General features: G+C 41.2%; 4 protein-coding genes across 16 annotated transcripts; 1 reads left to right on the forward strand and 3 right to left on the reverse strand.

The window, feature by feature from the left end:
* Positions 1 to 382: 382 nt before the first annotated feature.
* Positions 383 to 2571, reverse strand: POU4F2 (POU class 4 homeobox 2). Its single transcript, XM_030027687.1, has 2 exons — positions 1787 to 2571; positions 383 to 1324 (listed from the first exon to the last, which is right to left on the reverse strand). Exons 1-2 carry the CDS (start codon positions 2108 to 2110, stop codon positions 383 to 385), a joined length of 1266 nt encoding a protein of 421 aa, XP_029883547.1. The 5' UTR covers positions 2111 to 2571.
* Positions 2572 to 32278: 29707 nt separating this feature from the next.
* On the forward strand, positions 32279 to 189646 carry SLC10A7 (solute carrier family 10 member 7). 5 transcript variants are annotated; one of them, XM_041124991.1, is made up of 13 exons: positions 32288 to 32588; positions 36397 to 36479; positions 43543 to 43679; positions 48458 to 48533; positions 88430 to 88468; positions 94085 to 94159; positions 136764 to 136799; positions 150640 to 150723; positions 161570 to 161735; positions 164757 to 164808; positions 166335 to 166408; positions 183453 to 183598; positions 186917 to 189646. In XM_041124991.1, exons 1-13 carry the CDS (start codon positions 32489 to 32491, stop codon positions 186959 to 186961), a joined length of 1113 nt encoding a protein of 370 aa, XP_040980925.1. In that variant the 5' UTR covers positions 32288 to 32488; the 3' UTR covers positions 186962 to 189646. The 5 variants fall into 5 exon arrangements, with proteins under 5 accessions (XP_029875226.1, XP_040980925.1, XP_029875202.1 ...); XM_041125006.1 differs by lacking the exon at positions 32288 to 32588 and adding an exon at positions 34140 to 34212; XM_030019327.2 differs by lacking the exon at positions 94085 to 94159 and having other exon boundaries at positions 32292 to 32588.
* A 7179-nt stretch (positions 189647 to 196825) lies between these two features.
* On the reverse strand, positions 196826 to 210963 carry REELD1 (reeler domain containing 1). Of its 3 annotated transcripts, none has more exons than XM_030020035.1 (7): positions 210831 to 210963; positions 209024 to 209244; positions 207924 to 208146; positions 206118 to 206275; positions 205104 to 205404; positions 204361 to 204424; positions 196826 to 201821 (listed from the first exon to the last, which is right to left on the reverse strand). In XM_030020035.1, the coding sequence occupies exons 2-7, from the start codon at positions 209241 to 209243 to the stop codon at positions 201237 to 201239; spliced, it is 1551 nt and encodes a 516-aa protein (XP_029875895.1). In that variant the 5' UTR covers position 209244; positions 210831 to 210963; the 3' UTR covers positions 196826 to 201236. The 3 variants fall into 3 exon arrangements, with proteins under 3 accessions (XP_029875895.1, XP_029875890.1, XP_029875881.1); XM_030020030.1 differs by having other exon boundaries at positions 205104 to 205413; XM_030020021.1 differs by having other exon boundaries at positions 206103 to 206275.
* Positions 210964 to 218948: 7985 nt separating this feature from the next.
* On the reverse strand, positions 218949 to 225826 carry LSM6 (LSM6 homolog, U6 small nuclear RNA and mRNA degradation associated). Of its 7 annotated transcripts, none has more exons than XM_030020048.1 (4): positions 225755 to 225826; positions 224321 to 224433; positions 220738 to 220851; positions 218949 to 219213 (listed from the first exon to the last, which is right to left on the reverse strand). In XM_030020048.1, exons 2-4 carry the CDS (start codon positions 224412 to 224414, stop codon positions 219179 to 219181), a joined length of 243 nt encoding a protein of 80 aa, XP_029875908.1. In that variant the 5' UTR covers positions 224415 to 224433; positions 225755 to 225826; the 3' UTR covers positions 218949 to 219178. The 7 variants fall into 7 exon arrangements, with proteins under 7 accessions (XP_029875908.1, XP_040981230.1, XP_040981233.1 ...); XM_041125296.1 differs by lacking the exon at positions 225755 to 225826 and adding an exon at positions 225724 to 225742; XM_041125299.1 differs by lacking the exon at positions 225755 to 225826 and adding an exon at positions 225718 to 225736.
* Between the last annotated feature and the right edge of the window lie 48977 nt (positions 225827 to 274803).

The raw sequence follows: 274803 nt of genomic DNA on the forward strand, positions 1-274803 counted from the left end.
ACTTTTGAGACGTCTCTCGCGGCGCAAGCCTCAACTCTAGATTCAAGTTTGGGTCCCGAGAAAACCATGGCATTGCGGACACGCCGCTGCGAAGGGCACCTTTCGCGCTTGCACCCAGGCGAGGTCTGTTAAGAATAAAAACCAGCGGTACTTGCCGGGGCGGGTCCGGGCGGCGGCTCCGCGGGGAAGTTCCCCCCGAAAGTTGGGCGCGGGGCGGGCGGTGGGGTGGGCTGGGGGCGGTGGGGTGGTTTTGTTTTGTTTGGGGTTTTTTTTTCCTCCTTTCCTTTTTTTTTTTTTTTTTGATGTCGTTTATTTAATTTTTTTTTTTTTTTTTTTTTGAGGATGCTGCTGCTGCTGCTGTCGATTCTCCTCCGCTGCCGGCTCAGATGCCGGCCGAGTACTTCATGCGCTTCTGCTTCTGGCGCTGGTTGCAGAACCAGACGCGGACCACGTTCTTCTTGAGGTCCAGCTTCTCGGCGATGGCGGCGATCTTCTCGGAGGAGGGCCGGGGCTGGAGGGCGAAGTAGGCCTCCAGCGAGCGCTTCTCGGGGGCGGCGATGGAGGTCCGCTTGCGCTTCTTCTCCGCGCCGCTGAAGAGCTCGGGCTTGGCCAGCTTCTCGCGGTGGGACTTCTCGGCCTCCTCCAGCCAGGCCTGCAGGATGGGCTTGAGGGCGATCATGTTGTTGTGGGAGAGGGTGAGGGACTCGAAGCGGCAGATGGTGCTCTGGCTGAGGGAGCCCACCCCCGGGATCTTCAGGTTGGCCAGCGCCGAGCCCACGTCGGCCTGGGTCACCCCCAGCTTGATGCGGCGCTGCTTGAAGCGCTCGGCGAAGGCCTCCAAGTCGCGGGGGTCGGCGTCCACGTCGCTCATGCAGCCCATGTGGGCCGGCAGCCCGTGGGCGTGGGCCATGCCCAGCGCCGCCGGGTGCATGGGGTTCATGCCGGCCATGTGGGGAGCGTGGCCCGGCGTGGAGACCACCGCGCCGTCGGGGGCCGCCATTGCCCCCAGCGCCAGCCCCGGCGTCAGGTGCTCCAAGAGTTCCCCCTCCAGCGCCTGGTGGGGCTGGTGGTGATGGTGGTGGTGGTGGTGGTGGTGGTGGTGGGTGCCCGACAGGGCGGACGGGTGGGAGATGGGCACCGAGGAGGAGGAGGCGGCCGAGGTGCAGGGGATGGTGTTCATGGTGTGGTAGGTGGCGTCCGGCTTGAAGGGGCTGTGGTGCGGCGGGTGGTGGTGGTGGCTCTTGCTCGGGGAGACGATGTCCACCGCTGCCAGGGCTTCGGCGCGGGCCAGCAGGCTCTCGTCCAGACCGCCGAATATATTGCTCTGCAATTGCAAATAGAAGGCACACATAACGCTCAGCAGGGAATTCGCCTCCCCGCGCACTCCGCCGTGCCACTAAAACCTTCCCAGCATGTTAAAAGAGAAATCCTGGAGAAGGAGGAGGGGGGGGGAGCGGGGCGGGGGGGGGGGGGGGGGGGAGAGGAGAAGCGGGAGCGAGCGGGGCGAGGGAGCGGGCGCGGCGCGCAGCCGCTCGCACGGAGGCAGCCGGCGGCGGGCGGGCGGGCGGACGGACGGACGGACGGACGGACACACGCACCAGCCGCGCGCAGCATCCCAGGTCATAAAAATTAATACGGGCGGCAAGAGCCGCCGCATGCATAAGTTGGGCGAGCGCCCGGCGGCGCCGGGTGATTTGCTGCGCGGCCATGAAAAAATCATCAGGCGGATCCGGGGGGCCGCCGAGGGGCTCCCCTTAAAGCGGGGCGGCGGGCGGCGGGCACCTACCGGAGGGGCGGGCAGGCAGGCCCGCCGCATCGCCTCCGCGCCGCCGCCGCCGCCGCCGGGGCCGGAGCCCGAGCCGGAGCCGGAGCCGCCGCTGCCGGGGCCGGAGCCGGAGCCGGGGCCGGAGCCGGAGCCGGTGCCGCGTCCGGCGGAGCCGCCGGTGCCGGTGCTGCTGGGGGAGCTGGCGGCGGGGGCGGCGGCGCCGGCGGAGGGGCAGGGCGAGGCGGTGTGCAGGGCCGAGTACTTGGTTTCGTGGAGGCCGCCGCCGCCGCCGCCGCCGCCGTGGGGGAGGCCGAAGGGCTGCTTGCTGCTCAGGGACATCATCATGGTGCTCGCCGCCGCCGCGGCCCGGCCCGCCGGCAGGCGGCCGCGGGAGGAGGGCAGGGGCGCGGGGGCCGGGGGCCCGGACCCCCCGGAAAAGCCACAGGAGCCCCGGCCCCCCCCCCCCCCCCCTCGCCCCCCCCCCTCGGGGAAAAAAAAAAAAAAAAAAATCTATCAATCGATCAATCCCACTCGCCCCCCAGCCGGCTGCCCGAGCCCCGGCGGGGAGGAGGACGCGGCCGGGAGAGGCGGCTCCGGCGAGCCGGGGATGCGCGGGGGATGCGCGGGGGATGCGCGGGCTGCCTCCCGCCCGCCCGCCCGCCCGCCCTCCGCCCGGGCGCTCGCCGCCGTCCGCCGCCGCCTCCGCTCCGGCGCCGGCCCTCGCCTCTCGCGAAGTGCCCTCCCCGCCGCAGCGCCGGTGGGTTTTACTCTCTCCCCTCCCTCCCCTCCCCTCTCGCCTGTCACTACAGCCCAACTCCTCGGGAAGGGCCCTCCGCGCCTGCCTCCTCGGCCCCGGCCCCCTCCTCCGCCGCTCCCTGCCCGCCCCCCGCCGCCCCCGCGCCCACGCCCACGCGTGCTCCCACACTCACCGCCGCGCCGCGCCCCGCCGCCTCCCAGAAAGGGGAGGGAAAAAGCCAAAAAAGAAAAAAAAAAAAGGTGGGGGGGAGCGGCCACCTCGCCGCCTCACATCCACCCTCCATTAAAAAAAAAAAAAAAAAGGGGGGGGGGGAGAGAAAAGAAAAGTCCCATCCGGGCTCACACCGAGCCCACGGCCAAAGAGTGTCCCGGGCGCTGCCCTGGCACTGCTCGCCGCTCCGGCGGGGGCGGCGGGGGGGCGCTGGCCGCTGCGCGGGGGCCGCGGAGGGAAATGCAGGGAGCGGCGGCCGGGGTCTGTGTGTCGTGTCGTGTGTCCCCCCCCCGGCGTCCCCCACCGGCGGGGAGCCGGAGGGATCCTCCTGCAAAAGCGCACCGCTGTCCCGCCAACTTCCCCCTGCCGCTCTCTTCGAAAAAGAAGAAAAGAAGAAAAAAAAAAAAAAAAAAAAAAAAAGGAGGGAGAAAAGAAATCGGGCAAAGTCAGTTTTACTGAAGGTGGCCGGGTTTATTTCCATGAATTTCACTTTGCAGCACGAAGGGTAAAATAAGTGCTTAGGTGTTTAATTTCTCACCTAAACAGCAGACTTGGTAATTTTAAGGGAAATAAAAAAAATTACATTGTATCAGCTCTCACTGTCGCCAGCTCGGAGAAATGAAATAAATCAAAGTTAAAAGCTTGAGTATCATTTAATTATGGTGCGAATAGCGCTTGGAAAGAAGTAGAACAACATCTCTAAACAAATTATGGCCGGGCCAGGAAGGAATTATTAGATTGAAATTTCATTTAGGCTCGGGAGACACAGCGCTTCAATATGTAATCTGTTATGCCTCATCTGATTTGTATGCTTAATTCAGCTTGACGAATTTATTAGTTTTCATAATAGTAAAAAAATTGAGCAGCACTATGGGCTAATGCATTGTGTGTACTATAAATTGTATGTCACCGTTGAAAGGCTGAAGTCTATAGAAATCTTTTATTAATGACAACATAGGAAAGAGGATTTTCTTGCAAGCCTTTAAGGAGTTCATGCCAAACCTCCGCGCTTCGTGTCTCGGTAGGCTATTAACATATCGTCATACTAATTAGGCTACTTCATGAGTGATATAATTTCAAACTTTAAATTATGTTCTAATTAACGAGGGTTGTCCAATTTGCTTAATCTTCAAAAGGCTTTTGGCTTGTCTAATTAGTCGAAAGCATCGAGCATCTCCAACGCCCAAGAAAAAACCATCGATAACATTTTGCGTGTTTTCAGCAGAGCCCGGGCAGAGCCCACGCGGGGCGCGGCCCGCCGGTGGCGGGCAGCGGCTGCCGGGGAGGCAGGCGGCCGTCCCCCGCCGCCTCCCCTCCCCGGAGCCCCGGGCCGCTCCCCCCGCCCCCCCGGCAGCGGCCGCAACCCTTCGCGCTTCAGCACGGGCGTGCCAGGAGGTGTGCGGGCAACTGAGGAACGTCTCCCGCTTTCCGGGGAAAGGGAAAAAAAAAAAGAAAAAAAAAAATAGGAAAATACCTCGTCGGCGCTGGGAAGTCCGAGGGCAGCCAGCCCCTGCCGGGTCCGCGGAGCCGGGGAAGGGGCTTTGCCCGCCCGGCTCTCTGGCTGAACTTTGGCGGAGAGGAGGGCGAGGAGAAAAACCTCTCCACGCTATACATTTAACCCCTCCCGCACTGAGTTTAATTACTCGCAATAGTTGGTCTAATGTATGCTGTCACACGGGAGAACTGAGAATGCATATCGTTAATATGAATTAATCTTGATTTTAATAGCAACTGACAACCGATCTCCAAAACGCTGAGCCCTTATCACCGCTCCGAACGGCGGCCACGGGGCCGCAGCCGGGTGCGGAGAAAGGCGGCCGGAGGAGCCGGGCAAACTTTCCTCGCTGCCGGGCCCGGGGGCTGACCGGGGCCCGGGGGTCCCGGCGGGGCCGCGCCTGCCGGTGGCTCTCCGCGCTGCAGGGACGCGCCGCTGTACCGCGCTGCCGGCAGCGCCCTGCCCGCGGCACCGCCGCCCGGCAAACCCTGCCTTTCCCCCCCTTTTTTTTTTGTTTCTTGGGGTTTGGGGGTGTTTGGGGTTTTTTTTTTTTTTTGGAGACAGACGCCGCCATGCCCAGCTGCACCCCCCGCCCGGTGTCGTGAGGGACGCCGCGGGAGCCGCAGCAGGCGCGGAGCCCCCGCCGCCCCCCGGCAGCTCGCCGGCCCTCCGGGGCCGCGGGCCCCGCAGCCGGCTCCGCGCACCAGCGGGCCGCCTAAATAAAAGGAGAGGCCCCCCCCCCCCCCCCGCTTACCCACGCCCACGCCCACACCCTGACCCACGCAGACATCTGGGGAGAAATCACTGTCGCCTCTCATGTATCCATGTTCTGATTTACGATTAAAATTTAAAGACGCGCATTCATATTTTACCGAACCTAATGCGCCCTATGAATTTTTAATCCGTTAGGATGCGGGCTACACTTCGAGCAAACTCTACCTTTGTTTTGAGTGCGGGGCAGCGCCGGCCCCGGCTCTGCCGGAGGGGCGGCCCCGGTGCCCCACACCGCCCCCGGCCCCCGCCGCCTCCGGGCCGCTCCCCCGGGACTCCGGGGGCGGGGGGGCGACCCGGCCTCGCCGCCGCGGGGGGCACGGCGGGGGCAGGCAGCTGCAACCCGCCGAGCCGCTGCAGCCACCGGCCCGGGACGCCCCGTCGGGGCAGCCCCGCACCCCCGGCGGTGCCTCCGCACCCCCAGCACCCTCGCTTCCCCCCGCCCCGGCCCGGCATCGTCGCCTGCACCGGCTCCTGCTCCCCCTCGTCCCTCCTCCCGATCTGGTTTCGGGGGCCGGTGCGCGGTGCTGGGCAGGCACCGGGGGGGGGGGTGCACGCTTCGCGGAGCCCCCGCCGCCCCCCGAAGCGGGATGGGCCCCGCCAGCCCCCGCCGGCCCCTCGGCCTCGCCGGGGCCGCGCTGCCGCCGCAAGCCAAGTCAAGTCACGAAGTCAAACTTAAAGCCCGGAACGATCAATGAAGACTTTTGCCGTCCGTGGCGCCTCGTGCTTCCTGGCACTAAAATAAATGCAAGAAATCGAAACTTAATTACTTGAAAGAAATCCAGAAATCCCTCTGCATAATTTATCCAGGCATTTTTCGTGGCGTTTGTGTTGAATGCACGCGTTTAACTCCGCACGCTCCGCTCCCCAACGCCGCTCCCCTCGGCAGGCGCGGGGCGAGAGGCGGCCGGCTCGTCCCGGCGGACCCCCGGGCCCCCCGCACCCCCCGGACCCCGCCCGGCCGAGGGGCGACGGGAGGAGAGGGGGTGGTCACCGGAGAAGACCGCGTTTCTGCCTCGGGGTCGCCCTGCGCTGATCGTGTGTGTCGTGTCCCCCCCCAGCCCCGGCTGAGAGCATCTCCCGGGGCAGGGATGCGGGCAGGGCAGCGTGCGGTACCCTCTCCTCCTCTCCTCTCCTCACCGCCTGCGAGGTCTGAGCCCTGAGCCAGGCACTCGGCAGATATTTTCTGATCAGGAGTGTCTGGCGTAACAACCCGAGTCTCCTAAGCGTAATGGAAAGTGCCAATAAAGTAACTCAGTTATTCTGATAAACTCCCCCCTCGTCTTTGATGATACCGCCGTGGCCTCCGCGGTCCTTCTTATGAATAGGGTATGACACCTGCTAGCTGGGGGTAGTATATTAACCGGCAACGCGGCGATGGCCTCCTCATTTGCTATCTAGCCTGGCTGCCGAGAGCCCGCTCGGCAAGCCTTCCGCTGAATTCATTAGGACTGGGAGTCTGCCGGCTCGGGAGCAAACTTTATCATAGACACCTCATCGAGAAGTTGAAGTAATGTTATGAAAGAATGAAAAATACATTTGGGAGCTGCCTGGAAACTGAAGTACATTTTGATTTAACTTACATTAACAGAAACCTAATGTAAAAGTGAAGGGATCTAACAAAACCATTAATAATTTAAAAATAATTACAGATAGTCTATCCTTACTATTCATAACCACTCAACATTTTAGACAAAGAAAGCTGAATATTCTTCGTGGGAGAAAGATGTGAGCAGACTGCTAAGCAGCAGCCGTCCGGCTCACGCTGCCTCTCCTCTGCTCGCGTCCGCCGCACGTTCACCACGGTACCCAGGGCACCATCCAAAAAGTACTTTTCCAGGAGGGAGGGTGAAAGCTGGCTGGAAGTGGAGGGCAGGTCCTGCCTTTGTCCAGGGCTTTTTGGCAGGCGTAAGGCATGGATTTCAACCCCTCCTTCTTGCTGGAGTTGTTCTTTGAGGTGGGCCCAGTCTGGCAGGGGAGACCAAGTTGGTTCTCACACCTCCTTGGGCTGTCACGAAGCTCTGCCAGCCTTGGAGGCCTCGGGAGAGGCCTTTTCTATCCGTAGCCTTGGTCAACACCCGTGGCAGCGGTGACTCTCCTGTCCCATGCTGTGCCGTGCTATTTAATGACAGCTGATATCAGCACCATACATCATCTGCTTGGCTTGCCATGGCTCCCTACAAAAGTTATTTTTAAGGCGTCCATTTTAATTCCAGTTTCCATCGTACGCTTTATAGCTCAAGGGTCTTGAGCGTGCTGCGAGGCCATGATTTTGCCTGCGTTTCTGTTCGTTTGGGGTTTTTTTGAGATACACCTGCTGTCCAAACACTGTGTAAAAGCAGCTGGATATGAGGCAAACTTCACTGCTTTCTTTTCCTTACAGGTAAAGATAAAATTGTAATGAGGGAAATTCACAGATGTAAAGTGGCTTCTAAAGGAAAAGAAATAGCGGACAATACAAAGCAGATAAGAAATTCAGATTTAACTCTCACAGGAACCTATCTTACAAATAGGCTCACAGGTGGGAACCCTTCCTAACCGCTTCCCCAACGGCTCCTTGCACTGAAAACATTAAGATCTCATGGATCATTAAAAAAATAATCCTATAAATCACACTGTGGATGTCCTTGGGACTCTACTCTTGCTGATTTAGACAAAACCCTGGTATCTTAGATTACCCTTCATTAATTATTTTCATTAATTTCCCTTGTTATAGATGTATTATCACAAATCATATTCCAAACACATCCCCTAATTAAGCACGAAATTCCTCTCTACCTCCGTATGCCATTTAAATGGAGCAATGAGAACGCGCGTGTTCAGCCCGGTGCCCGGAGGCTGGTGGCAGGCAGTCGGTGCGACAAAAGACAGTGCTTGCATGTCAGCTGTCTTTGGGGACTTGCTCTAACTCAGAGAAAATATTTTGTTTTCCATTTGGGCGTCAACACAGGCATGTTCTCAGCTCAGAGCTCTTAGCCTTTCCAAATTTTCAGTGTCCTCCATTTTCTTCTCCAGTGTTTTCAAGGCAAAGCTGAGCTCCTCTTCTCCCCCTTCCACCAAGCGAGGTGTTGGCTGATCTCTTTGTACGTCCCCAGGATTCACCAGGCATCGCAGAGCAGCCTTCCCTTTTCAGCCAGGAAGAAAAATTGTGACAGGTGATAAGCACTGAAAAAAGGTGATGAAAACCTCGTGTTTCTGAGAAGGCTGTCACCAATGGACAGATGCAATTTTAAAAATGGCTTAACAGTTGTGTCACTGGATCAGCGTTTGTACCTCAGAGCCATTAAATAGTGTGCTAAAATGCTTGTCTAGGTAGACAGGGTCCTGCGGCCCCACGTGAGAGGTGTATAATGTGCAGCTGTGGTATTTGGTGCGTGCCATGAGATGTTCTGTGTTTAACACGGTCTCTGTAGTTTTGGTGATATCTTGCATGGACTCATCCTGCTTCGTGAATGGTTAGCGGAAAACATCTGTGAATTATTCTGTTTACTCCCTTTGATTCAAAGTCCACACAATCAGAGCATGACGGGACTTGACCCTGGCTGGTGAGGAAGGCCCACTAGGACCGGCATCTGGTAGAGTATCAGATATGTGCTGAAGCATCGGTCCCTGCAGGACCAGGCACCCTGAGCTCAGACCTAGACTACAGGCTCATCCTCCGTGAAAAACAGGTTTTAGTTCTCGAAAGATACATCTGTGCATAAGAGCAATGATAATGTTTGGGGGTGGGTCTACCTTATATGTGGACATAGACACTTGTCTATGTTTTATTCAAAGCTAATCGCAAATCCTCAACTTTTTTTTTGCCCCTCTTCTGGTTTTTTTTTTTGGTTAAAATTCAGTAGAAATGCATTACACCTTTCCTACAACCTCTGGGCATACATCAAAGCCCTTCCCTTCACACATAGAGCATGGGCAGGTATGTGCCTGTGTTCTCCTGTCCCTTTTTATACATGAAATATTGTATGTTCTGAAGACTGTTTATATAATGAAATCAAATTGTGAAATGCCTCTGCAGCTTATATCAACATTTCCTATTGGAAACAGCCTGTTAGGACTATGATAGCACGTATCTCTTGCAGTCCTGAGACAGCAATCAAATTCCAGTGAAATCTCTTACCAAAGGCAATCAAGTCGATCAATGGGAGTTTTGCCAGTAACATCAAACCTGATGAAATGGTTCTGTGTTAAGAACTGCAAATATACACATGGCGAAGAGGACAGATCAGAAAACAGGACTATGAAGGTAAAGAAAAAATGCAGAAAGAAAAGAGATTATACTCCAAAAAGAAAAATGCAGGAGATGAGTAATCGACTGACATATACAGCCAACCCAATACAGAGGCTAAAATGCAGACAACTCAGTTTATAGCCTGTAACACGAACTTCTGTAGAGGCATTTACTCAGAAGAACGCATATCCATGCATCCTGCTTTAAATATTTTGCTGAATTGGGATGAACTACACTTGTGCTTAACAGCTTTACTCTTTGTTTTGATGGGGGAGACCTGGGACAACCCAAAGAGGCTGTCATTTTCAAACTTTCAGATATCATCATCAAGCTGCATATGTCTGCGTGTGTGTCTGTTGCTATGTATACATAGTAAATATAGCATCAAATCATATTTTTACTTGTTAACCCCTTAACAGTTATGTTGCTTAGTAGGTACCCTGACATAGTGAACTTATTTGAGTAAAATGCACTTTGTTTTTCTTGTTTAGGCCAGCACGTTTCCTTGGAGTAAGCGAATTCGTTGCTGCACACCCGTGAGACAGAGGCAACGCTTTCCAACAGGTCCCAGCATCCCTGTCTTTCCCAGTGACTTGGGCTCCCAGCACACTTGTCTGCCTCTGAATATGTTCCCGCTGGGTCCAGACACTCTAGCCCAAAGTAGGCCAAAATGGGGGGGGAGGTGGGGGCAGGGTGGTTTTTTTTTTCTGGTTGGGGGGAATTTTGCATTTGGGGTTTTTGTTGTTGTTGTGGGTTTTTTTTAGCTTGATATAGTTTTTAATAATGTTCATGGATATTTTTTGAATGAGGGGGGTGGATCTGACAAAGCTTTTCCAACCGTTAAAACTTGCCTGCTTAAGTGCTGACAGCTGTGGGATGGCTCTTAATGAGGAGGGATGCGCTCGGGCAGTGCCCTGCCCGTGGTCTGTCCGTCCGTCCGTCCTGGTGACTGGTGGGGCAGCGGCAGCGGCCGGGGGGTCCCACCGCATGGTGGGGAGGGATACGGGGAGCTGAATTACTGCTGCCCCATCTGTATGAATACAGCCGGGGCACCCTGGGGGAACGTGAGAGGAAATTAAGGGCAGCTTGTGGCTGCGGGGGGCTGCTCCCCCTTTTTTTTTCCTGGGAGGCCCGGGCAGCCCAGACGCCATGGAGATAGGCTCAAGACCAGGATCCTGCCCCCCCCCCCCCGGTCTTCCCCCCCTCTGGCTCCAGCGGCCCCGGGTGATGCTTTAGGGTGGCAGAGACTGGCGGCAGCTGGAGCTTGTCCGTGTTTCTGTGGGTAAACCGGGGGTCAGGCCCTGGGGAGCCACCGAAAGTTTGCTCCGGGAGGGATGACCCCGGGAGGCTCTTCCCAGTTGTGGGGGCAAGGCAGGGGGTGTCCTGGGGCAGGCGTCTCCCCGCTGCCCGGCATGGTCCCCCGTCCCCCGCTTCCCACTCCTGGTTTCGAGGGAATAGGGAAAATTCCTCTCTCTTCTCAACCGGGGCCAAAAGCAAACCCTTCTCGGGATTCCCGGCAGAGTGCTGCCACCCACCCGCTGCCAGGATGGTGTGAGAGGTACGTCTGGGAAGGAAAGGTGGTTTCATTCTTACTTTGTCTCTCTGTTACACCTGCTGTCCTTCCACACCCCCAGTATGCCATCTCATGACATGTCCTAGTATGATGCAGCGTGCTGTATTGTGATTTCAATGTAACAGTGGGCATGTTATATTATTTAAAAAAAAAAAAAATGCCCCAAAGGCAGGCGACATGTCAATCTAGAAAGAAGATGGTTCAATCTGTACTCATCAATTGCTCAGAATACTTAAAAATGAACTGAAGGACCAGGAAAGCTCAGGAACCTGATAAATTAAGGGTTACATGCTTGCAACTGAAGTTCATGGGTTAGCAAGGCCAGGCTGCTTTAGATACTAAAAGGTAGTGGGGGGGTGGAACCAAAAACAAAAGAGGTGGGTAGAAAGAATATCTTCTTGCAGACAAGTGAGGGGAAGAAGGTGATGAAAAGAGTTTTGTTTTATTTGATTCAAAATTGTGCTCCAGCTGTGGGCAGGAGCCTGTGCCTGTTCTGTGGGCTGAGTGAAGCCTGGCTTGGGAAGGGAAGGAGGTGGCGTTGGTTTGCAGTCCCGCTGTTTTGGGGCCTGTTGCAAAAGTCAGAAGACTTGTGTGGGATTTGATGTTCATTATTCATACGGTCGTGTTTTAGCAGGGGTGAGCTCTCTACACATGGCTGTCATTTTCACAATCTTTCACATAAGCTGTGTCAGCACAGCCTTTATAAATCTCATTTTTACCAAAGATTTATGATATAACTGTAAATGTGTGCTCTGAACTGGTATCTTCCATAGAGAGTTTTAGTGAGGGGATCTTATTTTTAGAGGGTTGGTGCATTTATTGTCTGTGTCGAAGATACACGATGAAAAATGTAATTTATAATGTGGCATAATAAAAATGGCTGGTCTTTGAGGGGATAGCAGACGTAGTCCCATACCTACACAATATGTTTTTCAGTAACATTTCGATAATGACATGTGCCTTATAGTGGTGTGAGAGGTGGTGACAGTGCATCAGGCAACCGTAGGAGATGCTGTGTCAACTCTGACCTTATCAAGCAAGACCGCTATGCCTGTACAAAGCAGTCAAGTTGGACAAAGGAGAGAAGAAACACTCGTTCAGCAGAGTTACAGGGCTAGATTCTGCTTTTATTTATTCCACTTTAAGTCAGAAATAACTGAGTCAATTGGAAGCATCTTTGCTGAATTAATACATGTGTGAATGTTCCAAACATTTCAGTGTTCTTAAAAAATTCAACCAGACCTGGGAATAGCTGGGTAGCTTGCTTCTGAGAGCTGAGATACGCCACCTCCTGTACTGCTGTTTGGAAAGACTGCACATTTTGAAGAGGCAGTCCAATGTTACAGCCAGTTTTAAGACAGGCTGCATTCACTATTTGATTCTGCGTGGTATTGCCATACCTGTTTATTTCATTGTAATCATGGTAACTTTTTTCACACAAATCAAGCTGTTACTCATAAAGTGGTGGAAAACAACAGATCTCTATTTCTGTATGAACAGTGGCTGGTTTTCCCCTTACTCAGGGACTTTGTGCGTTTAAGGTGCTACAGGCATCTGCAAAGCAAAAGCCATGGAAATGACAAAGGAAAGCTGGGCTGGTGCACTTTTCATTATGGCAAAGCTCCTGCCAAGTCAAAGACCAGCCATCAAATGAGAGTTTCATCTGAATCTAGAGGAGAGACTTAGGCTGTACTAGTACTACTAAAATTAAGAAACTGCTAAGTGAAATTTGCAATCTTGTTTTGGTGGTTTCTGTTTGGTGTTTTGTTCTTGTTTGGTTTTTTTTAGTTAAAGAAATAACTGGCAAACCAGAGGCTATAAAAACTTAGTTGCTTAGTGTATACACACAGTTACCTATTGAAATCATCATCCCACTTTATATTATGCAAGCAGAAATGTCTATGTATGTTAGCACTTTTCTAGTTTGTTAGTTAATGTACAAATGAATTGGACCTTAAATACTATAATGGCACACATCAGAATATTAAGATTTCAGGTTATAGCAATTGTTCAGTTAAAGGCTATAACGTTTGACAGGTCCTCTAAGTAGAAACATCACCTTTTGGATAAAACACCTCCACAGTTTTGGAGAGGACAAAAATGAAAAATTTAGTCTTTATCTGCTCATGGTTTTTATATCATGTTTCCAAAACACATGGTAGTATGAATTCTGTGCTTAGCTGAAAGAGAAGCAACTTTGGTCTGAGTTGTCTATGTGTACTTCAGATTGCTAAAATTGTGCTGTTCAGAACTTGCTTGAAATCTACTGATGGTTTATACTTATGTACAAATAACCTTTTTTTTCAGTCTGCCCCTAATTGCTATAATCTGTCGTGAAGAGAAGAGTGGGAACAGCATTTTGAAGCAGGTAGAGGATGGTGGGATCACAGGTGATGGCAGCGCAGGGTGCAAGCAGGAAGCACATGCCTCCTGAGGATAGTTTTTGTTACTTAGTGAGGTCTATGTTTCAGAGGAAAAGCAGCAGAGGAGAGCAAGAACTTGATGCTAGATGGGAAAAAGTAGACCACTACATCTTCAGGATGAAGACTTTTGTTCCTCCGGCGTGGTGAAAGTTAGTGCTGTAGGGGATGGGGGTTTTAAACTTGTTTTTCATTAATCCTTGCCTCTGCAAAAGGAAAATCTTCCTTCAGGACTGGTCCAAGGTGTGGAACAAACACACCCAGGAACCGGGACTGATGCTTACTACCTTCTACCTCAGGTCCCAGACACTTAACTGACTTGCTGATACAAAGATGTCTGTGTGTGCATTTAGCTGAAGCATCTAATATCATACCCACTGCTGAAATGAAACAAAATAGGAGACGGCTATAGAAACATGAAAATCTAGCCAGGAGGAAAAAAAATATATACTGAGTGGCTGGGGTGAGGGTGAAGGAGCACAGTAACCCCACGGTAGTCATTACGTGCACTGCTTAACGTACCCCTTGTAGCGGCACTTGGATGCTCCAGTGCTGAGCACCAGTACGATGACCAGAGTGGAAGGAGAGGTCCCTGCTGGACCGTGAGTGTGGGCAGGGGGTGAGGGATGGGTGCTGCCCATGTGTGCTACCAGGACCTGGCGAGCAGGCCAAGCTGTCAAGCAGGAGGATGAGTTTCCTCTGGCTTAATGTGATGGTTTTATTATCATAAACTCAGCTGATAACAGAGGAAGTCTGGAGCAAGCATGGGTTTTCATAACCGCAAGGGAGAGTCCCGAGAGAAGGCGTTAGGAGTTCAGGCTCAGCCTGTTAGCCACAGTGACTGTGGCTGGTGTGGATTTCTAATTTCCGGAAGCAATTAACACAAGAAAACAAAACACTGACTCAATGAGGTGAAGCAAATATCATATGTTTCGGTACTTATTCAAAAGTTATTTTTCATCCCTGCATTTAGCTAACTGAGTCCAGGAATTTCCTTTTTCTCCCCATCAGAATTGAATTAAATCAAGATTTTCATCCCATTTGTTTCAAGATCATGCTCCAGAAAACTCTAAACAAAAATGCTGTGGCTAGCGACTGACAATGTGTTCGGGGCTTAGAAAGCAGCCACTGAAAGGTGTTTTCTGTTTGAAGCTTCCTGCTGGCTCCAAGTTTTGAGAAGTTCAGACTGTGTAGGCCCCGCTGCCATCCAGGCTGGTAACCACCACAGACCCACCTTTCCTGTTGTTACTTCACGTTCAGTGAGAGTTTGACTGCAAACAGCTGAAATCAGATACTAATCCCCTGTGTAGAGTATGCTGGAGACTTGTGTCCTGTTGGTCTTGGAGTAAACTGAACATAGTAGGTTTGGCAGTAGGTGGACTTGATCTTTTTTTTCTTTTTTTTTTTTTGTTTTCCTCCCACCCCTGTAAGAAGCTGACCAACCGATGGTGGTGGAGGATAATTCCTCTTAATTATTTTAAACCACCAAGCAGTTTGTTTAGTAAGGGGGATGACGCATGAGCGTGAGGCTGCCTGCTCTTTTTCCAGCAGAGGTGGGTCCCGGCAGAGCCGGGCTCTGCCCGCGCCTGGCCCCTGGGCATCGCTGGGGCTCCGCTGCGGGACGCTGCTGGGTTGTCGGCTCTTCGGAGCGACTGCTGTCTTCTGGTACGCAGTTACGTGCTGAAAAGCACAACGGCGCTTGCTTCTGGCTGGGGTCTTCAGAGGCTGCTACGACACCAATAAGTGAAAGTTAATTGCAAATTTATTTCTAGGTAGCAATAAGGGAAAAACACTTGGGGCCAGTTTCCTTTAAAGAAAAGGGGGGAAAAGCCTGTTCTACACTCATTTGATTAACCCGTGCTGTTAATCATTGCCAGGTTTATGAACCTCTATTATAAACTTGTTACTCTAAGGGGTTTCGGTTCAGTGATTGAAAAACAGCTCTAGGGCCTGGGTAGGTAAGAGTAGCAAGAAGTACAAGTAGAAGCACTGAGCCTTTGAAGAGGTGTATAAATAATTAGCAACATATTTCATGTGGACTCTTTCGTCAAGATACACTGTCAGACCTGGGACTTTATCAGAACATGATGAAAATGTAGAAAGAGCTCTATCTTTATTCCAGCATAACAATGTTGAAATCTAAAATAATTTGGTATATTAGAAGCTAGTTTAGGTCACAGGTAACAGCTCTGCGCTGCTGAACTGCTCTTGTATCTGCTGCGGTTTCTTCAGAAAGCAGAAAGTGTCTGAAAGGTTCTTTACACTCTCGTGTCTTTTGAATCTTAGATCCATATTTCATGGTTGCAAAACATACAACACAGGTGAAAACCTGGACTGCATCTTAATAAAGCAAAGTGATAAATAAATAGTAGCCCATGCAACCTCAGAAGGTAGAGGGAGATATAGCATGGAAAGTAGAAAACAAAGGTGGGAACTCAAAACACTGTTGTGGGGAGAAAAAAACAAACCAAAACCCTCTAGGACATACCCCTGTATCTCACTCAAAAGAAAGTGGCAAAAAGTTTGTTCTTACTAATAAACAACAAACACAAATCCTTCTAACAAAATATAGGTATCTGGAAGCTAATGGCATCGCAAGTGTCTTAGATACCACACACAGCACTGTTTTAATCATGGTTTGTTTTAGCATCATCCCAGTTGGTTTGTGGTTTATTTTGTTGTTTTTGTTTTTGTTTTTTTTTTTCCTGTTTATGTGGTAAAACTGTTTGCTTTTTAGGGCAAGCCTTCTGCTCTCCCATTTTCAAGCACTAACCCTGATCTCTAGGGAAAAGCCCCAACTCCACCAGTTGTAGATGGCTTTGCTCATTCCCACCTGGAGGAGGAGCTCAGTGGGCGTCAACGTGAGTTTTGTCCAACTAAGAATTCATTTTGGCCTCAAAATAACCCAGCGTCAGCCAGTGGGTGTGGGACCCCTATGAGAAACCCATGCGCTAAAATGCAGAGGTTATTTTAGCAGAAATGTGTCAGTCTCTGCTAATTTCAGAAATGCTAATGAGACTTCAGCGAGGTCAGGACTTCACGAGTGCTTTCTCTATTAACCTGAACAGAATCAAGATTTCACTCTTCACCTTTTTCTACCAAGGCTTTCTGCCCAGCTTTGAAAGCTGGAAGAATAAATCAAATTCAAAGAGTGAACTTCATTTTGCCTCCAGTTTGAATGTTTGGGCTGAGTGATGGTAATCTTAGTGCAAGACCACAGGCCAGTGAATTTCTGAGTTGTGGGCATGAGGCATTTTCCGCCCCTTCTACTTTCATTAGGAATTACATAGACCTATTTAAATAATGATTACAGTTATTTTTTTAATAGCTTTCATGCTTGTGTGCATTTGTATTTTAAGTAGCTAGTACTTAGCTAGCTTTAAGTTGTATTTGTTCATTGTGCTTGTCAAATAATTTTAAAGGAATATGCTGTGTTACTGAAGAATGGTGTTCTCTATTTGCATGCTATGTGACATGAAATGCAATGGGATCTCTACAGAATTTAATAGTGAAATGAGAAGTTACAGCTGATATGTGGAAGGAGATAGCATCACTCTTAATCCTCCCAGGCTTAGCTTGGCAGGGTGTGAGATCCTAAAGAAATACCACGAGGCAAAAAGGGATCCGATGGTTGCCTGTGGGCACTGCTTGTGACTCTAGCCGTGCAGTCAGTGTATGGCTGCTCCCTCCTGCCAGCGGCACCGGTGTGAGCGGACCAGGGTTTGCCCATGCAAACAACTCTGCAGGACCCACGGACAGTTTGTCACAAACCCCGTGAACTTGGCAGCAAAGTCCTAGCTGCAATTCTGCACTGATCCAAGCATTACCCCTCGGTGAAGCACTATCCAAGTTAGCTTTTTTTGCTACGTAAATTTTCATTTCTGCTCTTGCTAAGAGTGAACTACTCTCTCATTTTTACATTTCTGTCTCTAAACTTGCCTTTGCCCCTCAAACGGGAAGCTGTGTGCAGGAGACTAACGTTTAGGCACCAGACAAAATATCCAGATAGATACAAAGCCAGCCCCTCCTCCTTAACAAAGCTGGTTCTTCCCACCCTGGTTTTAAACTGGAAGAAACGGTGTAGAGATCCATAAGCTTTGGCAAGGAAAAAGCAGGTCCATATTTTCTTGTCTACCTCCAGTCTCTTCTGGTGTCCACTGGAAGCTGACACTAACCTGGCTATTTCATGCCCCACAGAGTCAGACTGACTTATTTGGTAGCCATCTCTATGGTGAGTTTGATTTTTATTTTCAGGGTAGCCATAGGGCAGGTATTACTCTTGACAAGTGAGTGGAAACCGTGCCACTCAGCTATTACTTTTTAATCTGCTAAGCAGGAAAGTGAGCCTTTTAAGTGCCTGGCTTGCAGGAGGTCATCATTAGTCTGTCAAGGTATTTCTTTATTGCTATCTTCCATAAATGTATTTGATATGGCAACTCCTAGTTATGTTGTTTTGAACAGACAAGACGTACTGTTTATGAAAACAGACTTCTTAAAAGCAAGCTGTGGTGGCACGTAAAGGAGGAGAGGTTGTTTACAATATTTTAAGCCAAACGGTTCGTTTGGCAGGAGGTTTTCTGTAACATGCGAGAACAACAAGAATTAGCTCTCTCAGCACTTCAACGAGCAGAGATTTTTGTCTGTAATGAGAAGAATGAGACTTGCTTGACATAAACTACAAAACAACACAGGAAAGATGAAGAAGGAGGGCAGAAATACATTACTGAAGGTGAGGAGAAACAAGTTCACTGCTCTACTGTGAATTCAAGATTCTTTCTCATTATAATGTATAATTACAGCTGGCATCATTCCAGAGGAGGGGTTGAAAGAAGGTAGGTCTTACCAACCATGCTAAATCCTGTTGAGGAACTGACCACAGCACCATCCTACCTGAGTTCATATAATCCAAATCATTCCCATTTTATTCTTCTGTACCGGGTCCTTCTTTATGCAGAAATGCAAATTCTCTTTGGACTCCTGAGATTTGAAAACTGATTAGAATTTTTATGTTCCTCTGTTAAGGGTAAAAATAGGTTATCCCAAGATAGACAGCCCCCCAAATTATATACTGATCTGAGAAATTGGGAATAGCTTACTTCTGTCATTAAATGAATAACTACTTTAAGCAACCAGTGCCAATGACATAGCTGCGCCTCTTCTGAATTTCTCTTGTCTTTCTGCATTTTTTAGCAGTTTAGTGATAAGTTTACTAGTGCCAGATTCTATTTACTTGAAGTAGGATATTCATCCATGTATCATTTAAAAGCAAATCTTTGGTTTGCTTTCTAGATCTAGTATATGACTGAGAACAGCAGAGAGATTACATATGTGGCTACCCTAATTTCCTCTGCAGCTCTCCCAAGGAGCAGAGCTTGAACTCAGTGAGGAGACCGGGCTGAAGTTTGGCTGTCTGAATTTGTCTGGGTAGATGCGCGTATGTGCGGCCTCTAGGGCATGGCTTTTGCTTTTAAAACCAATGATGGACCAGGATACTGTAGGACAAAGTGAATATTTATTGAATTCAAGCTGAGGATGGTTGTTGGATATTTCCTGTGTAATGAAATTGTAAGGCTCCTACTCTTTCTTTCTTTTTTTTTTTTTTCCCCCTCCGATTTTCTTTCTCCGAGAGCAATTGCGAGGCTAGGTTGCATTGCTGGAGACCTGCTCTTTTCTCACCAGTAAATGATGTAATCTAAGCAGCGGTGGCTGCGCACAGATGACTTTGGACCCTGGTTTCCTGGCTCTGAAATACCTGTCCATTTGGTGGTGTCGGGACAATGATTGCTTTTCCTCTGGTCTGGCTCCCAAAGGCACCTCGCATAGCCTAGTTACATTGACGTTGTTGTTCTCTTTCCAAGGTCTTCTGACAGCCTCAGAACTGGAGCTACTCATAAAGTATTCACTTTGTCACTTGCTCTCCCCCACTCTTGTTGGGTATTTCATGGCAGCTGTATCGGCTTCACTCCCCTCCTCGACCTGTAGCGCATCGTGTGTACGTGTGCTTCGTTTCATTGAGAGCTTGGGATAGGAAACTGGTGAAGTGGTCTGGTTGGAGGGGGATAGTAAAGAGGGAGAAGCTAAGTATGTAACGGAACTAGTCTTATCTGTGCAGCTTTCCTTCTGTTTGGACATGACTGTGTGCTGCTTATTGATATTTCATTTGTATTGCACACGCACACTGCTAAGAATGGTGCTTATCTAGGCATAAAAAGGCTATTAATAACTGATCCTAATGTACCTGTGAGTTCCGAGAATCTTATTACAGAAGTCATTCTTTTTGCCCACTTCCACTCCAGTGCTAGAGGCTCCACTTGCTTCTGCTTACTTTATCTCCAGGTAAGCCCATGATTTTTTGATTATATAATGAAAATAGCTAAGAAAATCAAGACATCTCAGGATCTTAAAGGGACTACATAATTCTTACAAAAGAGTTTAAGAAGAATTATTTGGAATTATTTATTCCTTTTATTTCCTGTTGGCAATACTATTTTCTTTACTAGAGTTGTCTGGGGGAAGTAAAAATGTGTGTTAAAGCAAAGGGGGTGTATATTCCACTGTATTTTACCTACAGGTTTTGGTTTAGACCCTGATCTGTTACACAGCCATAAAACAGGGTTAATGTGATTGTAATAATAGACACAAATCAGGGTTAGGTCTGCTAAGCATAAAATGAGAATTATATTGAAGTAAAGATTTATGGGGCCACTTCTAGTTATATCAGGCAAGGAGAAAACCATGAATGTCTTCTGTAAGCACGTGGATATACGCAAAAAAAAAAAAAAAGCGATGAGGTTATATATAATCTACTGAACTCTATTCTTTTTCATCTATATGATAAAAGATTTATTAAAATCAGCAAGAGGAAAATGAGCCAAGCTTTGTTACTATGAGAGAGTTCTTATGATTTCAGGACTATGGTGTCAGTTTGGAAAACAGAGGGTATTTTTTTTGTTTTCTGGATTTTTTTTCCTCCACACTGGTATGAACTATAATTAAACCAGGTACCCATATGTTTACATAGAAAGACAAATGGTCTGTTTATTTCAGCAGCTGTTTAACAAGCCACCAGTACAATCAATTAAATTAATCCCAGGAAATAAAACTTGAAATAAAGATGATATCTGAAATCATTTTTATTCATGGTTAGAGACCATGCAGATTCTTTTGACAAGTTGAAAAATCTTATGGGTGATGTTGAAAACTTCAATGTACAAGTGCTAATTCAATTTGAGGGCAAAAAAACTGACTTGATAGAACAGTTTCTGTAGAGATATTACTAGAATAGCAAACCCCCAAGCAATACAAAGGCAGCCAGAGTATTGTATGCTCATTACCTGAATTTTCAAACACTTAACAACTGTGAGAAGTATGAATATGCAAAGCTTCCAGACTCTGACCAGCATTTTTCTCATTCTTTTCTATTCCTGGAATGAAAAAGCCAGTGGTTTATGTAATTACATACATATAACTGTTATTAACTTAATTTAAAGTTGCATATGATATAAAGTCATAGGTCTCTAACTCAGCACAGCATTTAAGTAAATCAGCCCCTTCACCAGCTGCAGCACCTTAAATATGTGTGCAAGTGCTCTGTTGAACTGGGTCTAAAATTTCAGCCCTTGTATCTTCACAGCTGTTATGCAGGGGAGATGAAAAGTGGACCTTGCATAGACAGCACAATATTAAAAATTTATTAAATCACAGCGATGGAGATTAAAATATTAAAATGGGAATGAACTCTTGCCTTTAATGGTGAGAGTCCTAAACAGTCATCCTCATATCTAGAAGAAAAAACATAGGAAAGAGAACCTTATAATGAATGTCCCATGTGAGGGAATGGTTTGAATAAGAATTCCCCTCCCATGTGGAAGACCCCTTGACCTCCGTGAGGATTTCGGGGACTTACTGCCACATCAGGTCTGAAGGCTCGAAAGGCAATGTTAATTTGCCTAATTTTAAGTTCTGGGCCAGATCCTGCAAGCTCTTGTTTGCATATATAGTCCATTATGCCTGAATATTTTGTGGTGGCATTTTATGACAGATAATGTATCAGCCCTGATGTTTTAACTGGAAATGTGAAATACCACAAAGTGCGCACCACAGTTACACTGGCATTGTTGCCTGACCCTTACCTTCTGCTTTTTCTCACATGAGCAGTGCCACGGATTTCTGATAGACAACTCCCCCCCCCCCCGAGATATTTGTGCAAGACTTAGGATCTTGTGCTTACTCCTGAATGCTCAAAGCTTTGACATCTAATCTTAAACGAGACAGTAAAAACTACAAAAGTCTGTTTTTTTTTTTTTTATTTTGCAAAAGCTAAAATCATGTTGCTATAAATAAAGGACATCAATCTCTGCAGGTTAAGGCTAACAGGGCAATAGCAAATCTGTTTATATTAGACTGTCTCTTAAATATAAGAAAAATGTTTTAAAAATAAAAAAGCTGAACTGTGTATAACACTGAAGAATGCCACAAAAAAAACCCAGTTGATGTGCCATGAATGCTTTTATCTTTTACAAGCCAAGTTTTTATTCTGTACAGGCATTAAAGGATTTCTTTTGGGAGCTTTTCTTCTGAGATACCTGTAGTCTTTCTCCTCCTTGCTAACTCTTGCTGGTGCTGTTTGCAAGAGACTTCTCAGCTGCCCGAGTCCCTGGATGGTGGCAAGTAGGCAAATATTCTAGGTTGTGACAAAAGTACTGAGTCTGCAAGCAAAGAGTTGGCAATATCTGTATTTGCTCCAGGCTCCCAAAGTCCTAGTGCTCTGATCACTTCCATGGGACCTGCTGGAGCACATCTGTCTACCTTTGCTTCAGCCTGAATCCTCCTGTTTGTGGAAACCAAGTGGTACAGTGGCCAGTCGAGCAGCACTGGGTTGTGTTTCAATACGGAGATATGTGATGATGTGCCCTGGGAGCTGGAAAGTGCTTCAGGGTCCTTAGTGTATGCTAAATCACAGTGGAGGACCGGAGGGGGAACGTCATTGCAGTCTGGAAATGTGGCTGGGATCTGGAATGAGACTCACTAGAAGCAGAGCTCCTCGCTTGTTTATCAGCGTCTCCAAAGTGAATTTCCTCCACGGACAAATTTTCTACTGAAATTTTTCACATCTCCATTACTTAACCTGAAATGTGAAAATCAGTCCAAGTTTCTGCTTAAATACTGTCAAAAAATGTGTCCACCTACTTGTTATAATATCTGTACTAGCTGACACATGTACTAGCTGACACATGTATTATATGCATTTTACTGAGCTCAAGGAATTCTTTTATGATAAAAGAAAAAGAAGCCTGCTGGTCTTTAAAGCACTAAATCATTGGTGAAATAAGCATCTCGTGCAAATGAAGAGATAAGCACAGGGAAGGAATGGTGTCACTTTTAGGTGCCCAATGTTCATAGCGCGACTCGGTCTTAACTACAGAGGGCACTGCCAACCACTGACAGGAATTTAAGGTTTTAGCTGCCATGTGGCTTCCTATCTAAGAATTGACAAGTAATTTGAGTAGTAATCAATATGCTCCTGCTTCCTGGAGTTGTACGCATTTCCTAATAATCAATACAAGTTTTTGTTTGGCTGTCATTGTTAAAGATGATCAGAAAAGAAGGGGTTTGTGAATGTAAATGAAGCATCCTATTGCTCTAGGCTGTGCTATGTCTAACTTGTGCAAAATGATGTTACTTGGTGTTAAATCCGTAGCTTTCTTTTTTGCATAAGAAGGCTGGCTCTGTATTTGGGAATGCTGAATAGAAAATTAAAAATGCAGGCCAGTCTTCAGGAACATTTTACTTACTGTTTTAATAAATTTTTGTTTATGCCTAGAGGTGCCATGAAATTACCAGCCAGACATTAATATACAGTACACAAGGGATCTTGTATATAAGCAATGATTATTACTGTGTGACTCAGATGAAGCTTGCTATATACACAGATAGCTGCTGGACGGGAGATGAAAAGTGAATACCTGTCTGGATAAAGAGTGGTGGTACTTAGGCAGTGGATGTGCATTCTGTCGCGTATGTTTAGAAGTAAGCCATTTTTTCAGAGTAGAAGCATGACTCAAGGGGACAGTGATCTGTCATGGTAGAAACACCTTCACTTTCTTTCATAAAGTAATGGAAGGCAAGCACATGGTATCGATGATCCTGGAGCTAATGGTACTAAGCATTTCCAAGTGAAGTATTGCTCTGGACCCCCTTAACCAAGGAGTCTGTTTTAAACCACCAAAGCATCTGCTTCAGTTGCTGACTCTGAGTGTGCAGGGATGTGGGAAATGGTTAATTCCAAACACAGCTTGCTTTCTGTACTACTGTGTCCACAGCGAGAACACCACCGATGGAAGCGAAGATTGCAAGAACAAGCTGGAGTAAACGTGGGCTGCGGACACCACACTGGAAAGCATCTGTCCAAGTAAGAGGGTGGAGAGGTAAAATCAGAAAGATGTATTTTGCTGCAGGGCTTGTACTTGCATGCTTCCACAGACAGGTACAACTTCAAATGTGGGACTGCAGGAGTGTTGTAAGTTCATCTAGAAGGAAGAAATTCAAAATCCCTCCAGCTCCTGAAAAAATGTATGCCAATTAATTCTGAATTGGGATTTTCCTTTACATTTGATCTGCTTAAGAATGCACCACAAGGAAAGCTTCCTATGAGGAAAGCTTAGAAATGCTCTCAGGGAAAAGGCACCATCGTAATTCTCCCACTTCCTAAAGGGATCGGGTTAGAACTCTGCTTAATGCACATCCTCTGAAAGAAATATAAGGCCCTACCTAATACAGCTTCCTAGGTTCTGCCGCAAAAAAATAACCAGACGATACCCCTCCATCTCTGCCCTTCTTGTTTCTAGCTTCCCTACTGCGCTTTCTGACTGACTTGCACCTACAAAAAAATGAGTTCCTTCCCTCGTTTACTACAGCACAAGGCTCTGGCATTAAAGCCGCTTACATGGAACAAAGTCGAGGAGACTGGATGAGACCTGTGAAATGACCAATACAAAATCAACCTAAGATGACCTGTGTGGTATAAGCTGGATAGATGGCAGGCAGTGGACAGTGCTGCTTGGAAATCTTTGTGAAACGTGATTATGTTGTAGGAATATTTCAAGTTCACAAAATAATAACTCTTCCTTTCCTTGGGAATAGGAAGGAGAGGGCAGAGTGTCCCGATAAAGGTGTGGGGCAGATGCTGAGCACGAGAGAAGGGAGGAGTGAGAGGGCTTAGCAACTGTGTTGGTTGTGCCAAAGAAATAGGTGGTGGGTGTTCAAGCACTGGATGTGCCAGAGGTGCAAAAAGTCTTGCCTCCTGGTTAATGAGGCAGTAGTAAGGGAAACTAATTTACAGTGGAAGGAGAGCGGCATGACAGTTGCCTTGGATAGAAAAGGCTTTCCCTTCAGGACACATCCTTCATGGTGCTGTTTACCTTGGAATGGTATATACCCCAGAACTCTTACCTCAGGGTCACCTTAATCCTTGGTTCCCATGCCATCTCCCTCTTTGTTTAAATAAGCAGTTTGGGCTGGACACTTCTGGAATAATGATTGCATCCAAAACTTTCATCTGAAAGTGCTGACTTCATGATTTGTATCTGATTACTGCCAAAAAAGTGAGGCAGTCATGTTTTCCTTATATCTGATGGTTGGAGGGGCTGTATTTATTTCCGTGGTTTTGTTTTTCATTTATGTCATTATTTGCCAGCAATACACAATCATGTCCTTTGTTTTAGTTCAGCTTTATTCCCTTGTCCTCATGTGATACTGTTTTAGGCACAAAGCGTCCCACTTTTTTTAATACTTCATCACTTATTAATGCCACAGATTGTGGGATGAGGAGGTGTCAGCATCCTCATTTTTTCTGTATTGACAGATATAATAGCTGATTTGTTATTAAATAGCTTTTAAAGGATCTCTTCCTCTCTGGTTATATTTGTTTTTCCTACTTATTTAGTGTATTTCCCAACAGCTTATTTCCCTTCCTGACTCCACTTTTTTGGGGGGGCGGGAGGTGTGTGTGTGTGCACGTGCGTGTCTGCTTTCACATTTGAGTTAAGTTTTCCACTTAACTCTGAAACTTTGAGGGCTGAGGCAGAAATGAACCTGATCAACATCAGACGTATCAGACCCCATGTGTTAATGTGCCCTCATGCCTCTCTAGGAGAGGGCTTGTGAGGATGCCTGCAGGAGGTAGAGGAGGAGTTTGAGTTTTGACTCAGTTCAGAGTACTGCCAGTGGGGATCTCCTGACGGCTTTGGCCTGGTGGTCCCCATTTGTACTGAATCACCAATGGTATTAATCACTGCAGCTGGTACTAATGAGGGCTACATGAAAGTGAGGTCTATTACGTGTTTACGCACTACAGTTACTTGATTGCAGTGTAAATGTGCCTGGGTTTACGCTTGCACAGCACCTGATGTGAAGAAGCCTTGCAGTCTAATCAAGATCTCTGAATTCTGCCCTGATATAAACAATTTAAGAAAAAAGAAATAAAAGAAGAATATCCCAATTCCAGCACTGCAAAGGGGCCTAGTGCCACACGGATGGGTGGGAACATGCACCTTCCTCTCGGGACTAACACACTTAGCTCACATAAGCACTTGTGTTCCTGTGGGGGGCACTTCCTAGTCTGTTTTAAATCAAAAGGCCAGATGGGCTGGGATCAAATAACTTGATCTGCAAAGACTGTGGAATTTACTTCAATGCAGGTAAATGACAGCACCATCAAATTATACGCCTGTAAACTCCCCTATGTCCTTGCATTTTTGGAAAGGTTTGGTTTACTAGGGCAAGGGCAGGCAAACCCTTCCTTTGTAAATCTGTACCCTAGCATGTATAACAAGCTGCTTGGTTTCCATCCTGCAGGGGGAAATCGTGGTGGCTGGTGAGGACTGAATGGTCAGGCTGTAAGTTATGAACATGGTTTGGTGTTCAAAATAGTCAACAGAAGTCGACATGTCAAGCTAAGCACAAAGGATGTGTCTACACTTGCATCTTTCTATTGCAGATCACGTTGATTCTGACACTGTAGTCTCCTAAATGACCAAATTGGCCATGGTTAGAGTTCATCATAGCTCTGCCTGGAGAATGCACTTGGCTTGTCTCCAGCCTGATGGAGAGCTGGGTCCTGGCCTGTGGTGAAGACAGGACATGGCAATGACATGCAAAGATCCAAGGAGGTATGGAGCAACAAGTGCCATAGTATGATGAAGTCAAACTGAGAAATCCAAGAAAGTCTAAAGACAACTTCTCTGGCATTCTCCCTCAGGGAAGCTAGTGAATTTGCCCCGTTTCTCTGAACCTTTCACCTCTTTGGTAACGTTAAAATCAAAAGGGACAGACAAAAGAGAAATCAGGCCCCACCTTCCATCCAGCTAAGTAAATACAAAGTTTGGAGTATGGGCTATCCTTCCTCTTGGACAAGCCCTGCTATTCCTTCTTCTAGAAGATAAAGGTTAAGCTTCTAAAAGCCAGCTTTCGGCAACCTTAAGACAAACCCTTCTTCTAGCAACTGCCTCTTTCTCAAGCCTACATGAGTTCATGTATTTCTGATTTCTCCGATGGCTGCTCCTTCCAAACTTGACCTTTTGTGACAGGTATCATAGCTGGGATGATTGCTCTCCTCTTTCTGCTTTCTCTGATTTGCATGCTCTTTGCATTACAAGTGGTTAATTGCTCTGAAACTGTTGTAAAACGTTTGCATCTACATACGTGTGTATACACACCCAGGGATGAATCTGCTGCTTCTCCCCATAAAAATACAGCAGAGGTTTTTATACTGAAACTGCTCATATTTTAGGTGTTTTGGTATGATTTTTGTAATATTAGAAGGTTATTTTTGTAAGTGTAAGGAGAAAAAGATACAAAAGTATCACTATGTTATCTCTGAAGTGTCTTATTTAGCAGGTTAAATCCAGTTGTTCACTGTGAAATCATCCAGAGAAGCTATTTCATGTTCTCGGTTTCATTTTTGAGGTTTGAATATGTACAGCTTTTCATGGTTTTAAAAAAATATACTTTTTCCTTATGTTTTTAAATTGCAGTTAAAGAAGCCCATAATTTGTTTCAAGCACAGCTTTATTATGCCAATTGCTTTTTGTTTTTCTTTTTTTTAAATCCAACCTTCTGAATGCATTATAGCCTTGCTGTCTACTGGGAAACCGTATTTCTGTGAAAAAGTGCAAAACATGAAAATGTCTCTAATCTCTATGATCTCTTAGAGGTCTAGGAGGAGAAGGCAAGAGAATATCATGAGTGGAACAGCACTAAGCCAGGTTCTGTTTCTGTGTCAGAACAAGCAGGTTCTAGGAAAGCCCCATTTGTTGCCTTTTAAATTTTCTTCCTAATGCCTAAGATTAGTGCATGAAAATTTCACACTGGGCTCTTAAGAAAAGGAAAAATTGCTTATTTGTTGGATACCTAAATATATAAGAGGACCCTTTATTACAAGTTAAAAAAAAAAAAGGCATTATGCATTTAAAGTCTCTGGGGGGAAAAAAAATCATGCCATTACAGAAATAAAACCAAAGATTCACAAAACCTTTTATCATCTTAGAGCTTCTGTTTAGAAAAGCATACCTATACATGTGTTTAAGTCCCATTAAGTGCTGTTCTAAATTGAACTTGTACATAATTCCTATTACTGCATTATGCTAATGGTAATAAGTCCTGCAGCTGGCAATACCTAAGCGCTCACAGGCATTTAATAATATCCAGTAGCAACAACCAAAAGATCCCTTGCAGATGCCTGAAACAGTATAAGCACCTAGGCCAGAACAGAATAAGAGTTGTGAACTCCATTTCCATAAGGAAAACCAGCTAATAGGATCAGTATAGCAACCTCTTCAAGCGCCTGAGAAAATCTGAGATCATGCCACTAAGCGCTTGTGAGAAATATAAATGTGTTGTAAACTGTCTCCCATATATTTCCACTTTTTCTCCTCAACTTTCTTATTTATAATTAACACCTCTCTTTATCTTGTTCATTCTGAATATCTTTGTTCTTTTCAAGTTGAATTATTTAGTACTATCTCTTCCTCTCGTTTAAGCTCCCTTTATCTCGTGATCCCCTCTCCTTTATATTGAAATCTCTCCTGTCTAAATGCATAATCAGATGACATCTGCTACTATGGAACTTAAAAATCCCAGCACAATCCCTAAAATAACTTAACTGTGTAGTTATTAAACAGCAAGGTATGTTGTGCAGATAAGAGGCTGGGTACACAAAAGAAATAGGCTCCATATGGCACAAAGGGGAGCTGACATCTCGGCATCAGTTACAAACCACGTAAGACTGATTGTTCACAGCGTGAAGCCCAGAAACGTCCAGTCCACTTCTGCATCTTTGCAGACATGAACACTGGTCGCTGCTCACATAAACAGTCCTGTTGATTTCAACAGATTACCTGTGAGCGATGAAGATTTGGTGTCACGTAGCTACACATGTCATGAAGCTTTTGTATTATGCAGAAGGAAGCACGAGGGCCTTCAGAGGCAGGAAAGCATCAGGAAGCCCTGAGGTATGTTTGCAGTTGAACAAAAGTGAAAATTTGGTCATGTGAAATCAGAGAGAAGCTAAATTCTCATTCCTGTACTGTGTCTAAGCCACAGCTAAATATATCCCCAAATGGTTTTGTACGATGTAATGGAGAATACACGTACCCATTTGCCAGACCGTTCCGGGATCTGGTCAAGTCCCAGTGGTTAACTAGGATATGTATTTTATCTGTATAGGAACCTGATGAGGAAAGTGAAATGTTCCAGGATATAGTTTTGGATGGCAGACACTGAATTGTCCCCCTCTAATACTGACCAAATGCCTCTATATGGATGACAAATTGCCTTATAGCAACAGTGATGCTGTCTTGCAAACAGACTTAGGATGCATGAGAGTCCTGCCAATTATACAATACACTCGTAGTGTTTTCTTCCTTCTTGTTCTGTGCTGGTGGGGCAGGACAGGGCTTACAGACTGCTCTTTTATTTAAAAGCAGGACCAATCTCACCTATTTCATCTAAGAGATGTATGTGCTTATCATCATAATTGAAGAACAGCTTTTAAACAAAACCAGCTAAAATACCTTCGTACAAGTCTTTTGATACACAGCTTAGAATATCTGCATATGATTTTAAAGATTACAGAAGATGAGAGCCACATGAATCCATGTTTTGTAACTCAGTTGGCAAAAGACATTTATTACAAACTTCAGATCTCTTGGAAACAAATTTCCAGGCAAAGCATCCACCCAAAGCAACAGAGCCTTATTAAAGCTTCTCTCTTTCTTGAGTATAGACAAAAGTTAAGCTTTTTCTGTGATATCTGATGACCACTGGCAAACCATTAGGGTTTTTTTTTTTTTTTTTTTAATTTCTTAACTGTTCTAAATCTAATACGCAGTGAGATAGCTCATCCTTCTCTAGAGAAGGAGAGATAAGCTTGGGACAGTGCACAAGGAGTGACCCTTTAGAGGGGAAAATGAGAAGAATCTTCCAGAGCTTAGGACTGAGGTTTCTAACTTCTGCCAATTAGAGCTGCTGTGAGCAAACATCTGAAACTTGTTGGCAAAATGAACCTAGAACTAACTTGGGCAGTTGGCAAGATTAGAAATTCAGAATTAGTATCCACCTGCAAAGAGTGAGAGGCAGGATTAGTAGCATGTAAAAACTATGATGCAAAAGCAGGGAGAGACTGCTGTCTTTACATCAAGACTGAATTTTATTTGCCAGACTGAGTGCCGTACTTGCCCCTTCTTTGTAGGTGTCTACAGCTTCTACAGCAATCGACGTTGCAGCAACTTAATTCACTGTGAAATCTGGCTGCTTCTGAGTGCTTAACTTTCGGCCTCAATAGATTGTCATTTTGCTTTTCCTTGGTAACAATGCGTTCCTGAATTGTGCTGAAGCTGTTTGTGCCTTCTAGCCCTGCTGGTGCAGAGTGAGGCCTCTGCATCACGTAACCAACCAGCGGGGCTGGAACCACCAGGCAAAGGGTGCAAAGCCTCCTTGCCCATCTCTGTTAGGACCTCCAGGGCTGGGTATGCATTCACAACAAAAGCACCTGAGGAACACTGGACACCTGCCTGGTCTCCTGCTGTGTTCAGATCAGAGGGCCTATGCTCTTGCTAGCGTGCTTTCAGAGCCACATAGGAAAAGATCTAAGCACTCTGGTCTACGAACGGTGCAGATGAAAACCACATCAGAGAACTAGGGCCACCTCATCTGTGAATGAGTATCCACACAAAGATTTAATATAATTTATATGATAAACATTAACTTTACATCTTTAGCTGATTCATCTTATCCTTCCTGTGCAGTAATCAAATCCTCCAAGTAATCAAATCCTATGCTCGTTATAATCACAGCTTGCTCTAGAACAGCTGTTATGCATTTATTTTATCCCAAAACAGTCAACCTGTAGCAGTTGCACAGGCAAATGCGATGAGGTTTTGCAATTTGGCGCTCCTATCTGAGAAGAGATCAAGGACCAACACGTACTCCAGTGAACTTTAGTAAAGCAGCATAATGTATAATTGTTTTAAACCGCACGTTTTGGATCCCCTTGTGGGTGGGAGAAGGCGCATTCCCTCCATATTAAAAAAATTCAGCTACGATGTATACGTGTTTACACAAGTGAACCTCACAGGACATACGGCAATATATGCCTCCTGAACTAGCTGAGATCACAGCAGAGCTTTGAGCTATAAACATTTATTCACTGGGTAGCAGAGAGCAGAAAGTGTACGACAGGGCTATTCTTTGAAGGCTGAATATATCCACAGAGACTTTGAAGCATAAACTTACCTAAATATTTAGAAATCACACAGAACTGTTGTGTGTTTGAAACCCGCCAGAACAAGGCGGCCGTGGCAGCACCGGTGTGAGCAGCTGTGATGACGGAGCGTTTCATACTTTATCATTTCCTTGTTAATGTGATTTAGAGCGAGGGGGTCGTGGCTGGGCAGAGGCTGGGCTAATGAATCCATCGGGGAAGCGGAGACAAGAGGGGAATAGGAAATGGAAAGCGCAGGTTGAGCGCCAGAACGAGGTTTTTATGACACTCCATTTCAATGGAAATGTATTTAACACTGAAATAAACCCACCGACCTCCGTAGAGGGAATCGTCTCCGGTTTGGGAGCCGGCTCGCTCGGCAGGCGCTCACGCACGGCGGCACGGGACACGCACGCGGCGGCAGGCGATGTCGGCAGGTCGCGATAGGCGTTTCTCTTCCTGCGGGCAGGCCGGGTGCCTTCGGGTCTGCCCAGACCGGACGGGCAGCCGCCTTCCTACGGCAACGAAGCGGCACCGGGCTCAACTCCGAGGCGATGACGAACCACCCCGTCGTTCGCCGCCTCGACGGGCCAAGGCGCGCCCGCGTGCGTACACGCAGGCGATAACGTGTGCGACACGGCACCCGGCCGGCCGGCCGGAGCTCCTGGCTTCCCGCAGGACGGGCTGCAGGATTTTAACTGTCCGTATTTTCACTGCCAGCCAGCCTCCCGTCAGCCCCAGCCCGCGCAGCGAACCGCCGCCACGGAGACATCCCGCCTCCCGCCCCGGCCACGCTCCCCGCCTGACGCGGGTGGAAGCGAGCGGCGGGGGGTGCCCGCCCGCCGGGGATCGCCCCCGCTCCCACTCCCGCCTCCCTCCAGCCCGGCCGGCCCGCGACGCGCGCCCAACGGCCGCCACCGCCAGCTCGCTCGCTGGCGCCCGCCCGCCCTCCACGCGCGTCAAACGCCGGGCGTCACGCAGGCGTTGTAATGTACCAAAACGGCGCGCACGCTCCCACCGCCCGCTGCCCCGGCGCGCCCGCCCAGCCCCGCGCCCGCAGGGGCCGCGCCGCGCCGCCCGCCGCCACCGGCTCTGGGGGGGCACCGCTCCCCGGGCCGGCCCCCCCGCCCACCCAGCAACGGCGGCGGCGCCGTCCCGTCTCCCCTCCCCACCCCACCTCACCTCACCTCACCTCACCTCACCTCACCTCACACCGCGCCGCCGCGACCCGCTGTGGCGGCCGCCGCCGCCGCCGCCCCCGCCTCGGAGCGGGGATGCAGCGCGGGGCGGGGGCGGCCGAAGCCGGCGGCGGGTGGGCGCTGCGGGCAATCGGGCGGGCGGCGCGGCGGCTGCGTGTCTATTAGGAGGCGCGTGGTAGCGATGGCGGCGGTGGGTGAGACTTTTCCTGTCAGCGGATCCGGCTGGTCCTGCCGGCGGGCGGTGGGGCTGCACCCCGCCCCGGCGCTGCGCCGTGCTGCGCCGGGCGGCGGGGAGCGGCGGGGCGCGCCATGGGGCTGCTGGAGCGCCTGCGGAAGGAGTGGTTCATCCTCGGGATCGTGCTGGTCATCGCGGCGGCGCGGCTAGAGCCCGCCGTCGGCGTCAAAGGGGGTGAGTCCGGCGGCCGCCCCGCCGGGGCCGGTTTGCCCCGGCGGCTCGGCGGGCGGTGCGGGGCCGTGCGGGGAGCGCCGGCGGGGGGTCCCGGAGCCGCCGCCCGAGAGCTCGAGGGGGGGCCCGGCGCGTACTTTGTCAACTCCCGGCGGCGCCCGCCCCGCGGCGCCTTTGGGTGTTGCGGGCCGGGCCCGGCGCTGCCCGCGGCGGGCCCCGGTGCCGGCGGCAGGGAGGGGAGCGGGCCGCCTCGCTGCTGGGGTGTGGAGGCAGGGGAGGGAGTCTGCGGGCCTTTCTGCGGAGCCCCGGGCGGAGGGTGCCGGTCCCTTCGCTGCCGGGGACGCTGAGACTTGCTGGGGGCGCCCCTTGGCCGTCAGGGCGTCCGCTCAGAAACTTTTGAAAGTCGGGTTGCCCCGGGGCTGCAGGAGGGCAAGCTGCCGGGCGTAGGGCACAGCCGAAGCCGCCGGCCCCTCCCGTGGTCCCTGCACCTCCAGCAGCTCCCCTTCTCTGCTTGTTGATCAGTCCCTGCTTCTCAGGTACCCAGGACGTATTTCAACGTGTGTTCCTGCGTGTATCTTCGCTGGGCACCGTACCAGTTGCTTGAGCGATATCCTGCTCTTTTTGGGTTAGTAGTAATGAAGACTGGGTAGCAGCTGACTTTGAATGTACTCCTGTTAAACTAAGTAATAACTTCAGGAACTCCGAGATGGGCATAAAGTCACTGGGGTTCAGTGTATGAATGTCTGCCATCTGTGAGCTTCTCGAGAGGTGTAGCTTAATGCATACTGTGTTGAAATTTGAGGTGCTGTACTTCAGCCAGGTGTTTTTTTTACTTTATAGTAACACACTTGTATTTTAAAGATTAGTTTTTTGTTCCCTCATACTTCCTCATGAAAGACGAGGGAAAATGGTGAAAATGTTTTTGTGCAAAATGGTGTCAAACGCTCACAGTAAACAAATTGGAAGAAAGATCTGCCCTTTTCTAAGCAGTGAGGTCTTGTATATTTCTTGTAACAAGAGCTGATGGAAATATCCAGTGTTATTTTAAAATAAACAGTGGTGTATCTTTAAGTGTAAATGCTGGCAGCATCTTCTGATTAATTTCTATTGTAACTGCAGTTCTAAATGTTCACAATTTTCAAGAACAAACTAAATTTTATATCTTTTTTTTTTTTCCCCTAATTGATCTCTGAAGATTTAAGAAAAGGGATGTACAACACTTGAACAGAATTCCTTTAGCAATTCCATGTTATGGGAGGGGAGGAATAATCTACTTATGCCTTTATACGCATAGTTTTGGTTTTGTTTGTTTGTTTTTTTTCTTAACAGAGCTGAAATTTGAGGATAGACAGCCTCTCACTGAGGAGCCAACCTTTTTTCCCCCTCCCTTAGGTTCTGGGGGAAAAAGAAAGTGATTTAAAAAATATGGCTCTGAACACTTGCTGTGGCAGCTAAGGCTCCCGTACTTCATGGAGTTCAGGGTAGGCAAATTCCTGCTGTGCAAGGATCCCTTCTAACATCTGCGTGCTGTTTTGCATAGGTGAATAGGGCCCACTTGGAGCTTCTTGAAGGATCCATGCTGTGTCTTCAGCAGACCTTAGAGACAACTTCAAATTGGTAGTATCAGGTGGTTTGTCCCTTTCTGGTTTGATTGCCGTGGTGATTGTTAGCAGCGATGTGGGAGATCCTTTTAAGTAGAATATGAGATAATTTTTCCTCAGCTTACTTCCTGCATGGAAGCACTATGATGGAGCACTTCATTTAATTATCCTACTGCAAAGAGATGTCAAGCTTTGACATGGTATTGTTCCTGGGACAACTTGCTTGAAAAATCTTGTAAGCATTGATTGAAACTTGTGAGCACGTGTTCCCCAAAGTGGTATCCTTCTTCTGAAGCTAGTGATCTCAGTGCTCATTTTAAAACCAGAAAAAAAAAGAGGTGGGGGGTGGGAAATATCAGCATACGATAAAACCTTAGTTTGTCATCTTCCAGCTGAAAAAACCATGCACTGTAATTTGCAGGGCCTTACTGAATAGGGTGGATGGTCCAGCATCCATACCAGTGGAACATTGTGCCACAAATAACAAAGATTTGTGCTGTTGCCACCTTCAGGGCATAAGCCAAGCCCTTTTTGTGTGTTTTCCTATTTGATGAATGAGCCTATTTAGTTCCTTGTGTGAAAAGAGGTTTCCTGACCAGTCTTTTGCACAAGAGATGAAGGGGATCTGTTCTGACCAGAGTTCCCTGTGCTCCAGTGAACGTGTGGTTGCTCTAGTGGTAGAGGTTTCTCCTGTGTAAAGGAGTTCAGGCAGCCCAGTGAAAAACCCTAAAATAGAAAAACTGAGTCCTGGAAGAACCCCTACCTTAGCCAGACTAATGCACTGCCTGTCTGCCCAGTGTGTATGTGCATGTACATATATGCTCTGATCTTCTAAAAGATTAGAAAAATTATATAATTATATATATAAAATACATTTTTCTGTATAACTATATATAATTACGTAATTTTTCTGTTTGTTGTTTTTTTGTTTTTTTTTTTTTTTCCCCCCTGGCTATTCAGTTAACATGCCATAATTTTGCAACTAGCCACGTGCTTTGTTGCAACTTTAACTCTTGCATTTCCTAGCTTATTTTTACCTTATACTTCATATAGGTTGTTTGGTTTATTTTTTGTATTTAACACACATGGTTTCAGTGTCTCATCATCAGAGTCCTCTCTGAGAGTAGGATTTGGGTTTAAATGACTTGAAGATGCAAATTTGATTAGACTCAGTGTATGATCAAATCCCTCTAATTTAAGGATCATTGACTTTGCTCTGGTGTATGACCATCAATGTATCATTCATCTGAGAGAGCAGAAAGGACCTTCTCTTCTGGAGTGTCGCGTAAAGGCTTGCTTGTTTGCTGCTGCAGTTTTGCTCGTGACAACTTACTGTCACTTGCAGAGTTAGGATATTACTTTGGTCCTAAGTAGACTGCTAATATTTTCTTTCTAATATAATAACTGGTTGAATGCTTGTGAAAAAATGAGTATATACGTTTTGTGCTTGGTGGCCTCTGAAGGCAAAGTGTATTAAGAGAATTCATCATTTTTATAGGAGTGTAAAAAGTATTTTATTTTAATCTCCCTGAAAAAAGTATATAAATATATACAAATGTAAGCCTTTAATATAGTGGAATCCTTGGAGGTGCAGGCATCTGCCCTTGCTGATCTCACTGCAGCAGTGTGTCTGCAATGTGTTACTGTGGGGCTGGAATGAACCATTTTGCCACAGCCCTGTTGTGGGGGAATAATGCAGAATTGTATTGCCCCAAGGAAATCATTGCAAGGTATGATTTTGTTTTCTCTGTGCAGGCAGCCAGATAGGTGTGTGTTGTGGAGGAAGAAGTGAGAGGTAGATGTGTGGATGATATCGATGGACCTGTGGAGGGAGTAGCTAATATTTTTATTTGAGTGTACCGTTTGAGTTTGCTGGCACTATAGGGATACTCTGATGACAGAACTGTGAAAAATTCCCTGTTTTCACGTTTCCAGAATTTACCTGTTGGTTCCCTGTGGCCTATAATCATGGATGCCAAATTTGTATGACATCATACCTCACTCTCCACTCACTGGTTTGCTTTTATTTAAGAATGAATAGCATGCTTTCTGTAACTTAATAGAAACCCTATTCTTTTTATTAGAGGCTTTAATGATTCAATTGTCTCCAGGTATTTTTCTAAGTATTCTCATTTACTTTGATGTAATATATGCATTTCATTATCTCTTTGACTGTAGTTCACTTTGTTCTCTATGTCTGTATTTTTTAGGACCCTTGAAACCAGAAATTACTATAACTTACATTGCTGTTTCAGCTATATTCTTTAACAGTGGACTCTCCTTAAAAACTGAGGTACTGTAATTTCTCATTGCTTCATTCTTGTTTTGCTTTAAAAAGTTTTGTGTTGCTTTTGATCAGGTTTGAATGTAATTGGAATATTTAATTACTATGCTGTTGTTGATGCTGGGAGAATGGCTAACAAGAGAGGATAAATATTAGATGTTTATGGAATAACCCCTCATTGATTTCAGAAAATTCTTCACAAAGTAATGAACATGATGAGAAGGACAGTGTGAATAAATTTCACCCATCCATAGAGGGTGGGTTGCTTGACTTTGCAGGGCTTTGACTAAATGGAAGCGCTGAGCACAATTTTGAGACTGGATCTACACCCTGGATGTGTCCCAAACCCAAATCAGAGTGAGACCTAGGAGCGCACTAGCACCTGCCTTCTGCCACCCCATCTGCACCTTGGCTTCCCCACTGTTCAGTTGAGATACAGGCCATAAAACTGCAAATCCTAGGGTAGAACTTTGTAGGGAACTAGGCAGAGAGGGGCTACGTGGAGTCTCCATGCCTCTGTAGGACACGAAGAGAAGGTGTGAGCTCTCTGTGCCTCTCTCCTTCATCTCACCTGCTGGTGTGCTCTCTAAGTAAAACTGTTTAGGCTAGTCGCTACAGGATTGATGCAAGCAAAGATCTGGTGGCTCTAAGTTACCACATTGGGTAGGCACAGGACAGCAGCTAGTATCAACACAAAAGGGTTCCTCTGCAGATGCAAGGCCAATATACAGGTACAAAGTCTTGGCAATCTTTTCCTATGGTATTTAGTTGTGGACAGGTGGACTTGAAATGCCTATGCTCTGCTGCGTATCACAGATACTGAGACTCATTTCAAATTTTGCGTCACTTTTTTTTTAAAGAGGAACAATCTGGGAGTAAGGAGAGATGAAGGGGAGAACCTCTTAATGATATGTAAAGGTGCAATGGAGAAAGGAAATGAGGGCTATGTGCCAAGAAGAGAAGGAGCAGCCAGAGTTGAAGTGAAACACTGCATGTATCTGCTAGTCTAGTGTCTTGACTCCTTTTAGGCTGTTGGCTGGGCTGACAGGTGATGTCATTCATATGTTGTGTGATACTAATGCCTAAAAGAATCATCATGATACTGTCCAGTTATCTTCTGGGAAAACTGGGATTTGGATGAACAGCGTGCATTCAACAAAAAAAAAGTTTCTATATCTGTATCGTGGTTATAGTGATAAAGTTTCAAATGGAGGTGGTGTTTGAATTGATGGCAGCCCTCTCCTGTGTCTGCTGGTGGTTCTGGCCCTAGGGCTTCTAGTTCTGCTGGAACACAGTATAAGTGAAGTGAGTAACTTGAGTCAATTCTGTAGTAGCTATTTGGAGCCTTGTGGTCTTATGGGGAAGCACCATGTTATCTGTTTGCCTGGGACAGTAATTAATCCTAATGGAAATAGGCTGCGGAGAGGCACTTTCTTCCACAGAGAAGAGGACCCGAAACACAATGCCTGAGTAGTACTAATGGAGTGGAGTTTTCTGCTTTCAGGGTTAGGAATCTTTGCATGCAGAGAAAAAATGTGAAACTTCTTTCCTTTTCAGTAGTTTGTATCCTTGAAGCTTTATATTTGTAAAGCAGCTGTGAGTGAGAGTGAAATCAGTAGCATTATCAAAGTCTTGATTAGATTCTCAATGCTAGTGTACGTCTAATTTTTTCCAGTTAAGGTGACGTGACTGACAGGTTCATGAGCAATGTGTCATGCCCTACTTTGAACTTGCATAACTTCTTTTCATCTGTGGTTCTAAAAGCAGTATATTGATGTAAATGAGGCTTTTACAGGAGCTGATGTTTATGTCCAGGTAGCTGATCTCAGATTGCTTTGGAAGCATCAGCTAGGACAGGTGCTGTACATCCAGCTTTATGTTCCATCAAGAAGCTAAGCCTTTTTTGAATTTGTGCCATGGGAGTAGAAGATAAAGAGGAAGAAAAACATTCCACTTATTGTACCTTGTGCTATTACTTTCTAAAATGTATGTTAAAAACAATTCTTAAATATGTTAGGAGGCCAGGTCATGATTTTGTTAAAATGCTTCAGGGCATGTTTTATATAAATAAATAATAATGTAATTATATATAATACAATTATAAATAATAATGTAATTGAGACACAACCTAAAGTTGGTATTATTAGTTAATATATCTTCTTATTGGATTGCAAAGTAGATAGTTTCTGCTTTTGTCGTTATTAGTTCTTGACCTGTGTGTTGGCTGTTCTACCTTGGATAATACATTAGTTAGATTGAAACCAGTGTTTGGTATGCATTATGAAATGATAAAAAGTTGTGTAAGTGTTAATGGAGGCCTTCTGATAAATCTGACTGTCGTGGTTTAACCCCATCTGGCAACTAAGCCCCACACAGCTGCGCTCTCACTCCCCCCTGGGGAGAGAATCAGAAGGGTAAAAGTGAGAAAATTTGTGGGTTGAGATAAAGACAGTTTAAAAAGTAAAGCAAAACCCGCATGTGCAAGCAAAGCAAAACAAGGAATTCATTCACCACTTCCCACTGGCAGGCAGGTGTTCAGCCATCTCCAGGAAAGCAGGGCTCCATCACGGTTACTTGGGAAGACAAATGCCATCACTCCAAACATCCCCACTTCCTTCTTCTCCCAGCTTTATATGCTGAGCATGACATCATATGGTCTGGAACATCCCTTTGGTCAGTTGGGGTCAGCTGTCCTGGCTGTGTCCCCTCCCAGCTTCTTGTGCCCCCCCCCAGCCGACTCGCTGGTAGGGTGGGGTGAGGAGCAGAAAAGCCCTTGGCTCGGTGTAAGCACTGCTTAGCAATAACTAAAACATCCCTGGATTATTGTGGTGGGTTGACCCTGGCTGGATGCCAGGTGCCCACCAAAGCCACTCTATCACTCCCCCTTCTCAGCTGGACAGGGGGGAGAAAATATAACAAAAGGCTCGTGGGTCAAGATAAGGACAGTTTATTAAAGTGAAAGCAAAGGTCATGTGCGAAAGCAAAGAAAAACAAATTATATTATTCTCTACTTCCCATCAGCAGGCGATGTCTAGCCACTTCCTGGGAAGCAGGGCTTCAGTACGCGTAGTGGTTGCTCCGGAAGACAAAAATGCCCCCCTTCCGTCTCCCTTTACTTAGCTTTTGTATCTGAGCTGATGTCATATGGTATGGAATATCTGTTTGGTTAGTTTAGGTCAGCTGTCCTGGTTATGTCCCCTCCCAAGATCTTGCCCTGCCCCAGCCTGCCATTGTGGGGGGGGGGGCAAAAATGTTGGAGAGACAGCCTTGATGCTGTGCCAGCGCTGCTCAGCAGTAGCCAAAACACTGGTGTGTTATCAACACCTTTCTAGCTACCGATGCAGAGCACAGCGCTATGAGGGCTGCTATGGGGAGTATTAACTCTATCTCAGCCAGACCCAATGCAGTTATCAACACTGTTTCCAGCACAAATCCAAAACATAGCCTCATACTAGCTACTGTGAAGAAAATTAACTCTATCCCAGCCAAAACCAGCACATTCTCCACCCCTTGTTCCATACCATTTATGCCATGCTCAGGTCCCACACTATCCAGTACATCCCAATTAATCACCACCACTTTTCCTGTCTCTTGATATATACACACAGGTATCATTCCCTTAGTCTGTGTGCCATCCCTATAAAATGTCTGTAGAGTTGATTTAGTCCCTGACTTTGGGCTCCGTCTGTTATGGTGGTCACTCAGGACAGCAGAGGTGGTGTGCTGTGTGGAGTTGTTGGGCACCAAAGCCAGCTCAGGTTGGGTCACTGCTGCACTTGCACTGCTTCTTGTAAGGCTTGGCCTCCATTGGTTTGGGTGGTTCCTGCTGTAGTAATTCCTATAACATGCAACTCAAATCTTGGGTTATAACAATTTAAAGGTATTTCCGTTACAATCTCCACCCCTGGTCCCTTTGAACCAGACCATTGGGTTTAATGCTGCAGTGAACTCCTCCCCTTGCCCCTGTTCTGGATTGGACTTATCCACCGGCTGCAGTCCCTTCAGGGTGTACCTGCTCCAAATGGAGCCTTATCTATGACCCACGGTGTCTCCAGGGGTATATCTGCTGCGGCACAGAATTATCCACAGCCACAGTCGCTTTGAGGTGCGCCTGTTCCAGTGTGACCTTCTCCATGGGCCACAATGCCTTTAGAGATATACCTGCTCCAGCATGGTCTTACCCATAACTAAACATCCCTGTGTTATCAATACTGCTTTCAGCATGAATCCAAAACATAGCCTCATACTAGCTACTATGAAGAAAATTAACTCTATCCCAGCCAAAACCAGCACACTGACAAGAGAAATAGCTGATGCTTTTTTAAGGTTACACTTCGGGTTTTATCTGCTATGAAAGTGCATGCTCAAAAAAATTTGCTAACGTACATTCAGAAAGCATTTTACAGAATAATTGGCAGCATTCAGGGAGAGCCTGTCTGTGCATGGCCTTGTTACATTTTCAAATCTAGAGATGACTGAGGTCCTCTTACATTTGTAGGAACAGTCTGTGTGCAGGAATGGCAAGAACATTTGATTCCACCTTAATATAATGCTCTTTCAGTTTTCAGTGACTGGATAGCTTGCTCTTTTAAAGCAAATACCTCCTGTAGGGCCCCAGAAATTAAATCACATGCTTGAGTTATCCATTTCAATGAGGAATTTGGCAAGCCACTGAAAATACTGTTTGCTCTGTGTGGGTATTTGCCCAGAGGAGTCCAGCTATAACCATCTAAACACAGCTGGATGGCAACAGAGACCCACACTGACCAGCGAGAGGCTAGGATATGCTCTCTAAAGGGTCTCAAATACTGGGAAAGACAAGGTAACCTGTTCTACCTGGTGTGCAGAAACAGAGTCATAACTAGCAGCTTCCAGTAACTTTTCTGAGACTTCTGCTTTTCTGAGGGCTTCAGTGACAGATGTATTTTGGGACAAGGCCTTGTAGATTGCTTAAGAGGGTGAAGGCTTTTGCCTCTGTTCTATGATGATACAGTCTAAGGAAAAACTATTCTAAAAGGCAATCGCTAGAGACATTTTAAAGACTGGTAATTTGGATCTGCAAAGACCTGTTCCACTAATATAGCATTCCTTCGTGCGTTAGGTTGGCTGTGTTGTAATCGCCTTCCTTGCTCCCTGGAAGCTATAACCAGTCTTTCCCAAGTTTTTGTCTCGGATTTTGCTTTTGAAAGTATCACGCAGTTTTCTTCAAATCAGCTGTTTTTAAGGTGTTTTCTAATTGTAAAAATATTAAATTAAAAGGGCACTGCTGTATGTGTGATGGTGCCTAGATTGGGAGTGCCTGCATAGATTGGTCCACTAGGAAATCTGGGGCTGCAGGTGACTTGGCAGTAAAGAAGTAGGAATTAGCAGCTTTGCTGAAAGAAGTCATTTGCTTTGGTTTTTCTCAATTGTATTATTTACTTCTAAAATGTACACTTTTATGTAGGTATTTCCAGGTATCTTTTCTTCCCACACAGGATGTGTTTCTACTACTAGACATTTTTTTTTCGCTTTCTTTTTGAGATAAGATGAAATAGTACTACGGTGAAGCTATTCATAGTGCCGTAGGTGCTGTGACAGGTTATGTGTGAAGAAGTGTGGTTTTTTTCATGCAGGGTCATACTAGCCTGCTTAAGAGCTTTTTTTGTTTTAAAAAAAGTTGTTTCATCCAGTTAACCAAGCACTGAATGTAATGATACTTTCATGGTAAAAATGGATCAAGATCTATGTTTCAAGTCCGTATTTTGTATAACTTTAAAAATAGGATATGAACAGATCTGTATTTTTTCGTGGAAGGTTTTTTCCCCCTAACTCAAATTTGGGAGATAATTTTATTAAGAGAAATAAAGTAACAAGGACACGGTGCTGAATTGCTAGTACTTCCAGATGTATAATTACATCAGTGTGCGTTTGGATGGTCAAAAAATGCAATATTTGATTGTTTCATAAATGTTCAACTGTTTTGAAGCTGAGAGAGGGTGGCATCTGAAGATTGGCTGCTGCATTACTGTACATGGAAATACACTTTTTTTATATTGTTCCTTTTTTTTTTAAAATGCATCTGGTGTGTCACATAGCTGGAGATTCCTAGCAAATTAGGTTTTGAATAAAAGTGCCATCAGTTCTTTTCCTGTTGCATTGTTTACTTGAAAAGAGTGCAAGTTATTTTGAGAGAGAGGAAAGGGAATTTTTCTTCTCAGTCTATGAGAGTTGACATGAGCTGAAATGTACAAGGCTTTTTCCTTGTACTCAAAACTGTGTAGAAGATCCTTGGAGTGCCCGAAAAGACAGAAGCAGACACAGAGCTAACTGAAGAGTTTATTGCATAAGGATACTTGATCACTTCTCTGGAGTGCTCTTACACTATTTAAAATTAAATTTTGGGTTTTTTTTCCCCTCAGTCTCCAGCAGTGTTTTGCACTTTATTTCTCTGAATTTTATGGCTTAGCTTGTTATGGTCTTGGTATTCTTTCTTTGCTATTCTTCATCAGCCTAATATTTTTCTATAAATTTCCTATCTGTTGATACAATAAATAACCAAAATCTGCTACAGATTACTTTGCTTTTTATGTTTGTTAGTCTTTCCTTAAAAAACCCCATGAAAAATGATGACTCTCTGTAATGTAAACATCCCTTTTTCATGGTATAAATGAGAATCACAGTTTGTGGCTCTCTTTAGAGTAGAGAAACGTGAAATCATGTGGACACTACAAGTTTCCCTTCCTCTTGATATCAGCAGTCAATAAAGTAAACAGGCCGTCAGCATAGTTAACACAGGTTTTGAAGCAGTGACAAAGTGCTAAGGCTGCCTGCTGAAAAGCTACTGTTATGAGAGCTACACTATTATTGAAGTGGTGGACAATTCTTTTGGAAAAATGCCCAGGAGCAGACAGAGCTTTGATGTTGTCTGGATATACTTCATTATTAAAGAGGAGATCAGATGATCCCTAAAGGTGCCTTTTTGACATGCACTCTCTTTGTATTATAAAGATGATCCTAGTTTTAAAAGCACAAACGTGATCTTACTTCAGCTGTTATGACTGCAACTTCCTCTCTTCTTTTTCTTTTGCAGGAGCTGACAAGTGCTTTGATGCATGTGAAACTACACCTTTTTGTCCAGATTTTTACACTTGTGTTCTTCCCAACAGCAATATGGCTCTTTCTACAGCTATTATCAATCACACCTATAAATGAATGGCTTTTAAAAGGGTATGTTTAAGCATAATGGAGTGAAATATATTTGTAGCTGTCTTCTTAAAGGGCTGCTCATCCTGCAGTGGGTGTTTTAAGACTTGTATTGTGAACAGATTTTGCTGGTTGTTTTTATGCTTCAGCATTTTGCTGTCAAAAATACAGAACATGCACAAGATTATCCTTTCAGGAGCCTGGTCTCATTCTTAGAAAGTCTGGTCAGTTAGTTTCACATGTAGGGAGCTTGCAACAGGTTAGCTTTCTATTTCACAAAACACAGCTGAAGTGCTGTGCTGGGGTCTCAAGGAGGATGGGGAGGAAAGAAAAGGAATGCTGAAGGAAAAATATAAGCCCGTGAATAAATACCGTGTGTGCCACGTACTGGTGTTCTGTTCTGTTTTTAAACAGTCTGTATTGAGCATCTCTTGCATGTGTCCACACTGGGGTTCAGTACCCGCTCCTAGCTAATTTATGGAAAAAAAAAATCCACCCAAAAAACCCAGTAAAGTTTTTGTAGGAGGAAAACTTTGAGGTAAGCAGAAGCTAAGTTACCATGAAAACAATATGTTTTACATCTTTGGCGTGCTCTGCCAATGTGTGCTTCCAAAACTGCGTTGATGGCGTGGTAGTGATAGATGTTATGAAAAATCAAAAAAAATAAAAAGCTTTTTTCAGAATCAAAGGTCAATACCTAGCACCATGCAGCTATACTGGCATGTTTGAGTGCAAAAATCGATTATTTTAGAAAACTACTTAAAAAATCCCCATTGTTTCTTACTGCTTGATGGAACATTGCTTGGTGAGAGTTCCCTGTCTTAAAAGTTTAATGATAAAACTGCTCATGTTTATGTTTTTACAAGGCCTAAACCTGGAAGAGCATTTTTTTTTGTTTTTAAGAGGCTCTCCAGGTGTTCCACCAAGTGTGAAGTGGTCCAAATGATACTGAGAAGGTGAAATTGAGATGACGTCATTTGAAAGTTAGCACTGTTTAGCTTAACAGTATTAGTACATCAAGTAAATAACAAAGTTGCTATACAATGTCTGTTTGCATTTGGCTATTCATAGTAAAGGTTATTCTTTAAAGTAAAATCATTGGGAAGTTTTTCCTCGGCTAGAACAGAGGTATGATTTTCCACAGTGAGCCAAAATTCCCACCTAATCCTTGGGAGTCTCAGTTTCTGAAGTGAAAGGTGCAAGAGATTTTTGTGGGTTTTGCTCCTTGCAGCACTTCTTATCCCTTCTTTCCTATGACTTTTATGCCACTTTGGTTCTTGGTGTTGAAGAGACATGATTTGTTAGATGCACAAGTATATGTGTATGTATATACCTACACACCTGTGAAACTGTGTCTAAAACCACATGTGTGTATTTTTTTTTAAAAAAGAAACACTTTTATGTGTATGTCCCTAAACGTGGAGCCTAAATGAGCCTCGTTTTTCATGAAGGTGTGTCCGAGTTTTACCAGTGAGCTAGTATACTTCTGTATGTTTCAAGCTGCCTTGCAAGCCCCTGTTCCTTGAGTACTGCTTCTGTTTTGGCTGTGTTTTATCTTTTAGTGCAGTAACTCTGTTGTATTGAGACTTCATTCAACGAATGGTCAGATTGAGGAGTTTAATGAAGGTGGTTTTGGTTTTTTGTTTGTTTGGGTTTTTTTGTTGTTTTTTGAAAGAGTGCTTTCTTGATAAATACTGCTGTTCGGACATGCTTAGAGCAGCAGCCATTGTGTGGCTTTGAAGGCATTCACTGCAAAGGGAGCCTGATGGGAGCTATGCAGGTGCAGAAGATACTGAGCTCTCCCCTGATTCTAGGATAACGCATTTTAAAGCAGGTACTTGCATGTCCCTATATGGGTATGTGAAAGGAGGGTGAGGAGGCTATGTGAGGAACTGCCTGTGCCTTGGCCGCTCTGTGTAACCAGAAGTTCATCCTAATGCCCCACAGCTGTAATTTTTATTCCCTAGAAACACTGAAATAACCTAATGAAAACAGTGAGGAACAAGACAGACTTTGGCAAAGTTACTTCCTCGTCACACATGTTTAGCACAGCTTGTAGTGGGAGCTAGTTGATAGTCCTTTCAAAGGCCTGGAAAAATAAGCATGTGCTCCCAAGGGCATGCAGCACCCTTTGGCTGGGAGGCTCCCCAGGGGACTGTAGTTCTTGGTTACTCTCTACACAAAGTTATGCCTAAAGGGCACAGTCAAGCCCACAGTTAATTTCCCGTCTTGCTTCAGAATGAATGGTAGATTCTCCCATCCTCTAAAATGGTCTGGTTTGCTGTAAATGTTATTTGAGAGGCAGATACAGACGGTACCAGCTTTTCATCTGTGTTTCTACAGTTGTTTGTTTGTTTTCCCCCCTGCCTCTGTCTGGGATGATATTAGGAGGTCTGTTGCTTTGCAATTATTTTGAAATATATAAAATAGAGGAGAAACTGACATCATCCCAAGCATCTTTTAAGTTAATTTTTCTTAACTGGCTAGGTTTTGCATTGACAGCATCCCTTTGAAAAGGAGCATGAAGCAGGTTATTAATGTTTGCACAGATTCACCTCTTCTGCCACTCTTAGCGTATAGCGTTTACAGTACAGCTGGTAAGGCACAAGATGCAAAGACCTGGTACAAGATACGGCCTTGGTAGTTCCAAATCTAAAATATGTGACTTTGGACCCTGCTACTCAGTTGTCTGTAATGTATCAGCAGAACAGGTATTATTTATCGCTCTTCAGCAAATGTTTGGACCCCTGATGTTAATGTTTACAGCATGGCCTGAAGCAGTGGAACCTTTCAATTTGTTGGTTGTTATCTGTAGTAATCTGCTGGCCTTTAGAGGAATTTGTTTGTATATTGGTAGTATTGTGTGTCGTTGATACAAAATTGATGCAAAGGAAAAAGTTAGCAGGTACATGTTTCAACACACCTGATTAAAAGTATTTCCATTTAGTGTGTACCATTTTTTTGTAGATTAATATTTTCATATGAAGAATATTTAAAACCATAGCTTGATAGTGATTTTTTTTTTTTAATTCCAAATGTATTATTTTAAATTTGTGAGGGTTCACAGAGATTGTATTATTAAACCTTTCCCTTATAGTGTGGAAAATACCTGCCAGCTGAGATGAATGGCCCTGCACACATTTCATACCTCTCGGATAACTTTGAACTTAATCCACCCCTTATTAGTGCAGGTGAGAAGTTCAAGGAGCTGGCTGCCAAGAGACCACATAGAAGAGAGATAACAGTATCACGACCGATGTAGGGGATGGACGTCAGAATCACCATGTGTTTGTCTGCTGTATATTTTTGTATATATTTCCAAACTTTTCCACACCATTTCTTTTTCCTGTATTTCTTTTCTTTTCAATATGAGCTTACCCTGCTAAGTGCTGACAACTCTCTGCTTCCATAGCTTACTTCACTGTAAGCTAAAGGTACTATATACTTCCAAGGTAGTGCTTGGCACTTTGTGATTGGATTTATATAATGCTTACATTGGTTGCCTCTTTCCTTTTCCACAGTGTCTGTAGCTGACAAACTGAATACCGTCATTGTCATTTACCTGTTTCTTCTATTTAAGCTTTTTGTATATTTGCAGCATATCAATTGCAGTGTAATATTCTCCCTATTGTTTGGATTTAATACTTCTGTTTGCTACAGCTTTTTGACACTGCGTTTCTCGGGGGTGGACTAACACAGTTACAAGTGTGAAGTAGTTCACCACTAGTAATTGATTGTTCTGAACTAGACTACTGTCTCAAGCTCCAATACTTGAAAACATATGTAGATTCCAGGCTTTTGGGGATTTTGCAGACTATTTTATTCCATGCCTTACTGTTCCTTCTAAGTCAACACACTTTTTCTTCAGAAGCCCTATTTTATTTAGCCCCACGTTTAATTGTAATCTTTTGTGGTATGTTCTTGTTTTTAAATACACATTTGATACAACTAATTTTTGTAATAACCAGTTTTTGTGGACTGCCTTTGAAAACAAAGGACAGCTCACCACTTTTTTTCTTACTTTGCAACAACAGTTACTATATACATCGATAATTTTGCTACACAAAAAATGGAAGAAATGACAGATAATAATAATAGTGTATTTTAGACTTCTAAAATGTAGGAGAAAGCTTTTGATGTTTTGATTAATGGAAGTCAGGTGATTTTTACCAGGAAGTGAAGATGTGCATAAAAATTAAACATTTGATGGCCTTTTAGTGTTCAGGAAATAAAAAGCTTAACTGTGGGGTTTTTTGTTTGTTTTGGTTTTTTTTTTTTTTTTGGTAGGCATTGATGAAAAACAGTGTAGTGGGAACCTGAAATAGTGAGCATGGTTCTTCTTACTCTTCTACTTAGCAGTGAATGTTTTTATCACTGAACGGCTTTTCCAAGGAAATAGGAGTTTACATCCTTATTTTCGTTTTCTCCAAATAGCTACAGGTATCTCAAAACACACTACAAACTTTACTATGTCAGGACACTTGATGCAGTTATCTTTGTGATAGATGTGTAGATGTCTTTGTGAATGGTAGATACAGTACTACAGATGGGGAAATGGAGTCACAGAGAGGTTAAGTGTTTGAGTTTTTAAATGGTGATATGACTCTTCACTGTGGTGATTGGTAAGAGATGGCATAGAAACCCTGCCAGCTGGTGCAGGGCTGTAACTGTAATGCAAACTGATTGGGTTGCGCAGGTGATAAGATGATTGTTTCTACTCAGCTATTTGGTATTTTGAGGTTTTAGGTTGCATAGTGTTTGCCTCATGTGAGGAATGTAACATTTGTTTTTGTTGTTTTCAGCTTGCAGACAGTAGGCTGCATGCCACCTCCTGTGTCTTCTGCAGTAATTTTAACCAAAGCTGTTGGTGGAAATGAGGTGAGTTTTCATTTTGCTTTTGAATGCTTTTTTTAAACAGAAATTCAAACAAATATTTACTCATGATGAACTTATGTGGCAAAACACTGACTGCAGTGTCATGCTATTGTGCTTTGTAAAAAATTCTAGAATTAAAGCTTGGGTATTGTGTTGGTGTCAAACAAAGGAAATAGTGATATGTTATCTGCTGGTATTGGTCAAACTGAAAGAAGCTCAGTTTTCTGAGGTGATAGAAATTATTGTTAGGAGATTTCTGCTTGTTGCTGCACTGTAATTCATAACTGTATAACGTTCGTATGCTGTGTACTGGTTATCTCATAGACTGTTAGCTTTGTGTTGAAGATCTGCCCTTGCAGGGATTGTTTGGATGGTGTTTAGAATTAAGAGGCCCGATGGTAGATGTTCCTCAGGCTTGAAGCTGCAAATGTAGCAAGTGAGATGATGGAGACAGAAACATTAATTTAAATCTTATATTGTTGTTTGAGACTGCATGAAATGAAAATTCCGTGAATGTGGAGTTGACAGTGATGCAATGCAAAGTTTTCAAAAGATAGGAAATGCCAGAATTGAAGTTGTTTGTGCAAACTCGGTTTGGTCACATTATATTTCTGCCTTAAAATGGCATATGCTGATGCCATTTCAGACTCTTTCTTTATCCACAAAGCACTTGCTATTTGCAGGAAGACCGGGTAGACAGCATTTAGGAAATTAATCCAGGTGTGCTAGTTAATGAGGTTGTTCCCTTTAGATCTGCTACTTCATAACTGCTGAAGGTGAATGAGACCTAGTAGGTGAGGAAAGGAGAGAATAACACTAAAAGAGATTGGTTTTAAAGCTAGGGCTGTTGGAATGCTCTTCTGGAGGGTTAGAGCCAAATCTTAATTCAGCCGTGGAGCTCCTGCGTGAGGTTGGGTGAGTCACTTCAACCACATTTTTTAAATATGGCCATTAGTTGCGTACTTCTCATTTTCTGAGTTCAGACTCTTGGGACCGATTAATGTCAGCTTTGAAAACACATGATAGCACTGAAATAGATTGAAGTTGTACTTTGTACTGACAAAGTGCTGTTTAATTGCTCTATCCTCTGAAGAGAGACCCAAAGCATCTCAAGTCAAGCATCTCTAATTACAGGCAATCCTGATGCACATCACTGTCTCCCAGTTTGCTACCTGAAGACAAGAATCATAAAATTGTCTGATGGAGGTGCTGTGGAGTAATTGGTATAAGGAAATAATTTGGGTACATAATAGTGTTCAACAGAGAAATGAGAAGTTTTCTACTTAGGATTCTAGATGTAGGTGCTGTAAATTATACAAAGATGCCACATAGTGAACAGCGAGGATGAAATGAAGTATTGAGTAAGTGCTCATTCAGTGTTAGCACTGTCTGTCCTATCCTTAGAACAATGAAAAGATCCTCTGGAAAAAAATAAGGTGTGATTGGTTAGTTGAAGGCAGTACCATATAGCATTTGTGTGCAGGAGTGTGAGAGGTACTTTAGTTTCTTGACCGTTAGAGTTCACTTTTTTAATAGCAGTATTCTTCTGGGGTGGTAGGGGTGTGTGTATTTCATACCAGCTGAAAAACAGAAACCTTCTATCATGTGAGGCTTGTGTAAGTAATTGTATAAATCACTGACAAAGTAAGCTTGAACCTTTAATTCTTCTGCACCAAACTGGTGTTGGAGGAATGTAAAAATGCATTCCTTGTTAGTGATTTTTACAGATAGTTGCTGACAGTGGAGACAGAGTGAATCAAGAATTGGGTCTTGGGAATTCAGAGTTCTCAGTCAGGCTCTAGGAAGGTATGCAAAAGAGAAACACCCTTTAAACACGCTCAGTGTAGACAAAGTGTGTGGCAGATTTATTGCTAAACTTGACCAAGTTTCAAATGCAAACATTTTTTTGGAATTTGATGCTTCTCTATTGTGCAGACTGTTGTTAATTTTTCTTCTGAAGAACAGCAAATCACATCCCTCATGCTAGGGGAGAAGACCCTCTCACATTTCTCCTTGCCAAATTTCACCTAAGCTGTTATTGATGTATTTCTCTTTCTGACACGAACAGAACAATGCATTTTTTCCCATTTTAATTTAAATCCGTTCTGATACATGAAGAATTTAAACCTGGGAGTCACCTGGAAATATAAGTGATTGTACTGTGAGAGCATTTGTTCATAATAATATCTCTTAAACTGCTTTTGCCTCGTCAAGCGTGTATTCCTTACCTAGAGAAATTGATTTGTCTGAGGGTGTATCTACACTGCATAATGTAATATGAAGATAAATGAGCTTGCTCAGAAGCAATATAGTGAGGAAGCTCCACATGAGCTAATTAGTCTGAGACGTGTCCTGCTGCTGTAGAGTACAGGCACACCCTCAATAAGTGCTCTGAAGACCTCTTTGGATTTCTTGAAATACAGCACATGAGCTGTGGTAGTTGACTGTCTTATGACAGTATAGAGGGGTTTAGGTTTTCTTTATCTAAGTAGAAATGACTGTTGAATGTCAGTTTGGACTTGGGTTATTCTCAACGAAATATCAGGCACTATGGCATGGTAGAAGTAGTACTCACTTGGGGATGAGGAAACATGGATTCTATTTTTAGCTCCATCATTAAATTGTTGGGTAAACCAGAGTGGGGTATCGTGTCTCTGGGGTTAGCAGTAATGGATAATAACAACTTTGTGAAGTGTTTGAAGATCAGTGCTGAAAAGCCTTATGTAAGAGCTATATTTTATTGTTCTGGGACAGGGTGATTAAGTATTTGGTCAAGTGCTTAGAAAGAGAGTCTACATCATTAGAAGCTACTTGGATGGGGGATTTTGCTGCATATCAGTTGGAAAATTTGGTTGTGAGATGATAAAAGGAATACATTTTTGTTAATCTCACAAGGATCTGTTTTTTTTTTAATTCATACATGCCCAAGGGCACAAAATAAAATGTTCTGCTTTTGTTGGCTAAGTAAGGTGTGGTCACCAAAGCTGATACAAAGAATTCTGATTAAACTGTGCTCATCGTTGAAAAAGTTGGTGTTCTGGGATTGTACTTAGAACCCAGGTAAGCTATAAAAATCTTTATTATATGATTGTCAGTGTTTAATAGCAACTATACAATCTACCAGTGTTTGTTTTCCTGATGGTTCAAACACATGGTATATCAAAAAAGTGTATTTAAGCTTTAAGTCCTCTTGATCTGTGTATACGGATATAACAGCTGAACAGTTACTCAAGAGTGCAAATATAAAATTGTCCAAAGCAAAAATAAATCTTCCTTCTTCCTATACATCATTTGATCACCAACCTTGTGATCCGTACTGCTTTCAAATTTCTCGTCTTAGCAGCTGTTAGGTATGCCTGCCAAACTCTACCACATTAGCCATTTGTATTACTTTGCAGTATGCCTGGTAGATGAGCAGGTGGGGGCTGGTTTTGATGGTTGGGGCATTCCAGAGGAAATAAATCTTTACCAAAAGCCTTTTGTCAGCAGTATCCTTCCCTTAATAAGGGAAGACAGTCAAGCCAGTTAGCACCTTTGCTTGCTGTATCTGTGCCATTATGGTGGGGAGAAGCATTACATTTAGAAGCCAAAAGGCTTCCAAGTCTTTTGGTGTTTGAGGGTGAAAATTAGCATCTTCACTTAGCTCTGATGTGTGAGTGGTTTGGTGGCTTGTTTTAGGGGACTGGAAAGAGCTTTCTTCACAAGTCATAGGGATTATAGGGGGGGAAAGATCTCTGTAGCTTCATAAGAAAGAAATGGAAAGACAGCATAGAGATAATCAAACTGAAAACCAGTAGCAGACTTTATAGGTGTATTGGATTTTTTTGCTGTAGTCAATGGAGGAGAAATCCAGTGCTGGCATTAGCAGAGTGGAAGAACAAAAGATTCTAGCTGCAAAGAAAATAATGGAGTGACTAGTTCACTCTCAGTACTGCTTGTTACATGAGACTTAAGTCAGACTTTTCAAATCTCATTTCCTTACGTATCGGCATTGATGGCAATGGCAGCAGCAGAGGTGTTCAGCTGTTCAAGACAGTGTTTCTGTACTGCTTCAGAATAACTTGTGTACTAGTAGTGATACAGGTACCATCTTCTGAAAATGTCTGATATGCGCCACTGTAAGATACCTGTGGTTATTGGTAGAGATGTGGTGGAGACTAAAATTTCTGTCCAAAGATCTGCCTATATAATTCAGACTAGCTAGGAGCTAGTATCATTCTATCCAGAGAGGTGTTGGCAAATGAGAGGTGTAAGCAGTGGGGAGGAGAACTCTCTGCTTTCTGAAAATCTTGGCTTTTGGAGGAGAGGAAGATGATTTATGGCTATTCTATCTTTTGTTTTGGTGGAAGTAGCTGTTCCTAATGTGATGAGCAGAAATACAACGTGTCTAGTAGGGCTACAAATTCACACCTATTGACTCTGTGGCCCATTCTTAGGTTTCTTCAATCCTCTCCCAGGTCTCTGTATGATCTGTGGTTTGTTCTCTCACCTGTCTTTCAACTGTTATTTCTTCCCTCTGCTTCTCCCTCTTCACCCTGATTTTCCATCATTCCTCTTGTGATATCTTCCTATATGATGTTACTTTCATTAACCCTGCAAACAACTTTCTAAAACAGCCTATTCCTCGCTTTTGCTGCAAATACATTTAGTTCATTAGCAAAGCCAGTTTCAAATACTGAATTTAATTTGATGCATGTGAAGCCCTATATGAACAAAAAAATGTTCATATGTATGCTAGCAAAAAGTAAGGAGGGATCACCATGAGAAATCAAAATCTAAATTTTAGTTTGATGATATTTTCTCAATTACTTAGTTGTTTCTGTCATCAGTAACACTTAGGAAGTCTCTTGATTTCTGAAGAGAGCAGCCTATGTTAAAAAAATTGGAATGAAAAACAGAAGGCCTCGTTTTCGTTCTTTGCTCTTGTTGAGCTGTGAAGGGTCAGGATTTTAATGACATTATAGCGTCTGATAGCACGGAAGTCTTTTTTGTGTCTTTTTTTGAAAAGTCTTATAGTTTTTTAGTGAAATTATAAACCCCATTTCTTTAAAAGTCTGCTTCTAACTATCCATTTTTGCAAGAGGGAGACAAATAAATATGTCAGCATTTCAAGGTGCTGTAAAGACAAACCTATTAAAAGCTCAGAGATCCTCAGACAGAAATGCAGTAGAGATGCCAGATATTACTACAAAGTATTCAGACAGCAAATGTCGTACTCTCCTTAAGAATTGAAGTAATGAAGAAAAGAGATTGAAAATTAGATCTATAAGTCTATTATCAGTTTGGGAGAAAAAACAATTTGCAATGACTTTTATGGCAGCTTAATGACATATTTTTGAAAAGTGTAACATAACAGGCAAGAGCTGTGATGGAATTGTACAGATAAATCGTGGCAGACAGTTCATTTTATTGAAGAATACTTTGGCTATTTTGCTGTCTCATACACAACAAAACCACTGAGGTTTTTTTTGTTCAGTTAAGCTGTAGCTTGTACAAAACCTCTTAATCAAGGTGCCGTGTTTTTTTTTTTTTTTTTTTTGCAACTTCTGTGTGGATCTGCTATGCTTTTTGTAAAACAAGGTGTTGCGTATGCAAGACAAGATTTTGAGATATAAAATAGATTATAATGAAGTAAGCTAGAAAGGTATTTAGGAAATAAGATATAAAGTAAAGAGAGTTCTAGTATTGATTTTTAGATTTGTTTTTTGAAGCAGATGTAGAACATAAAAACAAATATAAATTTGCAAGGTCCACAGCTAGCCTTTCTGGAAGAGAATCAAGGGAGTGTAGTAACATGTTGACAACAAATTATATGCAATAGTTTTAACTGGTATTATAAAGAGCATATGAGTACACTGGAAAATTCCTCTGTTTGTGAGTGGTGTTTTTTTTTAAAGTAAAAAAAAACAAAAAAGTGAACCCTAACACTACTGTAAAGTCACAGGAAAGATATTGATTTCTCTAAAAATATCTGAAGTTCTTTGAACTGTGTATACATGTACATTAACCTTTTAAAAAACAAAATAAAATGAATAAAAAGAAGTACAAGCTCCAATGGTTTGTGATTCATACACTGATGCACCAGTGTACCAAGAGTGTTTACCCTTGGAAAATAACACATGTACATTATGAAACAAAATCATTTAAGATCTTCAAATAAACTGTATGTGTCATGATGTTTAGTTATCTTCTATAATAGTTTTTTCTTCTCTAAATATAAGTCAAAATTTACAGTAGTGTTGTCTAAAATTTGATTTCCAAATTGCACTTAAAATATTCATTTTTGGGGGTTTTGTTTATGAAAGAGCCATTTCATTCTATTGTTTTTAAATTTGATACTGTAAAAGAAAAAAAACCTATAATGAATTTTTTATTTATTTTTTTAAGTAATAAATTTTATCTGTCCACACAGATTAAATAGTTCTAAATGAAAATGTAACTAATTCTACCATTAGATACTACCCTGAAGTGGCTGGGAAATGTATGTGAGTGTCAGAGGACAAATTTAGGGAAGATGCCTGTACTTCACATGTACAAATATAAAGAATTAACTGTGTCAGCATAAGCCTTGTATGTACATAGGAGCTGTTGTGCTATTAAATTCACCCACTCTATTCTAGTGTTACAGTATAATTTTTTATGTATCCTAAGAGTTTACTTTTCTTTTATCATTACTGTGCTTTGAGCAGATGGTTTTTATTGAACTATTTATTGACACTTAGGGTTTTTTCCTTCCCTGAGTGGTGAGTGCATTTTATATCCATCAATGCATAGGAGTAGCCCAAATTATTACTTACAATATGAATTTCATCACTATAATGTGTCCCAGTCACGCAGCTCCATTAGATATCTCTAGAGTTCCTCATAGTCTTCTCAAGTCTTCTATAACCCAAAGCAATTGTGGAATCTTCTGGTTTTTTTTCCCCTCCCTCATTGTTCTCCTTTCATTTATCACTAGTAGTTCTAATACAGATCCACTACTAAAACTGTTCAGAATGGAAAGGATTTTCAAAGGCATTCAGCTCTGCTCTTAATTCAGTGGAAGCAAATTCAGGCTAACAGTGAGGCTTCCAAAATCCTCATATTCGAGCACTTCACCTCCAAACTCCTTACTTAGTTTGTACGAAGTTTCAGATTCTCCCAAGACCTTTGAAAAGCAGCTGATTTACTAACCTAAGGTGTCAGTGGTTGAGTTATACTTGTGACAAAAGACTTAATTTTGGCCCTGGTTGCCAGTACCTCTAACTCAGGGTCTTGCATAAGGCTCATAAAGTGTCCAGTGGAAAAAGCCCCTCTCCTGCACTCCTGGGAGTGTAAGAAATTAGGGAAGTGCAAGAAAATATATTAAATCTCTTAACTGAACAACTTTATGTACTCTTAAGTTGTATGACAGAGAACTTGCAGCCTTGTGCATGTTTACCCTTTCCAAATCCGGGGTGCTTGTAGCAGCTCTGCTGTTATCTAGAAAGTTGTTAAAATTACCTGTTTAAGTTATGCTAAACTGGTTGGACTGTGGCTGGAAACTACCTCGAATCATCATAGCCTTGTGTTTTTACAGCTGTGTTTGCCTGACTGTCCTAGATCTGACTTTGTAACAAGAGTGTTTTCAGAGGCTTTGCTGTTGCTGTTCTTCAGTGCTTGGCAGGGGAGATCAGTTTTTTGTCTGCTATGGGACAAAATTCAGTGACCCTGAAAGCTGTTTGTGGCATAAAGAAGCCAGGACAGGAGAGTCTTGCTCTCATGCTTGACAAAAATGGCCTTTTAAAGCAAGGTGGTTTTGTATTTGTCTTGGTCTGCAGGTTAATTCAGTGTGAAATTATAGCGCGCAAGAGCTTCCTGTATTTAGCAGAGAGTGCTGTATGAAATGCATTGCATATGCAAAGCAAGCATTTTTAACTGTTTGCAAATATTTTAATAGAAATATTACTGATTTGTTCAGAGAGTGTGGTCTACTGCCCCCCTAAAATTCAGCTTCTGTACTCTCTGCTGTTTAATCTTTATAGCTGTTTGAAAGAGAGATTGCAGATATTGTACTAGTGAGGGAATTGTGTTACTCGCTCTCCCTACTTCAGTCTTTGAAAAGAAAGGCTATCTTTTGGAGAGCAGTGAAGACTGGAAATATTATTCTGAAGGTGACAGCTTCAAAAAGCTACAAGTGATTTGTTTGCAGTGGAGTGTTTTATGCAGTCTTAATTCCATTGAATGCCTGCACAGTGCCAGCATTCACTGTGTAAGGGTCATTTTCTAATGGCTTTCTTTTGGCAGAGCAGTGCGGTTGTTTGCTGGCACTGAAACCCAGCGACACGCTGGGTTTTGGTTCTGCTGTCCCTCGTGTCGGCTTACAAAGCAAACACTAATTTAATATTAATTTTAATAGTAAGTGACGTGTTTAATCATTGCATATGTTAGGATTGATGTTAAATCACTGATACAGCAGAACAGAAACTCTTCAGCTTTGTCTGTTGTTTGTAGGTGGTTTATTTTCTACCATGAACAATGAAGATGGTTCCTTTGACATCTCTTCATGTGTTCATCTGTTTCTATGGACATGGACTGTCTTTCATGAAGGGATACTACTGCAAATAATTTAGTGTGGCTGTTGGTGGCCCCAGCATTCCCATGACTGGGAATGAAAACATGTATTTATAAAACTAGCAAAAGCTAAAATGCAACAGTATTGATTGTGAAAAATGGAATTAATTCAGTATTTCTTTCTAAAAAGAACATTTGGAATGATAATCTGTAAAGCATTGCTAACATTTTGAAATCTGAAAAATACCTGTTACATATGACTGCAGTTCACTGCAGATAAAACAAAATTAAACATGTCTATTGAGAAGACAAAATGCCCTTTAGGAATATCTTTAGTGGATTTAGTCAAGGATAGCATTACCGTTCTTGAAACGTGCAAGTTCTGAACACTGGCTTGTAAAGAGATAATGTTACATTGTTTCTCCTTTCTTAAATTTGTCCTTTGTGTGTTAAAATCAAAGCTTGAGAGTATTTCACTTGGGAAAGTTTGTTTCTATCCAAGCACATTTTTATCTGGTATGAATGTATTTGCTTAGTGGCTAATAACAATATATAGGAAAGAAAGCAATCAGGCTTGCAAATTCAGTATTTCTATAATTTGTTTTCTTTAGCTCTCTCTTTGGGTGCGCAATATTAAGTCCTGATTTGTGGAAATCGTAGCTGTAAAACATGAAGCAGGATTTTCAGTTAAAATTACTATTTTCTTTAAATTTCATTCTTTTTCAAGGAAATTAAATGACTTTATTATCCTGTTTTCATCATTATGATTATGAAAGAACATCATGAAGGTTTTTGTCTTCTAAATTGTTTGTCAAATGGTTATATTCAATACATGTTAAGAAAAAGTGTCTTACATTCTATGATGAAAACCTCATCTGCATGAAGAGACGGAACAAATTTCTAGATTCCTTTATTTATATAAAAATAAACAAGCCCAAATTTATTTAAAATGTTTTTATTGTACTCTTATGAGAAGATAGGATATTTTAGAATTGTTTCCAGTTTCTGTTAAACTGACTTTTTTTTAATTTGTTAGAGCATTTGGCAAAAAACGTGGAGAGCAGCAGAGCAGCAAATTTCCTCTGATTTCAAAGCATTATCTAGGCTCCAGTTTCTGGAAAATATTGGCCCTATTATGAAGTCTGAAAACAGCAAGCTGCTGGTAAACTGTTTCTGGACATGTTGAAGAAAAGCCACATGCCTCCTGGGAGCCCTTTTTCAGACATGCAGTCCCCACAGCCAGGTGCTTTCCTGCTCAGCTAGGATTTTTGCAGGTGTTCTCTTGTGCATATGGCCTTTTCTGTCTGAAATCTGCTACTTCTGCTGCCACTTCTAAATTAACAAGGATGGAGGGGAAACACCACCACTCGGAGTAGCTGTAGCACAGGCTTAAACTCTTGTACTTGTATGGGAAGCCCCTATGAGATGTGGATTGTTCCTATGTGTTTAGGAAATTTTGAGTGGCAGGAGACTGGCAAAGGAACATTAGTGTGTTCACTCCACTATAGGTACCCTGAAAGCACAACAGCTCCTGACTATTCATCTGTGTGGTGGGGGAGAAGAAGTTTTACCATTAAATATAATCTTTGCCAACCCATTGAGTACCTCATCATATATATCCCCACCACAAGCTGCATTTCCAGACCGTTTGCTTCTCTGGCATTTTGAGTCCCCTCACCACCCTCAGGCTGACCTCTCGAGGTCCGTGCTGTCTGCCTTCAAATCCTGCCCTGCCTCAGGCCCTCGTACGCATCCACAGGGAGTTAGCACCAACTGCCTGGCTGCTCTGCGAGACAGCGCGAGGCAGAGGCAGAGTGGGAACGGGTAGGAGCCACAGTTGCGCTTGGCAGTATGTTTTCATTCATTGATGTGCGCTTCACACTGTGAGGCAGTAGCTATGTGCTTTTTGATGAGGGCTGCAAGCCAGTGCTTGAATTTAAGGTAAATAATGTTTGTGAAGGAATTTTCCCCAAGATTCATGGGAACAAAAAGCTTGCCTTATATTGAGGTGGATACAGTAGTTCTGACTTCATCTATTTATTTTTAGTAATAAAGGGATGTTTAGTAAGAAATACATGAGCAAACAAAGAAGGTAATGCACTGCTTATCAGCAAAGAAGTCAGCAGCCATAGACTAACTGGGTAGTCTAATGCAGTAATTCTGGTAATTATGTGGCACAGAAACTGAAGAGAGTATTACTGTGCTTGAACTGAATTGTGTTTGAGATGGTAAGTCCAGAGCAACAGTATATTTCCTGAATTAGTTTGCCAATTTACATATATTACTTCTTCCACGAAATTTTGAAACTCCCTGTTCTCGCAGGTATTGTGGATTATTGCAGCAAGATTCCCCAAATGTTGAATTTGTTGAACTCCCAGAATGTCGAATAATGGGGATGACTTTGCTTAGCTAGACCTTTTTGTTGTTATATTTTGCAGTGATCTAAATTCATTTTGTTTGTTGATATTGTTGCAAAATATCCATAATGTATATGGGGATGTATACTTTGATACATACTATGTGAGTGTTTCAGCTCCAACTGCATATCCAAAACCTTTTAAAAGGAAATCTCAATGAGCCCCATGGGGCAAAGTAAATTATTACATGTGGTGAACTCTTAAGTCATAGACCAAGGTCATGGCAGTGAGAGTGTATTTCAAAAAGGTTTTATCTGTGCTTGGAAAGCAAATGAAATCTCTCATCATTAACTTTAGAATTATAGTTATAAGAGGATTTTCACTAGAGGTGAAAGATCAAGTTCATGGCGGACATAATGGAGTCTGAAAAGTTATTTCTCAGACATAATACTAGGGCATGAAACATTCACTAAGGTTTTCACATTATCGATGGGGAGTTTACAGCCTCTAATCCGGATACTGAAGATCAGAGCCATTGTAATTATTGCTATCTATTGTGGCTTTATTTCAACCTTTTCAGATGAAAAAAATCCTCTTCTTTTTGTAACACTGCAAAGACTTTTAGAAAAATTTCCTAGCTTTTCAGCTGTGTCAGTCTTTGTCATAGCATACAGGCAATACCTTCCTTAGTTAATAACAATAAACCTTCTATAGAAATATAATTTAGTAAACCTGAATGATCTTCAGTCCGTAATGGATTAATCAAAGCACATGTGTATGCAGTGATATGGTGTCTCTGTCCTTATTTGTTGATAGTTCACGTAAACCAGAAAGAATAAATGTTGAAGGGAAACAGGGTAGAAAAGCATAAGTAGAACTAAGGTTTTTAGTGACACAGACTATTATCCTGTCAGTGGAAGTGGATATTAATTTGTCTGTTTATTCAACAGACTTTTACATTTTGCTAGCCTTTGCATGTGTGCATGCATGCATTTCAGTGGTACCAATGAGCAATAGAAATCTGCTCAATAGTAGAGAGTCTGAACTCTGTGCCTGCATCTTGGGAATGGTTTTGCAAATATCCCTGCCAATAACACCACTCACTTGTTCACAGAGTTTACAGTGCTCAATCTGTTTGCTTGTAGAAGTGTTGAAATTCACCGGTGATGTGCTGCATTTAAAAGTATAGAGTATTAAACAACCATCAACAAAAATGAATCCCTTCACATTTGTGCTTTCACTGTCATGAAGGTTATTACATTTACAGGAAAGTTTCAGCTGTTGTGATTTTATTCAGAAGAGTCTGTTTAGTCCTGTTTTCATGCCATTTCACTTCTACATAAAATTTAAGGTTTCGGTCTTTTGTTTTCTTAAATCCTTCCATCTGCTTTAAGTAGAGGTATTTGTTAAAAGATGCATTTGTTTCCCCTGAGTTATAACTACAGATAGCAAGTACATATATATTTTTGGCAAGTGATATTTTAATTTCTTTGAAAATATAAAAAATATAAACTAATTCTACACTAAGAAGATTTTATAACTGGAACTAGAGAAAGTCAGCTCTAAGAGTGGCTATGAGGTTTTATTCTATTTAAGTAAAGTACTTTGTTTCAAAATGAATGTGTTTTTAGGAAAACTTCATATATTCAATATATGTGATTTCTTAAAAGTCCTATGAGTAGAGGAAGCATAAAGTGGATTGTTAGGTTACCTGTAATTCAAGAAATGACAACATTAAAGTTGGACATAAAATCTCAGTTCTGATCTGTGGATGTGTTTTATGCTTCTGCTTTAAAATGGCATGTGATCATGCAATTTAGAAAATATATACTATAACATTTTTTTTCTGTAATGTTAATGTCATATGTGTTATCTCAAAAATACTTGCTCTACTTTCATTATCCAAATGGTCCAGAATATCTGTATTGAGTGAGACTTTCTATATAGGTTATGTTCTCTAAGGTGTATATTTTAATAATTTAGTCAATGGCCTCTCTTTTATACGTTTTTCCCTTCAATCAGCAGGGCAACCTCTTTTGTACAATTGTGAGGCATTTCTATTTCTAAGCATAGTCACAAACATCTATGACCTATTGATACTAGGACGTTTTTGCTATTCGTACCGCCCATGTCAATGACTTCTGCATGGCTTGACTCTGCAATTTATGATCTGAGAAACTCAGAACAATAGATGTTATTTGTAAGTATGGAATACTCAGAAAAATATTCACTACTGTGAAGTGCTGTCATCAGATCCCTTCTGAAAATGAGTCACTCTGAGGCATCTCTGCTTCATAAGGGGTCTGCTGTCATGACTCCTTGAGTAACAAATGCCTATGGTGCTACATTTGGTTGTTTGAACCTTCCTGATACTCCCAGCAGATAAAACTCAGAGTATATCATCTTCTGCAAATAACAAAAAACCCCCACCTTGTATCCTTGATTTCTTTTAGTTGATTCCTTAGCATTTTCTTTTTCAGTTTTCTTCAAATTTAGAGTATTACATTTAAATTAGTTCAGTTTTATAGGTAGGAATTTTCTCTTTTTTTAGATGTGTATCAATCCAAAATAGTAGCCTCTGCACTTGTGGTTTAACCCCAGCCAGCAACTAAGCACCATGCAGCTGCTCACTCACTTCCCCCCCTGCCTCCCCCCAAAGTGGGATGGGGGAGAGAATCGGGGAAGAAAAAAAGTAAAACTCATGGGTTGAGATAAGAACAGTTTAATAGGACAGAAAGGAAGAAAATAATAATGATAATAACAACAATAATAAAATGACAACAATAATAATAAAAATATTGGAATATACAAAACAAGTGATGCATAATGCAATTGCTCGCCACTCACCGACTGATGCCCAGTTAGTTCCCGAGCAGTGATCTCCCCCCCAGGCCAACTCTTCCCAGTTTATATACTGGGCATGATGTCACATGGTATGGAATATCCCTTTGGCCAGTTTGGGTCAGCTGCCCTGGCTGTGTCCCCTCCCAAATTCTTGTGCCCCTCCAGCCTTCTTGCTGGCTGGGCATGAGAAGCTGAAAAATCCTTGCCTTAGTATAAACACTACTTAGCAACAACTGAAAACACCAGTGTGTTATCAATGTTGTTCTCATACTGAATCCAAAACATAACACTATACCAGCTACTAGAAAGAAAATTAACTCTATCCCAGCCGAAACCAGGACAGCACTAGTTCTGATTCACATTGTTTTAGGTAATTATGAAATCCTAGAACATAATGACACTTCATAACCCAGGTACTTTGTGAGTCTGACAGCTGAGCTCTGAGTTGTGAACAGGATTCAGAAGTGCATTTTTGTCTTCAGAATGTGTAAAATTTCTTTCTCATTGTCTTAGCAGTATAATTATGCTTACCACCCTCCCAATTCTTCCCCCCTCTGGTATTTTTGCATGGTATAAGTTGCTGTGCCCATTGTGTAAGCATCCTGTCATGTCTCTAAGTGATCACAATGATTTTAATTTCCCTCCTCTTTCAAATTACCAGCCAGTTCCAGTATGTTGTTTGTCATCTTCCTTACTAGTATAAAACCGCGCCAAAAATCTGCAGTAGTCTTTTGTTTCCCAGACTGCCTGGTCTTAGTAGCAGTCAGTTCTTCTAACTTTCAAGAGATTATTTTACTCAGGTGAATAACTTGTTGTGCTAACTTATCATACAGTATCTTGTGAGGTAGATGCCTCATTTAGCAACACTTCTAGCAGGCGATGTTCATGGTTTCTTTATCAGGTCTGGTGGATTTTTTTTGCTTTGTGAGTGGTGGGAGGCAAGAGTGTCTTTTCATACTCTCTAATAATTTTTTGCAACCTAATGCAGATCTGCCATACAAGAAGATTTCCTGCCTTTCAGGCTTCAAGTTCCTTCTAAATTGTGTGATGCAAGACAACGGGAAATTTCATTTTGTCAGGTTATTTCCTCCTGTAGAGCATGTTACAGTATGTTGAGACTTTATTCTGAGCCATTTCTCCTCTTAGTTGTTTTTACAAAACTAGAAATAGTTGAATTTGGTTTTCCTGCTAATTAGCACATGCTAGCTGCTACCAGCAAAAGAACACCTGTGCTGCTAGTGAGGGTACCTGGAAACTTGGGCATGATTCTTCTCCTTTATCCTAGTGTAAATCAGATATTTCTCTGTTGAAATCAAAGCAATGGACTGGGTAAGTGTAGGTGTCGTGGTTTAAGCCCAGCCGGTAGCAAAGCACCACGAAGCCACTTGCTCACTCCTCCCCGCTGGCCCTGGTGGGATGAGGAGGAGAAAATATAAAGAAACGCTCGTGGGTTGAGACAAGGACAGGGAGGGATCACTCACCAGTTGTGGTCATAGGCAAAAGACAGACTCTACTTGGGGAAAAAAACAAACTCAATTTAATTTGCTACCAATCAAAACAAGCATAATAAGAAGTAAAGCCAAATCTTAAAACACCTTCCCCCCCCCCCTCCCTCCTTCCTGGCTCAACTCCACTCCCAGCTTTCTCTACCTCCTGCTCACAGCAGCGCAGGGGGACGGGGAATGGGGGTTGCGGTCAGTTCATCACACCTTGTCTCTGCTGCTCCTTCTTCCTCAGGGGCAGGACTCCTCACCCTTCCCCTGCTCCACCGTGGGGTCCCTCCCACGGGAGACAGTCCTTCACAAACTGCTCCAGCATGGGGCCCTTCCACAGGCTGCAGTTCTTCAGTCACAGACTGCTCTAGCGCAGGCTTTCCCATGGAGTCATGGCCATCTTTGGGGGCATCTGCTCCCCCGCTCACCTCCATGGGCTGGGGGGGGACAGCCTGCCGTCTCACCACGGGCTGCAGGGGCATCCCCTCCTCCGGTGCACCTCCTCCCCTCCTTCTTCACTGACCTCAGTGTCTGCAGAGGTGTTCCTCTCACATTCCAATCCCACTACTCATTGCAGGTTCCCCTTCTTAAATCTGTTCTCCCAGAGGCACCACCACCGTCACTGATGGGCTTGGCCTTGGCCAGAGGTGGGTCCGACTTGGAGCCGGGGAAGCTTTTAGCAGCTTCTCACAGGAGCCACCCCTGTAGCCCCCTCCCTTGCTACCAAAACCCTGCCACACAAACAGTAGGTAAGAGTCACAAATGAAAATTGGGTCTCTATGATCTGTTGTAGGTGGATTCCAGCAGTAATTGGTCTTAGCTGGTCTCCTTGTGGAAAAGTGTGCAGTTGACATAAAATGCTAAGTAGATACATAAATAAGTACAGTACTGCATTTTTTGTCCACTGTATTCTCATAGGTTAATTACTGTCTTTTTGAAAATATGGTGTTTGTTTCAAATAAATGAAACTGTGCCTGTAAATTTAAAATAGAAAAGTGAAGACGAGTATCAGTATTGTTCATGCTGTAAATGCTTCTAAAGATGGAGCTTTATTTGTGGGTTAAGTGTATGTCATTATCTTGAAGTTAGAATAATTGTACTTATCTTTCTTTAGGAAGTGTGTTGATCAGGAAATACCACTAAGCTTTCCCTCTACTATCTCCTTATGCAGATATTAGAGGACTGTAAAGTAATTTTATTAGCTGATGAGCTGTTTAATTACAAGATATGAAACAGAGCTTTGCTCAGTGGAGGAAAGTGGAGTTCTTCCATCTGCATTCAGAAGCACATTCAGAAGCCTATTTCCTCTAGCCTTCATTGGAGGTAAAGACAGCCTCCAAAACCTGGGAGAATTTAATCAAAGTAGTTTATGGATGTTTTCTCCTAGGTTTGTTCATACATACAGAAATAATATATCTAACTCATTAAGAACTGCATGTTATACATATAGTCAGCAGTGAACTATAGAGCTATACTGTTAAATGTCCTAGATTAGGAAAGAAGATGTAATAGTTGTGTATATATAGTCTTTCATATATGTGTTGAAATCAGGAGTCGTAGTCAGAATTTAGTACTTGGGCAGGATTAATGGTTCTGCAGTGAGATCAATGCTTGAACTATCTGTCATTTAAAATATTGTTCATTAACTCTTTTTATATAGACCAACTAGGTTCTTGGAGGAGTTCCAGACGTTGTTCAAGGTGGTATTACTAACGTCCAAAATGCCTTTTCCTCTCTATGTTGTACTGTAACGACAGAAAAATGGGAGCTACTCCATTCCATTTCCAAATTAGGAGAAGTGTTAACATGGATTTTGTTCGAAGACCTTTTTTCTCTGGAGTTTGTTTTCATATTTGATTTGCCTTTGTATGGATATGTTGGCATTCCTGTCATGCTACAGTGCTCGCTTCTTCCAGCTGTTGAGTTTTTGGAGAATGACTGTGGGGATTTTTATTTACCGTTAGAAAACCTCACTGAATAGCTGTAATTTCATAATAGACAGTGCAAGGCAGCATTAGCTACCAATGTTTGGATACCCATAGAACATAAATCAATACTTAGAGTAAACAAAGGAGTATTTATGTTCTGAAGCATTTGCTTATTTGCTGTTGGAGTCCCGGTGATGGCATATGGCTTTGAAAATAAGTCTGTAATACGTACGTCCAAGCTGTAGTATTTAAGACAATCCTACAAAAATGTGCTTTTAGACACTGTGAGAAATGTTTGTTAGAACCTGTATCTATATCCTTTGTATTTTTCTACCTTTCATATGTAGAATTAGTGTGGGGTTTGTTTGCTTTATTGACTAACTGTTTATTTCCTGTGTCTTTTGTGAAGTAGATCTTACATGTTCATATGTGGAGTATTATTTGTTGTCATTTTAAAACGAGTAGGGGGAAGGAGAAGTGTGTGGGATGCACCGTTCAAAATCCACGGCAAGTGAAGACAGAGGGTGTATGATTAAGCATCTACAGTGCATAAAATACCAAAACTAAAATTCCGCCTAGTATTTATTTCATTTTTTTGTGTAACTTGTATTAATGCCATCTCCACTGATACAATCCCATGCTATTTTTTTAAACACCTTAGTTTGACCTGTTCTACCTTACAATGCTTTTCTTTTACACTGCAGTCTGGATTGTTCTGCAGTAGACTAAATATTAATAAATACAATATAAGTTTTTAGTGTGGTGGTATGGAATATTTTATGACTTTTTCTTACTTGCATATAGAGAGCATACAAAACAGTTTATATTGTCCTGGTGCTGCTGGTATAAAATTTAATTATTTGGACTAATCCACATTCACTCTAACATGATACCTGCTTGGTGAGAAAGCAAAGGTGAATTTGCTTGATTGCTATTCAGAAAAAAAATTGCATATCATCTTTCTGAATATCTTGGAAGTATGCTGAATTGTTCAGGAGTTTTTTTACTGTTGATATGATGGAACTAAAGCTAGCGAAGCACAGATTCTTTTCTTCTTATCCAACTGTTACAGTGCATTAGGAAACTGCTAAAATACATTGGGGTAACTTTTTAGTATCATTTCTCCCACTGAGAGGGGAATGTTGTGGCTGGAAGATTAAGCAGGATAGCTGTGGTGTGAGAAATAGGAAGAAAAAGAAAGTAGGATGCTCTGTAATTGCATGGTCCCTAGCAAAGTTTAGCACACGATTTTCAAACTGCTTCTTTCTGTAGCACTTTTAAAGGTTTTGGCAGGGATTTGTTTTCTTTGGGAGCTGGTGTGATATGGCGGATTATCCAGAGGTTTCTCCAAAGCTCTGTTCTGGACACTTTGAAGATATCCTGAAATGAGGCAAAGTTAAATTGTATGGGCCTGCCCTTAGAAAAGGATTAGAATCTGAATTTATTTAGCGTCCATTCTTTTTAACTTGCCCTTGCCAATGGAAGGGAAGAAAAGGTGTGGTGGATGATTTGAAACAAAAAGGACACCCACGCAGAAGTGATCTCTTCCTTATTGCTATTATTATGTACCACCCCAGGGTTTTAATGATGCTGCTTGGAAGTACGTGGCTGGGATAATGTTCATAGTATGGGCGTAGTATTTACTGCCCTCAGAAAAATACATGTGAGATTTTTATTTTGTCCAGGTCTAAGTGCCCTGGTTCTTTCCGTTGCCGAGTGCTGGCAGTAAGCGTGCACTGGGAGCACCTAGGATGTAGGAGCACTGCTGTAGGAAGGACATAGGAGCATCAGTATAGGAAAAGGGCCTTCTGCAGGGCTGCCTGCAACAGTTCTTGTCCAGCTGCCAGTGTCACATCTGATGTAACCTATAGCGGTTTGGGGAGGATGGGAATCTGACGGACCAGAGTTTGTGTCAAACCCCAGGTATCCTCTGGTGGTAGGAGAGCCTGGCCTTAGAATTAAACCTTCCTTTCTCCATATTTGCAGCCCATCTTACCCCTGTGGGCTCAGTGCATTGTGAACTGCCCTGTTTCTAAGCCCGGAGCAGCCCGTCGGGCACTCGGCTGAATCTGTTGCAGTTGTCAGAGGATCATACTTCAGGGATAACACTGCTGGCAGCTAAAACCTATGAATTAGTCAAAAATAGAGCATTTGGGTGTTGGAGTCGTTTTTTGTAGGCTTTTAAAAACGTTGTTTGATCATGCAGTGTGTTGACCTTTCAATAAAATCTTCATTAAATCCACCCATTCCTTGCAGTTTTTTTAGTTCTGTTTGCCTTTGTCACATGTTCTTTCCTGGATTATCATTCATTAGCTTCTCCAAAGAGATTAACAGTTCCTTAAAACAGGATCATGTGTATTCTGGTGTTCCGCGTGAAAGCGGAGCTGGAGAGCAGAGAAGCCACAGGATCCCTATAGAAATTTGAAGACAATTTTGATACTCTAGTCCACTCAAAAATCTGCTGATACTGTAATGTTTTTTCCCTTGCCAGGACCCTCCTTGCCTGGTGTCATTTCTTGAGCTCTCCTGGGATGAGATTAGTCTAAAACAACAAAGTAGCCAGATGTCTGGTTCTGAGAGAGTCCCAGAGGCCAGGGTATGGTAGGCAACAGTAATCGCTTGGGGCTGAAGATCAAAGATACCTGAGAATTACTTATGGGCACATACTATGTGTCATTCCCATTATTAACAGTCTGAAAAAATTTGTATCCCTAATTAACCCTTTTGTTGGTTAAATTTTCTTGCCAGTACAGTCCTGTCTGTAATAACTATTTGTTCTTTTTGGTACTGTTACATAAGTACATGTTAGTTTTTAAAAAAAATATTAAAATGCAATACTCTCATAGTAGCAAATTTATGTAACCCATCCAGATCCTTTTTATCACGGTCATTTGTAAATGTCAGAAGTTAGCATGATTTCTTTTTGTTTACTGTGCCATCCTTAGGGCTGGTGTTACTCTTTTCCAGAACTGTGTCAATAAGAATAGTTAACGTGTCAGGGTAGTGGTTTTAGTTCATTGCTTCCTAATCTAAAATGAATTAGAATCTAATCCCGGAGGCAGGATGTCTGCACATCACTGCTTTTTCCCATATTGCTATTTCTGGTGAAATGTTAATTAATATTTTGTGATCAACGCTTGTTTGTATTATATACTCTGAAATAACAAACTAAGATTTTAAGTGCTGCCTCTGAATTCTTGTAGTGCTTTTAGAATGAGTGGCTCCTGGAGAGAGAGAAAAACCTGATTGCAGCCTTCTGTGCTTTTTTTTCATCCTCCAGATGAAAATATCAAGGCTGTGAGTGGAATGTCTATTTTACTAAATCATAGCATTGTCTGCCATTGTAGAACTGAAGACTTGCAACAATTTTTCCTAGCTTTTGAATAATAAACTGTAGTTGTCAGAGATACCTGTTGTTTGTTATGACTGCTACAATTTCACTTTCTTTAACATGATGTAACATTAATGCGTGGTAAATACTGCATGTGTATGTTTGAGTGGGAGGGTGTGAGTTTCTGGTCACAGTGAATGTGTTTGCAGTTTACTGCTGATATTACATGCATTTAACAATTCTAAAAGACATTTTTGAGTGAGTAGTGAGTGAAGAAAAGTTCCCTGGAGTGATTTAAAGGACTGAATTGATTTATCTGTTTCAGTCTTGATAGTCTCTCTTCAAAACATTTATTCAAGCAAGAAACCCCAAAAGCTGACCTGCCTGAAAGTGTATTGTGTTTTTACATTTTCACTTTTGAAGCAGGTATGCCTGCTGTCTGCATCTTCCAACACGGCCATGACTGCAGCTCTGTTGTCCCCACTCCTGTTCAGTTGCATACCTCATCAGTCTTGCTCTACACCCAAAGCAGTGTTTAAAAAAAATGAGCATCTAGAGAAACATGAGGGCAAAGTTTCCTGGTGATGCAGGGTTATTTAACCTTTCAGGCCCTATGGCTGTCAGCAGGTGTAGCTGATCATCTTATTAATATTATGAACCTCATTCAAATTTTCATAGGATAGAGACAGGTACTGTGCTTCTCAGAGATGCAAAGGAAGGGGGAGCTGTGTAGGAGTGGTTCATAGGCAGGAAATAGCTGTTTTGATATGGATGTTGGCATGCTGGATTTTGGATCATTTGTTGCCATTCATGTGCCATAATCCAGGCACAGGGGCCCACATGCTGCTCAAAAGATTCTATCTGGCTATCCTAATGTAAAGAAATCAGCTCTTCATAACATATGGATTCTGTTTTGCAGAACCCTTGTAGGTTGGTTTCTTTTTTTCTTAGTTTTCCTTCTCAGTTGTTCCTTTGGGAGGCATTGCAGCAGTTTTGGTTGTCTGCGCTGCTCTGTTGAAGGTCGCAGTCAGAACTGGAATAGGTAAAATCCAAGTGTTCATGAAGTCATGTCTGCAGAGGCCTGTATGAACTTCTTTTGTGTTACCTCATGTAGGCAGCAAGGTGCTTCCCATGAAGGTGTTGAATCTGTAGCTGAGGTTTTGGGAGAACACTACTAGATGGATTTGCAACATACCTGAGGCAGAAATGCCTTTCACTTTGTTCTCTTTTGTTATCTGCCTAGAGCCCTTGGAGACCATGCCACAGCTACTGCCAACAAGCAAGAATGTGACATAGTCAGCAAATACTAGATTAGTGTACAGAAGTAGAAGCACTACCATCTCCCTCTTTGTTTTTAGGAGAGGAGAGGTTTTTTGTTATATATATAAAACTCATATATAAATTTTGATCACTAGTACCACCTCTCCAGTTTAAGTAAAAAGTGACCGGATCCAAGGTGATGCGGGAGATTCAAATGCACTGCAGGAGCAGAGGACAGCACTGCAGTGCTAACTTCTCCCTGGCAGATGCCAGCTACTTTTTATATTGAGGGACAAAGTTATGAGACGCTAGTGGTTATTAAACCAGTAACTGGAGTTTGGAACTAGTGAAATTATTGATATCTTCTGCAGTTAGATTGTCTCCCAGTTTCTTGTTCATGTAGCAAGTTTCTTTTCTGTACCACAGAATGTCTTAGGGAAGTATAAAACAATTCTTTATTTGAACTTAGGGGAAAAACAGGTTTTAGAGCAATTTAGGTGCTTGGGTAGACTCAGAAATAGGTGTAACTACATTATACAAGTGTATTGGGGTTGTGTGGCAAGGTTTTGGTAGAGGGGCGGGTTGCAGGGGTGGCTTCTGTGAGAAGCTGCTAGAAGCTTCTTCTCTGTCCGATAGCCAATGCCAGCCGGCTCCAAGATGGACCCACCACTGGCCAAGGCCGAGCTTGTCAGTGACGGTGTTAGTGCCTCTGCGGTAATGTATTTAAGAAGGGAAAAAAAAGTTGCTGGGGCACAGAAACTGCAGCCAGAGAGAGGAGTGAGAACATGTAAGAGAAACAACCCTGCAGACCCCCAGGTCAAGTGAAGAAGGAGGGGGAGGAGGTGCTCCAGGCGCCGGAGCAGAGATTCCCCTGCAGCCCGTGGTGAAGACCATGGTGAGGCAGGCTGTCCCCCTGCAGCCCAGGGAGGTCCACGGTGGAGCAGATATCCACCTGCAGCCCGTGGAGGACCCCACGCTGGAGCGGGTGGGTTCCCGAAGGAGGCTGTGATCCCATGGAAACCCCACGCTGGAGCAGGCTCCTGGCAGGACCTGTGGATCTGTGGAGAGAGGAGCCCACGGTGGAGCAGGTTTTCTGGCAGGACTTGTGACCCCCGCGGGGTACTCACGCTGGGAGCAGTCTGTGCCTGAAGGACTGCAGCCCGTGGAAGGGACCCATGCTGGAGCAGTTTGTGAAGAACTGCAGCCTGTGGACAGGACCCATCTTGGAGAAGTTTGTGGAGGACTGTCTCCCATGGGAGTGACCCCACGCTGGAGCAGGGGAAGAGTTTGAGGAGTCCTCCCCCTGAGGAGGAAGGAGCAGCAGAGACAATGTGTGATGAACTGACCGCAACCCCCATTCCCCATCCCCCTGCGCCGCTGGGGGAAAGGAGGTAGAGAATTCAGGAGTGAAGTTGAGCCCAGGAAGAAGGGAGGGGTGAGGGGAAGGTGTTCTAAGATTTAGTTTTATTTCTCATTATCCTACTCTGATTTGATTGGTAATAAGTTAAATTAATTTTTTTCCCCAAGTTGAGTCTGTTTTGCCTGTGATGGTAATTGCTGATGTCTCCTTGTCCTTATCTTGGCCCATGAGCTTTTTGTTGTATTTTTCTCTTCCCTGTCCAGCTGAGAGGGGGGAGTGATAGAGCGACTTTGGTGGGACCCTGGCATCCAGCCAGGGTCAACCCACCACAACAGGCTGAATAAATTTGAGTATATTAAGGTGTTACACTGCATATTAATGAATACTGCTTCATTCTGGGTACTTCCATTACAAGAGAGTCTTCATGAATTTGAAATAACTTTTGTAAAGGAAAAAACATAGGAACTAAGGAGACTGCCCCCTACAAATCTGTGGAAGCAGTGTTCTCTAGTTAGGGCTGATGGGCATCTAGTGGCTATAGGGTTGTATTTGGGTTGTATTTGTTCTGCTGGCCCAGCTATGTATAGAAGAAAACAGTTGTCTGTTGCACTAACATACTCCTCTCTGGTATTTAAGAATAAAACCATAGGAACTGTGCTATCAAAGAGGAAGGGCTGTACAAGTAGTCAGGAAGAGTGAGTCTTGCAAAAGAAAAGAAAATGGTGTTGAATTGAAGGATAGATTGTGAAGGAAATTAAAATACATCATCAGCATGGACCTAGTAGTTTGTTACTTCAAGGAAATATGGTGGGTTTTTATAGTGATGTTGTCATATGAAATATATTTTAAACAACATGTATATATTTTCCACCATACTATAACTTTTATATTTAGTAATTTCAGGAGTGTTCACTGTTTTCAATAGCCCATCACAACCCGAGCACATCCTGTATCAGAAGCTTAAGCCACAGCTTCCCTTTTACTTATCTGAGCCATTGCAATGTTCTGACCTTGGGCTGTGTAAAATCAAATTAAAAAATCTCTTATTGACTTAACTGAGACATGGATCTGATCTAAAGATCATGCCATGAAATAAATGGAAGAATCTGTATGTCCATTCACAAGTTTATTTCTGTTCACATGTTCCATTCACAACATTTGAATTCATAAGAAAAATGATGAATGTACCTAACGTTGCAGCATTCTGTTGTTGTCCGCTGGCAACATGTCTGTAAGCACAAAACATTTACCACCAACAGCAGAAACTACTTGATGACTTGATTATACTCAAATTCTTGGTAGAGAATTCTTGCTGTTGAATTTCTGGTACATGTCTGGTCCAACTTGCTGTTACTTTAGTTTGTGGAGTTGTTGACCTGTAATTTGGAGAAGGAAGGAAATTAATTAGAAGAAACCTCTAGAAAACTGTGAGTGTTCAAGGGATTTTTCTTCTAATCTCTTGTAATTAAAAATGTCAGTGCCTTTTACTGGTTTATGGATAACCAAAGTCATTTATATTTAGAGGTGTTGAAGGAGAAAAGCTGTAGTTAATGTTCCAAGTGCTGTTCAATTTTACGTCACCAATGTGATGGTAATTCATTCATGGGGCAGAGGAGATGGTTGGAAGGATCACATGATAGTTGACAAAGCTCTTCCTCTCTAAATTGCGGGTCCTAAAAGTCTAAATCAAGTCCTGGTAGATATATGAGCTTGTGGCTGTGTAAGAAGACTCTTGACTGTATTAAAATATTTTGCAAACCCCTAGGTTATCCTAGTGTTTTATTGGTGACCCCGTGACCTAGAATAAATTCAATGCAAAGGGCTCTTTTAACTGTGCCCCCTTTCCCAGTACAGAGGGGCATGCTGCTAACAAGTTATCATGACTGTCATGGTGGAAGAGAATGTCTATGTTGTGAAAATTAATTGCTTGTAAGCAGATTGTTTTTAAATGTGTCACGATTTTCATAATGTATAATTTTTGTTACCATTATGTAGTTGAGGAATAGTAATAGGCAGAACTTCTGTAACGGTTGCTTTCTAAAATATTTAAATTATATAGCTAGCGTTATTTCACATGGTCTTTCTCTGGCGGAGTATTGTGACATGGGTTACTGTGCATTACACTTCTTTGTACTGATAATATAACAACCAAGCATTTAAAATAAAATATGAAATTGCTTCTGAATATTTCCTTCTTTGAGAGGGCTAGATAAATGAAAATTAATGAGGTTAGGGAAATTTTGCTTCACAAGTGATCAAGTAAATCTGGCTTTGCACAGTCTGCAAAACATTATTTTAATAAGACTGTATTACATTTCTGTTGTGCCTTCCATTGTTAAGGGGAATTAGCGAATATGTACTTCTTGATGAAATTAAAAGTTATATTAGAACCAAAGGCTTTTTTCCTAGTAGTCTTTGAGATTGTCTTGCATAATATGAAGAAAATAGTTTCTTTTACAAGCGTGTTTCTTCTTCTTCTTTCTTGTTAAGTACCAGAGCCTGTACTCTGTACAAACAGCATATATACTGTAAATAAAAGGGTTTGTAAGAGAACCGCACTGAATTACACTGCATAATAAATGTGAACTTTTTTTTTTATTTAAAGGGCTCAATAGAGGGGACATGCAAATTAGTATTCTGAGTTGTAGTTTGCTACCCAAAGCATTTGAAATGCAGAATATTTCTTAGATATTAGGAAATGTTAATTGGGAAGAGTAGCACAGTTATAAGCGTTCTTTAAATAGGATGGTTTCATGGGTCTTGCATCTGAAATCACCATTATATACGGTGATTCTTGGAAATTTCTTGTATGTGTGTTTTCGCAGCTGAAACCTTCTCACGGGCTCTATTCCTTAATCTGTAGCCGTGTCCTGCATGGTGGCAGGCCCTGTACCGAAGATTGTAAATTAGCTTTGCTGCTGAAAATCCTCCAGTTTTGCAAACCCCAGAAAGAATAAGCAAGCCAACCCTGAACCGGTTTCCCTGGATGGCATGGCACAGAAATAACAAAGGCCTGTGTCTGCCTTTTTGGGGTTTTTTCCCTGCTCTTTCTTTCAGGAAAAAATCCAGGGGATAGGTAGGGCTGAAAGTTGCATCTGGAGAGCAGCGCTTTGTATTTGAAATTTTGTGTCAAGGTCTGGTTCCTGCTGGCAGCAGCAGTAGGTCCTGTTAAAAACCCCTCGACTTTCCAGAAGTTAAAAGGCAAGGAGAGAGTCCGCTGGAAACGACGCGGCAAGGTACATCGAAACCGTAAACGGGGACGTGCAGCAGGTGCGTTAAGCAGACGTGGAAAAATGGATGCGTGTCTTTTTGTGGGAAGGTAATTGGGCACCGGGGCTTGGCAGGAGCTGGCGCGGCTGAGGCGGGGGCGACTGCCACAGGTTGATGGGCAGGTGATCCGGCGGCTTCCACCCGGGCCGGCGCAGGAGGCCTACCTAATATGCTGTCTGCCCTAAGGGCCTGGGGGAACACAGTTGGATTATTATGTTAATGCCTGAGCCTGCTGCCCTCTTCCTATCCCAGCTGGGCTCCCTGTTGTTAGGAACTGCTTTGCTCTGACAGTGGAGTAATATACTTCATGATTGAAAGGGCAAAGGGGCTCGCAAGAAAAAAGAGCAGGCCTGCACAGACATGTAAATGAAGGGGGGAAGGCTGTAGGAGGGTTTGCGCGTAGGTGCGGATGGAAAGTTTATTAGGAAATGAGTAATATAAATCTGCTAATTGAATTGTTATTTATAAGTCCCATTTCCTGATTTGTTTCTTTGTGCATTACCCCCCCTAATGCTGATGTACAGTGAATTCAAAGTGCTTACCAAAGCAGGCACTTAGGTTGATTTATTTTAAACCAAGGTGCTATAATACACTGGTACCAGTGTACAATGCTGACAATGGTGTATTTTTCAGGACTTTGATTACTGTTTCATGCTCTGACACTATATTGCTACACTACCGCTTATAGCGGTGATATGATTCTTTTATATATTGTAGATAAGTATATCACTCTGAATTTTGTTGATACTTCCACAAGAGGAGGAGATAGATACAGATTACAGAAATATATTTGTTATGGTGTTAGAGCAAATTGAACTTTGATTCAACGAGATGGTGACTATGTTGTGATATTTTTCTGAGGTCTTTTCTGCAATAGAATTGACTAAACAGCAACTTGGTTTTAGAATGATGAATGTGAGAGATGAAAATCTGTTCCGTAAACAGAATTCCACCCCCCCCCCCCCCCCGCCCCGATGATGATGATGATATGACCTGGTATACAGAGTCTTTCTCTACCTTTTATCAAGCTTCTGTCAGTGGCAAAGCCTGACTCGAAATACCAGCCAGATGTGATTTCTAACATCCTTATTTGTCTATTGTACCTACAAAGTGCTGATCACAGACTACTCCAAGAAATAGCTGTTAACCTAAATTAAACTTTTTAAAGTGAGAGCTGGGTTTTTTTTGAAATGCAGCTAGTGTGTCAGATACAAAGTTGTTTGATAGGTGAGGTGTTTTTCTTGTACATTTAGCTGGTACTTGGTGTTTGTGTAAGATGGGATTTCTGGTTGCTTCTGGTGTGTAAGGTGACTTTTTCTACTCTTCACGCATTTCTTTGCATATCCAAATTCTGTTCCTTAGTTCTGTGTTCACATGTATTGCTACTCTGCATTGCTTTTAAGAAGGCGTGTTTGTCCTGGCATCGGGACCTCCTGCTGTGCAGGAAAGTTGGCAGCTCTAGCACTTTTGACCTGGCAGTCATGAATGTACCTCTTACGCAGTCTTGTCCACTTACGTATCATAGGGCATCTTATGTTACTGAAATACTTTAAGGTGGAAAAGAATTCTGGGTCTAGATTGCTTCTGCAAACTTAGTTTGGTCTGACTGTGTAGATACAGGATGTTCTGGGCTTAAATGGGGTGACAGAGTACAATTTTGCTTCCACGCCCCTTGCCTTGTTGGGTGCCCATGATGAATAATAGTCACAGAATAGGTAGTAGCAGCATCTGTGTTCTGCTGGAGCCTTTGTGCTTAACATGAAATTATTGATTTCTTTATCGAGTTCTCCTTGGAGTTCTTTGTGGGCAAATCAGAATGCATTGGCCTTGTCTCTACAGTTTATCAGTAAGGTGAGAAGATAGTTTTTACCACAAAATGCTGGAAAATAGACACTTTGTTATAAAAGAAGTGTTCTCCAGTTGAACGAGTTTTTTCCAATAATTGCATTTTTATTTTTATTTCATATTGTATATGCATCTAGTTCTTTAGTAACTGCTTTAGAAATACAGAACTTGGGCTACAAACCATGTTGAGTTGGGAACTTTTCCATTCTTTTTTCCTTCCCCCCATGTATGCAATTCAGACTTCGTAGAAATGTTTCCACTTTCAGGAAAATCTGTATGTAAATATTTTGTTTCAGGTCAGGTTAACCTGGGTCAGTTTTGCAAACAAATCATTTTGACGTAGTCCACATTTTTCAGTGTAACCTAGGTGCTCCATGCTTTCATTTCTCTTGATAAACTGATCTCCCTGGCTGTATCTTCTCAGTGCATCATAAGAATGTAATAACAGTGCTGCATTGTGGACCAGCTGAAAAGTTTTGCGCAGTGACAAACACAGACAGAGGCCATCTTCTACTAGGCACGAGAGCAATTCAGCTGAAAGCAGCAAAATACCAAAATGAAATGGTTAAAAAAGAAAATTTCAATCATTGTATAAGAAGTGGTGATTCTAGAGGCAGGGGGAACTTGGGTTTAAAGCAAATGTTTAAATACTGGAATATCCCTCATGCTGGATATTCCAGTTTTCAGCCAACTCTTGATGTAAATGGGAACTGTAGAAGCTCAGTGAATGCTGCCACAAAGAGCATGTTCAATGCAGACAGCAAGTTTGTGACCTTTTGCAGTAAAACAAGCTTGTGCATTTCTTAGGCTCGCACACAGCACAGCTCTTGGTGAGCCTCTGCTCTCCACAGAACATGAGTAGAATTCTGTACACGAAACCCATAGGTTTTAATGTTTTCTCACACCTTTTCTTCAAAGAAGTAGTTGTTATATAATATTCTATCCCATTAGAGAATAAAGTAAATTACTTCAAGGAAGTAGTAAACATATCTTAATTTAGTTGAGTCACTATGTTTTTTATATATGTTTATGTAATAAATATATGAATGAAAATCCCAAAGAACAGTTTCAGTATTTTTGTAGTTCATGGTGTACTCATACTGCTAGCCAAGTAGCTGTGAAATCAAGTCCCTGACCTAGACTTGATTGACATTTGAGTATTAATCCTTGTACTTTAATGAAGACTAGCTCCCCTATCTCACCTCCATTGGATTAGAGGGTATAGCAGTCCTCTTGGAAAATGGGGGCAACTAACTGATTAGAATTTATAGATGTTTTGGGCATGCTTCAAAAGAAGGGTGGTGGTAAATAACAATGTCATAGTTAACTTGTTTTAAGAGAAAAAAAGCTTGGAGCTTCAGTGGTTACTGATCCACTGCTGAACCCCTTGGGCAAATTTTGGGGATATGTTGTATATAAAGATGCACATTTATGCACTTTCTCACTCTGTGTATGTGTAACTTCTAGTTATATGAATTGCTAATTTAGATGATAGAAGTATCTGAGTAACATTTAAAAGAATGCAGTTACATGCGTCAAGATTGTTCCTTTTTTACCTTCAGGCAGTGGCTACAGTGCTGGTCTCTTCCTTATAGTATGCTACTTTTCTTTCTCTTCTCTTTCCACCTCTGCCACAATATTGCAGCGTGCAGAGCTTTGGCTGGACTCATAAAAAGGGAATTTCCAGTGCCATACAATACTGGCTTACAGGTAAACCTAATATTTGGGCTAGGTTAAAAAAAAAAAAAAAAGGTAATTGTACTTCTTTGAGATATGGACATTCTTTGATGAGATGAAAATCTCCTTATCTTTTAACCCTGACCAGTGACTCATTCTCACATGAGCTCCAGAGATTGGGGTTCATGGATCTGTCCAGTGGGTCACACTTCTTTTTATTTTACAAAGCTGGTACTTCATGCAGCCTCCCCATGCTGTGGCCTTCCTTGCACTAGTGTTTTATTTCCCATCTCCTGGCACTGCACACCTAACAGTGAAGCTGTTCCCAGTGGTAGTAGTGACACGGACTTTAATAACAATGCCATTCTGAGCTGGTTTGGATGGCGTAGCAGTTAAAATGTGTGGTTCTGCTACTAACTGCTCAGAAAGCAATATGACAGTGGGATATTTATAGAAAAATACTGGTGCAGGCACAGCCTTACAGTTAATGCAAAGGGCACCTTTTAAAAAGTGGCCTTGTGCTTTCATTTCACTTCAGCAGGGAAGTAATACTCTTTGGAGTTGTGGGATGCATTGTTTAACTAGACCTCTAATCATGTTATGGATGATGTGTCTCCAGGAGAATCAGGGGACAAGACCTTTAAGTGTTTTTATCACAGCTTAAGATCTCAGAAAATGTGAACTTAAATAAAAGTATGTTTGGGATGTTGTTATTGCTCTGTATCCTTTTGAGGATACCTTCCACAGTAATTTTTTTTTTAGAGAGAAAGTCACTTACAGTTATGAAGTGTTTGGCCATAAGAGAGGATCAAGTTGGCAGAGTTACTTGTATACCGCTGTTCAGCTGAGCCTCCTTTATTAAATCATTGTTCAGCAGTCCATTTGTTCTGGTGAGAGAGCTATTGTCTTCACTGCTAAGGTAATAATAAGCCTTGAGTCACTAACAAATGCATGATGCGCATAAGGTTTGTGGGTAGTTTTCATACCAAAGTGTCAGTGACTGGTCAGATTCTTTCCTTTTTGCCCCCTAATTGTGTAGCATGGTCTGTGTCACAGGTCAAATGTATGGCTGCTAAGGCTTATACTTTACAGTACGTAGGTAGAAGTTACCTTCTGTTTCCTTGTGTCTAGGAAAACTGCAGAAATGGGCTTTCCATTTGGGGAAAAATACATACAAAAAGTTTGGCTATATGCCGACCTGGGAACCCAGAGCTTTCTGGTGCGGCAGAGCCGTATGAATTTTGTGGAGGAGTAGGTCAGATGTGAGAGCATGGAGTTTGCGGATAGTTATGCACATACGTACTCAGTATGAGAAAGTGTGTGTTGTTACGAGTCTGTCAGCTTTAAATCACTGCTTGCTTGAATGTTTACACTGGCACTGGGCAGTAATCTTAATATTTGCCTTTCCAATTTTAAGTAGAGGAGAGAAAAAGAGAAACTGCCTCTGTTTATTCATGTTGGTATTCAAAAGTCCACTGTAGATATTCAGGTTACTGCCCTGTTGGGGTGCAGTAGGACGTAGGTGACGTAGGAACCAACACTGGAAGGCACTGTGTCTTATGACTGTGATTTTGTGTTTTGTACTGCAGCTGATGGGAGGACAGGAAGGTTAAGCTACAGCTTCAGGGAACTGCTGGGCTTGGGGTATGGCTGGTCAAGGACTGTCTTACACAAGGATGAGGTGAGAGCATTGGTGGTTGTCTCTGCTGACAGCCCTTCTCAATGTCAAAAGGAAATGGGACTGTGGTTGTTAGAAGGAGGAAATCTCTCATCACCTTGGCATACTGAAGGGATAGACGTGAGGTTGCAAAAGGCATGTGTTGCCTACATTTGTGTTTCTAGATAGGGCCTAGATAGGCCTTTTCCCCTGGTAAGCCTTGTGAGCATTGTATCAGTTTTGTATGCTACACAGCCTCGTAAGCATCTGGTACGGGTAGATCTGTGGCATTTAGAATAAAGCAAAGAAATTACAAACAAAGTGACAGCATTGTACAGCTGATAGCCTGCACTAATCAGGCACTGTGCACTATGTCTCATGAAGCGTCTCATCTCTTCTATACCTGAGGAGACCAAGTCTTGGTTCTTTCAGTGTGGAGGTGGACATTCCAACTCCAGAAAGAGGTTCTTCCTTCCTGGCTTCCTTCATGTGATTTTCTGATACTGTTGACGAAGGCTTTTGTTTTCATTCTGCTCAGTTGAACAAGTAATCTGAAGTAAAATGGTCCAGCCATACAGGACAGTGCTGCTTTCCAACCTTTGCTCAACATGGATTTCCTGTTACTAATCTGTATATTAGTATTGATGGAAATTTGTAGATGGACATATAAACGTTCCTGAGATCTGAATGCTTAAAGTTTGCCAGTTGAATTGTTAACAAATGTTTACATTCTGGTTTTACTTTCCGGAAAAAACCTTTAATGTATATACTATCCTGGTTTGTAATCTTCATCTCCTACTGCTTCTGAACAAGAAATACCATGCTGACCCTCCAGAACTCCCTTGAGTCATGCCAGTTGCTTGCAGTAGAAAGAAGTTACCATTTCTGATGAAAGGAAAGAAAGTGCCATAGTTTTATTTCTCTGTCTCAGTATTGCTGACACTATTGGTGAAAGAGAGAAATCCTTCAATGGAGAGCACTACATACGCTAAATAAGTGTGTCTAAAAAGCCTGGCTTTTGACATCTTTTTGATGGATGGTTTTGTATTTGTAAATATGATTACCAACAGGCGGTGCTGGTTATGAGTAACTACAAAGATGGTGGAGTGAAAGACTGATTTTCAACAGAAAGAACTTGGCTGGTAAGAGGTAGGAGGCAGTAACTCTCTGCCAGCAGAGCCCCCAGCTTGTTTCCGTGCTCTGCTTGTGGCAGAATGCTAAGCCTGGCTGAAGCAGCACAAACTTGTACTCGGGTGATGGCAACCTCTGCCAGCCCGGAACAAATCTGCCGTGTGCGCAGCTTTGGAGCCACAGCTCAATGAGGTGTTTTAGAGTACATCATTCTCTGGATGACGTTCCCCTGCTGAAATGTGAACAAACAGCATATTAGTTATTCTGTTTTCATTTTCTGGTGGCTTTTCAGCATCATTTCCATAAAACTGATGGTTATTGAACATGGTTGAAATAAAGAAATGTTTGTGTATTGTCAGCACGGCTCTAGAGGCAGGTTGGGGATTAGGTGATACCTTTTTCACAGTCAACAAATTGTGTTGGACCACAGGGAACATGGCAGTGGATACAAACATAATCCCCTCCCTATCTTGGTGGGTTTTTCAGTTGGTGTTCTGGAGTTTCCTTGGTTGGTGGGTGTAAGGTTTTTTTGTGTGTGGTGTGGGTTTTTTGGCGGTTTTGATTTTTTTAAGCTTATGTGTACAGTTCCACTCCACTAAAAAAATAAGAGTAATTCAGTATTTTTTTAAGAGACTTTTTGAACATCAGTTCACATTTTTATAATATCTTTGGACCCAAAATTTAGTTGTTATCAAGTCTGGGTTTTGGTTGGGGTTTTTTTTGTTTTGTGTTGGGTTTTTTTGTTTGTTTGTTTTGTGTTGTTTTTTGGGTTTTTTGTGTTGGGTTTGGTTTTTTTGGTTTGTGGGTTTTTTGGTTTGATGTGGGGTTTTTTGTTTGTTTTTTTTCTTTAATGAAATACCACTGTTGAGATGCCCTATCACATAACAACACATGGGGCCAAATTCATGTGTAAGATGCATGCTACAACTTCTGTTGAACTAAATATGAAGTGTACATACATCTCCAAGAGTCAAATCTAGGCCCTATTTGTTTCTCAAAGATGGTGCTGGAGTGTTAAAAAGGCATGTGCTTTGCCTTTGAGGGGGCAACTGTGCAGCCAGAGATTTTGTTGAGCAGTTAACACTACCTCTTTTATTTTTGCCATGCTGTAGCAGGATTTTTATATGCATTTTAACAGTTATTTAAGAGTCCCCATATGCTTAGAAAAGAATCTGAATATATGTGCCTTTTTTAAAGCTGCATCATAACTAGGTTATTCCATCAATACGGTAGAATGACTGGGAGCTGCAGTTGGAACAATATGTAAAAATACAGCTTGTAAAAGATTTCCTTTATTAACTGTCATCATCCACAGAATATATGTTCAAATAAACGTTGTGTAATAACTAAATTTGAGATTAATAGGCCCCTTAAGAAACAGCGAAGTCATTCAGGATAGTCAGTGAAAAATAGCCTGTAAGACTGTAACATGCACATATTGTCCTGCTTACATGCTCTCTCTGGTGTCATTCCCATTTATCAATGTCGGCAGGCTCTGTTCTCATTAAAACACTCTTGCACAAAAGCAACTTAATTTTCTTAAGAGAAGAGGACACCTGATTCAATTTAGTGCTCAAAACCAGGAACTTGAATATATATATTTTTTTTCCCGTCTGAACTCAGATGAATAGTTATGAACAGCAACACAGATTAAACCTTATTAGGTATATTTATATTCTGTTTGCAGTAACAGTGCTGTGGCAAATAGCTTTCTACAGAGCTGTAACATCTTATTAATGGAAACAGCAGTTAAGACATGAGCTGCTGTAACACTCACATGAGATTTTATTTTTAAATAGGAGATTGAAGGAGTTGTTTAAAGGGACTCTGCCAACTCATTCAGGCTACTTCTGACGTCCTGCCTTCTTTCTCCACCTTCTCAAACTACACTGATCTCTTTGGGTAGATAAAATATCCTCTTTTGTCCTGTTTGGTCAAACCATTTCCATCACTTTGTCAGTCTCTCTCCCCCCCCCCCCCCCCCCATTTTTTTTTCTTCTTCCTGTCAAATAGGAGATGTAGATCTATTAAATTTTGCATTAATAACATGGACACTGTAAAATGTTATACTACCACATTGTGTTCTCTGCCCTCTACTGCATAATCCTGCAGTAGTACTGCTAGAGTCCTTGTCTTTCTCCAGTTCTTTTCTACTCTTCTGGGTTTTTCTCTCTTCTTCACTGTGCCATGTGTGTTCAATAGGATATTTAGTGTTATGCCATGTACTTAAGCTGTATATCCCACTAGTGCATGTCTGAAAATGATAAGGTTTTAACTGCAGGTAATTGCGGGCATACACAGGGTAGCTTTGTATGCTGCCCAGGCCACTTCTTCTGAGACGTTTTGAGGGCGTTTAGTTTCATTACTCTACATCTGTGGCCTTGGCCCTGGAACAAACACCCTTTCCACAGAGCAAGGATGACTCGGGGCCAGACAGGTCCTAGTGTGCATAGCATGTGCTCTCTCAGCTGTGGGGTGCCTGGGGGTAAGCGTAGGGTTAAGTACAGTTAGGAAGGTTACCTCCCTAAAGGCTGCCAAATGACCCTCAAGAATCAAACATTTTAGTGTTAAAATAAATACATATTGGTGAAAAAGCCTTTTACTTTTTTTTATATGGTCCACGTACAAAGCTGTGAGGCACCGTTGTTTCCCTGTGACCCTGCAGTAAAGGAAATTGTAGTTCCAGCTGAGTTGTGCATAACAATTTCATTCAAATCCTGCTGATAATGATAAAATGTTGGGTTTTGACCCAGGTGTTCCAAATGTTGCCAGTGTATCTTTTCCTCTTCTTTAATGTAGCCCCGCTACATTATTATCAAAAGATAGCTAGCCTAATAAATTCCAAGATAGTTTAGTTTGATACCAAAATAAAAGGAAATGGAACAGTTCAGAATGTGTTCTGTATTTAATGCTATCGAAACTGTAGCATGCCTGTTTGACTCGCTGCCCAGTCACATGTACCTGCATGCTGTGCGTACTTGCTGCTGCATTTGGGTACCCACCCATGGGGAAGTGCTCAGCCTCTTGGCTGTGGGTTTGCCTTTTTCTTCTGTCTTTTACTGGCCTTTGTTGCTATGAGGACTGTCTTGCATCTTGTTGCTGTCACTGTTATATATCTTAGCAGTGTTTTCCGTACATATATTCCAGGATAAGGTGGCAGATGAAGGGCTGAAGCTTTGTGCTAGGCTTAGGTATGGGAAGAGGAAAGTTTCTGCCAAGTACTGCCAGATAGGTTTCCTTCAGAGGTGGGCTGGTTACTTCTCACTTGAAAGTGCTCCCGGCCACCTGATTCTCCCTGGAAATGCAGACCAGAGAGAGAGTTCCCTCAAGCCCAGTGCCATACAGAATTGACTGAAGTTGGACCTGCTTAATACTAAGTAAATTTGTTGTTTAGTGGAGCTAGCGTGTATTATTTTAAACTCAAGTGGAGATGTACATGCTCTTCTGTACTAGCCCTGTTACGAGTACTGGCAGTGACTTTCAGTCTTGTCTCTGAGTTGATGTAAACTTGAATAATTGGTCTGGTTGTTAGTACTGCTGCTTTTGAATGTGGTCTGACCTTGTATTTTAATACATTGCTATGTGTTTACCTTTTGAAAGGATCTTACCATTGATTTTATAGAGGACTCTCCCCTCATATCAATGGTAAGTGCCACAAACAGTTTGCAAACACATCCAAATCTGAACTTGGAGTATTGTAAGAACATCTGAATGTTTTCATGTTTTATTGTTTCATTTAAGCTGACTGCAGATAGTCTGATATCTGTTGAAGCACAAAAGGAGCAAATGCTAAAAAAAAATTATACAATAATAGTGACTAATAAATGTTTCAAATAGAAAATGAAGAGCCTAGCTGTATCATGTGTCAGCACTAATGTTTATTTGTATCTTCCCTCTAAGGATCTCAGAGTGCTTTTTAAGCAATGAATTAATTTTGACAATGCCCTGTGAGGTATGTAGGCAATATTATCCCTCTTGATAGAAGGGAGTTGGAAGCGCAAAGTGTTTAAATTCTACAGGGTCATGCTACTACGTACGTTTAATTACAAATTGGAGCAGTTGATTCAGTTTACTACCAGTTTGTTTAAGCTGAACCAGAATCACAAATATAAGCCCCAGGTTTGTGGATATGAGAAAAATTTACTTCTAAGTTTATTTTGCGGGAGAAATGTTTATAAAGAAAACTGCAAATAGAGTAATTGACATGTGTAAGTCCTCCCTCACTAAGGCAAATCATCTGAGTGATTATAGCTTAATTTGTGGTCTTCCTGATTATTTTTTTTTCCTTCTTTTGCCTGTAATGAGTGTTTAATCATCTGATGTGGACTATTTCTGATGCTTCGGAGAAAGGGAATTAAAAATTGCAAACTAGCGTACCCCTGGACCAGTCGTGAATTTTAACTTTTGCACATGACTGGCTGAATACCTGAAGCATAAAATTTGTCTAAGATTGTTGTCTTAGTACCTGTTATATGCTTGAGAATATTAAAAAAAAACCACCAACAGAAATCTTCCAGGTGGATCAGGAAGGAAGAAAGAAAAGAAGTTTGTTGATGGCCAAAGTATCTCCATCTCGTATCACCACCATAGAACCATCTAGTATCTCTCCTTACCACCTTTCCAGATACAGAAATTTTCCTGGAAGTGGAAGTGCAACGTATTTTAAGTAAAAAATGTCATGTCTCTAGATGATCCTCAAATCAGGATTGGTGGCCACTGATGTGGCTAAAACTAGATGCACAGCGTCCTTCTAAGTGTATTTGTTCTTGGCAGCTACTGCTTTGTTCTTTGTGCGTTGTTGAAATGACCAGGTGTCGTGGTTTCAGCCCAACCGGTAACAAAGGACCGCGAAGCCGCTCGCTCACTCCTCCCGCCCCCCTCTGGTGGGATAGGGAGGAGAATCGGAGGAGAGAAAAGGGGGGAAAAAAAAAAAAAAAATGGAACCCAGGACACCAGGAAAATGGTTGAGGGCTGTCTATCACTAAAGTTATTTCTCCTGCATCAGTAGACATGGTCTGGAAGGCTCACCTGCACTGTAAGCGGAGCCTGGCCTGAACCCAACTTCTGGTAGGACCAGGTGTTTTTGAGACAAGTAGGTAAGTTTAGCATGTTAGGGAGGGAAGGGCTACTTTTTATGCTTTCTGTCCATTTTATGTGGACTTCACTAGCTTTCCTGAAGAGGGTGAGTGATACGGTTCTTTGTAGCAGACAGAAATGTAGCTGCCACTCTGCACACAAAATCTGCACGGGGAGGAGGGGACCATTAAGTTTCCTCCCAGCCTTCTGGTGCAGAAGTGGAGCCCAGATGCTTCTGTCTTTCAGATCTTAACAGCTGATTTGCACTGTTTTATACAGCAAAGATTGTTTTGCAAGGAAGAGATCTTTAAGTGTGCTTAAAAATGGAAGTCTAGATCCTCCTTCGTGGATTCAGAGGCAGGGTGTAATAAAAGGGACCTTTCTGCATCTTGATTGGATTGAAGTGGTCAAATACAATGAGTCTGTGTAAAAGAATGGCACATGTCCAACAAATACCAAAGAGACTTGATAAACCTGATGGGTTCTTTACTATAATGATAATAGGAACTTTAAGAGGGATGTAGTAACAAACGATACCTGCAAAGACGTGTCCTGTATTGAAACTGATCTCTGCAGTAGGTTTGTGTGCGTGAGTGTAATGTGTGTGTGTCTCTTGCCACATGGAAGTATCAGCTGCACAGCTTCAAATACAAGTAGAAAACCCTGATTTAATTCACACTTGTTGAAGAATTGTTTTAAGTAGTACTCACTCTTGCGTTCAGCTGTGATTTCTGGCAAGAGGAGCTGTTTGGACTTGTGCCTCTTTTTTTATGTTCAAAAAAGGAATGCTGATGAGGAAGAGGTGTTAAAATATGTTACTGTAGTTTACAACTGTCAACTATAATGTTTTATTTAGCTGTATCTATTCAGATGCTCCCTCCGCAACATGGAGTGCCATATGCCATTGTCCCTGTTAGTAAGCAAGTCAGCAAAGGTTTCCCAGCCTGCATTTGTTTTTGTATTTGGGCCACTGAGGAGCTGCGGTCCAGTGCCATCTTTTATTGATAGGGCCAGCAGAGGAGGAATCTAATGAAATTATCAAAGCTTTGAATTAATTATGAACTTGAATAAGAAAGCTAAGCTCTCTAGAGCCAAGGATCTCATTACCCATTCATTTTCATTGCATCCTCTTATGGAGCAGAAGGCAGGTTCAGCTACAGCTCCTAACCTGGTTTTGGACTTTATTCAAACTTGCTAAACTCGCTAACATCCACTTGTTATTAATCTGTGGCTGGAAGTGTCCAGGGTGATTAATTTGACTCTGGTCTAAATCTTCATGTAAATGGTAGATTTCCTCCTCCCTTGCCTCTTACCTTTGCTGTGTGGCTTTTCATCATCAGACTGGCTGCCATACAAGAGTTTCTGTTCTTTCTTGGTAATTGGGGAAAGCTATTCAAGACTCAAGTTTTAACTTCTTGGAATTTAATGAGTTAATATTAAGAAATAATACTGCTACCTTATATTTCCTGGATATTTAGGTAAGCACAAACACTTCTAAAGTAATTATCAAAATTGTTTATTTTCTTATTTTAAAAGACTATGGAGTAAAAAATAATGTTAGACATTTTGGCCTCAGAAGTGTGGGGCTGTTGTGGGTTTTTTTTTGTTGTTCCTATTTTAAATTTGTTAGTCAAACTACAGAAACTTCTGAATTTGTCAATACTTTATTATGATGAACACTTAAATTACTTTGCTTGCCTGATTAATATTCCATGAAAAATTGTTAAAAGTCTATGAAAATGTGGTGTTTTAGTTAAATCGGGGTGTATTTATTTTTATTAACAGGTCAATATGTAAAAATGTTCCTGGAAAATTAGAGCAAATGCAGTGAGACCAAGCTTCTGTGTAATATTCTTAGTTCTTGTGGATATGCCTCTTAAGTCTACCGGCAAGGATTTTCTTCTCCTCCTGCTTTTGTCCATTTCAGCACATTATTTATGAATGCATAAACTAGAATCTATCAGTCTTCATAAGTTACAGGCCACTGGCAATTTTTTAAGCAGCGGCTAACTGCCTAATGGTCTCTGTGTATGTGTTTATTTGGAGAATCTAATAGCTTGTTGGGCAGGGGAATAACATTTTGTTCTTGTACTGTAGCTATTTTACCATTGGTGATATTTATCTTTTTCTCTTTTCAGGCAGCTGCTATATTTAATTCCGCTTTTGGAAGTTTTTTGGTAAGTAATGCAGTATTTATAGCAAGTGTTTTAATAGTCTTACTTTTAACAGTATCATTGGTATGTTTGTATTTTTCACATTAGTGTTAGTGGAATTGTGCCATTTAGCTGGCAAAAATGTGAATCATCTTTCAATTTATTTCACCGTGCCATTAAATGCAGATGTTACGGTTTCTTTTCTTTTTGTTAAACTCTTGAGAAAAGTAGTGAATAAATCGTCTCTGCTCATGGTAAATTAATAATGTGTAAACACATCTTAATTTTCTCCTTAATGGGTTAACAGAATCTATTATTATGCAGATGTTTCAGACATGGGCATCAATATATTGATTTTTCTAATAAGGCCCATCAAATACTCATTATTTTCTACCAAGAGGCCATGGATTTTGAAAAGAAAACATGACCCAGCTGATCAGAGAGTAGATGCTAATTTACTCAGTGACTTGTCATTTGTTTAGCATATTTCACTGTCAGTGAAGCCACTCAATGTCTCTGAGGAACACGCTAAAATAGCTAGATATGGGAAAGCAATCAATCCAGCTGGAAATATAACTGTTTCTGTAAAAAGCAAAAACAGTATTTGTGGGCCTGATGTTCTACAAAGATTCAGAAAAGACACTGTAAACAACACTAAATAAATATATTTATGAATAAATGAAGAATAGATTTCTGCTGTTGATGTGTTGTTTAGAGAGACATTAATGAATATTAAATACAGATTATTTTATATGTAGGCAAGCTACTCTGTTTTATTTATTTAGGGAGCTAATAATTGAATTTCTTCTTCTTTACTAAATTTTGTGCATGTTTAGAAGTGTGTGTTTGTGATTCCAGTCTTGTGTCCCCAGAAAGAGGACTATGGTGTATAAAATATGACGTGAATGAATGACAAAAGAATTCAAATTGGAAAATTAAAATCAAAACTGCAAGTGCAAAATAACTCACTTTATGCATTATTGTTTTATGAAAAGCTGGAGTTTGGGTGTTTGAGTGTAAAGCTGTACTGCCAAGAGAGAAAGTTGCATGGCATTTTGAAGTTATGCATTGTGCTGCTGCTTTCTTGAGGGACTAGGTTAAAGTGAGGAGGGTGCATGTAAGTTTTGTGGGTATAGATGACAATTCACGTTTTTAAAATACCAATTCCCAAATATTTGTTCCTTTTTGTCACCTATCATGTCCTCCTCCAGTGGCAAGAAGGTACTTTCTACCTCAAACTGTGGAATCCCAGTGTTAGAGCAACTCTTAAGTCTGTGTATGTGCGTGGCATTTTCTCTTGTTGCTTGGCATGAGCTCCACTTTCTCTGCTGTCCCTAGCTTTCAGTTCAGGAGGTTTCCTTGAATACCCAAAGGCCTCGGTTGAGCTGTCATTAGGAGAATGTCTTTTGACTTCAAATACGAATTTAGGCCCCAGAGCATCTGACTACAATGCTGGGTCCTAGTAAAGCAACATAAACATATTTTAATTTCTAGAACCAGTTTGTAGCTCTTTGAAGAAATCTCAGTTAAAGAAGCTGAGCTAGTTTGTGTGTTCATGTAATACTCCTGATTTTGGTTTTGATCTTAGTTCCGTGAACCGATCATTGGAAAGTTCTATTTACATACAATTACCTCATTTCACATTTTATTCACTTCAGATTTTTTGGGAAGTCTTGGAGCAGCATTGCAGTAAACACTCTTGTTAAAAAAATTCCCAGGAAAGACTTTTAAAAAATATTAAAGATCGGCTAGAATCAAACCACAGTACCAGCTGATTTTTTTTTCTAATTACTGATTTTTTTAAAAATAAAATTATAAAGAAAGTAGCTGCTATTATGTCACAAATATATACACATGCTTAGATGCTTATTGTGGTATCCTAGTTTGAAATCTTGATTATGTAGGGAATATGTATGTATGACAGAAAATAAATCACAAATATGTTTACCGAAAGCTTTGCTCTTGCAAACTTTTCCAGTTATGAAGTTGATAGGATGAACCTTATGACTGGAAATGCAATGGGGTGATAGTAGGCCAGGGACTGTAATAAGTAGCAAGAGTTGTTCACCAGTTTCACAGTGCTGTATGTCTACGTGGCCTTTAACTGAGTGGCTCCTGAATGTCACTAGCGTGTGGTCACTTACTTTGTAAGTTTTCCATGAGCAACTGGCGAAGCATTAAATATATGTATATATATCTCTTTACTTGTTTGAAGTCAAAAGTGTTCTATAAAACATGAAAATAATTGGCCTGTTTCTGAGAAGATAATGGAAGGTCCTGGTGATGTTTTTGGAAATCCATCAGTTGATATTGGTGCCTAACTTATGGGCTTGGCTATAGGTGGAGATCCTGTTTCCTATATCTTTAATTCATGATGAATCTAAATCACAAGTGAATTTTTCCTATTAGTGTCTGATTATGTGCTGTCTGTGGATAGGCTTAGATGTAGTTATATACCTTTGTGACCATAACCATATGCGTGTCCTGGAGATAATTTGGAAGGATCTGACCATTGGCAAGGCTACAATTTTTCTTATGTTCCTTGTCTTACAATGTGTAGTACATGGGCAGTTTGCTGTACTTGTGTGTAGCCCTGACAGAGCCAGGAGGACAGTATGTTGTCTGTTCTCAAGACTGACCCTGTGGGCCAGTCCCTGTGTATGATAGTGTGAAGCAAGCTAATTTAAAAGGGTTGAAAGACGTGCTATGCTTTTAACCCTTTATTTTATTTTTTTATTTTTCTTTCCTTTTTTTTTTTTTAAGACTAGGAAAGGGTGCTTGAGAAGTTAAATTAAAATAAACTGTGGAACAAAATGTCTGCAGGAAAAGACTCAGCATAATGTTAGAATGATACTGAGATGAGTTTATTCAGATTAAAAGGAATACATTGTGATAGGCAAAATGTAGAAATGCCAAACATGTCTTGATGAGCAGAAACACACTTAGATTAAGCATCTGGAGGTGTTTTTGGTGGTAAGAAGATTTTAAAAAAACTACCAACCAACTGTGAAGTAATTCCTTTTAAACTCCACCAAAGCCCATATTCCTATAAATATGCAGGCAAAAAAAATGCATGGAATGATACTGTATGTATTTACACTTAGTTTAAATAATGTCCCAGGTCTAATTAAAACACAGTATTTTAAAGAACTAATTGTTACAGAAAAATGTTTTTATGTAGCTAGATTAGTAATAACTAACGATAGATGAATTCAATTTACATAAATTTCAGCCAAGAGAATATTTAGAATCATACCACAGAGGATTGCTTTGAGTTGGGTAGTTAATATCATTATCTCCTCCCCTCGTTTAAACAGTTTGGTTTACAGTAATTGTGGAACATAATATGTGATTTCAGTTTTTCCTCTTAATGGGGTTTTAATAAAATCTGAGAGCATTTTACTAATACTGGGTGGTTGGTTATCAACAAGGTTGCTACTGTAAAGCATGCAAATGCATGCTAAGATCTGCTGAGATGGAAAGCACTGAGGTAGCTGCTTCCACTTGTAGGAGAGGATACTTTTGCACCTAAAGGCTAAAGAAGTTGTCTAGGATGTTAAGTATGGGTCTGCTGAGATTCTTAACATTATATGCATTACCATGCTTCCTAAGCATTTCTATTCTGTTTCTAAAAGTTGTGCTGCAACAGAAAAATAATGCTTGTTAATGTCCAAAGTGCAGAGCAATAGGCAAGATACTGCAAAACATGCTGTGCTGATAGTTGTTCCGTGGCGTTTGACTGGGTGGCTCAGCTCCTTGACTTTAAGTTCACCAAGGCATAGCCTGTCATTGAGGCTGTTCTTGCACTGACGTGGAGACATGTGCTCAGTTGAGAGCTAAACTCAATTTGCAGTGACAATATAATGCCATGTGCATGGAAGAAGGAGAGGGCTTAAAGTCTAGAAGAGGATGTCCTCACAAAATGCTCTGCACTGCTACACTAGAAACAGTCTTGTCTAATCTCTTTCTATCTCTCATTAATCTCCTTTCCACTTGAGACAGTGGGTTTGGAAAGGCATGAGATTATCCAGCTTGTGATGTGAGTCAATGTTGTCTGATTCTTTGGTGCCTTGGGGTTTTGAACAGTAAGTGTGAAAGGAACAGCCATCAGTTTCACCTTAAACAAAGAACTGTAACCAAGATCTGAAGGTCTGTGGTGACAGGAAATCAAGAGGAAAAGAGGATTCAGAGGACTCTGCTCTGGTGACCATTGAACTCCTGAGAAAACAGAGCGAAGGGCAGCCGAAAAATGAAAGTGTTGGTTGAGACTTCTTCTGATGCTGTCTTGGATTAGCTTCGCTTCCTCTGTTTAAACCTATGGGATGAAACAAGGCATGTGTCCGGGCTACATAAGTCAGTCTGAAGGAAGAAACCTATTTGAGGTGGCCATCATTTCACTGATTTCCTTTGTCCAAATTAAGTATATATGGGGTTTTTTTTGTTTTATCTGACCATCTTTTGAAGGGGACAAAGCTGGTTCATATTGTCCAAAAACTCAAATAATTTTTGGAGCGGCCATTTGGCTAATCAAATCGAGGCTAGTGTTTTTATTTACGTTATCTTCCAAATGAAAGCTAAAGCTAGCAGGGAATGTGAAAGTTAGCTTTTCACGTATATGTAAAGCCTAGCTGGTTAATGAAAATGTATGGAATTCTTATCTACTCTGCTTTAGCAGGCATAATGATTTACACAGCCTGACAGCACTAGTGCAGCAAGTAAATGCATTAGTCATAGTGTCCATTTTTCTTGCAAATTTGTGACACAGATTTAATTATGGGAATGACCAGCAACTTACAAATCTAATTTTGGTAGGCTGAGCCAACTTTTTTATTTTAATAACAATGGATTTTTTAGCAATGATTTCATTACTATTTAAAGAAATCCACCAATATGGAAATAACCAATTGGCTAAATTTATTTACTTTATTTTACCTTAATGAATGTTGAATGGTTTAGGATTATTCTGGGTGTTTTTTATTGTCACTTTTTTATCTTAGTTATTTCTAGGATAAATATCCTTATCTGGCTTAATTATTGCTAGCACAAACATTATAAATATTTTTCTAAAATCAGGCAAATGTTTGTATACCCCTTCGTTCCCTCTTAATTGTGTCTTCACAATATGAAAAGGGGCAGAACAGTCATCTGGGATTCCCTTTTTACTGTGCTAGCTGTTTACAAGAAAATCTTGCGAGGAGGTCTGTTCACAACAGGTGCTGAATTCTAGATTGAATCTTGTTTAATTTCAAAGTGGAGCTGCTTTAAGGTGTGCCACCACACCTTTAGAAGTGGTCTCTTCTTCCTCTGTGAAGCACTACAGTGGTGTTGCTGGTCTGTGCTCCGAATTTGATTTGGGTAGCTCTCAAAATCCTGAGCAAGTTCTCTCTGTTAATCAGCCACTTGGGAAGCCACCTCAGCCTTGAAGAATGGGTTTTTGCATGAGTGGAAGGGGATGGCAGATCTTGGCAGCAGCAAGTCTTTGGACCAGATATTATGTACCTGGCAGAAGAGTTTGGATTCTGTGGAATTTAAATAATCTTGGGAGCCACTTATGTTGCCTTATTGTAACTTTCTCTTATTTTGTGGCTGGTGCTCGGTTCTCTCATTGTTATTTAACATTCTCATTTTGATTTCTTCTAGCTTGATCTGAAATCTCAATGTAAGTTTGGACATCATCAGCTGTTTCCAGATCTGCCAAGTAACATTTTAAAATATGTAGGCCTTCACTCTTATTGTGTGTTTGTGCTTCCAGTGTGTCACATGCTCAGTTTAATACCTAAGGTTGAGTTAGCTTGTACTATTTTGGTACAAGCAAGGCAGAGTAACAAAGCTCACTGTGACAGAGACCTGTTAGTGCGTGTTTAAGAAAAGAGCCCTTGATACAGATGATTATTTTGAGGGATGGCTAGGCATGTGCACTCATCCCAGTATTTTCTCTCCCTCTCTAAAAGCCAAACTGACAGAGTGGGTGTCAGTTAGAAACAGATGCAGAATTTTTTACAAAACAAACAAACAAATCTGCTTGTCTATGAGTAATGCTGAACTCCTTTAAAATGAAAAAGGAGTAAGTATAAAGGTGCGATAGTCAGAAAGTTAAAAAGAAGTAAATGAGATCTTGCTCCCAAGGGACTGAGAGAAATCAGGTAGGGGCATAACTGGAAATCTGAGTATTATAACACCTACTGTGTGGTCTGTCTGATGACACAGTTGATTTGAAAAGACCAATGAAGTTAGTAGGGATTTACATGGCCAGCCAGAGCAGACTGTCTGAGAACAAGTTAACAGTATCAGCCCTGCTCTTGGTTATCTTTGAAAGGTTAGGGAGAGGGAGGGTAGGTAACAGTAACCAACAGGAAAGAAATGTGCTATTAAGTTCTCAGAAAAGAGTACCCTGTAGAAGGCCAGTGATCAGTCCCTGTATTTTTTTTTTCCAATGGTTAAGAGGAAAATGCATTGAAGTCTACATAATAACAAAAAATGAAACTATTAGCTGTCAAATGATTATAAATTATGTGGGCTGTAGCTGGTCTCACTGCTTTCCTAGTTTTCCCACTAGCTTTTGCTACTGAGCATTTAATTCATCTCCCTCAGTCTTACGGGACTCAAGCATCCAGTTCTTCCAAAAAAAGTTTATTTAAAGGTAGCAGTAAGTAGCCATTAAATGTATCTCTCTGTATTCTCTTTGCAGCTCCAAAATAATTAACTACTATCTTTTTAAAGATAAATATATTTGGGTATTCTGCTTTTTCTACATCCTCATATGACAGCTAATGGTAGGATTTTTTTTCTTGCACCTACTTTTTCGGTCAGCAACCCCATCTAGTGCTCTTGCATGGCGTGGTACTTGGTGACTGCTTCTGAGGCAGTACATTAACACACACACACACCCCCCTTGTTAGTGTTTTTGTGGATTAACAGGCTCTCAAGGAAAGAAATAGCTGAGCATACATGTACAGTAGCATTTCCTGAGTTAGTAAAACAAGCAGCAAAAGTGGAAGTTGCTGGAGAAAATTCAGAGACAGAATTCAGGGTGTTTGTTGCAAATTGGAAAGATAGCATGAGAGTTCAAGCAGCTTTATTCTTCCAGTCCAATTATCATTTATGAATTGCAAAGTAGAAGGGTGTGAAGTTTCAGGAGCTAAAACTGGGCATTCATAGTACCTTAAATTTTATGATCTGGCATATTTCTTCTGATCACATAGTGTGGGGAAACTGGAAATGAAAGTGCCCTCAGACTGATTATGGTACAGTCATCTCTCTTGTTAACGGAAATTGAATACTGTAAACTTATAAAAAGCTTGATTCCATTTTAAATGAATGCTAATGAATAACAAAGTCAAAAGAGTATGTATCTTTGGTAACTATCATTTGGAGAACATCTAGAGGAGGAAATATATGTATTTAATATTATACGATCAGGCAGTTTGTTAGATTAGTATATAAATCGCATCTGTGTTGATACATAGTTTTAGCATAAAATCAGTTTGTTGTCTAAGATTGCTTTTGTCATAATTTGTAAAATTTACCATTGCCCTCTTTACTGTGAAAATAGAGCATTTTTATCAAAAGACTGTATTTGTTTTGGGCTATTTTTTCTGGTTCTGCTTACTTTTTGTTAATGGTCAGGACTTGAAGAAACAATTGCATTAGGGTGGAACTTGTGTGCAGATCATAATGTTGAAAAGGTCCTGGTACTAGTTTGTGATGTTTTCTTGTTTTCTGTTCTGCAACGGTTTCCTGTCTTTTCACTCAGAGACAAAGAAAGTAAGATTAACAGGAAGAAATATCACTAGTTCAGTTAGAAAGTAAGATCAAGATGTCTGACTTCTAGTTAAGTCACTGAAGTTTGTATCATGGGACGATGTCATATCACTTATTTGAAATTAGTTTTTAAAAATGGTTGCATTGAAAAGCTGCTCTATTTGTTTCTGACAAATAATTGGAGAAACATTTGCATGCTTTGTTTAAAAAGGTGAAAATTTACACTACAATTGAAAAATTTATTTGTAAAACAGATTTAAAATTCTTGCAAATAATTAGTTGTGTTTGTGGGAACCAAATGTTTGAATTTATTGGTTCTTTACATTAGGTAGGTTGGTGCATGAAGGAGAAATTGAGAAGGGAGGCACTATGAAAGACAATTTTGTTTTTATTTTGCCCTCTCTGTAGTATCTTTTAATACTAGAAGCAGCAAAACTGCATTCCTTTAGGGCTGTGGTTGTACACAAACATGTAGTCATTTGGCCTGATTTAAGGGTAAATGTTCCCTGCAGAAAGATTTGGAAATGCACAAAATATGTAATTTTCTCCCTCCCTTTTAAAAAATTCATCAAAAGGAAATGAAAATGTTTTTAGAATCTACTGTTAATATTCTCCCCCAAAGTTTTAGCTTCTGATTGAAATGGAGCAATGATTATTCCTTTATGCTGCAGCTTTTAGTCACCTGCATGAGAAAAGTGTGTGTTGGGGCGAGGGAAGTGGAGAGAAATCATCCCTTCATTTGGAACAGGGGTATTTAAACCCCGTCTTCTGCTTCATTAGCACTTGGAACTAGCGCTGCTGCTGCAAGGAGGAGTCGTTTCACTTAGCATCTGTGTGTGTTAAAAAATACAATCTGATATGCTGAGGAGTCACTTACATGGACACACTGATCCATAATGGAGCATGGAGCTCTTTCTCCTTCTGTGTCCACCACATGTGGATTCAGCAGCTGGCAAGAGTTGAAGTCTAGAAAGCAGTATGCATGTTTCGTGACATCCCTTTACAAACAGCAATACCAGTGGTGTATCATTCTATGCAAACTTTCTTTTACCTTAAGTTGGCTCTTTGGGGGAGAAAAAATAGCCCAAACGCATTAATTTATTAAGCTGCTTGCTTTTTCGCCCAGAGCAGGTTAAAGCTCTGCCTGGATTTGGATGTTTTTTTTTCTGTGGTGGTTCTCTATCTGACCTAGCAGTGCCTGTTCAAAACTCAGCAGTCCGTGAATTGGCAATCCTCAGTCTCTTGGGGTAAAAACAAGAGGGGACATCATTATTACTATAAGTTGAGTGGCTGGAAACCATTCCCCTTGCTGTCAGGGTGACAAATACTGTCTTAATGGAAGTGCCAGAGGTTAGGTCAAAAGCTTTTGCAAAGTCTGTATCTCAACTAGCAAGAAAGGCATGGTTATAAAACTGGAGCTTCCTTTGGAAATTTGCATTTGTTTATTATTTATTTTTGGCCTTTTAAAAGGCCGTTTTAGGAAACCATCATGACCCCTTAGTATGAGACAGCAGTAGTTCATGAATTTTTTTTGAATGGCTATACTTGTGTTGTTGCTGAGAGGCTCCCTTCATTATTATTTTTCCTTAGCTTCTTTCAAAGTATCAAAACAACCCTCAGCTTTCATCCTTAATGGCATGTATTTGGAAATACTGGTTATTGTGAAGGAGGGGGAGAATTATTTTAATTAATTGTCTTTCATTACTTGGCTTCTTTTAACACTGTTCTGTCAGTGAAATAGATTTTTCATTTTGAATTTACATTAAAAAAAAAAAAAGCAGCCCCAAAACCCCGCCCCAGCAAAACCTAAACCATCTTGGAGATAATTCCTTTGCCTACCTTGAGGCTCAGGTTTGCTCATACAGTTTATCACCTTCCTGGCATGATATGTGAGCAAATGCACCTCCCAGCATCTTCTTTCCTCCTCCTTCATTCCAATTCTCCATTCACCTACTCCTGGTTACTTTCCTGTAATGATAAGTAAACTGTTTATTTGTTGCTCCTACTTTTAAAAAAGATTGTATCACAAAATTCCTTTTCTAAATTATTTTCTGAAGCTACCTTCTTGATCAAATCCAGCATAAGGGCTTGTTGTAGGAATGGTTACATGATGTCCTTTCCCTGTTAGTGCAAGATCAGACTAGATGATCACCTGACTTTATCTATGGAAAACTCAGTATGTTGTACAAAGCGGAGTCACACCCTGAAAAGGCTGTATGTGAGCTCTGACAGGGTGAAGCATTTGCAAATTGCTATTTTTTACTTCCCAATAAGAAGACTTTTTTTTGATTGTATCTAAATGTGGTGACCGCTCCATGTCAAATAGAAAATTTTGTATGTTAGTATATGAAGATGGGATGTTGTTTCTACATTTATAAACCATGCTTCATATTGTCTTCTGGTTTTCAACCAGTGTCTTGAAAGCTCAACATTGGACACTTTCATTGGATACCTTTATTCTCCTAGTGTTTAACTTGACTGAGACCATGCATGACTGGGAACAGCTTTTTTGCCTGACATAAACCCACTGGATGAAAGCTGCATGTGGTTTTACCCCCCCGCATACTCTTTATATATCACTTTGTACTGTGCTATGATAGAGGTGCTAGCGTTGCTGCCCGGCTGACTGGAAAAGTCTTTCTAGCTTCTTCCTCTTGGTGCATTTGAGGCATGTGCTAATAGCCTGAAAATGCACACCTTGTCGTGCCTCATTGCTTAATTGTGGTCTAGTTTCTTTCCCACATTTTTACTATGGTATGGAAAGTAAATGTTAACTATTTGAAGGAAAAATATATTACATAGGATTAGATAACATGAATAATGTGAAAGCCAGGGTTTTTAAAAAAACTCAAACCTTTTAATAAAATGGAATGTCAAATATATGAACATGTCTTTCAAGAAATGATCAAAAAACGTGAAAAGTTTCATATCCTTTTAAAAGTCAAATAATTATCTGCCATCATATAATTTTTTGTTAGATGGACAGTATAAAGATGAAAGAAAATTTTATAGATAACATTGCACTTCACAGCCGACTGAAGCAGGTGTTAGAAATGCAGATTAAGTATACTGACTAAAGACTATATAAATTTGAAGTGAAAATGCCACTGGTCTACTTGCAGTGCCCTGCACATGTGAAGTTTCAGATAGTTAAATTATTGATTTTATTGTGTGAGATAGTGCAGCAGTTAGGGAGAAGGTCCTTGTGCATTTATGATGTCTTTTTTACCACTGTAATCCTTTTAACAGTACATGATGAGCAGCTAACAGAGTTTGCTTCATTGCATAAGTTTTGCTGTGGAGAGTGCATAATGTGGCTATACATATATATCTCCATAATATGAGCGGTTTTGCCAATGAGGTGTTTTACAGGAACATGCAGTGCTAACACACAATTGTGGGTACATACAGTTTCTATAAATGAAGGAGACTGAATGTTAGTGTTGCTGTACAAATCCACAAACACTGGTGAATTTGTGGTTGATCCTTCAGCACACTCCTGTGAAAGTGGTATAAGGTGTTAATTTACAGGTCATTCTTTTCTGGACTTCATAGGCTTTGTGTGGACATTATGCTTCATGATGTACAGGTGCCTTACTGGTGTGGGTGGTGTGAAGCTTGTTAGGGTTTTGGTAGGAGGGCATTGGGAGAGGGGTGAGGGTGTTTTCTTTTCTTCCAGCAACTCAGTAACCTGCTAATAAACTGTACTAGCCTGTGAATTTAATTTTGTCATGACTTATCAGGTGCCTGGAGCTAGTAATCAATCTGTAGGAGGTCTAATTCTCGGATAAATTAGAATTGGAAGTGGACTGGGAGACAGAATCTCTTAAAGAAAGTGAGGAGCGTAATGAGGGCCTTGCTCAGTATGAGGGACAGTAAATTTCTTCTCACTCTGGACTGTTGTGAGAAGAGGGTGGTAGAATCCCCACAATAGCCTAACATCTGATGAGCCGGGGAGACAGTAACAGGCACATGGTGCTGTCCTCCATCACCTAGAATGACTGCAAGGGAAGGACAGCTTTTGCAGGATTTTTTTCTTAGTAAGTAGTCCCCGGATCTGCTAGTTCTAAAAGTACATTGTCATGAAAGAACTGCTTTTTTAAAAATAGACAATATTGTTTTGTCCATCAGCTCTTGGGGTGTGATATTTGTATTGGCAGCAGTTCTGCTCTGACTGGAAGAGCTAGTCCATAGTCTGTAAATATCTCATATATGGTTGAGAAAGCTTGGTTGTAATGAGTGGAACAGATATTCAAGTGTCTGTCCAATGCTGCCTGGCAGATAGACAGCATGCAGCTGGCAAACTAGTCATCTGAAATTTGAAAAGGCTATAAATGGTTTTAAGTGTTTTGCATGTATCTACTTTATTTTCTTCCATAGGAAGAACAAATAAATCCCAAATGTTTCACTGTTTTCCATGCACCTCTACCCATACACGTAGATTTAGCTCTATTTCTCTCTTATTTCTGGTAACTGGTGCTTAGAGAGACACATTTTTGTTCCTTCAGTGACAGTCATTGTATCTTTCCCTCTGCGACAGAACTGAGTTCCCTACAGTGGGTACAAAATCATATGAAGTCATATAAAGTCCCCAGAAAGACCATTTGGTACATTCATAATACAGATAATCCACCATAATGATGTAGTTAGCAAAATAACAATGTAAATTTCACTCTAGCCTTAACTCCTGTATAGCATCTCGGTAAGATTTTTCTGGTCATTGACTTGAGAAACAGCTTCTATACATCTTCCTTATTTTTCAGGCCAATTAAAGCAGAGCAAAAGACTAGAGATAGTTCATTTCATAGACTCTGTAGTGTCCCCAACAAAGAACTGTTACATGAATTCATGTGTAAAGTGTATTTATTACTATTGCTTTCCATATTTTTAGTAGGTAGTTAAAATACAAGCTAAGAGCATCACTGTAGCACAAACAGCTTGCAAAATAATAAAATCTAGATGAAGCCTGATATTTATTGAGTACTGCCTTATTGCTTAGTTTAGTCACTCAGTTAATAAAAGTACAAGTATGGTTTTGCTGTGCTTTTTTTTTTTTCTTCTTTTTTTTTTTTTTTTTCCCCTCCTAATTACAGTGTGGGCTTCCCAGAAAAACTGGCCCATCTGCCATTTGGTCTTCCAGTTCCAAAATCTGATCAATGTGTATACATATTCAAGTCAAAGAACTAAAACAGAATTTCATCGTTACTATCTCAGTTTGCTTACCCTGAAGCAGAGTTAGTAGGGGGCTGATCCTCCCCTCATTCATAAAGGTCTGTCAAAATGGGATATGTCACTCCGAAGACATTTGAAAAATATATTATCAGAGTCCTACTACATCAAGCTGTGGCATAATTATTGCATCATAAATGCTTGCAAAGCATTATGCTGGCTCCTTTTTTATTTTTCAATCTGATTTCTTTTAACTCTTGGGATTAAAATTGTTATGCTAATTCAGACAACAGCACAGTCCGGTGCCAGCTGAACTTATATTGAGAACATCTTGAGCTAGTGTTATCAAATAATATACAGAAAATTATATCGCCTGTAATATATGGGAGGAGGTATAATTTGTTTTAGTTGCTGTTGGAATTATTTTAAAAGCTATTAAAAACCCTCTACAGCCTCTTCCAGATAATTATTGTGCTTTCTTTCAGGGGCAGAAAAGGCCATCACTGATAGAAAAAACACTACGATCTTATCAATCTGTTTCATAAAGCTGTTCAAGCACCCTAGATTAGTGTGATACAGATTAAGACTTCCAGGCGTATGTTTTGCTGCAGTGGTGGTCGCTGTCTCTAGGCTGTCCAGATAAATTTTTGGTTATATACTTGGTGCATGGATTTCTTAAAGCCCTGTCAGAGTAAGGAGTTTCTTCCTCGTTGGAGAACTAGCAAGAGGGAGATCCAGTAGTCATCGGAGTTCAGTCAAGCACTGACATGTCCAAACAGATTAAAAAGAGGTTTGTGACGGAGAAGGGTTTTGGGACAGGAAAGCCTTGGGAGAGTGAGAGGTCTAAATTAAGATGGTATTTTGGAGAAGCATAAGCGAGAGAGGATCAGCAGATCTCTGGGGAGTGCTTGGATTGTGCTGGCTTTGGTGCAGAAGGAAGACCAGCAAGTTCTGGGTCAGGCTGGACTGGGGTTACCCTGAGGCAGCCCCTGCCTGGGAGCTCCTGTTTCAGGAGGAGGATGCACACACCACAACTGTCCTGCACGTTCCCTCTGCACGATTGCCACACATCCTCTGCCTGTATGTTGTTCTCGCTCCTATGGTTTCTTCTTGTCATCAGAAATACAGGAGGCCTCGTCCAAGTAATCATTTGAGAGCCAACACTAACATAACATGTTTAAGCTGAGATGGGAACATAGCTCTTCAGGGTGTTAATATCAAGTAAAAGCTGCTATAGTGATAAACTTTTGAATTAGATTTTCCAGACTGATTCTGTTACAAATATCCCAATAGAAAAATAATTGTTTTATGACATTATATGATAAAGTTCTTGAACTGAACTCATAGAGAGTTCAGTTTTCATGGATAATCACGCAGTAATCTTGTAGAGCCTTTGGACGCTATCCCTCAGATTTTACAGGGAATATCTTAAATCATGGTGAAAAGCTAATCAGCAGGACTAAGATGCTGAGGCATGCCTTGTGCCATTAAGATTCTTTCTGATCATCTATACATTCATTGACTGAATATTATTTCAATGGAGATTTAGCAAATTAAAGAAATATTTTGAGGTACTTTCCTGGCTTTATAAGTACTGCATTAGCTTCTCTAGTGCCTGAGCTTTGTAATGGACCATCGGTCCTTCTGCCACTTGGGAACTGTGGTGCACATTGAGTTGTGCGTGCCTGGCGTAGTGAAGGTGTGATGTAGGTGTGTTAAAAGCATGTGGACAGAAATGTTTTTGAAGTTTTTTCTGAAAATTATATTCTAAGAATTAGGGCTTGGTTATGAAAGGAAGGTTTTTCTTGCCTAATTGTTTTGAACTCCGTTTGACCTTACTTCCATTCTAGAACAGAAGTGTGGAAAATCATTAGGCTAAATTAGAACACAGATATGCTTGTTACAGTGTAAATGTGTCCCTACCTAGAGTTACCTTAGATTAGCTATTGCACAAATGCCTGAATTTAGTCTGTATTACAAATACCACAACCGTCTTGAAAGGATGTGTTCTTTCTGTGCTTACCATTGGCATGTGCAAAGGGGGATTTTAGCACTGTGATCTAGTAGTTGTGCATATACTGACTGTTTTACATACAGAGCTATTAGATTGGCACTTAAGAGCATAAATATTTGAGTCAAACATACGGCTTTATCTGCTTAGGCCATGATCTCATACAGTATCTGTGCTTACAGTAGCATCTTGCATAGACAACACTACTATCAGGAGCTGGATTGCTGACTTCCCATCCCATTTTATAATGTGTTGAACACCACTGTACATGCATGAGTAATAGAGATGGGGAGAGAAGAAACCTTTTCAGTATAATTCTTATGACAGTATCTTTTTAGAACCTGGGATTTTTTATTAGAAATACTCAGAGGTTTTATTGTGTAAATTACAGGAGAAACATTCCTGAAGTCCTTAAGAAAGAACCATTCTTTTCCTCTGCATCATGATAAATGTAGCAATTGTGTGTGTATACTAGAATAGATCATATTGAACATCCCCTGAGCTCCGTTTGCAGACAAGTCCTATCTCCACCATGACAAAATTCCCATAAGACTTTAAATTATTAATGCCCTGGAATCTGCGGGGTTCAGCAGATATGTTCAGCGTTATTGATGGCAAACTTTATCCCTTTATTCCTAAGACACATAATGAAATAGGGAGTCCCTCAAATAACTGCATTTTGTGTTTAGGCTAATTTTGTAGAGGCCAGTGGGCTTTGCCTTAATGCGTGTAAATACAATTTTTCTCTTTTACAGCAGATTGTGTGGTAGATGGGAATGAGACTGATTTGGCACTAATTTATGAATCCTTCTAGCATTCTCTGTGTGCTGCACCCTGTGCGGGCAAGATGCTCTAATTACACTTACTCTATATAATGAGAGCTTTTAATGACAATTACTGATTGTAGTTACGGATGTTTAGGGACCATTTTTTCTAGCTTAAGATGATGTATTGACTTTTACAAGAGAAGACTTTTATTTTCACTTTATGTAATATCTCTCCTTCCTCCCCCCAGCCTTCACAACTGATAGGCTGACTGGTGAAGCTGCTAAAGTGTAGCCGCAGAGAATTATTGTTCAGTTAATTTAACTTCAGGAGATATCATTTTTCACTGGTTTTTATTTCTAAATTCAGTTCTGAACATTCACATGTTCTTTTTCATAGCAATTTAGTATTTGGAGTGATGTTATACAAGTTGCATTTGTATTATATAACAAGATAAAACTCTACTTCACACTGAATATGTCACTGCCATGTTAAGCAAAAACATTTACAAAAGCTTCATTTTCTCACAATTGTGTGTTAGCACTGCATGTTCCTGTAAAACACCTCATTGGCAAATAAACTTATATTATGGAGATATATATATATATGTATAGCCACATTATGCACTCTCTTTCCATAGCAAAACTTACGCAATGAAGCAAATTCTGTTAGCTGCTCATCATATAAATTGACGTTTTAATACGAGGCTGTCGATTTTAAATAGGAGTAGGATTAATCTTTGTTTCAGTTTTCAATTAGATTAATTACAGAGGAAAACAGCAAGTCCACTTGCAGTCCCAGATTGCAAAGTTGCTTTGCATAGAGCCTGCTCACTTTTTTAAAGTAAGGTTGTGAGTGTACTTCTCATTGACTGTTGTTTTTAAATACAAATACAGATTTGGTCAGCTTCCAGTTTAGTGGTCACTTGAGAAAGTGAGCTATCAATAATTGAACGGTCAGTTTAACACTTGTGAGGAAGAGACAGTTTAAAAGATCCCCCCCCTTTCACTTTCAGTTACTAGTTTTGGGGGGGTTTAGGGGTATCTTTCTTTGCTTTGGTTCCTACTGCTGGCAGTCTTGTATTGGTATGGGAAGCGAAGCCTTCTTGTAATTCCAGGGAAGCAAAAGAAGAGAACACAAGAATTGTCTGTCCTCCCTAGCAGAACTTACGGCTGTTTATTCCCACACATCCCCTGCAGCTTGCTGTGCCTTCCATTGTCAACTAGCAACTAGCAGTGGGACTGGGCTGGAAGACAGACCTGCTCTGAGTATTAAAATAACTCTTTCTATGTTTCTTGTGGCTCTCCTGTGCTTTGTTCTGTTTTAAAACCTGACCATGGTAGTAGTCTGGTTTATCGTACAGCTGTCTTAAGTGAGAAGATGGTATTCCAGGATGGGGGAACGGAAGTAAAAGGCTGGATGGAAGAGAAAAGAGAATGGCAGCTTCTGGAACTCATTTATAGCTGAAGACAACACTTAGGTAATCAGACCATAAGAAAGATTGTCTGTATACTACTTTATTTCTGTGGTCTACTGTCCTGGTTTCGGCTGGGGTAGAGTTATTTTTCTTCTTAGTATCTGGTACAGTGTGTTTTGGATTTAGTGTGAGAACAGTGTTGATAGCAACAACTAAAACACCAGTGTGTTAAGTAGCGCTTCTCCTAAGTTACAGATTTTTCAGTTTCCCATGCTCTGCCAGCAAGCAGGTGTACAAGAAGCTGGGAGGGAGCATAGGCAGGACAGCTGACCCAGACTAGCCAAAGGGATATTCCCAATGTCATGCTCAGTATATAAACTGGGGGGCAGTTGGCTGGGAGGTGCGGATCGCTGCTCAGGCATCAGTCAGCGGGTGGTGAGCAATTGTGTTGTGCATCACTTGTCTTTTTCTTGGACTTTTAAAATTTATTTATTTTATTCCTTTTCATTATTATTATTATTATTATTATTATTATTATTATTATCATTATTATTATTGATAGTATTACATTTTATTTTACTTCAGTTATTAAATCATTCTTGTCTCAACCCACAAGTTTTACTTTTTTTTTCCCATTCTCCTCCCCATCCCACTGGAGTGAACGAGTGGCTGCATAGTGCCTAGTTGTCGGCTGGGCTTAAACCACAACATCTCCAAACCTGAGGCCTTAAGTCTGATCTCAGTATTTTACTAATAATATGTATGTGTATTTCACATTTATTTGCTAGTTCTGCTAATGTGGTAAGGAAAGGCTTTCATGAAGTTAGTTCAGGTCTTCAGTAGAAGGAACCAGCTCTTCTACTGTGTGGCACAGTTTTCAGAAGGAGTTCGTGAAATTAGAGGCTTAATTTGTCACTCTGTTAGCACAATGTGTCACTGCCTTCTCAAAGGATTGAGTGTGTGCAGATGCTTTATGACTGAAGCATTGCAGAGGCTGATGTCTGTTATTTGAGTTCATACCTTTGGACCTACTTGGACAACGAAAAGTGCACAGATAATAGCTGGCACAAACCAGCCTGGTTAAACATAAAACAACAATCGTCTCCTAGGACCAGTAATAGAAAGCAAGAATCCTACTTCCCTGTGTTCTGGCATTGGTTCATAAATACTTGTGTGACTGGCATACAATGTGCGCTCTGTTTTGCTGTCACAAGCCTGCTGTGATTGGATCCAGTCTCTGAATCCCACAGGCTTACATACCCCTGGGTGTAGGCTGTGATTAGTTTTGCTTCTTAGCAGAGGACCTCTCAGTTACACGTTAGGTTATGCTTGATCTTCTTTTGAGTAGAATAAACCTGGCCCCCAGGCCATGGAACCAGGATCTTAGTCCAGAGATCAACAATACACAACACGGGTGCTAAAGAACATGCTGAAGAAGAATGTGAGTGGCACACACGAGGTCAAGTGCTGGGAGGCACAGCATCTTACGAGCTGTCTGTGAAAAGTGGCAGTTCCCAGTTTCTGTTTCCCAGTAAAACATGCAATTAGTAGAAATTGCAAGAACCTCACACAAAAATGGGATTATCAGCATCTTGCTCTTAAAAAGAAGCAGATCTGGGCTGCTGAGTTTCTGAATAGACTTGCATCTCTGCAAGCAGGCTTAGCCTCTGATTTCAAAAGTGGAAATGGAGCCTGGGAGAACACTCTTAAAAGGATTTTGGCCCAGGCTTAGCCAACCTGTTCTCTGTGCTGGTTATTTTTACTCTATCTCACACACACCTTCCCCTTATCTAGTGATGAGTTGAGGCTTTAGTTTTCTAATTACCCTTAGCAGGAACCACTTGTCGGGAAAGCAAAGAATCATGGGCTTCAGAAAATGAATTTCTTATTCACAAGTCTTATGCAACAAGAGAGTTACCCCTGGAAAACCACAGACCCCAGTTCCTTTGTTGTTCTGTCACTGCTTCTGGGAGTCTTGCATTTGTGTCAAGGAGTTTCTCCTGCCTTCTTGGCTCAGTGGGCATGTTTTTTGGCATTGTTCGACTTCTCTTGCTTACAAAAGAACCAGCCCTTTCAAAACGGGCTGGTTTCCAAGTCTCTCTCTGTGCTGCAAATTGGATGGTGTTTTCAGCTCCCAGCCCATGTCTTCATTTCCAGTATTCTCTTCCCAAGCCCTCTACCTCTATGTAATTCCAAGTCCATGCCACAATTAGTGGAAAATATGCTGTTGTACTGGAGAGGAGTCCTCCTGCACTGGTGTGTCTCGTTTGCTCTGTGGCCACACCATCCACTTGGCGTCAGGCCTCTGTAGCACAGGGAGGTTTCTGGTTGTGTCGGCAGAAGGCAGTGGTGGTCACCGTAATGGTGGTAGCACTGTGAATCGTGAATTAAAGCTCTCTGCACGATCATCCCTAATGCACAGGCAAAAAAGTCTATCACAAGGACTATGTAACCACTGGGAGAGTTCTTGTGTATGACAACATAATATTTGGAAGAAAATTTAGTTTTGAAGTTTATATGCTTGAATTATTTTTTTCTTGGTTAATGGAAGTTTCTCCTCTTAAGGAGGACTGAAAATGTGTCTGAAAGGGTAAAACTTGAGTGTGAAAAGCATGCAGGGGTTTATTATGTAACCAGAGAGAAACACTTCCAAGTCAGTCACAAGTGGAGTTAGTAAACTTACCTGCAGGAAATGACATCTTGGATGTCTCATGTCTTCTCTAGGGAGCTGTCAAACCTTTCACTGCAACTGTGGAGTGATTGAAAGTTGTTTCTGTCTAACAAAGATACGGTAGCCTTTTCAGGAAACAAGTTGGTGAGCAGGTTTGAGGTTATATCCTTTGCTTGTCAGTATAACTGTAGGGGGTTAGGTCAGAGACTTGTTTTGTATGGTACCTGCCACAGTAAGATCTTTCTGTGGGGTCCTGCAGGAGACTTGAGTGATGCAAGTTTTACTTTGTACAGCCCTGAACAATGATGAAATGGCTGGGAGAGGAGTATTTTGTGGGATGCTTTGGATGCAGCTTCTGTAGTAAGTCAAGCCAGAGTCACTTTACCATGAATTTGGTTGGGATTATTAGAAATGCATTTATTTCAATAGGTTGTTTAGGTGAATGGAACTACCAAAGTGAAAAAACATCGAATCGGTCAAAAAATGAATTTGACCTTTTAAAAGAAATGTTATGATTTGGGAGCTAATCTTGTTTGGAAAAAAAAATGGGTTCCAAAGTGGCTCAAAATGGGCATTAGGCAGTTTTGTGTGTTGCAGTGATTATATCCTAGCTGTTCCCAGTTCATTGCTGGTGCCTGGCAACATTGAAGAATCCTAAACTTCTTGCTTTGCTTGCCCTGCTGCTTTGATAAAGCAAGCAATGTGCTTCAAATGCTGCAGTCGTGTGGGATTATACTACATGTTTCAAATAAGGGATATATTTTCCTAAATATGTTTACTGGTTCATTTCAAGTTACCCTGCTTTTGAGGGTTTTTTGGGGTTCTGAGGCAGGGTGCTCAGAATGACAAATGTTCCTGTCCAGTGACTGTCAGGTTTTTTTTGACAGCCACTTTTTTTCTTTTTTTTTTTTTCTTACAGCACTTTCAAAAGGGAAGTATGATCCAGCAAAATGGGATTTTTTTTTTTTCTTCTTTTTTTTTAAGTCTGAGGTGCAATTCCTCACTGACTTCTCTGGTGACAAAGCCAGTTTAAGAGGTGACAACCCTGCTCTCCGCTCCTCTCATGCTGCAAAAAATGGTGCCAACACCATGGTGCCAACAAAGGTTTCTTGGGCCATGTTTCAGACCAGTACAGTGAAATCAGCTGCATTTAAAAACAAAAACCTGGGTTTTATTTCCCTACTTGGATCATGTCTGTGATCCATTTTAGAAATGATCTCATGTATGCCTGAAGAAGAGGAGATGGTTAACTGTGGCCAAAGGAGAGGAGACTAAGGATAACAATTTATTAGTCAGCTTTGCTAGAGGAGACTGAAGTGAAGCTGTGCCTTGTGTAAACTTAAAAGGTAGAATTCTGCCCTGATGAAAATCAATGGAAAAGGCTGTTCTGATGCCAAAGTGCAAGGTTTCTTTAATTAATGTTTTGCTACAAAACAGAAGGGTTAGAAGGAGAAGTTGCATTTTTGGTGGGTTGTTTTGGGTTTGGGTTTTTTTTGGTAGTGTATTTTGAAGTTTATTTTGTCAAGTATTGGAGTGCTCTAAGCTATAACCAGGAAAAAACAACCAAGGATGCTTCATATTGCTCTCTTATGGCTCTTATCAACCTTGTATTGACCTTATTGCTCACTACAACTACCTGAAAGGAGGTTGTAGAGAGGTGGGTGTCAGTCTCTTTTCCCAAGTAACAAGTGATAGGACAAGAAGAAGTGGCCTCAGGTTGTTCCAGGGGAGGTTTAGATTGGATATTAGGAAAAATTTCTTCACTGAAAGGGTTGTCAAGCACTGTAACAGGCTGCCCAGGGAACTGGTTGAGTCACCATCCCTGGAGGTATTTGAAAGACGTGTAGATGTGGTGCTTAGGGACATGGTTTAATGGTGGACTTGGCAGTGTCAGGTTTACGGTTGGACTCAATGATCCTGAAGATCTTTTTCTAACCTAAATGACTCTATGATATTTCATTCCAGTCTTAAGATCTCAGTGTGGTTAGAAAAGTGGAAATGCTATAGGCTCATACACTTACTCTTGGACTGTCTTTCTGATAATGTCCTTCTCATGGCCCTACTGGATTCCCTCCCTGGACCACATGACAAATCATGTACACAATATTCTGTCTTTCCATTACTAGGATGAATATCTTCCCAGCTGGAGAAATGTTACTGCTTTCAAACTCCTTTAGCTTGAAAGGAACATCTGCAAATATTTTTAAGATAAGGTTACATGAAATCCCTTACTTTTCAAATGCTAAATTTAAGAGTCGAGATACAAAATAGTACCAAATAGGGATATAAATATAAGTAGCACTGTTAATATATTGTCAACATAGCTTTTTTTTTTTTTTTTGAGTTATTTAAGATCTTCCAGTTGCATTTTTGAATATCTGTGAGATACCTCACACAGTTTGATAGTGAAGTTAAGACTTGGTAATGCTTCTGAGGGGCATGGATATTACAGGAGAGGGTCTGGAAAAAGCCTGCTAGAGTACTCAAATCAAATGGAGCCTGAACTCTTCTGGCTTTTGTGCAAGAAATAAGAAGAGAAATGCCCTTTGTGAGTACCAGTGTTGTACCAGTGGAGTGTGGGCTACACTGCTGCAAAGGGGATCTCTTATCTATCTTATCTGCTGCTTGATGAAGCAAAGTGGGGGAATCTTCAGTCCTCATTTATTTAGAGACAGGTCGTCTTATCCCCCAAAAGGTGAATAAAGAAACAGTCTTTTCTGTATTATTCATTGCTAATATGAATTGTGACATGCGTGTGACACAGATGGAGTGTTCTTTGTTTCTCCTTCTAGTAACCAGCCCTTTATCGAATGCCAGCTCTTACCTTCTTAGTGCTCAGGCAATGGCAGTCAGCACAAAAGTAACGCATACTTAATACTTCTTCTTAATCCATCGCCTTTGCCGGCCTGTTACACACAATTTTATGTTAAATGCTTTGAATGCTTTGGGTGTGCACTTTGCAAAGTCTCATCTTGTGCTAGAACTCAATACCTTGTACTTGAACTCACTATATAAATACCTACTGAATCCATTCTGTTCTGGAGCACATGAACAGATAGGTGCATTTGTTCACTTCATGCCATTATTGTTAACTTCTGTGACTCTTTAGAGACTTCTGTTAAAAATCCAGTTTCAAAAAAAAAAACAAAAAAAAGGCAACCAAACCAGACAAACCCCCTCATATATCTATCTGTCTCTTGGCTTTCTTTTCTGTCCTCTGGGATTTTTTAATGTATGTCTCGTAAGCCAGCTTATAGACTTTCGGAGGAAGAAACTGCCTGATAAATACATGCAGTTCGCTGCACATTGGGCTGCCTAACCATTTAGCGCTACTGTAAAACAAATAATGCAAATAACTCTGTTCTAGTGCTGAGAGTCCCCTGTTAATTTTTAGGTAAGCACTTATATCTTCCTTTTTATGCTTTTGTTTCTCCTATATGTGTGTATGAAGGTTGCATACAGATGAAATAGGAGACTGATTAACTGGCAGTGTAGAAAGAATCAGTGAAACCAGCTACTCTGGCTGTTTGACAACCATTTGCATACTAAATGGAACAAAAAGGAGAGGTGCTCTTTAGTCTGTTTCAGTCACAGCAGCCTAATGAATTGTCCATAGCTATGTAAGTTATTAAATGTAATTTATGCTTGAGTTTTTTTAAAGATTTTATTGTATTCTCTTTAAAGATAATCTGTTGGTGCTTTGGTACAAAAAGGAGGATTTATGTTTTCACTGTACCATTAAACAATTTGAGGTTGTGCCATTGTTTGGGGTTTTTTAACCTATTTGGATAATATTCCTTTCTGGCATTTCGTTATACAGATAATATTTGAGGTGAGAGAGAGTGTTAAAATTGTGTACAAGCAGAGCATTTAAGAAACCCCATTCATTCCTTTAATTAACATTTAGCTGCCTGTGTTCTCTCCCTATGCAATCAATGCAACATTTAAGAAAATACTGTGTTCAAATATGCCATTTCATACAGGAAAAACAAAGAGAGTTTGCCAGGGCAAAGGGCAAGGTCATCAATTTGTATTCACTGAATGTGACATATATTGCATAAAGAGGATTTGATCAAACCTTTTTAATGTACTTTGTTCAAGAGGTTGAAAGGAATACTGCTATAATTGTCTACACTGCATTGGCATAAGAAGGACAGATGGCTACTAGAGAACTCTTCACAGGTTTTCCCTTCAAATAATCGCAAATATGTGATAAGTGAAATCCTGGTTTTGGATGGGTTTGTGTTGATGTCAGTAGGAGAAACGCACATACACCTGTCTACAGAATTTCCCCTCATCCAGATGCACTAACATAGAAGTAATTGATACTGTAATTCATGTACTGGGTTTTTTTGTTGTTTGGGTTTTGGTTTTATTTTTTCTTTTAAACAAGTTATTACTGTCCTTAATTTTGAGACTGAGCATGTCCCAAGATGGGGATAAACAAATAACATACACAGTTGACTGTGTTCTGTGTATCTTATTGACCATGGATGGTCATACAGTTTCAAGGAAGTAATGTACTTTTTATCATGTCTGATTTACAATGCCATTTTTGAGAATTATGGCGGTTTGTATTTTTTGTCTTGTATATACCCATTAAGTGGGTAGTTAACTTTTCAGGTGGATGCAGCAGTGGAACAAGATTTTATGTTTATATTAATGAATTTTATTTTTCTAAGTTTTCCACACTTTATGTCAGTGAATGCATTTGCATTTACTGTGCGTGTGTCTTGGTCATCTGAGATTCTGTACTATTTTACTGTGCCTGAAAACCTTTCCCTGTTGAATACCTTATTATTCCATTGGGTATCAGATTTTGTTCAACAATTTATTTTTATCTGTCCTCTTTGTCCAAAAGAATAAATATCATGTTGGAGGAAAATCTGATACATTTTGCTAGCAGATCTGTAATACTGAAGTGCATAATTTGGCAAGAGCTTGGGGCTATTCTCCTAGCTGTTGGACATTTTACATCCCTCAGCCACCAGCGGTACATCTTGATTCATTAGAAAACAGTGAATGGGTAGGCTTTGTTTTCTCTGTAGCCTGGAAATGTTCGCTCAGAAAGAGAGCAGTGTCCGTTATAGTGTCTTAGCTGTCTGTGTAAGAAGCTGATGCACTGGGCTGAGGCAGCGGATCAGCAGAAAGCATCTAATTGCTAACAGAGATGACACATCTCAAATAATATTCAGACTGACCGAGTGGTCTTGGAGGTTGTAGCTGCAGTTCTGTTCACCAAGGCTTGTACTGTGGAGGTATTTGCTTCCAGATTCTGTGCCTGAGTTACTCAGAAGATAACTTAAGTGGAAAGGGAGTTTTTGCGCCGCTTTAGCCTTTTAGCCTAGTTTTTGAACTCACTGTTCTTTCATAGCTCTATCTGCAGATTATTAGGGAGCTTTCTGTTGGATCCATTATTCTTCAAAGACTTAATTAAATTGTACAGTGTAATTAATCTGTCGTCTTAATTTCTAAAATTCTCCTAGTGTGTAGGTAATAAAACAACAGAGAGATTCTTTGGCTGCTTGGTTGTATTATGAGTCTGGGTGGAAACAAAGAATATATTCTTTTGATGAAAATAAGTTTATACATGGATGGCTGAGACTGTATTGCAGCAAACATAAAATCTGCCATACTGGGACTGACCAAATATGCTTTATCAGTGGCCAAGAGCAGATATTTAAGGAACACTGTATTTAAAGTTCAGGGAATTCATATAGGACACTTTCCTCTAAAGTTCTCACACTCTCCAGCTCTGTATATCCTGAGCTAGTTATAATTTCTGCATATGTAATAAATTTCAACAAGTTTATCTTCTGTGAACTTGTTCTGTTTTCTCTTCAACCCACATACATGCATCCGGTTGTAAAGGATAAATGGTTTTAAGGAAAGACTTGTCTGGGGTGAATGTTCTTCTATTAGGTTTAATCAGAAGGTTCTGCCATTTCTCCATATGTTGACTGTGCTTACTAGCTACTACTTTGAGTATTTTATTGAAATAGTAGGGCATTGGTATCTCAATGGCTCACACACCAAATCAAAAACAAATAGCTCTTTGAATGCCAGTCTTCAAAAATAAAAAATACTACTTGCAGGAACAAGGCACTTGCAGGAACTGTTTGGGCAAAGGCTTATATATGTAACCTGTCCTTCCTCTGCTTTTTCCCTTTGTTGCTTTAAATATATCCCTTCTGATAATTTCAGCTGTATATCTTGATTTTGCAAACAAAACTTCTGTGCAAAACAGTATCTTTCAGTAGTCAAAAGCATGTAATTTCAATTCTACCTTCAAAAAAAAAAAAAGTTGCAAGATGCCTGTGTGCGCTTACAGAAATGCCTGTGTGCACTGTTTGACAGGTTTATCTCATAAGGTTAAAAATGGGGGGGGGGGGGTGGGTGTCTTTTGGGTTTTTTTAATGTAGCTATTGATAGAAGAGGGGAATACAAATGTAACAAAGAATAACTAAACAGGCTCTTTGAATCTCACTTCACCACAAACATCAAAGAAAAATGTACTGCCACCTGTTAAGATGGTATGAAAGGTTAGCAAGTGTGCATTGTTCTCTACTAAATTTTTTTGCTCTTTTAAATCAAAGTTAACTAGTTCAGAGATGCTTTTATTTCAATAGGTGGATCCTCTTTTAATTGCATTACTTCCAACATTCTTCTTACTGTTGTTGGGATGGGAGGTGCCTTTCAGTTTCATGCTCATTTAGTTTTTCTGAGGCACTATAAGCAAGCTGAGATAATAGTTTTGGGTTTTTTTCATCTAGCAGTCACTAAAAAAAAAAAAGAAATAATTAAGTGCAGTGCTTATTAAAAATCATTGATGATCCTTTCAGTATGTGCTCACTATTTTCAGCATGTATGTGCTAACAGGATTTGCATAAATATCTTGTGTGATCTGTGGAGGGGAAAAAGAGGATGACTTACATGAAATACCACATGCCAACATAAAGGTTCTTTAGTCTGCACATTCTTTAGTTCAAATACAACTGTTTTTATTGATATATTTCCCTTGTTGTATCATTGTCTTGTCAGCTCAATTTCCATAACATTATGTTAGAACTTGAAAGCCTGAATGTGTGTAAGCAAACGTATGATACAGTACTACACTGAGGAAGGAAGCTTTTCAGTTGTTTGCCTGTGTTGATTAGCTCGGAGTTATGTGTCATAAACTTGTATGTAATTCGAGATACTTGCAGGTTAAGGGAAGAGAGTCACTGATAGGCAGTGCCCGGTTCAGGAAATATGGGCAAACCTCTTAGTATCATATTAGCACAGCATTTTGATCCAGAAGAGTAGGTAACTAGCATGTATGCAGTCAGGTTAAAAACTGGGATGAAGGGATGCCCAAGCATCACAGTAGAGCTGTGGCTTCAAGGGCCCAAGGTTCAGCATAGGAGGAGTCTTATTTTCTGAAGACTGGGTAGGACTAAGACTCCCACTTCTTGCTGACCCACTCGGGTATCTGAACGCATAGGCTAGATGTAGTCAGTATTCCACTTTCTGGTATCTGCAGGCAGGGACCCATGACAGCTGAGAATAAGCGGTTCAGCTTGTACAGGTCAAACCTAAATGAAAGTGAACTCTGCGTGTTAAACACTTGTGTTTCTTTCCCTTTTCATTCCTCTGAACAAGGCAAAGGTTGCATCAGTTTGCCTATCCGTACTTTCACCATCGATGTGAAACGAAATGTGTTTGCAAAGCGCACTGTGATAAAGATAAAATGCTTACTTTCTTCCTTCCTGCACCTGAAGTCCAGGTGGGTAAATGTCTAATGCAAACATGAGCTGCAGAAGCTGAGGAACAGCAGCTTCTTCTAAGCAGAATGTTGAGATAAGCTGGTAAACTAAATAAACTTGAACTTCATTCTGTGGCCACACTTGAGAGCACAGAAGAGAAAGCAAAGTTTGGCTTGAAGCATATGAAGAAAATACAGCTTTTGCTTGCAAATTTAAATGACTTAATACATGAAAGGGTATGGAAAGTAAAAACCTTAATTTATGTTGTTGTTCATTAATAGGATAATGAAAAGAAAAAGTTTAATTCCTGGTATTTATACTGTGTCTGTAAAGCCTACCATTGTTTTCTTCTCTAGCCCTGTGTAATTTTAAGGTAGTAACACAGCAAGTTGAATCCTGATTTGACCTTACGTGCCTCACTGTTCAGCTCAGTGGTTTCCCTATAGAAACAGAAACTGACACTGCCTTGCTTGAATTTTCTTCAATCAATATGAGTGTGGCACAATACAAATTATACAGTAGAATAGTATTAAAGAAAAGCTTATCTATTGATACAGATGGCTAGAGAAACAGGTTTTTATCGAAGAGCTTTCAGAGTATTCTTTATGAGTGAAATGGGACGCCATGGAATGAATTGTGTATTTTGTTACTTTTTTAGATGCAGACATTCTTTTCAGCTGGTTTTAGCAGTGTGGAATTCCTCCGTATAAAAGTTTGTAGAGTAAATGACTGTTACTGTACATCTAAAATGTAGCTATATAAAAATATTTATGCATATATTTCTGTAAATTTTAGAGCAAACCCTCAGAGGTTATGCATTGTGCGAGTGCAAGTCTACGGCAGCAAAACTGTTAATTTGCCTGACTAGAAATATTAACCATACTATATCAAATAACTGCCAAGAACAATTCCCCACCATTCCCGGTGACTTCATTTTAATTGATTTTTTTAAACTTCCAGCTTCTGAGATTTCGTTTACTCTGACAGAATGTTTATTAAATGTGTAAAAAGAAAATTGTTTTGTAAATTGTTTCTGAGAGTGTTTTTATCTTCCATAAATTGGTGGCTCGTTTAACGTTTTCCATCTACCTTTGTTTTCTACCCCTGTGCTCTGCCTCATTTGTTTCCTTATTGGATTTAGTGATTAAATACTGATCAGCTGCTGGTCTGATCAGCTGTGCATATTGCTTTCTTTTAAACATTTCTCATATACACCCTGAGGACAGGGTTACATACGCAGTTATAAACAGAGTGAGGGCGTGTTTAGTGGTACCATTTGATCTGTTTTACAGATGATGGTGAGCTCGGCAATGAACATTTGTAAAACTGATCATTGAAATAGACCTCTGTGTTACAGCATAAATAAATGACACACAACAGTCCAAAAGGACTGTCGGTTGGTTGCTTTCCATTGCAGAGCTGTAGTTTGTGTTTGGGCCTCTGATGCTAAACAGAATATTGATAATGCTTTTATGAGGATTTTTTGTCTGTCTTGTTCTCTTTTTTTTTTCCTATAGGATGCTGTATATTCGATCATAATACTGTACAGTCTGCCATGTATTGCTGTAAAGATTCATGAAGGAACATGGAATTTACCTACAAATCTGTGATTATTTTCTCTTTGAAAAGCAGAGATAACTTGTGCAAGTGTAATACTACTGTTAAGTGCTACCTTTGAATCATTTGAACAAATCAGGATAGTAAAGGAAATCCTCTCAGGATTTAGATTGTACCTCAACTGGAATACCAGTCTGTTTGCTGGGAGATACCGTAATACTTTATTTCTGCTTGAAATGATTATTTCCGAGTAGCCAAAACCTATGAAATCACTGGAATTTTAACAGGAACAAGAGACATTTTAAAAACTGGTATTGTGTACAGTCCCAATCATGGGAACCATGGTGAATTCATAACTGGTAGACTGGTATAGTTGGTGACAGGGCTAACTTCAGCACTCCATGATTCTAATTCAAACCTATTGTAAATCCATTGGAATCAGTGTATTTACGGTGGTGTAAAGCTGGAACGTCACAACAGTGAAACATAATTTTCATTTGCCTGTAGCTATATATGAATGGTGCCTACTGACACCAGTAAGAGCCCCGAATAGTAATTCCAGGGCTGGATTTGTCTTTTAATTGTTTACCTCTATTTCTGAAGTACATTCAAAATGAACTGAACAGTTAAATAATTCTGTAAAGTGTTGGTTTTTCCAAGGATAATTTCAATCTCTTTGTTGTTGGCTTGGGGACAGTAATGCTGGTCCGATAACAGTTAAGTTCTTTTGCTGTCAAGATTTGAAGCATACTTCTTGATACACTGAGAATTTTTGCAGATGTTTACAGCATGTGACATAGTGAATATTAGTTCAGAAATACAGTTGTCATTTTAAGTATGCACTAGTAGCTTTCTGTATGCTCTGCAAAGTCACAGTAGGTAAAACTTTTCAAAGTAAACTTTTCTTGCTTCCAACTGCTGATGAATTATTTTTTTTTATTGGTTCTATAATGTAAAAACAAGTACCAGAACATGATATCCATCCTTTGGTAAATGACCTGTTGAGACAAGTGCTCATCACTATGTGTAGAAACTGAATACAGAGGTGATGTTCTCAGTCAAGATGGCAGCAGCTGTGGGCATGCAGAATAGAGGAATATTAGGCACTATTGTCATTTTACTGACGTTATTTGACAGCTACAGACTTGCTCACATTTAGAGAGATTATGAGATTTTATCGAATACAACTTCAGATTCAGGAAACTCATTTCTACTCTGGTAGCACTGTAGGCACTTGAACAGTTAATGGCTCTACCCTTTGATTGTCTTTGGTAATTTTATTCTTTCTTTTCTTTTATTGTTTTCTTTAGACTTTGCTCATGCTGTGATGTTTAGAAAATGCATAAATGCTAGGCAATTAGGCCATATTTGTCTGAAGATCTATGCATGGATGTACATTGCATAATGGTAGCTGGGACGCAGCTGAACACAAAACCCCCTAGCCAACTCTGTACCTAGGTCTTGCAGAATCAGTGCTTCTGCACGCCCTGAATGTGTTACACTAGGTAGGCTCATCTTGCCTAGTGCCCTAGTTGGCTGTTTGTTCTGACCCAGGTAAAACAGGTGGATACAAACTAGGACTGAAAACTTTATAACTTCAACTTTACGGTTGGACTCGATGATCTTGAAGGTCTTAAAGGTCTTTTCCAACCTGAACGATTCTATGATAGTAGGGGTCTTCGGTACACTGTGGGGAGAAGCATTTACACCATCTGACTTCAGTGGCCAAGTAAGATTTCTGATGGAGTTTAAATACAAAGCCCTCCTAACCTGTATGTTTAAGTTAGATGTCTTAATGTTAAGGGGTCAAATATCCTTTGCTGCCAACACAGTGTTTAATAGAGTAGGTTCTACCATAAAATAAATTGATAATAATTTATCTTGTACATATATTATTAGATTTGTAGAAATAGGCTCAAATTAATTTGTATTTTTTTCTATAGTTTGAGCAGCTTTTTGGGTTTTTCTGCATTCTTAATTTCTCCACACAGTCATGTTTCATAGTTATTTCCTGAAAATTATTTCCCTCTTTTTCTTTGACTGGAAAAAATATTAGCCATGGTAACTGCAATAAACAGGTTTGTATAGCGAATGGTAAAACTTCTATCGAATGGGGTTTGCATCATTAGCTGTCAGGGCTGCAGAAGATGAGTAGTTAACTGAGTAAGTAATGTGTAACATTATCATTGATGGAACATTTCTTACTATTAAGCCTTCAAACTCTTATTCAGCTGTCAACACATGGGCACTTTCTGGAGCCAAATTCTCTCATGCTGTGCACTGCCTGCAGCTCGCCTGAAGCTCAACTTTGACTAAAAGTGTTGATTTCGCTTCTTTTAGCCTTGTTCTCATTTAGCGTTAAAACCTGCTTAGAGTCTGCCTTTTATTCTGTAAAGTACACATGCATGTGTCATCCCTCGCACACTTCTGATGTGAAGTTAAGGCGCTCAAAAGGTATGCTAGTAATCTTAATAAATAATTGATTAGAAAGGAGTCTGGCAGTGTTAATTGTGAGGTGCAGCTGAGTGAATGCCAAAACAAAAGCTCTTCTAAATGTTTCCGAAAACCTTGTAAAGTCTTTAGCATTGAGCAACAGGGTCAGTGCACTGAAGTGGAATTTAAAGGGGGTTCTTGAATGTAATGGATTTTGACTTCCCTTTGTCATGTGCCTCAGTGCATCATTGATTGAGCACTCATTTGTTAAATCAGCTGTATTTTTTGCCATTTGTCAGAGCATAGACACTTACTGCAGCCTTTTCCCCTTTAAACACGAGTTTCTTGTCTTAATAAATCACAGGTGTAAATTAGTTTTTATCTAAGGTGATCAATTTTTCAAGCAGAGAGGCATGTGAAGATGGTCACAAGGAAACACATTGTGAGCTTTTATTTTCTTAACTATTAGAAGAGAAGGGAAAGATCAGGGATAAATTTTAGCTGAAACATCGATAATTCATGTCTTTAAATTCAGCTCCCAGCAAAATGCTCAGAAATGATTTTATTTGGAAAGCTCTAAATGGTGTGCATTGAAAGAGTAGTTCAAGGTAACCAGCGTTCAGTCAATTCTTTAAGAAATGAGCAAAGGAAACCTGAGGGTTAAGGCACAAGCAGCGTACTGTACATTTGCAGTGATGAGAGATGCTCTCTGATTAGTGGAAAGGCTAATTACCTGGAGTATGCAGGAGCACTGTAGGTGCTATGCATACCTGATTAGAGTTCTGACAGCAGGGCAGAAGAAAGAAGACCTTGTGAATGTGCCAAAAATATCCCTTTATGTAAGCAGATGCTATTATCCTTGGAAGAGAATAGTCGCTTATCCAGAATGGTTATTGCTGCTAGTAATAAGTATTCCACGGATGGGCCATCAACTTCTGAGAAATGTACATGTACTGTATTTAATACAGCAATTACTTGTCAAATCTGGAAATGTTCATCTTGATGCTCTGTGCTTGCTGGATAGATGACCAAATCTGATTTATTTGCCAATTGTCATTGCAGCTCAGGGTCTGAGTGAGTAGTCAGTGAGGGACTGAAGACAAGCTAATGTTTGGAGTTTTTTCAATGTTGATACTAGTAATGAAGTTAGAAGGCGTTTCTTGGTTTCATCATTGAGTAAGAGTTCTTCAAAAAACATATCTATGACAAGAAAATGCAGAGAGCCTCAGAGTTCCTGCTGGGTATAGGCTTAAATGTTAGGTATGCTTGGAAGTCAGCTCTTTGGAGGATTATACTTTTAAACTTTTTGGAAAAGATTTGAGGAGGGGATAAAAAGAAAGAGAAGAGGAACAGAAAGGAAAGAGCCTAGAGAAGGCTGGGGAGGAGAAAAGCCAATCACGTTGACAGAAGAATTTAAAGCTTCTCAGTAGCATAGAGTGTAGCACTGTAACTGCCTAGATACGGTTAGAGTGAAGAAGGATGGAGAAACAATCTTCAGCTGTGACACCACCTCTTTTTTAAAACAAACCTTTCTGCAAGGTGCAGAATGCCTTCATTTTCTGGGAGGAGCTGTAAATGCTCAGCACCTTCAGGCTTGGGTCCACAATGAGCAGCAATGTAAACGTACCACAGAGTTGCTGGTGAGTTCAGTGCATTTTCTTGTATCGTGGTGAATCATGATGAGAAATTTAATTGTGACTGTGACTTGATAAATATGTTTTGTTTTGCTGGCAAGTACACTGCAATGACACGCTAACATTGCAAAGGCTGTGTCCCCCCCCGCAGCAGAGCCTCTTGCTCCTGGACCCACTCTACAGGTAGCTTGCAACTTAAGCAGCTGTTTTCACTTTTGCTACTGTCAGGCGCTTGGGGACGGTTTCCTTTCTTCTCTCTCTGGCTCCCTAGGCTCTATCAAAAGTGTGAATCTGAAACCAAACAACATAAAGCTTCAGTCCACATCTTTGCTCAGCCTTTACATGTACATTTTCCTGTTTTGAGTTCTTTTAAACTGCAGCTATCAGAAAGAATAAAATAGTGCATCACCTAGTAGAGTACTGAAGTGATCATCCAAGCAATTTTCTTCTCCCTGAAGCCAGACAGCCAAAGCTTTTTATTACTGACTGACTGAACTTCCTGTGTCTGTCTGTCTAGGTTGCTAGGCCACCTTGTTGTCATGATTTGTTGATGTTGGAGGCTTTTGATTGTAGGCAAACCAGAAATGCTAATTTAAATATAATATTTACATTTTAAAAAACTCTTACATAAGATATATTAAAAAATAACCCAGCAGTTTTAGATCACTCTTTTTTTTTTTTTTTTTTTTTTTTTTTTTTGTGTGTGTGTGTAAAGTTGTAGTAGGGATCTGGCAAACTGATCCTGGAACTCTTTAGTTCGTGTACCTTCTCAGTAAAACAGTGTGGTTAAAAAACCACTTTTAAAGTCTTTAGATAGCTTGCAGCTCATTTACAGCACTAATATTGGGAATGACCATCCCAAGTTGTTACATTTAGCCTACAGGATGGTTATTTCTGCTCTGTGTATGAGCTAGGCTGATGTCCTTTGTGTCTGACCCAGAAATGAGAGGGATGATGGCATTGTTGCCTTTTAATAATAGGGCCTTGATTTGCCCACTGCAGTGTTACACTAACATGCATTATGTGCAGGTTATTTGCATTGCCTGTAAGTGCTTTATAGGTAAAAGAAACAGTTATGTGTAATTGTAAATAACCAGAACAGTTAATTTTTTACACTATTGCCTGTGAGAGAATATGCAGCAAAACTTCAGGAAAAAAAGTAGGAAATTGAGTCTTTTTCACATAGAAATTACACTTAGAACGAAAAGAGCTGATAATAAACTGGTAGTGAGTAAACTGGTGAGTAAGGATCCCTTCTCTGATGAAACATACTTTTCGGACCTAGGCAGCCAGGAGCTGTTTTATTTCTCACGTGTAAAGTATCACTTGCAGAATGTGAGTAGAATCTGTATTTAACACCAAGCTGAGGCTATTTACCCCTGGCATGTTATGGGTATTAAAACTGCCCTGTAATGGGTAATTATTAGTTATTAACAGCTAGTATTGAGTTGGATGATGGGTTGTTTTTTGTAATTTTCAAAATGGTTACAGCTGGTAGGTTGCAATGATGTGTAATGCTGATTATTAGGTTGCATATCTTGATTTTGTTACATCAATGAGGCAAACAGTGCACCTGAAAACTGCGTTGAAAATCAGGTCAGTTGTTAATCTTAGGGTGGGTTAAATCTTGCTGCTCTCTCCGCAATTCCCATGTTCAGGATAGAGATAGCAGGTGATTTACTTATTGTACAACTTCTCCACAGAAGTCCTGTCTGCCACCCGCCAGGTGAAACAGTTTATGAAAAGTGTTAGGCACACAAAATAGACACAAGCAAATCTCTTGTTGGTTAGAAAGTCCTAGAAATTCTCAGTAAAAAGTAAGGGCCTTAGGGATATGTTTTGTCTCTTCAGCTAATGAGGTTCTGTGAAATGTCTGTGGCATGTCATTTAACTGAGTAATTACAAGGGATTTCACTTTTAAAAGGACTGTATTCTACTTGTAGAATGAGAATTATTCTGGATACAGAGGACTGGGGCCTTTGGAAATTTAAGTACACAAACGGTCTAATCCCATACTGTGAACTGCCAGCCTTGCAGTAGTTCTTTGGGGAGAGCTGGGGCAAAGCCTGAGGAGGAGTCAGAAAGGAGCTAGCCAGGGAGCTGGGATTCCCTGAGGACAGAGTCGACTGAAGACTCTTGCCCTGAAAAAGGGAAGGTAGAAATCTTGGATAACATCTTTTAGTTGTTCCCTTGTTTTACCTCCTGTAAAGTAGGTAACACCTTCCAAGTTAATACTGTCTTGCCATCTGAGCTCTTGGGAGCTCAAATCAAAAAAAGCCTTTCTTGTGGGGCTGTGAGGGAAATATTTTCTCTTCATTTGGTTCCAGTCTCGCATGCCAGCTCCCTTTCCTGCCTAGGCAGTCTCTGCTAGACTAGGACTGTTTTGTTTTCAGAAACAATTTTCTCCCTCTGGAAATATTCTGTTATGTTACTGAATCAAAGATCCACATTTCAGGGCAGATGATTTAAATGCAAAACCAGTATTCATATCAGACAGGGGAAAAGCAGGCTCCTTCTGACAGCAAGTTTGAGCAGCATAACCTGTACAGGAAATTGAAGTACAAAGCCAAGTTTTGTTTGCCCCCCCCCACCTTTTCTTTCTCCCCCCCCCCCCCCCCCCTTTTTTTTTTTTTTTTTAACCAGTTCTTTGGGCTGCCTCTGCCTGGGTTTTTACCTTTCTACAACTTACCTGCTCCAGCACGCCTGGAGTGCGCTGACGTTACCGTTCCCAGGTAAACGGTGATGTGCCATCTTTGTCAGAGGACGCTCCACAAAAGCTCACTGGAGCGGACATGGGCTTCGGTGCTTGTTGCCACGCTCAAGCTCTCGGCAGTACCCTGCCTCTCGCTGTGCTCGGGTGATGTGGGCGATGCTGGGCAGCCTGAGAGCCTTCCTAGGCAGCACTCCTGTCTCCTTGCAAGGGCAGCTGGTAGATGTGAGCCAGGCAGTATGGACTTGTGGAGGTGAGTTTCAGGGAGGTGAGGTTTCCTCGGACCTGCCAGCTTAAAATCAGTGTAGATGGAGCTCTTTTGATGTGACAGCACTGTAGATTCAACCGGTTTCCTGCATGCTTCAAAGCGGTTGTCAGTTTCTTTAGCAGGTGGAATGAGCGATTTAGGATGCTGTGCTGAGGGACAGGCTGCTATAAGCAATACCTTGGCCTAGTAGGTCATCTGTGACTTGAGTGATCGCATTCAATTGAACAAATGCACCATTCTTTTGTCTTGAATGCGAGGTCTACATCTGTATCTAGTGAATAACATATTAAAAAAAGAACATCTTTGAAGCAGATGGTTAAAAAAAAATTTACAATATATTCCAAGACTCGTATGGCATTGATAACAAGAAGAGAGGTTTTGGCCCATTCTACTACATATGAACAAAACCCTGCATTTTCTTGTTGCAGATGTGCATACTGAGCACGTTAAAATGTCTGTTAAGCAGATTGTCTACTCCGCAGGGATATCCAAAACAATGCAGAAGTTTCATGCTCTCTACACTGTGTTGGGGCAGTAGGCTAAAAAAGGGGTGGCTGAGCACTTGCAAAACCAAAAAAATAATGTCAGTAGGAGAAAAGAAGCAGGTTTTAGTGTTTGTTTAGAATTGGTAAAATGAATAATAATCAGTCTAGTCATGCTGAAGTATATTTGGAGTTAGAATTGAGAAACTTCTGCTATAAATAATTTGGTAACTCTTTAAACATAAAAAAGTTTCTTTTGTAAGTAAATGACCTTAATTTGATCAGTTAATTTAAACAGAATCACATTTCTATCGTTTGGGTTTTTTTAACCTTAGTTTGCTATAGTGTGTACTTGTAATTTTTGAGGCAGTTATTTTATTATCTGCCACAGAAAGGTGGTTTATGGTCCTTTTTCCTTATTCACAGTCATTAATAACATATTCAACCCATGAACGTTCAGCGATTTATGCACAGTTCTGTTCAGCTGAATACTATAATATCCCATTCTAACCATTAAAAACAGTTATCGCAAGATAACACTAGGTCAGAACACAGAGTAGGCTGCTTTAAATCGTATTACCGATTGCTGCTTTGTGAAGATTTTCCTCAGTTGTGTTTAAACCGTGTGCTTTTATTTGCTGCTGGCTTCTAGAAAAGATGGCCTGGCAACCTAATTCGAATTGAGACGTCTTGCTTTTAATGCCCAGTTGAAAGTAGGTGCTTATATACTTTCATTTCTAATACAAATTATCTAGTTCCAGGCTTTTTGAAGACAAGGCTGCATCTTCAGTTACATCTTCCAAAGTGGAGACTATCTACTCATTTGCTACAGAAGTTACTATGGAAGTTAATGTTTTTATTAATTAATTTTCTTAATGCAGGACTTACTCTGGAATTTATGCAGATGTAGAAAGCAAGAAAGATTTGCTTTTACAATCAGTTTAGTTTGTGTGTGTCCTGTAGACATTTTGTAGTCTGCCACCCACCCTCCCCGGGGGGTGGATTGGTAGTATACCAGCTGGTGTGTTCTGTTTGTAAAATGTGAGATAATCACTCCTGTAAGACTACAGTCCTAATGTCTGTAGAACTGTATTTGGGAACACTGAAAAGAAAGAATAGATACAAGAACCACCTCTTTTTTTAAACATTGTCTAACTCATTTATTAGGATCTGCATATATGCCGTCATATTTTTTAATAATGCCATTGCTTTCATTGACTATGTGTGTATGTATTTGCATGCATTAAGTTTCTTCTTCAAGAAAAAATTTATTTGAGACTGAACTTGCTGGATTCCTAGGAAAACAAAACAGTTTTTTTCCTCCCTCTGTTTAAACCATGGTATTTGACTCCTCATGAGTATGTATTCATTATCTTAAAATAGAAGCAACCTCCCCTCCCTGTGCTCAGAATCAACATTATTGTTGAATTCCCAGGCCTAGGAGAATACTGGTTGCATTACAAGCAAATAATTTTCCGTTCTGTATGGTGGAAGAATCTGTCAATTAGTATGAAAAGGGTTAATCATATTACCCCTTTTTAAATACCCCTTCATTTTGTCTGTCCTGTGTTTGCAAAAGAAGACACAATCAAATGGCAAACCTGTGTTTTTGTTCCTTTTCAAAAATCCCTGACAAGCCCATGACACAGGCTACTGCTGTAGCTGTACATTTCTATTCATTATTGATGACTTGGGGCCAGGCAGGCAGCACAGAACACAAGCAATATAGATTACCATATTGGGGGCTGGGTTTTGGGGGGGTTTGTGTATACGCGTGCGCACACACACATGCATGTGTGCATTTTGGTTGGGTTTGGCCTTTGAAATACTCAATTCTGAGAGGAAATTGTATCTGGGAATAATAGTGGAAACAGATTGAATGAGCTTTGTGATTCATTTTAGTAAAACAAGTCAGGGCACTTAGACTAAAGGAAAAAGAGAATGTCTGAGTGAGCTCACTCTCAAACTAATTTATTAATAGTTTAACTTCCCAGCAGAGTTAGAAATGATCCTGAAGGGTCCTGAGCATCATTTACCCCGGGGGGATTTGGAGGGCATTTCTCACCTTACAGAGTCTAGTTAGCACCTTGGCTGATGAGACCTTTTCCTGACGAAACCAATGTAAGCTGTCTAATTTATCTATAACAATAATTATAGACAAACTATGCTGTTGGTTTGATTTGGGGGGTGCGGGGGGAGTGGTATCTCATTTCATGGATACCACCGACCAAACCCACATTTTGGGTGAATATGAGAATTATGCCAGCACTTCAGTGATATAAGCAGTATTTCTGAATAGTAGGTCACCAAGAGACCTTTGCAATGCTAAGAAAGTGTTTTTCTACTACTGATTCATAATTAATTCTTACAGGTTTTTATTGGTACAACACTCCTGCCCATTATATAAAGTTTTTATTTTCTTCCCTGTGTTAAAGAGGGGTTCTACTGTGTTTCATACTTGCACCGTTTGAGGTTCTTGGCTTGAAGAAAAATGAGGGAGATGGCAGTTTATTTAAACACAGCATTTATGTTAACAAAATGAAATGCGCTTTGGTTCATATATTGATGGTGTATTTATACAGAAACTGTTCTACTTAAATAGCTTTCAGTTACAAGGAAAGCTATAGAAAGTAATAAGTAGAATCAATTTTGATAACTGCTTATAACTGCTCATTTCTGTAGTATTTGTTACAGCTTTTGTCTTAGTTTTCTGTAATTTTTCCCTTACGCTTCTGTTTTCTTTCACGCAACTGATAATCATGGCAGGAAAAGTTAATTCACAGTTTAGTTTATTTAAAGGTTATTGTGTTAAAATATTGTTTAAAACGTTTAACAGAATAAAATACTGAGTGCTAGAGGGTGATTAGGTCCAGCTCACAAGGAAGGACAGAATAGGCTTGTAGAGACCTTGCTCTGTTGGATCTCTGACTTCGGACATCACTGTTTCAATTCTGTTTTACATGTAGAGTCCTTTAAAGTAAGACTGGTGTAAAGCATAAAAACTGCTTTCTCGTGTTTTGGGAAGGAGAGATGAGAAACCATTCCAGTCAAAGAGGGGCACTTAGCTATTCCAAAAAGCAGTGTCAGTCAAAGCAGAATGTTTGCTTAGCATATTCCTTCCATTTCTGTGGTTCTGGTTTCTCTTGTTGTGACTCGGTACTCTTTAATGTGTTTCAAAATACGGAATCAACTATGTGGCTAATTTAACAGTCCAACAACTTCTGTTTTAGAAGGAGGTTCTTTTCCCTGGAAGGTCCCACAGCACCATCTAGTGTGCCCATCCTTTCACACTGCCAAATGGTTTTGTGATAGCAGAGGTGCTGAGGCTGGCACGTTTTGCTAGTAATAGTAATGTCATCTTAGTAATTAAAATTAGGATTTTCTGGTTACTTGACACAAATCCAAATCCAGGAGAAATTTAAATCCTTTGTAACTTTCTTCTGCAAGAAAACAGACTTAAAAATTAGATGGAAAAATAACTTTTCTTCTAAAATATGTATGTTACTGCATTTCTGTTTTCTACATACAAAACAAAGGAGAAATTGTCAAGCATCCTTAACACTGCACTGACATACCTTGCACTTAACACACACCCCGAAGCATGTAACTGTAAGTTTATTATATCCTTATATTAAACTCTTTATCAAGAAAGGGCCATGCTTACACCTGCAGACACCCTAATCCTACAAGCTGTGCATCCTTCCTCCTCAGTCTCACTGAGGTCACGCTGTACGGTGTGGGAACCTGCCTGCATTGTAGAAATTACAGGATTGTCTCAAAGTGATTTTTGCAAAGACAAGGGGATCGCTCTGAAAAACGCATGGGTGTGGATGATTGAGAAGTTCCTTTCTCCCTTTAATGCCTCCTCTAGGGAAGGCCCACCTAATGGCAGTGTATAAATTCAGTTCCTATGCTGACATACAGAATTACAGTGATCTTGTTCTCTGCTGACACCGCATGAGAAATAAATTTGAATAGCAACAGACAATGGTTAATGAGCTGGAATTAGGAAAAGTATCGTGCATATGAGGAAGTTTTAAAAGATTCTCATTGAGGTGGGGCGTAAAGGAGAGGAAGAAAATCTTGAGGCCAGGAATGATGGTCAGCAAAAGCAACCGAAGAGGAAATGGGAAACAGTTGGAGCTACAGGCTCAGCGGTATCATTGAATGCGCTGAAGGTGTTAACAAGACAGCTGACTTGAACTTGTTGCACGAGAGAGTGGCACAACAAAAAGTTGCAGGAAGGTGTTACAAGTTTGAGTGGGGAATATGGCTTGACCCATTCCAGACACCTGAGCAAAGGCCCACCAAAATCTCCTTTGGTCACACACAGCACTGCAGAGCTGCTGCAGTAACAGGAGGCTGCAGCACTCAGGAAACATGGCCAGAAGCAGTTTCCCCAGCAGCACCCCCCCACCTATTGTAGAGAGCTCTTCCACACTCTGCCAGACAGCTCCCATCTAACTGAATTTCATTTAGTTATTCTTAAAATATTGCTAATATAGGTTAGGAGGTTTCAGGATATTTGATGGAAGCACTCGTTTCCAACTCTGATTCAGACTTTTGTTGTATTTTCTGCATTATTCCAGATACTATTCCAGTATCACCTGGGAAGACCCGAGAAGTTTTTATAGTTGCTTTAAAACTGCAGGGTCCTTACTACTGTGTGCTGAACTATTCTGTTGCTGTGTAAGAAGAAAATTTCTAATGTGTTGAAGATGCCCTCTGCTGGGAAGCCAGGCAAACTAGGCTTGTATGGAGTTTTACCTTTCTGAAATGCTGTTTTCATACTCTTGGCTTAACTCTCAATTTGATACTGGAACCTCATGCCTCAACCTTACTGAAAAAATCGCTTTCTCCCTTTGGTTTTATTCTTTACACTCAGTCTGTGACAAGTGCAGTAGTGTTATGGCCAGTAGTTCAGATCGTTTTCTTAGTTTCTAGGTTCTGTTGTGTTGGAAGAACCAAATTCTGGCTGCTTGCATTCCTTCTGATTCCATTTCGATTTCATACTTGTTTAAAATGTGTGTGAGGGGAACATCTGCAATTAGTAATTATTACTAAATAGTGGAAATGCTTTTGATTTCTACTATTACCTGATCCTAGTATGCTTTTTAATTTATTTTTTTTATTATTTTATTTCCTTTCCCACAGTAGAGGCCACTAGGTTGACACAACAGAGCAAAGATGGTACAATGTCTGGAACAATTCACGAAGTACTATGCATAATCTCATAGTTGATATGAAATCTGGTTTATTTTGTCCCCTCTGATAAAACAAAAGACGTTTTGACACAGTGCTTCTAATTTTACAGTTTTGTTGTTATTGGCCTAATTGGATAAGTTGTAGCTATTGTTGTGGTACTTGTTTATAATTATAGTTGAATTGGGGTTATGTAGAATTGTATTTTCAATTTTGTATTGTAGTTCATTGCCTCGGTGTTGTAAAGTGTTTATGAATTTAACAAAAATGTGTGAATTTAACTTCATGCTCTTTTCAATATCTTTTCAGATTTTTCCTATTATTTATTATGGGGAGGATGGGTGTATTTAGCATCCTAAAAAGCATCAATTCATAAGCCTTTGTTCTTCCTAGCATTCAGATCAGTCATTTGATATAAAACAGGACAATACAGAGCTAAATTACATATTTTATTTTGAAGTCCTACAGTTGTATTAGCCTTCTCAGAAGCAGCAATATCACTGGAGTAGCTGACAGAAAAGCAATATATGGTAGGAGACTTCTAAAGGCCTGTATTTTGCACCTGAAATGATTTTGAAAATAATTAAATTGGAAAACAAAAGGCAAGTGATTATTTGGCGTCAGGAGCTTCTGTGATGTCCATGGGGGAGCAACACAGGGACACTGAAGTTGCGTCATGGGGCAATGACTGAAATTACAAGCACACCAGAAAGTGCAGTTCTAACTTAATCTCTGAGATCGCAAGAGATAAACCCAAGCATTTACATCATTTACATGGACATGAAGTTTGAAAGGGGGGAAAACATATGTTTTATTGTGAAAATCTATTTCAACATTTCATTCAACAAAAATTTGTCATCTCCAATGTCATCTTTAAGTAGGAACAAATGAACAGCATAGTTTGTATGTCCATGCTTACACAAATATTAAAAACTGTTTAAAGAACCCAGAAAAAGGTTGTCTCAAATAGGCTCCTGCAGCCACTTGATCCAAATACTAATGCATAACTAATTTCTGAGGATTTTGACTGGTTATCCAGGTATGTGAAAGCCCTGTTTCAGCAGTAGGAGTCATTCTTTATATGATGTCTAAAATTAAGATTACTGCAAGGCAGTTTGGCATGGGACTATACCTTAAATCATTTTATTCAAGAGGATGCATAATGTGGTATTGCAGGTAATAAGCAACGTTTTACACAGGTGTCATGTCGCAATGTGGAATTGTGGAGCTGTGACCAGTCTGGGGGCTGAGGGCAGGGGGAAGTCTTATACTCCTTCATTTGAATGGACTGAGAGTTGGCTTTGAGCGCTGTCGTGGTCTTTACAATCTCTATCGTGTTCTTGAAAACACTGAACAGTAAGATTTTTGAGCTTTAGGAGAGCCCACTTTTTTTCCTTTGTGATGATACCAGATTTTTTGAGAACATCTGTTTATCTGTATTCTGTCAGAACTTTGGTACTAGCTGTCTATTGCTCACAAACATACCTAATTCAGACCTAGAAGTACTTTTCCAGAGGCAGGGTTCTCTTTTTGAAATGTAAAAAACTATAAAGTTGTCTGCAAATTTGTCGAAAACAAAATAAAAGGGAAATTTTTTTTTTTTTTTAAAAACACACTTCCAAGCACAAAAGCAAGGAAACAAAAGATGTAGGAAGAAATAGAAATAATAAGTGTTTCAAGGTAAAGTCTATCTCTCGTGTTGTAATCAGAAAAACCACACAGTTTTGGGTTGGGGGGGGGGGGGGTGCGGCTGGGTCTTTTTGTTTGCCCTTTCTTTTCCAAAAAGTGCCAGTGACTCTTGAAATAAAACCGCATGAGAAATACTGCTGTACACAGATGAAGATTGAGTTTCAGTCCTCATTCGTGCTTGTTTTCTCATTAAATTACCCAGAGTTCATAGCCATTTTTCTCGCACCTTACCCTATCAGTAGGAATGGAAATGTTGCCCAGTTGACATTTTACTAACCTTTACTCAATTTATAACATTACGCTGCTTACACTTTTGCTCCTTTTGTGTCCTGCTCTGATGAAGCATTCAAGAAGATCTGTAGCTGTAAGCATGAGTAGATAATTGATTTCAGAAAATGCAAATTTGTTCAGAACCTTGATTACACAACCCTTTTTTTTTTTTTTTTTTCTTTCTAGCCCTACTTCTTAAGACAAATCAGATGCAACTTTGGTTAAGGTTTTCTTCACTAGTAATTGCCACATGCATGTCATACTGATGACCTGTAAGAATGAAGAAAAATTGCATGGGAAATTTGTGGGTAAGGGAAAGGAAGGAAAGTTCACATGTATTTCATGCCTCATTACAATAATCCTTACTTGTCTTCTACCATGTGTCCCTCTGGATCTGTGCCCACCTTCCTCTTACTATTTGCATAATTTCTTTCTTAATGATTTGCCATCATAGTTTCAAATCCATTATGTTACTTCCTTTTGCTGTCCGATTTGGCAGCCAATTACATGTATTGATTCTACATATTCTTTCGGAGAATAATCACCTTTTAATATCTGCTCTACAGCAATGCTGTACTGGATGAAACCTATAGACGACCTCTTAACATCTTTATCTATACAAGGCAAATAACAATTAAATGGATCTCCAAGTATGTCCTTGCTGTTAAAGTGTATGTTTACGCACATACTCGCACACAGAAACCTATATTTAAACTCTTCTTAATTAAGACATGTTTCATGACCTTTACTGTTAAAAGAAATGTGTTTACAGGTATCTGACTATTGAGGCTCCTATGTTGTATCAGTGTCTCAGGTCAGGCTGAGATTTTTCTACCCTTTCCACTAAAATAATTGAAATATATTCAGTCAGTCTTTCACATCAGAGGTGTAAATGGATTTCTTGAAAGTTTTTCTGCTGATAGCAAACAGCAGTCACTTTACAACTTTGACTCCATTGTGGGCAGCAGTCAGAAAGCTTAACACTCCACCCGAACTTTGAAGATGCTAAAACTGTGTAATGACCTTGCATTCTCAAGGGCAGATGCTCAGCTTCTGCTGGAAGTGCTAATCTACAATCTGTTTATCTCCATACACTATGTGTTTGACAGCACTTGCCTGGGAAGCAAGGCAGGGAAAAGCATAGTCAAATTTAGTTACTTTTTGCTCTCTGATGGTGTGAGTGTCCAATGGACTTACAAACGATAGTCTTTATTTTAATTTTTAGCTTCCTTTGTGCTTTTCAGCCTTTGTAGTCTTAGAAAGCAGCCACGCTGCCGGTGTCAGAATATGCTTGTCTTTGTGAAGCCTCTGGTAGTGCGTGAGCTGGACCGTGTAAAGTTAATTGTTTTCTTCTACCTTTTCTTTATTCCAAATGAACCAGATTTTGGTTTTACCTTCAAAACCTAAATTGTCATCTGTATTTTCTATCACTAGGCTTTAGACTTAATGTGCTCTATATGTTATTCTTTAGTGGGTATGAATTGAGGCACATCACATAATGCTTATGAGCATATTGAGGAGCACGTTTCTAATGAAGAGGTAACGTGTTGAAGCAAGGCAGTGTGTGCAGGGAAAGGTAATACCTTTTGTTAGACAGATATACTGTAGTCATGTAAACCCTTCTTCAAATCTGGAACAGAAACCTGAAGAGAAGGGCTTTTGCACATAAAAGCACATCAGTGTCTTCAGGTAACATATAAATGGGCTTTATGTGTCCAAAGTTTGTTCTTTACCAACTGCATCAGTTGGTCCGGTAACAAAGGTTCCCTCCCCTAACAAATCTCACCTTGCTTGCACCTGTAAGCCGTCACAGTCACCACAACACTAATGACTGAAAAAAACCCTTTGGTTTTAATGTAATTCCTGTGGTTTTTCAAACCAGCGTTCCTTATCAAAATAAAACATTAACATCAGATTACTCTGATTCATCAACAGCATCTATTTTTTAATATGAACTTGTCTGTTCTGTCAGGTAATTGTTTAGCTTCCCAAGGAATTGAGTGTGTTGCAAATGGGAAACTTCAACCTTGTAAATCCTTTCTGTGGTGAGGCAACAGGAAACTTGCTTCTGTGATTATTAAGATCACCAGGTTTAATAGCAAAATTTTGTAAAGAATTGCTAGAATTGACCTTTTGAATGCTGGATTTTCAACAAGCTCAATCAGGAATCTATTTATGATGTATACTAGGATTCTTTTCCTCTCCGCTTAAAGAATTGTGAAGAAGTGTTACTGTCACAGAGGTAATGTTTCCTTTTGTGACATATGCTTTGAATTAGCAGTGGCTGTTGCCCATATTGTTAATATCACCAAGCTTCTAAAGCAAATATATACCAAGTCACAGGTCCCATCCTAAAGAGGAAGGGCACCATCTTTATTTAAAGGGGAAGATTGTTTTGGTTTGGTTTTTTTACCTTTGCATTTTTTTTGTAGTGTATAAAAGCTCTATGAAATATACTGAGACATGAAGCGTGTAAGAGATGACTAATGGTGCTGAATCAATGAGTTCCTTCAAATTTAGAGGAGAGCTGGCTGTACTCACCAGCTGACAGTGTGCTCTCTTCTGCCTACACTCAATGCTCATTTGGAGTATAGTATGTTTTTGGCGTATCACTTCCCACTCCATCCATGCTCCTCTTCGCTCATGTGAAGGTCTGAAGGTGGAACCCTGTTGCAGTGGTGTTCTGCCACCCCAAAATTACATAATACTTAGGAAATACTCAAGCACTTGGTAATATTTGAGCTGTGCAGTGTAGTTGTCAATGGGGAAAGGGGAAGAAGGGGAAGGTCAGGCTCACATATTCTTAGTACTAGTTCATAAAAGCTGGAGTTTGGTTGTTGTGATGAAGTGACTGTGTTGCATCTGTGTTATACAGATCTTACTGTCAGTTCTCCGTTCTAAGCATCATAGATGCTACTGTATGGAAGTGTCAGTTCAGCTCTTGGCGCCTCCTCCCTTCTTCAACTTTTGGTTCTTCCTCTACAGCTGGTATACTTGAACACCTATATTTCTTCATAACTGTTACCTGCATTTTGGTCTGGGCCTCCCTGTAAACAGTGAGTGACTTCCTGAAGCAATTCTTACTGCTTCTACTTCTTCTCTTTCTACTCTTTTATGATCTATCTCAGTTGTGACATTTGCAAAAAGATAAATTATTATTGATAGCTAGGCTGTGGGGCAGTCAGATATGGCATGTATTATTTATTTCAAAATATGTTTTGAAATTCTGCAGAGCCTTCAAGTCGCACAGCTTAACTGTTGCCTCCTCAATCCTTGTCTGCTATCATTTGTGGTGTTTACTTGTTGCATTTTGTTTTAAGAGCACAATAGGAACTCTCTGTGCCTAATGGGCTGTCTGACTTTTTGTGGACCCAGAAAGCAAATGCAAAACTAGTCGTATAAGGTTTTTCTTTATATTAGCTTCCAAAAGATTGAAGTAAAGCTGTGTTGCTCAAGGTTAAATGAAAAGCAGAGGACAACAGCTTTTTTTATTTGATTGTTTTTCACTTGGAAATAAAAACAAACAGAAAATAAGCATCCTTTTAGATGGACGTGAGCAAGTTTTAGACTTGTGTCCTTTAAACAGTAAAGTTTGTGAGTAGCTGAAAGACTAGTTATTCTTGAGACATATCTGAATGAAGAATAGTCTTGGCTTAGAGAAGTTGTGAGCAAGCTTTGTGAGTTAGCATGCATTAAATGATAGAATCATTTTATTGAGCAATAATAAAATATTGAAGTCAGATGGAAGGATGATGGGGAATTGCTATTTGCAGCTATGAAACTGATGCATGTCATGTTAACTCCCAACCCAAACAACTCATTTTAAGATTTGCTCTCATGAAACTTAAAATCCTCTGTTTTGTCCAATCATCAGCTTTAAACCTGTTCCTTGTCAGTGATGGCAACAAATCTTTTTGCTTGCGTCTGCCTGGGGGATGTGGAAAGCTGAGGTGGTCCTGTGTGATTAAATTAGATGAAAGACTTGCCTTCTACCAGTGAGACGCAAAGTCTAATCAAGTGAAATGAGTTTTGAGATCTCAGCTCATTTCCTTCGGGAATATCAGTTTACATTACACAGTCACGACACCTAATTCATCACGGTTGATGTGGCTTTTGCGCAGAAGAGGACCTGGGACTGGGTAGCATGGGACTTGATCACAAGTCTCCCCCTAAGGAGGAGCAGCTTAGTGAAGTTAAGATACAGCACAGTGAGAGGAGAGCTTTAATATGTTTTTTAAAATAAATGATCTATATTTCTGTATATCGGATCTTTTAGAATAGAGGGGCTTAGGTGCAAAATGGGGAAAGCTAGAGGTAAAAAAAGATACTTTGTACTGAGTATAGTTTATAAAATGATCAGTGTACAGATGTTAAAGAACGTACGCAGTGAAGAGCAAAGTTGAACTTCTTGTTATTTAATTTCTATGACGTTGAATGATGTTTTTCTATTTCTGTGCACTAAGGTACAAGTAAGGAAAGACTATTCTGCTTCCCTGACTAACAGACTTTTTTGTTTCTTTGTTTGTTTCTTCCAGGGCATTGTTATAACTCCACTTCTGCTTCTGCTTTTTGTAAGTATCTTGATCTTAAGATCTCTTTTTACTTGGTAATCTTGCACCTGTTGGACAGTGTATTTAAGATATGAATTTGGGTGATTTAACAATGCTTAAATAATGAGGAAGATTTTTCTGGTCAGTATTTGAAATAAGCTGCCTCCCAGAAAGGGCATCAAAGTGTGTTGCAATGAATGCAAACACTACCTGCACTTCATTCTAAGAGGACCAAAACCTGTTGTTCTTGCAGAATTATAAAACCATATGCTATTAGTCAGGCTGGATAAAATACAAACACTTGCCAAGTAAGATGATCACTCAGGAGATCTCTTGGAGAGCTTTCACATGCAAGAGCTGGACAAGATCGTACTGATCCAGAATGGATGTCAGGCCAATTGGGAGAGCACTGTTCAGATAAACACAGCCTTGCTCTTGGGCAACTAAGCCCATGGGTATTTTTGTGGTAGAGGTTAGTGAGATAGCAGCAGCAGCAGCAAGACAAATTACTGGAGCCCCTGTGTATCGCTACATGTGATGCTCTTCGTTCTTGTTAGTTCAAGATTTCTTTTTCAATCGTTAGCCTTCAGTCAGGGCCTTGGTTCCTTACAGTTCGTGGTAGAAGAAAAGGGCGAAGAGCAAGTTTTATCTTCCTGATGTAAAAAGGTATGGATATTAGTCAGCATGCAATGGGTAGTGGTGCTTTAGTAAGTCCCTTGCCAGTTAGGAAGTCTGGGTGCTGGAGGATTTGCTGGCACAAATGGTATGGTATGGTGCAAGTTACTGAGGACCGTGGCTTTGTGAATAGCGGGGAAATAGGCTGAAGCACTTCAGAGATTTTAGGAAAGGTATATATTGTCTTTATTTTTATCTTACTAATTGCGTTGTATATAAGGCAGCACCCTGGAAAGGGGGGTAAGTGTGAAGTTATTTTGAAACAACTTGTAAGTGGCATGCAAGTGGCAAACTGTTTACAGTAGGGATGCTTAAGCAGCATATGTACTGTATACAAATATAGCAGTGTATACTAAACTGGGATAAATAGTACTGGGAGAGTGGCTGTAACATTATCAACTACTGCTTCAGTAAAGCTGTGTGGGAAGATTTTTATTTTACTGTAACAAATTGTAATTCATCTGATGTAGCTATGTTTACACAAGAACTGCTTTGACCATATCATATATATCAATACACACCAGCAAAGCTTTCTTAATATAGCTGGGACCATAGACTTACTGTAGGTTGAAAAAGATAACTGTTCTAAGAAAGATGGGTGTTTTGTTATTCTTGCACTGAATACATTGATTCCAGATGGTTTGCCTCACTGTTTTCCTGTCCTCTTCCCTCCTGTATGGAACATGTTTCTTCCACAAGCATTCATCCAGAGACCTGTGCCTTTGTTTCTAAGTGACTGAAACTTCAGCTCTTTTTACTTTTGCTCACTGGCAGCTTTCACGTTGCTATCCCTCACTGAGTTTTGGTGCTCTACATAGCCAAAAGGGATATTTTTTGTAGAAATTGAAATGTTAAGGAATGATGTGCATACCTTTTCAAGCAAGATAAAGATCTTTCCTTTGGTGACTTTATGGACAGATAACACGTTATTCTATCCTATGAATTGCAGTTTTCACTGTTACTTCTCAAAAGAGGTGGTAAAACTTTATGTGTGCAAGAACAGGAAGGCAAAGTGTATGCCTCTGTTCTTCCTACCAGCCCTGGAGACACTTGTATGAGAAGTGCACATTAATTGTTGTACAGTTTGTAACATGACTTGGCGCTGCGGTTCTTGACGAAAACACACGCATAAATTATTTTTTCATTGGAGTGATAAACAAACTAGTCTGGGGATAGGGGGAGTTACAAAAGCTGCATTTATTTTGTCACAAAGCCCAGAACTGCAGGACTTCTCTTGGGGTATATAAATATTTAAAACTCCTTGAGATCTTTGCTGAGGACTTGACACATGAAGAGCAGCCATTCTGGTCAGTCTAGCAGCACATCTTGCTCAGATGAGGTCCACCTTCTCTGAAGGCTCATTTTATTCAGTGGCAGGCATTTAGGATAGTGAACTAAATGTGCACGCCCTGATGCACTGTTCCTGTACGTTGGCAGTCTGTGGTTTGGACTGCTGAAACCTTTTTTTTCATGTGAACCTCTAATTTTCCTTTGAGTTTCCTTGATGCATCTGGCCTGCTAAACATGTAGTGGATTCAAGCACACAGTTCACATGTTTCTGTTCACTTGTTTACAACCTGCTGCTTAATCATTTCATGTGGTACTGTGTAGTTACTGTGGAGTAATTACAGACTAGTAATTTCCTGGTTATCTCTTCTGGACTATTCATTAGTTTCGTCATGCAACTTAGCCTTAATACTTAGTTAATAAAGGGTGGAATTTTCAAGTTTCAAGATAAAACTCTCATTTACCTCAACAGTAGCTGAGCTGGGCTTCTGAATACCATTCAGGGACCTTTGAAGTCAATGCCTTCAGTGAATTTTAATTCCTGAATTTGGTACTCACAAGCATTAACTCTTTTACAGAGTCATACTACGATAGTCTGAATGCTATATGGTATTAGCAATCCTGTTTGTTAGTCTCCCTGTATAGAGTGCATAAAATACCCTTAGTGCTGCCAGAAATAAAATACATTGTTGTCCATTAGCTTGTTTTTGTCATATAGCTTAACCTGCGGTAGCAGTTATGGTTTAAATTTTGCCCTATGTGCACCAGAGAATATAATGTTCTGGACTGCCTTTTCTGTTCATAATTGCCTAGTAATGTAAATATAAATTGTCTAAACAACATTGATAAAGACATGTTGAAGCTTATAATAAATAATGCATTTAATGCAAATAATTTATCATCTTAAATGAACGGTGTTGAACATAAGATTGTCAGTTACATTTCTGAAAAGGGTATTTCTACTATGAAACTTCTGGTGTAAAGTGTACTCAAAAAAAGAATTCTAAGATGTTTTGATTGGTTTAATGAAACCTTAAATATTGTGCATGTAATTACCAGGCTGTACCCTTGTGAGGATACCTAGCTAGGCTTTAAAGAATAGCCACCTTCACCATAGATACCTCTGACTAACATTTTACCTAATCAGAAGCTATTCAGTCTGGCTTCCAGATGCATCAATCTGCAATATCATCATCCTCATGTTAACCCTTATTATTAATGGTTAGTATGTTATATTCCCAGCAAAGATGTTATAAACGGGCAATGTCTATAAACTGTATATAATTGATTAGAGTTCATATATGTGGTGAGTAGGAGTGTTGAAACAAAGTACTGTAAGATACATCAGTTTCAAGTTAACATGGGGTTTTGCTGTTCACATTCCTTTGCAACATTCTGCAGTGTTTCATTAATGATGATTAGGAGGCTGTGTACCAAAGCATTCAGAGAAGGATGCTGTCTGTCTTCTTGTCAGGTCATATACTTAGCTGAAGCCAGAGGTAACAGATTGATCAAGAAATTTTTTAAAGCAGAGAAATAAGTTTTATTTTCTCAAAGGCATTTGGGGGAAAAACCTCACCAATTAGAAATTGAAGTGTAGACTAAATTTTGCTTTTAGAAATAACTATATTGCTATCAATAGATAATGACTACAAATAGGTTAAGTAATGCCTGAGGAAGTTAATCACTTGGGTATGACTGTCCATCTTATATGACTTGTTCTCTATGTTCAGTTTAGTTATTTCCTTTAGCAATTGTAATAACATTTTATGATTTGTAATAACAGTTTATGATTTGAATTCTTAAGTATGCTGCATTTGGGCATATTTACATTGCTAAAAGACAGTTAAACATAAGATGTCATCATACTGTGAAGATAATAGTGCTGTGATCTCTTTAATAACCTCGAGATGTCAGCACCTTTATGATGTCTCGTTTGAAAGACAGAACTTCAGGAGCACTGCACTCTGCAACACTTGTAGCTGTATCATCTCACTTATGTCCTTAGATTGTACCTTTAGTCATGAAAAACAGCAATATGTATGAATGCAGGTTTATTTTCATTGAGGGATTTCATCTGCCTTTGTATTGCACAGGATGGAGGCCAGCCTGATGCCTCAGCAAGGTCATGTCTCTTGGATTTGCCTGGGAAGCAGAGTGAGCATAGATACTGTACTACCATGTAAAAGGATGATGCAGAGTGACCTTTCTTGTGTGAACATAGCTCTGTTCCTTTCCAGCCACACTGGGATAGAGTTGCCCTCTCTGTCCTTAAACTTGGTTAAGCACGTGGACTGGCAATTTTACCAAGCTGTTGTCCTAAAAGCAGATTCGTTTACCCAGTGTGCAAGCCAACAACACACAGAGTCAAGGTGTTTTCAAATTAATTTCATTGATGCGCATGAATGGGTGCCTGTCTCAAGACAGCACACCCTTGTCTCAAAAATTCCCACATTTATATACTTAAGTAATACATATTTGTTATTATTTCCCTTAATGATTGGTTCTTTCTTCTTCACCTCTCATGTAAAGTAGTGCGCTGACTCTGTCTTCTTCCTTCGTTGTCTTCTTTTGAGTAGGTGGTATCATTTGAGTAGGTGGTCAATGAGTCAGTGGTCGTGATCTCCCGCTGTAGGAATTACCTTTTACCTTCTTCCCTCATCTTGGCAGTTCGAAGCGGTTCTTCAAGGCTTATTGACCAGACCACAACCCATTACCTTTTCTGACATAAACTTAAAGCTCCATTGTCTAGTAGTTAGTTCCTAAACCCTAAATCATGTCTAGTTATTGTTTCCCTATTTTAAATATTAGCTGATGGGGGTTGTACACAGGACTTTAGCAGCTCCCTGGTTATTTCAATCATACTGTACATATTAATTGATAACAAAGCCACACAAGCTTATGATTTTGTTGCTTGTATTTGGTATCAAAATACAAGAAGTCAGTCATCTGCACACCTGTTGGAGACAAATGTGATGCTGCGGTTTTTATGGCACAGTATCCCAGCTCTGCCACCTTCTTGGTATTACCCCTACTGTTGAGACTCAATGCCTGACGGATGTGGTCTCTTCAGTTGTTGGAAGCACATCTAGTTAGCTGTCAAAGTAACAAAACTCAAGGTATGTGAATCTGTGTATTTTTATTGAAAGCCATCAAAGAAAATTAGAGATAAGTGTTTTGCATTTTTATGTACTTTACATTCTTCAGAAGCATGCCTGCAAACCAGTTAACGTGGAATGTTAAAGAGCCAATGCAAAATTCATGTGTATTTTTAAAAATACACTTGGCAAAAACCTCCATGTAACTGTCATGCATTGCTTCCATGTTTGCTGTTTTACCAAAGAAGATTACCATGACATTTGTGTCAAAACGGAATCTTTCCAAGGCTTTATCAGCTTCCTCCTTTTCTTGATTTATTCAGTGATGTTTTCTTTTCTGCTACCTTCTCAAATTTCTGAATTTTATAATAGGTATTTTTATGGTGGCATTGTAGTGATGATGCCATAAGTACTAGAAAGTAGCACTGCTGAAAGAATTCAGTAGGCAAGTGAAGGAAATTCTCTGCAAGTATTGCAGAGAAAAGTGAAATAAAATGTCTGGTGAATAAGGGCATGAATGAAACTAGAAGCTGATTGAAATACTGAAGTTAAAAGCTTTCCCCTACACTCACAATCCTTAAATTAAAACATTGTTTTAAAAGTTGTTGATACGTCTCAAATTTTTGCCAAGTATTCTCCAATCCCATGTATTTCAGATGAATCTTTTTATTAAAAGGAGCTATCGTTACGTATTTTTTTAAACAGGATTTCTGCACACTATGTCTTGTTTTTCCTCTCAAGCACTTGGTAAATGAGAGTTGATACCAGTCAAATGAATTGTTAAATATGCAGATATTGTAGTAGCTGGAAAGCCTTGGAAGTTGATAAGGAAGTTGCAGCTAATGGATTTCACTAGTAAGTGACAAAAGGCTGATTATGGCGGGGGGGGGGCAGCATAGTGCATTAGCTGTTAACAGATCAACTCATTCATGTGGAAGATTTAAAGTGCATCATTATTTCTACCTGGTTATTTACCTCACTGTTTCCTTTCTCTTTAATCATTGGGAAGACAAAACTCTCTGATGTGATCCAAATCCTTTACAATTAACCAGAACTTTTGAATGACTGCTATGAAATATTTGCTTAATCATTTTATTCCTTTTTCAAATTGACCTTTTGTGGCTTTGTTATATAAATTGCATACAAATAACAGTCAGAGAATAACAGGGGCCCTCCCTCTTCCTGACACACACAAAATCCTGTAAATTTGTCTAGGTAGAAGACTCTAAAATATGTAACGTTTCTGTGGAGGACTTTCTTTTCTACTTGGTGTTGCTCTTGAAATTTTCATCTATATCATGCTAGAGGAGCCTTTTAAGTACACATCCTGCTTCTACACAGCAGAAGCTAACCACACATCTTAATAGGATCATAGAGCCAGGATACCAGGAAGATGCCATCCCAACTCACCAATCCACCTTTTTTCCACGCTGTGCAATTCATCTCAAAACCTGAACACGATCCAACTTAAAAGTAAGGATTTTTGCTCTCCCTCCACCTTGCACTACTAGAAACTTGTGTCTCTGATGAGCAGAAACCTAATTTCCAGTATTTGTGACAGGTATTTTACCCATTTGTCTTTGTTGCCAATGTTATCATACACCTGAATAGCACTTCTCTGAAATTTATCACCCTGGCTCAGACATAGTGTACAATCCTATCTTCTTTCCCAGTCTTCAGTCAGCTAGGCTAAACAAGCCATGCATTTCTAATCTTTAAAACATAAATGCAAAAAAATAACCCCCAACCAAATCCCTTATTCTGAGGTGTTCTGTGCATCCGTTCCAGTTTTAACTCCTTCTTCAGCCCAGGTAATAAGAATTGCACACAGCAGCGCAGTGTTCTTCACAAGGGCTTATCCAGGCCTTGTGCCATGTCACAAGTATCCCCTACCTTGATTGATGTATTTCTTCTGGTACATCACACCTGCCTTTTTCATGGATACATAATATTCATGGTTCTTAATTATCCTGTATTTACTAATCTATTTATTTCCAGTTAGTCACCCCCTTGTTTGCAGCAAAATTTTGGGGAACTAGTCCTTAAGTCTCAGCTCTCCAAGGGTGTTAATCACCTAAGCCCCATTTAGGTGCCTTTGGGTTGTTATGCTTGATCTCATTTCTTTACGTCAGCCCTCAAGATCATGGTACCATGGTAAAGTGGAAGAATAGCTCTGGTGTATTTCAGATTGAGAATACCTATGGTTATTTTTACAGGTCTATAAAAGGCTTTAAAATTGACAGGTATGTTTGAATTGGCTTGGTATTTAATGTGTCATAGGGGAACGCAGAACAGGATTAGGCATCTGTGATCACTTTAACAAGGGAACCCCAAAACATACAGTCTCCTTGCCCAAGCCAGCTTTTCTTTTTCCACACTTCTGATTATGAAACTTTGATTTTTCTTTTATTTTTTCGGTTTTTTTCTTTTTTTTTTTTTTTTTTTTTTTTTTGAAACAAAACTGGAGGGTATACGTAGACAGCTAGAGTTTTTTTCTATTTGTGCCAAATCAATTCCAATGGCCACAGAAGCATGTAGAATATGTAAGAATTTGCAAAATATACCATAAGACCAGAACATATCTTTTCTTTAGCAGAACTAGACTTATGTCTTCCTTTAACAAATAGATCTTTCATTGTTATTCTTCAAATACATGACTGCCAAACCATTGAACGTGATCTCTGTCATACCTTTTGCCCCTTTCTCTGAGGCAAGAGACAACTTGCAGTTTTTGATAGGCAGAATCAAAAGCTTTATTTTAAAATTTAAATACACTCTTTCTGATACCTCCGATTCTGCCACTGCTAGGAAATTGAAACCTATTTGCTTTTGAATGCCAAACCCTCTTTCTTCTCTTGCTATAGAAGCTCTGTTCTCAGTGATACGCCTCCCCTTCCCTTCCCTCTCCTGCTGTTAGCACCCGTTACAGGTGGGCAATTTCAGTACCAATGACTCTTGGTCAGTTGCTGGGAGCTGGCATCTTTTACACAGCTTCTCTGCCTTACCTACCAAGATACCTAAACACTCTGCATGTGAATGCCTTTAAAGCAGTGCAGTAGGAAGGACATCCTAGTGACCTGCCAGCTCTGTTTAGATGCCTGTGAAATGTTACATGGGAACGACCGTTTCATCTCTTTCAACCTCCTACCTGAAATCTAAAGGCGGGCACCGAGGAACTCATAGGCACCTGTCAGCGCCGTTCCCATAGAGTAGCATGGACTCTTCCTACTTCCCAGAGCCTCAGCATGCTTACAGTTACTGCCGATTGCAGTGTATTCACTGCGAAGCATTTCCATTTGCCAAGTACCTGGGTTACTGAGGGCGGTGTGCATACTTTTCTGCTGTAACATAGCATACTGCAATGACTGGGTTAGGATAAGGGTTCTGGAAAGAGTCCAAAGCAAGGGAGGGCTTAGTTCAGCTGGTCACTCTTGTTCATTGTCCTTCATTACCGAACTGGATCCCATGCACATCTTTTTCAAAAGTGCATCACCTTCCATGTCCTTTCTGTAACGGGGCTGTCATCCACAATAGGATATAAAGGGATTAGTGCGTGGGGTGGTCCAGACAGGCCTCCAAGGCAGCTGAATCTGGACTGGATGAGAGTAACCAGAAGCAGCGGTACAGCGTTGAACACAAAATTTAAAAACATGAGTGTCAGAGCAGCCTGACCTGAAGGTGGAAAAGAAAAGCTTAAACATCTCACATGAGAGAGCAGCCCGTGACTCTCCTTTCAGTTCTGTCCTGTTCTCACCCTGGCCTGGTTTCCTCCTCTGTGCTCAACAAATGGCGAGGCTGAAGCTGGCTGATGGTGTATGAAGAGCACAGACACAACCTGAGGAAATGTGTTAATTGCAGGAGAACAGTGGAAGAGTAAGGCCCCGAACGACAGCTGCCTCCAAAGTGGACTCAATACGTGCAGCACATGTAGCACTGGATTATAATTTGGTGTGACTGGTAGGAGGTGTGTTTCTTGTAAGTCAGTGGCAGCTGTATGCGAGCAAACACCCACAGTGGTACCTGCCTGTCGGCCAGAAGGATAAGAATGGAGCATCTGGCTTATGGAGGCAGTCTGGGCTGGGAAGTGGAATTGTCTGGTTTTTATGCAAGGAAGGTTTCTTTTGTTTGGTTGGGTTTTGCTTTTTTGTTTTACCACAACCAGTTAAATATAGCCTCTCAATTAAGAATAAGCCAATGTTTCTACCACAAACTCATAAAGAAACACACTAAATAATTTCCCAGGAGTTTTTTTTAAAACAGGCAGTCTCTTGAGAAGAAACGTAGGTCTAGGACTAAATTAGCAAGAATGCTGCAGGTCAGGTTTGAAGTACTGCATGGTGACAGAATTCTTTGGAAAGACTTGCCTGGAATTCTCTTTCATTACAGTCATATCCAGCAAACACTTGCAGGAGGTGCAGCTCCTGCTCATCTGAGTTGTCCTTCTGAAATCACTCAGATTATTTAAGTGCAAAGTGCCTTTTCGTAAGCAAGAATTGTCAGGGTCTTTTTTTGAATAGTGAGTCTATTCAAGCAGGCCTGGCTTATTAATAAACTTTTAACTGAAATGCTGCTATCCAGAATAGCACATAACGATTCCTTTACAGTATCAAACTTTTGTTTAAAAAATGTTCTAAAACAAGCATAGACAATATACTGGCATGAAAATTTGTGATAACTTTTTCATTAAATGGTGCATTTCATCTTCCAGAAGAGATTCCAATCAGAATTTTTTTTTTATAGCTATAAATCAGCAGTTTGATTCTATGATGTTTTTATACCAGTTCTTACAGTACTCCTTCTGTTGGTTTGCCTGTTAAGAAAGGTTCATTTTTAGGCATGGAGATTATTATAACAAGGAGGGCAGCCAAATATCATTGGACATTTTAGCATAAAGCTAATTTTGGTGCAATGCAGATCATCTAAGTGGTTTTTTTAAAAAACTTTGTTTCATGACAGCAAATGGAGCACAGAGCTTTGCTTGATCCAACTAAAACCTGAGCAAAATCATATTTATTCATTCAGACAGAATATTTGTAAATGTGTAAGAAGGTTTGATTAACCTTATATCGAGCTTTTTGTTTCCTCTGTTCCTCAGTTCTCACTACTTTGTCAAAATGGATGTGATAAAAATATCCAAGTGCAAAGGAAGTCTGGAACCCAAGCAATGTCCGAATCCATGAAACACTTATGTTTGTGAGACTGATGAGTTTGCATTTTGCAAGTGTTGAGGCAGTCCTGGCCAAGTTATGCATCCATTAGCTGTGGGTCCTTTAGCATTTGTGATTCTGCATGGTTAGCCACTATGTGTCCAGGGTCTGGGTTAAAAAGTCTTTTTCTTCTGTGCGATGAGGAGTTCCTGCCTTCTCTTTTCTTCAGCCTTTATCTTACGTTCTGTGTTTCTCTGGGAATAGATTTAAGATTAAGGTAATACAAGAGTTTATAGACGTGGTCTAACAGATAGATTCTGATAAAAAACAGTCCACTGTAGTTATTGTCATAATATACAGAAGGGAAATGAAGTTCAGAAGTCTGTCTGAAGATGTAATGTCAGTACCACAGGTGGGACAGGGAAGTCTAATACCACAGCAATCCGTGAAGCTGGGACAGAGCCTAGCAAACACACTGCTCCAAACTTCTGTGCCTGTGTGGTATAGCAGAGTGTTAGGACCCCTTAAGGACCCAAGAAAAAAGCTAGCTCCACACTATTCTGTAGAAAGTAACGAAGGTGCTGGAGACTGGCAGAAGAATATAATTCTCAACTATACAACTGAAACAGGATCAAAAATAGTGTGGTCATAGGATCATGCAGTGGAGGACTCAGAAGCAGAAAAACTTGACTTTTTCTACAAGAAGGAGAGGTTTTTTCCCCTACAAGCCAGATGTAGTTGAAGAACTTGCTTCTTCTGGGCGAAAGGAGGGTTAATGAATTTTTTTTATTTATTTATTCATTTTGACATTTTGGATTGATATGAGGATTTCTGTTTCATTTAAAATGTAGTCAGGGTGAGGTGCTTACCTGAAATATCTGCCTTTTGGTGGTCCAAATGACAGTGAGATGAGCCTGAATGGGTGGGGTGAAGTTGACAAGGCGAAGAACCGTACCCTGATATCCTGATATAGAAGATTGTTTCTTTGAATAAAATAATTTTACTTTTCCTAGGTAAATTGGTTTAGCATCGCAGCATAGTACCTGTAATTCAGTTTATAATTACGTAAAAAAACCAGCCGAACAAACAAAAAACCCCAAAACCCCACACCCCAAACAAAACATATCCTTACATATACCAAGTGCTTAAGAATCCACAACAGCTTGAAGATACTCCATTTGAAGTAATATTTTAAAAAGCTGGCAAGACTGTTGCTGTTTGAATGGCTGCCTTTTTCAGCAGTGTGTTATATTGTTGAACAGTTTTTCATTCCTGACTTAGAAACTGATTATGCATCCACAGAGCATAAAACTTTAAAGTAGTGAGAGAAGTCCAATCAATGTTTTTATAAAAGTGCACAAGAGCCACTGCCAAAGCGTCATAGTTTCATGAAGCTATGCAGAGGGTCCTGGCATGCGGACTGCTTGGTTAGATTCATTCCTCTGTGACCCAAGCAGATTTTAAAGTTTAAAAATCTTCACTTTCACTTGAAAAAGCTTCCTTGAATACATAGTAAGTAATGCTTTTAGCTCCTCAGCACATAGCAAAAAGTAAGTCCAAATACAGTTTGAAAAACTATGAATCTTTTAAAATTTCAGAAGCTACTTATAAGAATTAAAACAACAAGGAGATCATGAGTGGTATGACAGAGTTTTCTGCTCCGCTTGCTGCAAGGAATCATGCAGAGAACCTCATGTCCCTTGGGAATGGAGTAGCTGTACTGCCTGACTTCAGGTACTCATGTGGGTTATCTGAATCTTCCCCTGCAATGCAAGCCTTTACTTCTCCCTCTTGACTCCATGGGAAATTCAGGCTCCTTAATCTCAGTGCTGTCACTTGCACCCTACTTGGAGACCGAAAGTCTCAGTGATGACATCATCTTCAGGTCCCCTCCAGCTGTCTTCTGTGCCCACATTGTTAAAATCGGAGGTGATGGGGATGAGATGCTGTAATTTATTAAATGGCCAAACTGAGTCTTACCTGATGTTGCCAGTTAAGGTAACGCATAGGAAACAGCCGTATCCCATATGTTCTGCCCAAGGCTCTATACTTAGAGTGTATTCAGAAAGGGACATATGAAAGCAAGTGGTGGAGTATGTTTAAAGAAAAGGTAGATTTGGTCTGGTCCCACTCTCTTAAACTCTAAGCTGACCAAGCAACACTCAAAGTCCCATGATTTCCTAGTGTCAGAATTTAATTCCATTTTGTGCTGTTTCTAGGTTCTGATGCCATTTGTGTGTACCAAAAGCTCAGTTTGCATACAGACAGCCCCGTAGGCATGTTCACCGTTTTCCCAAGTAGTACATTTACAAATGCCATTTACAAAAAGCAGTGCTTATACATGTAAACCACTGCAAAGGTGGTATAATTGCTGTTTTCTCATCAGATTATTTTCTGTAGGTAAAGGTTGCAGTTGTACATTTCTGAATAAAGTAAAATTCTTCAGTATGTGAAATTTCTGATTTTTCCTTTCTTTGAATTTCTGAAGAATCTGTTTTTATGCCAAACCCATTTTTATGGCCATATGTTGATTTTTCTAGGCAGAGTTATAGGAAGTGACTAGATTGTATGATCACCTTGTCTATCATGCCTGCAGGTAGCTTTGAAAGGAAGATAAGTGTCAAAAGCATAATGCAATCTGAGTGTAATTTATGAGAATGACGTATGTGAGAATGTTTTAGGAAATCAGTATCTTTTAGATGGAGCTGCAAAGATTCTGAATTCTGTCATTGTTTTGAGGATCTTTAAAGTGAAGTGGAAAATATAAAATAATGTGGATCTGTGAAATCCTCAATGTTATGTCATTTACCCTCATCATGAAGCAAATGGTTGTCTGTGGAAGCTCTGACAAGGCTATTTCAGTCTTCTTACTATATATTTATTAGTGTATATTCTGTTGCTGTTAAATATATGTTAAATTACGTTAAAGGAAACTTTTCAATGACATAGCATAAAACAAGTCCAATCAGAATGTAAAAGATGCATGTTTTCTTCAGCATTCTGAAGTAGGTTGCAAAAATCCCACTGTGCTTGCTCACCTTTTCCACCCACATCTTTAAAAAACGTACTTTTAGCATTTACAGTCGTAATTAAAGAGATCGCCTATTTGAAGACTAAGCCTGTCACAGTTTAGTTGTCTTAATGAAAGAACAGTTATATACTTTCAGTAGATCTCTTAACATCATTGAAATAAAACACGTGAATGTCTTCATTATTTTATTATTTTTACTTATTTATTGAAATAACTACACCAATTTTTGTTGCATGATATTTGTATAAATGGTAAGTTAGTTGAGCTAACTGTTTGGTTAGGAAGATTCATTCCCTGTCTTTTTAGACTATCATCCTACAAATGCTTATATAATTTACTTGGCATATATGTGTAGCAGGGTTTCAATTAAATGAATATTGATGGAACTATTACCTTAGGTTATAAAGTAATCAACCAGAGATTGTTTTAGTTTTGTTATTGTGGAATACCAAATGCTTTATTGGGACTTAACAATTAAATGTGTGCATATACTTCCAAGTTTGTGCACATACTTCCAAGTTTTTATGTGTAAAATAAAATGTAAACTAATGTGTGATACCTATGTATGAAATTTGCAGATACTAAGAAAAGTGCAATATTAATGGTATATTTTTATTTTGTAGCTTGGATCATCCTCCTCTGTGCCTTTTACATCTATATTCTCACAGCTGTTCATGACTGTTGTAGTCCCCCTTATTATTGGACAGGTATGTCTTTTAAATATACATTCTTATTTAAAAAAAATAAGATAAAGAGAGCTATCTTAAAGACAGACTGGCAACCTGATAAGCTGCCACATAGGAACAGCCTCAGGATAGTGAAGTCTAATATCAGAGAAAAGATGCTACAGTGCTCCCTGGAGCCACATTGATCTTTGTTGAGATTGAGCATCTGTCCCTCACTACCACAAACATACGCTACTGCATATCGAGAAGGGAGTTTGTGAACATAAAGTGGGAAAAATGGCAGCCCAGACTGTGAGAAATTCCAGCCCCATACAAATGAGCTTTGAGAATACTATATAGTCCTTTTGTCACATGCCCTTTGCCTGGATGATGAAGGAAGTTCTCCCTGTGTAGTATCTACTGCTAATTACAGGAATAAAAAATTCTCAACATTAAAAAACATGTAAGGGCTAAGCAGTCAGAAGTTAAGAAATCATAAAATTAAGGCTGCTCGAGCCATTTTGCATATGCTTTACAATAAGGGTTTTAATTGCACAATTGCAAACTATTCTTTCTGCATGACTCCTCTATCATTTGTTACACTGGATGGAGGGTATTCATGGAATGAGCAGCTGTTCAATATTTCATTTTATACTCATTGTTCGTATTGTAACACAAGGCCTTATTTTTTTCATGGCATATGATAGAAATCTTTCACTGAATGTAAAGATACTAATTGCAAAATAAGATTTTCTGAGACACTTGTATCTGTAGTATCTGTTTTTTCACAGATGTTAATATTAATTATTTTTTTCTTCCACATCATGGTGGTAAGTTGCTATATTAAGACCAAAAGTTGTCAGAGGTGTCCACTATTCTTGGACACCAAAACACCCGAAGCCTAATTCTTACATACTTGTAAGTATTCATTGTTCTCAGGCATTCAGAATGCACGAAGGGAGTATCAGTGGGATTTGCAGTTCATTCCCAAGGGGTGCTGTTGCTGATTCTAGTATCCAGTTTAACTCGGGGTTCAGCTGGAACTTTCTGAATTTTGTCAGCCTAAAGCAGGCTTTGAAATGGAAAGCATGGTTAAAATGTAGGCAAATGAAAGTGGAGTCTATAAAGGAGCACCCTGGACAAGGTTAAGAATATCTGTCATTGCCTGTGCTATGTAGAACAGGCAATCAGTCTTGTATCAAACTATAATTGCACATTTCAAAACTAGCACGTACTGTACCTTACTGAAGCCCTAGTGAAGTTTGTTTCTTATGTGGTAAAAAAAAAAAACATTAAAGCCTTATAAGAAGATGAGCATGATAAGCATGACAGTAGCCACCAGCATCAGTACCTGCATAACCTGGCTGTAACCATACCATGTGGAAAATGGGCATAACCTCTGTGTCCCTGAAGGCTATTGAATTGCTCACGTGCTTTGAGTTAAATGCCTAAGAATCTCCTTATTAGTTAAGACCACAAAGGGTTGCTGATGAACCTACCTGTGTATCACATTCTTATCTCATCTAAAATAAGTCTCCACCAAAAGCGGACAAGCAAAAGCACTTGAATCCTCTCATTCTGAAAGGTCCAAAAACTGGAAGCTATTAGTTGCAAGCCTTAGTTGGAAATTTCTAAGAAACAAATAGCATGGGAGCAGATCTAGCAATAAAGTAACCTATAGTGATGGGGTATTAGCAAGCTATACTGCAATGTAGGAAGTCTGAAAATGATGGTAGATTGCTAGACAAAGTGATTGTGAAATTTCAAGAGGACTTTCATCTATACGTATAATGGCATGTTACTTTGGAGGGATGTTACAAGAAATTGCTATGCGAGCTAACTGGTGGAGTTGGGGGTTTTTTTGGCTTCACCAAATAATAAGGCTAAATAACATGAATTGAGCAATAAGCATATAAAATAAGTGCTCTGAATGATCTTAAGTTCAAAATCAGAATTGTGATGAGACTTAACTGAGAACAGATGTGATTTAGGAGTTCTGATAAAGACTGAAAGAAAAAATAGAGAATCTTAAAGCTTGTGTAACTCAATCACAAATTTATTTAAGAGTTTGGGTTTTATAAATACACTTCAACAAGAAATAGGATGATTCTCCTTCAAAAGTGTTTGAAGCAGTTTCTGGAAATGAATGGTCAACAGAAATAGCTCACATTCTTCTAAGCATAAAGACTTTGTTTCTAAAGTTACTGCACTTGATTATATCTGTTCAGAGGATATGGAAGAGAGGAAATGCTAAGGATAGCTACAGATTAAAAATGCCAAGGGTAGTTTAAATTGATTTTCTTGATTAGGTAGAACTGTACAGTAGTAAACCAATCTGCCCAGGAATAGAAGGAATAGAAGCCATTTTTTAAGGTGGATATCCAAAAATAACATGCAGTAATCAGGGGAAAACAATAAGCAAGAAAAGGACTGACACTAAGAGATGCAGTGATAGGTCTGCTTGCCCTTCATCTGGAGGTGACATGGATCAGTTCTGATTAAATGGGAAGTTTTGCATTTAGTTTGTAGACCACTACTCACTCATTACTGAACGGTTGCACAACCTGCGGCACAGCAACATAATACTGCTTTGTGAATCACAAGTTGCTTGCTCTGGGATTCCAGATACATTAAGAGATAATGGCCCACAATTCATGAATGATGGTTTCAGCAGTTACTTCTAATTTATCATTTCATGCCCACAATGTCAATTCCTTACCATGCACAGTCATACTGCTCAGCAGAAAAGTCGGTGGAAGAATGCCTGGTAAGGTTACCTGGTAGCAAAGAGCTTGATTGGGAAAAAAACAAGCTTGGAACCTGCCTGCTTGGAGGATTGCTTCAGTTCAGCCTTCCTAACTCAGCTGTGATCAACAGAGGCTTTACGCTCGATCCACATCAGTGTTAAACAGAGAAGGCTGCTTAAAGGAAGCATTCTCCAAGGGCTTTATTTTCCTTTAAAAAAAATCTCGCCTGTGGGAAAACCTGTGTTGCCTAAACGCTCATTTCCTGAGCAGGCTGCAGAGCTGGCTGTTTGAGCAGCCCCTGGGATATAAGCAAAGCAGATGAGAAGGTGCTTTTAGATTTGTTTTGTTTGGGGTTTTTTGTTTGCTTTATGGCAAAATGTATCAAGAGTTTTGGTTGCTTGGCTGACTTGTCAGAATTTTTAATGATGGCTGGGAGAGAAAAGTCACAATAGTGTAACTGATGCTTATTTCCTACTGTTTCTCGAACAATTTTTTCAGTGTGGCAAGACTGCCGTTGACAGGAGTCAAACACACTTTTCTAGCCACTGACAATGAAATGCGTAAGGGGCTGCAGGTACAGGTTATGCTCAGGTGGTGGCTGCCATTTGTTAGGTAAAGAAGGAACTGTTAAAGGAAGAGGAAGATGCTATGTTATCAGAAAGGCACTGAGTCTCAGAGATAGCAGTTACCGATAGATGGTCTTCAGTAAAGAGAATCACTCTGTCAGAGATGTGCAGGTTGTCTAAACCGAAAAAAATGTTGTGGCCTGCATCTTCTGTGTCTTCAGATGTGTTTTGCTAATTGACAGTATGATGTTCCTCAAATCAGTATTGATAATGTAATATTGCATTTGTATTTATAGAGTAACGAATAAGATGTCTCTGACAAGAGGTCTTCAAAAAAGACATAATCTATAGTATTTTATAAAAATCTAATCTTCTATAAGCCTTGAAGATCTGTAGTGTGTAAGAGCTTGTTATTTGTGCACCACTCTTGCATACCTCTAAGGGGAATTTGAGAATGCTTGTTATATGATAAACATGGTAATAGATGTTTCATGGGAAAGATTTTTTAATTTGCTCTGGCAGCTTGAAGTTCTGGTTATTTCTTTTCCTGGGTAGCAGAGTTCTGATGAAGATTGCTGCTCCTGAGCTGTTATGATTTTGCTAAAATAATTGTTTCCTTGTCTATAGATGTTGGTAATACTTTTAGTCAGCAAACAGTAAGGTTTCAAGAAATCTCTAAGCAGTTTCTCCATGACCAGTTGTGAGATTTGGCTGAAGACTGTTGTTTCTTTGCTTATTTTTTTCTTCTGAAGTGACAGATAACAGGAACAGTGAAAACCACTGCAATATTTCCTTTCCTCTTTTTGCAGACTTTCTCCATTCTCTACACCTAAATGCTTATGACAGACTTTTATTTTATGTTTTGTATTAAAGAGCGATTTATGATTAAATGTTAATGAAATAGAATTTTCACTGTGCTTTCATTATATTCTACTAGTTTGAACATTTTTCAAAGCAGCACACCAAAACCCACTGTTTTCTATGAATAAATAATAAAAAGCTTGTCTGTACATTATCATTCATGCATTCTCTAGTTGCCCCATTGGTAATTTGTCTGCCAGCGTAAAGTGGGCACTTCACATTAAACAGACCTTAACTAAAGCTAAAATTAATGTTATGATTCTAAGTAGTTCTTCTTCCCAAATCTATAAAATGAAGCCAGTTGTACAGAAATCCTCGCTGAATCTAGTCACACAAAAAAATCTCGATGTCCTACAAGTAAAGGATTTTAAGTGCTTTCTGCATCGTTGCCCAAAATGTTCCAGAGGAACCCTATCAGCATTTGGGAGGTGTGCTTATAAACACAACTCTAAAAGGGTGCTGTGTTGCAATACAAGTTGTCAGTGAAATTGAGACTAAAAAGCTTAGCAATGTATTTATTTTTAAAGAATAAGAAATTGAAGGGGAAAGGTAGGTGGCAGTTGCTAGGGAGCAGAAGGTACTGTTCACCTAAGCCTAATGTTTGTTTATAGTGGGTGGGTGGGGGAAACAATAGTTAAAGAAACTGTTATAAAAAGGGAACAGTGTCAAATCCTTTTGTTCTTGTAACTTAAATCCACATGGAAGTAGTCCTACTTTCTCTTCAAAGTCCAGGGGAGCTGCAGGGAGGAGGAGTGGTACCCTGGGAGATGAGCACTTCTAGAAGCTTGTCGCAGAAAACTGAGATGGCAGATAAACAGCCTTCAGAACACAGTTGGCTCCCTTCTGACGCTTGACTCCAACAGGGAACAGAACCTAGTCTCCACAGAAATACAAAATATGAAGAAAACATGTACCACTGCTACAGGCTGCCTTTACATTTATGTCATGTTGCACCTGTTTGTAAGGTTTTAAAGCAACAGTTGTAAATTACCCCAAAATGTGAAAGTTAATTTGGAAAATGGCCTCGTGTGAGTTTTATAAAGCTAGCTTTGAAGGCGTATATGTGTCAGGAGCTGTCTCTTGGGAGTAAACTGGCTGACATAATGGAGTAAGATAGCTTTTAGGGGAGTTTGGTAAGCTGAAGAAAGACAACAAGATGCTTGTAAAAAAGATTTTTTTTCCCAGATTGCAAAAACTTTTTTTTTTTCCCTATCCCATCTTCAGAAAAGAAATATTAGATTGCACACTTTGTAGAATAAGGATAGATTTGGCATTTGTTGCTGTCCTAGAAGGTATAGAAAGGTGGGTGAACCAGTACAAAGTTTGGGACTTTATAGCAGTATACAGGAACAGGTGAGAATGCGTGCCTTCACACAGGTACAGTCCATATAAAATTATCAGGACAGGGTCTGGCTGAAGTGATATGAGCTCTGCTTTGGAAAAGGGTCTGTGCATTTGAACTGCGATGCGGACCTTGGATATACGGAGGGTGGCTATGCTATGGAAATCTGTGAAGCATATTCCATCTTATTTATGTCATTTCTACAACCCGCATAATCTCCCTTCCATTCCAGTATCTGATTCTTTCTACTGATTTTCACAGTGACTGTCATCTTAGTTCACTTTTTTTTCCAATTTTTTCCCCCTTTCGTATCTTCCCAGCTTCACTGAAGTAGTTCCCAATATTTCATGCTGTTGGCTTTCTTGGTTTGGCATCACTATATAAGAGGAGATGTTGAGAAGTTATTGAACTGTTGCAAACATCTAGCCTGACTCAAAGTTTTTCAAAAGAAAATTTTGCATTGCAGAGTTCATTGCAAAGGTCTGTTGCTATAAGTAGTAATAACATTACTTAAAAGTGAGTTAGGAATCTTACCTTAAAAGACAAAGTAAATAAGGTAACTGCTACATTTAGGTATAGTGACAATCCAGCATAGTTTCAGCTTGTTTCCTTGTGTGTTTCAACACAGGGAAAAAGTGACTTGTGTTTCTTTGTTGAAATGGTAAAGCCCCAGGTGTTTTTCCCAGGTATTTAGAAGTACATACCAATACATAATAAACAAGAGGAGCAGAAGTGCAGTAAAAACATTGTAAATTCTGTTAAAGATTAAATCAGTCCAAAAGAGTTGATAGAATAAGGAAAAATCTACTTTGTGTAATGATGTAAATATCAAGAGATACTCTTGTGTGTATAATGGAAACAGAAAAAGTGACTTATAGCCATTTCCCCTAGTTTTTTTTCATTTCATGGGTTTAAAAAAAATTAAGTTGAAGATCTAGATAATTTTTGAAAGATGTACTGTATTACAAATGTCAGAAATTATTCCATTCCATATACATAGAGGGGAGCTCCTTGCCCTATTTAGTTCAATTAGTAATGAACGTTAATGAATTACATTGTTTATTACATTTTTTATCTTGTATGTCCAGCACTTGAGCAGGCAGGTGGAAACAGTCTAGCTGTATTTTACTGACAAATTTCTCTGGGTATACAGTGTGACTGTTATGAAGGTATAATTAGATAAGTGAATTGTTTTTCTATAATATATCTTCTGCTGTTTTCATGTATGATCTTATAACGGATGAGCATTATCTACCTGCTTTCCTGGAATAGCAGATTGTGTTTCTTTGTACAGGGGATGTTAAGTGAATTAAGCACATGAGCAGTAAGCCCATTTGCTTAGGGAGGCTGGTGTTTAGACAAGGAGGTTATGGCAGGATACAGAGCAGTCTGGAGGAAAAATACTGTGGATGTAACCGTTCTGGTAGAAGAACTAAATTGAAATGGGGACACTACTGTTAATTCATGTGTAATTACATTCCTTTGTTGTTAAAAATTAAATCCTGGGCAAGAGCAAGGTTTGAGCCTGGAATTGTTTTGAAGAAAATTTGAGCTGATGCCTTTCCAAAAACCTTTGGAGAATGCCAGGATGTAGTCACCACGAGGTAGTTGCCTGATGGACACGGTTATGTTCTTTTAAGATCTAACTTTTCTGTGAGTTTATCAGCACCTTTCATCATGCAGGTTATTTATAAAATATCACCTACTGCAAGGTTTTGCTTCTCTTCCTTTCTTCTCCCCACTAAACCACAGTTTGGGGGAAGGATTCACCATGCATTGTTCTTCCATGTGCAACCTCCAGGTCAGCCATCAGGAATTCCTTGCTCTTTGGGACTGCCATTTAAATCTGCACAAAAATCTTTGCAGTTCATCGTACCTAATGTGATTGCTACCATAGGACTAGAGGGCCCTAAGCCCTCCTTGCAGAAGTAATTCTGCAGGAGTCTCAGCAGGGATACGGGTTGCAAGGCCTTGAGATTGTGCATATGTTCTCTGCAACATGGTACCATCCTGCAGCATTTCCCCCTGTAAAGTACATTTTAAAATGCTTTTACATTTCACATAATGATTATTCTTTCAACAGCTCTGCCTCCCTCTCCCTGCCCCCCCAGATGTTTTTAACTGCATTTATTATTTGAGGAATTCCCTTTCACTAGGAACTATGGAATTATTGCATCTGAAGAGTACTCTTCTTTTTGCTCTTTTCCATCACTGTGCCAGTCTGATGGATCTATTTTAGATGTCAGTCATTCATATTTCTACCCCAGGCTGTAAGTTCATCTTTTCACAGGAGTATCAGTTCAGACATTTTCTCAACTGCTTGTTTCTTCGGTGCTTGTCCCTCCCTTGTCCCCCGTTGTACTGGTACGTACTTCAAAATACTGGACTTTGTTATTTCAACTGAGAGGTGGCATACTGGTACGGTGCCTGAGTCTGGCATCCTTCGTACAGGCTGTAACATGCAAAAACTATCGTGATCGCTTTTGCTGTGTTTGCAGACAAATGAAGCTTAATATCTCTGCCCAGGCTCCGAATTACCTATGAGATTCTTTATTTAATCATTTCAGTCTGCGTTGCTTGTGGCTTTTCAACCTCTATTAGGCTTCCTGTCAGAGAGTGCCGGCACGACAGAACAACAAGGTTCTCTGACTGGCTGGCTCTGTACTTTATTGTGTGTCGTCTTTATTGTATTTGTGGGATTTATCGTTATTTCACTACAAATCTTCACAATTTTTTTTTAAGTTCTGCGTTAACCCTGAAAAATTATAGAATTGGGTTAAGAATTAAAAGGCATCCTTGTCCTGAAACAACTCTGCAGGGCATAAATAAGTAACAAGTGGATTGGTTTTCAGTCAAAATGAATCAGCTGAGATGAGCTTCCCTGTGAAAAATCTAGTTGAGTTTTTACAGATACCTGTAGGGTTATATTTCTCCCCTCTTAAGTTATACAAGAATTTAGATTACCTTGAATCAGTGATCATAGGCTGAATCAATCTCTGAAATTATAGGTCGTCCTGAACCCTGTGAGAAGATGAAAATGTATGGGATTCTGTGTTAGAGACAATGTATTTTGTCTGTGTTTTTACAGTATATATTTAGGATGACACTGGGTTGATTAGATGATTTCCTGAAGCCACAATTCAGTTCTTCAGGGTCCGACTATGTCATTTTTTTAAAAATACAATGTTCAGAAAGAAGCCATATTCATATTTATGGTTGTTGATTCACAATAATTCCAGACTAGATAGAGGTGGATATTTAAAGAAGATAACAGCCAATTGGAGATGTTGAGAAAATACTGCTTGCAGTTTCGTTTTTAAAATGGGGGTTTTTTTTCTCTTGTATGTCAGTCCATGATAAATATGTGTTTACAGGTATTATTGTCATGTATGTTATAATTATACCTTGTACAGATACAAGGTTATTGTTTTCATAATAAATACCTCCAGTATAAGTTGTACTGTGGCATAATTAACCATCACTTTGCTTTTTCAACATCTTGTTACTTTCAGTATAAATCTTCTGGAAGGACCACAAATAAATAGGTGGTCTTAAGTAGCTTTTCTTTTTCCTCAATGTGACTTTAATTTAGGGGATAATAGGATTTTTTTTAAAAGTTCCTTAGAAAACACTCACTTTAGAGGTGAAAGGCTTTGCTTTTTGCTTCTGATAATTACAGAGTTCAAACCTGCTCAGATTAGACTGATCTGGTCTTCCCACTTCATGTCTTTCACACTGCACACTAAATGTCTTCACTCGGCCTTTTTGCCTCTCTTTCATCAATGCGGTGTCTTATTCCTACCTGGTAGCTTATAAGGAGGTGACTGAAGGAGCTCCACTGAATGCTCTTTCAGAAGTTTGGCCGTATATTCTGAGTTGTGTTCTCTCTTTAACATCTGGCAAGCGTGAAAATTTAGAGTTGAGTGTTTTCACGCATTCCCTTACGTGGTTTGCTGTAAATCCGTTATTTTTCATCAGCTTAGCAGTGCTGGGAGGTAAGTGCTGGTCTTCAGCCTGCTTAGCTTTGTGTGAGCCCCATGTGCCGAATTTTTAGCATGTGCCCTGCCATGTGGTCGATGAAGTCTTTTGGCTGTGGTCACTGGGATAGCTCCTTCCAGGACTTCCCTATTGAGAGACTTGCAAACAAGCTGGGAAGGCAGTGAGGAAAACTGACAGCTGTGAGGTCAATCCCGCAGCTTTGGCAGTTAGTGTGTGAAAAGGTCCTATGGTAGCATTGGTGATGATGCTTTGATATTAATCTTGAATACCTCTAAAGTCTTCTGTATTATTAAACCGATAGTGGTGATGTTTGTTAATGGTACTGCTAGGGGAAGGTAACGAGACACCTTTAGAGCCCTCTGGTAGATCTCCTGCTATTATTTCTGAAAGAGCCTGGTAACAGAAAACATCGGGAGGTCTCAGGAGAAATTAGGCAAGATAATGTGATTGCTGAAAAATTAACACAAGTGGCAGCTGTATGATAAAAGCTTTAAAAAGTTTTTTCAAACCGAATAAAGTAAAGAGAAAAACTAAAAGCAACTCCTCAGGCAGGGCTGCAACAGATGCATTGTATCTGCTGAGGCTTAGTCCTGTAGTATTTGGCGTAATTTGAAAGTTGAAGTTACTTTAAAATTTATAGTTGTTTCTAAAAAATTCTTGAAAAACAAGTTCAGATTCTGTTTCCTCAAAGTGCAAAAGTTCCACTAAGTACAGTAGGTTTCCTTGTTTTCATGTGTTAATTCTGGTATTCTAAAAGCGTGCAAATGGCATTTGTCTTTGGATTTACAAAAACTCTAGATATTCAGGGTTTGAATTATTTAAACTCCCACAACACATGCACTTTTGCTTTTCAAGCTTGAGTTATAATTTAATTAAAAACTTCTGGTGCATCGCTAGCTATTTAAATATTAAAATGTTCCATGGATCACTTTCGATTATCTACCGTCATGAAATTCCTGAAGATGTCAGATTTTTAAGATTCCCAAAGTTGCACTTGGAATTGTCTGTTGATGCAAAGGGGACTGTGATAATTACATACATCCATTAGTATCAGCAGAGGAGATAAACTTTGGGGAGGCTTAATGGGCATGTCTCAGTGACAGCTAGCAAAGAACATTTGGCATGATTAAGGATGGGTTTGAATGTACTTGAAAATATACTCTCATTATGGACGCCCAGTGGAAGTTGCACTACAAATGTTAAATTCCCCAGAAGAAGAGTTGTGTGGCAGGGAAGCTTTGAAATCCACTGTGGCCGTCATCCAAATTACTCTCTTCTCTTTGTGTCTTTCTGCTGTCAGATTCACTTTGTGATGCCCAACTTGGCTCCCTGCATCTTTGAAAAGAGGCAACCTGTTGGTTTCTGTGTTTCAGATTGTCCGAAGATACATCAAGGACTGGCTTGAAAGGAAGAAGCCTCCATTTGGCACTATCAGCAGCTGTGTGCTCCTGATGATCATCTACACAACATTCTGTGATACTTTCGCCAATCCAAATATTGACCTTGATAAATTTAGCTTGATTATAATAGTGTTCATAAGTAAGTTCAGCCTTAAAGCATCTCTTTTATCTGTGTTTCAGGTGTGTAATGAGCTGTATGTACTGGAAATGGTGGGGCTGTGGGGATACTGGCACAGGGCTAGAGCTTGTACTTTTAATGTGTCTGGTAAACCAGATTACCAGACTTCTTAGGGGCTGGAGGCTTTTAGGGGATTGAGTAAGCATTTAGAGAGGGATGAACCCTGCTATTTAAGTGTGCCTGAGATTGCTCAGTGGTCCTCCCTTTCTAAAGGGGCACGGTATTACTTTCCAAGTGTTTACGACCATTCTGTTTTGGCTTCTTTGTTATTAAACAACCATAAATGCACAGATGTTGCGTTCCAAACAGAAAGGAAAGGTTTGGGTTTGAGCTGTAACTCAAAACACTGTTATAACTTAAATAGTTCTTCCTTACCATATTACAAACCTAGAAACTAGTTGGGAGTTTGAATGTGTTGATATATTTCTGTGGATGAACATGCTTCTTGCAGAGTTCGTTTTAGAAGCACTGTAGTCATTCAGCCCTAAATAACATACACATGAGAATAGACTGCTGGTATCCTTGCCATCAGTTAAAAATACACTTGCAGATCACTACCTCCCAGGGAAAGGCAGTGGTATACAGGCACTGTCTCTTCTCCCAGTAGAAAATTCCCATCTTGCATCAGACTGTCCAGAGGCAGGAGTTTCAATTTGCTTGGGGGAGAGGTAACTCAGTATATACTACAGTATAAATCACATCTCATACACTCTAAAACTGTTAGATTTCAAGAAATCAATGCATCACCTACCTTGAAGTGTGTGTATATTCACATGTTTCTGTTTAATACAAATAATGTAACTTCTATAAATCCAACCTGCATGAAAGTCAGTAGGAAATTTGCCCCTCCCTGCCCTTTGTGGGTCAGTTCTTATTCTATCCTAATTGTGGCAATTTTTTGGATATGAAACACGATACGTGTGTAAAATACTACATGGAATTATAAATGGTACTGTATAAACACTTCATTCTGAAAGCAGAGAAGAAGGAAGCCATGCTAAGGAGCTTTTTTTCAAAATGGAGGAAATACTTGTTTGCACAGGCACCTGAGAAGGACCACATCCGAGATCCACTTAAATCAGTGCAGAGTTGTCAGCAAAAAAGAGGGATATGGAAATTTTCAACTCTGACAAGTCAAACAGGCAGAGAAACTCAGAATGAAGTAATTTCATGTTACTGTGCTGACTGCTACTTTGGGGGGAAAAAAAAAAAGTTCTTTTTTAGTTAAAAAGGTATGTTCTTCCTTGAACAGTTGGTGTAGAGTGGTTGCTTCCATTGCCTTTCTTGTCCTTTCTTTTATTTCTCTGCAAGACAACTCTGCATTTGTGCCATGTGTCATTATATATATCACTTGCAGTGCAATACGCTGAAAATCATTATATATACATTTTCATTGCCAGTGTGCATAACTGGAGTTTCTTAGTAAGAATATTAACATAAGCATTGAAACTGCGTGGAACATACTAGACATTTGTTTTTTTTCCTAAAATATTTCTAAAACCAAAAAACAAGGAAGTTGTGGAGATGGATATGCACATTGTATTCTAGAAAAAGTTTCTGTACCACCATTGGATGTGTTGTCTGGATGTCTGTGTTGTGTTATACCAGGATGTGAAATTAGCATGAGGAGTTTGAGATGAAACTGCATTTATTATTCTGCTGAATAATGTTTTTATGTAATTTTTATGTTAATATTCTAGCCACAGCAAAATATGCACAAGGGATAATTGGTAGCAACACATGCTTATTGCTTTACAGAATTATACGTATTAAGGGATTTTTTTGTCTGCGCATATTAAAGTACTTAGTTGCAGAAAAATTGTAATTCAGGAACAATGGATAGCTTCCTTAGTTCACGAAGGAAGAATTAAGTGCATGCTGAGGTGACATTTATACATCCTAGGAAATGTATGTAAGAGAATGGAAAATGTCACTGGTAATAGCTAATATCCCTGCCACGTTTCCCAGTTGTAAACTGGGGACAAAATCAAATGTATTGTCTTGGCTTACACTACCCCATGGGACACATTAGCCTTATTGCGTTCACAAGTTTTGCAAGGAGGAGGGAGAGGACCCAGCCCAGATTCTGCTGCAAGTAAAAGCCCTTCCCCCATAACCCACAAACACTCTCAGAAAAGGTCTGTGCAGGTCACAGGGTTTCTCCTCCAGCTCCGTGGGGAGTTCCCGCACTCCTGCACGATGCTCGGTCCCTGCAGTCCCAGCAGCTACTCACAGCACAGCGGGGAAGCTGCCTGCTTCTCGCCGCATCTCCACCGACCAGGGGTGGGCTCTGTGCATCCCACAACCCCTGTGGGTGTCAGGAGAGCCGGCGGAGAGGAGAGCTCCCCTCAGGATGCTCAAAAACCATCCGCACTTACAAAGGTGACTGAGCTTGAACGAAAGCTGCTTTGTCTGATGTACGCTGCCCAGTTCAGGAATTAGCCTTTGTCTCAGAGGGAATTAAAATGTCTGTGATGATCTTCTCTTAATAGTGATCATTCATCAAGAGAGTAAATATACCCAGTGCACGAGAATATTTATTGTGATCATGGTTACACATTGTACTTTCTCCTGTTAAATAGAAAGGGACTAAATTTAAATACTTGGCAACCAGAGCATGTCTGAGAGATTTTATATTGTCAACCCAATAAGCAAAACTAGTGCAGACAGATGTGCAGCATGCAGTAGTGAACTTTCCTGCCATTCATTGTGTCAAGAAATACTTGATTGAGAAGAGTTACCTCAGGAAGAACTTGTGTAGCCATGATATTAGTTCTAGCTTTCTTGGATGTAATGATACTTACTGTTCTTTCAGACAGTCTTTAAAGGTTGTCTGTCATTGGATTTCTCTGGATAGACTTGGTCCAGCCTAGCTTCTGACCTGTTGTAGGGGGACAAAAGGCATGTACGCAGCAATTGCAGAGATTTAAGTGATCTTTACTTGTGTGATCTAAGTCTAATTTTAACTTGTTTCTCTTTCAGTATTTTCTGTTCAGATGAGCTTCATGTTTTTGACTTTCCTCTTCTCTACAAGGTAATTGAATGTGCTGAATCAGAACCTTTGAATATTTGTTTTGTATGATATCTTTGGCTTGGGTGATACAGTTTATGCAAATCTGTAAGGGCAGGTTTCTGAATAGGGGTGACCTCATTTTTGTATTTCATATTGTCCTTACTGCATTTTCTCTGTTAGAGTTTCATAGGCTAAGAGAGCAGGACCTGAATTCTGTCCTTTCTTGTGTGTTAATTACAGAGTTGTTAAATCTCAATCAATCACTGCTATACCTCATCCACTGAAAAAAATGGATTTGCACAGATGTCACTGAAGGTATAATTTGCCCTGCAGACATGCTGATGACATATGAGAGAGAGAACTCAGTTTGACTTTTTACATCTCAAGATACATTTGCTGGGCTGGCAATTCAGTCTTCTCTGTATATGTCAAATTTGTTACGTTTATATGGTGATTCTTAAAAGACAGTTGTCCTGAACTAATGTTTGGTAGAGCCATTTTTTTTTTCCTTTTAAATATCGACCAGGAAGAACTGTTGTACATGCACTTCTCAAAAAATAGTACTGTGAGAATGGTGTTAGCCAATGGCTTAGTGCATCACTGGAGCTGGTCAGATTATCCACCATTGTCTTCTCACTTAGGCTTACTGGAGTATTTTTCTCAGCAGCACTCTACTGAATGGGAAGTGCCACAATACAGCAGACTCCAGACATATGCTTTATATGAATTATACAATATCCGTAAGGGAGAATCACAAAGAAGGGTGCAATGCCTTAGAGCTACTTATGCTTTTTTAGTGCCACAGAAAATTTCTCTGTGACAAGATCACACCCTGACCTTAGAAGGCATTTTTAAATAACGTTTGAACTGCTAGACCTAACCTGGGGGGAAGATATGTCCCAACTCTAAAATCTAAAATGCCATAAGTAGGAACCAACTCAGTGTGGTAAATATTTAGAATCTCATAAAATGATTCCTAATTTGAACCAAAGGGTGATCCGTTGGCCAGTCATATACCTCTCTCTGTATGTCATTTTTCCATCCTTCCTGGCCTTACTCCCAGTGTGTAAACCCTTAGATGCAGTTTTTCTCTGAAGTGGAGGATAACTACATATTCTAAGCAGTGCTCAGTGTAGACTCAATATACTATCTAAATTGAGCATTTTGTTAGCATTACATACTAGGAAAAGAAATCGTAGGTCATTCTCTTTTTTTACAGAGGCAAGCTAGCCACTGCTGTATTATAGCATGTTTGCAAAAATAACCTTGGCTGGAATAAAGTTTTGTCCTACATACCATGTGCCCAGAATTTGTCTCCTTCACACGGGAGCACATTCATTAGAGAGTTTGCCACAACTGAGAAACAATTCTGCTTTTAAAAAAAAAATCAAACACTACTGTTCATTTGTGGGTAGAATTATTTCTGTCACTAGACCTGATCAAAGTGATGTGAATGTGCATATGGATCCTCAAAGTAATGTATTTGATCAATGATGTTTTAAGAAGGTTTTTGTTATCAGAGGTTATTAAAACTCTTTCTTTTCTAGGAATAACTCTAGTTTCACACCAGCAGACACAGTGGCTATCATTTTCTGTTCCACACACAAATCCCTCACCCTGGGTAAGTCAGGAGATAAGCTTTTGAGCAAAACAACAGTAACATTCATACCTTGCTGTGTTGGAAAAATAAAATGTTGTTGGTTGATGGCTTTTCTGCTTAAATGGTTTTGGTTTTAGTGTGACAAGTAACGCTAGTATTAGCTATCAACCAGTATGATACTAATAGAGGGATAATGTTCTTGCACAGATAAAATAAATGCTTATTACAGGGCAGTCAACATAGTCTTCTCAGCTCAGATTTTAGTGGTTATACAGTAAGACCACCTTATTTATGGAAAGCTGGATTTTTCTTTCTGTTCTTATTCTGTTCTGTTGCCTAATCCAATATTGATAAAATTTCAGGTTTGTTACTGAAAAGATCGTAAGGTATATCCGCCCAGTCTCACAGTAAAATCGTACACCTAAAAGCTGGGATGTACAAGTGAAAATCAAAGCATGTAGTGTATTCAGAAACCACAAATAGACAATACTGTCTTTTGCTTAACATGAGCAAAATGTATGTGTTTATTTTAAGTCTGCAGATATTTTGGATAGTTTTATTTATTAGAATTCATTTATCAAAACATCATTGAGATATTTGTCACTTATGACCCCTTAGTGATAATAAGATGTTCTGATGGAAATTCACAAAATACTGCTAAATCAGTTATGCTTACAGCCACTTGGCTACTGCTTCATCCATTATGTTCAGTCAGTGAAATGACTAGAATATTTTCTTACTGTTTTTCAAAATATGAAAACATGTGTTTGATAAAGCATATGCGACTGACTATATGCCTTTTCAAGACTGTATCTGTCAAAGAGAAACACAGCTAGTGTCAATAACAAAGGTAAGAACTCAGCCTGAAACAGGGGAAGAACAAGTCGGGACTTAGGTGAGATGTTTTCCAAGTCAGTTTAATGTAGCGAAACTCATCTCAGGGTTCTTTGCTTCAGCCAGGCCTGTGCTGCAGAACTGTTAGCAAGTGCCCTTCAAAGTCTGTGGGAAGTGAAGGAGTTCCTGAAGACAAGAAAAAGGCAAACATAATGCCTCTTTTTCACAATGGAAACGAGGAGGGGACGAGGAGTTATAGATCAGTGAGTTTAACTTCATTTTGTAGAAAACTACTGAAACAAATAATTAAATTATTTTAACAGTGTAGGAAGAAACAAGGAAATGAGTAACAGCCCCATAGATTTGTCAAATTCATATCATACCAAACTAACCTAATTTCCTTTCACACAAGGTCCTGTTGCAGAGAAGTAGCAAAAGTTGTATAGCTTGAGAACATTATGGCTTTTGACATTTGCATGATGTTTTGGGCTCCACAATTCAAAAATTATGTGGACCAAGTGGAAAGAGATCGGAGGAGAGTGCCATGAATGATCATAGATCTCAAAAATGTGACCCCAGAGGAAGCTTGAAACAACTGGGATTGTTGAGAGAAGACAGCCTGAAATGCAGTAGTGATCTTCAAAAGGTTGACACAAAGAAGGAAGAAAGTAACTCTTTCACACTGGTCTTTGAAAAGGGAAGGACTTTGTTACAATGATGATGATTTAAGCTAATAATCAAGGAAACCTGTCTAATGTAAAACTGTTTAGCTTTGGAATATGTTGCCTATTGATGTCTTGAATCTCCTATCATTGTAGACAAGCCTCAGACAGGAATTAGCTAGAGTTGATCCTGCCTTGGAGCAGAACATAGATTAAATGACATTAGGTCTTTTTCAGCCAAATGTTCTATGAAACTGAAGCTTCAACTAATAAATGAGCTTGTATTCAGGAGGATAGTTACACTTGTATTTCTAGAAAGCAACTGCACACGTAAGTCATAACACACTACTGTACTTGCTATTTGGAGGTGCGTATAAACTTAGGACACAACTGTGATACTGCAGAAGAGAAGCTGGTGGTATTTAACAGCACAAATGTGTAAGTCTCCCCTTCCCTCCTCAGTGAAACTAGTTTTATATACACTCTGTTGAATACTTCTGTAGCTTGCCATGACACTAAGAAAATAAGCACAAAGCCTTTTTTTAATATTTAAGTCCTAGAGAGGCTCACCATCACCCAGAAAAAAATGAGGACTCTTCATTTCTTTTACTCACTCCACCAAGCATCCTCATGCAGTCTGTCTTGATCTGCACCCTATGCAGACACCTGAGTTGGTTCACTTTTCTTCTGCTAGTACACTCTCCTTTTTATATTTTATTTTCTCCTTTAGAAGAACCTAGTTTGAAGTTCCTAGCTTGCTTGAGTTTTTGGCTCACATTTTCCCAATTCCGAGTTACTGCTCTCATTAGCACAGCCTGATGAGTCAGGCTTTGTATTTTGCAGCTTTCTTTGCCCAAGCACACCAATAAAAATACTTTGGCCACCTTGACTTCGGGGACTTCTACAGCTTCTCCCCAGCTATACATGCTTTTATCCTGCTAATACAGACGTCTCACGGGTAAGTGTGCAAGTTGAAATGAAACAGGCAGATGGTAGAACACAGCATTGCAGGACTGTTTCTCGGCTACAGACTGTTCCGTTTGTCAGCTTCGGGACTGACTACCTTCATCCTTGAAGAGCTGGTGTCTCATGGAAAGCGAGTTTGCCTCCTAGGAGGCTAGTCACAAGATGTAATTCGTTCTTAGGCTTTTCACTTTTGCACTACTTTGCCTTACTGCTCAGGGCCTGCGTTGAGATGGCTGGTTGGTTGAGACCTGTGCTTCCCTTGCTGTATTCCATCTCTGGGGCTGAGCTTTGTCAAGGTTTCTTTGGGACTCCCAGGTTTGTCTTGCGTGGGGCCAGCAGCAGTGTGTCCTGAATTGAGCACCACCCCTGATGGGGAAATGCTCTCTTTGGCAGTCCCTGGGAGCCCGTCTTCGGTAAGCCTGAGGGCCCCACCACTCTTGTGTGCACCCCTACGCAAGTGTGTGCACTACGTAGGTGTGCCTGCTGTGTATCAGTTTCAAGCTGGCCGGTTTTGAGACCACTGGTATTTTACTCTGTTCGGTATTAGTACCAGGTCCAGATAAGATAAAGCTACATAAACACACATTTCTGTGTCAATAGAGAGTTTTATAAAGCTGTACTGCAATGAGGCATGCCCCTAAGCTCATGATGTAAACAGGAATGTTAACCAGAGCAGCTAGCACTTACTCCTTCACTGAAGGTGGAAGCAGAGTAGATCTACTTTGTTTTTAAGGATCAGCCGTTTCTGAATGACAGTTAAATCTACCCACAGCACCATCTTGTCCACCCTGATCGTAGCGGAAACAAGAACAGACGTAGGCATTTTGGCCCTTACTCTTTTGTTGTTCTCACACATTTCTACTTGTCCAGAGGTGTTTGCTATAAACCATGTACTGAGAAACCTTCTGTTCTCTTGTAGCGGAGAGAGTTTTTCCCTCTCCCTCTGTCATTACAATGCCTGAAAGCACACACACAGCTCAGGGTCTGGTTTCACATCCGTTGTGGAGCTCTGCTTTGTTTGTCTTCAAGATTCCAGTGGTAGTGTATAAATGACCCCCCAACACTTGTTCTTTCGCTTTGAAACTGATTTCTCTCAGCTTGGCAGGTGAAACTCCAAATAGGTACGTCTGGCCCTTTCCCTGGGGAGCTTAGAATGGCACCGACTAAAGTGGGAGAAGAGCTGACAGCTTTAAAGCTTTAGAAGTGGTAATAGGAGAGGCATGAGAAGACTTTTATAAGTCACTTTCTCCCACACCATATTATGAAACCAACTAATTCCCATGCAGTGCATGCTCATGAGGCCAACTGCCACTTCCACTGTTGAATCCATGAATAAGTGCTTGCTCTGCACAGAGATGAGTGCTGTTCCCATATGCTGGGTTTTATTTTGTAGACAGAACAGTTGACACACTTTTTGTCTCAAAGATCAGAGTGCAGGGCATGTTTGTGTAAGGACAAATTACACAGGGTAGGTGCCTTTGGTAGGAACACAAGCCGATATTTCTGCATAGAGCTGGGTGCCCTGGCACTTTTTTGTATACAGTGCATCACATATGCAGAAAAACTAATAAGTATTTGTATTTCACTTAATGAGTGAAACAGGATATAAACTTACAAGGAGTGAAGATAAATATAGTATTCACAATGCCCTCTGGCATATTCACCCACACTTTGTTCTCTTTCTCTCCTTCTCCCTACTCACATATATGCACAGTACATGTGAGCACACACATATGCGGACATTTGATGCATGGCTTTTATTAGTGCATTTGCCATTGATTGATTAGTACTTAGTATTAGTACTTCTTCTATTGATTGATTGCAGATGAAGTGACTATTTGACCTTTAATTATGAGCCTTGCTATTGAAAATGACATTGAGCTATGGCTTCACATAATCCATCTGGAAAGCCCGACATGATGCCATTCCCTGGAGTTCATTCAGTGAGAAGAGAAGAGGCCTCAAGGAAGTGCAGAGCTATCAGTGTGGCTCATCTAAAAAAATACTGCAGTTGTTGCTTGCACTTACGCAAAAGTTGCAGCCAAGTAAAGAACATTATTTTATTTTTTGCAGAGAGTGAATTGCTAGCTAGAAGTTACAATTTCCAAAAGGAAAATGCAGGATTGTCAAAAAATATTTTCACTATAATTCTTTGTATTTGCTATGTAAAATTATTTTATCAGCAAAAAATGGAGTACTGCTACCTGTTTTGGCTACCACAAGTGCAAATGTTAGTACTGTAGGTATGATGAATAGCAGATTGGTAAAAAAACAAACCAAAACAACAAAAATAACCCCACCTTATAATAAAATCAGGCTATTGTTTGTGATGGAGAGTGCATTTTTCCTCATTTGGATTTATCAATGTGGCAGTTCTTTCATTATGGAATTCTTAAAGTAATGCAATCAAAGTTTCTAGGCTACAAAATATTTTCAGGAAAGAATAGAGTTCATTTTGCAAATAAAAGCCAAAGCGCTAACTTTCTTTTGTATTGTTCTAATTTAATTCAAAATTTTTTTTAAATACTCAGCTTCTTACTGCATGAGTAGTACAGAACTGATAGTTTGTACTTGAACAGTTCTTAAAAGCCTGCTGTAATGCACAAGTAGATTCACAGACAACTCAATTGTCTGTGAGTGAATCATCTAGGCTATGGATTAATCAGCCCGTGCCTTCCCCCGAGTTCCCCAGCTGCACAATGTGACAGAGTGCATCGTGCTCACATATAGCTCCAATCTGCTCACAGCTATCTACAGTTTGCTCATGTTTTCTACAGATATCTCCTTACAAGATTTTTCAGAGATAAATAATATCTTTGCACAGCCTAGACCACTGCTGTTTAATATTAGCTGGGTTTTTGCTTCATCTGTTTTTTCTTACACGCAAACTCTGTGAAATGGTGTCCTAATCAAGTGCAGACTTTTCTTACTGTGTGGTGATAATCACCTTTCTCCTTTAGATAGAAAAATTCCAAAATGTTCTAACTTGTGTTAAGATAAAAGGTAGAGCATTTTGATTTTAAAAAGGAGGCATCTCTTAATAATTCTGTAATAGAAAGTAAGATGGTAAAATCAGGTGCATTGCCCTAAGTGAGTATTCAGACAATACTCTGTGGTATTTTTGAAATGTGGTGGTTTTTCTCTGCTCCTGGCAGAGAATTGTCCTCTAAGGCGATTATTCATCAAGGTACTAACTGTGACTAGCTATAAATGTGTGAATAATTCCTCTGACTTTTACAAAAAGATCTAGAAAATAATCCTGGTTAATTGTTCTCTGAAAGTTTCAAAAGTAAGACTTTTTATAGCGTCTCTTTTACTTTCAAAATTTTCCTATGGGTGTTGAACAGGAGACTTTACTGTTGACATCGTATCATACTTCTTGGTGTTATTAGTGCGTGAATTTGCATATTTTCTTACCTGTTACAGACTTTTAGTCTCATTTCTTCCCCAGTGTCCGATAGACCAATGTAAGTGAAAATGATCTGGCTACTCCTCTGCCTAGAATTGGTGGGTGCTGACCCTTGGGGCAGAAGAGAAGCTGATGGGAGGAATAGGCTTGAAAGACTGAGTGTCTTGTGGAGGCTGTGTCTGGGCCATATGTACCCCTCACTACCGCCAGAGAGTTAGAAACTCTCTCCCATTCCTGCTTCTGAGATCCCAGGGGGCTTAGTGGCCACTAGAACCTTTGATGAGTTTTGATACAGTGATTCTTTGGGCCAAAATGGAAAGTTTTTCTCATCTTTTCAGTCTTTGGCCAGCATTTGCTTGGAAGGAGCAGCAAGTGATTGGCTGGGCTTTTTCTTCTGCTCTGTGATTCCCCTTCTCTTTGTCCCCTCTCTGTCTCTGGAAAATAAGAACTGAGGGATTTGCATTACATGAGATGATAGCAGGGAGAGCAGAAGCACCTGGATCTACTGCACTTCTCTCATGTTAGCATCTTTTTTTGTAGCCGAACTTGAGGGCAGGTGGATTGCCTTTCCTAGCTCAGCAGTCTTCTAGAACCAATGTTTGGTTCTCAACAAACAATATTATCAGTCAGGTTGTTACCATGTAATTGGCATGCTATTTCCAGTACGGTTGCCGTATCAGAATATTAGCAAAACCAAAGATTTCTGTAATTGGGAATAGTATGAATGTTTCCTGCTTGCACAGACAAATCCACAGGAGGTGAGATGCCATTTTGCATGTGTAAGCATGTCTGTAATACTAAGGCCACCACTCACTTGAAGGGGCTGTCTCCACAAGAAGTCAAACTGACAGTTTTGAGTAGGCTGTGGTCGCTGGGATAGTCTGTGCCAGAGCATCTCTTTTATTTTCCCTTGCTACTCATATATGTGGCTGGGCAAGCACCCCTTGTTTGTCTCCTTCGAACCAGAGCATCCCTAGGGGCTGTATTTTCAGGAAGGAACTGTGCTGGCAGGCCAATCTGAAAGTAGGAAATGGCATAGTCCAGTGAGTTATAGTGGCTTTTGGACACAGAGTACCTGATTCTCCCTTGGTTTTTTAATCACAAGATTCACAGTATAGCACGTCTAATCTATTGCAGTTTACTCAATTTTGACCTCTCTGTGAATCTAGAAGGGGAAATACTAGAGTAAATTAGGGAATCTTCATTCCTTTCTGACCTGAAATGCATGTTTCTTTGATTAGACTTAGAATGTGGCAAGAAATTCTGTACCAGCTCCCAGAGCTTCCTTTTCATCTGTATACTCTGCCAGTAGTAGGTTTTTTATTCATATTTAGAAAGTTTGCCTCCAGCAGTACTAAAATGTGCATCAGAGGACAACAGTTGTTTACTGTGTTTGAACTGAAGAATCTCACCCAGGAGATCTCATTCACTTGAAGTTTACATCTCTCAATCTCGACTTGCAGAAAGAGATCGATGAATAACAATTGTCATTTCGGAGTTGCACCTCTCCAATTATTTATTTGGTTGTGTGTCTTCCCAGATGTACATGTAATTGGATCAGACAATAAGAACCAGATTGCAGGTTTTTAATGACAGCAAGCTCATACCTCTTTATAATAAAAAAAAACCCCACCAAAATAAACATACATATCCATCTGTAAAATGATAATGACACAAGAGCTCTCCCTCCCCACCAAAAACAGTTAATTTATCTACTTTAAGAAACTACATTATATTCAGCAGACAGCTGACAGGTTACCCATGGGAAGATCCACGTTTGGACATGACTCAAGATTTTTTTTTTTTACCTCAAGCTGGCAGAAGCTACAAGTGTCACCCATACTAAAGCTGGCGAGTATTGAAGATGATGTTGAGTCTCCCTGAGAGAGTTGCATCTACATTTGCTGCACTCAGTGCACCTTCTGGCAGCCAGTCTGAGCTGCTGACTCCAGACACTTCTAAAACGGTGGGTGCAAAGATGTGAAAAATCAGCAGCAGCGGCAAAACTTAGAAATCTCTTATTACAGGATAGTCTTGGGAATCTGGCAGAGGGATCCTCCTCTAAAGGCTGCCATGACCACTGCAAGCACATAACCCTAGTCCATAGAATAGGAAGTAGTATCCCTCAGTATTTCTAGGTAGTGAGCTGTTTTCCCAAAATGCCTTCCCAAATGACTGGAGCATTAAAGCTTTTCTGGCCTCATATCTTCTTTTCTTGGCCACAGAAATCAGACGAAGAGAGAATTAAAAGAAAAATTATGCTAGTATTCGTAACATTTTTTCTTTATGAAAAGAAGTAAGTGTTTTCTTGTTTTACCATCTATAATGAATTTGTGTATCGTGTTTTCCTTTGCGTCAAGGTTTCAGGAGAAAAAAAGTTTTAAAAAAATCTAATTAAAAGATAGTATGAAACAGTTTGGAGCATAATCCTTTCCTGCTTGTGCTTACAAATACAATAAGAACAACTGTAAAACATTTATAATGGCTCTTTTAATAATATGTGTAAATAAAATCCACATAATCAAAACTTTAATGCTGAGAAATCTTAGCCTCAACTATGTGTGGAAAGGGCAGTAATGTTCAAGGAAATAATCAATCAAATCTCAGCTTTGTGTTTTTAGGACATTTGTCAATTTCCTTGTCCAGAATTCCTTTCATTAGTAGGTCGTTTAACCTATTAAACTTTCAAAAAGTGTTGGCTGTAAGAATTATAGAGAAGGGAAGGAAGTGTTTAAATTCTGTTCGTTTAAACTTCATAGCTTAGATATTGCTAGTGAATTACAAGGAAGAATTTACCCTGTGCCTTAAGTATGTTATGTGTATGAAGAGTGAACTGATATCCACGCAATAAAAAAAGCATTGAAGTGCAAGGATCAGTGACAACATTGCTATGCCTGCATTGTGGTGCCAAATTAAGGATAAGTCACATTTTAAAATATGACTTATGGTGGTTCAATTCATTCTTGAATTCCCTGTTAACGAATTACTTCTACCATATTGTCAGACAGGTGGAGGTGTTTTGGAGTCTAAGGCACTAGTCTTCAGTTGTTGGTGTTAAATGTTTCATTGTTAGCAGCTGGTAAGATTGCCTATGTTGTTCATTAAACATCACTTCCAATCTGAATGCAGCTGTTGAAAACCCAGAAATAGACAAACTGTACTTTCTTTCTCTTCCTCCCAGCTATTACATTTTTATTTACTTAAAACTTTGATAGTATCAAGATGTGCTGTTTCCTAGTAACTGTACTTACGTTGCACTTAAATTACTGATTTCTGTGAAGAGTATAGTGAGCCAGTTACCTGAAGAACAAGAGTTAGTAAAAGCATTCAAAGCTATTAGGTTTTCTTATTTTTTTATTCTTGTTAGAGTCATGGCAAAAGAAATTTCTTATTTCTCTTCCTCCTTCTCCTCCTTTACTTAAATACTAGACCAGTCCAGTCTCTTACAACATAGTATGGGTCTTAATGAAATTCTTGCATCCTAGCATAACTATATGGCCAATATGTGACCACATTGCTCTGATTTAGTACAGAGCCTTCCCAATAATTCTAGTCCTCCAAAACAGGTAAGTCATTTAATGTAATGCGAGGGCTTGTTGAATATTCTGGTAAATCATTGTTCTTTCCTAAGGATAGGGATGAAGATGAAAATGTTTTTGAAGATTAGGGTCCATGCAGACCTCCAAACCGAACTAGGATAGCCCTCCATTCTGCAGTTTTCCCCTGCAGCTCTTCCAGACTGCCTTAACGTCTCACCAGTCACTTGTAAAACCTCCCCCTCAGATGTTTGTTTTGACCACTTTGTGAGCCTGGTTTTTTGTTTTCCATGACACTTATCACTGACCTGAAATGTGGAAACATACTGAAAAAATTGTCTTTTTTTCTCTGAAAATATTTTAAGCACAAGTCTTCATAAGCATGTATGTGGGCAAAAAAGCAAGGGGAATGTAGACTCAACTGCTACAAACATTGCATGTCCTTCCCAATCAGAGACCAAGTATCGTATCACCTGGAGGCAGTTGTGGTGGTGCTGATGGATGATCTCTTTATACCTGCTAGCAAAAGTCGGATTTCCATGGCAACACTAGGCTTTGTCACCAAGGTGTGATTGAACCAAAAGTGCCAAAAACCATTGTACCATTGTAAACCATTGTCTAGCCACTGCAGATGGAATCTTACCTTGAGACTGTTATTTCCTTCTGGACAAGAGAGTAGCAAAGGTTGTCTATTACTTCTCAGCCTTGATTCTTTTGCAGAGTACAAAATGACCATAAGGTCTAGGATCTCTTGGTTAGGGCTAAAAGCAAAAGAAATCTCAGAGTTACAGCTGGAGTGGGACCGGAAAAGGACTACCAAATATTCCTCTGAGGAATTTTTCACCTGAGGAAGAGCTTGGCTGCCTGTTTTAGGCTCAGCTTCAAGTAATCTGTTCTCCCTCCAATGTAATGTGATTTCATACTACATTGGAAGGTGCTTCAGCTGAAATGGGAATACTCAGTAGCAAGCGAATATTTGTATCGTTATGGGTTGTCAGATATCATTCAGCCATTCCCATACCTGAAAGAAACTGGTCCTGAGGGAAGAGCATTTAACTTGAGTTCAGTGCATGCTTTGGAGAGGGCATGCATATAGGAAAAAGAAGCCTTAACCAGTTAATTTGTCAAAAGCATCTTCTCCTATCGTGATCTCAGTATGTTGTAACAGAGTCTGAACAAGGGCAAGAAACATCTTCTGTCCCTGACTAGCCTTCACAGAGGATAGGCATGGTATATAAACTTATTTCTCCTCAAAACTAACCATAGCAATGTCATTTGCCTGGGAAGAAACAGGGAAACCCTTAAGAAAGTTTTCAAACGAGATTAGCAGCATCTTGCTGTTCTGGTAGCTACCTGCATGAACAACCTTTTTCTAATCCTCTAAACTGGGTTTTGCCCAGATCTCACTGCCCTTTCCCACCATGCAGTCACTGGGCTGCATGCAATGCTATTCTGAAACTTGGCGGTAAACTTTCAGGTGTTCATTTGGCACTGTCTTTGCAGGGGTAAGCTCAGAAACCCCCTGCTCTGGCAGCTTAGGAAGGGTTTAATGCAATATATGGCCCTCTTTACAGGCCTTTTCTCAGCTGAAAAAAACCAAATAGCTGTTTGACCTACTAATGTTCCCTTCACATCAACCCCTGAGAGGATCCTTCAGAAAGAGAGTAGCATGGAGAGTGTCACAGAAGCTACTGTCGTCACTTGATTCACTTTGTATATTGCACTTGAAGATTATGGCAATTGAGGGTTCTGAAATGCGTAGACAAGTAGAAGGGAGAACTGAAAATCCAGAGGCTAAGGCTTTTCTTCAAAGTATTTCCACTGCCTCTGTGAGGGTTGTTTGGCATTCTGATTCCAGAATGCCTGGTGGTTCCATAGCGCTAGTGATGACCTCTGTGTTTTGCCCTAAACCTCTTTTCCTAAGAAATGCTGTAGCGTTTTGTGATTTGGAATGTGTTTCAGTAATGTAAGCAATAAATTTTTAGGATAAATTGTTTGTTATGAAGACATTGAAGGGGAAAAATCTATACAGTGAAGTATGTAAGTAGAGCATCTAGCACTAATTCTGCTTTGGGTGCGAGAGATAATGGCCTATGTTTCGGTGGTAATAAAAAATGTTCTATTAAGTTCTCTGAACCCATTGCAATGTGGTAGAAAACAGCAAATGATGAAACAGTGCTTTAAGGGGAGCTTACACATTCAGCGAGCATAAAATAAACATATTAAAATAGAAAAAACCTCTGATTTCCAGTACTTATTGTTTTATCACTTCCATCATGGGTATAGGATAAAAGAAAACTCCTACTTGCTTGTTAGAAGAAGAAAGCTCCTACTTGAAGTTCTTACTTGGCAGATGTCAGTTGAAAGCTCTGCTATGGAATATGCTGCAATGTCAAACTCTGTTGGGTAATTTTAGACAAATGTGTCATGTGTGACATGGAAATATGGCATGCTGTACATTAGTGATTTCCCAAGTGTTTGGATCAGGTAGTAATGTGCTGAGAAAGTGCTCTTTATCTCTCCACACTGTGTACTTGTATAGCAGTGGGGAAAGGCTTTTGGTAGAAATTACTTTAGTCAGAAAAAGAATCCATTTACAATATGTGCCTTCTAACATCTTTCAGACAATGCATTGTATTAAAGAGGCATTTTTTGATTAATGTTTTATAAACATTTTTCAGCATGACAGCTTAAAGTCCCTGTAAAATTGTAAATGCGTGCATAGTGCTCACTTCCATAAAGTCAAATGCCATCTCATAAAGTCTAGTTGGATCCTGTCAGTGACAGTGACACAGAATCAGTACCTTGGAGCATTAAAATTAATTTGCTTCATTTATATTACTGCAGTGATAGCTAGATGAAAAGAGTCCTATATTTAAATTCTCTTAAAAATACCTTCAAATCTTTTAGGATTTTTTATTATTATTATTTTACAGTTAACTAAATGTAGTGAAGTACAGCATAATATTTTCATGGGCCTTTTAAGAAGGTGACTACGAAATGTGAAAGTAGCAAAGGGGAAAAGGGAGGATGTGGGAGGTTATACTGGGTGCAAAGCTGGAGGAAGGATAAATAGCTTTCAGTTGTGCAGGCTACTAGAGAAACAGTGGCCTCTGACCAGGGCCGATAAACCACAGCCTTGGAGCCAAACTGGAATACCCTGGAGCAATGGAGAGCAAACAGGGCTTTCCTATACCACACTGTAAGAGCGGTCCTCTCACTCTTCCTTGCCATTGTTGAGGGTCACAGATAAATAGCTTTTCTCTTGGTAGCTCTTCCTCAGGTTTGCAAAGTTCTTATGTGAAATGGGCTGAGTGAGGACGCAAACAGGGAGAAAAATGAAATGTGCTGCATATCACAGGCCTAACAGACTTCTCTCAGTTGCAGCATGACTGTGATTTTCATGCCCACTGCGCTTAGTGGAGCTTAGTGATTTTAGTGGAAGTACCCAAAATTCACACTGCTGCAAGTGAGCAGAATCAAAGGTCTTGGGAAGCAAAACCAAGCAGGCTAGAAGCATGGGAGTGGAGAAGAGGAGGAAGAAGGAGGAAGGGAGAAAATACAAACAGGAAAAGAAAAAGAGCCTCTGAATACCCGAGCCAAAGAGCAAGGAGGAAGATGGGAACATGGGGGAGCACTGGTAGGAGAAACAGCCAAACAAAGGAGAAGAGGGAAATCCAGGGTAAAAAGCTAGGAATACCAATGATCTTGTTTGTAAGGGATGATCTCAGTGCTTCCTTCCTTACACTACAGCTCTCTGTAGTCCTGGTCAGGTGAGGTGCTGTTTTCTTACCCAGCTGGGTATCACATTTCTTCTTTCTTTGGAGGAGGATGGGATACAACCCTGATTTGTGCCTGTCACAGTGTTTGGTCAGCTCTCATCCAGGACTTGGACAGACAATCGCACAATAAGGCTGTTTAAAAGATTTTGGCAACTCAACAGTTTGTTACACCCCTACTTTGAGTAAAGCTGCCCAAGTTGGCACCAAACCACAGAAGAGCACTTTGTCATTCAGTTCTCATGACATGTAGTGAGTGAGGGTGTTTGGCAGAGGAGTTGAACCAAGCTGCTGGAAGCCTATAACTTAATAAACCACAGCAACATGAATGGGTGTTGTGGCATGAGCCTTCAGACCATGGCAGCAGTCTTAAAACTTAACGAAAAGATTGTCTATATAAACTGATAATGCTAGTGTTTCTCCTCCAGTGTCAATCAAGATGAAGACCCATAGAAGTCAGTCCAATTACCCTGAAATGCAGATAAGCAAGATTAATGCCTCTGTGAAAACAAAATGAAAAATCCTTACAGGCATTATTCTTTATACATGTGAATGCAGCCTTAATGCTCCAGATGGCAAATAAATACCCCAGTGGTATTGGGGGGTGGGGGAAGGGAGGAGCTGCTGTGTACTTCGAGGAAACTTAACACTAAAGTAGTGATCTGGGGTTTAATATATGTGATTTGATCCTGTGCAAAATTTTAGTTATCTTACACTTAGTGTAGCTATCGTACTCCATTAGCACTGGAAGCAATGTGCTATAAAAGATGAGGAAAAGAGGAGCGGACAGCCCAAAATAAAGATCACCATATCCATTTTGGTTAGCACCTTCAGTCCTTGCTATCTATCTGAAAGATTTAAACTCATCTCACTCACTTTATTAGTTTTTTTTATAGCCGCGCCTGTTCATGTCACTACACTTTCAGTCAGTGTTTCTGTTACGGCTTCTCTTAGTGCTACTTCATGATCTCATCTTGAAAATGCATTACGGGCTAAGGTTCAGCATACAGCATCGGCCCAGGCATTATAACGTCAGTTTTCTTCCTTTGGTTGGGATTTGGTTTTCATTTTGTTTGGGGTTTTTTCCAAGTATTTTATACATATATTAAAAAAAAATACAGGTGTGGGGTTTTTTTTAAGAGAGGGAAAAGTAACTATTATAATATGTTTTTCCTAATTAGGAATTTGCATGAGTTTTATGTATTTGGAAGACATTAGCAGTCATACTGATGCTTGCAGTTACTATGTATTGCTACGAAAAAATTTAGACAACATTTTTGAAAATAAATAAAACCCATGCTGTTTTGTTTAGCTTTGTGGTTGTATTACTGACACAAGCATTTGTGACTAGTCTGTGGATCTCTGTCATGAAATATTTTCTGAGAGAGTTGCATACTGGCAAAGTTGGAATTATAAAAATCAGAAAGTGCATAAGAAGGCAACAGGGCTTTTTCTTTCCATTGAACTAATGCTTACCTGCAAAAATGATTACTATTTCTGCTTTTCACCAGTTAGTTTTTCCTGGTAAATAACAGGAACTTTAATTGCACATTAGTAGCTTACAGGAACCTATTGTTGTGACATGTATTTAAATAAGCTGTGAATTAAGAACCTCTTTCCACCCAGTGATCTAATTATATTGTCACACTAATTATAGTATTTTGTATTTATATTTGACAACTTTAATTTTCTTTTCCTAGTTTACTGAAATAGCTTTCCTCTAGAGAATTTACCTTTTAGGCTGGAATTTCTCATCTTTTCTTTCATAAAATGTACAGTAATTTAAAGCATGTCTAAGTCACTTTGGATCCATTCTGTTCACGTCTCTGCCATTAGTTTTCTGTGTGATCTTAGGCTAGTCATTTTAGTGTTCTCTGATTCTCTGTAGGAGTCCTGTTCAGCTTACTAAAGTGTTTTTGGATCTATGGATGAAATTGCACTACCAAAACACCAGGTACTGTCTTACAAACATAAATATAGCATGTTCATAGCTTGGAACTCTAGTTTATTTTTCTGTGGTTAGAGAACAGAAAAGGACCCACAAGGGTCAAGTTGAGACTTGGAAACAGGCAATAAAACCTTTATCTGTTTACAAAAACAGTATGATAGGCATTTGAAGTAAATTACAATCCTTAATATAATGCAAATGCCCATTTAATTTCTATCCAAATACTATCTATTCCCAAGCCCCAGAAATTAGTGTTAATAATAAGCAGCCCTATTGTGTGATAAGTCCATGATGTTATTTTGAAGGTAATTATAATATTGAAATTAAACGTGCAAGCCTTTAGCTATTTGATTTAATCTTTCCCTGGAAGTATGCACGTAAGTAAAGGCTACTAGTATGGGGATGAGAATGTTAGTGGTGTAATGTGATGAAGTTAATCAAAATAATTACAAGAAATAGTGCTGTGGAAATATCATGAAGTTTTCAGCAAGTCTAGACATGTGTCAGCAATAGTGGGGCACTGGTGGAGTGGTAATATTCAACGAATAAGCTGTCTCCTCACATAGGGAGGATGCAACTTTTATTAAGGGAAACCTGAAAGGGTGTTGAGAACAGGAATTTATCTGAGGCATTGAGAAAAGATTATGTAAACATGGCAACTTTGGCTGATCTGAAACATCTACTAATGGGGGAATGAAGAGCACGTGACACAAAGCTCAGGTTTTTGTTATTGCTAAGAGAGGAGACACATAGATAAGCTCTGTGAAAACTGTGTGTAGTCTGCTTCTCTGCAAGGTTGATGTTGGCAGAATATTCCTAGAATGACATTTAAGACGAGGGACAGAATAAGGTATGTTCTCAGGGAGGAATTGCAGCTGCTCTTGTTGGCGACTATGCAAACGCCTGGTCAAGCAAGACAGAGATGGTTGCAAGTTTCACCTACACCTGTGCTTTGTGGAGCATGGTAGCTCCAAGTTCTAAGATTTTGACAGATAATTTTGAACAATAACATGTTCAAAGTAAACATAATCAGTTTCATCACTGCAAAACTAAATCAAATTTAATTTTACATATCACATCATCAAGTGGGAAGATTATGTGCGGAGATGTCTAATAGAATTAGCACTGTTGAGCGCAAATTCAAGCTCTTAGGAAAAATGGCCCATCTCTAGCTCTTAGCACACACTTCTTCCAGCATCTAGCAACTTCTGTACTCCAGCGGCTCCCTAACTCTTCAATAGGCGTAACCACTTCATATTGCTCACTCAGTTTACTAAACCTTTTCTGTCTCATGCTGTATCCCTTCTGAAACATAGAGGTAGAGCAGAGAGTTTTGTTCTCTAACACAAGCATTCACCTGCAGAGTACTTGACACTCTACCTTGACTGCATGAATCAGTCAAAGCTGGGAAGGCTGTCATTTGCATACTCACCAACTGGCAGGGAGTATGCCAGTAAAATGCAACCCTTCTCCAGTGGTGAACAGACTGAAGAAATGTTACAAGCAGGAGTCGGGCAGGTTGGATGGAGGACAATCATGAAAACACGAAACAGAGCACAGTGAGAGGAAGCAGCAAGTAAGCAGTACAGAACTATGCTCAGCAACTGAACAGTCACGCTATAGCAGAATGTATTTTATATCAAGTCTTCAGCAGGAGTTTGACAGCTATTAGCATAATTAGAAAAGATCTTTTATGGCATTCCCCTACTCCTTCCTTTCTGCCACAGAACTTTCTCTGCCGTGTATTTTTTTTTGTTCATGTTCTTGCTGGTTTGTTTGGGTTGTTTTTTTTTATATAAAACTTCTGAGTCTTCATTTTGTTTCTTTGGGGGGGTTTTTTGGTGAAATGTCAATGCAACATAAAATTCTTTGCTTTTATCTGGAGCTCAGAGTCTGAGGTGAGAGTCTGTCTCCTGTTTTTCTGCCTGCAGGGATTCCAATGCTGAAGATAGTATTTGCGGGTTATGAGCACCTGTCCTTAATTTCCGTCCCCTTGCTCATCTATCATCCTGCTCAGATTCTTCTTGGCAGTCTGTTGGTACCAACAATAAAATCTTGGATGGTTTCTAGGCAAAAGGTAAGAATTGCTGGTTTTGATTTATAATGGAAAGTGTGCTATGAGTCAAAAAATACCTAAACACATCTTAAACTCTTCAGGTTCCTTCTTCGAGATTTCATGGTAGGGATTTTCCTGTTTCTTTACTTCCTTTATGACAGCGATAGTCACAGTAGTATCAAAATAAAAATGCTGAACTTCACCCCTCTTGGCTCTGAAAAGGTTCAAATCTTGATGTTAGACCTCTACAGTTAGTGCAAATTATGAATTTGGGTTACGCCCAATAAGAATGGCTCTGTCTTTAGCTAATAATCACAGCTTTGGATCTCCCTTACAGAGAATTGACAAAGATCTGTCCACTGGCATGGGAGCTGGGGAAATCAGGTAAAATGAGGGCACTTTCTGAATTGAATTGAAGCAGGATGAAGACTTTTAAATTTATTTTCTTTCTACTTGGGTCACCCTTTACAACAGCAAGAAGTCTACAGGAGTCTGATGCATCACATTTCATGCCGAAATTATGGCATGGGATGGCTCATAGGATTATAGACTATAACCTAGAGGTTTTTGCATCGACATCACTGATTCACATTATGCTTATTTCAGTACAGATTGAAGCTATTGACATCTGACAGCCATTCTGTGATCTATATGAAATAATTGCAATGGTTTTAGTCAGGTTCTCAGAGCAGTAGTAACCACCTTGCAGAAAGCTAGTACAGGCAACTGATATTAATGCTGTCTTTAATGTTCAGAGATAATAAGGATCAAGAAACTGTGGCAACTGAAGCAGTCTTTGACAGCCATTTTAGGTGAAGATTGAGACCTGCTGTGGGAAGCCCAGCGCCACCAGTACCCTGCATTCTCCACTTGTCAGTGGAGAAATTTTTTTTTGTAACTTCCATGTTTCCGATTTTCAGCAAAACCCAACAGGCTGCCATTTTACCAGCTTCACTCCACTAAAGCCATCTTGCTAACTTGAATGATAAAATTCCCCAAATCAATTGTTTTTTTTGTGGCTCCACTTTTGGTTACCTGAATTGTAAAAAGCAGGAAAACTCAGTTTTCAGGAACTGAGTCCAGAAATCAGACCTGTTAAGATATACTTATCTTAGCATCTGAAAATGGAAATTTGACAATCATATGTCATTTCTGCATCAGTCTGAAAGTCATGATTTTTTTTAAATCAGAAATTATCAGGAGACATCACAGGTTGCGTAAAGAAAATTCCATGCTATTCCTGCAGAAAGATAGCCTGAAGTTGACACTACCGGTGACAGAACGATCCCTGCAATGCTGGCTTCTCTTCAGCATCTAACTGCTCTCTGCTGCCAAGACCAGGAGTGGGGCTGGAGCTCATCCAGACCTCCCTGATCCTCAGGGGTGGTAATGGCCTTTAGGGGCTGCTGTCAGTTGCTGCAAGTTAACACAGCCTTTGAACAGGGCATCAGAAAAGTCAACCAGTACTGGAGAGATTTACAGTTCACCAGCACTAGTTTCTTATTCATTAAGCATCAAATAAACCTCCTGTGCTAATCAGACTGTAATGCTACCGTAGAACCACTTTGGGGGATTGTTGTTCTGTAGCAGCAGTTTCTTCAGTTGGTCTTCTGTATTATTCACAAATGTTATTTTAATTACTCTTTGAAAAAAATCAATGAGGTTGGGTCTGGTACAGTTGCAATAAGTATAATAGAAGTGAATGTTGTGACTGGATAATGGTCTCCCGCTTTGAAAATAAACATGTCATCATCACCCTTGATGTTTATTTTCTATAAACACCTTGGCTTCATTTTGGCATCTCTCTTGCAGGGGAAGACGGTTATCCAGTCACAGTACTCAACTGCAGTGACATTCTTACTTAATTATGATAGTACATGTGATCTGGTTGTATGAAATTGAATTTAAATATTTAGAGGTTCATCTACACTAAGGTATTTCTAGTTTGTAAATATGGCAGCAGAATCTGCCAAACTACAAAGTTAAAAAATCGTTTCCCCAAACAAAATGCAGAATGATGTCTCTCTCCAAAGTCTCTTGCTGAATAATATCCAAAAGACTAATCTCGAATGGCTAGATTTAACAATAGTTAAATGCTGGTGTTTCTGAAAGCTGGTGTTTCTGAGGGGAATATAGCCTATTTATTTTTAAAGGTTTGGATTTTTTTTAAGGGTTTACACTTGTGCTGGAGCATTTTTCAAGCAGTGCTTACAAGCTTTAAATATACAATATTAAAGGTTAATATCTACAATAAGAAGACCCATCAGACATCTCTCAGACTGAAAATTGCTTGGTTAGCTAACCCTCCAGAAATGATAAGTCTCTTGATTGACAGGCAAATGCCAGTCTGTCAGGGCACTTCACCCAAAAGACTAAGGAAAACAGAGGTTCCAAATTTTGGGAATTTGCAAATGTCATGAATTTTCCTCTCACTCGGGCCAATTCGTCCTGGACAAGAAAGCACTGAGCTTTTTTGTTGCAGAGCACACCAACAACAGGCATCCTTCACAGTGACCACATCGGTATACAGGAGCAGCTGAAAACCTAACACCTTTTAAGCCTGTCACATTTGCCTCCTAAGTTAGAGAGGCTGCTTCCTGCCAAGCTAGAAGCATGATCACCTATCATTTCAGTTGAACTTGTGTCACGCACTAAATAAATAGTTCAGCTACCATAGTTGGCCAGCCCCGCAGGGAACACAGAGCTGGACCCTGCCATCAAATAAAGGCATGTGGTTTCTTTCCTCCTCAGTAAGAGCAGCCTAGAGCTACAAAGATATCAGGTGTCCCCTGGCATAAGATCACCTCTGGACTGATGGATTTTGGCTTATTCTTACCTTTTCTCAGAAAGGAAGGTATAAACATTAGAGGTGTGTGACATCCACCACTGCAGCAGTGACTATACTCTGAGCATGCTTCGAGCCACATGGAAGGAGGCCAGGGAACACAAAGGTGTTGGCAGAAATTTTCTTCACAGTCTTTCCCTAAGTGGGTCAGAAACTCTTGTGTCTGTGCCACAAGTGGTTTGAGTGGGGTCCAAATAGTTGCTTTCTAAAAGACATCTGAGACCCACCTCCGCTTCCTTCACTGGCACTGTAGCCGTATTCCTTGTGGTTCCTCTGTTAAGGCTATCTGTATGGGAGGAGGTTGTGATGCGCTATCAGAGATAAAAACATCATCGCAAAACTGAGTGGCCTGTCAGCTGCGTGCTGACTCCTCACTTGGCCTCCCAGAAGTACATGCAGCATCTTGTTGCCCCTTATAAATAAAAATCTTGTCTTGTGCTGTTGGTTGTCTTTTAAGAACATAAAAAAGTGACTGTTTTGTTTGCTGTTCACAGGCACTGAAGTTAACCAGGCAGCCCAAAGCACCCGTGAAGGTATAATTATGGAGACAGCCTGTGTCACAGTGAATGTATATATGTACTATACTGTACACACAGACAATTGAGACAACTGGGTATTTGTGAATGTTGCTTCAGTGCATATTTTATTTTTTTATATATATATATATTAAAAAGATACCTGTTAAGTGCCTTATAGATGCATTTTTGGCAAAAGCATTGTTTCAGGAAGCCACTTTGTTGGTTACTGCAAGAGGTTGTACAGTATTTTGGAGTCCTTTAGTTTTTATTTTTCTAACTGAGTGAATGGTCATGACTAATGGCTGTTTCTTCCATTGCCCCTGCTTTGAAGCCAGGTGCACCAGCTGTAAGTCTCTGTTTTAAACTAGCCAAAATGACCAGAAGCCTATCCCACTGCTGGCTTACCCTGGGGAAGAGCTTTCTGAAGGCTTTTTTCAAGATTGACTTGAATTTCTGTGTGACTCTGTTACACTCCCTAGTCATATGACTGTGACATGCCTTTTTCTTCTGAGTTTGTGTATACTCAGCATGGGGCCATCCATTGGATAGAAGCTGAGAAGCATGAATTATTTGCATTTGTTGACACAGTTGTCTAGACATTCCTTCAAAGTTAATGGTTTCTCAAGAAAATTCTTTCAATTCCATTGTATGATATTGTGCCATTGTATATCTTAAATGCCTCATAAGCTTCTTCAAAGAACTGGTCTGGTGCTTGGGTTATGAGTGAAGTATTTGTGTTTGCAGCTAGGAGATCTTTTATAATTTACCCCTGAAGAACACAAATCTTTGTTTTTCTTTTTTCTTTTCCTTCCCCCGGTGCAATGCACAGAGATCTGCGGTGACAGAATTTAGGATGCTAATATTGAAACAGAACCTTTATTGTAGTAAGCCAACCTATGTTTTCTGTATTGCTGCATTGGTAATGAATAATAGCTTGTGAGGACAAGAAAGTTGACGAATTTTTTTTTTTTTTTTCCCAATTAAAAGGATCCTCACAGTAACAGAAATGCTATCTTAGCTAATTTGACAATCAGTCACAACTTTTTTTTGAAAATAAAACATTACTCTCTTTAATAAACTTATAGAAAAAAAATACAAAATACTATTTCGAAGAAGAGTGTTGAAGAGAAAGGAACACAGTCTTATATTTAAACATACAGCCAGCACTGCATCTTGTCTGGGAGATTAAGATTTCAGATGCATATGCTAGTCCAGACTCTGAGGTGTACACATCTGCAAAAACTGTGCTGGCGATTGTGCATTAAAACATTAAAAGGAATGAAGGAAATAGGTCAAACTGGGATCGATATAAATGCAGAAGTTTCATGTGTGTCATGGTTAACGTTGCAGTTAATGGTGCAACTAAGTGCAAACACCTAGGAGGAGATCTTTAGCACACAGATGTGAATTATCATAGCTCTGATAAGGCTATAGTCATTTACACAAGCTAAAGATCTTTTGTATGACAATAGGCATGTGAAATTCATATCCTTTTGCCTTAGTGAAAACAACTGTGTTTGGTTTACCTAGTCTGTTATTCCTAGTCCGTTGTTCCTGTGAACAACAGGAGAGCAATCTGGTACCAATCATCGGTGCTTTACCTGACGGTCGGTCAGTGCAAGACTGCTCTGTTGCCATCTGTATGAGAAACTACTGGGAGCTGACAGCGTCACCTTGTTCAGAATTACCATCACCAATAAAACGACCATGTAACGAAGGTACGTGAGGTGGCAGCAGGCTGAATTCTTTCATTCCCTGGAAGGGGGATCAAGCTCTGCACACTGAGCAGACGGGAGGGCTGAGGGACACTGTCCACTGCCCGTGTTCCCGAGGGCTGTGCTCTCTTCTTGCTAGCCAGTGATGCAAAGGGCTGCGGGCAGTGAGCTCACAGTTTTGATCAGTGCATTCCTAGATAGCATGGTCAGATCAACCCACAGGCCAACCTGTGAGGTAGTTGGAGAGAACAGCGTGTGTGTTCTTGGGGCCAAATTCAAGGTTCCCCCTCCTTAAGCATGCTAACTGGGAACTGGCTCCATGAGGGAAAAAATTCCTTTATCTGGGCTTAAAAACCCTGCTTGCAGCAGGGAGTCCAGACTCAGGACAGTTTCTTTTTGTCCTGTTTCCATAAACTGGAACTTCCAGAGTATATAAGGACTTAATCCTAATCCCACTGAAATCGATGACTCTATTGGTTTTGAATGGCAAAGCAACAGGCCCAGAAAAAGTGCTCGCTTATTTTAAATCTACAGGAGGAGTTCAAGCATACAGTAACTTACTGTGGTTATGTCAATGCTAAACAGTCAGAACACTGCAAGTACCCTTACTGAGCTACCTCTACGTACTGAATCTCCGACTTTCAGTGCATCCAACAACTTGCTTAGATTCCACTGAACGCATCCTTTTTTCTTTGTGAAATTTTTTCTACATTTAAGAATATTTCAAACTGGTTTAAGATGGAGTTTTGTTAGAGCCTTTACAAAGTCCTTGTTGATTGCTTGGGGCAGCCTAAATATTGTGTATGAGTGTTGGAGGTGTTGGTCTAAAGGGAATATAAAGCAAAACTGAAATACATATTTTAAATCCGTACTTAATGAAACTTAATTATGCATATCAATTCTGTTATGTTTAAAGACTGTTAAGATATTTCGTTTATGACTTGTTATTATCCTTATATGTCTTCAATAAACAGAACAGTTTTGAATTTAATTCTGTTACTAAGAAAACAAGATAAAATTACTTATCCTCTAGGTCAACTTTTTACCTCTGTTACCTACGTTTTGTTCTTTTGTGGGTAAGCTTTTTACTGTTTGCTTGTTCTTTAAAAAAAAAAAATAAAAAAAATCCGTGAACCGTACAGAAATATTTTATGAACTAAACTTGGGGAAAGAAAGTCCTCTAGAATACTGCAAATTACCATCAACTGAAAATTAATTCATTGAACTCCACCAGTTTTTCAGTAGAGGGTTAGAGCAGTGCTGAATCTTTTCAACTTCTTGGCTTTAAATTTAACTGAGAAATATCTGGTATTGAACATCATCAGGCAAAACTGATGGCAAACGAGAACTTTGCCCATGTTAAAACATAAGGATTTTCTTGGTCGTCAACACTTCTTATCTTCTGCATATCTATAATCCCATCTAATGACAAAATCCCATCAAAAAACACCCAAACAATAGAAGAGCACTTCAGATGTCACAGGGAATTTTAGCACTTCGTGTTGAATTACTCATTTTATTTCCCTTTTTGTGCACTAAATTGAGAAGCTTTTGATGACCCCAGTAATAGGTCCAAGATAAATCATTTTTTATGTAGTTAAAATCAAAATTGCGGTTGTGTTTTCTCTTCTAGATCCTTTAGTTAATGCAAATAGGTTATATGACAGAAAAGGCAATCTCAGCAGAAGCTGCACAGTTGTGCTTGTTCACAGAGCAAAAAGAGAGTAATCCAGCAGCTTGGTTTTACAGAAGTAGTCCCCTACATTATTCTGGCAGTCAGGGAAAGAGGAGCTGTTAGTTTTATTTGTGTATGGTTTTCCATGGAAGTATCTTGACAGCAGGAGGTTAGAAGGCAAGATGAAATATTGTCTGTCTGCAAGCACATTTATTTATGTGCAAGTGCATACGTGCATAAGAGATGAGCAGTTATATATGTAGAAATCACTAGAAAGGACCAAGTCCCTGGTATACATTTCTTTGCAAGACTGCATATGGAGAAAGAGCTACTTTTGGGATGTTATTCTGACATTAAAAATGACATTTCAGACACTGAATTGTGTTTTGTATTGAATCATAATCTCATACAGAACCTTTACAGCAGACGATTGCAGCATTGTATTTGTAAACTGTAGACTATTTTGCACTTAAATAGATGTTGATGCATTTGGGAATTACAACACAGTAAAGGGCTAAATCATGGTTTCTCCATTTTGTTATAATCCAAATGCATTTATATTACTATTATTATAAAGTGCCAGAAACACATACAGTCCCTCGCAAACACGTTAAATAGACAAGAGACTAAATTCTGCCCTTGGTTACACTTGCACATCTCCAGTGAAAGGGCTGTTAAGCTGCAGAGTGGTCTCCCTAGGGAAGCTGTTTGAAAAGCCTTGCCATTGTTCACATGACTAGAGTAAATGAAGAGTATTTTACTTTAGATTTGATGGCCTGCCCTTTCCAGCATCTAACAAACCAAGTCTCTTTTGTCCTTATTTCCACGGGTAGCCCTGATCTCCCAGACAAAAACTACAGCATCATATCAGAACAATGTCAGAAGAGGGAGGTTGTCTCCTCTTTGCCATTTTCCTGCTTAAACCACGTTATCACTTGTGATCGTTAGACTGTGACTTCTCTGAGGAGGCATTTTGAATTAAATTCTTCAAAGTTTATGGGTATGGTTCCTGCAAAATTCTCATTCAACAGAGGATACCCTGCAGGATGGTGAGTAATCTTCTGGAGTAGCGTGGACAAGGACTGTCCAGTGGCTTTAGATGTGCAGGACTAGAGAAAGCAATGCCAGGAAATGCAGGTGCGAGGCACTGCTACAGGCAGGTCTGCTTCATGCTGGCAGCTAGAGCTGTAGCAGAGGTCATGAAAGCAGCCTCTAAATTGTTCTCTTGCCAGAAAGGTGGAGAGTGAGATCTTCAGTGAGAAGTGAAATTAAATTTGTTAGTGATTAAAAGGACAAGAGAGATGTGTTGGAAGCAATTGGTGCCAATGAGGCCTCTCGGCTGCTCCCCTAAGCAAATTGCAGTCTCGGTGGAATATCAGCTTCTCAGTCCATCAAATTGCAGTAATCAAGTCTGGAGCTGATGGGAGCATGAGTCACCACTTAATTTTCTCATCAGCGGAGGCCAAGTTTTCAAAATATTTTTAGATGCATTTCCGCAGAGGCTTCTGCCAGCCAGTGACCTATAGAGTGACAAGAAAATGAGCAATAGCTGCTGTTGAATCAGGCTCTGCTCCCTGCCACCTACCCTACTGACTGCAGTTTTGGGCAGGGAGGGCTGGTACATCAAAGGCTTTTGGCACTGTTATGCAGAGGAGAGCCCCACTGAGCTGATCCCAGCACCTGGATTCGTTAAGTAATAAAATAATCTGTTAATTCTTAGGCTATCTGGTAGGTTCAAATCAACTCTGACTCTGTGTTGCTAGCCCAGACCAGAAGCAGGCATGAGATTAGAAATTGATTGTGATCCCTGCACAGAAAGACAGCGGATACCCAACAGCTGCAGGACAGAGAAGAGGCTGTGCATCTCCTGAGGATCCTGTGCTGGTGCATATTGTCCGTTCTTTACCTGTGTTGAAAGTTGCCACCTGGCACAACCATTTTTCACCCAGTTAAGAAGAAGAAGAAGAAAAAGCTTCTTTGGATGGCATTCTCTGTGGGTGGGCTCCATAACTGTAACAAAATCAAAGGCCTGCAGATGTTAGCATGCTGATGTTAGTTCATGTCTAAGAGAAAACTTGCTATTTATGGTCAGTTTTCTTATGAAACAGTTCCAAATTCTAAGGGAAATCAGCTTTCTTAAAAGGGAAGAAAATGGGCTGCCTCGAAGGAAAGACTATTTCACTGATAGAATTAAAAAAATTATGGAGGTCATGTGAGAACTGGCCTTTTGCCAGAAGAATTGCAGGAAATAAAATTTGAGAGTCCCATGACAATAATTGGGTACGAAATTCTATTGACAAAAGCTTTTGCAGTTCTGTGTTCCCTCCGTTTCTTAGCATTGTGACTGCAGTCCTTTCCCATCAGTGTCTTTTGTCTGCTGCACAGCCCATACCCAACAGGTTACAAAATTCTATCTTATTTCCCAGTGCCTTCCCAGTGTAGTTTTGCCACTTCTTGTCAACAGTGTTTGATGAAATAAGTGATAAAATGTCTTTTTTCCCTATCTGCAACCTAAATCCAACCCCCTTTTCTTTTTAACTTCTCCCAGTTAGCTGTCCCTAACTGAACCTGTTGGTATCATCACCAAGATGATGCTCTCATCTGCTTGGAGAGCATCTCTAAGAAGATGCTCTCTTCTTAGAGACCCCATCCTGTAGCAGCATGATGGGATAACCATGACCAACAAACCAGAGCAGCTTTCTGAGATGCTGCTTAGGGAAGCAGAAGTCAGCTTTTTGTGCCGACACTGAAGAACTTTACCCAAATTGTGGTTCTCATGTTCTTCATTAGGACTCGGAGCTCCCCTGGATGGAAACACCCGCATGCATGTGGGCCTGCAGCTCACTGCTGTATCCATTATAGTCACTGTTGGTCCTTTGGGCAATTCCGTATTACTGCTTGATGTGTTTTGCCGAGTTCTTCAGCAAATTAGCACTTGTTTTGTTCCATAATGTTGCTTTGAATTAGAGAAATTTGGGGAGAACCTCAATATTTTTCTTTATAAAAATGACAAAAAATATTTTTTCAGTGAAATTTTTAGATCACTGTTTGTCTGAAAAATTAACTGTCATTTCCTTAACTGTAATTTCCAAACAGTGGCTCAGGACTAAAAAAGATGCATGTACAGTATTTGGCTCATGCATTTACTCTGCCCCTTCCCCAAAACATACATGCAGTCTCTCAGGTACCTCACAGCGAGTTGCCTAAAGCCCCCTTTAGAAAAGCGCTACAACATCTGTTTACGTCCAACTCCCTGATAAATAAAATATATCCCAGAGGCATAATAGCATACTAAAAATAAGAGTATGACACAATTTCAGCCAGCTAATATGATAACTCTGATGCAGCTCACGGAGTGTTAATGTGGGAAGCCTGTATCTTTTCAGCTCGGCTGTCCGTCGCCAGCATCCCGCACAGATCTCTCCCCAAGCCGGAGCCAAATCCCACAGCCGTGTGAGCAGCAGCGTGGGAGCAGTACTTCCACAGGGCGCCAGGGTTTTTGCCACCTTGTGCTCACAAACTAACTCCCCTCTTTCTGGCCCCTCCAAATGTAAAAACATAGCCGAGTTGTGATATGTGAGATTTTGTGTGAGGCAGGGGAACAGAATAAAAAGCACTGCAGTCTGTGGAGCCTGACTTTTATCGTGTTTCTGATCAGGTAACACGCATTTGCGATGCATAACACTAATGGGTAACCTCTCTGATTATAAAGGGCATAAAGAGCTGTATATAGCTATGCTATCACATATCAATGTTCCCAAATAATCTCATTTGAATTATCTATCGGGACATTGTTTAAACAACAAGAAAACTCAAATCTTGCTGGTACCAGATTTTTGGAAGATTTTTAGGTAGCTTTTTTTTTTTAAAGTAAGGTGCATATTACATGAAGGAAAATCTGCTCTCCATGTGTAACAGGATGTATATTAAATCATTATCTTCTATGTTCTATAATTTAACATTTTACATGTATTTAAGAATATTTTTTGCTTGTCTAGCTCTTTACTTTCAAGACCAAACTCTGTCTGCTAATTCATCCCATTTGAATTTTTAGCTTGGATATATACATAAATATGCTCCAGTGTATCGCAAGCAGCAGCTTTCTATGTTTAAAAAATAAATTTAGTGAGAAATGTCAATATTTTTCAATGCTAATGAAAATAAAACAAAATTTAGTCTGTTACCATGGCATAGTAGTATTCTTTGAATAGCTGGTGCTTGGAATGTGCTTGAAATTTTTTTCAGAAGCCCCAATTTAGGAGTTTATTGTCTCAGCAACAAAATGTTTGCTGTGAACAATCCCAGAAGCACAATACATTAGCAGAAGGAAAAGAGTATTTATAGCCAATAATTCAGCTGTTATAAATTATGACTGTAAAGAAAGAGAAAAGGGTTCCTTTTTAAAACTTGCTGCCAGACTCTGGTTTCAATGATGCTGAGTAAGGTAAGTAATGTTCTTTTGATTAACAGTCCAGCCTTGAGTGGTTTTCGTTTAAAGACTTTATTAAGCTTTTTTCCCAAATTCATCTTTTTTTATCTGTTTTGAATGGACTTCCATCTCGAGAAAACTCTCGCTGACTTTTTAGCCTACATTAAATTCCCACTGACAAACAGATGAGAATTATTATTAATTTGCTCCAGAAAGAACTAATCGGCTTTGCCAAATAAATCACGCAGATAACCAAGTGTGCTATTCATCTCTTCTGCGTGTTATTGCTTTAACATCATGATAGTTGTCCTTTAAAGATCAAAAGTCAAATCAGTCCTTTGACTTGAAGTGAAAAATTTGGACTGATGGTTGTCTCGGGCCTTTTTTTTTTCATTTGCAGTTCAGAAAACGACGGAGAGCTGGTGAGCGTGGATTCTTAGTTTCTAGCAATCTGTTAATGTGTTCCTTCAGCCCGTTGCATTGTGTCGGCATCCTTTGCGTTAATGGGGATTTTGCGACTCGGCCACAGCTGGAGACTGGAGTTAACTGGTGTGTGTTAATAAACGGCTCGGCTATTTCCCCTCCCAAAACGATGGACTGCCCCGATTCTTCTGAGAAGCCAGAAGCCGCCAGCGGAGTTGAGGAGCTGCACGTCGCCTCTGTCAGCGTCTGTCAGTCAGTCAGGGCCCAGGGCCCGTCCCCGATGCAGCCGCCCTAGCCGGGCTGCGGGAGTTCAGCGCACCCGCCCGGCTCACCGAGGCCCGCAGGGTCACTCGGGCAAGCCGACTCTCCGCGCTTCTCCCCAGCGACTCCCGAGGGGCTCCGCGCCGGCCCCCCCCCCCCCGCGCACTGAAGCCCGACGCGGGGCCGGGCCCCGGGGCGGCTTCCTGACCGCCGCTGCCTCTCCCCTGAGAAGATGGCGGCGCCGGGGCCAACCGCCGCCCCCAGCCCCCGCCGCGGGGACGGCGGGGTCTCCCACACCCACACCCACACCCGCGTGTTTGTGTGCGTGTGTGTCCCCCCGCCCCAGCCGAGCGTTAGCTGCCTCAGCGCTGCCCGCCCCGACACGGGCCCCTCCCGGCGGAGAGGGGCGGGCGGCGGGGGCCGGGAGCGGCCGCCATCGCCGGGACAAGACTGCCCCCTGGCGGCGGCGGCGGGCCCGGGCCGGGGGTGGCGGGCGGGGAGCGCGCCGCTGTGTCGTGAGGGGAGGTGCGCGGGCGGGCGGTCGGGGCCTGCCCTCCGCCTGGCTCGGCTCGGCCCGGCCCGGCCCGGCGAAGGGAGCTCGACGGGAGTTCTGCCCGGGACGGGGAGCCAGAGGCGGGGGGCGCGGCTGCGCTTTCCCCGCGGAACGGCTTCCCCGTTGGCCGCCGCGTCCCCAGCCCCTCCCGGCTCAACGGCAGCGGCAGCGAGGGTTCGCTCCGCCCGCACCGGCTGGTGCCGGAGTAGGAGGCCGCGGGCAGCTCGCCTGGCGCGTGGCGTTTGTGCTCCATTAGGCGCTGGGAATTACTGGTGACACGTTACTTGACTGGGTTAAATGTTTTTCCACTTCGGGCCGTGTCTTTGCATAATAAAGATCAGCAAGTCGCGTCTTCTGCCTTTCCCTCTCCGCCGACAGCCCGATGTCCTTGGTACCTGGCCGTCGCTTCCTAATGTACATCGACGCACGCTGATATACAGCGAGGCTGATCTTTGACTCGCCTTTGAAATAGCGACACATTTTCCCAACAACAAATTATACTTTGACATTAGAAGGTGGCAATCTGTAATGGATATCGCAATCTGAAGATTCAGAGAGACTATCTGTGATCTTTGTCCTCCGCCGAGTAAGCTGGAGCCTCTTTTCCCTCCTACACATTATTTGATTGTGGTGTATAACCTTGGGATGTACTAATAATCATTAGTCAGAGCTGATAGATCCTTTATGGGCCTGCCCCGCTCAGGAAGGGAGACGTTCTCTAGAACAGCAGTAAATCAGCAAAACATGCACTTAAATATACAGTAAAATGTGGCTCGAGACACGATCCTTCATACATCGTATAACAAAATGCTTTATTGAGAGAGTCACACACGCACTAACGAGGAAGGAAAGAGGGCTGCTGCGACGAGGCCTGCGATGGCGAAATAATTCGGTGGCGGGAGGGAGCCGGGAGAGATCCCTGAGCAGCTCGTGGTCCAAGGGCCGTCGTGACGCCCCAGGTCCTTCTCTGCCCTCTCGTAGGTGATGTGGTGCCTTGGAGGAGCTGGCAGGAGAGAGGGGAGGGGAAGGAAAGGAAGGGAGCCCTGCAGAGCTGTCCAGACACGATGACTTTCAGACTGAGCCTTGAGACCCTGGCAAGGGCAGCAGAGGTGGGGGGGTGGCTTGCCAGGAGGAGTGAGGGGGCTGTTCTGCTGTTCACCAGCTGGGCAGGTCGGTCGCTACTTTGTCGTTGGTTTTTGCTGGTAAGCAGCTGTCTTTTTGCAGCTGAATGTTGCAGGAATCGTTAGCGCATCGCCTCATCTTTTTGCAGGCATTTCTCATTGTCATTTAAATCTAAGTGAATAAATAAGACGTGCATCTGCTGCTCCGCCAAGGATCTGGCTTGAAGCAGGGGCAAACCCTCAGAGGTGAGGGAGAGGATGAATCCTCACCCCTCAGCAAGGCGGCCTCCCCGTGCTCTGTTTGCCAGGGGTGCGCTGAATGTTTTACTCTCCAGGTTCCTGGCTTTGCTGCTTCACCTCCCTTGGTTTGTGCGGTCTTAAGTAGTTACAGAAACTGTGCCAAAAGGGCTAGCCAAGCCACCCGGCCAGGTCTCTGTAATGCCTGGGGCCTCATCCTGCACCGCTCTAGGGAGAGCGCTGCCTCTGCTGAGAGCCTGAGCTTGCACATCCCCGCTGACCATGATAGCTGGGCCCACAGGGCCCCGTGGCATCGCCTGTGAGTCTTGTCACCCATTTTGGAGCTGACCAAATCAGCATGTGTTTGGCTTTTTTGCTTACTAGTGACAATTCAACCAATGCAGGAACGATGAGTTAACCAAGCTTTGGGCCAACGGCGTTGCTCAGTGCAACCTCTCCATGTTACATTTAGTGCCACTAATGTATTGGTGGGTTGCCATTCTCTGCTAACTGCAGTTGGGGCGGGCATCTTTAATGGAGCAGATGCAGCATTGCGTAAGACAACATCTTCTCCGAAGCAGAGGGGGAATGGATTTATGGACAGGCTTGATGATGAGCAAAACCAAATTGATTTCAGATACCATGGAAAAGCAGTAAGAATCAGCGATGGTGTTATATGCTCAACGTGCAGGACTGATGATTTAGGGGCGGTGGTTTATATTTTTGTAGAGCAGAGGGAAAGCAGGAATCAGTGACACGAGATGGGAAAATTAGTATGCAAGTAAGGGTGTGATGAACAGACATGTCTGTATGCAAGTTAGTTATTTCTAAATCTTTTTTTTTTGTTTGTTTGTTTTGGTTTTTTTGTTTAGTTAGGCTAGCTCAGGTGTCATAATGGCATCAGAAGATTTAAGCAATACGAGTTTTCACTGCCAAAACTGCATCTGATGCCTGTTTGGCTGGTGGGGAGACTCAGGACAGGTGTGCATTACAGCTGAATGTGAGCAGCTTTCCACACCTTTGGTCGGTAATTCTGACTCAAAGCCCTGTCACTTTGCTGATGGATGGCAGCCTAACGAGGGCCACAGACGGCTGCAGGCTGACCCGCACGGGAGGAACTGAGATCCCCCGGTTCCAGCAGAACATCTGTGACCAACAGAGTCCTGTACCTAGAGAGGTAAACAAGGCAAGTCTTTCACTTGTCCCTCCAGTAAATATTAGAATGGTCTGTGCCTTTCTTTTCCTAATTCTGTCATTTTTTTTCTCCTAAATCTGTTCCAAATGTAAGCACAGATGAATATCCATACAAAGCAAGTCACTTAAGAATGGGGGTGTTTGAATGGTTTGCCTTTTAATAAATTAATCAGTGCTCATGTTTTTAACAGCCTTAAGAAGAGATAAAACCTCCATCCCTCTTGTCATGGCAACTACGATAAACGAAACATCATTCCAAAGTCAAGGAAAAAAACACAAGCACTTTAGGTCTCAGCCAAGTCCGCAAAGTAGCAAAACTCATTACTAATTCAAAGGAGCTGTGTCCCTCAGAGCTCACCATTACTGGTTTTACTACTAATAATACTGGAGCTGCATAAATTTAACAGAAGGCAGAGTTTGACAGAAGGCAGAGTGGTGTTGAAGTGCCACTGTCCTAATCAAACATCTCCATGAGACCTCCGGTCAGCCCGGCAAGAAGCGGTGCTGGGTCACGGGGAAAGAGGTGGGGAGAGGAAGGTTACAGTTTTATAGCTATAGCAGTCTGGTAACATTAAATCTAGAGAGACAGTGGAAGAGGCCATAGGTATTTGTAATTTATTCATAAACAGCTATGCCATCATAAGAAACTTTTTAAAATAATATGTGATAGTTCTTTAAAGATTTAAGAGTTTGTTGACCTATTTTCTCAGTTAATTAGGATTTTTTTGGCTGCATTAACAACGACTTGCATGCAGGCTGCTTTAGTCACTACACAGTTCAGCTACATTGGGTTACAGAAACATGATTTCTTTCTAAGGCACGTGACACAGGAGAGGAACGCCATTGTAAGTGTCTAGACTTGTATTTAAAATCCTGTAGACTTCCTAGTAGGTAGTGCTTAAGCTCGATTTATTGAACATAAAACCATTCATTTTGACTCCTAAAACAAACATCTTTTAAATTACAGCACTACCCTTGGTTACTCTGCAGTGGAAGGGCCATGGTGCGGACATCCTTCTCTTCAAAGTGCAATGGTTAAGACCATCAAGCTCGTCTCTGCAAGCTGCATTTGTGAGTACACTTCTTTTCTTATTTATTTTGCCCAAGGCTCACTAGGCCTAGCAGTTAAGTCAATAGAAATTTGGCCATGTGTGTAGAGCAAAGCATCATGTCACTAATCCCAGTACAGTGGTACGGTCAGAAACCAGCTCTTTCTGAATGCTAATAGAAGGTGCAATTAGCAAAAGATGCACTATGTTCATCATGTTGTAGGGGTTTGAATAGGAGAACTCCTCTATGTCCCACCTGTCTGGTCTGAAGTCAATGGCAAGGTAAGGGAGGAGGTGAGAGCAGAGCTTTGACTGACTATCCAGCATGAAGATGGCCAGCTAGTTGGAGGTGGCCGCAGGGCCCTCCTGACAGAGGGGAAAGTTGTCACCAGGAAGGATGTGTGAGCCATCAGGGTCCCGTCATTATCTGCTTAGCTCAGAGGGGATTGCTGCAAGCTGTGAAATAAGCTGCAGCACCAAAGTTTAAGTCTGTCCCCCGTTACACAGCTTGGGGACCACCTGAGCCCCTCCACCCTAGAAAGGACACCAGAAGTGGTGATTCCCGCTTTCTGAAAGACTCTAAAATGTACATCTCAAGAGGATCGTTATCGGGACTATTTCTGGCTCTTTCAAAGCTGCAGTAGATTAAACCTTTACCCTTGCTGTCATCAACTCTCCTTCTTACAAGGATCTTCATATTTTCCAAGGGCTGTTTTAGTGGCCTCCTGCAGAAAAACACATGGTCAGAGAGAGTTTTGCACAAACTCAGACTACAAGGATGCTGTTAACTTTCCACGCAGCCTTTGCTGGGGATCTCCAGAGTGACCTAGGAGGGGTACTTCTCAGTGCATGTTTCTGCACAGAGTGTTACTGAGCTGACTCGAAGTAAAAGACAAAGTAAATGCTGGCTGTCAGGCTTCAACAAGCTTCCTCATCAGGTGCAAATGGACAGGAAAGGTTTTCTTCCATTTGTACCTGATGAGCAGGCATGTTTCTCCCCCAAAAGCTGATGTCTGCCACCCTGTCTTTCGTTCCTGTAGATCAATTCAGCGTTCTTTGAATCAATGTTCTCCACTAGTGAGTTACTGCTTTTTCTTTTCAAACTGAAACTTAAAATCTCCCGGCAAATATTTTGTCATCTGAGATATACCAAGTGCACAGAATCACACCTGTAAACTCCTAAATGAGAATGGTTGGGTTTATATCAGGGGTTTCTAATTCCTAGAAAGAAATATAACACTAGAAACTTCTGCTGAAATATAACACTAGAAACTTTTGCTGAGATTAAACAGGAGACAATAGTACAGTGCAGAGGAAGAATTTCTATTTTTGGCTACACCCTTAAGGCAACAGAAGAAGTGTGTGTCATGGCTGCAGTGACAGCTAATGAGCAGATATACAATATTAATTGCGGTAAGCATAACACACTGAACAATCTATCAACTTCTATTTTCTTAGCAGCTGTAGCTTAGATACTTTCAACTAACACCTCTTTCTGAACTGGCTGCTTCGAGTTTGTTTACCTACATGGCGGCACATAGAGGAACTACACCACCGCTTCCTATAGCCTGTGCTGTGCAGTCCGGGCTGTTTTCACCCACTCCAGCTGCCATGGCACTGCTTTCTGCGTTGCAAACGTTCAGATGATTGTCTTCTTCCCGCTGCTCGAGGGGCTGACCCAGTTGTACTCGGCTTGCACCAGCACAAAGCTGTTCTCCCGGACCTTTCGGAAGTGCATCACCTCCCCATTTTCTCTGACGGCAATGACGTCAGGGTCTGGCTCACTGAAGGAAACCTCCGTCCGCTTGTGGCAATGCTGGGCACAGACACAGCGCATGGCAGCTGCCAGTGCCAGGCCCAGGGCAGCGGTGCAGACCAGGAGGATGCCGAGTTGGGCTGCTAGGAGTCGGGTCCCTCTGCCAGGGTCTTCCCCCTTGCCGGGAACAGCAGATTCGGGAGCTGGTCTGGTCACCCACGGCAGGGTATTCCCACCCACCGCCTCCTCCTCCTCCTTGCCCCCGGTGCCTGCCTCCTCTGGCTGCAGTGCCGGCTTTCTTTTGGCCATTTGCCTTGAAGCCGATGACAAGTTGCCGGCAGCATTGGCATCGCCAAACCAGGCTGTTGTGGCAGTGGCATCACCCAGGTGAGTGTGTATGTGTGGGGCAGAAGGAGATGCTGTCACACACAGGGTGGCTTTCAAGGTGGCGCCGCTCTCGGTACTGGCCTTTGATGAGATGTGTGGTGAGGGAAGAGAAAGGGGACTTATTAGGTTCTCACTACCTACATCATGGTACAGTTCAGCTCTGTGTTTCTGACACCCAGCTGTCCCCCGGCCTTGGAATAACCCTGCTCCATGCCCTGGTTACTCAGTAGCTTTTAGAAAATGAGGTGGATTCAACCCTGCTCCATCCGTATCAGAATTGCCATGGGAGCAACAAGTCGCTGGGTGTTGGTCCCAGGGGTGCAAGGCAGAGTGGGTTGAAGAGGCAGAGGTGAAGGGCACAGGCGGAGAGGAAGGTCACTGCTTTGCCTAAGTAAAGGTCTGCAATTCCCGTGGTGGTGGTGGTGGTGGTATTTTTCACAGGCATCATTATCAAAAAAAAAAATTGCTTAATAAACAATTCCCACCTTGAATGTTGCCAGGGTCACGCTGAAAGGACAGGCATGATCTTCCCAGCCAAGCTTTGTGTTTAGGGTCACACTGGGCCCACTGGGATTCAGTGACGTCTCCCCAAAGCCCATCCTGCTTTCTCAGTCTGCACAACCAGTTTGAAACCTGCTGCCTCTCAGTGTTGCTTAACCACCCATTTTAGTGGGAATAACTGCTCTTGCTTGCTCCTGTTTCCAGGGTCTCTGCCTGGTGCCATGCACCTTATTTTATCCATCACAAAACAACAGCCACTCCATGCCAGTTCTGCAGCCCAGGCTTTGCTGCAGATACCATCCAAGACTAACTGTGAAACAATCATACAATTTAGGAGGCCCCCAAGGAATTTCTCCATTCCCACTGTGCACCTGAGCCCCTATCCAAAACCTGTAAAATGTACTGGAGTTTTTTCTTTGGCTCCACTAAGATTTGGATCTGGCCCTCAGTAGCTGGCACCTCTCCAGCCTGTCCAGCCCAGCAGGCTTTTTCACACATCCATTAATTACACCAGAGAAACTCTCACCCTCTACCATCATTAGCGATTTCCAACGCTTGCTGGGAAGACAGTGTGACAGGAGCACAAAGCTGAGGTAGGAGCCCTGGCAAGCTGTGAAACAAAGTAGGGGAGGGTCAGAGCATCCTTTGTGGAAGAGACGGTTTCTGAAGGTGCTCGTAAAATACAGTAGTAAATAAAAGACTTTCAGTGGCTGGACTGCAAACTGTAAAGTAGCTGGCTGGCAAAGTTAGGACTGCATGTGTATGGATCACTTGCACTCAAAATGCAAATGCCATACTGTAGGGATATACTGCCGGATTTGGGACTTTGGGATAGAAAATGGAATTGCCTCGCAAGTCCTTGCCCTATCTCACCTCATTTCTCCTTGCTTTGCATACTTCTTCTCTCCTTTTTTGCCTAATTTCTCAATATTTTTATTTTGTTATGCTTTTCTTGTCTTGGCTTGTGCAATAACTCTTCCCATCCTTTGGTTACCATCTTCTGTCATTTCTCCACTTCTCTCCATGGCTACACCAGATGCTCATGTTACACATCTCCTTTACTTCTTCTCTGTCCTCCGCTCCTTCCTAAATATTTCTGCCTCATTCTCTGCTGTACGGCCCCTTCCTGTTTTATTTTCTGTGAGATTACTTCTCTTCCTTCCGTGGCATCCTGCAACCCAGATCTAGTTCTTTATTTTCCTTGTATTTTTCTTCTCTCCATCCCCTGTGTACTGGACTTCCCCTCCTAACTCTGTACCCCATGTCTCTAAGCTATCCCTGCTTTCCAGCTTCTCCACTAGTTCCCGTCTGAGCATCCTCCACAGCCCTGGGATTCTGCAGTTTCTCTCCCTCCTCTTGCTTTCCTTTTCTTTCTCTACCTAATTCCTCGCTTGCCCTTTCCAGCTCCCACATCTCCTTCCTTACGTACAGCCACCCCGCTCCCCTGAGGCTGAAGTCCTTTCACACCCTTCTTGCCACCTTCTCCTGAGGTCACCCCTTCCCGAAAGGCACTCTCACACGCTTGTCCCATCTGCCAGGTCCTGCTCTTCCGGCTGTCTTCAGTGACTGCGTCCCGTGCCTGTGTCTAACCCTACCACCACCATCATCACCACCATCACCACCACCTCTGCCTTTCCAGTCCACCCAGCCTCCCAAGCTGACCCTGCCCTCAGAAAGCACATGGCTTCCTTGGCCATCCCCAGGAAAGATGAAGTCTTTGACCTCTGGTGAATGTCACAAGTGGTACCTATCCACCACCTCTGGAAAGGAACATCTCAGCCTTTCACGGGAATAAAACACATGTTCCCAGCCTGGTAACATCCAGCAGCCTGTAGTCATGTCTACATACGGAAAAGTTATTTTAGATTGTTTTTACAGCAGGACTCTTGAAAACCCAGGCAGCAGGCTCAAAAGGAAAACAAAAAAAGAGAGATAAAAAACAATTCCCAGTTAAAGTAAAAAAAAATTGAAACTCTTAACAGTCTCAATGTAGTTTTAGTCACTTATGAGACCTATGCAGGCTGCTTGGTGCTGTGATGCAGTAGAGAGGTTTTATCCTCATCTTCTCTTAGACCTTTCTATCTTTGGAGAAGACATCCTCCCCGTCCCCGCTGCTTACCTGCCCGTCTTCTTTACACATCAAACACAAGCGTGGGGTGGCAGCACTGGCAATGATTCCTGCTCTAAGATATGGACAGAGGAAAGGCAGGGTTAGTAACTGAGACCTGTCGCTGCGGCGCACGCAGGAATCCCTGGGCTCTGCACCACCTGCGAAGCGTGCCTCTCCTGAGAGCAGCCTCGGGACGTACGCAGTCAACACAGACCATAGAGAGCTGTATTTTTAATGATGCCTGATCATTTATTCCTATCCCCATCATTTTCACCCACAGTATAAATTGTTGCATGAAAGCTCATGCGGCCCAAACCCTCTAAGACTTCTGAGCAGACATCCTCAAGCCCAAATTTCATAATTGCTTTGAATCCTTTCTTCCTTTTCCCTGCAGATAGAGAAATAGGTCTGCTGAGTTCACCGTTTCATTGAGTAGTTGCATGCGCTTTTAGAAAAATATTGTAGCAGTCAATAGTTATTATCACATTTTTCAACCACCTGGTCAGTCCTCTGCTGGGCTGACCAGTCAATGTCAGGTTTTTAAGAGCTTTGGATTTTCTCCCTGTCACTGTCTGTCATGTGCAATCTCCAAGGGATTATTTCTCAAAATTTCAGCAAGAAAACACTCTCTCGCCTCCCCACCAGCCACAGACACCTTCCTACACGGACCCTCGCTCATCCGCAGGGAAACTAGTACTATTTTCCTCCCCGAGAAGGGCTGGAGAAATAGCTCTTCCCACCACCAAGTTTACCCGTCGGACATGCTGTAGCTGGAGGCATTGTCCTGGGAGAGGAAACTTCGCAAGGCGTCCACCATGCCGGGGTCTTGGGTGGGGAGGGATGGCTCCAGCCCCCGGCTGCTGGACCCGTCGCTCCCGCTGGACGCAGCCAGTGAAGGCCAGGCTGACTGCGTCGGCTCAGCAACAGGATGGGTGTCTGACCCAACACCGAGACCTGGCTCCGGTGCCGGAGTTGCCACGATGCCGGTGGGGCTGGCAGACGGCGTGGGGGTGCGCAGGGGGGAGCCGGTGGCAGCCACAGGAGAGGTGGGACCTTGTCCAGCATGGACACAAAACAAGAAGCAGGGAGAGAGGAGCAAAGGTCTATTGTCTTTGGTTTGTTTATTTCAAGTCCCACTCGGTGCTAACGTTTGCCAGGAAGGGTGGTAATAGCGACTTTTTTTTATTTTCATGTCACTTAATTTTAAGTGGGAACCCAGATTCAAAGTAAAGCAGCAAAGTCCGCTACCTAAATTATGGTCAAGTAAAATAATTAAAACTCAGTCTTGGTGCCATGCCAAAAATGCTGAGAAACACATCTGATTTGAGTGTAAGTATATTTGTGGAGCATTTTACTGACCAAAGGCTGCATAAATACAAACCTGAAGGGCAATAGTCACATTTAGAGACAAATGCATTCCTTTATTTAGACAGCATTGCTAATTGCACTTGCTTGTCTTCAGGAGCTGAGATTTTAGGTAAAGTATGTTGTATTTTAGGGTTTGCATTGAAATCGTAAGACCTGGCAACCCTGTTTATCTTTCTGGTACCCTGCTTGGAACTGGCTCCATCACCTCAAATGCTGACCCATGCCCTCACTTCAAGGAGTTCGCCACGGCCATCGCTGATCTCCCCGACGGCCACAGGAGTTAAACGGGACCCTCCAGCTTGCTTGGGTCACTTGTGTTCAATGCTTAACCGGAATAAGCCGTAAAACTACTCTGCGGGAAGCGGTCGGTAAGAAACCCATACCTTTGCTTGCCGTACCTGTGGGGTGTGGGTCAGCTGGTCCCTGTGAGGGCGTGGGGGTTACAGGGTCGGGCTTCTTGCCGCTGCCAGTAAGCGTTTTGTTTTGCCCTCGCTGTGCCACAATAGCAGATTCGATCTTTGCCCAGTAAACAAAGTATGACTGGACTACGGAGATGCTGTTAAAACATAATTAGGAAAGAATTTACTGGCTCTATAGCGTTCATAAAACATCCAACTGTTTAGCTAATCACAAGGACTAAACATCCAATTGTTTAGCTAATCACAAGGACTGCTTTAATCCGAAGACAGAAGTGATGCAAAAGTATTTTAAAGGCTTAACCCGGCACAAGTTTTATATTACAAATAAAAGATACTGGGTCCCATAAGAAAGATACAGGGTGAAGAATCACCACTCATAATTAAGATCAGCCAAAAAAATGTGTGGGAACTTAAATTAAAAAAAAAAAAAAAGCTATTATATTCACTGTGTTGATAGAAGTACATTTGGAAAACTTGGACTAGCTCTGCTTATAATCTTCTGTAGGCAGGGAAACAACAGTGGTATTTACTAATTGAAACAAGTCAATGTAACTTGTACAAACAGCAGAATAGGTAGGGAAAAAAAAAATGCCTCTCTTCTCAGCCCTCTGATATTTGAGCCGGCCTAACCTTCTGCTTTTTGTCAGGTGCCAAAACTGCATTGGCCAACGTTTAGCTGTTCACCCGGAGAGCCTTATTTAAGCTGGAGATTTTGGGAGAATTTCAGCTCAGATTGCTCAGCTGCTTCTGAGAATTAGCTAAGGGGAAACCAGCTCGGGTTTTCCTGTGCCAGATGACTCTTATGAGGCATTTTTGAGCCTAACAAGGAGTTTTTCCAGACAGGGAGAAAAGGGAGGGGCTATCAGAAATCAGCTTGGAGGGTCAAAAGCCAGGGGGTGAAGGAAGCATCAGAGCGGGTGGCTAGGAATAGGTGGTGTTGGGTTTGGGTTGGGTTTACTTGGTTGCTTGAGTTGTATGTGTTTTTAATAGTATTTCCCAATCTAAGACAACAGGCAAAAATTGGAAATGCCAAGCAGAAATATTTCTGTTTCTATGACTTTGTGTTGAATCGCGATGAGATGCACAAGCCACAGCACTCACCGGGATGCTTACGTTTTGGGGAGCAGCCAAGGATCTGGCCAAGTAGTTTCTAAGTGGTTTTGTAAAGTCAAAACATAACAATTTAATCTCTTCCAAAATGAAAAGTCACTGTGCTTCTTCTAAGACGGCCAGTTAGAAGATGTTTAATTTCATTCCAAATCAGAACCAAAATACTTGGACAGTTTGGGACTTTGGTACAAAACAGAGACGTCAAGTTTTGACCCAGCGCTCACTGTCTCTTCCTACTGTGAATAATTCTGTTTACATTTAACTTCTTTTAAAACCACTCATTTTTAATTTTTTTTTTTTTAAAGAAGTGATATACAAGATTATCCTGTAGGCAGGGAAGTCCTATGGGCTGTGTTATTTAGAAAGACAGGCCACCTGATCACAGTTCCCTCTTTATGCCTTAATATTTCTATTTCCTAAGTGCTTAGGCTGTCATCTTCCAGTGTATATATTCTGAGAAAATAGTGACCATGTAAATAAAAAGCAGCACTACCCAGCAGATATAAATGGTGATTTATGTACCAGCTGGGATACTGTTGCAGCATTTGATAAGTATTTAGCTATATGGGGTTCAAGATACATAAACCACTGTGCTGGACAAGTACGATGGAAAAATAAAGCCAAGCCTTTAACTGAGAAGATGCAAATGCTGGTTAGGAACCAGCATGTTCTTACAAAAACTTGATGTCTCCAATGGGTTGGTCTGGTGCTTTCCATACGAAGGACAGGTTTCTCTTCAGTGATTTGTCCGAGTGGGTGACGGTGTCACCATCTTCAAAACAACTCAGCAGCTTGGAACCAGGAGGGATGAAGATGAACGTGCCAGCGATTTCATCGTTAGACACTTTGCGAGCTTGAAGCAAAAAGCCCATAAAATCCCGGGTGCTCCTCACTGTCACTGCAAGACAAAATGTGGGACAAAAAGAGATTTGTGTTGTAGTTATGGGATGAATTGTTTGCAATGGAGTTTCCAGTGGTAGCACTGAAGCCAAAAGAAAACCCTGTGCAACAACAACAAAAACATCTTACTGTCTTTGTCCTCACGGTCTGTCTTGGACATGCTGGATGCAGGAGGCCAGACTTCACCTTCAACTCTGCAGTATGTAATTGCACACAATAAATTTGCCTAAGTCTTTCCCCCCACCCCTTGATTTTAAGCTGCTAACCACATTGCATCAGGCAGCATGCAGCCATTTTTAAGGAAGGAGGTACATATGCAAAAGCCCTTGAAGGGGTTTTATTTTGCATGGGGATGAGCAAGCAAGTGGCCAGGCTGGGGAGCGGTGACTCTCAGCTCTGTCTGTATCTGCCTCAGGAGCAGCGATGCTGGGGACAGGGCATGCTGCCCAACCATACCTAAGAGTCAGGTGAGTCACCCAGACCCTTTTGTGCAGTGCAGAGGAGCAGGGAAGGCGACTTCACCCTCTGGAGGTGCCTCTCATGCGCCGTTGCGTGTGATGAGGTCCGGTATGGTTGAGACACAGCTGAGAGAAATGAATTCCACCCAAAGCATCCAAACCTACTGGCTGCCTCCAGCAAACAGTTGGTCTGCAACATGGTAAAAACCTGGAGTCAGCCATCACCTGAGACGCCTTAGGCCAAGCGCTGCAAACAAAATCCCTCTGTAAATCCGTTCGTTTCCTCATGACGAGAGAGGTGGCATAGCTCACTTGGAGCAGTTACCTCTGTTCCCAGCCCTCACAAAGGTTAATGCCATCACTTGAGATTAGTTATCATGTATTTTTCAGATGCAGCAATGAGAAGCTGTTCCTTACCTGGCACCTTGTCACCTGGGACATAGAAGGACATGTTGGTGTGGACAGTAACGTAGTTGTTGCTGGGGCTGTGCAGCTGTGCTCGCAGGTGCCTGGGCATCATGTCGGTGCAGGCAGAAAGGCTCGCACCGTGTGAGAAGGCGGCAGCGTAGGAGACCAAGCACAGGGTTGTGCATGCCCAGCCAACAATGGTGATGTGGGCTCTCTTGCCGTCCTCCATCCTACGGTGGAAAATAATGGGCAGGTTCACTTCAAAGCAGCGGCTTCAGCAGCCTGTGAGCCTGTCTGGTGCCTTTGAATTAGCTGAGCTCCAGAGCTGCCCTTCCCACAGCCTTTAAATGAAGGAGAATAAATGATCTCTGTGGCGCATGGAGCCACTCTGGTAATCCACAGCATTGGACGTTTTGAAGTAAATTGTTGAGGCTGGGAGGGGAGAGGCCCCACAAGAGGATGCATTTCTTGCGAAGTAACCCATGGAGGGAGCGGTCAGGGAAGATTTGCTCTAAAAAGTCTTATGGCATTTAGGAGGAGGAGAAGGCTCTGTATGAACATGCTCAGCACCCTCCACCATTCCCAGCCCAAATGTACAACTTGAACAATGGGGGAAAACCTCTACCCTTAGACCTGCAGAGCTGCTGCAGGCCCTGTCAATTGTGGGGCTGGTGCCCAGCACAAAGCCTCTCCCTGCCCGCCGGCACAGAGCCGTGTCCCCTCGGGGACAGCACGTGGCTGCCCCTCGCTCTGGCCTGCGGAAGCACAAGGCACCTTTTAGCAGCCCACGCGTCATGGCTTGGAGGCACTGAGCTGCTTGTGACCGTCGGACCCGTCCCTGGCCACCCAGCGGCATTTCAGCTTGTCCTTCTCGGTCAGTGCTCACTGTTGCTGACAAGATGGCAGCGATGTTGTCTTTGAAGTCAGCGTTGGAAGCCTGAGATAAGTGAGCAGCCGTTTTGGCTAATGCCAAGATTTCTCCTTATTCTCCAATTTTTAATCCAAGCAAGCTTTTTTTTTGACACGGTCGAGGTTTAATATTTGGTATGCCGTGTCTTTAGTACCTCTCAGCTTTGGCGGCTGGCACAAAACACATTTCCAGATTAGCTGGAGTACTGTGTTATTCTGATTTTTCAGAATGCACTTTTGAAAGTGAAGCTGAAGGACGAGTGTGCGGTATTTATTGTAGTGGATATTGTAAGGCAGATAGTCCTGCTTTTAATGTAGCGCTTTCTAACATCTTTTCAGCATGCAGCTTTTCCTGGCTTAGATTTCATTACGCTTAGTCAATAAGTAGATGTAAATAAATTAGAGGAAACCAGAGGCTGAGGAGGTCTAGCTTACAGCTCTGACTCTAGCACTTCTGAAACTTGCCAGCTGACTAACAAACCACCACTGCACGTGAAAGAGTTCGTGCCCAGCCTGAAGCAGGGAGCAGACGGATGCAGTTTAACCTTCCACAGCCGAGCATCGTGTCACTCCAACCAGTTACGTGCCAGTAGATGCTTGTGGGAGTCACAGGAGCCTTTGCTAAATATCCCAGCCCCTGCAGGACCAGCATCGGGATGCCTCCTCCTCGTGGAGTCAGCCTTCCCTCTAGGCACACCTAAACCTCCCTTGCTGGATACAAGGATTTCTTGCGGGAGCTCGTGAAAGTACCCCTGAGCAGCAGCTCTTTCCCTCGGGTGTTTCCCAGGCCGTACCGCCATTTCCCATCCCTCCCCCAGCCGCCCGCCTGTGCCCCTCACCGCTCGTGACGGGGGCCGTGCTCCCCAGGGCCGTCCGGGCTGGGGGTGCCGGTGCCGCCGTCGCTTACCTCGGGACACGTACACCACCGGGCTCGCTGCCGCTGCGCTCCCGGCCTGCCAGAGACCCATCCTTTCAGGGACCTTCTTCCCTTTCTCCTCTAATGGGAAGCGCAGCAGCTGTTACTGCTAATACCCACCACCTACGGCAGCTCTCCGCCAGTGCCCAAATCCTGCCTTAATCATATTAGTTTCCTCTTCACATCCCACCCACTTTTTTTTTTTTTTTTTTTTTTTAAATCTCCAAGCTTCTGCAGTGAAAACAAAGGCAGCTAGCGGGGGTCGGGGGGGGAAGCAGCAGCAAGGCACGGGGTTTGTGTGGAATACCCTGGGACTCCTTTGCAGAGGTGCAGGAGGATCGGACTCTCGCTTGCCCCGTTACCCTCCCCACGCTCCCCCCTTCCATGCCGTATCTTTGCAAAGCAAAGCCACGTCAGCTCCCCCTAGTCTGTGACCCCTGAGCAGCGTGCCCTTGTCTCTCACACTTACATGGGAGTTATTTTGGCAGTAACAGCAGAATTTTGCTAGAAAGGTGCGTCCCACACACCAGCCCTGCCAGGAGGAGCCATCAACACCACACAAACCCACCAGACCCAGCACAGGGGACTAAACATCCAATATGTGTGACTGTCCCCCAGCACATGAGCTGCATTTAAGTCCAGACTACCACCCCTGCTCCTTGCCCGAGCTACGCTGCAGCCATCCCGGTGCCCAGCCATGGAGCCGATCCTGTCCCAGGGCTTCCCAGCTCCTCCTCATATCTGCCTTGTCACTGCAGACTGCTCTGGTGATCAGGACTCTCGGCCAAACCTGGCCACTGTCACCAAGCTCACCCCGCTGCCTGCCAGTGGCTCCTTGCTCACAACCGATCGAATTTAGGGTCCAATTTCTTGTCATCATTAGAGCTGCCATCAGGAGATGCTGAACAAACTGCTGGCAGCTTGCAGCCCTGACTAGAGCTAGAGGAACAGAGTAACAACCCCATCGGATGGCTGGCTTTTCTTCAGCCAGCAGACCCTTAAGTGGCAGCATCAGATGTCCCAGGGCCACTGGGAGGGGGGCTGGCCCTGTGATGCAGGAAAGCTATTAAAGATGGAGGGGCAAAAGAGCACTTGGTGCCCTTTAGTCCTCCCCCTCCTTGGATAAATGTGTGTCTGATGGCTGAATGAGTTCATGTTGGTGCTCAGGCCGCTCTCCCTGCAGAACACCACAAAGCTCTGTCCTGTCCCATGACTAAAGGAGGTACACCAACATGTAGGTGACACCACCGCGTTTTGTTTCTGCAGCTCCAGCAGTGCCTACATTTGATCTTGCTTGGGGTCTGACCGGTGTGGAAGTCTGTCCAGAGCGGACATCGTGGTGACCTCTGCCCGGGGCACCCCGTGAAAACTGGAGGCAGGCTTGCAGACACCCCACTTATTAGTGCTGTTCCCATCAGCCTGTTCTGCTCTACAGCTTGTCCTTCAGAAGTGAAACAAGATGCCAGGCTGGCACTGAGTACTGCTGCTGACAGCCCAGCTCTCATCTGTTTAACCAGTTTGAAAGTACGGGAACTGGTGGTACTGGGCTCTCAGCAGCCTGCTCTGCTCTGCATTTGAAAGAGGCCTTATAGTCACTGAATTTCAAGATATAATGCAAGTCCTATAGTTTTCTTTCTTTTTGTCAGTGGAAGCAGAAAGTAGTTCAGGGGAAGGGGGAAAGAGTCTGCATTATTGCTTCTGTTCCAGTTTGTAATTGCCTATATTTTACACACAAAAGAGAGTACCTTTATTCCATATTAATGACTAATCTTTTCCTGAAACCAGCTGGTCTCTTACGGCTTTTCCTTACTATCTTAATCCTAAGATAAACTATCCCTTGCTTATAATTCCGGTGTAATAAAGCAGCAGCTCCAGACCTCTGACAATCTGCAGGGGAAACGTCAAACACGTCACAGCCATTCTGGCACAGTGGCCAGTCTGAAAACAGTATTCCAGGTAAGTGTCGGTCTTTGCATCACAGTACAGTGTTACAGCATTGCATGGTCTTCTTCAGCTGCTGCTGTGCATTGGGCACACATTTTTATTATGCCAGCTCCAGTGAAGACCGTTTCTCCACTGGCTTCCACCTGCAAAAAGGGGAAGAGCAGCAGAGTGCAGACCCGGAAACAGCAGTGTCGGGTGCTCCCTGCAGCTCTGTGCAAAGCTACGGGGAGAAGGGAAAAGAGCTTCAAACAAACGAGACCCAGACCCAACCCACCTGTAACAGCACAGGCTGTACCGCAGCGCTGACCTGGCTCTGCTCGCCCCCCGAAGCTGGCGGCAATCTCTGGGCAGGGCAGGACGCGCTGCCAGGGGGCTGCTGTACGCAGATTTAGCAGTACCAGTCAGCAGAGCTGCAGCATTAATTGCTGGGCTGATCTGAAATACAGCCTTACGCAGAGTTCATCCTCGCTGCCTGCTCTCGAGCAGAGGAACTCAGTAGCTTCAAAGCCTCACCCAAACCAAATGTCACAACCATCTCTTCCTTAGAGATGGAAAAAATCCTGTCACAGTCATTACCGTGACACAAGCACCTACCAGCAGCCTTGAACTGCACGTTTGAATACCAAGTGACAGGCAGATGTTTCCAATAAGAAATACAGCCCTCTCCATAGCCTCTGGTTGCATCACCCACCAGGACAGCATTGCCTCAGCCTTCTCTGGCCAGAGCTTTGACCTGCCGGAGTCACTTGAGCTCAGCCAGGCTCTGCGTATCACTCTGACGATGGGGCCCAGACAGACATGAGAAGACCACGTGGCACTGCTGTCACAAGAGAAGAGGTTTGCCTTTTTCCCGTCATAAATTTCTTTGTTAGTAGGAAGCTGGCAAGGAGAAGGGACATAAGACAACTTACACCCTGCCTATTGTTTTTTCAGCAGCATTTGTATAGTGGATTTCTAGAAGAAAAAAAACCCACCACAGTTGGGATTTTAAAATAGCACTAGGGAAAACTGCATGCTTTTTAATAGCTTGATAATTAAGATAGACTATAAACAATGTAACTTGAAATTTCATCGATGAAGTGCACAGAAGGATTATAAACCCGGTAACATCGCAGGCTCTTTGATGCAGAAACTTTCTCCTTACAGACTGCTTCTACATCTCCACATCATTGGGGCATAACAGGGACAGCAGATGAGGAGCAGGTGCAGTGGAGATCAGTCCGTAATATGAGCACGGATATAAGCAACCCAGAGCTGACACTCAAGAGCAAGCTGGTTGCTTCATTGACAGGTTGAGAAATGCTTTGCTACTGCAAGATAATAAGGGTTATAACAAGTTAAAAGTCCTTCCCAGTCAGCTAGAGGCCACCTGAGTCCTGCGAACAAAGTTTGGTGGGGGGGGTTACAGGAGAGTGGGCAGGTTGATCAAGTAGAGATCTTGAAGGTGGCAACAGTTAGCTGAGTCTTGTTCACAAGGAACTGCTCATTAGACCAACAAAGCTGGCAGCACTGTCTTATTTAAGAACATTTCAGGTCATCTTTAAAACAAAGAGCAGTGGCCAACTGTGAGAAGAGCGGTTAAAAACGCACAGTAGGAGAGCAGTAAAAACCCATGGTAGTCCTACAGGGAGAATGGAGAACAATGCCTACAGACTGGCATCTCAGGGTTGACCTCTGCATGTCTGTGGCTCTGTGTTTGGGGAGACCTGGGAAAAGAGGATGTTTCTCTGACATCTAGTTAGGCGGGAGGTTGGCAGAAGTACTGGCAGGTCCTTCCATTTCTATCCAGTTGACTGTTCTTGCTCTTCCTCTATCACACTTACTGAAGAGTGACAGTGGATTCAGATGTTATGGCTGGGAATGAACTGACACGTACACATCCATGCAACATACAATGTGAGCCTCCTTCCCTTACAAATTCAGCCTAAAAAAAACCCCAAACCACCCTTTATTTTATTTGGTAACTACTGCAGCTGTTCTGCACTAGAGGAGGGGGTTGAGGAGAGAGAGAGAGAGTGAGGTGGTGCAGGGCTCTTTCTAGATCTTAGTAAGAAAGGCCCAGGCACCAATAGCTTAATGCCTGCTTCAATGAGACACAATAAGAGGAGGAATACAGACAGCAAGTAAATTGTACATCCCTTCAGATGCTGGGCACCCTGCATTCATGTAGCATCAGATGGAGCCCAGATGGATTTTCCCACGGTGCGCTGTGCAGAGAAGATGCAACCTCATCTGTGGGGAGCAGCTCTCCCTTTACACCACTTGAGCTATTTTACAATTTTCTTACAAGAAAACAATCCTCTTTCTAAAGGATGTTCTCATGAGAACTTGTTGCTGCTCTGTTAGATAAAGGCAAGGCCAGGCAGGTGGTGTAATCACGGTACTGAGTGGGAGCTGCCCGTGAGCTACGCCGTTACGATGAGCTGGCAGACGTGTCCTGCGGCCGAGGGGTCCATGCAGCCCAACGGAGACCTGAAAGCCACGCTGGGTGTACAGCCCAGCCCAGCCTGAAGCTGCTGTGTGGATCACCGACTCCTAAACATCCCTCAGTCAGGATCAACACAGCAGCTCAGGAAAAGCCTCCTCCCGTCCAATTTCTCAGCGTTGGAGAACAGTTTGGCACAGGAACTTGAGACTTTGAAACTGCTGGCTCCACAGTCTGTTTGCTTTCAAAACTGACATGGGGCTGGAGCTGGCCACGGGCATGGGTTGGCATATTAAGGATCAGGCATTGCTTTGGCACCATCAGTCAAACGTTCGAAGGCCGTCACTTTGCAATTTCACACTTTCTTGACTACTGTGAACAATGCAGCCGAAATCTGCAGCTGTGGGGCACAGCTGGTTTTTGGAACCGGGTAACAGCCTTAGGACTTAATGGGCAAGTCATACCCAGAAAGGGTCTTGGGTAGCTGTTTTGTCATTGTAACATTGTGAAGAAGATAGAAGGAACTCCAATAAATAATGTTCAGAGTGGTTTGCCTTAAGATTCCCTTTGGACTAGGAACCAAGTGGCAACAAATCATACAACTGAGTGGTCCTCAGTGTATACCTTTAAAGCAAAACTCTCCTAGCATGCTCTGCTCCCTTTATATAGGGGCACTCCAGGGCACTGCAGGCTTTAGTAGTAACCTGGCTTCTGGCTGCCCTACCTGCCACACAGTGAGTACTTACCTCCTTCTTCCAGACTTGCTTTCTCTAGTTCCACAGGATGTGTTGCACTGCGGCTCCCAGCCGGGCTTTTGTTTAAGGAGATGTGGCTTAGTTTGGTTTTTCAAGTGCAAACAACTTACACCGTATGTGGGGATGTAGCAAGTCCAGAGTTACTGCTCCTCCTAGAGTCTATGAACACATGGAAGGGGGTGGGGTAGTGGTTGAATGGCCTTGGTTTCATGAAGTGATCTCATAGCACAGAAGTACTAACTATGTACGTGAATGCAGCTTTAGCCTTTGAAATTCAATTCATTGTTTGTTAGTTTCAGATTACTTAATTTTGGGTGCATTCTTCTAAGACAAGTGATGGACAAGCACTTGCAAGTTGCTCAAGGAGTGTTTCATTGTCAGTCCTCATCTAGATGAGCTTGATCCACAAGTAAAACCGTTTTATACACAGGTACTGGGGCAAGAGCACCATGATATGGTAAATGAGGTAACATGAAGGACACGAGCATTAGTATCCAATACAGTCTTTTGTGTGTGAAGACGTATTGCATTTGTAAGAGTGTATTAGGTTAAGTCATTTTTAAGGATCAAGAGTTTGTGAAATACACTGTTCTACTTTGATGTTTACATACATATATAATGGGATGGCTTACTTTAAAACTTAAACTTTGGATAGCATTCCATACGCTATTCTGAAACTCGTCCGGCCAGTGTCTGATTTACTTGCAACTGGTATGTTGTCCTACAGAATATAGTAAGTCAAAAAAAACCCTAAAAGATAAGTAAAATAAATCCAAGATGAATGTTTCCTCCAACTCAAAACAGACTACATCCAAACACTGGACTGCCTAATTGAAGTCAAGCTTAAATGTACACTTGATTTAAACACAGGGGCTAAAAATTGAATTAAGGGGGAAAAATCTTATAAAATGTAAACAAAGGTCAGTGACTGTGGGAATTAAATGTTTAATTTCTTTAGCTACTTCTAAAATTTGAATATGAATTACAACAGCTCATCTTTAGTGCAAATTTTCCTATCTACCTCACATAGTAAATAGTGACTTCATGATCTAGAATACATTAAAAAAAACCCCTCAGCATATAAACTACATAGTATTTTCTAAGTTCAGGTTTAGTATGTGATTAGACCATCTGAAGTAGCAGATCACAACTAAAAAATGTTTTACAACTAGACTTGTAGAAACACAACTGCAGTTAAAAAGTTAGCAATGCAAACGAGAGTAAATCAAAGTCTGTGCAAAATGTGTTGCTATAGGTGGGTAGGCGGAAGAGGGGACAAAGGTGGAGAAGGAAGAGGGGAAAAAAAAACAAACCCATATTAAAATTTAAAAAAAGAAAAAAACAAACAAACAAAAAACCAAACCACCAAACCCAGAGAGTCTCCAGGAATGAAAGCATACTGTAACCTGCCAGCTGCATACAGATAACAAAAAAAAAAAAAATAGAAACTGCATGCTCCACTTGGAGGTACGTCCTCCTTTTTTTTAAAAAAAGTCACTTACAGAAGAACAAGCTGGTGATTTGTACTTACATCCTGGACCCTTTTAAACCCTTGTCAGAAAATGATAAATTATTGAAGCATATTATAAAGAGCATCTCTAGATCTGTGTTCTGTAGTGGCTTCTGAAGTCTTTCATGTGGAAAGGTTAACTACTGATTGCAAAATAACTTAGAATTATTCCTTGACCTTAAAAAAAATAAATATATATATATATATATAAAATTAAAAATTTGCAACCCACGTTCTCTCCCTTAGACAATTGAAATGTTACTATTCCCTGCTTGCTTTAGAGCTACTGGTACTTGGAAAGAATGGGCCAATGTTACATTCACACAATTGTCTTGTGTTCATCCATCCACAACTAGAAATATTTTTGTTCCTGAAGGCACTATAAACCACCAAAAGAATAAAGCAGGGCTTCAGAAAACTAATTTTAAAAATTTGGCTAAATAACCTCACCATGAGGTATATTACCCAAACTTATAACTTTATCCAGAGGAACAAGAAAACATTCTGAGTATCTGGATGTTGAGTGCAGTAACACTCGGACTAAGAAATATCTCAATGTTCAGGTTTTTTTTCTTGGGTGACTGCGTGTAAAAGGAGAAAAGATATTTTATAAATTGGATGGATTTTATAAATCCATGTAAAACTGAGCTGGATATAGTCACTGGGCTTTGATTATCAGGGAGCACTGTTGCAAAATATAAACAAACAAGTTCTGACTCCCTTGCCTACACAGAGGTTCCCCCTGTCTAAAGCATGCTCCACACTGTAAGTATTTGTTCTCATTTCTGGCTAGCACATAAAGAAAAAGAATATACAGATGGTACTAGGTTGGGTGGGAAGTGGATGGGAGAGAGAGTGAACTGTCTGAAGAGGATACATATGGCATGTTTGCAAAAGCTTTTAGATTCCTAGTCTGCTTTCAGGAGTAGCTTTAGATATTAGTTAAAATTGCTTTTTATTGAAGAAGTCCATTGTGTTTGGTAGTGATGCAGGATAAAAAAGGTAACTGCAAGCTCAGGTAGGGTGGGGGATACAGAGGCAGGAGGTGAAGCAGCTACTAGCTGTTTCGGCACACCAACTGAGAGCTTTTCACCTGTGACTGACTTCCTCAGCTGGCACAGAGCTTTCTTTTCACCCTTAGGGCTTTTCTTCCATTTGATTCAATTCTTTCCCCACCCCTAACTGTTGAAGTGTCACTGTTGATCCCTTGATTCAATCCACAATTCAAGATTTTTTGGACAGCTGAACTTTTTACCTGATGACTCTTACTAGATTGGCATTTAAAGCTGACCCTGTGTTTTCCAAAAGGGACAGGTCATTGTCACCAAAACATTAGTATTTCCCTTCCCAACATCAGTTAAACTATTGTTTTGCCATCAATACAAGGCTGTGATTTGCAATAACTCCATGCCTACTTACCTTCCAACCAGTATTTCTGTAAATGTTAGCATAATTAAACGAGCTGTTGCTTTGAATTAGTCTTGCGGCACTATTACATGCTTCTCTTTTATTATTTTTTTCTGTACAGTGGAACAAAGCAATGCTTTGAAACAAAAACATTTGGGAAGTTTACACTTGTTTACATTTATTTAAAAAAATATTTAAACACTTGTGTATTTCACCTGTAGATTATTAACTACAAATCAAATAAGGCTCATAACTTCGAAGAGGTTCACAAGTACAAAACAGTCTCCTTCTGGCATCTTCACATCCTCCTCTTCTGTGTGCTTATGTACAATACTGTGAAAAGGAGAAAGCGGCACACATAAGAGGGCCCTGGTAAATAATGTGCAGAAGCCTGTTTATTTAAAACATCTTGTTTCCATGGCTTGTAAAACAACAGTGTAATGAATCCCATTCAGCATGAATGAAGTCAGGAAACCTTTTAAGTCCAGGTTTCAATAAATGCTATCAAATTTACACATTATTTATTACTTTGGTTCAGTATTTATTATATTCATAGCCAAACTACACTCCAGCAGATGCAGGCTGAACAGAGGAAGAATAAAGCCAGCTACCCTGCAGCATTACTGAGGGGAGCTTGAGAGAGTTTCTAAGCAGCAGAATTACATGTGTCAGACACTAATGCTATGATCTTTCAACAAAAGCTGGAAATCCCAAGCACTTAAGGCAAAACTAATGATTACCTATGAAGGAGCAGACATCTTCCACCTGCTTGGCTGGTGATATCCCCATAACAGATCTATTCACAACATGAAACTGCATTGTGCTCCTAAACCTGGGGTGTCTCAAGTTCTCTGCTCAGCCTCCTGCCTCTCATCTATTTGTTTTAACTTTTATAATAGATTCTTATTCCCTTAATTGATTCTCCAGCTGCAATGTCACTGCACTCCTTAGCATAATAATCCAAATTCCTTGCAAAAAGTATTTGGCCTCATTCAAGGATTATTTCTCTTCCCAAAACACTCTTTCACACTGGTGCCACATTCTCTTTGACTCTTTTTGTAACACGGGATTCAGTTCTTGTTTCTTTTTATACCCTCCCTCCATCCTGTCCTCCATTTTCTTCTCAAGTAACTTGGTCAACCTCTGCTTCATTTACGCTCTCTACAAGCCTCCTCACATCTGACTTGTGAACCTTTTCTATTTTTAGACATTCTTCTCCCTGGCATGTCCTGCTATTACAGCCTAACTGATACCATAGAATCATTTCAGGAGCCTGAGATTGTCCCTGAAGTGCACTAAAATCCACCTACTGCACTGGGATATTCAAAGGCTCAATAGTAAAGTACAAGTGATTTTCTTGACTGGTGGTAAAATCTTTACTCATAAAGATGACAACAGCCTTCAGTACTAATGAACAGCATTCATTCAGGTCTGGACAACTGCATCACAACCAAGTATTACAGTGTCATCGATATCTGTACTGTATCATAAATTTACACAGTAGTTTGCCTAACAAAACACACAAACTTCTACGGAGCAGAGGCCATCTAAGCAGGCAGTAAGTGCAAAAGAGTAAAACTGTCGAATGACAGGAAATAAGCTCTAAGGAAGGCTAGAAAAGAGCATGCTTCTCTAAATGAACTTCAAGTTCAGAGGCAAAAAGGGCCACAGGAATGCAGAAAAGCACAGACCCTAAAAAGTGAAACTGTAAAAAGTAAATATGTTAAGGCTTCCATGAAAGCCTAAACCTAATATTCTTACAGGCAGCTTGCTTACACCTCAGCCACTCCTCAAATTCAGAAGTAAATATCAAAATACAATCTTCTAATGAGCAATAATATAAGGAGGAGGAGTTACCATTATTTCCTCGGATAAATGCATCCCCGTACTTGTTCTTTAATTGTCCATTTACATATTCTTCAGTCTGTTCCAGCGCTATGTTCATATACCCATCCAGGCAAGCCAGGACACCTGAAGACAGTGACAGTTTAAAAGTGAATCAGCTTAAACTTATTTTAAAATAAACAAAAATGCTGTGTGTAGCATTGTGTTTGAGTAGTGCTGATAAAACTTGTACCTTCATAACAAACTAAAAGCCCAAGCTTGGCCAGATGAGTCAGTAGATCAGAGTATTCTTCAAAGAATTAAGCTGGGAGTGACGAATCCCAGGCACCCTAGTAGCAATTTAATCAGTTGATACAAGAGTTGGGGGGAAAAAAGAAGTCATTAAGGTATGACTTTCAAAAGATTGACAATTTCCACTTTGAAAGTTTAAGTTGTCCCTTCTCACTTGTGTTTTAAGCCACACACCTGAAAAGAACCTGTAACATTAAGTGTAACTGGATAACCTAACGGCAAGGCTATGTAAATTGAGTTTTCACCAAAACTTGTGAAGGATATAGCTGAAAAACAACCCTTTTAATACAGGACACCATACACACTTTTTCTTATTTATCTTCATGCTTACAGATCTAGAACACTGGCTGCAAGTCTCTGATATAAACAAAATTCTACATCATTTTCAACAGGCAAAGGTTTTTCAAATGACACTGAAATCCTCCCACAAAAATAAAATTACACTGTTTAAATAACGCAACTCAAGAAAAAGTCTCTGCCATTTGTAATATTACATGTTCTTTTGATCAGGAAAATATGCATTTGAGTAGCCCTGATTTTAGACAAGTACTTATGTTCTCACTTCTCATAGCCCCTGTTGAAGGCTGTACCTTGTTCACACAGTACTTCCTATGTGCTGGCAGCATGATAGCATTTTTTCATTCAAAATCAGTCCTTGGTATTTACACCCACCCTTAAGATCAGAACCATGGCCATCTACAAATTTAACTTGCCTGATCAACAAACAGACTATTCGTGTAAGGAAATGAATGTGGGGATTAACAGATATAAAGAATTGCTCAGAGAATGCAATCTGATTTGTTAATTGTGCACATAAAACAACTTGCACACACAGACAATACTAATTTTTTTCCTCTGTTTGAAAAACACTTTATTTACCTGGCATTAAAACCTGAAATCTAGTGTATTGGCTGTACTTGGGGAGGGGGAGAAAACTCCAGTCTGAGAATCCTCCTCTAGGACACGTTCTCATTTTTCAGAACAGTTACTGTAATATCTTCCATTAAATAATTAGGAATTCAAGTTCTCCTGCCAACTTGTAATGGTTTGACGATTACTATTTTCCTTTATGTTTTTCTTTCCTCTGTTTCCACAAAAATAGGAAAAACTGAGTGCTCACTAAATGTTACTAAATGCACCAAAAAACCCAAACCAAACCAGTCAGAACTCTTTTTCACTCCAGTAATCCCAAGTGCTCCACTTAACAACAGAAAACAAAAAGATGTTTGTCCAAAATTAAAATTGGACTGCGGATTTTCTTAAGCTACCACTCAGTAGGCCGTAAAAGCAGTATTTTCAAACTGTTTTGCTCCTAGAGTGCATTCATGGTTGTTCCACTCTCTTCCTCCATTTCTTTGTGTTTACCCTCAGGCCACTAATGGTATTAAATATTGTCACTGCCCATCCTGGCTAGTACTTTATCTGTTTTATCTATATGTAGAGATGGTTTAATGTACATATCAATCTCTAGGCATAAAAATCATACATATTAATTTATCACTGATTACTTTCCCAGGGCTTCTTCCCTTAGGTGTGCGCAGCACTTGGCAGTGAATCAAGACATTCTACGGTTACACGTCAACACTTGTATTAGGCCACGTTTGTGCATATGGTGGCTTGGAGGGTGGAGGTACAGACATAAAATTAGCAACACGGCCTAGAGGAAGAATCTAGGCATGTCTGCAACAAAAGCCTGAGATGCTGGCTTTTTTAATGTTTGGCTTTTACAAATCTTGGTCAAACTTCTGCAGAAAACAATCTGAAAGCATATTTTTCAAATGAGAACAGTATACAGGTTTTTAACTGCAGGATCACATCAAGTGGGAAGGAAGAAAAGCAGAGTGAAGTAAGGAAGGGAGGGGAAAAAAATCCAGTAACAAATAAGGGTGTTCAAAGGAACTATGGTTCGATTCCTGGTAGGTCTGATTGTAGGCATGCTAGACTAGCCTTTTTGAGGGGAAAGCTGAGCAATTTATCTGCAGCAGTTACAAATGGATCTTACCGAGCAGAAGGTATCAGTGTTCTCAAAGAAAACTGAAAGTGCATCCAGAAACCAAATCTGGCTTGGCCCTGCCTTGTATGTACCTTCAGGTAAATGACTTGCTTTAATTGACTTTCATGAGCTGTCGCTACATTCTCCTGCAAGAAAGAGTTTACAGAGGCCAAAGACCAATGAGAAGCAGTACAGTTTTTAAGCCACCAACCCCACCTGAAGTGCTCAGACAACGTGGTTCTCAAAGAAATGGCAGATTGCAAATTTTCTCAGCTGAGACACACTAAAGAGGAACAGGAAGGGATAAGAAGGCACTGCTTGCTGTGAGTGAACAATAACAGTTTAAAATTGTCATAATACAAAGATTCTTTGTCACAGCACAAACAAGTCTCTCACAGTGCTGAGCCAGTTGAATTAAACCTATGTGAAGTGGTGATCTGTAGCAGAACCATAATGTTTAAGTCATTTCAGAATAAAATGTCTAAATTGGGCGCAACAGGAGATACATGATAGTTTTACTTAAGTTTGGATACTACTAAAAAAATTGGACAGGCCAACAGTCTTATCCTAATGAGAGTAGGACCAGGACGTTTCAATGAACAGAGAAGTTTAATTTACTGGTTAAAAAACCCTATAATCCTACGTACAGTGCATGAAGGTATACAGATAGGCTGAAGAGTTGTGGAATAAAACTGCTGGACTGTGTTAAAATGAACTGGGCATATAGCAGCAAAAGCCACACTAAGCTTTCTCCTGTATCTCCGTAAGTCTTGATCCAACACGTGTCTAGGCAGTTGTTTAACCAAGAATGTAAATAACGCTTTCATCCCTCATGTAAAGAGTAGGCTTATGACTGATGGCACAGTTTACTGTTTGAAGATTTTTCTGGACCAAGGTCTATGCTAGGAACTGGAGAACAGGAAGGTGAAGAAAAGGGTAGTTCCAACAAGGGTTGCTATCAGAGCACTGAAAAGGGGACTGACCGGCCATTTCAGGAATTGTAATTCCAGCCAATCTTTACAAATATCAGTTTAGACGCTCAGAATCATCCTGAGACTCCAGCCTAACCATCTGTGACTAAGGACACTAATGATTTAGATAAGTAATTTTAATCTCTAAATCCACCGTTAACCTCCTTTTCATCAGTTTCTCCAGAGTTGATTTTCTATTTTTAATGTCACCATTCTGAGACCTATATTCACACACTCCAACATCTGGATCGCACTGTTTTGCTTTTCAAAAGCAATGCATCTGTTCCGGGCTCTTCAAACGATGACTTTACTCACTGTGAGAAACAGAAGGAGAACTTACCTCGATAATCAACTCCAGAATTTAATTTTACGACAACTGGCCTTCCAATGATTTGTTTTAGAAAGTCACTAGGGGTTTGCTTCCGTAGACTCATCTTGATCTTTTCTGGTAAGCTGGGAAGGTAAGTGAGAGAAAACATTTGGATAAGCAACACGTTCACACATGGTCTTTAAACACTCAGTACAGACAGGCAGTCCCCTGACTCTTAATACTTTCAGTAGGAGAAAATTTCGAAGGAGATAAAAGCAAAACCTTAAGGGTGGAGGTGGAGAGACAGAGCACCTAGATCCACAGTATTAAACTTTCCCTTTGGCATTTCTGTAACTTCTGAATTCAGTAAGAATCCTTGCATGCCACGCTGTGCATCCTGTAAACTTCCAACAGAGCCAAAGGCCTCATCATCTCTGTAACACCTTTTGCTAAAATGGTTTTACTAAAATTAAGAGAGCTAAGCCATAATAAGTGGTTCGTATCTTTAGGGGGTGGAGGGAGAAGCCAGTACATGCTCTATACACATAAGTCTGTACTGGAACAGCAAGAGAAGGATTTCTGATCTCAGCTTACAAATACAAGCAAAGAATAAATTTCAAAGGATGCCTTCAAATGAATCGGTTAAGTTAGACTAAGTTTAGAACTGAGGCTTGTGATTAAGTCGTAGAGAGACCTGAAAAGACGCTGTGATTTAAAAATTCGTGGTGCAGCACACACCCAGTTTGGTATGAGACCCTTCTTCAGTCAGTATTACTTAACTTCTGCTTTGATATCACTTTGCCTAAGTAACAGCTGTTCTGCATTTTTAAATCAACGGTAGACAGTAGCGCTAACGCTGACTCCCAGTGCAGCGTCAACTCTTCGTCGCTTGTTTTCTGTGGCAAACTGCCATAAGCTCCTCCAGCCGAGCAAGGACCGTCACTGGTTTTCCTATCGACTCACAATCTCGCGGGCGGCGCTGGCACCGCAGGGCTCGGTAGTGCAGCACTTCATAGCCGAAGCTTTCCTGGGAAACAAGCGTTTTTCGAACCCCAGGCGCTACCCCGCCCGCCCGCCCGCAGGTAAACGCGCTCCGCTTTTACGTCCCGCTCCAAAAGCGGCCTCTTCAAAACCAGCTAAAACGGCGCGAAACACGTTCTGACAAACGCCCCTGACAGAAACCCCGGACGGGGTGTGAAGCTTTAGTGCCGCCTGCTTCAAAAGCAGAAAAAAAGCAGAACCAACGGCCGCAACGGACACCAGCAACGGCCGCCCCCGCGCCTGCCGCACGCGGCTGGCGGGGGGGGGGGTACGCGCACCACACAGGACACCCCACCCCCCCAGCCCACACAACCGGCGACCCCCCTCCGGTCCCCTCCCCGCGGCCCGGAGGCGGCGGGTCAGGCGCCGCCGGGGACCCCCCTCACCGGCACCGGCACCGGGCCGAGCCCACCCCGCACTCACCCGCCGCCGCCCGCCGCGCTCACGCCCGGTGAGCCCCGCCCCGCTACGGCGCGGCGGCAGGGACAAACCTCCCCGGGCGGGAGAACTCGCGGGGCGGGGCCTGCGGCGGCGGGCGGGCAGGCGGGGGTAGGCCGCTGAGCCGGCCTGTGCGGGCCCGCAGGGCGAGGTGCCCGTCCCGGCCCCGGCCCCGCAGCTCCCCGGGCGCGTTTCCCACCCGAGTCCGTGATTTTGGGTGGGTTCCTCCGGCCCCGCTCCCTGGGGCGGGGCGCTCGGTGTGCGAAAGGCGGCCGAGCCCTGGCGGGCTTAGCACCGCGGGGACGTGGAAGCACCGGGGATTGATTCCCCGTAGGAGTCCCCCCAAAACCCACCCGGCCGTGCTGCGAGGGGTTCACCCCCGCGACCCGCGGGCGCTTCGTGAGAGGAACTCCGATTCCTTCGTGCTTTATGGCTTGCTTCCGCCCCAAACAATGTCGCATCGATTTCTTACAGAAAAATGATATGACCCAGTTTATAATTATATTCTATTATAGTGAAATCCTATTTATTCCAGAATGATCTTGTCTTACACGGGCCTTACCGGAGACATAAGTGAGCGTCTCGCAGCCATCAGTGCAGGTGTCCTTACCAGAACTAGAGAGGAAAGTGCTGCTCAGTTTTTTTTACAGATGAATTAGTGAACATAAAAGCTGAGAGATTTTTTTCAAATGTCACCTGGAAAGAACATGGCACAACAAGAAGCTGAACTTTTGTCTTCTACTTCTCCCTATCTTCTCACCCATCTTTTCCCCTTTCTCCCAGCTATCCCCTAATGTCTGGAGAATACTTTTTTTTTTTTTTGAGGGATTTAGTACCGTGACAGGAGTTAATCAGCTGTGAAAGCTTCTGGAGTGGATTTTTTTATTCTTCCATTATTGATTTAGTATCTTGGTGAAACTCTTATTTCTCATCATACGAAGAAAATGTGCTATGGCTTGTCAGAACACAGATTTGTATTCTCTCTTCCTTCCGGAGTTGTCTATCTCCTCTTTTTGAACACATATCCAGTAACACTTTTTTTCCCCAAAGCTTATGCTAAAAAGCTGTAAGAGTTGAGGTCTGCAAACCTGACCAAGTTCACCTGACTGTCCCAGAGCTCAAGCACAGGCACGGCCAGAAAAGTTGTGCCACATTGTGCCTGTGTTTCCAGGCAACCATCATATTAATCAGGAGCATCCAACTGTGCTTGATTATATCTAGTACTTGAAGCAGAAGAGAAACGTAAAATAGTTACTCCGGGCAGCAGGCTTGCAAAGTTTTATTTGGCTGAAGCTGCCTGGCTTCGGTGCATAATGTTTTGATAAAGGGGAGTATTCTGGTTTGTGTTGTTATCGATGTCTGTGATAAAGACCAGGCAAGTAGATTTTTCATGCTTGGACTGGTAGACTTTCAATTTTGCAAGTCCAACTAGGGATATTTTATGGTTTGGGAGCCTTCCTCTTTGTTTTATTTCTTATGAGTTTGTCTTTATAGCTTGTATTTCCTTTTTTTGCTAGCCATCAGAACCTGATGAGCTATTTTGCCCTCTGCTCAACAGGCTGCTTTCTAGCTAGCTTAAGCATATATTTAGTTACAGTTTCTATGTGTGTGGACACTTTGGTTGTTTGATGTCAGTCAACAAAATCCTTCCACTTTCCTGCTTCATCGCCTATTAACCTCACAAACACATCTATTTTGAATCACGGGCACTGAGGTTGGCAAGTTTTGTATCCTTAGCTCCCCTCTTTCATGGTTTGAGACCAAGTCATAAACCCAAATCTTAGGTAATTTTCCTTAGTTTGCCAGAGGTCTCGAAGCAATCTCACGTGCTGTTTCTAGTGGTAAATTAACCTTTGTGCAGGAAGGCGTACCTTGCTGAACACTTTGGTGTAGCGTGATTTGCACCTGGGAAGACAATTCCCATCTTGTACATTCAGGAAGATTATGTCATCACATCTGTTATTAGGCAACCTAAAGAATGTGTTATTTCCTGAGTGACAAAACCCCAATGACCTCAGGAAGGTGGTCTTCAAAGGATTTAAGTAATCCACATTCAGTGGACTTCTTAAAGATTTCAAAGCTTCAAGAGTGAAAATAGAATTAAGACGTCATTTGCTAATGATTCTCTTTTGTTTGTTTGTTTATCATCTAGATGAAAAAGGATTTTGATCTAAAACATCGCATACCTTGCTATCAGTAGATTCTTTTAGATACTACATTGCTTTATCCTTTCATGGTGCACTATGACAGAGCTTTTTCAGCTGTATAACTCATGGAAATCAGTGAGATGCTGCCCTTGCGTTTTAATCAAGATGAACTTGAAAGGTGAACATTGTAAGTGGTAGAAATTATTTATAATTTGGTAATAAAAGTTTATGTCTAACACTCCAAATTTCATACATCTGCTGTGTGCTGGCCTTGAGATATAGAACAATTGCAATTGCCTTTACATTTGGCCTCAGATGAAAGGTCATAAATTACAATGATAGAGTTCGTAGTCGTTCCCAGCTCACAAAATTTCCATATTAACATCTTCACCTCAAACATAAATGGTTACAAAGTTACAAAGAAAAGAGTTGTGTTGGCCTTTGTCAACTGAACTTAATGATTGAAGTCGGTGGATCGTGTACTATTGCTAACTCTTAAACATAAAGCATTGCAGAATCCTTGTTCAGAGGACCTAATTAAAACTTTACAGTTAACTTTAAAAATTAAATGGGATTTGACGGTCTCTCTTTCTCTCTCTTTAATGGAATAAAAACCACTTCAAAGTTAGGAAGGTTTTTCTCTCCCAGCTACTTGAAATAAAAGCATTTCCATAGAGCGAGGTGGCTATATAACACAGAATGTGTTAAAAGTAGTATCCAATTTTTCTATTTCTTGTGAAGTGCACACCATTTATGTAAGTTAAATGCAGAAGAACAGCAATGCAGATAACAAAAGAATGTCTGTGGCAGATTTTGAATTCAGCCTAAATAATCCCCAGCTACAAGCAGTAGATGAAAAACAGAAGACATAATAAACAGTCCTCACCTGAAAATTGTGTCAGAGAGGACAAACCCATTCTGGCCACAAGCACAGTGTACCCCATAATTTTAACAATCAACTTTGGTGCCTTCTTAGATTAGAAAGAAAAGAGAAAAAAAAAAAGGAAAGAAAAAAATTTGAAAATTATGCAATAAAATAAAAGGCCAAGAATGAGTTCCAAATGCAGGGAAACTTTTCTTGCTCAGAGCCTGAGAGTGTGGGGGCAGAAGGAGATGTCAGCCTTTATGAAGTATTGTTGAGGTGGAAAAGCTCTGCAATTCAAGATTAGCCCTGTTATTGTAGGGTTTCCTGAGGGCCCTGAAGTAAACATGTTATTACATTTCTGGAGTTTGAGAGGTGGAAGGTGAGATTCTGCTCCCACTGAAGCCAGTGGAAGCTTTGCTGATTACTTCTCTGTACTAAGGATGCCTCTATAAGTTATTGAAAATACACCTGAAATCTCAAAACAAATCCATCTCGATGAGCTCGTACCAAAAATATAACCGTTAGACTGATAGTTGTCACAGCTCGGTTTTAGAAACTTCTCAGCAGTGGATCCTGGCTGCTGAACAATCCGTTAGCCCACTGGCCTGATCCAAAACTCCCCCAGTGGATTCAGGATAAGATTCCTAGGCTGCAGATCCTTTCTACCCACTTTGGATCAAGAAAGCACCATACATGCTTTCTCCACAGCTGTTCCACGGGATTCCTAAGGGAGTACGCCATGACAAGAAAGCTTTTGCAACCTGCGTGTCTCGTCTGCTCTTCAGTCCTGAAACAACTGCCGTGCCAGAAGAGTGGAGATTAGCTTCCCCCACATTGCTGCGGACCCCCAGGCTGTTGTCTGATAGCAGGCTAGTGGGTATGATTTGCTGAGGGCTCTGTGTCTCACTTTGCATTGTCAGAGGCTGTGCTCTGTGCAGAGAATAGATCGGTGCCAGATTTGCACTTTGGCACAGGACTGCTGAAGCTGACCTTGTGACTCTCCCGAAGCTGGCATCATCTCCGTGCTCTCTGTCCCTTTCTTTTTCCTTCTGGGCTGCGTTCTTTTGCAATGAGTTGTGCTTCTCAGAAGCCTTCTTCTGATGTCCTGAGGGTGAGGAATTGGACATTAAGGAATTGAAGGGTGCGGGAAGAAGCAACAGAAAGGAAGTATTAGGACCTCCCTCCTTTTCCTCCTCAGCAAACTTCCTGGTAAACAGCGAGCTGTCAGCAGGTCTTCAGGGAGCTGGGGAGAATAATGTGAGAACTCAGCCTGAGGCTTTCTCTCTGTCTCCTAGACTTTCAGGTCCGCAGAAAAGAAAGGGAAGATCCCCAGAAGCTTTCAGAGTTCACTTAACTCCCTCTGAGTTCCTGGGAGTGCTCTCCTTGGCTTCCCCAAGGGACAAGCTTTTTCACGAGCCTTAAGAGGTTTGACATCCCCCTTTGCATGCATTTGGATGGGAGAGTTCAAGCCTTTCAGCCTTTGAACGATAGTCTATCTGTCGCTATACAGTAAAAGATCAAAGATTTTTTCCCCTTAAATGAAGGCTTAGTTATCCAACATTATTTCCCGTGCCATGCTAAGATCATCAGAACTGCTGATTCCCAGCCATGTTCTCAATTAAAAAGTTAATGCATTTTTAAATTGGACCTTAATCAAAAAATACTGGGTTTGTGCTACAGATTTTAGATAGAAGAGCCTAATAAAATTCTGTCTTCTTCAAGTTCTCACGTTATGCTCACCACCTGGGGATGTTCATGTCCTCCTCTATGGATTAAGTGACATGATTACCTTTTGTCACATGTTTGTCTCTCCCACCTTCTGTCGAGTTAAAATATAGTTTGACAGATCATGCGAAAATTGTGCTTTCTATCAAGTAAAGGCTGAAAACTCCGTTTGATTCTTTCTGCAACGCTTAGCTAGATTCCATCCAAAATCTGCTGGAATTGGACACAGCCTTTTGTGTTTAGACTTTCTAAAATATTTACATTAAAGAAACACATGTTCTCTATTTTTGCCAGTGTGGAATATCAATTCCAGATCACATTTCAATGTAAAGTTTTGCATGGTCAGCTCAATGATGCTGATTCCGTACTTCAGGTGGAAAACTCTGGTGTCAAGTTTAAGCACAGACATGGGCTGAAGTGGTTACTTTAAATTGACCTGCTGGTGTAAAGCATCTGCAAGGTTAGTTCCCAGCTCCCCAGAAATGCTTCTGATGCAGACCTGGCGATATGAAGTAAACATGAGGCAGCTCTAATTTCTAGTGTAGTAAAAACAATCCATACCCTGTTCTGAAATTCAGTGAAGAAGGAAGATTAAAAAGTGTTCAGCCACCTTTCTGTCCCTCTCTGACCCTTTCCACTTCAGCATCCAGCTGATGCTCTAGGGAAGAAGTATCATCTGACTCATAGGACAAATAAATCTCTTTTTGGGAACTGACTGGATCTGCCATCACCTGACTTCTTCCAGCCTCTCAACCCAATTTTTCCATTTATCTGACCCTCCACAGGTATTTCATATAGGGGGAAAATTTGTGTTTGCCTCTCCTCAGAAGGAGCTCGAGAGCCTTTCATGGATTTCAGCAAGCAGCGGATTAGGGATCAAGCCTGAAATAAATTGAGTGGGTTTTTTTTCCATCCACACATTTCAGTCTTCCAGAAATTGTAAGACATAAGCCTAAACCCAGCAGTGCTACTTCACTGTATGGAGCAGCTAGCACAGTTTAAGTAATAGTTGTAATAGTAGCAAATTGAGTTTTATTGATATAGACCACAACATTATATAAAAAAGAAGTGTAGATAATTCTGTGAAATTCAAAGCATTTGCTGACACATACCAAGAAAAAATACTGGAAAATGAAGGCATGAAAAAAGAGATCGAGGTTTCAAGCTCTGGACTTGCAAGCCTTTGTTTTTGTTGCTACTGTATATTTGTACAGTATGCAGAACCTCCTTAGACATTACTGAAATGCAAATAAAAAAAAAATAATCAAATGTTAGAGAGAAAATAAGTATACAAAGATGATTCAGTTTGTCTATGTGAGGAGCACCTTCGTGGATATTAGCCAGACTGGAAGTCACATGTGGAGGCTACCGAGTCAATGTTTACTCTGCTGACTGATACATGTTACTATTGTGAGGATACTGGAAATAGGCAAAAATGATGGTGTTCATTGTAACTCACAATACCTGGGTTCTCATATGCCTGTGCCAGAGGCTTCCAGGGTGACCTTGGGTGAATCACATCCTCAGTGGCTCAGTTCCCACATTCAATTAACAGAAATTTGATTAGAGGGAAGAAGCTATTTTTATTAGTATAAATTATTTTTGAAGTGGAGGGAAAGTAGGGAAGATATATGCAGAAAAATCTCAAATATTCCTGGTTTCAGTAATTTTAAACATAAATATTTAATCTACTGTTAATCCAGGAAGTGAAACAATTAAGTATTTAAAGTAATGGAGATTCTGGTATAATCACTCCGTTCTTTCTGTGCCTTTACTAACTGGAGAGCTCAATTTCTTTAGAAATAAAATGTGATTTAATGTCAATGTTAGGTCACTCCTAGAGCATTTGTGAGCTGGTATTTTCCAGTGGCCTCAGTTCTTGGCCATTGACTACAAAATCATTATTTCTGAGGTTAAGGGAACAAAATAGAATGTGATTATTTTGTAATGTAACAATAAAAATAGGTAAAATCAAAAGGGAGGACTAGAAACTGTATATATGCAAGATAAACAGTTTTGTTAGGAATAGAACAAAAGCATAAAGTTTCGTATTATGTCAAAAGTTAATTTTTAACTGAGTACATTATACAGCTCTCTTGTCTTCAAAACTTTATTATAAATTCAGTGGATACACTAGCAAAAATAACGATGCTGTCTATAAATATTGATCTGTCAGTATGATGTGCCTGCCTGTGACCCAGTCCCCAGGGCCTGCAGTTTCAGAGGTAGTATAACCTCAAACACAATGTTCAGATCTGATTCCCTGGTGTCCACATATGCAAGAAAATATTCCTATATACTTTAGTCTTGACTGCTTTTACAAGAAAAAATATATTACTGGAAAAATTATATAAACCAATATTGAAGGTTATGTACTAACTCCTCCAGATGTGTGATAACAGGTATGAATGAATTTTATCTTCTAGGAGAGGGCAATGATGCAGGGCAACTGACTCACTGTTCCGTGGTCCATTCTTCGGCTTTCAGGCAAAACTGCCATCTGTGCTATCACTGCAGCTCCGCTAGTCCTAGGAATCGTAGGAGCTTTAGGGCAAAACCAACATCCATGCTTTTTTCACTCACCTAATCCTACCTAGAAAATTTAGAGGGCAGTAGCATAAAGTGCCTGTAGCAATCCAGACCACCTGTCATTAAAAATTGCGCCTTTGCTACTGCTGGTGGACCTGCGTGGATGTTGAAAACAATGGAGAATGCTAAGAAAACACTCGGCAGAGACAAGACTTGTGACTGTGAAACTGAAAAGGTTCAAAAGACTCTTCTGCGGAGAAGAGAGATGATACAAAAGCCTGATCAGTAGTCCTTGCAGGCTTTTGTGGCTAGGAAGGTGTTGGCAACATTGCTGTAAAATGGGTTATAAATCCTTATGACTTGGATCATTAAAGAACTACAGCTCTCATTACTTCACTCTGCTCTGCTCCACATAAACAGAGGACTTCATTCTACAAAGAGGAAGAAAATCCCCTCTGCATTCAGGAGAAGCTGGAAGGTGAAGAAGCAAGCTGCGTTCGTACTATGCATTCATTGCTTTTCTTTGGTTTCTTCTCTCATTTCACTTCCAGCTCCACATGCTTCCACATGGAGTGACACACGCTCTGGTTTCCTCCATGACATATGTCAAATCCTCTGGTCTCGCCTCATCAGACCATATCCCATCTCCTGCAGCTACTACATTTTTCTTATGCATTCACCTTCCTCATCCAAATATATTTTTTTTTCTTGAGGGTTTTTTTTTTTCATGCTTTTCACCTGGGCTCTTGTCTACTTGGAACTGACACTACCAATTGATTTCACATAATGCACACAGCATAGCCTAAATATATATTTCTGTCTCTGGGTGTAGGGTTCAGACATTAAAATCAATGCCTTGGAGGTGAAAGGCTTCATCGTCCATAAATAACTCTTGAGCCACTCATTTCAGCTCCTCAAACAGAGTATCAGCAATGGAGTATGTCATTTGGAAGATGAAATTTGAAAATACACGTGCTATGCTCACATGCTGAAGTTTCCCCAACTGGAAGGAATTCTAATGGGAATGGGGAACAGCAGTGGATTAGTATTTTTGCACAAAATGGATAAGGAGATACTTTTTTTTAATAATAAAGAAATATCTGTGATAATTTTAGCCCATTATTGAATAATGAATAATAAATGAATAATCACATGCTGTGTGAACAATTCAGGGGTACACCAGCAAACAATGCAAATTTCCAGTTTGAAATAAGCAAGTCAAGTATTGGAGAGGCTAGTCTAGAGATGTAGGATCTGTTCTCACTTCTGTTGCTGAGCTGCTCTCAAATGTTAAGACAGGTTATCTCACTTCTCTGTGTCTCAGTTTCCCTTCTGTAAAACAAGAAGAATGATATATCTAAAGTGCTTTCAGATCAATGGATGAAAAGCTTTATGTAATAGCAAGGTATTATTAATATCCTAATGATGCCATGAGAGAAAATGATCAATAATTACTTATAATTTTCTTTGCTGTTTAGGAGGTATTTTTCTACTGTCTATATTTTCTAAGGTCATGTGCTTAACAGCTGAATGTTGTCACTTTCTTGCGGAACATACAAGTCTTCTTGTATCTATGTGACATAAAGATGAAAACCAGGTTAAATTCTGGTATGTCATTTCTCTCAAGGCTGGAGGGCCAAAGTCAAAGGGAAAATCTAATGATTTACTGCATGAGCAAGTGCAAAATCTATGCATTAATAAATTCTACAGGACTGTATATTCATGCTTTACTGCTACTGTTTTTTAAGCTTGAATTTTTTTAGGAATTAAAGTAAAAAGGATTGCTTTCAAAAATTGCCCCACATTAAATAATCTATGCTTAAGAAATTGTGTTTTTATTTTTAAAGTAACCTCATTACTACCAGACTACTTTTTCCTTTTGACAGTAAAGCAGAGTGCTTATCTTCCATATTTTCATAATGAAAGCTCCCAAGCACAGGATACTGTGGCAGATTTACAGCCTGCGAGCAGCAGAACTGACAGGCATTTTAATATGAAAGGAGATATGATGTCTTTAATGTACAGTGATGTCACTTCTAACAAGGTAGAAGCCTGCTTTTTGCACTGCAATCACCATAAGAAGTGAAACCTGTCTGCTTCAGGAGTGACCTTTTAACCCAGGAAAAGGTCACAAATAATAGAAAAAAAGACGGGACTCTGCTTACTCAGGTGGAAGGGCACACTGACGTCGGAGGAGCAAGGCTATTGTGGATGTGCATTATCTCCAGGAAGTTGAAGCTAGAAATAGTCTAGCTAGAGCTAACCTTGAGAACAGAAAAGGAAAGGATAATGAAAATCCTCAAGGGAGTGTTAAACTGAAAGCTAGATTGCCTGTTGACCACCTTTTTTCCTTCTATCCAGCATTGATTGGCCCTAATAACGTGAAAGTGATATTGACAGCAATATAGTCTACCATTAGCTGGACACAGGATTCTTTCACTGAGAGAAAGGACAGCAACCCAGTACCAAAACGTAGGTCTTTCGTTCTACATTAGACCAATGAATTTACTACTTCGTCTAGGAAATATTTGCCAGTGATTTTAAAGGCTGATTTAAAATGTGCATTTCTTAAGTCCCTTCTTAAAGGTGCTTCCAGCTCCTGACTGAAGCTGCACCATTCTTAAACCTTGTATACAAAAGCATAAGATGAAAAGGCCGTAAAATGGCAAGAAATCTCAAGGTCCAATAAGTACCTTGTGTTAGCATTAGGCTAGTGACTTTGGTTAAAGACAGGAAATTAAAATATGTGGGCATCTCTCTCTCTCTTTCTCTCCCCCCACCTCCTCCCCCAAGACATTCACTTCCTCTAAACTAAGATTCAAGAAAATCAACTTTGAATATCATGTCTTTTGGTATTTTGGCAGTTTGATCTTGAAGGAACATACTGAAGAGATGAAAAGAACAACAGAAGAAGTAATTATGTTGTTTTCTATTCTCTTTGCAGAAATCTTAATTTTAAGAGAAAATGCTTTTCAGCAGGATCTGAACCATCATGTTCTCCTAGCTGGGGTGCCGGGGCACTGAAACAGTAATATTCAAGTAAGGCAAAACAAGGAGGAAATCACAGCGTTGGCCAATCTGTACAGTGTTATCCCCAAAAGGAAGCATTGATGTCAGTACAGCTGCATATCTGTGTGTCCTGCAAAATCAGAAATGATGGCTGACCTCATGAAGATGCCTGTAATATTCCACAGCTAGTCCTGTATTGTTTTGAATTTAATTTTTATAAATGAGTATGTTCGTAGAGGTGATGTGATTGGTTTTAATTTACTTTGAAACAGCTCGCTCTTTTCATCCGTCTTCAAAATGGAGGGAAGAGAAACCGCAAGTTTCATATAGAAGTTTACATATAGAAATAATCAACTCATATTTCAGTAGAAAATGTCAGAAATACTGGCAGTATCAGTGAATTCTCCTCCCCATTTTGAGCCTGTTCTTCTGACAGCAAAGGAACATTTCAAAGATAAGCCCTGTGTATGGTTGGAGATATGATAATATTCTAATTATATTTTCCAAAAAGTAAAAATACTGGGAAATGAGCTATGATGTGATACTGCTGTAGATCCATAGATCCCCGAAAAGAAAAAAAAATCAGATGCCATTAATGCAAGTTAATGGTTTGGAAGGTCCTGTAATAGTTTTAAAAGATCTGTGTCTGGAGACGAAAGCAGCTTGACAGACACAAGTTGTGAACTGCTTCACTTTCTATGCTACCTTGTATCTGTCAATATATTGGTTATGGAGCTCTGCCGAGGCCAGTCTCAGAAGGCAGACTGTCACATTTCTCAAAAGATAAAACATCCCTAAGGGTACAAAGAATTCAGGGACACAAGCTGATAGACAGGAGCAGCACTGCAACTCTAACATTTTATGGCTAAGTTCAATGAGTGAGTCCTTAAACGGATAATTGAATTGATGAAAGGCTTACCGTTGCCCCGATTAAGCTTGTTCTTTCTCCATATGTAAGACTCAGGATAGTTTAAGCAAAAATTGAGGAAGAAATTCAGGAGAGAGACATTCATGAGCACTTTGAAAATTGGTCTCGCATGAAAAGCTTGCCATTTGTTAAGGCACATGTGCCGTTTGTCCACACAAAGAATTCTGTTGCCCAAGAAGTGTCATTTGCAACAGCCCCTTTTTTCTAACTAAGGATTTGTAAATATTTTTAGAATATATCTCACTGCTTCATGACTCATTCCCCTTACGATCTTTGGTATTTTTCCCATATGTGATCATGTAGCATCCCTGTGGCATATGGTCACCTGGGAAAGTACTGTTAGGGAAGAAATAAAGGGATTTTAGCTCTTTTTAACAACTCTTGGAAGGTAGAAATGTGGAAGAAGAGCCACATCAAAGCAAAATTTTTCAATCTACTGCATTACATCAACCAATCTCACTGTTTGTTCGTGCTTTCCATGCTGTATCCCTCTATTGTATCTTTGTTTATAACTGAATTGTAAACTATCCAGGGAATGTGCTTTGCTTCTGTGTGTGCTTATACAGTGCCAAGTGCAACAGAGTGATGGCCTGTGACTTGGATCGTTAGGTGCTATGATAATACAATTTTTAAATAAATGCATATTGGGCCAAGAACTCATAAATTCCTGCTTTAAAAAGCCTTGGGTTTAAACCTATACCTGATTAGTAACTTGCTTTGTTGACGTTAGCATCTTTTTTAGAAAACTCAGAAGGTAGTTACGTTCTTTATGTATTCAGCAGGTATATGATGCCTTTCAGAGAATGAGGATTGTACCCTCAGATGGGTAACAAATCTCTGTGCCCTGAATAAAATTTAGATAGCATAGGGGAAGAACACTTCCTGCAGGGGTGCATTTTATTTGCCTGTGAATGCAAGTACTGGGTCATTGATATGTGGTGCGTGAAGTTCAACTCATCTGTTTGCTCTGGCCATGATTCGGGCAAACGTTTAGTGTCAGTGAGCACCTATTTTATTGAAAGTTGTCAGTGAGGAATGCATGTACCTAGTTCAGGCAGTCTGAAATGAATGAACTGGTTTGGACTCTGTGCACCTGTCGTGGTTCAAGCCCAGCCGGCAACAAAGCACCTCGAGGCCGCTCGCTCACTCCTCCCCCTCAAAGGGATGGGGAGGAGAAAATATAAAGAAAAGCTCGTGGGTCAGCACAAGGACAGGGAGGGATCGCTCATCACTTATGGTCATGGGCAAAAGACAGGCTCAACTTGGGGGAAAAAAAAATCAATTTAATCTACTACAAATCAAATCAAAACAAGGATAATGAGAAGTAAAACTGAATCTTAAAACACCTTTCCCCCACCCCTCCCTCCTTCCTTTGCTTAACTTTACTCCCTATTTTCTCTACCTCCTCCCCCCCAGCAGCACAGGGGGACGGGGAATGGGGGTTGCGGTCAGTTCATCACACCTTGTCTCTGCCGCTCCTTCCTCCTCAGGGGGAGGACTCCTCACTCCTCCCCTGCTCCACCGTGGGGTCCCTCCCACGGGCTGCAGTCCTTCATGAACTTCTCCGGCATGGGTCCTTTCTGTGGGCTGCAGTCCTTCAGGCACAGACTGCTCCAGTGCGGGCTTTCCCATGGAGTCACAGCCATCTTCGGGGGCATCCACCTGCTTCGGCGTGGGCTCCTCCATGGGCTGCAGGTGGGCATCTGCTCCCCCGCTCCCCTCCACGGGCTGAGGGAGGACAGCCTGCCGTCTCACCACGGGCTGCAGGGGCATCCCCTCCTGCCCCGCTCCTCCTCCCCCTCCTTCCTCACTGACCCGGTATCTGCAGAGGGGTTCCTCTCACATTCCAATCCCCCTACTCACTGCAGGTTCCCCTTCTTAAATCTGTTCTCCCAGAGGCGCTACCACCGTCACTGATGGGCTTGGCCTTGGCCAGAGGTGGGTCCGACTTGGAGCCGGGGAAACTTCTAGCAGCTTCTCACAGGAGCCACCCCTGTAGCCCCCTCCCCCGCTGCCAAAACACTGCCAAACAAACCCAGTGCAGCACCTCTGAAATAAAGCCTGTATCTGAGCTGAATTTTTGATGTTTTAGTTGTGTATAAGTAACTTAATATGGCTTACAAGTTGTTTAAGACCTTGCTTGCATGCTTACACTCTCTCCCTATATATATACATGTATGTTGTGTATTCTGATAGATTTTTTGAAGAAAAATAGATTTCATTCAGAGTTTATTTTTATTCATATGTATGTTTAATGCAATTACATATTTACACTAGTCTTACAGTATAAGTTTCATGAAATAATATACCATGTGCTTAAATATTAGTTTTTCTTCTTTAAATAAGGCTGGGTTATAACTGCAATTTTTTTCTTGCACCCAAACTGCTTTTGGATTCCTTCCACACATGCGGCATCATTCACCATTCTGTTTAAATAACCAGATTGGTGAGAATGTTTGACTTTTTAAAGCACCTTCACTTTACGGAGAATTAAAGGTCATAGCTGGAAAACTGGCCATCCGAGCTCAGTCATTTCTATGTATTTTGTTAATTTTTCCTGGTTAATGGTCCTTTCAAATTCAGTTTGCACGGTTACTTCAGACTCACATCAAATGCTCCTCAGAAATAGCAGCTCACAGTGGGAAAAGATAACCTATTTCCTTCAAGCACTGTAGCTCTATCTGTGAACTATTGGCATCACATGAAGATTGATAAAAGTTCTGCAGACACCTAATGCAAAAAAAAAAAAAAAAAAAAAGAAAAAAAAAAGAAAAAAAGCTCTCCTTGCCTGTTTCAAAGGATAGCTGTCTCAAATTCTAGCTGCTTGTCTCTGAGGTCTGAAACTGGCTGAGTCTGTTTATCAATTAGGGTGCCAGTGTTTAGAACAACATTCAGAGGATAATGGTAATGAGGGACCACAGTCATGGCTCCAGGGGAACATATTAGTATTAACCTCAATGCTAGGTCATGCACTGTCCCTTTTAATGAGGGATGTTAGGGCTTCCCAGACAGGTGCATTTTGAGCTGAAGAGTAACATAACCTTTTCTACCTTACCATGTCAGGTGGCAAATTTAAACCACAGTGGACTGAAATAGGCTTGCTCAGCACTATAGATAATTTAATTCCTCAGCCATCTTTCCTCTTTATCGCCTGTCGACATGCTCCAGACTATAAAACAATCATAGAGACCACGTTCAGATAAACATAAACCTCACGAAGGTGTACAGTAGGCTTTGTGCCCTTCCCCTTGTTCACCTTTGTGAACTGCAGAATGGGGTGCCGTTGGTGAAGAGGTAATGGATGAACCTGGATACTGAGTGCACTGTGCTTTGGGGTCCACCTGTCTGTGTCTGACAGACTACCTTCAAAAGCCTCGGCAACCTTGCCCTACCTAATGTGCGAGCCCAAAGGCTTTGCGGGGGCTGTTGGTTGTGAATGGGGATATACGAGTTTGACCTAATCCTCTTCTGCATGGTGTGATTTTGCCAGTCTGTGCTCCTGTCCTGGTTTCAGCTGGGATAGAGTTAATTGTCTTCCTAGTAGCTGGTACAGTGCTATGTTTTGAGTTCAGTATGAGAAGAATGTTGATAACACTGATGTTTTCAGTTGTTGCTAAGTAGTGTTTAGACTAACGTCAAGGATTTTTCAGCTTCTCATGCCCAGCCAGCGAGAAAGCTGGAGGGGCACAAGAAGTTGGCACAGGACACAGCCAGGGCACCTGACCCAAACTGGCCAACAGGGTATTCCATACCATGGGACGTCCCATCTAGTATAGGAACTGGGAAGGGGGGGGCGGGGAATCACCGCTCGGGGACTAGCTGGGCATCGATCGGCAGGTGGTGAGCAATTGCATTGTGCATCATTTGTATATTCCAATACTTTTATCATTACTGCTGTCACTTTATTAGTGTTATCATTATCATTATTAGTTTCTTCTTTTTATATTCTATTAAACCATTCTTACCTCAGCCCACAAGTTTTATTTCTTTTCCTGATTTTCTCCCCCATCCCACTGGGTGGAGGGGGAGTGAGTGAGTGGCTGCGTGGTGCTTAGTTGCTGGCTGGGGTTAAACCACGACAGGTCCCTTGGAGTGTGGACACATGTTTAGCTAACATCGGCCGCAAGAGCATTCCAGAGGCCTTTAGAAGACCTTGAACAGAATAAACAAGAAGACTAAAAAAGAAAGATGCCAATTAGAAGAACACAGGTGCACATTCCACGATAAAGGGAACTTGGCACAAAGAACCTCAATTCGGCAGTTTATCTTGACCAATTAGACTGAGACAAGTTTCGCGTGTTTTAATTGGTATAACCAATTATGTCCTATGTTTATGCGCGTGTACAGAGTTAGTATAACCAATTATATCTTATGTTTATGCGCGTGTACAGTGTTGATATAACCAATCATATTTTATGCTTGTGCGCGTGTACAGTGACTTTGCAGAATATGTGACTATAAGTATGTGTGTGTTTTAGCAATAAAGTGTCGTCTGTTGTCTGCTCTCAAGATTACAGGCGTCCGTCTACTTCAATCTCCTCAAATGGTGACCCCGACGTGATAGCGGGTCGAGAAAACGCTGGAATTGCTGGAAGTGCGTCCGGAGGAGACTCTAGCCGAACGGTCGTCTAGCCAGCTGGACTGAGCGGACAACTTTCTCCCGGGAGATCAATCACCTGCTCGTTTGGAAGTAAGGTGAGCGGCTAGAAAGATTAAAATGGGTGCCCAGATGTCTGTGGAAGAAGGGGCAATTGTACAAATGCTTTCGCATATCCTCTCCATGAGAGGAGTTAAATATGATTCAAATACTTTACGTATGATGCTGAAATGGCTTAAGGACCATGGTGCCCCCACTTCGAATATAGAAGTCTTTGAAATTAGCAATTGGGAAGAAATGGGAAAAGTAATTTGGGACTTTGTATCGCGTGGGGACGTGAAGGCTCAGAAAATCTCCGCTATGTGGAGACTGGTGCTGGAAACGTTGAAAGCCCTTAAGGCAGAAAAGGAGGTGGCTGCTGCTGTAAAAATTTCAATTGAAAATACCCCGGAAAAAGAGAAAAGTGTGTGTGGCGAGGTGGTAAATAATTCGGACAGTGATGAGCAATTAAACACCGAGGGAGATGTCATTAATGAAGGCAACAATCAACTTTTAAGTAACCTGTCTCGAGCAGAGACCTATCCCCTCTGCACCTCCCTATGAAGCAGATACATCCCCAGGAGAAGCTATAAAAAAGTGATGGAAGGACATAAATGATAAAATGTTAACTGAAGGTCTAAATCCTGTGGCTTTTCCAGTTACAGTCAGGCAGAATGCCCCAAACGTGTGGCAACCTTTCAATTGGGATTTAATAAAAGAAGAACAGAAAACAGTAATGGCTAATGGACTGTCTGCTCTGTTTAGTCAGGCGTTATTGGAGAATATATTTTCTGGTCAAATTTTAACGGGCTTCACCTGATCACATTGGTCTGTGTGTGATGTCCTGAGCCTCCGCAATTGGTGCCCTAACAAGGGACCCTCGGATCGGTGTTGAATTTTTCGACGGGAGCTGACGGAGAGAGGGAGCGGAGAGGCCGGCCGAAATTATTCCTGCTGCCCCGGCAGGATGACCAGCTGAGCTGGGGAAGACAAGGAAGCGTGCGCAAGTGAATAGAAAAAGGGAATCTCGCCCTAATCAGGTGAGCGGTCGGAGAAGGAGATGGGGTTGGACAAAGAGCAAGAAGCGGTCCTAAATCTCCTTCAACATATTCTCTCTAAGAGAGGCATAAAATATGATGAAGCTTGTTTAAAGCGGCTTTTACAATGAAGCAAGGACAGAAACCTTTTAATTAGTGTGGGTACAGCTTTTGAGCTTAGTACCTGGGAAGCTATCGGAACCTCCCTATGGGATGAAATTAGTGACGGGTCTAAAGAAGTTAAAGGTCTTGCAACTTTATGGAAATAAATTAAGACAACTCTGCAAGAAATGAAAGCAGATCGTAAAGCGTCTGCGTCTGCTTTGCTGCTCTCTCTCCAACCGCATGCGAAGGGGAAACGCAGGGAGAAAAACATAATACAGCGAGAGAGACTTTTGGCTTTCCCAGAGCTTGTCTGCCTGCTCCTGTGCCCTTGACTTCGGCTCCACTCCCTGGGACTACTGATATTAATCAGCCATCTGACAGTTCCCAAACCTCCCTAACCGTACACTTAAAGGAAACCCTACAGAATCAGGAAGAAGGGCCGGAGCTCACTTCGCAGCAGTTGCAGTCAGTAATAGAAAAGCTGGCACGACTGGAAGCTGCTGTGAAGTGAGAAAAACTGCCAGCCGTATCCTTTGATGCACCCATTCCCCCCCCCCCTTCCTCCTACCTCTGCCCCTTCCTTGTCCCAGGGAACCGATCCCCACCTTTCCAGAAACAACGGACCCCCGGAATAGATAACGAGGAATTATTCATGATGCCTTAATTGAGGGAGAAATCATAGCAGCTCCCACAGCATTTCTGGTTATTGCTGGAGCTGGGGGTGGACCTAATCAATGGGTTCCATTTGATTGGAAAATCATAAAAAAAGGTTACAATTGCTCAGTATGGTTTAAAATCGCCTTTTACACAGGCAGTTTTGTCCCATACATTTTCTGGGTCAACCTTAACTCCACATGACTCGCGAATGCTTGCTAAAACCTTGTTGTTGACATGGAAATTTATTTATACTACGCTGGTGCATTTACAGCCGGCAGAGAAAATCATATCAATACAACCTGATACTGCTTTTGAGGAGGCAGTCTGTAAGCAGGCCGCTAACGAGCAGGATTCTGATTCCGATAATAATTCTTTTACATCGGGCAGGGTAGACTACCTCCACCGCTGCCTGCCGCGGCCGTCCCGCCACTGCTGCGCGGCCGGGACCGCTGCCGTGACGATTCACTTAATGATTTGAGAAAAAATACACATAGTTTGATGCAACGCTGTCGAGAAAAGCTCTACAGCAAGGAGATACCTTGTTTACTTTTCCTGCTGTATGCACACCTGCCTCAAGTATTACAAGAACCTCAAGAGTTAGAGTTGTTAAGATCAGTCATCATGAATCCCTGTGTGATGTTTAATTACACCTATAACACCACTCAAAAGGGTCAGAATGTAAATGCTATTTTGCCTGTATATAGAAATGCTACAGCTTGGTGTAACTATATCTATTCCAGAATATCACACTCTTTTTTCTATTCCAGCTGCTTTACCTCTGGGGATGCGAAACTTAACGGGAGGCCATGTAGCCTCGGACAACTTACGTTACTAACACCCGATATCAATATGATTCACAGTAAAAGGCTCACGATAACTGACACAGGGTTAAGTGGACGGCTAACAAGTTTTGGAATTACAGGATAGTTGAAAGATTTGCTTATGTATGGCTTAGTTATTTTAATTGTAATATTAGCAGTTGTAATGATTGTACCACATATCATAAAAATAGTTGAACGTATGATTGCAAAAGCATTTCTTGTAACTTGGCTTGCAAAAAAAAAAAAAAAAAAAAAAGGGGGAAATTGTGGGAGATTTCATGGAAAATGGGGAACATTTCTTTGAGCCTCATTATTTAGAGTTAGCATAAGTAGGCCGCAGTTAACATGAGTGGACCGGAGTACGTGACAGCTGCAGTATGAATGGACTTTGAACCACCAGAGAAACAACGGACATGAGGAACTTGGACAGTGGAGCAATTAATAAACAAGGTAACAGAACTGCAGAGGCAAGAAGGAGCTGCAAGAGTTTTATCGCAATTAAGAAAGCTGTCATTTCGGCTTAGAGCATTTAGCTGCGGTATGGGGACTTAGGAGTTGGTTTGTATCTTTGTTAAAAATCGGGGTTTCTTTTATTCTTGTGTATTTTATTAGGTATAATGTTGCTTTTACTGTGTTTAATTAATTGTGTTCATAGATCTTGTAGGTCACCTTGGCCAACATAACAGGTCAAGATTCTCTGTGCATTACAACCGCATCACAAAGCCCATGAACCAATTAGACAGGATGGCTATGACTCGTGCAGCGCGCCTGGCCAACGAGCGCATGCGTCATAGACTCCCCATGTTGCAACCGAGGCGAATTTTGGCACCCGCTGGCCACATGTGCTGAAATCCGTTCCTCTACAAATGTACAAATACCGGGATTTTCCGAAGAGCATCGGGTTGGTGTATGGCAAGGCCGTCGTTGCCTCTGTGGGGACGCCCACGTAAAGCTGGCACCTACCGATTGCTGGGCTGAGTTCGCGGAACAAGACAACACAAGAATGTACGGATGGTCCATCTTCTTCACAGTCCTTGGAGGGACGTAGTCATGGATACCACCGCAAGCCAAAGAAAACATCTGGATGACCCTGGCTGACATGACCGGACAAGATTGCTTATGCCTCTGTACAGCAACACTAAGCAATCCCTTTTTCATAGGTTTAATAGGGGGTTCCACTGACATCAACAAAGTTTAAGAACTTATTGATGGAGACCCCTGTACAGCAGGTCATGGACTCAATGGATGGGAATGCCTGGTTTCCACGGATCGGGCATTCACCCTCATTGCCACCCCAGGAATCACAAATTCTGGGATCCCTGAATACAGATTGGTGTAGTATTATCTGATTTACTGTTAGATGTATATAGTATTAGACACACAACCTTGCAAAATAGAGCTGCTCTTAAATCATGAGTTAAGATAGTTTTGATTTATCTCGTATTGGGTTTTGGTTTTTGTTTTTTTATTTTAATTTGTGTGCCTTGTATGTTGCAATGTGTTTAGGAATTAATTGATGAATCAAGTAAGGCTGTGTTAATTGACAAAAAACAAAAAAGGGGGAATTGTGGACACATGTTTAGCTAACATCGGCCGCAAGAGCATTCCAGAGGCCTTTAGAAGACCTTGAACAGAATAAACAAGAAGACTAAAAAAGAAAGATGCCAATTAGAAGAACACAGGTGCACATTCCACGATAAAGGGAACTTGGCACAAAGAACCTCAATTCGGCAGTTTATCTTGACCAATTAGACTGAGACAAGTTTCGCGTGTTTTAATTGGTATAACCAATTATGTCCTATGTTTATGCGCGTGTACAGAGTTAGTATAACCAATTATATCTTATGTTTATGCGCGTGTACAGTGTTGATATAACCAATCATATTTTATGCTTGTGCGCGTGTACAGTGACTTTGCAGAATATGTGACTATAAGTATGTGTGTGTTTTAGCAATAAAGTGTCGTCTGTTGTCTGCTCTCAAGATTACAGGCGTCCGTCTACTTCAATCTCCTCATTGGAGTTTCTATTTTTAAATATTATATGCATGTCTCCAGAAAATTACCTATTTAAGCTTATAATGAAAAGTTTCCTGGGAACCACCACCTTGTTATCTGTTCCACAATGGGCTCACTCATAACATAAGCTTGAAATATACCCTATTTCTCTTCAGGTTCTGGAGGATAAAAGCAGTTGATTCCATAAGCCATCAGTCAGGGACAGAATAGCTCATAGATCTGAAAGTGCTGAATCCAAGTATCATTATTTATGGTTGGGAGGCAGCATGATTCAGCGAAATATGCTGCTTTCCCCAAGAGTTACATAAGAATTACCACTTTGATGCTGCTTTGTAATCTTGGATAAGCCACCTAAACATTTTGTGACTCAGCTTCCCCTTTTATAAAAAGGGCATAATGGGACTTACCCTAAGAAAATACATTGTCACTGTAAAGTGCTTGGAGGCAGCGACAGGGCCTCTTTGCTACACTAACAGTAGCAGTGATCTTTGAGGCAGGACAGCAGAGAGACGCGGGTCTATCAGCACTGCCTGCTCTGCCAGCAGCGTGGAGGCAAGCAGCAGCCAAGGCTACAAAAGCTTGGTGATGCCAGAGAGCCCGCGTAGCTGTCCAGACTACTGGCTTCTGCTGCCACAGCTGTACTGGAAGGCCAACCAGATGTTGCGACCTGACACTATGGAAAGGAAAGCCCTCTCCCAAGAGCTAAGGTCATTAGTGGGTATCTAAAGGGGGATATTTGTTGCGACATTGATTTATGCAGTCATCTAATTACATGAAAATAGGTGTAGCCAGTTAGATGTTTGCAGTAGAGTAAGCTTTTATGAGGCCAGACTAATGAACGAGCCCCTCTGCACCCTCTGAAATAATTTGAGTCCCTCCCCTGTGTATAGATTGAAATTACAGCAGCAGCCACAGCACAAGTGTGCCAGTACCTAGAGAACAGTCCAGTGTGGACCCATCAGTCAATGCCCTATTGATCATACTAACAAAAGTGGGGTAGTAGTGTGTCAATGCTAAAATGTTGCCCTGGTTTTATATTTGCGCATTCTTCTAGAGCTAATGTAATTTCAATCCTCTATAATTAAATTATAATCCTCTATAACTAAATATTATTAATAATCATGGTTTTTATTCAATTAAAGATATTCTGGAAGCGTCAGTCAACTTTTTGCATCTGGTACAATGCAAAATTTTGTTTGGGAAGGGCTGCAGTAGCTCCACCTGGAGCTCAAAAGCCAGCTGAGAGATCTTGAAAGAGATTTTTATTATGGAGGGAGTTCTACAGCAAGAAAAATATGCTGATGCTCTAAGCGCCCTCATTCTGACCCTCCCATTCACTTAGTCCAGTTAGAGACAGGCCTACGGTGGAATTACTATTGAAGTTGAGCAGGATAAGCAATAGCTTTTCAGACATGATCTGTTCCTGGTAGCTGATGATTGATTTTACACGTTTGAATAAATGCGCCTACATTTTTTTATAGTGATAGAATTGTTTCTGGTACATAAAAGTGTTGCATTACATTGCAACACTTCTGGAATGCAGCGGCAGCAATAGCTATATTTCAGGTGCCCTTCTTAATCATTCAGAACCGAGAAAAGAATGTGCCTTTGAACTGCTTGAGGGACAGCGTGATTGGCATCAAGTATAAGCACACCTCCTGTTAAAGCTGTCGCACTGTGGTCAGTGGGAAACTAGTGCTGATCAATGCCACCCAAACATAGCAAAATATTTCAATAATAAAAGAAATCCATGACAGAAAAGGATCATTGTCTCCAGCCACAAAGTCCCTCTTGTTAGCAGCAATGCTGTGCTCCTGAGTGGACAACTCATGGGCTAAGGAATAAGATGGCATCCATTTTTAGGATGATAGAATGCAATTGTTTGTCAAAACCTGTGGGCTGTGCATTTCATTATTTTATGATAGCAGTGTCAAGTGTTCTGCTTTTTATGATTATGTTGTGTAACACTAGAAAAAGTACAGAGCTGACAACTAAATTTATGGTTTGCTAACTATACCCTTTACTGTGATCCAAGAAGTGTTTATCTTGCCCCATATCAAGACTTGATTTGCATATTTATGTATTCACCATAAGACTACCCTCTTGCTATGCAGAATTACACATAACCACTTTTTCCTTCCTCTCCAACTATACAATACTTTACAGAGTGCAATGTCAGCAGGGCTGTATGAGCAGGATTCAGGGATGCCAGATACCTACTCTTACCTCTGCTGCTGTAATTCTTATGGGCCTGATCCAAACCCACTTGAAGTTTTTGGAAAGGCTTCCATTTATTTCAGTGATCTTTGCATGAAGTCCTAAGAGACATTTGCCAGTTTTTTAGAGGTGAATTGTCAAATTATGGGAGTCCCACTTTGGTCACTTAGAGACTGATCCTTAAAATGATGGTCTCCAAACTTTTTGGATCGTGCACCCCTATCAGCAAAAAAATTTTGACCACGCACCCCCAGTATATGTATAATCATTTATTTATAAACTATGTACAACTGTACTAATATATTATGTACATTATAAAACATACACAAAATAGAAATTAAAAAAGGATGAGCCAAATATGAAATAGACAAAATTAATTTTTTTTATTATTTATTAATGGCACAAAAAAAAAAATTCTTCCTGCATCCCAATGGGTTGTCTTATGTGCACCCCACTTTGGAGACTACTATCTTAGAGGGTCTGTTCATTGGCAGTGGCAACTTTACATCATATACCACCTAGAAGTAGTTTATATACAACTACTTGTATGCGCATCACAGTTTGGGAACCACTTATTTATGTCATCGACAAGTTTGAACACTTTACAAGCTTGTCAATGGCATAACCCTCCTCAGTTCTTCCATCTGTGAAATGCAAAAAAACCCGAAAGTTAACAAGGTTACACACCTGCAAGGGTTTTTTGAGAAGACAACTGTAAGACTACTACTACTATAGGTCTTACAGGATGCTAAGCATTGTAACATGTATGTTTCCTAGACAAAAAATCCTGGGCAAACTGTGGAGATTAATAAATGAGCCTGGTATTACACTTTTACTTATAAGAATCATCTCATCATTTTTGTAATTTAAGATACAATGCCAGATTCATGCTTCTTCCGCAAACTAAATGATTCAGCAGAGAGTTGTAATAAAAAGAGGCTATCTGTCAGATTATGCTTTAACTAGAGTTGAGACAAATTTTGGACTCAGCCATCAAATGCAGCTGTAGTCAGCCCTGGTTTAAATTCAGCTTGGCCTAGAGAATCTGCTTCAGCTTTTGCTTTGATTTTTTTTTTTTAAAAAGACCATTAATTATGGATGTGAACTTTTTTGCTCTCTCAGGATACGTGTAAATATTTTGAAGCTTCTGTTCATTGATTCCCATTATGTTTGAACCCTGCTTATTGAGAGTGAAAACGTGGGCCAAGTTACATCAAGTTGTCTCTCCTCTGCTCCCGACTAATTGAGCTGGTTCCACTAGAATGCTGTTGTCCAAGAGAACTTTCGTGCTGCTTGACCCTGTTGCACATACATTTCCTTTGCTTCCTTCATTCCCCGCCCCCGAGCATATTACTAAATGTATCAGGACTAAGTACATTAATTTTTCAATAAGCAAACCCCAAATAAAGTTAATTGACATCATTGTTAAGATTTCTGAATACCTGAAAAAAAATCACTATTAATTTACGAAAGGAGCCATTTCCAAAAGTACAAAAATATTCAACATTCACAAAAGCTGCTCACCTAAATGTCACTCTGAACTTTTGAAATCTCCTTCATAGTTATCTTTCCCTTCTCTGTTTTATAACCTCAGGACAGAGAACACATCTAATTAATGTCTACATTAAAATGTAGCAAGTCTACATTAAGATATTCAGCTACTATTAGCCACTGTAAAATCAAGTGATCACTAACTTCCTCAGATCTTGCCATCATATTAAAATTATTAGCATCCCATTTCTCTGAAGAAACATTGTTTTAGCTGAACGTCCTAATGCAATGTTTAAAAGTAGATTTCTTCTTTGTTTTTAATATATACCATTGGTTGCATGCAAACTAAGTAATATAGGGAAAAGGAGGCACAGCTCTGTGGTTAACCTTGTTAACATTGCCATAACCAGCTTGCTCAAAAGGGAAGAAAGTTTAAGATAATATAGCACACCACAGAATATAAAGTCCCAACACCACACAATAAGAAGTCTAGTATGTCAGTCACTGATTTGATATGAAAGATTTCAAAATGAAACCTTGGTGTAAGAAGCCGATCACAACAAAGGGTTGGAAACATTCCCTCTTGCCATTTGAAATATGTTTACAGGAGAAGAGCTGGAGTCTGTCCCACTATCAGCTCAAACATTAGTTCACCACTCTCCAGTGAGGAGTGCAATAGAAGTTAACTCCGTAATGGCTTGTCTTCTGCTATCACAGGAACTCAGTCACCATACCAGACTTCATCCACCAAGATCAATGCAGTGAGTAATCCAGACATTAGCAGCTCATGGAAAGGTATGACATTAAAGCGCAACTGGTTTATCCATGGCTGGCACAAAGCTTACCTAGAAGCTCAGCTCATAAAATCACCCAAGCAAAAGTGAAAGGAAAGCTCTGCTTGGGTAAAATTAATGAAAGCAATGAACTCAGAGCTGTGCATTTTGGAAGAAAGCAATGAGGGGTCTGCAAATTCTAGAAGGCCAAGGGATCCTCATCTAGAATATTTTGTTTCGTATAAGTATGTGTGTATTATATAAGTGAAATATATATATATATATATTCATGTATGTATGTATATAAAAGCACAGCATTTACATATTCAGCAATAATACCCAGTTAGTGCTGGCTTATAGGTAACAAAAAGAGAGCAGGTGACTTGCTGCTAGCTACATCATATTTGTCCCTTTGTCAGCCCGGACTATAGCAGCAGCAGTTTACTGTCACTGCTGTCAGGGTCAGCAGATCTTATGGGCAACTTATTGTTCATTACACGCATATGTGGAGCCATTACAATGCAATATTAATTTTAATTTTAAAAGCTTCCTGTAACTTTAGTAATATATGTAACATTTACACATAAATAACCTTTGCATCTGAATCTAGGTCAACTCGTGGCCTCTGTCATGAAAATAATACCTAATACCTGATTATGTCAGATTGAGGAAACTGATCTTAGCCACCTTGAATTGTTGTTTCTGAAAGCACAGGTTATCAAGCCTTTTTGTGTGCAACAATCTGACACAAAGGAAGTACCTCTGGCAAGTTGATTATATTTATCCATCTTGCAAGCAGTTGTCCAGCCTGTGGATTTTATCTCTTACTCTGCAGGAGTGTTTTGCAGCCAATATATACCTGCAGAATGCATAGGCAAAGAGCTGGTGAAGACTCGCCAGGTTCCTGAACATGCAACCGCATGTGTTCAAGTATGTCAGTAGACCTACTGAAGTAATTGTGACTGTTTGCATGGTTTAAGACAAGTGTTTTCAGATTTGGGACTGCACTGGTTAGCATCAAGTTTAATATAACAAAAGCAATAAATTAGTTTGATCCCAGATCTTTTAAATGTTGAGTTGCGTAGTGTGAAGTGTTTTGGGCAAAAATGTTTGAATCAACTTGCAATAACACGTGGAAGAGTTCATGCAACTGCAGTCAGAACAAGGAAAAATAACCTACGTTGACAATCATTTAGTAAAAAGAAAAACACCCAAACAGAAGTTTATGCCAGTTCATCATAACCAGATGTGATCTATAGTGTGCCATAGCTTCCATTCTTAAAAAAAAATTGTGGGCTAGATAAAACTCTACTGCTGTACTTGTTTTCAGTACCAAAAATATGTCCTTGATTAGATAGCCTCAGTCACAAACCGTTACATATGTTTTCCTGCTACTTGCTCATACAAACAGTGCTGTCTGTGCTAGGACTTAATTGGAACAGGTATTCATTTATTTGTATAGACAAATGCAATAATAGGGGAAATGAAAGATATTCTAATTACTTTTTCTTTTTATCAAATAAGCATAGTGTTAACAACATATCAAAATTCTTCATCAATTTACATCCCGTACTTTTTCCTAAAATTTTTTTTTAGTGATTTTTTTTTCCTCTTCTTCGTCAAAGTGGTTTGAAGTGGTCCTGGCTTCTGCAGAAGCTTTCATTAATCATGCTAAACAAGACACATATCTTTTTTGTTTAAAACGTGGTTAGGATGAGAATGTTAGTTCCAACTATGCAGTCTGAATTTTTGTCATCTATAGTTTCTGTTGATGCCACAACAGAAGGGGGAAAAAAAATCCCCAAGTTTCCGACAGTTTACAGGCAATTTCAAGATTCCATTGCTATTTAGAGGATGTTCAGATTAAGACAAGAATCTTTGTCCTGGTCTTTCAGAGGCATTTGAAGTGCACCCTGAAGTACAAATGAAGAAATGGAAATACTTTCATAAGGAATTACTTCTTCTGAAATAGGAATGCTTTGCATAAGTTTATTGAAATTTGGTGAATTATTTTCTGTGGCTGTCTTAGACTGTCTGCACTTGGGAATTTTCCACTATTACCAGGCTACATGTAGCACTACTACAGCCTCAACTGCAGACAAGGCATTTGTGTCCTTACCAACAGATAACTTTTTTCAGAACAGGTTTGGATGACACAGTAATATGAATGACAGCATCTGCTGGTACGTCAGAAGTACTGTAGACTGAGGTACGCTGGCAGGCAAGTCGTACGTACGTCTCCTCAGGCGTTGCTTGCTTTCTTTTGTGACAGTAGCCACTATGAGAAACCTTGTCACCTGGGAAGACAGGGTTAACATACTCTGAAACTATATGCACTTCTTGTGAATAGAAACACTTGTACAGAAGCTGTATGAAAATCTAGGGACTCCTGGCCAACCAGTTAAAGGGGAACAGGAGAGTCAGTGGAGCATGGCCAGGCCAGTGGCTGTCCAGCTGCCCACCTGCAGCTTTGTCTTCCCCTGCCCTACTTCTCTGGTGGATCAGAGCTTGGGTTTACCCAAAATACCGCCGGGACAACACTTGGACAGCGAAGTCATGCGAGATGGATGTTCTTGGCTATCTGGTTTCCTCTCTGCTTATGTTTTCTGATGAAAAAAATACCTTTATGCTTGTATATTTATCTGACCAAACAGGAAGGGTGTTTGCCACACCGAGTTATATGCAAACAGAGTGATGTACCTGGCACAACAGAGAACCCATCTAGACTTCCCGTACAAAATAGTTGTTTCTGAGCCGCCTATTGTCACTTAGGAGCAGGATCTTAGGGTTATAGTGTGTCATTAATGAAAATACTAGCTCAATGCTGAGCAGCAAATGAAAAAAAAAGAGAAGGCAAATTACACCTGAGGGACTGTTAAGAAAGGAAGTGTCATGGGTGAAGCTGATGTAACGCAAGTGGGGAATGCAAAATAATTTCTGAACGCAAGCTTGATACCACGCTACAGTCCTTCTTCTCCTTACCGGTGCCTTACAGGCACACGCTTCGTGACTTCCCAACGCAGCAGGGAGATCAGGCGTCTGGCTGCTCCTGTGGCTTCGCGGATGCCGGCTCTCACCTTGGCTTGGCCCAGGCACCCAACTGCAGGCACGGGGCAGCCATGCTGCCAGCTCCTTGCCCAGACGCCGTCCCCGTGGCCTCCGCCACTTCCCATTGGCTGGGGCAGCTACCTCCTGCACCGGGATTGGCCCCTGTCTCCAGCACAGCTACCCTGATTGGCTGCTGGGAGGGGTGCCAGCCCTGCGGCAGCCCCGGCAGCTGAGGTGGGTTTGTTCCAGGTGCGACCGGTCGGGGCCGGTTCCCAACTGCCGCGTGAAGGGGCGCAGGGCGGCCAACGCCAGCCGGCCGCCGCCTCAGTCGGCGGCGTGCCAGTGCCCCGAGTGCCGTTTGGTGGTTCCTTCTGCCAGAGAAGATATCCAAGAACCAGCAGTGACAGTCAAGGGTATAAACACCAGCCATTAAGACATTTTGGTCTGGAAAAGGGATGGCAGAGAGAGGATATATTAGTTGTCTATAAAATGGTGACTGGCGTGAGGAGAGCGAGTAAGGGTGGATTGTTCGTTGTTTCGATACATGAGCGAGTATCGAAGGAGGGCAACGTGGGGCGGGTGAAAACAAACAAGTAGTGGCAATTCTTCACGTAATACCCAGGCAAGCTTTGTGGCGCTGCTTAGCACAGATGTGGTGGGTGACAAAAGCTCAGAGGAGAGAGTACACGGTTGTTCAACGGGCAGAAACCACCCTTGGCTCCCGGGGAGGCTGAATCGTAAATTGTCGAGAGGCCAGAGCAGTCTCTAGCAGTACTCACGCTGTAACGAGGACCAGTTAGCTCTGTTATTACTCTGCTTTCTAGGCATCCGCCTTTGGCCACTGCAGGGGACAGGGAACTGGGCGAGGTGGCCCTTGGTCTGACCTAGCAGAGCTGTCTGGTGTTCTTACGTACCTATCGTTTACCTCTCATGTGCAGCTACTTCTGGAATGGAGCTTTGGAGATGTACGGACACCTAGAGCTCAGCCTCGTGGTCGTACCTCGGTGAACGGAAGCTTTGGCCATTAATACTATAGGATACAGCTGAAGAAATGTCTTCAGTAGTATTGCTGGCTAACAGCTTTAGCACGTTTTATGATATTTGATGTTTCCAAAGTCCCCAGTTCTTGGAGTTATGGGATAATGCAGAAATATCCATTTCCTTGCAGAGGTTCAGGTTACACAAGCTCTTGGGTTTGTAAGCTGTCTGAGAGGTCAAATGCAGTCAAATGCTTGTGTGGCTTATCTTGTATTAAATATTGCAGTAGTCATCTTATCTATCTGAGAAAGATGAAGGGTTCAGTGACCCCGAGACTTGAATCTGTGGTGCCAGGAAGTCAGGGAATTTTTCAAACTTGCTGTATTATGCTTATCCTCTTAGAGTCGGACTTTTTTTAAAAGGTGGTGTTAAAGATTGCTATACAGTTAAAAAGGTATAGTTAAAAAAAAAGACTCTGATTCTATTAATTTGTAAGCCTGCTTATGCTCTGATCCTACAAAGCACCGAGCACCTCAGGTAAAAGGGATTTTAACTTCTGTTGGCTTCAGTGGGAATTCTTGTACCATATGCTCAGTCAGAAATCAGAAGAGAGGGAGCTTGTACAGGGTTCAGAAATGTCTTTGGAGTTCACTCATGGCAACACTCACAACCTTATCACAAGGTCATGATTTTTAAGGGCTTCTACAACTCTCAGCTCCCATAGCAGTGGTAATACGAGGATATTTTGCTATCATTATACAAACAAATGTCTAATCTTTGTGACTGAGGACAATATAGAAACATTGAATCCATTTATCTCAACACCAGCAGACAAGTCAGATGACTGACATATCACAGGGCTCTGAAGTACAGCAGTTCTTAAAACAAGCTCATGGTATTTTTAATATGTTTAGGGTTAGCAATCTTGGGATTTTCAGTCTTATTTCCTGTTCCCCCATTGTGCTTCTTATTTTAAGTTTTGGACAACAAAATTCCTACGCCTGTTTGCACATGGGAGTAAGCTAATCCTCTAAAAAATTCTGAGACCAAGACTACTTGTCTTGATATAGTTTTTAGTGAGTAGGCTGCTGGGTCACTTCTGGCCCTCTTAGAGGTGATACTAATGCCTACTGTGAAATGCCTTTCATCGATTGAACAAGCCCTGCTATGTATAACAATATGTTGATGTTTTCTCTACCTCTTCTGATACACTCAAAATCATTTCACAAGCTGTTCCCACAAGCAGTGGGATCAGGTTAATATAAGAAGCAGCACCTTCCCTGTGAGCCCTGAGCTACTATCTCATCCAGGCTCTTCATATGCCTAAATGATTAGGAGCATTTTTGTTCAAAGCTCTTGGCTATTCTTTTTGGACAGAAGCGCTCTAATTCCTTAAAACTTTTCCGAGCAGCTCTTCTAAATAACACTGATACACAAAAAATGCTTTTCTGATTGCCTGCCTGGATTATGTAATCTCATATCTGAACAATGTAATTTATTATCAATATCTGAAGTGGTTTGCTGCAGCTTCACCAGTATATTAATAGCTGTATCCATTATTTTCTAAAGAAGAATCTCCTGGGCCTTTCTTGTGATATAAGCATTACTGCTAACTGGGTATCTGGCTGGAAAGGATGATAGTGTCCCCTGCTATTATAAATCTAGTGAGCTCACCTTTAAATGTCTGTCTTTATTCTCCCCTTTGGGCATTGTTCCAGTCACTTTTTGGCCTTTTTATTTTAAAGAAAAATCCTGTCCATATGGTTGAAGGAGGAAGTATACTTGCCCTCAGATTCAATTAATGTGTGCTTGTTCTATATATTTTGGAACCAAACTGCCATTGTGCAGGAGAGAAAAAAGAGAGCCATCTTCAATGAAAAACTAAATTAGTAGCCCGCATGCATCAGACAAGAATAAAAGCCCATGCTAGAGGATACAGTAGATCTAAATATGCATGCCCTGATTCACGTAGACGGCCAAACTCTTTCAAACGGAAACATAATTTGACCTATGAAGTAATTAATGCCATGATTATGGGGAGGGAAGACACCACAGTTCAGGCTGCAGCCAGACTGCTTTCCATTAATAGAAAGCTCTATTATCCCCTCCCCCAACACACATACTTATCTCAGTTTTAAAAATTATGTCGGCTACAAAATTTCTCTGTCTGCATTCAAGGCATAGCAGATTATTTCTGCAAAATTTCAGTAAAGTTAGTATGAGTTTTTCAAGTTACCTGATTCTATTTTTTTCCTCCATTATTTGAAAAGTGTAGCTCACTACTACTTCAGTCTTGCCACATAAATCCCTTTTACCAGATTTTTGAGGAAGATAGATTGTCTTCAGTTAAAACATATTTATTGTTTTTATTCTAGGTAGTTCTGAGAGCGATCACCCACACACCAATATCAATGGATTTTTTTCTGCTGGATTTAGCAGGAAGAGGAGTACCAGCACATGTTGTTTAGCTGAAATCTAGAAAGATCATGAGAGGGTTTTTTCACATAACCCGTAATTACACTGTGGTACTCATTGCTACAGCATTTTGTGAATCCCACTTTTTTATATATATTGAAAATATAATCAGACAACTTCATGAGAGGAAAACCTGTCAGGGTCTTTCAAATATACAGACAGTAACTCTACTTAAAAAAAATACCTAAATCATAGATCACTAGAAACTATAGGACTACAGTGAGGATGTGTTACTGTATGTTTGCCTCTTCTTAGTCACTTCCTTAGGCATTTGCTATTGACTGCTGCTGGAGGAAAGGTACCTGGTGGCATGGACCTTTGATTTGATCAATATGGCCAGTCCTAGTTATGTCAACAAAAAAATCACTTTGACCCAAAGGTAAAAACATTCTTTTAGAACTGTAGCCACGGGTTTTTAATCAATCACACTAGAAATTCAGTCTTTCTTTTTAGTTTGATACACAGAACAGTTCTGTTATGTTCTTCATAGTCTATGATCCCTTTTGACAATTATAAGGAAAAGGAACATGGTCATATTTTCAGCTTCCGGGGTAAAATATATTGACAACTAAAATGTGAGCTGAAACTTTTGCATTATTTGAGGGAATACTTTGTCAGATTAAGAGCCTGAAGATTGCTGGTTCACTTTTTTTCCTAAGCACTTCCTATTACTTTGTATTCATGAAAATTATACCACTACAGATTGAAATGTAAGATATCCATAAAGGGGAAGGGTAGCGATTTTTTAAGAAATTGTGGTTATTTTTATGAGTAGGTGTCTCTTCATTTGTGCAAAACTGGTGAAATAAGGTAGGTTTTGTTATTGAGGTTTTGAGCTCCGTTGATCCCTTTTTGAAAAAAAAAAAAACAAACTCTTTTAAAAATACCTTTGAAAATTGAAAGAGACGTTTAGGATATAATCAATAGCCATCCTCTTCCAAAATGTTCCTGAGGTACAGGGCCAGGCCCAGGACTCACATTTCGGTGATTCCACTGAAATTCTCCATGCTCCATAGGCCTTATGAGGACTGTGCTCATACCATTTCCAAAAGGTCAGACCCATGCCATTATCCCTGTTTTCCAGTGAGGTAACTGAACATCTTGCCAAGGGTCACTAGAGAAGCCTGCTGCAGTGCCAGGAACAGAAAACTAGTATCATAAGTTCTGCCTACATCCTTGATAGTACCTCATTTGTAAACAGTCCCTAACTCTCCACTTAGGACAGCTATAAAATCAAGCTAATAATGTTTATACTTAGTTTTGGAAGGAGCTTTGAGAGTTAGAAATAAATGCTTGCTCTGCAAATATGAAGATTTATTTTTCACATAGAGTAATTGCAACTGAGTAAAAATGGGAAGATGATCAAAAACATTTAGAGGACTTAAGATCACGAACAACTGTCAGTGTCATTTGTTTTCCTAATATTTTAGATGCTTTTGTATATCCTCTAGAGAGGCTAATCTACGTCCAAGAAAAAGCTTTGGCATTATGTTATCTAACTTCTTGACGCCTGGCCCTTGACGTGCAGTTCAAAACCTTACGTTAGGCACAGCATTGCTGGCTGTATGAATATTGAATACCTTTTGTTAACAGGAGAGGAATGGAGTTGCATCAGAACACTGAGCTTGGAGGCAAGGGCCCTCTGCTAGGTGGAAATTTATTTGTCAAAGAAGGAAAGTCTCTACTTTTACAAAGATTCCGCTGGGATTTAAAGATACTTCCTGTTTCAGGCAGCTACTTCTTCATTTAGGGGAGATACATCCCAAATACCTCGGGTACAAGAGAGCTGAGAGCCTTGCAAAACCCCATTTTATAATAAACCCTGTAAAACAAATATTGTCTCTGGCCTTAAATTAAGAAAGGAGAATTTATTGCCAGAATTAAAGACCCCTTTCCTTGAAGATGCCCAAAGCGTAAACTGGGCATCTTCAAGCCCTGATAGGGCAGAGATGAATGAGGAGAAGGCTGGCTGTCAGCCTGCAAAGCTGACCACAGAAAGAGAGAAGTATGATGCATTATCATTACCTTGGCCAGCCTGTGCTGTCCTGACTGCAGGCCATTCTACAAAAGATGTGTAAGGACAAAGTCACGGTTTGGAAGAAGCCGAGGCACTGAAACTCAGCAGCCTAGGACCAGCCCTGCTTTAAATGCCATCCTCTGAGAATGAACGAACTCAGCTAGATACAAAATCAATCTGTAGTAAAAATCCATGAACTTTCCAAAGTTTTTAAAGCCCAATATAGTAGTGGGGTCCAAGAGCTGGCTCTGAGAATGAAATGCTTTAATACGGGGGGCCAGTCTCAGTACCCTGGAAGCAAAGCACTGGCTTACAGAACGGTTAATCCATCTTCCTTCTCTGTCTCTGCTGCCTGTAGTTCCTGCTCATTTGAACTGTCATATCCTTTCTCCATTATGTAATAGCCCAGAGGTCACACATGTTCCTCTGCTTTGAATAATACATCTCTATGAAGCCTTAGTATCTCTGTTTGAAAATTTATTTCTTTCATTTTAATATTTTATCAATTTTGTCCTAAATGGATGACCTTAACTGGTTGCAGTTCATTTCATTTCTTCTCTGCTTAAATATTTTAAAGGCTCCAAAGTACAAACATCATTCATGCAGTGTGTAACAAAAATGCTCAGCTTGAGCTTTGGATTATTTAATTGTAATTGTCAAGCTATTATTAAAATTGATTGTTTTTTTCTTTTTGCAATTTCTTCCCCCAACTCCTTCTCCCCATTTCTAACTTCGTTTGTCACATCCTTCATGCTGGTATTTAGCTACACTTCCCAGTGCTTATAGAAGAGCTATGCAATGCATTAGTGCCATTACTTGTAAACTACGGTCAAGAGCCAAAATCACTACGCAATGGGGATAGGCATTGCATTCAGAAAATACCTCAGTAAAATAACTGATCCAGTACTGAATACAATATTTGGTGTTAGGTGCAAGTAGAGCCTTTTGCCCTTCATTTGAAGAAAGAATCAAAGTTGTATTTTATGAGCTGGTACCATCTTGGTGTTGTGACCAATCTGGATTTCATTAAGCTGGAAAAGGGTTGTATTTGAATGGTAAATCATCACAACATATACATGTGCAACAGGAAATAAAAGGAGTTAACAAATATCTGGTAGTCTTAGCTGTGAAGTGTGTTGGGCTGGTAGAGGTGTCATTTAGAGCAGATAAGGTTCTTTGTAAGAGTAGCAATCCTACCCCTTCTCAAGACTTTATAGGTAATTAAATTCTATCTTCATAAATTTCAGTATCAGTTGGCTATGGCATTCGTGCTTCCTGTCCTGAGCAGCTTAGTGTCACTACGTGCAGTTTCACAGTGACAGTTGCTGAGTTCCTGGTCTTACTGACCTTCCTGATGTATAAAATGCTTTGGATTATTTAGAAACAAAAGGCAGTAAAAGCTAGTAAGCACAATTTAATTTCATTATTGTTATTCTGCACTTATACTATGAGAAAGCAAAACTAAGATATGTGCACTTCACACTGTGGCATTTTTATTAAAAATAGGAATAACACCACTCTGAAGGAATCTGACTCATCTCCTTGAGCGCTTTTAAAAGAACTGTAGCTGCCCTGTGTTTGCAAAATATAAAAATCAGTATACAATCCATTTTTTATGTTGAAAGAATTTGATTATTTGGGATAGACATGTATTTATGCTGATTTTTACCTTTCCCATTTTCTTCTATCTTTCTTTTGTTCAGCACTAGTCTTGCACAACTGTAGCTGTATCAGCAGTGTTAATAAGATGTGGATTCATGTTTCATTTCTGACATCTCTGTGTCATGTTACAGTGTCATAACCTGTGTTCTGGTTTGTCTGTGCAGTATTCCCCATCAGAAAGACTCATTAAATCCTTGTCTTTCCCACTAAGTCCCTAACTACCATATTGAGGAAAGCGTGAAAGAAATGGTACCACCTCTCTTGCACTGGCTGTAGAATTTTGTTTTAGCTTGTGTCATGTCACCACAACAGATGTCATTCAGGTCACTAAAAGCAGGCATCTCTGTGCCTCCATGTGAACAAATGGGGACATCTTGTTTTCAAGTGTGAGTCCTGGGCTGTGCACAGAGGTGAAAATGAGTTGAAATGAGTGAATGTGTAAGCAGGATGCCTCTTCTTTGCTCCTGGGGTGGAGATATAGATCCTTGGACATCGACCATTTAGTCCTGCAAGGTATTTTTATGGTAATCCTGTCTTCCCCAAAACCATAGAATAGGTGTGCTAAAACCGGAGTAAATGCTTTGAATAGTTCTTTAAAGGACATTTGAAACACTTCTTACGTGTTTTTGCTCTGCAGAAATAGCTCTCCTGGTTTCTGAAAAAGTTACTAAAGGTAACCAGCATTGCTTCTGTAACTACAGGGGTTTTCTTATTCAGGTGGTATGGTAGGTGAGGCTATCTTGCCTCAACAGGGAGTATGTTAATATAATCCTTCAGAAAGTTTTTGCAAACACATCCTCCACGTCCCTAACTATATAATTAAAAAGTATAAGCACTGAAAATCCTTCTAAATACATATTTAAATCCTAAAGGGTCTCCTTAGACTGGAGTATTAGACTAGATAGAAAGCTTAGAAATGAATTTTTATTAGGCCTGATACATTACAACAATTATGAACATATTCTCTTTATTAACTAAATATCAGTAATGGTACTGTGAGTAGTGCACCTCGTACTTAAATTTTAACAGCTTTAATATACTTGTAAACTGAATTTCTGGCTAGTAGGCAAGCCAGACAAAACACAGGGTGGGGAGGGGGGGAAGAGTAGGGTGTACAAGGAGAAGACCAGAAACGGAGGCACAGAGACAACAAATACTGAGATAGTTCAGTCTGACTCCAGTATCCGCTGTTCAGTAGTAGCCAGGCACAGATTACCCCCAAAAAACCATAAAGGAACCGTGGCATTTTTCCAGAAGTAGATTTCCCTGGGAAATATGTCACTTTGGCCAAAGTGAAAATGCACTGCTACTCTTTACCTCAACAGGGTAAACACGCTCATGAATAGCAGTATTTTTGTGTGATTACAGCTGCTCTTTTCACTCTCTGGATAAAGACCTGAATTTTGGGAGCTAAAGGTTATGAATTCAAATCCCAGTTTCCACTTGCAGATGCGTGTATACATTTGGCTGGAAACAATGCTGTCTGTATGTATACAGCCATGGATCATTGCAGCCGCACAAGTCAATTAGCCTTTGTGACACTCAGTTGTCCTGTGAAATAATTTTATGAATACTTCAGGGGATGTTGTCAGGACAGTGCTGAGAACTACAGGACACAAAGGGTAAGGCTAGCAAAATAACCACCTTTGCCACAGGTTTCCAGACACTTCTGTGTTTACAGACACCTGAACTTCTCTAAATTTCTTTGGTCTCTCTTGGGAAATACAAAGGATAACAATTAACCTTTACTTATTACAAACCATGAAAAGCAATAGGAGAGTCTCTAAGGTGGCATGCCTCATTTGAGCTCTCCACTGGTGTCTGCAATGATAGGCACGTCATGGAAGTCAAGATAGGTAGGTCTGAGCCTGCTAATTACAATGTATTTTTATAGGCCTCATTTTGCTTTTAAAGGCAATGATACACAATAGTCTTCAGCTTTGACCTGCAATGTAGGAATCAGACTGGTATGAGACAAATCTCCAGTTATTCTTCAGTAGTTTCATTTCACTGGAAGCTATTCTGTGAAATAACCAAAGACTGCAGGTGGTTGCTTTCTTTTACCACCAAATTTTTTTTTTTTACATTTCGTATTTTCATCCCTCTCAGAAAATCTAAATTAATCTCTCTTAAGAAATACTGAAATTTTGTAACTTTTTTTTTTTTTTTTTTAATTTGCCAGCTGAAAATTAAACAGACCTCTTATCTATTTTTTGTTTGGGTTTTTTTTTTTGCCTTGCCCATTTTGGAAGGGAAAAGTTGTGCATGAGGAAAACTTTTTATTTTCTTTTTAATATGACTTGAAAGTTGAAGAAATAACAGGTTGTTAGTTTCTAGTTTTAAAAATTGTGTTTTGAGTTTCTCTCTAATGAAAGCATAAGATATTTTTTTAACCTCATTGCTCTGTGGTTTTTTTGTTTGTGTTTTTAGCTTTTTCCCTCACTGAAGAAGTATGAAAAGGCTGCTTTTCTGAATAAAAACAAGTGTAAGTAAAAGAAAGTATCACTTTTTTCTTCAATTATCCCTCCTGCCCAATTTTGTAATATAAAAGAAAGCTTTCATTTTACAGAAAGTCTACAGGAAATTATAGTGATTTTTCTTCTACTCCATCTACTGTGCTTTCCTTCCCTTTTCAATGTTTTTCACTGAAGACTTTATATGTGACATTGCAGATTGTTAGGAGGTGAAATTAATGTAGAGATTAAGTGTTAGACATGTGGGAGGCTTAACAGGGGGCAACAGAAGAGAGCAGAAATAGAAGAAAAGAAAATCATCGAGGGAAAGAGCTAAAGATATAATTGTTGTGTTAGTGTTTGATATGTCTTGGAAAGAAATTGAGACAAAAAACGTAGGATAAAATTAAATGAAAATTTAGCTAAACCCCCCAAAAGAGGATTTTTTTTATAAATAGACACCCCCTAGTGTAAAAACTATGCCTTTTCCGGCAGGAGGCTATGAGACGGCCATTGGGCACTGGCCAGCCCCAGCCAGCTGCACCCAGTTCCCCCAGCATCTAACGGAAGCCAAACATTAGAGTGGATTGGAACTGGGGAGCCCGACTTTTGAATTAATTCACTTCATGGCTGTTTATACAGGGTTCCTATCAACTATCCCCTGCAGCCTCATGGCCTTTCAGACCACCTCTGAGTGCTAAGCTCTCGGCTACAGCTCTTGCTGTCTGCCACCGCAGCTGTGGCTCAGTCCTGCCAGACCTCGCTGCAGGCCTGCTTGCTCCTCTCCTTCCAGGGGTTTAAGCATCTCCAGCTTCACAGTTTTGGCCTGGCTATACCTTACTGCCTTAACTGTGTACTCCTTGACCAGCTTTTTTTTCTTGACATTGCTGAAGCAGACGGTGACGTCTAATCCTGGCTCACATTTCCAATACCTTGAGATTCATTACTTTTCATAGGGAAGTATTACTGCTACCTCTTCAGCTTTTAAAGTTTTACTTAAGCAAAGGCGAACCATAGGTCTTGTATGCTGCACACATGCCACAGCACACATGAATTAAAAACACAACATTGTCCTTAAAAGCTTAGTATTGTAAAAGTTTTGATAATGAATTATATACAGAGACAAGCAAGGTAATTATTCTATTTGACAGTCCTGTGCAAGCCTCATTTGCAAGGTTTAGTTCAGTTGTGGGCACCAGGTTTGAAAATTACCTCACTATGTTGGAAAGAGTTCAGTTGACAGCAACAAAAATACCAAAAAGTTGAAAAATGAGGCCTATGAAGAGAGGCTAAGAAATTTTGGCATGGTCCAGCTAGAAAAACAAAGCTGAAGGGAGACATAATAATTTTAAAAATAACTGAAAAGGGATGTTATAAGGAAAAGAGGGCTCAGTCTTACTAGGGAAGAACAGGGCAAGTCCATCCTAAACTGTATATTGAGATGAAATGTAGCTGGTATCTTAAGGCTAACTCTGTCTGAGGGTTGTGCCAGAGAAAACCAGGCAGAAGGTTGGATGTTGGGGTGAGGACTTTGTGGCGGCAGTCTCCTTCTGTCTTTCAACTCAGGTTGGTGAAGGAGAGCACCAGGAGTTTAGCGTGGGGAGCAGGAGGAGAACAACACTCATGCCATGGGGTTTTTGGGCTGGTACCCCAAAGTTGTCCCTAGCCAGCAAAATCTAATTACCTAGTTTTCCTTCTTCTGAATCCACAGGAGACTGAGGCAGTTTCCACCAGAGCTGGCAGGTACAGTTTGACTCTGGTCCCACTTTATTTCTGTAGAACTAGAAGAGGTTGTCAAGGGACTGTGGAAATGGCTGTCTTAGGTATGGTTAAGGTGAGATTTGGTATCTCTCTAGTAAGAAGAATTTAGGAGTAATGAAATCAACTGTGTTCCTTGCAGAAGAATGAAAGTAACCTACTAACAGCCCTGTGTCACAGTATTGATTCTGTTCTTAAATTTTCAGTGCTTTGAAGCTGCTATGGTCTGTTGGTTCATTAAGTCACATTTACAGGTTGTCCCTAAACACTGGCTTTTACATAGTCTGCATTTTAACACTCTTTAAGTGCATATCGATATGTTCTGTCCTCTGTGCAAACCACAGTCAAAGAAATCCCATTTCTGCAATGGCTAATGAGGTACCAGAGTGGTAAAATAAACAGAAGAAGGAATTACATGATGTCAGGAAGCTCAACCAAAGAAATGTCACCTTCAGAGAAGCAGCAACTGAGAAATGACCTTTCACTTTATTACAGTGTGCCAAATTTGGCTGGATTTAGACAAAAACCTACAATTACTAAATATTTAAAAGTGTATACCCTTATTCATGAGGAAGCTGCATAGAGTTGGGGGGCTTATGTCATAGAGGCATATATTATGAAAGATGTGTTTGACACACTGACAAGTACCATGACTGAAATTACAGTTGAATTATGCAATTAGATTTTATTAACTATACGTATTATTAAGGATTTTTCATTACAGAAGAAAGCATGTCAGGGTCCTGGTGATTGTGCTGACCTCTGGTGCCACTGGGAAAGATGTAGAGAGGCTTCCAAAAGAGCAATATAGTTCCTATTTAATCTTTAAATAAGAAAAAAGGTCAAGGAACCATTGCTGCTATTTTATTTCTCTCAAGTCTTCACCAAGGAGGCATCTCATTTTAATGTGCATTGCTTTAAATTTATATGTTAGTAAAATATAAATCACCGAAACATTACATACTTTAGAATGAACTTTGCACTGTATTTATAGCAGAACTTACAAAGTATAGCATGTACATGTATATGAAGCCTCAAAATTATGTAACTAACCTCTGGAGGTTTCTCGCTTTAATTCACTTCATTTCTGATACAAAAACAAAAAAGAGAAAAGAAAACCCTCCAACAGAGTACTTAAGATCTCTGTAAAGTTATCATATCCACACAGACATTCAGTTGTCATGCCAAAGGAAGGAAAAAAAGGGTCGCAATTTATATTTATAATGTAGTTTTATTTAAAAATTAAATTAATACTTGAAGATAAGTAAATGAAGGTGAGCATGCAGAAAGCAGTTGGCTCAAGACAGGGAAAAAAACCCAAATGATTGCAAGCATTGGTGTAATTACAGGGTTTTCCTCTCTCCCTCTTGAAGTCCACTAGTTATGCTACAACTTTGGCAAGAAGCCTAACTGTTCCAGAAAATTTTTACTTCCCTTCCAAACTGGGAGTGACCCTTTCAGAGTAGGTGCAGCCCATTTCTTCAAACGGCAGATTGCTCAACAGTAACCATACCAGAGCTGGTCCTTTATCACCAGCTTGGTCTGGCTCATTTCAGTAGGTAGAGCAGTACAACCTTACCCTTCTTCAGCCTCCACTTCTGCAACATGCAGAAAGCTATGTTCAGTTAGATTCTGGAATTAAGCCTTCAGGGTTTAGGAAGTGCCAGTAACAATGCTGCAATACAACCTTACCTCAGTCTCTTGGGTATGTATGCCTTATGATAATCTTCAATTATATGATTGTTATTTTTTGCAGTGGAATGCAGCAAAGCAACACCGATATTTCAGTGGAAACCAGTGGAAACTCAAGATCAACTCCGGGCATTGGTCAGCAGCATACCAAAGTGCACACAGGCACTCTTGCCTATCGTAACAAACTTCAGTCCCTGCATGTCTCTCCCTCTGGAAGTTGTCCCTCTCCCAATCTTGTCACTTTTCCATTCCTGGCCTCCTTTCCTGTTCTTTTTGCTTAACCTTAACTCCTAAGGCTTCTCATCCTAATCCCAGTCTCTTTATCAAGCCAGACCTAGTTTGTCTTCTGGGTCTCCTTTCAGAGTCTGCCCCTGACATTTACTCACTTGCTTTTCACGCCCAGGCATATTTCTCCCAATCCAGTTCCCATCTTTCTTTGGATGTAGTTTTTGTTCTGTGTTTTAGTTAGACAGATTTCTCTCCTCTACTGCATGGATTCCTACTAGTCACTGACGTGACCAGGACCCTGTTTTCACTCCTGGTGTCCAGCAAGCTGAGAGTGGCTGTTGTAAAGAATGTCCCTTTGAGCTGCCATAGTTGTTGGGGCTACACTGTGATCATATACTCCATAGTATGAGTTGTCTGGTCAGCCCTCTAAGTTCAAGCATGCCATGAGGTTGGAATTTTCTGAGATTTTAGGTGTTTAAGTTCTAACAGTTCTCCCTTGCAAATAATGATTTTCTGTTCCAGAGCCTGGGGATGTAGAATATTTCAAACCGAAAGTCTCAAACATATTTTGTAATATGTTTTTTGCAAGTCTCATTCTCAGAAAGAGCTGGATGAGGTAGTCATCTGACATGGAAAATTTCAGCTCAATCACTTAACATTTGGTCAAGGTATAAGAAGCTGAATATAAAATAATAGAGCAGAAAGCAATGAAAAGATGCCATTCTGGATTTGGTCTTGAATGTATGCAACACTTCATTCAGGAAATAATAGTGGGATAGTTGCAGCCACAGTATAATCAAACTTAAAATTATAGTGGGAGAGAGCAAGCTAAATAAACCCAGTACACAAATTTTCAGTTTAAGGACAGGGAACTACATAAAAATGAGACACATTCTCAAAAATAAAACTTGTAAGGAGCAGTCTGAAAAGCAAGAAACCTAAAAGCACCCTAAAGGCTGTTAAAAGTTACTGTGTTAGAGGCCTAGGTAAAAATTGTGCCACAAATCAGAAAAAAACCAAAGCAATCCAAAAATCCCCTGCATGGCTCAATGCGAAAATGATGTAGTCCATCAAAAGAAAAAGGAAGGCTTTTAAGAAATGGAAAGCTTGCTCAAATGAGAACAGGAAAGCCCATAAAAATGGCAGGTCAATTTCAAACAAGAAATTAAGAAAGCTAAAAAGGATTTGAAGAGAGCCTTGCAAAGAATGCTGAAGCTGATAGAAGAGAATTCTGTAAATACACCAAAAGCAGGAAGCCAGCTGAGGATTAGTGGGACCACACAATGGCCAAGGTGTAGAAGGGGCTGCAGCAGATGAAGGAAGCTCAATGAACTCTTTGAGTTGTTTTTTACAGTAGAAGCTGTCTGATTTCCAATTCAGATGCATTCTTCATAGCAGATAAAGCAGAAAAAATAGATCGATTTGAAGTAAATACACAGGATGTATTTACATACATCCAGTCACCAGGACTGGATAACATCTACCCAAGAGTCCTGAAGGAACTCAAACACGAAATTGCAGAACTGCTGGCCGTGATGTGTAATATAATAACAAAGAGCCTCTGCTGGAGGGCGGGAGCATGGCCATCTACAAAATTGCCAGCTTCCATCCACCAAAAGGGCTCTGGATGGGATCTTGAGAGCTACAGACCAGTGAGCCTTACTGTCAGTCCTAGCATAATGGTAGAGTACCATCTCTAATAATAATAATGAGGAATAAGGTTAGTGAGCACATGGATAAACTTGGCTTCCTAAGAAGGAGTCAGGTTGGCTTCTGTAAAGGGAAATCCTGCCTCACTAAGCTGAAGTTCTTTGATGGTGGCAATAAGAATATGGATAAAGGGGATCCATTGGACATAATATATTTGGACTTTCAAAATGCCTTTGCCAAGGTTCCAAAGAATAGAATAGAATGGAATAGAATGGAATGGAATAGAATAGAATAGAATAGAACAGAACAGAACAGAACAGAATAGTTCCAATTGGAAAGGGACCTGCATCATCTAGTCCAGCTGCCTAAGGTTATTAAAGAAAGTAAATTGCAGTAAGACTGGAGGAAAGGTCCTTGTATGGACTGAAAACTGGAGAAAGTATGGGAAGGAAAGAGTAAGGATTAATGGGCATTTCTCAGGATGGAGAAGAGTCAGCAGTAAGGTCCCCCAGGAACTGGTCCTGGGACCAGTTTCATTCAGTATCTTCATAAAAGAGCTGGAGAAGGGAATGAACAGTGAAATCCTCAGGTTTGCAGGTGATATTAACTGATTTTGCGTCACAGGTTTTAGTGCAGATAAATGTGATCTAATGAAAAATAATCTAATCCCTACCTACATGATGTTGAACTCAGAACTGAGGTGCTGGACTCCTGAATTCAGGAAAGAGGTATTGGAGTCATTGATGTCACTTCTCTGAAATTATAAGCTCAAGGTGCTGTGGCAGAAAAAAAACCAAAACAAACCCAACAACAAAAAAAAACGAAAAGCAAAACCAAACAAAACTAAAAAACCCCAAGGGAAGCACAGAGTACAAAAGACAGATGGCATTTTGTTACCATACAAAGCTGTGATGCACCCACATACACTGTACTGTGTGCAGTTCTGGTTTCTACATCTCAAGAAGGGGTCAGTGGAATTAAAGAAGATACAGAGAAGGTCAGCCAAAATGCTTGTGATGATGAAGCAACAGCCTTGTGAAGAGAGACTTAAAAAACTGGTATTCTTCAGTTTGGAGAGAAGGGTGAGGGGAGATGCACATGGGTTGGGGCAATCCCAAGCACAAATACAGGCTGGGCGATGCGTGGATTAAGAGCAGCCCTGAGTCGAAGGACTTGGGGGTGTTGGTTGATAAGAAGCTCAACACGACCTGGCAATGTGTGCTCTCAGCCCAGAAAGCCAACCATATCCTGGGCTGCATCAAAAGAAGCATAACCAGCAGGTCAAGGGAGGTGATTCTGCCCCTCTGCTCTCGTGAGACTCCACCTGGAGTACTGTGTTCAGCTCTGGGGTCCCCAACATAAGAAGGACGTGGACCTGTTGGAGCAAGTCCAGAGGATGGCCATGAAGATGATCAGAGGGCTGGAGCACCTCCTCTATGAAGACAGGCTGAGAGAGTTGGGGTTGTTAAGCCTGGAGAAGAGAAATCTTACTAGTATCGGAAAGCTCAGAAAGGAATTAGACAACCTCATGGACAGGATGTGCATAAAGTATACTACAATGACTATGTGGGAAGGTAACCTCTAAAATCTCTACAACAACAGTGGATGCTGGAGCAGTACAAGGGCAATGCATTGCCAATAGTTGCCAAATTCACATGCTCTCCCTAAACAGCTTTTCCTTTTGTTGTTATCCTCACTGGCTTCTCCATTGTGGGCCAGGCATTAGCCAACCCCCCACAAAACTTCCCAGGGAGAAAGATCTAAGGGAACAGTAAATAAAAGAGAAAAAAAACAAAACTGTTTGAGGATGCAAAAACAACTCATGGTGCAAGAGCTAAAAAAAGGGAAGGAGCATGAGGGTCAGAGTATCAATAATATATAGATAGGGAAGTGGCGGGAAACACAGAGGAAAGCACCCAGGTGTGCCTACTACTTGCTGTAGAGCTCCAGGGATGAAAAAATGGAAACAGTTGCCAGAACACCCCTCCACCCCATACTTTTTCCTGCTGTCAGAGACACAATACCATGCTGGATGGATCATTGGTCTTAACCCAGAGGGTGTTTCTTATGTTTGAATGGTCTTTTATTAGAGGCATTCTTGGCCATCGTGGAATTCAAGGAAAGAGTTGTGACAGGTTCTACAGAGATTTACTGCATAATTTGTTTCTGTGTTAAAAAAACTTAAAAGCACAGTGTCAGTTTCCAACTGAAAGAAAAGTATAGGGCATCGGATAGAAGACAAGTAAAACGTGGAAGAAACTGCTAAAGGAAATATTTAGGATAGTTATAAGAATGTAAATCTGTATCTCACATAAATCAGTGCTGTTAAATCCTTTTTGATTTCCAGTGTAGGTGTATGGCAAATTAAACCTACTTAGAATAAGTGTGCTTCCTTGAATTTCCTTTTGCAGGTCCCTTAGTTCTCTCTGAGTTCTGCAGACCACAGGTTGATAACCACTGCAGAAAAGATATCATCTTGGAAGTTACCTATTTCTAGATTCTCGCTGCAAAGTAAGAGCAAATCTGCCTGGAGACTGACCAGATTATAATACCAATGATAATGCTGTAGTAATATTTCTTTTGTAGAGCTGAGTAATTGTACAATGCATAGCTGACTTTGGGGCTTAAGTTTTTAGGCAGATGCTTACCTGTTTAGAAAAGCAAAGGGAAGGCTCCAAATATTACATATGATCTCCCCCCATGGTGTACCTGTTCAGCTCAGACTTGCAAAGCACTGGGTTGTGATCATTTGTGAAAGTGGGTCACAAACCAAAACAAAATCCTAGATGGTAAGGCTTACATGTCAGTAAGTAGTTTTGTATTTTTCATTTCTCCAGGGCCTAATAAGGATAACTGTGCTTATCCTTCTTTTTGATTCCTAGGTGCTACTGTACTGAAATAATGAATGCATCTGCTTCCCTTTCTCTGATACCAATCAAATGCCACATTGTGAAACAGATCTTCAGCTACAATAAATCAACATAGGTCCATTAAAGACAATTTCATTTACAGGGAGTGAGAATTTGGTGCTGTATTTTGTATGTGAGAAATAAATGAACTTGATTAAAAAAAAAGAAAAAAAACAACCCTGTATCTTTAGCTATCTAACAATCATGCAATTATTTCTGATAGAATAATAGAAGATTGCTGGAGAGCATTTGGTGAAGAGAAGAATTAGATAATAATTTTACTCTAAAGCTAAATTATATGAAGACATGCCACACATTAATTGTTTTACATCACCCACTTTCCCCTGAGTAGAGCGTGTAGGCCTGATTGTGACAGTACTAACATATAGTCCCATCACATATCAGTCCTATTAAGAGAGAAAGAGAGATCCAGTTAGGCTGTTTTTTCATCTCAATACCACTGCCTTATCACTTAATTATTTTGAAAGTAAAACCTTTTAAGAGAAACAATACCACACTGCTAAAATAAAGCTTTCTAAAACTTCATGATCCTGATTCTCATCTGTCCTACCCCTTTGGTAGTTATTTTGGCCCTGCAAAACTTTATGATGTTAATCTGGTAAAACATTATACCTTCTTTGTGTAAGTGTTAGTATCCCCACCAAGATAAGGTGGTAAGATCAGGTCCAGTGTGCCCATTTGCTTCTACTATACATTGAAAAGCACACGCCCGTGTGTGTGTGCATGTGTACGCCTATAACTGATACAGTAAAACTTTTGAATACTGAAGTCAACATTGTAAATTGGTGGGGAGATTCTACCCCTTTTTCTTCTATCCTTGCCACTCCAACTCTTCTCTTAGCTCTCTTATTTCCTTTCTTTCCACCACTTTTATTTTCATTCTCTATGCTTATTTTTCTCTTCCTTTTTCTTTCCCCATAGCTATCCTGCTCTTACCCCTTAATATTCCAGTTGTTCAGAGTTATTTTGAAAATGGCCAATATACTCACTATTACATTCTCAAATCAATTTCATTTAGGACCCAACTGTGATCACCACTGCATCTGAACACTCCCTTGCCTTATGAGGGCTAAGGAATACAGCACAACTCTGCATGACTAAAGGTATTGTAATCTGGACCTTTGTGTTTAAGCAACTATTTTAAAGATTTTTCAGATTAATTCATTTATGATTTGAATTGTAATTTGTGTGGGAAATTTTATGGACTGAAAATGGATAAAACACAAAGGATGACTGCTTCAGAGGACTAATTGTTCACAGCCTTCACCTTTGTTTCATACATCAGCATGCACTTTTGTAATGACATATGTGAAATTCCTTTGAAATAACAAAGGCCAGGGAGTATATCCCTGAACTGCCTGCCCAGATACACATCCTGGTAAGTGAGATAACCTGGGACTTCTGGAATCCAGAGAGTTTTTTTGTACATGCTGTTGACTGGACTCTACTATTTAGCTTCCTGAACCCTTTTTCAAAGTACATATTCTTTTATTTCACTCATCCCAAAAAGCACCTTGGTTTTACATAAGCTTGAATGCAATTCATTGGCTGTGGGAAGTCTTGAGGCAGGCTGATACACAAAGGTTGGAACAGAACTGGCCAGTCTGTGCCTCTTGAGCTTCATGTGGCTCTCTAACTATTTAAGTATAACTCCTGTGCTGGCTGGCACGGGGGCTGCGGCATAATACCTGCTCTCAGAAGCAGTGAGTCAGCAAGAGCCTCCAAAGCCAATATTAGTGGATTTCCCTGGCCTCTGCCTGTTTGTCTAGCTGAGCCCCATCCTTGGGCGAACTCTGCAAGGCCATGTCATCACCAGCACCTCTGAACTGTTCCCATAGCCTCATTGCTTCAGAACAGGGTAGGCATCTTGAGGCTTTCAACACAGTGAGGTTTTTGATAAGGTGTTTGGAGGACTGAGGAGATCAGACATTACAGGAAAGGACTGTGAAATAGTCTGATAGGTTATGTTTTTAAATTACATCTTTTCCTCAACCACAGTAAATTTTTTCCAAGCCATATGATCCTCAAATTACCAATACAAATGGGAATACAATTAATAGTGGTGCCATATCTTTATAGGGAGCATCACATTTTTGTGCCAGGAAGGCATACCTTTTATTCTATTAAACTGAGCAAAAGTCTTCTCCTGGGCCTCGTCTTCTCTGTATGGTGCCATCTTTTCAGGAATACATCATCATCAGAGTGCTTTGTCCCAGTGATGTATTACACTAATACATCTGTTGCTTTAATGATATATTAGTGTAATACCTTATCAGAGTGATGCATACCAATGATCTATTACTCAAAAGGTGGTGCCATTCAGGAATGAAAGAATTCATGGACATATTCAGTATAATTATACAGATAAAAGCCAACATACATTACACTGGAAGCTGCTTTCATGGAACCAAGAACACCAGTATTATGCTAGCCTATTCAGTGCCATTTTCTAGTGCCATTGCACTGGATTTGTAATGCTGAGGTTGTTACATCTCTTTTAAACCTTTTAAATATACTAAGAGCAACTACCATTAACCTTGGGTCACTGTGAAGCAGACTGTATCCAGTTACATTATTTTTACTATATAGTAGTACAGTACTTACTTACCCGTAACCATATGAAACCAAGTAACATTAACCTCCAAATAGTTTGAAGAACATATCATATCTCATTATAATAATCTGGGCTTCATCTTTTGCTTGACTTTAATTATTGTCCATTCTCAAACATTTTCGATTACATGACAGTTGAACTTCAGCCTGTCATTAACTGTAGGCCTCTTTAATCTCAACCTTCATTTTCTTTACCATTACATTTTTTTCATTACTTTAGCCAGTGAAAAACAGATGGAGTCAGTCTGATTTACATTGTTTTGTGTAGTATGTTAATTAAATATTTCAAAACACCATCCAGAGATTGTGGCAAAAAACAAGTTCTACTTTCTATTTTTTAAACTTTCACTGTAAAGAAGGGTAAAAAATGTAAACCAGTAATATAAAAACCTCAAAACTCAAAGCTTGTTCCTCTCTGCCTTAACTTCCTTACTAATTGGGTCCAAGCTAAAGAGAAAGAGAATCAGAACCACATTTTGGCTTGTGGTAATTTAACTGAGATATAAAGTATTGATTAGCTTATTTATGTTTCCTTTAAATATGCTTTACACCAAAGTGTGAAGAATGTTGCTTA

Source organism: Aquila chrysaetos, chromosome 1, assembly GCF_900496995.4.
Source record: "Aquila chrysaetos chrysaetos chromosome 1, bAquChr1.4, whole genome shotgun sequence".
NCBI classification, from domain to species: domain Eukaryota; kingdom Metazoa; phylum Chordata; class Aves; order Accipitriformes; family Accipitridae; genus Aquila; species Aquila chrysaetos.

What these genes read in the sequence shown, in the direction of transcription:
- REELD1 (XM_030020021.1), bottom strand. Translation starts at nt 209,243, where the DNA reads ATGGAGGACGGCAAGAGAGCCCACATCACCATTGTTGGCTGGGCATGC. An exon ending in ATTGGAGACATCAAGTTTTT is followed by an intron (nt 206,276 to 207,923) that starts GTAAGAACATGC and finishes ATGTTTTAACAG; the next exon opens with CATCTCCGTAGTCCAGTCAT. An exon ending in TGTGTAAAGAAGACGGGCAG is followed by an intron (nt 201,822 to 204,360) that starts GTAAGCAGCGGG and finishes ATCTCATCAAAG; the next exon opens with GCCAGTACCGAGAGCGGCGC.
- LSM6 (XM_030020048.1), bottom strand. Translation starts at nt 224,414, where the DNA reads ATGAGTCTACGGAAGCAAACCCCTAGTGACTTTCTAAAACAAATCATT. An exon ending in TTCTGGAGTTGATTATCGAG is followed by an intron (nt 220,852 to 224,320) that starts GTAAGTTCTCCT and finishes CACTGTCTTCAG; the next exon opens with GTGTCCTGGCTTGCCTGGAT. An exon ending in ATTTATCCGAGGAAATAATG is followed by an intron (nt 219,214 to 220,737) that starts GTAACTCCTCCT and finishes TCCTTTTCACAG; the next exon opens with TATTGTACATAAGCACACAG.
- POU4F2 (XM_030027687.1), bottom strand. Translation starts at nt 2,110, where the DNA reads ATGATGATGTCCCTGAGCAGCAAGCAGCCCTTCGGCCTCCCCCACGGC. An exon ending in CCTGCCTGCCCGCCCCTCCG is followed by an intron (nt 1,325 to 1,786) that starts GTAGGTGCCCGC and finishes TTGCAATTGCAG; the next exon opens with AGCAATATATTCGGCGGTCT.
- SLC10A7 (XM_041124991.1), top strand. Translation starts at nt 32,489, where the DNA reads ATGGGGCTGCTGGAGCGCCTGCGGAAGGAGTGGTTCATCCTCGGGATC. An exon ending in GACTCTCCTTAAAAACTGAG is followed by an intron (nt 36,480 to 43,542) that starts GTACTGTAATTT and finishes TTTCTTTTGCAG; the next exon opens with GAGCTGACAAGTGCTTTGAT. An exon ending in AATGAATGGCTTTTAAAAGG is followed by an intron (nt 43,680 to 48,457) that starts GTATGTTTAAGC and finishes TGTTGTTTTCAG; the next exon opens with CTTGCAGACAGTAGGCTGCA.